Raw genomic sequence first — 258,548 nt, 5'->3', positions numbered from 1 at the left:
CCTGGAGCAGTTTGCAAAATCAATCAGGCAAGCATTATAGAGATATAACAGGCTGTAACCTTCCAATAAGTCCATTAACAGATTTTTTAGCTCATCAGAAGAACTACCTATTTTAAAAATAACTTAATGGAATTATCATTCTCTACCTCCCACAATAGGGCTTGTTGCTAATGAATTACAATTTATGCAGTGCTTGGAAAAAGGAGAACATTCTTCCTCGCCCCTAATTCTGATCAGAAAAATTTTTCACTAAGCTCTATTTTATCCCTACTTCTTTGGGTTCCCCTTTAAGCAAATCCAGTTACTCTATCTTCCTGAAAGCAACTCTGAGTAGGAGTTACCCTCCCAGGACCCGTGCTTTCTGTCTTCTTCACACTGTCAAAAGCTAACTACAACACTGAATTGAAGAAGCTGCCGTAGATCAGAGTCACTTTCTGGAGCTGGAAAGAAGGGCCTTCTAGTTCATGAAAAACTTGAGGCACTGTGAAACTCCTCTCCAGTTTGGGTATGAAGGTGAAACTGTCCCTCCCCACCTTTGTTATCTCCTTTCCCACCACCCCCCAACACTGAAATGCCCAACTAGAGCCCATCCAGAAATCATTCACTTAGAAGCCCTTTTTTTCTGTTCCTGGTTGTGCGCCTATGAAGAAAGAGAAAGACAGTTTGGACTAATCTGAGGAGACCCAGATATGGATTGGTAGCTTTGCTTGGGCTGTTTTGCAAAAGTTTGGAAAGAAGCTGGATTTAATCCCTCAGATCTAACTGGTCTGCTGCTTGGGATTGCACAGAGAACCAAAAACCATTTAACAAATGATTATTCAGGCGAGGAGTGTTAGAATGCTCAGCTCGTTAGTTCTCTCCTTGCTGTTCTACAGTTTCACATAAAACAATATTTTCCTTATTTCCATATGGTTGTGTTTCTGTGAAAAGAAGAGAGTTTTGCTTTAAACTTCTCATTCCAAATGCAGAAGGATCAGTTCAGCTTACCTTTGGGATCTTCTTGAGGTGTTTTAGAGGAGCACAGCACTTGCTGGATGTGTGAGTACGTGTGTCCACCAGCACGGACCCCACTTATATACCCATTAACTTCTAGACCATATACAGATTTTTAGGTCCCCGGCGTCACAGGGCATGGTGTCATATGAACTTGCCTAACTAATCATCTTGCACTATTTTTAACTCAAGAGAATACATATGATATTTGCAAACGAAATAAGATAAGTGGCCAGATCTATGAAAAGGGCTTCCACAGATTAAATTTCTTCTGATTTAAGCAGGAAATAGAAACTTCTCCATAGAATACAGGCCAAGAAGCTAGACGAGATTATTCGACTGCGACCCTGAAACTCAGGTCGGCGGCACCCCAAGGAGATGGAATCGATCAGCGTTCTAATACGTGACTTATTTAATGGGAGGAGAGTGAATAGGGTAAAATCTGTGGAGTTTCTCACCAAGCATGAGGCACACATTTTAGGGAAAGGAACGGGTTGGCTCCATGTTCCAATACTGGATTTCCCCTTCTCATTCCTCCTCATGTCACCTTCGGGAAGCTTTCAGAACTCTCTCTCTGTGCTCTCCACAAGAAGGCAGTACCTCTGAGCTCCTAAGAGATTCTGCTGGATTAAAGCCCTGATCAGCTCCTCTCATGCAAAAGGGCAGTCCGACAGATTTCTGGCTTCTCTGAGTTGCTGTGCATTTATTCAGACCTTCACCCACTTGCAAAACACTTCAGAGCCATTCCCAAACTGGGATTTTTTTTTTTTGCCTCCCAGAGATCCATAAATCGGTCACTATTGTAGTGTCTAAATTAAGAGAAAATGTGGGCTCAGACACTAATTAGAAGGTTGAAGCAGGATTTGAAGCATCTGTTGTTGCTCAAGCCACTACACTGCTTAGTTTCCATTTTATGATCAGAATAGGGAAATCTGTAAACAGAAGATTAAGGGAAGCCAGGCAACTGAAAATTTTGAAAAAGCTTGATTTATTCTGGTGAGCTAGGAAAGCCTAAAGATAAAGACACGTCTGCATTGTGTCTTGATCTATGCTTCTGAAAACTCTCATTTGTTAAATATTACACAAGGGATGGTATTCTGTTCCCCCTTCCCCCCAACAAAAAACCTTTGCTCTTTAGACCCCATTCATTGATCCCAGGCCAAAATGCCAACTTGGACACCCTTCCAATGTCTCCTCTCTTGCTGTAGAAAATTCTGCCCTCCGATTCACTCTCTCCACTGAATTCTCTTACCTCATCCTACTGGCCCTGTATTAGTCTTGCACCACCAACCCCAGCCTTGTATCACCTCTTCAGTACACACCCTCCACTCTTGCACCTAAACTGCGAAGTGCTGTGGGTCAAAATTAAGACACACAGTCAACCTCGGCTACTTTAAATTCAGCCTTGCTTACTACCGCTGTGCCCTCCCCTCCACTCAACCATGTTATTTCTCCTCCCTCATTGATTCCCATGTCTGTTGCCCTGTCAAGGGTCAAGTAGATCTGGATTTCAGAATCCCTTTAAAGACTGCCGGTATGAGCCAGGAACTAGACAGAACGAGCCGAGTCGCATTTTTTTGAAAATAAGAATCTTGATCTCTTTCTTGAGTCCTACTCACACAGACACAAGAAGAGTTTTCCTATCATTAAGAGGAAGAGTTAGAAAATCAGGGCCCAACAAGCTGGCTCCCCAAGGTCATCTAATATACTAGTAGTAGTAATAATAATAATGATGGTATTTGTTAAGCGCTTACTAAGTGCCAAGCACTGTTCTAAGCACTGGTGTAAATACAAGGTTATCAGGTTGTCCCTTGTGGGGCTCATAGTCTTCATCCCCATTTTACAGTTGAGGGAACAGAGGCACCAAGAAGTGAAGTGACTTGCCCAAAGTCACACAGTTGACAAGTGGCGGAGCTGGGATTAGAACCTACGACCTCTGACTCCCAAGCCTGTGCTCTTTCCACTGAGCCAAGCTGATTACAACATGGCCCAACAGCCAGGCTCATCTAGTTTATCGAATACGTTAGTTCTTAGAGTATTATGCATTAATATCTCGGGTGAGATGGACACTCAAAGTGGGGTCTCCTTACATACGGACCAGGAGCTCCTTCTACCTAGGGTGCCATCCACAGAGTGGGCGTCCCATGCTCTGGGTAGGAAAGAGTATTGGATCAGCTGCCAGAGATCTCATCCTGCAACAAAGAGCTTTTCCCAGGAAACTGATTTTTCTGAGGTCTCATGTGGGTGTGATCCACATTGTTTCACTCATTCCAGTGGAATTGGGCAAGTACCACTTGGTTATCCTATCTCTTCATCTTCTCTTTATCAAGAAGCACGGACTTGGGAGTCAGAGGTCATGGGTTCGAATTCTGGCTCCGCCACTTGTCAGCTGTGTGACTGTGGGCAAGTCACTTAACTTCTCTTTGCCTCAGTTACATCATCTGTAAAATTGGGATTAAGACTATGAGCCTCACGTGGGACAACCTGATTACCCTGTATCTACTCCAGCGCTTAGAACAGTGCTCTGCACATAGTAAGTGCTTAACAAATACCAACATTATTATTATTATTATTATTACGTGTTGCCCAAAGGCCCTTGCTGGCACAAAAGATACTTAAAATGTGGTTTCCTCCCCTTGAGCAAATGGCAATCTGGCCACACAAGATGGAGTCCAGGCCTTAGGCCTGTCACATGCCCCCACCGATAACACCAGATCTTAAACTCTCTCCTGAAATTCTCACCTGAACTTTCTCCACCTTCTCTCTCTCTTGCCCCGATGACTTGGGCAACTGATGAACTGGCATGAAGCCCTCAGTCTCCCCTTCTCCTCCTCAAATCCCTCTCGCCCTTAAATTTTCTTTCAGTCCTAGTAATAATTATGATAATAATTGTGGTGTTTGGTAAGCGCTTACTATGTGCCAAGCATTGCACTCAAAATTGGGGTAGAAGCAGTATAATCAGATTGAACCCAGTCCCCGTCCCACACGGGGCTCAATCGGATATTTAATAACCATTTTACAAATGAAGAAATTGAGGCACAGACACTTGTCTAACATCACACAACAGGCAAGTGACAGAGCGAAGATTAGAATACAAGGCCACGTTACTTCCCAGCTGTGTCTCAAAAGATCTTCTGCCTGTTTTCAAACTCTGTCTCCAATACTTGTTCCTCTGGCCACATCCCCCCTCACCTCATTTAAACATGCCCCACTTTTCTTCCATCTTTGGATATCCTCTGCAACTGCTGATTCTCTGATGAATCCTCCTCAGCCTTTAAGCATTCCCATTTATCTTCTATGCTAAAAAATTCTTCTCTTGATCCCACCATACCCTCTAGTTATTAGCCAATTTCCCTACTTTCATTGCTGTCCAAACTCCTTATACAGGTTGTTTATACCTATAGCTGGCTCTATTTCAATCACTCAAGTAGGGTATTTATTGAGCACATTAATAAGACATGGTTTCTGCCTTCATGGAACTTAAAATCTAGAGGGGGGAGATAGACATGAAATTAAATAGTAGGCAAGGAAATCAACTGAGTATAAGGATACAAACGTAAGTGCTAGAGTGGGGCAATGAGTACCTAGATGCTTACAGAGTACGAACTTAAGTGGATAGGTGATGCAGTAGGGAGGGAAAATAGAGTGGGAGGATGAGAAATTGGTTAGGAGAGGTCTTCTCTAGAAGACACTATTTTAGTAGAGCTTAAAAGATGGGGAGAGCGGTAGACTTTCTGATAGGAAGGGGAAGAGAGTTCCAGGCTGGAGGGAGGGCCACAGCAAGGGGTCAGAGGTGAGCGAGATGAGAACAAGGCACCATGAGTAGGTTAGCATTAGTTTAGGGGCTGAGTTGTAGTGGGAGAAGAGCTGATTGTATATATCCATAATTTATTTTAATGCCCATCTCCTCCTCTAGACTGTAAGCTCCTTGTGGGCAGGGAACATGTCCACAAATCTCTGTTATATTGTACTCTCCCAAGCGCTTAGTTCAGTTCTCTGTACAAAATAAGTGCTCAGTAATAGTAATGAAGGTATTTGCAGAGAAGCAGCGTGGGTCAGTGGAAAGAGCCCGGGCTTGGGAGTCAGAGGTTATGGGTTCAAATCCCGACTCTGCCACTTGGCAGCTGTGTGACTGTGGGCAAGTCACTTCACTTCTCTGTGCCTCAGTTACCTCATCTGTAAAATGGGGATTAACTGTGAGCCTCACATGGGACAACCTGATTACTCTGTATCTACCCCAGAGCTTAGAACAGTGCTCTGCACATAATAAGTGCTTAACAAATACCAACATTATTATTAAGCTCTTACTCTGTGCCAAGCACTGTTCTAAACACTGGGGTAGATAGAAGATTATCAGGTTACCCCATATGGAGCTCATAGTCTTGATCACCATTTTACAGGTGAGGTAACTAAGGCACAGAGCTGACAATCGGCAGAGCCCAGATTAAAACCCACGACCATATGTACATACAGTTGATTGATTGCTTGAGTGCCTTAAACCTGATGATCAGGAGTTTCTGTTGATGCAAAGATGACTGGCAAGCATTGGAGGCTTCTGAGAAATGGCGAGAGGTGAGAACCATATTTTAATTAATGTTGGTATTTGTTAAGCGCTTACTATGTGCAGAGCACTGTTCTAAGCGCTGGGGGAGATACAGGGTAATCGGGTTGTCCCATGTGAGGCTCACAGTTGATCCCCATTTTACAGATGAGGGAACTGAGGCACGGAGAAGTGAAGTGACTCGCCCACAGTCACACAGCTGACAAGTGGCAGATCCAGGAGTCGAACTCGTGACCTCTGACTCCGAAGCTCAGGCTCTTTCCACTGAGCCATGCTGCTTCAACAGTATGGGCAGCAGAGTGAAGTGTAGACTTGGAGAGACAGGCAAGTCAGAAAGGAGGCTGATGCAATAGTTGAGGCAGGATATGACAAGTGTTTGGACCAACATGATAGCAGTTTTGATGCTGAAAAAGGGGCAGATTCTAGAGAAGTTGTGAAGGTAAACTTGGCAAGATTTGGTGACTGACTATGTGGGTTGAAAGATAGAGGTGAGTCAAGGATAATGTCAAGGTTGCAGGCTTGTCAAGCAGGATGATGGTGTTATCTCAGAGATGAGAAAGTCAAGGGGAGGAAAAGTTGGGGATGTGAGTTCAGTTTCTACTTCTTGTCTTCCAACTCCCTCTACAATCTGGTCTCTGTTCTCTTCATTCCACTGTGACCATGTTGTCCAAGGTCACCAATAACCTCTTTGTCAATCTAATGTACTCTAGCTTAATCCTCCTTGACCTCTTGGTAGTTTATGACACTGTTGACCAATCCTTTCTCCGGGAAATGTTATCTAACCTTAGTTCTTTATCTCTCTAGTTGTTCCTTCTCAGTCTCTTTCACTGGATCGTCCCCTGTCTCCTATCCCTTGACTGCGGTGCCCATCAAGGCTCTGTTATTGGTCCCCTTTTCTTCTCTTCAGAGAAGCAGCACCTTCCAGACTGTAAGCTCATTGTGGGCAGAGTCGTATCCATTTTGTGCCTGAACTCTCCCAAGTGCTTAGTTTAGTGCTCTGCACACAGTAAGTGCTCAGTAAATATGATTGATTGATTCATCCCCATGAAGTTGGCCTGGGTATTATCAAACCCTTTGTACTGGAGGAAAAACTGAGAGTCTAGAAACATTTGGTTTTGTGACAAGGAATGCCTCCATGCCCAAGCAGGGCTACTACTTTAGAAAATAAAAAAAAGTGAAGGAAAAATTCTTCTTTGGTCCCAACTCTATGGAAGTCAGGTCAGGAGGAGGCTCCTGGTGGCAGCAGTAAACACAGGAGCCAGGAGTCACTCATTACTATTTCCTGCTAAAAACATCAGTTCCCCATACAGAGTCAATTTTGACTGTAGTCCTGTCAATCTGCTTTATTTGCATTTGGTTTAAAACACTACCTAGGAGGGAAGACTTTTCGAAGGCAGGACTTTCTTGAAGCCATGAGTGTTTGGGGCAGTCATATTGTTTGAAGAGTATTTTTATTAGAAAGATCTCCTACTGGCCTTATTCTCACAATGAGTGCCAAGCATAAATCATCAGGGACTATGCCATGCAGACAAGATTAAAATGCTTTCGGAGTTACGTACCTCTGGTCCCGCATCCAGGTCTGCCCTGCGAACCCTTTCATCAGCACTCTCATCTAATTGGTAGATGACATTCCTGCCTTTGTCATCTCCCAGTGACCTTTTGTCTATATTAGCCCTCTCCATTCAAATGGTAGGGTGCTCCATCTGGGTCAGCTTCTTCTGTCAGCTTGGAGACACCCACACTGTCCCAGATTCCAACCCCAATGGCAACTGTTTCTCATGGAGCAGAGCCCTGCTTTGTCTGAAGACTTTTTCTGGTATGGATCTGGGCACAAAGGGGATGGACTAAACTCAGCTAGCCTCCTGACCTGGTTTTGGAAGACAAGCAGAAAGTGATCTGAGGGAGGGGCAATGTTGTGTCATGAGCATACCTGGGCAGCAGCTGTTGACTGGGCAAACTCTCTGGTGAATTATAAGAAATAGCAGTAGGTATAGTAGTACTATTGTTCACTTTATGGGGGCAGAGTACTGTATTAAGCACTGGGAAGGAATACACAGTAGGGAGATGTGCATCAGGAGGCCCTCCCTCTGCAAAAAACCCTCTTTTCATGTACTTTCTTAACATTTTCTGCCTGACTATCCCGAACTGCTACAAAAAGTACCCATTGCAAATCTGTGTAAGTCAGCTGAAAGGAGTGCTCTTAACATCCAAGCAGAGCCTGTGCTAGTTTGTTTTGTTTTTGTTTGTTTTTTTCAAATGGCTGTTAGGTTTGCCCAGTGCTGGCTCAGCCCATGATAGGCAGATGTTTTTTGGTCTCTGGTTCTAAAAAAAAAAGTGAAAAGAGAAATCCCAATTGGAGCAAGAGAGGGAACATAGTTCCCCTTAGGTGACCTCTCCTGTTGGAATATAGAGTAGCAGTGGGTTACAGGAGGTCAACTGGATCTGAGCTCTAGGGACATATAACTGGAACAAGAATTAAGATATCTTGAATGACTAGGGAACAGGAATCACATATCAGCCAACCAAATGGTTACTTTAAATGTTGGTAAATAAACAGGCTTTAGGAGGAAAGACCAAGGTAATCCTATCTTGAAGTTAATTGATCGGCACAGAGCTATTCAAGTCATGAAATCAAGTAGCATCATCTTAACACCCTTGACTGAGCTCTGAAGATGTATCTATTTCATTTGAGAAATCACTGCTAATTTTCACCATTAGTATGCCAAATAGCGATTTGTACATATCTGTCATTTATTGATTTTATTTTTATTGTCTATCTCCCCCTCTAGAATGTAAGATCATTGTACGCAGGGAATATGTCTATTGTTAAAGTGCACTCTCAAGTAATTAGTACAGTGCTTTGCACACAGTAAACAATAAATAAAATTGAATGAATGAATGAATTTGTAAGGATCTTGCCTGTTGACTCTGAGGTATAATTCAGAGGAAAGAGAAGAATGAAGGCATGGCATCTCATGATTGCGAATTAATGGCTCACTTAATAATCTTCCAGGAAATATTGCTTGTTTTGTTTTTTTAAAAGTCTGATTTTGTGGTTTAAATTTAAGATCAATTTAGGTGGATTCTGAATTTGACAATTCAGCTCATCCTCTACTGTTTCATCTACTAAGAAAATTCCAGAGAGGATCTAGAGGATCTGTTACCCTAGGTCTCAGCTGACCCCACTCTCCTGGACCTGCTTTAACACTATTTTGAGGAAATCCTCAGTTCAGGCATTAAAGAGTCAGACATTTTCCTTCCTCTGGGCAAAAAATTTTATTAAAGGAGAGATCTAGATAAGGGATCTTGGAAACAAATGAAGAAAAATGAATGTCATATTTCTTGATTCCTTTTGGATAAATAGATGTGATGTGTAGCCTCTCCCATCGGGAATGTCGTATGGGCCTTGGTCCTGACACATCAGCGAGGAAATGATTCTTGTGCTCACTGTTTGCCCAGTGCCTCCCTCTCTGTCACCCCATCAGTCACATTCCTACTGCAGAATAAAGCATGACAAGCTAGTAGGGGTGCAGGAATACAGCACACTGCAAAGTGCATGTTCAGCCTTCACCCACATTAGTCAGCTACAGGCAGACTAGAACTCAAACCCAGGTCTTCTGACCCTCAGAGCAATACTCTTTCCACTGTACCAATAACAGGGCTGGAAAACTGATATTGGTTGGGAGAAATCTCTTTAACAAATAGGTTGAAGCCCCCCGTTCCTGTTCTGTTAGGTCTCCCGGAATCATAGGCATAAAAAGGCAGAGATCACTGCTATTTCAATGACTCCTGCCTTGAGGAGACAGGTTAATTTGATTTAGGCCAGTTTTTGAGGTTTAAATAAGCATGGTTTTCAGAGTTGTTTTCCTTGCAACTATTGCTTCAGGAGGTGTCAAGGCAAGCCCCAAGGTGATGTGCGAATCATTTCAGGCAATAAAAATACTAAATCATGTCCAGGTGCTTGGAGCTCATTTATCCCTAAGAAGTTCACTGAGAGTGTCATGTGCCCCAGTCTGTAGCTTCATGACCACATTGTCCTGGGAATGTCATCTACTCCATCTACCTCGCCATTTATGTTTATCTTTGAAAGTCTCTAAATATGGCTTTGTTAACTGTGTGCGCTTAGAGTTTTATCAAAAAGTGTAGGATTTTGTTTCGGTTGGTTGTATATGTTTTGGTCCTTGGCCAAAGCTGCCTGGGGAAGAAGTGGGGAAACATAGCTTACGGAACATTTTTGTCTTTTACGCCAGAAAGTCCTCTCACCAGGGAATCCAATGCTCTCAAACCAGAGCATTTGCTAAATTGTCCTAAATCAGTTTCTTTTTGTAACCGTGGAGGTTCCCACTTCTCTACACCAAAAGTAAAAATAAAATGGCAGAATCTCCAGCTATTAAGAGAGTATACCATCTTTTCTTTATTTTGCCCCAAAGCAGAAGCTCAAATACAGTTTGGGGAAGGAAGGGGGAAGGTAGGAGTGATAATGGGAGCTGGGGAGATAAAATGACCAGGAGGAAAGCAGTTGTAACTTGGAAGAGAGATGGTCAGAGGGGATATTTGTACCTCTATTCTGCCTATGTTGCCACCAACCCCTTGCAGAGAAGCAGAGTGGCTTAGTGGAAAGAGCCCGGGCTTGGGAGTTAGAGGTCATGGGTTCTTAACCCGGCTCCGCCACTAATCAGCTGTTTGACTTTGGGCAAGTCACTTAATTTCTCTTTGCCTCAATTCCCTCATCTGGAAAATGGGAATTAAGTCTGTGAGTCACACGTGGGACAACCTGGTTACCTTGTTCACTACCCCATCGATTAGAAGAGTGCTTGGCACATAGTAAGCTCTTAACAAATACTATTATTATTATTACATCCTTCCTCTTGCCTAAAATTCCCCCTTCCTTCAAATCTGACAGACTACCCCTAATAAAATCACATCTCCTCCAAGAGGCCTTCCCTGACTAAACCTTCATTTTCCCCTATTTGCCTCTCCACCCTATTGAAGCAGCGTGGCTCAGTGGAAAGAGCCCGGGCTTGGGAGTCCGAGGTCATGGGTTCGAAACCCAGCTCTGCCACTTGTCAGCTGTGTGACTCTGGGCAAGTCACTTCACTTCTCTGTGCCTCAGTGACCTCATCTGTAAAAAATAGTTAACTGTGAGCCTCACGTGGGACAGCCTGATTACCCTGTGTCTACCCTAGCGCTTAGAACAGTGCTCTGCACATAGTAAGTGCTTAACAAATACCATTGTGCATCACCTATGCATTTTTTAATTGGATTTTGTCAAGTGCTTACTGTGTATCAGGCACTCTACTAAAATCTGGGGTAGAGACAAGTAAGCGCTCAATAAATACGATGAAATGAATAAATGAAAGTTGGACACAGTCCATGTCCCCTATGAGGCTCACAGTCTTAATTCCCATTTTACGGATGAGGTAATCGAAGCACAGAGAAGTGAAGTGACTTGCCCAAGGTCACACAGCAGACAAGGATTAGATCTGCACTTGGATCTATACCTCTTATGCACTTGATATTCATGCACATGGCACCTAAGTACATATTGTCATCCTGAACCATTTCCCCTATCTGTAATTTATTTTGATGCCTGTCTTCCCCTCTATACTGTAAGCTTCTTGTGGGATTTATTTTAATGCCTGTCTTCCCTTCTGTACAGTAAGCTCCTTGTGGGCAGTGATTGTGCCTAACAACTCTATTTTATTGTACTTTCCCAAGAACTCAGTACAGTGCTCCACATAGCAGGCACTCGATAAATACCATTGATTGATTGATACTCTCCCAAGCACAAAATACAGTGCTTTACGCACAGTAAGTGCTCAGAAAATGCTGCTGATTGGTGAAAGAAGGTTATGTGATGGGCAGTTGATATCTCTGCCAGACCTCAATTCTTCCCCATGTTCTAATCCCTCCTAAAAATCCCACTTTCTCCAACAAATCTTCCCTGACTAATTTTCAGTGCCCTGATTCCTATCGACCCCATAGCCATCTGTTGCGCTCATGTATTTATGTGCATCATCAGGACTTGTGTATGATAATGATTCTGGTATTTAAGTGCCTGCTATGTGCCAAGCACTATAATGACTGCTGGAGAAGATACAAGATAGGTTGGATACAGGCCCTTGTCCCACATGAGGCTCACAGTCTAAGGACTGTGTATATATAATTATATTTGATATCTCTAGGTCTGTCTTCCTTTGGTAGAATTTAAGTTCCATGTGAGCAGGGAACCTGTCTTGGACTTCTGTTCTTGAGAAGAACTGACCTGACCAAGCACTGACCCTTGGTTCTTATCCCTGCCTTACCACTTACCTGCCACATGACCTCAGGCAAGTCACTTAACTTCTCCACGTATTGGTTTCCTCATCTGTAAAATGGGGATTCATTGCCTGTTCTACCTCTCCTTTAGACCGTGAGATCCATGTGGGATAGCAACTGTGTCTTGCCCTGATCATCTGGCATCTCCCTCAGTGCCTAGTACAGTGTCTTGTCCAAAGTGTTTAACAAATACCATTTTATGATTATTATTAGTATTAGTATCATCTCAAGTGCTTAGTAGGATGTACTTGAACTCAGTAGACAGTAAATACCATTATTGCTTTCTTCTCCACCAGAATTTCTGCTTCAGAGATTTGGTTTTAAATTTCTCACCCTACATAGATCTGTTTACAAAAAGGACAGATAGCACAAGTTTTGAAATGTGAACATCACTAACATCCTCTCTTAGGAAATTTCTTAACCCAATGCAAAGGCCAATTCAGTCCAGAATAAATAATGCAAAATGAACTGAGACAAGTATGACAAAACTGTGGAGCTACAGAAAGGACCTGCTGCTCAACATGCTGCTTACACTGGTACAAAAGTGTCTCAATTTCCATGTCCTCAGTGTGAAGAGAATCAGCAAGTACTTTTGCCCTGGTGTCTTTGAATTCTCTCCTCTCCTTTCTGGTTGTTTACCATCTCATTTTCTGAGCTATGGTTTAATGCCAAAACTTTTCTTCGAACTGAACTTTATCTATAGTGTTCATTGAGTGTTTACTGGGTGCAAGAGAACAGTTCTGAGAATTTGAGAGGATGCAGTAGCATGAATATAATAATGTATTTGTTAAGTGCTTACTATGTGCAGAGCACTGTTCTAAGCGCTGAGGTAGATACAGGGTAATCAGGTTGTCCCACGTGAAGCTCACAGTTAATCCCCATTTTACAGATGAGGTAACTGAGGCACAGAGAAGTTAAGTGACTTGCCCACAGTCACACAGCTGACAAGTGGCAGAGTCGGGAGTCGAACTCATGACCTCTGACTCCGAAGCCTAGGCTCTTTTCCACTGAGCCACGCTGCTTCCCAGACAGTAACCCCCGTCTTTGAAGACTGTACAGTATAACAGGATCATCATCATCATGGCATTTAAATGCTTCCTATGTGCCAAGCACTGTTCTAAGTGCTGGGGCAGCTACAAGGTAATCAGATTGTCCCATGTGGTGATCTCAGTCTTAATCCTCATTTTACAGATGAGGTAACTGAGGCACAGAGAAATTAAGTGACTTGCCCAAAGTCACACAGCTGACAAGTGGCAGAGCCGGGATTAGAACCTATGACCTTTGACTCCTAGCCCATGCTCTTTCCACTAAACATATTGAGTGCATGGCATTTTCAGAGAAGCAGTGTGGCTCAGTGGAAAGAGCACGGACCTTGGAGTCAGAGGTCATGGGTTCGAATCCCAGATCGGCCACTTGTCAGCTGTGTGACTTTGGGCAAGTCACTTAACTTCTCTGTGCCTCAGTTACCTCATCTGTAAAATGGGAATTAAGACTGTGAGCCCCACATGGGACAACCTGATTCCCCTGTGTCTACCCCAGTGCTTAGAACAGTGCTCGGCACATAGTAAGTGCTTAACAAATACCAATATTATTATTATTATTTTCCCAAATGGTCCCATTTTTCCTAGATGCAAGTCGAAGGCAATGCCTAGAAGCCTGGATAGAGTTCAAGGTTTTGAGTATTTCTTCAGAGAAACTTGGTCTTGAAATACCAACACCTTGCTCCAGCTAGACTATCCATTGGCTTACTCCAGCAGTCGTCAATCTGGGAATGAAAACAATATCCCTTTGGTCAATGAAAGGAATCAAAGACATATTTATGCCATTTCACTCTTGTTCAAGGCCCTCAGTGGTACAGGGTTGAGATACCTAGTGGTGAGGAAAGTAATTGGTTACAAGACAATGCAAAATGATATCCAATGTGCTTTCCAACTCTGTGATTGTAAACCCTGGGTAGGACAGGAACTGTGTCTGATCTTTGTATCTACCCAGAGCATAGCACAGTGCTTGGTGCATAGTAAGCACTTTGTAAATACCATCTTCTTCCCTGAGAGAGGGCAGATTTACCTCAGTAATAAAGAGATGATCTTAGGCAGAGGCAGTATCCATTCAGGTGCTCACATTTGACCTCAGAGACAGGAGCTGACCAAGCAGCTCATTCCTTTGAACAGAGAGAGTGTGAGAGAGAGCTCAAGGGATCCTGGTTGAGGAACTCCTTGGGTCTCCTGAATACCCTTGGCAGGGTATTAATTATGCACTTGAGTGAGATTTGGGGGAAAATTCCCCATCAAGTCCAGATCTGGAAGATGGAGGACTACCTTCTAGGCCACTCCAGCTTTTGCCCTTTTCGTGGGTTGATAGAGGTAGCTATAATTGAGAGAAATCAGGCCCTGTGATTTTGAGAAAGCTGGGTCTGTGTTGCCTAAATGAAAAAGGAGTGGGCAGACATGACCCAATTTTCCTTCTGACATTTCCCATTTGGTTTGGGTGAAAAAGGAGCTTGTGATACCAGTCCTCTACCAGGGCTATGCTGTCTCAAGGAGTGAAAACGCCATGGAGGGCAAAGAGGTTCCCAAATACCCCTGGTGTCTCTGAAGATAATAAGTCAGTATCAGGTTCTGGGGAGATTCTGGGTTGGTGGCACAACTCCCCAGGTTTCCACAAGCTACCATAGGATGAACTAAACAATTGGCTTTAAAGCACTCAATCAGCTGATCCTCTCCTACCTTCCCTCACTGATCCCATCTAAAGTTCAGTCTGCACACTCTGCTCCTCTAGGGCCAGCTTACTCACTGTGCCCCATTCTCATCTATCTCATTGCAGACGCCTTTCCCACGTCCTCCATCTAGCCTAGAACTTCCTCCCCCTCCATATACACCAGACCACTACCCTCCCCACCTTCAAAGCCTTATTAAGGTCACTTCTCCAAGAGGCCTTCGCTGATTAAGCCCTCCTTTCCCCAGCTCCCTCTCCCTTCTGTATCTATGACTTTTGGGTATTTGATATTTTCCCCACAGCACTTGTATCTATAAATTATTTGTTTCTGTGTATCACAAGCCCCCCGTCATATCAACCAGGAGGACCTTCCTGGACCGGGGAACTCTCAGTGATGTGAAGTAAAGTCAAGCCACACCTCTGATCACTAAGGTTACTGTGAAAAGTTTTTTTACTTAGGTTTACCAGTATGCAAGGGAGTAACACATACACACACACACACACTCCACTCCAAGGGTCCAATAGCATTCTGTGGTCAAAGGAGCCCATTCTGCCAATGCTTCTACTTTCTGCTTCCAAATGCTGCTGCTTTCTGTTGCTTTCAAGTGCTGCTCTCCTGCTGCATCTGCTGCTCGCAGCGGGTTTCCTTCTTGCTTCTCTGCATGCTTCTGCCCGTCTGTGTCTCAGCGTTTTTCTGAGCTGCCTCCAGGTCCCTCCTTTTCAGCCTGCTTCCTGCCATTCAAAGGGGCCGCCTTTTATCTGCCTTAGGCATGGCAGCTGTGGCTCTACATGGCAGTCATTGATTTGCCCAGGCCCGTTACTGAGTAGAACAGGGAGTGAAAGCCCGCCCTCCCTCCATGCTCTGCCCCCAACAAGCCAGCTGTCACCTGCCTCAGGTAGAGCACATCAGGGCCTTTGCAAAGTCTTTTCCTTGTTGTTGTCTGCGGGATCATAAACAGTCATTCTAAAGGCAGCTTGTTGTGGGCTCACCACATCTGCCCCTCTAGGCTGTAAGTTCACTGTGGGCAGGGAAAGTATCTACCAACTCTGCTGTACTCTCCCAAGCACTTAGTACAGTGCTCTGCACACAGAAAGCACTCAATAAATGCCATTGATCATGTTGATGATGATGATGATGATGATAATTTCTGTCCATTGCACTGCACCCCAAGCCATCCAGAGTATTACGGGCCTATTGGCAGGTGCTTCTGTTGGAGGCAATCTCGAGGTTTAAGCATGGCTTTAGGAATTTAGGAAAGCCAGGCATGTTGGGTGATGGCCCTGGGCTAGTATTCATTCATTCAATAGTATTTATTGAGCGCTTACTATGTGCAGAGCACTGTACTAAGCGCTTGGGATGAACAAGTCGGCAACAGATAGAGACAGTCCCTGCCGTTTGACAGGCTTACAGTCTAATCGGGGGAGACGGACATACGAGAACAATGGCAATAAATAGAGTCAAGGGGAAGGACATCTCGTAAAAACAATGGCAACTAAATAGAATCAAGGCGATGTACAATTCATTAACAAAATAAATAGGGTAATGGAAATATATACAGTTGAGCGGACGAGTACAGTGCTATGGGGATGGGAAGGGAGAGGTGGAGGAGCAGAGGGAAAAGGGGAAAAAGAGGGTTTAGCTATGGAGAGGTAAAGGGGGGGTGGCAGAGGGAGTAGAGGGAGAAGAGAAGCTCAGTCTGGGAAGGCCTCTTGGAGGAGGTGAGTTTTAAGTGGGGTTTTGAAGAGGGGAAGAGAATCAGTTTGGCGGAGGTGAGGAGGGAGGGCGTTCCAGGACCGCGGGAGGACGTGGCCCAGGGGTCGACGGCGAGATAGGCGAGACCGAGAGACAGTGAGGAGGTGGGCAGCAGAGGAGCGGAGCGTGCGGGGTGGGAGGTAGAAAGAGAGAAGGGAGGAGAGGTAGGAAGGGGCAAGGTGATGTAGAGCCTTCAAGCCTAGAGTGAGGAGTTTATGTTTGGAGCGGAGGTTGATAGGCAACCACTGGAGTTGTTTAAGAAGGGGAGTGACATGCCCAGATTGTTTCTGCAGGAAGATGAGCCGGGCAGCAGAGTGAAGAATAGACTGGAGCAGGGCGAGAGAGGAGGAAGGGAGGTCAGAGAGAAGGCTGACACAGTAGTCTAGCCGGGATATAACGAGAGCCTGTAGCAGTAAGGTAGCCATTTGGGTGGAGAGGAAAGGGCGGTACCAAGTAAGTTCCGGTTTTGGGCATGTGAACAGTTGGTAGCAGTATGGGCTCCCATCACTTCATCATCTCTGGAAGAGTGGTAGGATGGCCATTAGTCCAGTTTTATATTGAGCACTCTCTTTTTCACCTGGTCTGCCCCTTGTATGGTATCGATATGGCACCAGATACCTTTACGTGCAGGATTTTAATTTTAACCTCATTACACTCAGTAGGCATGCAATAAATACCATCATTACTAATAATACTCTTATAAAATCCTCCTTCCCAAGTTCTTTAAGGAGTTATAGCTCTCCATCTTGCCCATGTTCTCCCTCAGGCCTGCAACTCCTCCCCCCTCCCAATCCAACAGTCCATCACTCTCACCATCTTCAAAACCCTCTTGAAATCACTTTTCCTCCAAGAAGTCTTCCCAGACTAAGCTCTTTATTTCCCCTATCTGTCCTCTCCTCTGCATTGACTAAACACTTGGCTCTTTGCCCCTTGATCCTGTTGATACTCACTTCAGCCCCTCAGTACTTTCATAAATAGTCTTATACACTACTATTTCCCATATCCATAATCCATTTTAATGTCTGTTTCCCCCATAGACCAAGTCTCTCATGAGCAGAGATCATGTCTGCCAACTCTCTTGTATTTTAGCAAGTTCTTAGTACAGTGCTTGGCACATAGTAAGTGCTCAATAAATACCATTGATTACTTGATTGATGTATAGATTTTGCTTCATTAGTTCCCTGCCAACTCATCTTGAGGTCAATGCCAAGTCATCATCACCAGTATCTAGAAAAGTACCGTATTATGGTTTGGAACTATTCACTGAAAGGAGAAGCTGTGACTCCTTTCCTCAAAGAGCTTTCAATATTACATTAAACCCATTTCAAAGGAAGGGAAAGTTAGGTATAGACAGAGAAGTGACTTGTCCCATCCTTTAGCATACCAAGGATTGTTCTGTTTAGAGAGCTCAGGAGACCTGATTTCTCCTGAGTCTCATTGGATCTAACTAATGCCAATGGCCATATAGGCTGAGCTGGGCTAATGGTGACCGGGCCATCAGAGCCACAGGCCAACTATTTCTTAGACTGCTGTTCTTCCTTTCCCTACAGCACCTACCATCACTATAGACATCCTCCACATGACTGGAATTTAGTTTTCATTGTTGGGGAAGAAGGAGTCTGATGCAATGCTAATCTACCAGGTGTTCTTTGTAGGAAAGGTCCCACTTCCCCACTGTAGACCCAAGCACGGGTGAGAGATGGAAACAGCAGTCAGGACCAGCTCAGTTTCATCCTGGGATCTGGTCCAGAGCCCTAGCACCTACCAGTTCCAGGAGGGGTGCTGACTGGCTCAGTGGCGAGCCAGGAACTTCAGAATCAGTAGGGGGACACAGAGTCCCAGACCCTGTTATGTTGTGGCAGCTCCTCAAACCCTCCTCTGTTTTGTGTCCTCTCAACTGCCCCTCCTCTCAAACTTCCTGAGAGGATCAATCAGTCACTAGGAGCCAGTTTGCCAGTTTTCAGCATCCCAGTGCCTCTCCCGAAAAGTTAAAGTGCTAGAAAACAGCTATATTAGGGAGCACAGATATAAGTGAAGTGGTGAAGGCCGCAGGCTATGGGGAGATGGGGTAATTCCAGTGATGGATTTGTGGGAAAAGGGAAAGGTCCAAGCCATACACCAAGGAAAGGGGTTCTACCCCGGAGCACAGTCAGACATGGGCCCTGTATTTTTTGTGTGAGTGGGTGGGACAGGAGTGGGTATTTTGTAAAACCCTTACTAAGGAGTACCAAGCACTATACTAAGCACTTGAGTAGGTACAAGGTAATCAGGCTGGACACAGTCCCTGTCTCAGATGGGGCTCACAATCTACAAGAAGTTTGGGAAGAAAGTCGGAGAGAAAGCAACATGATCTAATGGAGAGAGCCCGAGCCACAGAATCACAGAATCTGGGTTCTAGCCCCAGATCTGCTAGTTGTCTGCTGAGTGACCTTGGGCTAGTTACTTAACTTCTCTATGCCCCAGTTTTCTCAAACTGAAAAATGGGGATTCAATACCTGTTCTGCCTCCTGTTTAGGCTGTGAGTACCATGGGGAGCTGTGTCCAACCTGATTAACATGTACCTACCCCAGCATTTATAACAATGATTAGCACATAGTAAATGCTTAACAAATACCATAATTGAATACTTGATAACAATGAATAATTATTAAGAGTCCAAGATTGTCAGCTATCAAGTTCCTTCTCTGCCCCACCCTGAGCCTTTTTCCAAAGGCCATTCCCATATCTGATCCCAGATATTCCATCTCCTCAAAGTTTTTTTGTTGTTGATGTTTTAATGGTATTTGTTAAGCACTTATTAAGTGCTAGGCAGTGTTCTCGGTACTGGGGTAGATTCAAGGTAATCAGGTGGGACACAGTTCATGTTCCACATGGGGCTCATAGTCTTAATCCTCATTTTACTGATGAGGTAACTGAGATACCAAGATGTTAAGGGATTTGCCCAAGGTCACAGAGCAGACAAGTGGTAGAGCTGGGACTAGAACCCGGGTCCTTCTGGCTCCCAGACCTGTGCTCTATCCACTAGGCCACACTCCTCTGGAGTTCTGCCCAGAGGCCTAGCATCAAGGGAATTGGCATCAAAATTCATAACCAGAAAACAACCACTAGTCCCCAGTGGCAGGAAAGAAGTAACAAAAGCACCAGAGTAAAAGAAGTCGGCATGTCTAGGTTTTCTCCCAGCTGAAGATCTCCTAGAGGCTTACAAACGTTTTTCAACAACCCCAATTTATTGATGTGGAGACTGAGGCCCAGAGAATTAAAATGATTAGGGTCATTGCACCAAGCAAGGGTGAAGCCAAAATAGAATTTGCAGACTCATAACCAGAAAAAACAGGGTAAGAGTCAGAGAGCTGCCTGTGTTCAGGAATCCTGAGCCCCAGGATTTTCTAGACTTTACACTCTGTCTCCCCTCTCTGTCTCATATTTCTGCAGTTAAGCCTCAGCCACATTATGCTTAATATGGCATGTCCGTCCTTTAAATCGGCTGGATTTCCTAGCTTTGATTTGGAAAACGTTTTCGTTTGGGTTGAAAGACAGAGTGGAGAAATGTCCTCCAAGAATCTTTCCCCCTTTTCCCACGCCTCCAACCCCCAATGCCCTCCTTGGCTCTCGGCCCCCAGCTCATTTGTGTTCCACTCTGAGTTGATGTTGACAGACTTATCCTGTTGGGAATTCTTCCAAAGAAGCTCATGGCCACCATCTTGTGGTCACTCTGGGTGCAGGTAATAAATTTGGAGACACGGGGAGTATTCTGGTCCAGAAACAAGGGATTTGGTTTCGGGAAGGGAGCGAGAAGGTAGCACTGTAGTGAGGAAAAAAGAACTTTTGACACAGATCTGAAATAGATGCCTTTTGCGGTAAGTTCATAATTTTTATGGTTCAGAAACTGCTCAGGAAGGAGGGGCCAAGCGTTAAAAGGACTGAGATATCCCACACCAACTTTGCCTCGTCACTCCAGCTTTTACAATCCTAGAGGCTATTAAGATCAGCTACTGCTCTCCCCATGCCCAGGCAAGAGTAAAGGCGATGAGACTGACATGAAGAACTGGGAATTGTGACATCAGAGTCCTATTTTGGACTCCCTCTGTGGGACTCCACACATTTCACTTTACTTCCCTTTGCCTCTCTGAAAAATGAACGTAATAATATGGCACTTCAGAGTACTCTGAGGTCCTGAAAGGCTAGTACTTTGTAAATGTGCAACTATAACCTATCATAACAACCCCATTTTATATGAGGCATCATTACTAGTAGAGATTTGGAAATTTAGGTGTTTGGTCATGAGTTGTACTCAATCTGACTCAAGTTTAATGAATGTAATTCTACAGTATAATACATGGAGCACATGTAAAGGTGATAGGAGGATCTGAATTCAATATACAGCATCTGCCTGCAAGTAAATTTGTGTTTAAAATAGAAGGCTCTTTAACCTAAAAAATAGTGCATTTACCGTCTCTTCGATTCTTTGTCCAAGTTTAAATATTTAACCGGAATCATAGGTGTTCTGATTGATTTTTAGGGGGCAAATAAATCAAAGGCTGATGCTGCTATGGATGCCTTTTTCTTGCCTCTTTATTTGGGAATAACTGGAGAAAGTAACCTTTCTTTAGCTCCCAAAGATGAGTAATGTGCTAGAAACCCCTTGGACTCTAAATGGCTGTTTGAATTGTAAATCCACAGCACCATTAGGAGGATTTTAAAGAGTGAGCAGAGGCAGGTCTCTGTCTGCTGGCTCTGAAGTAACAAGAACAGCAGGAACAGTAGTCTTGGTATGAATAAAAGATGTTGGTATATAAATAAATGCATACCCACTAGCAGGAAGACCTGCACTTCATATAGGTATGCGAGAAGTAAAATGCATGTTAGGTGAACAGACCTAGAGCTGTGGAGGATGAACAAGATAAAAGGGGACAGAGACCCAGGTGCACAGATTCCCGCAGCCACACCGTCTCTGTCATACACTCACACTCAAAAAGACGCCCATGCTCAATAACAAATATTTTTGTCCTGGAACACAACGGCAGTGCCAGTGGAAAGTAAGAGAAATTTCATCTTCTCCAGAATTCCTGCTTGAGGTCCCCAGTGTGGGGACACGTAGGAGGCAAGAAGGCAAGAGTTCCAGGCAGCTGGTGGTGGCTGAATTTATTTTATCTTCTCTCCTGTCCCTGTTTCTACTCTTTGCCTTGAGCTCCCTGCCACCACCACCATGGTCCCTGTGGCCAGAAGTGCTATTTTCAGGTTCCGTTGATCTTGGTCGGTATCCCAGATAATAGTAATAATAATAGTATTTGTGAAGCACTTGCTATGTGCTAGGCACTGTACTAAGCTTTGGGGGGATACAAGGTAATTGGGTTGACATAGTCCCTATCCCACATAGGACAGAGAAGCAGCTTGGCTCAGTGGAAAGAGCCCAGGCTTAGGAGTCAGAGGACATGGGTTCTAATCCTGGCTCCACCACCTGTCAGCTGTGTGACTTTGGGCAAGTCACTACACTTCTCGGTGCCTCAGTTCCCTCATCTGTAAAATGGGGATTACAACTGTGAGCCTCACGTGGGACAACCTTATTACCCTGTATTTACCCCAGTGCTTATAACAGTGCTTGGCACATAGTAAGTGCTTAAAAAATACCAACATTATTATTATAGGACTCACAATCCTAATCCCCATTTTCTAGATGAGGGAATGGAGGCACAGAGAAGTTGAATGACTTGCCCAAGGTCACACAGCAGACAAGTGACAGAGCCAGTCTAGAACCCAGGTCCTTCTGACTCCCAGACCTGTGTGTTCTATTAAGGCTATTAGAGTGGACTACTGGTCAGGTGGCCAAGTGGTCGATAGGAAGGGGGAAAACAGTAATTAGCCTTTTTTCAAGGCCCTTTTTGCCATAGCCAGCTTTTTCAGAGGTGGGGCTGCAACAGAACCCCTCACAGCTAATCATTAATTTTGCAAATATCTCCAAGTCAATCAGAGTGCCCACTGCAGCAACTATTTTAATGTGGTTTAGGAATACTGATAAAACTGGCCTTGGTATTTGAAAATGACACTATTTATCATAAATTTAAATCCATGACTGCAGGGCATGATAGTAGAGAATGATATGTGACTACCAATCCATTCCCTAAAGAATTTGTGTAAAAACAATCATTTACCGTATGGTTGTGCTTGATTTGCCACTGGAGCACCTACCCTAGTTCTAAAATTTGCATTTTAGAGTGCCATACACAGGACTGCATTAACTGAAGCTGGCACTTTGCCCTAGACTATCTTGTGGAGCCACTCAGGTGAATCAATCAATGGTATTTATTGAGTCCTTAGTGGGGGCAGAGCAATGTGCTAAGCGCTTGGGAGAGTACGATGCAGTAGAGTTGATAGGCACGTTCTCTGCCCACAACTGGCTTAGAGTATAGAAGCTGCACCGCAAATGACGTTATATGTAGCGAGAAGAGATGACATCACACAGAGCCATGCCTCTCCAGTCAGAATGATGGCAGAGACAGAAGGGAGTTGCAGGTGATTACTGGGGAGACTTATATCTTGGGGATCCACAATTTTTTTGCATGACTTTTGAGGGGGCTGATCTTCCTGAGCCCTGGTAGTCCCAACCTTAATCCATCTTGGGCCATTCAGTGCCTGCGTAACACTGTTTGTTCTTCAAATAAATCCAGAAGGGCTTGTTGTGCTCCAAGTGCAAACCCAGAAGAGAGGGAAAACATATTTTGGATCACTTAAAAGAAAAAAACATTTCCAATGAATTACTCTTTGGGGGTAAGGATTGGGGTGGGATTTTGGTTGAGGGTAGGGAAGAGTAGGGTGAATTCAGTGAAATTTTCCATCTGCAGTAGCTGGGACAATTTATAGGGAAGAAGGTTATATTTTCATGTTTCTGAGGTGGTAACATAAGCCAGTTAAAAATGGGTTTTTCTTTAAAAACTGTAGAAGTTACTTTGTTATTCTCTTTTTCCAAGTTGTCCATTAAGTATGTAAATAACTCTCTGAACTTTTAGCTTTCACCAAGTTATTAAACTGATAGTTTAATGTTTTTCTGGCTCAGCACCTGTTCTAGGAGATAAAAATAACCTTTCCCTTGGCTGTACAACTCCTCCCTCTGGATTTCTGCTCTCCTGCTCCAGTCCTCTCCTCTTCAAGCTGCTTTTAGAACCTAAGGTTCGCTTTGCACCTTTGACTGCTCCTAGAAAACTAACAGAAAGAAATGATGAAGTTTCTCATGAAGCCCATTGGAACTGGTCTCTACTCAGTGGAAAAAGCTCTGCGAGGGAACTTACTTCAAGATTTTCTCAGAGTGACACACAAAAGGCAGGTGACTTTCAACCACAAGAAGAAATATAACCTTGTTCCATCCATTCTGGGAAACTGCTACCTCCTGTCCTGCCCTTTAATGGCCTGGCTGGGTCTAGGGTCACAGAGACGTGACAAAAAAAAGCCATAAAATTGACCATTTCTCTCCCTTCATCCACCCACCCCCAGATCCATCTTTGAAACAGGGATAATTAGGGGCTGTACCATTTCCATGGATGGTCCTTAATGCTGGAACTCTTTCCCTCTCTTGTTGTGCAAGTTCCAAGATCCTTTTTTAAATAGTATTTGTTAAGCATTTAGTATCTGCCAAATACTATTCTAAGTGTTGGGGTAGGTACAAGTTAACAGTCACAGTTACTGTTCCACATGAGGCTCCCTCTAGAATGTATGCTCACTGTGGGCAGGGAATGTGTCTGTTTATTGTTATACTGTACTCTCCCAAGTGCTTAGTACAGTGCTGTGCACACAGTAAAACTCAATAGATATGATTGAATGAAAGAATGAACTTGCCTAAGGTCACACAGCAAGCCATTGACAGAGCTGGGATTAGAACCCAGGTTTTCTGAATCCCAGGCCTTGCAAGAAGTGTATTTTGGGGCATCTTCTTGTGGGAGATAGTCTTTGAATTTTTCCATAGAAAATTGTTTCACTTGGGATCTACTTTCCCAATGGTCATATCTTATTTCTAAACATATTAGGGTAGCTATTTCTAGACTGTAAACTCATTGTGGGCAGGGAATGTGTGTTTATTGTGGTATTGTACTCGCTCTAGTACTTAGCACTACTCTGCACAAAGTAAGTGCTCTGTAAATGCAATAAGGGAAGCAGAATGGCCTAGTGGATAGAGCACAGGCCCGGGAGTCAGAAGGACGTGGGTTCTAATTCTGGTTCCGCCACTTTGCTGTGTGATCTTAGGCAGGTCACTTCAGTTTTCTGTGTCTCAGTTACCTCATCTGGAAAATAGGGATTAAGACTGTGAGCCCCTTGTGGGACACGGACTGTGCCCAACCCAATTAGCTTATATCTATCCCAGTGTTCAGAAGAGTGCTCATCTTCCTGCAGAAACGATCTGGGCATGTCACTCCCCTTCTTAAACAACTCCAGTGGTTGCCTATCGACCTCCGCTCCAAACAAAAACTCCTCACTCTAGGCTTCAAGGCTCTCCATCACCTTGCCCCTTCCTACCTCTCCTCCCTTCTCTCTTTCTACCGCCCACCCCGCACGCTCCGCTCCTCCGCCGCCCACCTCCTCACCGTCCCTCGGTCTCGCCTATCCCGCCGTCGACCCCTGGGTCATGTCCTCCCGCGGTCCTGGAACGCCCTCCCTCCTCACCTCCGCCAAACTGATTCTCTTTCCCTCTTCAAAACCCTACTTAAAAATCACCTCCTCCAAGAGGCGTTCCCAGACTGAGCTCCTCTTCCCCCTCTACTCCCTCTGCCATCCCCCCTTTACCTCTCTGCAGCTAAACCCTCATTTTCCCCTTTTCCCTCTGCTCCTCCACCTCTCCCTTCCCATCCCCACAGCACTGTACTCGTCCGCTCAACCGTATATATTTTCGTTACCCTATTTATTTTGTTAATGAATTGTACATCGCCTCGATTCTATTTAGTTGCCATTGTTTTTACGAGATGTTCTTCCCCTTGATGCTGTTTATTGCCATTGTTCTCGTCTGTCCGTCTCCCCCGATTAGACTGTAAGCCCGTCAAACGGCAGGGACTGTCTCTATCCGTTGCCGACTTGTTCATCCCAAGCGCTTAGTACAGTGCTCTGCACATAGTAAGCGCTCAATAAATACTATTGAATGAAAAGAGTGCTGGACACATAAGTAAGCTTAATACCTTGTTTTTACTATTACAATTGAGTGAATAAATGAATAGCCCCCGTGGACACTAAAATGCACAGATGCACATAATGTCACATGTTTATGGCTGGCACACAGGATAACGTAATGATATACACATCATTTTGTGGAAGTTCCTCTGGAATCACCTGAACTTAGAGCATGTCTTTGAAAGGACCCCTGACCACCCCGACCTGCTCAAGAGCAACTACATTCTCCCCTCAAGACCAAGCAAATGTGGGCACTGCATCTGAGCCTCAGAACTCAGTGGTGGGAAACTGGACACGTCAAATCAAAACACCAGATATAAAGGCATCTGGTGCAATTCCTTTGCTGAACAGGAGACAGGTCAATCAGTATTATTTATTGAACTCCTATTCTATTCTGAGCACTGTACTGAACATTTAGAAGAATACAGTAGTTAAATAATCTGATCCCTGCCTTTAAGGATCTTACACTCTAGAAAGGAAAAATCACTGAAATAATTCACAGATTTAGTGCTTAAATAGTAGAGTAAATCAATATGTAGAGATGTGCCTCAGGTGATTGTTAGTACATAAGTGTGTACTTGGGGCAGTCATGCCAGAGTGGTAGTTGGAGGGATTCATTCATTCAATAGTATTTATTGAGCGCTTACTGTGTGCAGAGCACTGTACTAAGTGCTTGGAATGAACAAGTCGGCAACAGATAGAGACACTCCCTGCCATTTGACGGGCTTACAGTCTAATCGGGGGAGGCAGACAGACAAGAACAATGGCAATAAATAGAGTCAAGGGATACAATATGGTGAGGAGAGAAATTAATTAGGGAAGGTTTCCTTTGAATATGGGCAGAGTTGTGATATGACAGACCTGAAGGGTTGTTAAAAGGGCAGGGACGAGAGGCCAGACAGATAAGAAAGAGGCATAGTGAGTAGGTTTGCTTGAACAAAGAAGGCGAACTGGCGTGGGGTTGAAGAAGAGAATGGATAAGTAGGAAGGAAAGAGCTGATGGGAGTTCCCTAAAGTGAATGGTCAGGAGTTTCTAGTTGTTGGGGAGATGGTTGGGCAGCCATTGGAGGTTTTTGAGGAGTGGGGAGATGTGAACCAGTTCATATTTTTGGAAAATGACAGATCAACTGAAAACTAAACTGGTATAAAAAGTACCTGAGTGGCCACTCTAACACACACCTCTTTTGCCCTCCCCCCGACCCTGCCTGGGGAGGACAAAGCAGACTTTTTTTAAAGAAATAGAAGAAATAAATAGAGAAGTAGCTTGGCCTAGTGATCTACCAGCCCAGTAGTCCACTCTTAAAGCCTCAATAGACCAGGCCTGGGAAAAGTCAGAAGAACCTGGATTCTAATCCTACTCTACCACTGGTCTGCTGTGTGACCTTAGGCAAGCGACTTAACTTCTCTGTGCCTCAGTAACCTCATCTGTAAAATGGGGATGAATACTGTGTGAGCCCCATATGGGCCATGGACTGTGTCCAACCTGATTATCTTGTACCCAGCCCTTAGTACAGTGTCTGACACATAGTATGTGTTTAACGAATACCATTAAAAAAAAATCCAAAGCTCCCGGATTCAAAAGGCCTGGAAGTGGTCCCTGAAAGAGTTCACTTTTCCCAATACTCTTCCATTCTGGTCAGATCCAGGACCATGCAAAGTGGAACTGGCAGCCATGGACCTTCCGGCTACTAAATTCCTCTCCAAGGGTGAGTAGTGTCCCTTAAGGGCCAACATTATTGGTAAGGACTCATTTCCCCTCCCTTTAGGTCGCTCTCCAGGCAGGAGGAAACTGGTCAGAAGAGAATGAGGGCATTTCAGAGGAAATCAAAAGATCTGAACATGCTTTGGGTTGAAACAAGGAGATTAAGAGGGGAAAAACTATGCAACCAGCTGGGTTTAATCAGATCCAAAACCTGGGCCCTCAGAGGAGGGAGGGGACAACTGTCAGACCCAGCCAACCGCACCCGGCCCACCTGGCACAGAGCCCCTATGTTGTACGTGGACATCTGAGGGCAGGTGAAGTCATATACAGCTGGAGCTGAGCTACAACGGGATACCTGAGGGGGGAAATAGGAAGAGATGCCAAGAGAACGGGAGATGTGCAGCGTAGGTGGTCAGTGTGTTTAAAGGAGGACAGAGTAAGTGAAAAATGTTCCTAGGAGGTGTAATTGTCAATACCAGCCAGATCTAATAATAAACTTACTTTCACACCTGAACCCTAAACCCAGATGGAGAAAAATGAAACCTGGAGGAGGTAACGTTGCCAAAAGCAGTAGCAATCTAGCTGCTAAGTTAGAAATGATGTGAAACACTGAGGAACTGTATGGGGCTGAGACTTCTAGCGCCAATCCTCTGGGGAGGACTTGTTTTCTTCTGCCGAGAGGTTTGGAGATTTTTTTCTTTAGCTTTTCCTTCTCCTACCTGTTTGGAAGGCAAAACCCCAAACCTTGAACCTTTACCTGGAGTCCCTTGGTGCTGGGACTCGTTTGACATCAGGGAGGCAGGCTCTACAGCTGGCGATAATAGGGCAAGTGGGAGAGAAAAAGCGGGGGTGGAATGAAGCAGGCCATTTTTCACTCTGAATACAGGAGGCCTGGAGAGATGGTGAAAAGTAGAATAGCTACTCCATAGAGCTCTGGTTCATTGCTGCACAGTGATTTTTCCTTTTCAGAGCAATATTTTTCGTGAGACCTCGAATACCTCAGTAAAGGTGAAGCGGTGGAGATAATCTGATGATTCATTCATTCATTCATTCAATAGTATTTATTGAGCGCTTACTATGTGCAGAGCACTGTACTAAGCGCTTGGGATGAACAAGTTGGCAACAGATAGAGACAGTCCCTGCCGTTTGACGGGCTTACAGTCTAATCGGGGTCTTAGGTGCCAGGTGGAAAGAAAAAAAAGGACATAAGTGTCAAAAATCTATTTAGCACAAGTTATGTCAGTTCTGCAAAGGAATGGTTTTCTGAGTTTGGTATTGTTAATTGCAGGCACACTGGAATGAGAGGAAAAAAATACTGTAACAAGGTCCATGATGCTCAACAGCCAAGGGGACTTATTTCAACACAATCAGAAAGGGGAAGTCACACACCTTTCTACCTCCCAGCAAAGGAAACTTTATGGCTGTTGAATTTTCTTTTTGGTGTAAAAAGCCTTGAAAGTTTGAGCATGGGACTGGGATTCAGGAGTCCCAGGTTCTAGTCCCAGCTCTGCTGCTAGCCTGCTGTGTGACTTTGGATGAATCGCTTAATGTCTCTGTGCCTCACTTTCCTCATTGGGAAACCGGGGATAAGATACCTGTTTTTCTCACCTCTTAGATTGTGAGCTCTGTGTGGGATAATGACTTGTCTGACCTGATTATCCGGTATCTCCCCGAATGCTTGCCACGTAGTAAGTGCTAAATCAATTACCATCATGGAAATTATTATATTATACCATTATTATGATGGTGTATACCTAGCAAATCAGGCAGTCTAGTGGGCAGACTGAAAGCTCCTGGCGGTCAGTGATGGAGTCTACTAACTCCACTGTATTCTGCTCTCCCAAGTGCTTAGTCCAGTGCTCTTCACACTCTGAGTGCTCAAAAAATACCATTAAGTGACTAATCCACCCAAGACAGGCCTACATTTTGATATGATGATGAAAGTGTTTGTTAATAATAATGTTGGTATTTGTTAAGCGCTTACTATGTGCAGAGCACTGTTCTAAGTGCTGGGGTAGTTACAGGATAATCAGGTTGTCCCACGTGAGGCTCACAGTCTTAATCCCCATTTTACAGATGAGGTAACTGAAGCGCAGAGAAGTTAAGTGACTTGCCCACAGTCACACAGCTGACAAGTGGCAGAACGGGAACTCGAACCCATGACTTCTGACTCCCAAGCCCGTGCTCTTTCAACTGAGCCACGCTGTTTGTTAAGTGCTTACTATGTGCCAAGCACTGTTCTAAGCACTGGGCACTGTTCTAAGCACTGAATCCAATGAGAAGTGTCTTTCCAAACAACAAAAGGACTTGCATCCTTAACTTCAACTTTTTTCCTTAGATTCTAAATTTCGAATTTTCTGGTTTTATTTGCCACTTCAAATTAGGGCTTTGAATTTCAGGCTCTTATTCTCCCATCATTGAGTTCAAGCAAGGAGTTGACTATTGGGCATGTGTCTGGAGAGTTTCCGGTACTCTACCGGTCTGGACTGTGGGAGGGAGAGTCAAGCAGAGGCCTATCTGTTCCATTCCGAGCTTGGGCAGTGGTTAGTAAGTGGAAGGCAATCACTTACAAGTCAAAACTCATATGTGCAGCAGCGTCATGAGAGAGAGTCGAGGGTGGACACTCAAGTTTACTGCTTGGAAGGAGGCAATGGTAAACTACTTCTGTATTTTTACCAAGAAACCTCTGTGGACACACTACCAGAATGATTGCAGATGGAGGTGGGGCATTCTGGGAGAGATGTGTCCATGGTGTCACTATTAGTCGGAGACGACTCGACAGCATAAGACAAGACAAGCCACCGGAATTTGAATAGGCTCTGACCACCAGAACTAGCCCATTAAGACTCTCTAGTCTGTGAGCAACCTGTAGACAGGGAATATGTCTATCAGTTCGGGAAGATGGTACTTTACCAAGTGTTTAGTACAATGCTCTGCCCTCAGTAAGCACTCATTAAATACCATTGATTGGTTGACTGACTCCCATTGTCTCTCAGACACAGAGTTAAGACCTTAGCCTTTTGTCCTATGGTCTATGTGGATAAGTATCGCTTTTTTGGCTTTTCAGGGGCATAATAATAATAATGATGGTATTTGTTAAGCGCTTACTATGTGCAAAGCACTGTTCTAGAGGCAGGAGCCACAGCTAACATCCCCAGTGATGTCAAACAGGGAGCCCCCAGTTACTAGAAGTCTTGCCCCTGTCAGCTCTTCCCAGTGGTCTGACATTCAGGGGTGCTGCCTTTTCATTTTGAGGATGGAGAGAAGTTGGGGCAGAGCTTGGTTGGGGTGTGACTTGCAGGGATAGTTGACCATCAGTCCAATCACCGGCCCCCAGTAGGGGCTCAAAGAAGCCCCTAGCTGGTCCTGGGGCCTGTTCTTTTTGTTTTGTTTTTAAATGGTATTTGTTAAGCATTTACTTTGTGCCAGGCACTGCACTAAACCATGGGATAGATACAAGCAAGTCAGGTTGAACACAGTTCATGTTCTACATGGGGCTCAAAGTCTTAATCCCCATTTTACCGATGAGGTAACTGAGGCACAGAGCAGTTGAAGGGACTAACCCAAGGTCACACAGCAGACAAGTGGCAGAGCCTGGCATTGGAACCCAGGTCCTCTGACTCCCAGGCTTGTGCTCATTCCTCTAGAACACGCTGCTCCCGGTAAAGGTGTTTCCCAAACCCAGAGCCCAGCATGGCCAAGAGAAACCTCACTGAGTTCTGATAGCTGGTTGGCAAGCCTCAGCCTGCCAACGGGCAGCAAAGAGTGGATTCAACATCTTGAATCTACTCCTGGCCACCCTCTGGTGACAAGTTACTAGCCATGGCTGCCTGCCCAACCCAAGGAACTGTGGGTGGTTTTGTCCCCTGAGTACCAATCTCATAGAGTGGGCGATAGCCTCTTTTTCCCCAAATAATTTGGTAATCTGTGGTATCCTAAATATTTAGTCAATCCTACATCTTGGTGCTCATGAGTATGTTTTTGAGATGCCCATAAAATGGGGCTGAATGATGTGTTCCACGAAAAGGAATGAGTATTATTATTATTGTTACTATTATTAACAATAGTACTCAGTAGTGTAGTAGTTATGGGAAGTGGACTGGAGTGAATCAATCATGCTATGAGCATGCCACAAAATTTCATCTGCAATGGACCAAATTTTGTCACCACATACTCCCCCTGTATTGTGAAGCGGAAATGCAAAAGGAAGGACTCTGGCAACCACGGACTGCCATTTTCTGCCTAATTTTGGAAGGGCAACAATTTGTCTGAAACAAAACCAAGAAGCATAAACCCTAGGCCCAGGTGGAACTAGCACTGCCAGCGAATGGCACTGATAAAGGTACATACTCTGTTGGAACCTTATTTGTTGTACTAGGAAGGTGTAGCTTTGTTGGGCCTCAGGGGTTTGGACTGCCCCCAGGAATGTAATCCAATTTTCTTCTAATATCTCTTATCTCCCCCTCCCCTACCTCTCCCTCTGCTCACTAAGCTCCCTCCTGTCTTCTCCCCACCCTAGTTGGAATGAGGATACAGTTAGTGACGTGGTACTAATCTTTCTCAGCACCCCTCTTGACATCACCTTTCCTAGACTGTGGGAGCTGCAATAATTCTGAGCATTGGGATTTGCCCTCACGTTTTCTTCACTCAACTACTTTTCTGAGGAACCAGGGGTTTCCACTGTGGGGCTCTGTTCCCCTCTTCAAGGAGGTTTCTACAACAGCTGATTCATTTCCTCCTTAATGGAGGCCCTGGGACATTTCCTTCCTTGTATAAAATCATCGTGTGGGCTTGTTTTCTCTTCACAAACAAAGATTAGAGAGCTTTATCTTTGGGCCAAGGGCAAAAAGAAAAAAAAAAGAATCTGAGATATTTTTCAGAGTTTCATTCTCCTAGGATGACTGGATGTTGGTCACCCAAGTTAACACGTAAGTTGTAACCTCTGGTGAAATGCAGTGACCACTCCTCTTTTGTATGTTCCTGTTGTTAGCAAAGAACCAGTTCAAGGCCCAGCAAGGTCTTGTTTCTAGCCCTTTGATCTTGCCTTGCTTCCCTTTTCTTAGGACTCTGTGGAAGCTTCAGGAGGGGAGAACTGGTCAGCTTGCATCTTTGTCTGAGGGAGATGCTCAGAGCTCAGATAGTGTGGTTCAAATGCTCTGGTCGCTATTATCAGGAGGGGCCCTGCATCTTTGAGGCCACTGTTGTTGCTGCTGGTTTTCTCACTGTGGTGTGGGTGCTGCCGCTTTTGTGGGGGTTGGCTCATGTCGGTGACAAGTCCCTCCCACCCCCTCTTAGCCACAAACCCCTGACACAAAAGTAGTAATAGGTAAGTCCCAAAGGGAAGTCTGCAGAGATGGCAGCAGAGCTGCTCTCATATCCCTCATCGTTTGGGCGGCCTCAGATATTCTGCCCCAAGCATTTCTGGGACGTGCTATCCTGGAAATGCGATTTGTTTTCTGCACTGGGTTATTAGGATTATGCTTCTTAGGTAAGCTTTAGGCATAGGGTGCCTGTCCTCGCCTGCCCCACTCTCGTGCCCAAACCCAAACTCCACCTTTGCTACTCTGGGAGTTGGCTGAGAGATTCACCGGAGGACACTTCCATACCCACGAGGAAGCAGGGTTGTCAATCCTCTCTAATTTCACACAGTCTGTAAAAATGAGGAGTATGGCCTAGAGGAACAAGCACAGTCAGAGGACCTGGATTCTAATCCTGGCTTTGCCACTTGCTTGCTGTGCTAGCTTGAGCAAGTCACTTAACTTCTGTGTGCTTCAGAGAAACTGTAAAATGAGAATTCAACACCTGTTCCCCCTCCTTCTCAGACTTTGAGCCCCATGTGGAACAGGAACTGTGTCCCACCTGATATGCCTCAGCGCTTTGAACAGTGCTTGCCACTTAGTACTATAGTATAAATACTATAATAATAAAGTGCATCGTGTCCATAAACCTGCAGAGGTATTTCAATATCCATAAATGCTCAAGAGGGCGGTGGTACAATTTAAAGAGACTGTGTCGGGAGATGAATAAGCACCACCGGGCCTCAATAAATTAGGGGAACCAGGACCCCGGCAGCAGCAGTAACTGGCACATTAGAAGAGCAGCAGCAGGAATCCCAGGGATGTCATTGCCTCTGCCACCACCAGCACGCTTCACTGCTCCCTCTTCATTTCGATTCACCTCTTTGCCTGCTGCCACTGGGCTTTGTTCTGAGCAACTTTCCCCACTGACCAGGGGTGTGCATCACCTTGCGTGGCAGCCTGAGCCCCTGGTGGCATCTGGGCCACTGAGCTGAGAAGGAAAAGGAGGAGGAGGAGAACCCAGCAGGAGTCGCAGCATCATTCCAGCTCCCAACCCCGCCCCCTGCCCAAGTTAAGCATGAATGTGGAGTCGGTCATGACCGGGACTGGCTGCTCACATGTGAAACACCACCCTCCACTGTCTCCCTCTGCTCCTTCCTTGCCCCCAGCCCTGGGAACTCCCGCGCATGACTTCTTTTGATCTGTGGCTCTTGGCTATATTATATTTTTAATTTGTGACGCTCCAGTTCATGAGGCATGGCCACATCAAATTATGAGGTAATTAATAGTACCTGTCCATGTATTCCCTATCCTAAAAAAAACCCTCACCCCATCCCCCTCCTACCGTTCCTCTCCAAACTCCTCAAGTGAGTTGTTTACGCTGACTGCCTTCACCTCCACTCCTCCTACTCTCTCCTTGATCCCTTTCAGTCTGGCTTCTGCCCCCTTCACTCCATGGAAACTGCCTTTTCGAAGGTCACCAGTGGCCTCCTTGCCAAATCCAATGGGCTCTACTCCATCCTAACCCTCCTTAATCTCTCACCGCCTTTTACACTGTCAACCACCCACTTCTCCTGGAAAAGCTGCTTAACTTTGGTTTCACTGACACTGTCCTCTCCTAGTTTCTCCTCCTATCTCTCTGACTGCGCCTTCTCAGTTCCTTTTATTGGCTCCTCCTCTGCCTCCCACCCACAAACTGTGGAAATCCCTCAAGTCTGTTCTGGGTCCCCTACTATTCTCCATCTACACACACTGTCTCAGAGAACTCATTCACTCCCACGTCTTCAACTGCCATCTCTCTGCAGAGAGTTCCCAAATCTACCTCTCCAGTGCTGACCTCTCCTTTTCTGCAAGCTTGCATTTCCTCCTGCCTCAGGATATCTCTTCTTGGATGTCCCATCAACATCTCAAACTTCACATGTTCAAAGCAGAACTCATCATCTTCTCACCCAAACCCTGTCCTCCCACCGAGTTTCCTATCACTGTAAACAGCACCACCATCCTCCCTGTCTCACAAGCCCATAATCTTGGCATTATTCTTGACTCGTCTCTCTCATTCAACTTGCATATTCAGTCTGACAACAAATCCTGTCTTTTCTTCCTTCCTAACACCTCTAGATTCCATCCCTTCCTCTCCATCCAAGCTGCTACCCCAGTGATCCAAGCACTTATCATATTCTGCCTTGACTACTGACTGCATGAGCCACTTGTTGATCCCCTGACCTGCAGTCTCTCCTCACTACAATCCACACTTCACTCTGCTGCCTGAATCATTTTTATAAAAAAAATTCAGTCCACATCTCCCTACTTCTGAAAAACCTCGAGCCGCTGCCCATCCATCTCCACATCAAACAGAAACTCCTTACCATTGGTTTTAAGATAGTTAATCAGCTCTACCCTTCCTACTTAATCATGCTAATCTCTCACTACAACTCAGCCCACACGCTTTCCCTCTCTAATGCCAATTTGCTCACTGTATCTCAATTTCATCTGTCTCACTGACATCCCTTTGCTCATGTCCTCTCTCTAGACAGGAACTCCCACTTCCTCCATATCCAAGAGACCACCACTCTCCCCATCTTCAAAGCTAGACTAAAATCACATCCCCTCGAAGAGGCCTTCCCTGAATAAACTCTCACTCCTCCATCTTAACTCTCCCTTCTGTGTCACCTATGCACTTGGTTCTATACCCTTTATGCACTTATATTCATCCCTCCCACAGCACTTACGTTCCTATCTTTAATCTCAGCCGCTCTCCCAGCTGTAATTTATTTTAATGTCCGTCTGCTCCACTGGACTCCTTGAGGACAGGAATCATGCCTACCAAATCAATTGTAATTTATTGTCTCAAAAACTTAGTACAGTTCTCTGGATATTGTGAGCACTCAAATATTGAGTGATTGATTAAGTAGCTCTTGGAAATGACCGAGACATGGAAATGGGAAAAATTGTTTTCCTATGCTGGAAAGGATAGTGTTGCTCAAACATGATCCTGGAAAAATGGCTACTGTGATGGTTGAAAGTGTGAACTTTATGATCACAAACAACAAAACATTACAGATGTTAACATGGCTAAGAAAGTTAAGTAGGCACAGAGATATTACTGTTGGATATATAAAACCTATACAGTTTCAGTCCTTTTCTTTAGTTATATCAGTAGAAAAAGTATGAAAGTCTGGGCAAATTCATTGTGGGCAGGGAATATGTCCACCAACTCTGTTGTACTGTACTCTCCCAAGTGTGTAATACAGTGCTCTGCATACAGCAAATACTCAATAAATACCAGTGATTGATTTTTATTCATATTTTGTAAAAGTCTGCTCAGTCAAATCATTGTAGCCCACCCCCCTAGGGAATTTGGCCTTGTCAGCATTCTTGAACTCTTTCCTTAGCTCTGCAAATGAACTTTTGCTACCTGAATTGCTGGGCCAACTCATTTTGCCTCAGTTTTACCGTCTAAGAAATAGGGATATTAATTCCCACTTCACAGGCTTGTTATGAGGATGAATTAACACCTAGAAATGCTTTTTGAGTTCCCAAGATGAAAGACACTTGTCAATTGCCAACTATGATTATGCTTATTATTGGGTGGGGTCTCTTTTTATTCTGCACCTGGACATTCTTGAATATTAGCCAGTTTATTCCTCAGGTAATTTGTCTAGGAATTAGATCTACATATAAACTCTCCCATATCTCTAAAAAGTTATTAGAGATTTATGGATGTTGACTTTAAAAAAAATACCACAAATATTTAAAGAAAACCCACAGCTACTAGTAATAATAGAGGAAACCCAGCAGGCCAGTCACTTCCTCAGTTGTCTAGTAGTAGTGGTCATTGTAAAACAAAATTCAGACATGAGCTCTCAATTTTCTTAGGCACGTGCCCCCTAAGAAAGCATGATTCAGGGAAACCCCTGTTTAGTCCCACCACATTTCGGGGAATTATGAATTATGACTTGCTTTTTCACTTCCAAGGACTTGATGCTTGTTTGTTGCTGTTACTGGTGAAAATTCAGTTATTCAGTTGCAGTGCTTCTTGCATTTTGAAACAAGTAGTAGCACTAAAAACTCAGAGAGAAGTGGAATGCTTTTGAGCAGCCTTGGCACTGTGTCCCCAATTCTCTTCCCCGCAAATCCCTGCAAGGTCATTCCAACTTCCACCAGGAATGAAGGATCAGATTCTTCTCATATCTGTGGTGCCTAATCTTCAGTAGTTCTTATATCCGAGCATCTAACCCAGGGCTTCAGGTGTTTGATCTCAGCAGTAAGTTATTGGTTCTTTTTTTTCTCTCAGGTGAAGTCCGTCCTGTGTTCTACCTGTCTGAGGAGTGACTCCAGCTCAGTGAGGGCTAGATAGTGGCTGGCCCCAGAGGACTACAAAGACTGAAATCTAGAATGAATCAAGGGCATTTCCACAGCCACCAAGTGTGGACTATTAATGACTTCCTAAAAATCCATCACCTCCTTTTGTTTAGTTAGGATGTCGTGAATCTTTTCTTTGGTTTTCAGGTTACAAACTGACTGCCACTGGCAACGGGGATTGTGATGAGTAATTTACCTCCTTCACTTCTGCCAGTTACTTTAACATTGAATTAGTCAACGGGCTCCTGCAGACTTAACACTCACAGATGCTGAGTTTGAATCCTGGTTATTGAAAAACCCCTTTCCCTCAGTCGAATTACTGATCTCTGCCTGCCCTTCTCCTGTAAAATTTAGATAAAGCTGCTGGCACTGTGCCTGTCTCTAGACTGTAAGTTCATTGTGAGCTGGGAACGTGTCTATCAGCTTTATTACTTGTACTCTCCCAAGTGCTTAGTACAGTGTTCTGCACATAGTAAGCACTCAATAAATATTGATTAATTGCTGAATCAGAAAGGAAGCATAAGTGACAGTAAAGCAGATCACAAATTGCCTTGAGCTACTGCTCTGGGGAGGTTGTTAATGAGTTGGGTTGTCCTGAGAGACGGATCTTTGGCACAAATATTTTGGGACATCATCATTATCAATGGAATTTGAAAGTGCTTTCAGCCATGAGGTAACTTCTGACTTGGGGAATAAATAATTGGGGAATTATTTCTAAATAATGTTTTATTCTGGAGGTAGAACTGAGAGTGAGCAATCACTAGGAATTCCTAGCCAAAGCCTTCAAATTAGCTTCAGCAATGATGGTTTGGATGCCATTTGGGGAATGGGAGATGCCAAGGAATGAAATCCATGTCTGCCTGCTGGAACAGAGATCTGAACCAAGAACATGAACATCCTGGTGCATTCATCTCCAGGAAGTGGCCAGGAGATGACTCTAACTTACGTAAGGGAAGTAGAGCTCTGGAAGCTTCCCTCAGGAATGACAAAGGGAGAAAGATTTTTTTAAAAGAGGCCTTTGAACTGGTCTTCTCGGTGGTTAGGGTCCGCAACCAAAACAGGGCGCATTGCAAATGTGCGGGAATGCTATCTTGTCATGAGATGCCATTTGCTTCATCCTAAATGTCATGTCTGTCAGTCCCACCCTGTATAATCATGCAGCTCTTCAGTTGCAAGCTTTGCACAAAAAACAGAATTGAGCTTGGTGCAGTTCAGAGCCTAGGTCGAGGCCCAAGTGGAGCGATGTCCTTAGATGTGAAAACTTAGATTTTTCTCTGCTCCCTCACCTGAGGATCCCAGGGCATATTGTAAACAACTGTGAGTTGTTATGTTCCTACTGAGCAGATGGGGGAACGGAGGTAACAACACTTTTCACCAGTCACATGGTGGGTCACTACGGAGGAGAGAAACTGACCCCCAGGGGCCTTTGGTCTGGCCACCGGCCCACAGATTCCCTCGTGAATCCTGTAGGAATCGCTGATCCAGTTGGGTGCCAAATCCACATCCAGGGTCTTGATTCTGACCTCTAATGGACTTTAAGACCTAGGAAATCTTGAAACTTGGGCAATTGCCTTCCGGCTCAGAATCACATCTGCCTTCGACTGTGGCCAATAGTACTGGTTTTCAGAAGCCTCCATGGCTAGCTTTGAACTGTAGCCTGCACAACAACAGAATGGAGCCTGTGAAGCCTTACCAGATGATGGAAGAAATCGTATGTTGGGAGATGTCCAGGTGCAGTTGAGGGATTCCTTCTAATTGAGATATTGGGAGAGGAAGCACAGAAGTAGGGATCCACCAGAGCTGAACACATGTGGAAAAACCCAGAATTAACACCTTAATTATCATTATTAGAATAATCATCTTCTTCAGCATTATCATTCTTTGTTCCTTCAGCTAGTGATACAATCTGCTAGAGCACAAGTTCCTTAACTTTTTTTCTCTCCCACGTGTTTGGTATAGTACTCTCCACAGAGGAAGCACTAAGCACTCAATAAACCATACTGATTGATTATTTATTGAGTGCCCACTGTGTTCTAAGCCCTGAGAAGAAGTACAGTAGAGTATAAATTAGATGGACCCTCTGGCTCTCAGGGGGTTCACAATATTAAAGGAGGGCAGGGTCTAGAAGAATATTGACAGGTACTTGAGGGAATATTGAAATTATAAAGATAAACCAACCTATGTACAAAAGAGAAGCAGTGTGGCCTCATAGAAAGAGCACAAGGCTGGGAGTCAAGGGACCTAGGTTCTAATCCCAGTTCTGTCACTTGCCAGCTCCGTGACTTTGGGCAAGCTGCTTAACCTCTCTCTGCCTCAGTTTCTTCATGCATAAAAGGGGGATTAATATCTGTTCTCATTCCTCAGATTGTGAGCACCATGAAGGATGAGGACTGTGTCTGATTTGATTGTACAGTAATAATAATAATAATTGTGGTATTTGTTAGTCACTTACTATATTCCAGGCAGTGTACTAAGTGCTGGGGTAGATACAAGATAATTAGGGTGGACACGGTCCGTGCCCCTCATAGGGCTCTCAGTCTTAATCCCTATTTTACAGATGAGGTAACCGAGGCACAGAGAAGTTAAGTGACAGCCCAGCTCTGGGAATCAGAATCCCTGGCTTCTAGTCCAGCCCTGCCAGTAGGAGAATGCCAGCTAGGGTTACAGCGGTTGGGCTGGGTTGTTTGGCAAAGGTGGATGGGCCCAGCAAGAATCCTGAAAAATAGCTGTCTAGTGTGGGTGGTGAAGACTGCAGCTGTTACCAAGGCAACCGCCTGCTGGGCTACGATGCTTCAGCGCAGCATCAATACTACACTGCAGCAACTTTGGCCATCAATAGGCCCTGCACTAAAAAAAAACCAAAAACCCCCCACCGTGTGTTCACTTCGCAGTGCGCTATACTCCTACCGGCCTATTCACCTGCCGTATTCCTTATCTCAGCAGCAACAAGACTAGCAGGATTGAGAGAGAACGATTGGCACGGCACAAATCACTAACACTATTATTGTCACAAGCCCCAACCCCTACTCATATGCACCGACCAGGAATTTCCTAGACCGGGCACCCTATGACAAGTGTAAAATGAAAACTAAACCACCACTGCTTACTGTGGAAAGCTTTACTCAAATCTCAATCTAACTGCAGGGGAGTAACACACACACACAAACACACACAAACACACACACTCTACAGCAAATGTAGCTACCCATCCAACTGTTTCACCAAGTGTGTGCAGATGATCCCACATTGGAAGAGTTGGAGAAGTTCCTGCCGGCTGCATTCGAATCCATTCTGGCTGCAAGCGGCAGCACAGACTTCTGCTGGAAGGCCCCGCAACCTCCTTCTTTTCCTCACGATTCTAAGCGACCACCTTTTATCTGCCTGGGGTGTTGCATCGGCTCTGCCAGAGAGTTGTCGCTTCGTCCAGGCCCGTTACTGGTTAGAGTAGGGAGGGAAGGCCACCTCTCCCTCCGTGTTCCAGCCCATGGACCAGCTTTACAGTGATCTGTCCTGGAGCAGGGCAGCCTAATTCCTTCTCGAATTCTTTCTTTGTTGTTCACGGGATCCAAAAAACACTCACTCTTAAAATGGCTTCCTGCAGGCTCGCTACATTAATCATTTTCTTCACTCAGGGTCTTGGTCTGGAAATTTCAGGTTTGTCGCTCGTCAGTTGTTCTCAGTGATTTATTTTCGTACTGTCCCAAGCGCTTAGTACAGGGCTCTTTTAGTGCTCAATATATTCTGTAAACTCACTATGGGCAGCTCATGTGCCTGTTTATTGTTTTATTGTACTCACCTGAGTGCTTAGTACAGTGCTCTGCACACAGTAAGATCTCAATAAATACGATTGAATGAATGAATGAATGAATGAAAAATACGATTGAGCAACTGACTGATGGCAACACCATCACTCGTTGATGGGCTTAGTTCTCTGTCCATCCCTGATAGTATCAGGCTGGACCAAAAGCTATGTGCTCATTCCCGTTGTCATAAGAAAAAGATTCAATCACCTTTTTTGACTTGGCTAACAAAGACCCATTTCAGAAGGTCTTTTTCCACATATCCCCAGTCAGGGAGATTTCTGTTCCATCTGGCTTGATGTAATCCCAGAACCTCACTCCTGATCTGCTAGGTTGAAAAGTCCCCAGTCTTCCACTAGATGGTAAACTCTTTGAGGGCAGGCAGAGTTTCAGCTTTACTCTATCATATTGTACCCCTCCCCCAGCCCCCGCGTGCTTAATTTTCATCGCAAAGTAAGCACTCGCAAATGCCTTTGACTAGCTGATTCAATACCAAGAACCTGTGCAGAAGAATTGATTATAGTGATAATGGCTTGTGCAGCACCAGTGACACTTTTCCATGCCTGCCAGTGAGGGTCCCACTGACCTAGGAAGAAGGCAGGCAGGGGTGCAGTCCATTGCAAAGTACAGTGCAAAGTAACGGAGCAGCATAGCCTATCGAAAAGAACACAGATCTGGGAGTCGGAGGACCTGGTTCTAATCCCAGCTCCTCAACGGGTCCGCTGTGTGATCTTGAACAAGTCACTTCAATTCTTGTACATCAGTCACCTCATTTGTAAAATGCAAATTCCATACCTGTTCTTCTTCCTACTTAGAACCCTGGGTGGAACAGGGACTGTATCTGACCTGTTGATCTCATATCTTCCTCAGTGCTTAGAACAGTGTTTGGCACATGGTAAGTGCTTAATAAAGAACACATTATTACCTGTATGGTCTTCCTACATTTGCCAGCTGCAAGGGGTACCCAGATTCGAGTCCAATTCTGATTCCCAGAATGGTGCTTTTGAAGTTGGACCAATGGACCAACAGCAAGTCTAGAGAATAAATTAAGTATTTTTCGAGCCATTTTTAACATTTCACATTGTTGACATCTATGGCCCTCTGGTTACCAATTACAATGTATCCTTACATGTTCAGCCACTGTTTAATGAATTGCTGAAATATATATGTACCCAGGATGGAATTTGTTTCACGGAGAAAGAGGGAGTGAACACAGTGATTATTCTTCATAATCCCTTCTTGTAGCTCCCTGCCAATTAACCGAGACTTTTACCTGTTTTCCATAATCCGTGTCACATTGTGTTAAAATAACGCAATTTTTGAAGAAGATTTTCTCCAGTAAAATCATCTAGATAATTTGTAATAAATGGAACATCCGCATATCTATGAAAGATTAATGGGGTCGCCCAGGGTTAATGTTACCTTACCTGTTGATTGGCTGACATGGTGAGGGACATGACTGGAAACAGCTAATGAGCTGAAAATAAGCCTGCCTTCCCCATTGATTGTGCTCTTGGAAGGTGTGTGGGGTGGAGGTCAGGTGCTAGGAAAGGCCCCTGTGGGGAGAAGAGTGTGGCCTAGTGGATAGAGCACAGGCCCGGAAGTCAGAAGGACCTGGTTTCTAAACCCGGCCCTGCTACTTTTCAGCTGTGTGACCTTGGTCTGGTTAACTTCTCTGAGAATCAGTTATCGCATCTGTAAAAAGGGGGTTAAGACTGTGAGCCCCATGTGGGACATGGACTTGGTCCAACCTGATTAGCTTGTTCTAGTGCTTAGTACAGTGTCTGGCACATAGTTAATGCTTAACAAATACCATATTAAAAAAAGGGGGAGCTCCAAGAAAGGGCATTGTAAGGAGGAGCTATGGGAAACACAATGGATGTGGGGAGAAGGACTAAGAAGAGCCCTTAAAGAGCAAGGAGCACCAGGAAAGATCCCTTTTTGGGTAGGAACTGGGAAAGGCTGCCATGAAGCAAGTGAGTCCAGTGTGGGACAGGAACTGTGTCCAATCTTATTAACTTGAATCTACCCTAGAGCTTAATGCAGTGTGTAGCACATCTTAACTGCTGAATAAAGCTCATTATCATTACCTTTAGGAAGCTGAGCGCCCCCAACTCAGCTCTGAGGCTGACTGTGGAGTCATCTGTGTGAAAACCCCAGGTCTATTGCTCAACTTTTTAACTAGTGTGTACTCATTTAGTATGGAGGTAATAGTCAAGAGAAATGCTCCTTGACAGGATAAGGTCATTTCTCATTCACAGGTGTTTGTGCCAAGAAATGGGGAACATCTTCATTTAAAACAGGTGAGAAGAACATAGTGCTACTGATACATGTTTATTAGTAATTATAGTAATTTTATTGTGTTGTGTTAGAAATGGAAAAAAAATCCTTAAATATTGCCCAATTCAGATTATGGTGTGTGACTCAAAAAATCATTTTGAGTAAATTACCTTCGTGATTCTTCTCCAAGTGAAATTGCATAAAAAGATATAAAGTAGTCCAAGCATGTTGAAGATATGGTTTGCATGAATGATCACTGCAAACTAGATGGCCAAATTAGATTATTACAATACATGTAAGAGGAAAAATCTTGTCTGCTCACAACACAAGGGAAGCAGCCTGGCATAGTGGATAGAGTATGGGCCTGGGAGTCAGAAGGTCGTGGGTCTAATTTTCTCTCTGCCACTTGTCTGCTGTGTGGCTTCGGGCAAGTCACTTCACTTCTCTGTGCCTCCGTTACCTCATCTGTAAAATGAGTTTTGAGACTGTGAGCCCCACATGGGACAGGGACTGTGTCCAGCCCGATTTGCTTGTATCCACAGCAGTGCTTAATATGATGCGAGCACATAGTAAGCACTTAACAAATACCATAATCATAATTTATTATTTGCACATGTGATCCAGAGCATTTTTTTCCCACTCTGATTTTCCTTGAACTCAACTCTCCTCCCTGTTCCTCAGTTAATGGTCCTGTGTCTCCATGAATGGAATAAGTGATCTTCATTTCACAATATTTGTATTTCACAGATTCCAAAATTCCCATCAGGGAAAATTAAACATATTGTAGAACATCCCTTTCATTTTCCCTCACAGGGATTCAATCCAATTGAAAAATGGAAATAAATGTCAAGCAACATGTCATTCTGCCCAAAGAGAGACCGAGGGAGTTGTGTCTCTGTCAGTCCCAGTCTCACTCATTACTAACCTTCAGAAATCAAATATCATCATCATAATAATAATTGTGGTATTTATGAAGCACTTACTATGTGCTGAGTACTGTTTTAAGGGCTGAAGTAGATAACAAGGCAATCAGGTTGATCCATGCGAGGCTCACAGTCTTAATCCCCATTTTACAGATGAGGTAACTGAGGCACAAAGAAGTTAAGTGGCTTGCCCAAGGTCACACAGCAGACAAGTGGCAGAGCTGGGATTAGAACCCACATCTTCTGACTCCCAATCCCGTGCTCTTGCCAATAGGCCATGCTGCTTCTCTCATTATTGACTGATTGACGATCATAGGCAGTATGTATTGAGAACTTACAGTGTGCAAACCACTATACTAAGAAAGAGCTTGATTTAGTGTTGTATGCTGTCTGAGAAGCATCAAGTAGGCTCCTTCCACCTCAATCTCTTCCTTTCCTTTGAGTTTTCTTTCGCACCCAAAAAAACCACCATTTCTACTTCATAGATACTGAGTTGATTTTAGTCTTAAAGCCCTGGCCCATGGCCTAGCCCAAAAAACATTTCCCAATCCTCTGAGAGAAGGTCATCTTACCCTGGCCTCACACAGAAGAAATGCAGAAGCATTTCTGGGTTGCCTGAGGCTACACTCTCAATATTGGATTAAAGGGTGAGGATTTTCCCTTGAAACCATTTTGCAGCTGGTTAGCATCAGAACACACTCCCAATTCTAGGAAATCTTCAATTTCAGTTTTTCTTCTTTCAGTTCCAGTGTTCTACTTCAGCCCATTTCTACTGCCCCAGGAGGGTTATTTACTATGGGGAAGTGGAATAAAAAGGCCAAGTTTCCTTTGTGGTCTTCTGTGTACCAATAAGCACAAGTCCCAATCAATACCATGAATTGATTGGGACCTGTGCAGAAGCTATTGTCTCAGCCACTTTAGGAGGAAGAGAAAAGGCTAGGGAACCTAGAAGGAAAGAAGCATCAGACACAAGATGCGTACTTGCCAGGGATTGTGAACCGAATGCACCTTTTAGGAATTGGGAAGTAGCATGGTCTAGTGGATAGAGCACAGGCCTAGGAGTCAGAAGGACCTGGGTTCTAATCCTGGCTCAGTCACCAGTCTGCTGTATGACTTTACGCAAGTGACTTAACTTCTCTGGGCCACAGTTACTTCATCTGTAAAATGGGGATGATGAATATGAGCCCCTCTGGGACAGGGACTGTGTCCAACCTAATTAGCTTCTATCTATCCAGCACATCCCCTCTCAGGATCACACCTGGAGAGTTTCCAGTGCTGTACCAGACTCAGCTATGGGAGGAAGAGTCAATCAGAGGCATATCCATTCCATTCCTGGGATGGACAGTGGCTAGCGAGTGGAAGGCAATCTGCTACAAGTCAAAATTCACCTGTGCTGGGCAGCAGCAGCATGGGAAAGAGTCAGGCGGGGACTCAATTTACTGCGTGGAAGAAGGAAATGGTAAAATACACTTCCTTATTTTTACTCTATGGATATACTACCAGAACAATTGCAGGTAGAGAGTGGGACATTCTGGGAGAAATGTATCGAATGAAGGAAAGAAAAGCACAGGGACCCTCATGGGGGCAGTTTGGGTGAGGAGATAGAGTGACTTGAGGTTTCCCCAACACGGATATTTTGAAAATGTTATCTGAGATTGGTAATTTCCTTCTCTTTGTGGAAATGCCTTTTTCTCCCCTACTTCAGCTTCTAACAGTGGGCTAGAGACAAGTGAGCACTGTTTCTAACTTCCTTGTTTTATGTCCTAATCCTCTTTCACCTTTCAGTTTCTTGGACACTGCAGAACAGCACTCCTTTCCCTTTAAACCCTACCAGGTGTTGGTCTGTTGACAAGGTAGTAATCTGGTTCTCTTCCTACCTCTCTGACTGACTGCTTCTTCTCGATTTCTCTCACCTCTTACCCTCTTAAATATGAGTCTCCCACAAGAGAGGTTTTGGGATTTTTTTGGTATTTGTTGAGTGATTACTACATGCCAGGCACTGTAATAAGTGCTGGGGTAGATCCAAGATCATCAGGTTGGACACAGTCCCTGTCCCATGTAGGGCTCACAGTCTTAATCCCCATTTTACAGATGAGGTGACTGAGGCATAGAGAAGTTAAATGACTTCCCCAAGGTCACACAGCAGACAAGTGGCAGAGCCAGGATTAGAACCCAGATCAATCAATCAGTGGTATTTATCAAGTGCTTACAGAGCACAGCACTGTACTAAGCGCTGGGGAGAGTACAATACAGCAGAATTAGGAGAGGATCCCTGCCCATAATGAGCTTACAGTCTAGAGGAAGCAGCTGAGGAGAGGTGGCAGGGCCAACCCCATGACAACCTTGGCAAAAGGAGTAAGCCCGTCAAAGAGGAGGGACTGTCTCTATCTTTTGCCGAATTGTACATTCCAAGCACTTAGTACAGTGCTCTGCACATAGTAAGCGCTCAATAAATACTATTGAGTGAATGAATGGTAGGAAGTCCTTCTGACTCCCAGGTGCATGCTTTAGCCATATGTAAATTACTTTGAAGATTGGAATCTTATCTCCTCCATACTTGGGAACTCCCCACTTTCCCCATTACCTCTGGCCAAAAAGCCTAGTGCAGTCACTATAATAATAATAATGTTGGTATTTGTTAAGCGCTTACTATGTGCAGAGCACTGTTCTAAGCACTGGGGTAGATACAGGGTCATCAGGTTGTCCCGCGTGAGGCTCGCAGTCTTCATCCCCATTTTGCAGATGAGTAACTGAGGCACAGAGAAGTTAAGTGACTTGACCACAGTCACACAGCTGACAAGTGGCAGAGCCGGGATTTGAACCCATGACCTCGGACTCCCAAGCCCGGGCTCTTTCCACTGAGCCACGCTGCACTATCTTTACTGTGTCCTGGCTATCTGGGTTGTGTTTGCACTCTGGATTGTACTTTGTGTTGGGAATGCCCAGTTCCAGATAGGTTCACAGTCGGTTTTAAGTCATGTCTTCATATCAAATGTTGAACATAGCCACAACTCCCCATTCAAACGGTACATTCCGGTATAGAGCGATGGTGGCTTAGTCAAAATTGGAGGAACACAAGCTTAATATTTGTTGATACTATTCATTAATTAGTTCATTCAATCAGATTTATTGAGCACTTACTGTGTGCAGAGCACTATACTAAGCACTTGGAAAGTACAATACGGCAATGAAGAGAGACAACCCCTGCCCACAGTAGGTTTACAGTCTGTGGGGTTGGTGGGGGGAGACAGACATCAACGCAAGTGAACAGGCATCAATATAAATAAATAGAATTATAGGTTGTGGGGCAGTAGTGGGAGAGAAGAGCAAAGGGAGTGAGTCAAGGTGATGCGGAAGAGAGGGGGATGCTATTAATTCACTGGCTCTCCCAGGGCCCCAGAACAGTAGAGAAATGGTAGTTAAGAGAATTAAATGGCCTTTTAGAGTTACTTTTGAGGCACGACTGGGATCAAGCATAAAACTCAAGATGCCTGTCATCTGAATTGGGCAAAGACCATGCTTTCCTGCTCCTCTTGCTGGTCAGTTTTTGAAAGTGGGCTTTATGGCCATTGTTTGTAAAGTTCTCACATAGAACCTTAGTGGAGACCTACAGGGTGGATGTCTGTTGCGCATTCCGCCCAACAGAGCTTGTGGAGGAATTGAGTGCCCTGCGAGCTCCGAAAGTTAAGCAAGAGAGGTGGGCAGCTCGAGTTCACCACCCTGGGAGTGGCACTGGGGTGAAGAGGAACCTGATAAGGGAATGCAGAGACTCTAGTACAAGGCGGGAGTGGTCAGAGTCCTCCTGGAGAAATGTTCTAGGTTCGGACATTTGGGTGGACTTCCATGCATACGGTACCCCCTGCACCTGAGGTGGCCACCCTCGGGCATGGGAATGCTATTTTTTTCTAAACATAGAGAGGACAATTGGCTGAAACTGGCCCTGATTGAATGGAACGGGTTTCAGTAGGGATGGTCTCTAAGGAATGGACCACTCCTTGACCCCAACCATACTCTCAAACCCATCTCTAGCCCCTATCCCCCATAATAGTAATAATAATGGTATTTATTAAGCACTTCATATGTGCCAGACACTGTACCAAATGCTGGGGTGAATACAAGCAAACTGGTTTGGGCACAGTCCCTTGTCCCACGTGGGGCTCACAGTCTCAATCCCCATTTTACAGATGTGGTAACTGAGGCACAAGGAAGTTAAGTGACTTGCCCAAAGTTGCACAGCAAACAAATGGCAGAGCTAGGATTAGAACCCATAACCTTCTGACTCCCAAGCCCGTGCTCTATATGATCTCACTTCCACTTCCACTTGATCCTGGCCCTTATTTTGGCCCCAGCCCTAACTCAAATCCCACTTTAACCCCCAGTCCTCATTTCTGGGACCGACCTTAGTCAATCAATTGTGTTTATTGATCACTTACTATGGCTCAGCACTTACAGGGGCAAGAGGTTGATGGCAAGATAGATGAGATTGAGGTACAGCGATTAGGTTGGCATTAGAGGAGCGAAGCCTGTGGGCTAGGCAAAATATAGTAAGAGCAGTGGGGTAAGTCTGGAGGGGGCAGGGAAAGCCAGTGAAAAGGAATTTCTGTTTGATGTTGGGGTGGATGGGCAACAACTGGAGGTTCTTGAGGAGTGGGGAAATATGGACTGAATGCTTTTTGTAGAAAAATGATCCAGACAGGGGAGTGAAGTATGGACTGGAGTTGGGGGAGACAGGAGGCAGGGACATCATCAAGAAGGCTGATGCAGTAATCAAGACAGGATAGGATAAGTGTAGTCCTAGTCCCATTACAACTTCAGCCTCTTCTCTGGGTCTAAATTTCTCAGGCCAACCTCCTCTCCCTTCAGAACAGCTTTGAAATCGAAAACTCAAGTGACTCCAGGGAGATGGGAGGGTTTAAATCTATCAGAGGAGACTGAGGAAGCATGGACAGGCAGTGGCAGGCATGACTGTGAGTTGAGGTGAGAGAATTTTACTAATCCCTTCTTCCACTCTCTCCTCAAAAATCCTTAAAAAAAGCCACACTCTTTGGGTACCAGTCACAATACAGAATATAAAGTTAGACAGTTCCTGTCCTGAAGACTCCCAAGGGATGCATCAGCAATATGCTGTATTCAAATATTTGTCTCCCAGTGCTACTCCCTGGACAGTACCTTCCACCTGTAGGGCGATTTGACTAGAGTGGACATAGGTTCCCTAACAAATTTGTTCTCATACCCTGTATGTAATGCTCTTAATTCCTTCATTTGATTCTTCCCACATATCCAGCAATGGGGTCATTCTATAATCTTCTGAGGATATCACATAGGCTCTATGCTTCTCATTAGAGGGTCAGAGATGTCTTTGCATCTAGGACTGCTTTGTACAATTTCTGAATGCCAGCTGGAAAAAAATAAAGTTAAAAACATTCCAAAGGGCCAAGAAAGCAATAAGTAATAATATTCTTATGCAGCTATATCCAGCGGATGTTCTCAAGACTGTAAGCTCATTAGGGACAGGGAATGCGTTTGCTTATTGTTGTATTGTACTCTCCCAAGCCCTTAGCACAGTGCTCTGCACACGGTAAGTGCTCAGTAAATACGATTGAATGAATAGAATGAACATATAGAGCAAGAAACCATTAGCTTTAGGCTTAGAACACTCAGTGCTCTTGCCTACATTTAATTAGTGGAACATAGTTTGCTCCTTTCCATTACCACAGGTGCGTAGAGAAGCAGCATGGTATAGTGGATAGAGCAGGGACCTGGGAATCAGAAGGTTATGGGTTCTAATCCTGTCACCACCACTTGTCTGCTAAGTAACTTCACTTCTCTGTGCTTGCTACCTCATCTGTAAAATGGGGATTGAGACTGTGAGCCCTATGTGGTATCAGGGAGTGTGTCCAACCCAATTTGCTTGCATCCACAACAACACTTAGGACAGTGCCGAAACATAGTAAGTGCTTAACAAATGTTATTATTATTATTATTATTAAGTAGAAAAGGCAGAACAAAAGAAATTGCAAGCAAGCTCCCAGTCAACCCCACAAGCACAGAGTTTATCTGATGAGAAAAGTACCTTTTTAAAGCTATTTAGTCCTTTCCCTAATCATTCAGTGCCATTTAATCAATTAATCAATGGTATTTATTGAGCACTTATTGTGTGTGCAGACCACTCTTTTAAGCATTTGGGACAGTATGATACAACAGAGTTAATAGACACTTTCCCTGCCCACAAGGACCTTATACTAATAAGTGTATGATATTCTAAAAAACATCTCCTTTCACTTTGGGGTTCCCTTCAGACAATGGAAGAAACTTTCTTCTTCATTTTATATCACTTGTGGAGATGTTACCCTAGATAAAGAAGGCTCCTCAGTTAATTAATCAGTTACAGTATTTTGCAATCCATTTGTTAATGAATTCTTTAGGGTGGGTGGGGCAGAACCAGGCAGTTCCCATACATGTGATCTTCGGGAGCACTAGCAGGTCAGGACAAAATCCATCAGTTAGAACAGTAAAGCAGAAGAGCAGTTTCTGACAGATTACAACATTCTCCTGGATTTCTTGATCATTTCCTGGCCTTTTGAGGAAGTCTTCAATAAAAATACAAAATTTTCTGTTCTGCTAGTTGGAAAACTCTACGGATACACTACCAGAAGGATTGCAGATAGAGGTGGGGTATTTCGAGGGAGATGGGTCCATGGAGCTGCTGTGGGTCAAAAACGACTCAACAGTAAAAGACGGTTGAATAAACGGCAGGCTTTAACCCAATCACACAAATAGATTTTTTAAAAGTAGTCAAGTCTGTGACATAATCACCATACTTCCCATAGTTATCCTGCCATAGACCTGATGCATCCAATGTAATCAGTCCACCCACTATTAATCAATAGTATTTATTGGCCGCCTATTGTGTACACAGCACTCTACTGAGTGCTAGGGAAAGTACAGTAGAATTGTTTGATTCAAGTCCGTGCCCTCCCAGAGTTTATGATATAGCAGGGGAGACAGAAGTTAAAATAAATTACAGGCAGAGGAAATAATGTAGGTACTTTATATATACATACATATAAAGCTATGTACATAGTGCTGCAAAGTTTTGTGAGAACTTTTTTAAAATTGCATTTAAGTACTTATTATGTACCAAGCACTGTACTGAGTGCTGTGGTAGATACAAGCTAAGAGTTTAAGAGCTTTGGTGGTGCTGAAGTGCTGACATATCCACCAAACCCACCATCAAAACCCTACTACAAAGATACTTCTTCCACCTCCTTGCTCTGGTCATCTCATCAGCCTCCTCAGCACTCATGCATGCACCAAAGTATTCCAATAGTTGATTCATTTTTTTGCTTCCCATTACCAGATGGATCTCATGCCCCTACTGAAGTTTTGAAGTTGCTGTCCTCACATGTCCTCTACCAGAGTGTAAGCTCCTTGAAGGAAACAGCTGTGCCCTCTGCTTCTCTTTTATGTTCTGAAGCACCTAGTAGAGTGCCCCGTGCCCAAAAGGCAACCCATAAATGCTGCTGATCATGATGATTAGCAGCCTATGGAAATTTATTATGAGAGGCTGTTTTTTTCCATATTTATTAAAAGTCTTTCTTACCTATTGCCTGGTTTCTTCTAGGCCATAAGTAATTTATTTTAGTTCCTAAGCTCCCTGGGCTATTGCTAATTTGACTGATTGAGAAACGTTCCAAAACTGGGAGAATGCAACTAAGATATTTCAAAGCCAGATATCTTTTTGTTGGACAGATGAGCAAATCAAATTAATTCCAACTTCATTCAAAACACAGAAATACATATTTATATTTGAAAAAGCACACAATTAATAATCTCCAAGGGACCCCCTAACAATGCAAAGTCACAAAACAAACAAACAAAAAAACTGCAAAATATGACTAGATAATGCTTCAAGCAGAATTTTTAAAAATACAAAATGAATAACTACAAATGTATTCAAGCATCTCAGCCAAAAATAAAACATTCCACTTCCCTCAGTTGATTCAATTATCTTTCTAAAAAAAGTTCTTTTCACACCTCCCACACAGGCAGCAAATTCAGTCAGTTGGTGTGGATAACAGTGCATAATCAAGAAACATGAGGTTGAGCTGTGGAATATATATGTACTAGTTTGTCTAGAAGATACATCTTTGTAAATATAAAGGTTTCAGTCTGATTTTCAGCCTCCTCTGGAGACTGTGAGGATCACAGTGAGGCTCTGAACAAGTACAAAATTACCAGAATATCCCAGAATAGTTCCTGAATTGTGGACCAAGTGTCAGTTTATGTGACCTTGTCATTTGGTTGTTCTTAAATTAAATTCTAGGTTATCTTTGAAGTTCATTTATCTTTAGTGAAAGTAAGCATACCATACAGTACCAAACAAGGGCTGTCCCAATTTTGGTAATATGTTCCACAAAATATCCTAGTTTTATGATGAAGACATCAAATTGTCAATCATATCAAATGATGAATATAATAGTCCTTGACATGTCTTAGGGCTGCTGGGTGACTTGGGGCAAGTCACTTAACCTCTCTGTGCCTTAGTGTCCTCAATTTCTAAAATGAAGATAATAATACAGCCTCTCCCTATATCATTGGGCTGTTGTAAGGATTAAATTAGATAATTGATGTAAAAATACTTTGAAAAAGCAAAAAACCAATGCTCTGTATAAATACAAGGTACTGGGTACGGTTATTGACTGTAAGCTTGTTTTGGGCAGGGAATGTGTCTACCAACTCTGTTGTATCTGCACTCTGCCAAGCAAATAATAATAACTGTGATATTTGTTAAGCACTTACTGTGTGCTAGGCACTGTAGTATAGTGCTCTGCACACAGTAAACACTCAATAAATATCATTGATGATGATGATGTTGATGATGATGATGATGGTTACTAGGTTTGTTATTATTGTTTAGACTAACCATTTCCAATTTAACTAGAACAGTCTAGGATTTTGTAATCAGGTCAGTTGGTGAAAGCTTATAAAATTGTCCTGGCAATGCTGAAATGCCACATCCTAAGTTATAGAACTCCAACTTCCCTTAAATCCTTTTCCTCCTCCACCAAAGAAGTGTATTTGAGAATTTTAATCACTTTTGTGGATTCTCTTTCTTGAGTAGCGGTGATTTCTTCACCTCCTTCCATGTCCCCGCTTCATCGTGTACAAACTGCCCAGGGTGGGCCTGTAACCGAGGTGGTGGGTCACTAGACAGAATGTTAGGGATGTAGACAAAAGATGGAAATGTTAGATGGTTCAACCTAAACAGGTGTGTCAAAGAGGGCCATCATCAACCAATTGATGGTATTTATTGAGCACTTATGTACAGCACTGTATTAAGTGCTTGGGAGAGCCCAAAACAACACAATTATTAGCCACGCTCCCTGTCCATAATGAGCTCACAGTTTAGAGGGGGAACCATCTCAGGGATCCTCCTACCTTTTTGCCACTGTGGGAGAGAGAACTCTGGCCTGGTTAGAAGATGAATTTGATCTGGTCATGGCACTCCTTATGTTCTTGTTTTCTTATGAAAGGGAAGAGAAGAAGGTGGATAGGGCTGTGAGCCGTGCTTGGGAATGCAGCCAGAGAGACCATCTGCCAACTGGAACTGCGGGTTATCGAGCCATGGGGATTGGATAGATAGCCAGGTGCCAGGGTTAGAAGGATCCCCTCCTAAAAAACCACAGTGACTCTCTATTTCCTCCTACCTGTGAGCTCCCTGGGATAGGGCTTGTTGTTGATAGAAGAAACTCATCAGCAAAGGGAAAACGAAACAGTCACAAGCAGGATGTGGAGCAAAATGAGAGGTTCCCTACCACAGACACTCCCCTCTTGGCTCTAGCTGCCTGACTCAACGAGAGAGGTGATGATAGAGGGTAGGGAGGAGGAAGGACATGACCCTCATTTTGCCCTCATTTTGACATTTAGAACACGGGGAGAAAGTATGTTTCATCTCCCCCTTTTTCAGCTCACTGCTCAAAATATTCATTCAAATCATTCAGTCGTATGTATTCAGCGCTTACTGTGTGCAAAACACTGTCCTAAGCACTTGGGAGAGTACAATAAAGCAATAACAACGGACACATTCCCTGCCCACAGCGAGCCTACAGTCTGGAGTTGAGCTTACAGTCTAGAGAGTTTGTACCCATTAAGCATCAGTATCCTTCGTTTATTTGAAATCAAAGTAATCAGCCCAATGATTAGTCAGTGTACTGTATTCTCCATACTCTCCGCCCAAGAGCTCACAGCACTCTATTGGTGCATCCCTTCATTATCTATGTGAACTGGGTAAGGAAGAGGTCTTGTTATCTCACTGCTTTTAGAATGAATAAAATGCCTAGAGAGAAAAAGGGACCCGGCCAGAGTGTGACCCTCCCTCGCAAAGTCAGAGACTTAATCCATTTTACACCTTATCTAGGGCCACTGCTCCCTGGCCTAAATCACAATGCAACTGTATCATTTTATCACAAAAATTAGGGATAGTTGTCATCTCTTCTTCAGGCCCAAAGCTTGGCTCCCCTTAGATTGTATATAGAATATAATCGTCTTTCACTTTCAACAGGGACATCATCAATGGTGACATTTTCCCATGGGGAATAGTGTTACTGAAAAGGTCTGTGCAGAATTGGCCATCGCAGCCACACTGTGTATGCACAAAAATTGTCCTTAATCTGGACATATTTGCTTTTGCCACACCTGCTTCTGTTTTGGCTTTTAATCTCTTTGTTTCATGATTCTCTCAAAATCACTGCTCCAAAAAAGCTGCCGCTGTCTGGTTTGCATTGCACCACAAGGATCTGTCTAACATTGTTGTCACCTAGCTTTCAGCCGTGATGCTCTGTTGTTCTGAGCCTGTGCTTTATGGTGTCCTAAAAGCATTTCTTCTGCCCTCTTGCTGTGGGTTGCCCTTATATTGCAATTCACTCAGCAGTTGTGTAGGTGCTGTATTGTCATGTACTCTCCTCACTTGCTCCTCTCAGAGAAGCAGAGTTGAGATGAGGGCAGCTTCCAGCCTAGAAGCAGTGTGGCCTAGTGTGGAAAGAGTGTGGGCCTGGAAGTCAGAGGACCAGAAATCTAATCCTGGCTCTGCCACTTAACTGCTGTGTGGCCTTGGGCAAGTCGCTTAACTTCTCTCCGAGCCTCAGTTTCCTTAGATTGGAAATGGGAACAGCTATATGAAGAGCAATGAGTGTAAGGGTACTTAATAGCATAATTTAAAACTAATCCCAACACTATTATAAGTGCTTGAAAGCAATACAACAAAAAATAAAAGACATGGATCCCATTCTCAAAAAGTTTAGAAACTAATGGAAGACTTCATAAATATTCATCATGGAAATCAAAAATCAGAGACTCTAAACAACTATTAATCAGTCAATCAGTCAATCAATGGCATTTATTGAGCCCCTACTGGGTGCAGAGCACTGCACGAAGTACTTGGGAGAGTCCAATACAAGAGTCGGTAGACTGAGATAGGGTAAGTCTTTAAGGAAAAAAAAAAGCTCCCTCCATTCTCCTGATTGAGTCTCTTGTTCTCCGATGAGCCGGACTGAGTGTGAAAAACTGGGACATCCCTGGCATGAAGGCTTGGGGAAACAGGTGTCTTGAAGACCTGAAGAGCTTCTGGTTTTGGCTGCCACTGGGCCACTGCTTCTTCAGGCGCCTGAGCTGTCTGGAGACTTTTGGAACCATTAGCACTGTCTCACAACTTGTCCCCGATGACTGCAGGTGTGGCCCTAAATGGCCACGTGAAATGTAATGTGATTTTAGTAAGGTTTTAAAGGTGGGGAGACTGGTGGTCTGTCCTATGAAGTGGGAGGGAGTTCCAGGCCATAAAGAGGATGTGTGCAAAAGGTCAGTGGCGTGACAAGTGAGACTAAGGTACAGTGAGCAGGTTGGCAGTAGAGGAATGAAGTGTGCCGGAATGAAGAAATCAGTTGGGTAAGGTAAGAGGGGGCTAGCTGATTGAGTGTTTTAAAGCCAATGGTAAGGAGTTTCTGTTTGATGCAGAGGTGAATGGGCAAACACTTGAAAAGTGGGGAGACATGGACTGACTTTTTTTTTTTCCCAGAACACCAGAATGAAATAAGTACTGGAGTGGGGAGAGGCAAGAGGCAGGAAGGTTCATGAGGAGGCTAATGCAGCATTTAAGCTGGGACACGAGAAGTGCTTGGATCAGCAAGGTAGCAGTTTGGCTAGTGAGGAAAGGTAATTAGATAAGGTCTCTGGTGCTTCAAGGGGCTCACAGTCTGAAAATTAATGGCAGCGTGGGGGAGGGGGCTGGAGGCTGACACAACGGGAGTGATGAAACAATCAATTAATTGCATTTATTAAACTCTTAGTGTGTGCAGAGTATGTTCTAAGCACTTGGGAGAACACAATACAATAGAGTGGGTAGACAAGATTCCTGGCCACAAGAAGCTAACATTAGAAGGTGGAACATGAGAGACAAGGACAAGTAGACAGTATAAAAACCCAAATCAGCAGGGTGCTGTGGCTAGAGGAGCAGACTCTCAGGCTCCTTGAGGCTCAGCATTCAGGGCACACCAGTAACCCCGGCATCTGCTACGTCAGTTGCCCGTCTTCCCGAGGTTTGGTGGAGGGCTCTTGCAGTGGCTGCTGTTCTTTTTCCTACCTGGCTGAGGGAAGATAGGATGGGCTGGAGCCTCCTCCAGGATGCATAGGAGACCTGGGGATGGTTCCTGGGGAGGCATTACGGCTGTTACACAGCAGCAGCTCTTATTCCTCTGGCCCGGCATGCATACAGCATGTCCGGAGCAGGGGTCCTCCATGGCGAGAGGGAAGGCAGTTGTTACTGGTTGCTTTGGCGAGAGGGAAGGCAGTTGTTACTGGTTGCTTTTCTCGGCCATCTTAAACCTCCCCCATCTCTCTCTTGAGGAATTACATCCTTTCAAGTTCATAGTGTTTTGAAAACTGGGATTCACTCTCACCAAACCCAAAGGGAAAAGGGATATGAGTAAATCTCACTTAGCCTTTATTATAGAAATGGAATTCGAGGAAGGAAAGGTGAGAGACCACTCTAATTTCCCTCCCTTTCTTACTGCATGTAGTTGGAAGGCTTTCGCCTGTGAAAAATGATCTGCCATCCATGAAAATCAAAAGATACTAAGGAAAGAAGAATCATCAGGTAATACATTGCGAAGGCATTCTCTTCCATTCTCTTCCTGCTAAGTTCATTGCAAGAGAACCACAATTTATGTCTAAAACTTTATAATTACTTTATATGTTTGCAAGATCACATGCTACCTTTGATTCTGTAAAACACACACACACACACACACACACACACACACACATGCACATACCCCCCAGCTGTTATTAAATAAGAAACCAATTAAAAGTGACTGAAGAAACCATATTCTGCCACCTGGGTCTGTCAGCTGATGCAGCGATTCATATCCTGCTCCAAATTTACTCTGTGAAGAACTGTAGGGAATCAAAAAAGAGAGGCAGGGATCATGTCTACCAACTCTTTTGTATAGTACTCTCCCAAATGCTCAGTACAGTGCTCTGTAAACAATAAGTGCTCAATAAATACCATTGATTGATTGATTGATTGGTTGGTTAAGAAAGTCGGTCATGTCTTGTGGCCTGTGGTCTTGGAGCTCTAATTAATTTGAGAATCTAATTAATTTAAGAATTCTAGGGCAGGAAGAGATTTCTAGAGGTCACCTTCTGCATACCACTGCTTCTATGCAAGACAACAGTCAACCCATTTCTGAAGATAACTACCACTTTTTCCTTAATTATTTCCAGAATCATTGTGGTGATTTTTAAAAGGAAAAAAAGTCAGGGAAGGAGTTATAATCATCAAATTAGAATGAATAAAATGCCTACTAAGTACAGCACACTGTTCTAGGTACATGGGAACATGCAATAGAAATAAAAGACGCAGTTCCTGACCTAAAGGAGCTTCCAGTCTTCCTCCCTTTTTGTACATCAAATGACTCAACTATCCAGCCTACTCTAAGACAACCCAGATGCAAAAAGGGAGCCGGGGTCCTGTTAGGATAGATAAGTACTGACCGGCTTCTGGAGACAATTATTTGAGAGTTTTTATAGGAAGATGATAGGGTCCTATAAACATACATGCAAATGTTGTGAACAGCTTTGCCAGAGTTAGCCCGGTACTACAAATCGAGAATAAGGCTGAAGAAAACTGAGGCAGCATAACAGGGAAACCCTCAAAATCGCAGCCCTCTTGGTGAAAGTCAGAGCAGGGGAATGGAAGAGAAGAAACTCAATTGAGTCAGCCTTTCCCCATCTGCCTATAGTTCAGGTCCTCTCTCCATGACTCCCAAGAGAGTGATCAAAACTAGAGAGGGGAATAGAGGAAATATTTCAAAGATGCAGTGAATGTCCCTTCAGACATATTGTGAGTGTTGGAAGACAGACCAGCCTGGCGTGTTGAAGTAAAGAAATAAATGACACTTTTGGAGCAGGAGGTTTGAAAGGACTGCAAGATTCAGAGGCAAAAGCAAGAATGACGTTAGTAGCTGGAACCACAAACATTCAACACAACAGGGATCATTTTTTGTGTGTGCGTGATCAGGTAGGGACTTTGGCTCATAGGATTCATTTAGAATAATGTTGGTATTTGTTAAGCGTTTACTATGTGTAGAGCACTGTTCTAAGGGCTGTGGTAGATACAGGGTAATCAGGTTGTCCCATGTGAGGTTCACAATCTTAATCCTCATTTTACAGATGAGGTCACTGAGGCACAGAGAGGTTAAGTGACTTGCCCACAGTCACACAGCTGACAAGTGGCAGAGCTGGGATTCGAACCTATGACCTCTGACTCCCAAGCCCGTGCTCTTTACACTGAGCCATGCTGCTTTATGTTGGGGTTCCCTTTTTATGGTACTTATTAAGCATTTACTCTGTGCCAGGTAATGTCCTAAGTGCTGGGGTTGATACAAGCAAATCAAGTTGGGCCTAGTCCATGTCCCACATAGGGTTCAGTGTCTGGTGAGGAAATTGAGGCACAGGGAAATTAGGTGACTTGCCGAAGTCCACAGATTTGACAAGTGGCGGAACTGGGATTAGACCCCAGGTCCTTCTCTCTCCCAGGTCCTGGCTCTGTCCACTAGGCTGGGCTGCTTTTCTGGGATTTAGGCTCACGTCCAGAGGGCAGAATCCCAGGATCTAATCTGGAACCCCATCATCTCTGGGCCGAGCCCTGCATTCTTTAGTCTTGGCCAGGAGGAAGAGCTGGTGGGAGGCACACTGGGCCTCCCTGGAGCCTCTTTGGGAAGAAGGTGCCAGGAGCCAGAGCTGTTAAGAGACCCCCAAAGCCACGTGGGTGCAGTAAAGGCTGGAAGTAGCAGAGCTTTCCATCCTCAAACTCTCCACAAGCCCCATTTCTTCCCTCAAGCCCCTCGGGAGGAGATTTATCTGTCACTGGGAGAGGAAAACTACCAGTTTTCAGTGCCATGGCACTTTTCCCAGTACAAATTAAATGCTGTTGATCACACATCGGCCTTTTCAGCCACACCCTTGGGGTGAAATTCACCGTCTGTGGCGTCATCTTCAAATACAAAGGAGAAGCTGCAATCATTCTCCTCATCAGCGCGGACTCCCAGGGCCTTTCAGCTATCTTACCTTCTTCGTCAGGGCTGAAGGAAAAGGCTAGAATAAGAGGGTGCGAAGTCTCTGGGGAAAAGTATTTCCGACATGTTCCCATTGGCCAAAGGTTCACCTTTAGTTTTCCTAGCTATCTAGCTTTCAGTCCTTAGCGCAGTCTGCAACCTTTCCTGCGATGTCTGATTGGGGCTCGGTTTTGAAACAGTCCTGTTTCCCGAGTAATAACGTTGGTATTTGTATTTGTTAAGCACTTACTATGTGCAGAGCACTGTTCTAAGCACTGGGGTAGATACAGGGTAATCAGGTTGTCCCACGTGAGGCTCACAGTTAATCTCCGTTTTACAGATGAGGAAACTGAGGCACAGAGAGTTAAGTGACTTGCCCACAGTCATACAGTTGACAAAACTTGAGAGCCCTGACTGCATCTTTCTCATATCGGCAGCCGAGTGATCCAAGCATAATCCACACCCTGCCACTCTGTATTGCCCTCTGGGGTTTTGCCCAACCTTTGGATGTGCTGGGTGGAGTTCAGTACCTCGCCATAAAACAACCTGCTCAGACAGCAGAGCTTGTTCTGGTGGACCGGAAAGAGAATGGGATTCCCTGTTGTGAAATGAGTGGCCAATGAACCCTCCCAACCCATCTCTGCTTTCGGGACAAAGGTCAGAGCGGTCGAGTCGGAGCCGACAAACCTGATGGGTGCCGTTGAGGAAGCTGGAATGTGCCGGTTCTTTTCAGCAGTTTTCTTCCTACCCTTCAGAGTTAGAAAGGTGGACTTTTAGGAAGGAAAACTGCCAGTCGGCCCTCAGTTTGAAAGCAGCTGAACCAGTCGTCTAAAGAAGAACTCATCCACATTATCATCATCCAAAAGCATATTAAATATCCACATTTGCATGATGATGTCATTCTGGGTTTGGCACAAAGCAAGTTAAATAGACACTGATGCCGTCTATGGACGACGCATAATACTGACAAGGACAGACACAAAAAAGAACATATAGACACACAGAAAACTGTACAAGGTCAAACAAATGCATAAATTAAATCAATGTAGTAAAAAAAATGAGAATATGTGAAATTTACATTAAAACGTTTGCTGTGAAAACGGGTGGAGGAATACGAATTATTACAGGTGCACATACCCCTTTGAGACCACCTTGCATTCCTGGTCCCTACGGCATTTATTTGTTTTGTTTTGTTTTGGGGGCTTTTAAAAAATTCCTATCTAATCCTCTGTGTTCTTTGTTTGGCTGCAAGGTTATGCATCTTTTGGTGACAAGAAACCAATCTCAATTCAGCTGTGAGGATGGAAAATCCAACAAGCTCTCACCTTTGGTATTCCTTCCCTGCCTTTCTCCTAACAGGGTTTGCCTGAGAAGTCATTCGTCCAGAGTTCAAAACAATAAACCACCTGGGCGCGGGGTGGGGGTCGGGGGGGTTGGCAGGAAGAGGGGGAAGGCTTGAGAGACAGCAAGCCCAGCAGGTGTTCCTGCCCTGCTGGCTCATACTTTGGCAATATTTGGGGGCAGAAGGCCAAATTCAGAAGGAGTCCAAGTAAAGGAACCTGTGTGGGCAGAACATCTTTAGAGGTCATTAACAAAATATTCTAACCGATGGTTTGCTGAAAGAGTTGTGGTTAAGTCCCATAGAGGGTAGCACAATGGATAGTTTAAGTGGGATCCTGTCTGTGTCAGGAGTTGAACTATATGTTCTTTCAGAGTCTATTTCCATCCTGGGAGGCAACCTGGTCTAGTTAAAGACCCAGTTGCACTGGGCGTCTTCTACAGTCCTCTTCAGCTTTCTACATTCCTCTAGACTGTAAGCTCATTATGGGCAGGGACTTTATCTCCCAGGGAATGTATCGACTAACTCCGCTGTAGTGTACTCTCCCAAGTGCTCAGTGCAGGGCCCTGCACTTAGTAATCACTCAATAAATGGCATCTACTGATTGATTGATTGATTGATTGATTAAGTTAGGAAACCCAGGTTCCCATTCTAGCTCTGCCACTTGCCTGCTGTGTGATCTTGGGCTAGTTATTTCTCTATGCCTCAGTTTTCTTATCTTTTAGATGGAGTAAAATACCTGCTGTCCTTTCCTCTTAGACCTCGACCTCTGTATGTGAGGGGGTTTGCATCCAATAGGATTAACTTGTATCTATCCCAGCCCTTAGCACAGTGCCTGGCAAATAGTAAATGCATCCTAAGTGCCATCATCATCATTATAGGAAGCAGAATGGCCTAGTGGAATGAGCCTGGGAGTCCCAGGACATGGGTCCTCATCCTGGCTCCACCATTTGTCTATTGTATGATCTTGGGCAAGTCACTAAACTTCTCTGTGCCTCAGATTCCTTATCTATAAAGTGGAGATTAACTCCTCCGCCCTCCCACCCTGTGATCTAGTGAGAAGCAGCGTGGCCTAGTGCACGGGCCTAGGACTCAGAGGGCCTGAGTTCTAATTCTGCTCCACCTCTTGGGAGAGTGTGCGAGCCATTTCGCTCCTCTGTGCCTCAGTTTACTCATCTGTAAAATGGGAACTATCACCCACTCCCTCCTCCTTAGACTGAGCCCCCCCATGTGGGACAGGGACTGCATCCAACCTGATTATCTTGTATCTACCCCACTGTTTAGTACAGTGCTGGCACCTAGTAAATGCTTAACAATTATGATTTTTAAAAATTACTATACCACCTGATTGGAAAATTTGCTGTGGACTGGACTGTAAGGAACTTGAAAGGAAACACCCATCTCTTTTATGGTGGGGGAAGGAAGTCCTCACTTGCAACGGGGGCATCCAAAGGGACAGGGACACAGGTCTTGGCAACTTTTGGCTCTCCTCTCTAGCCCATTTCCCACCATCTCATACCTCCTCCAATACACTGAGCATCCCAGAGAGCGAGAAGTATTCTGGGAGCAAGATGTTGCACGTGTGCACATATTGGGCTTTTGGGAGGAGGGGGGATCTCAAGGTTTCATTTGAATTGATTTCCCCCTATCATCCCCACGTCTTCCCTGCACCAGCATACCAAGAATGGGGAAGAGGGGGTGCTAAAAGGCTTTGTCATGGCCCTGAGACTTCAGTCTAGTTGAATCAATTTGCCAATCTTCTTTAAAGCTTGTATGGATCCTATGGGAGACCATCTGAAGAGATGAAAAAGGAGGATATTCTGGAAGTAAGAGCCTGATCACTTTTTCTTATACCTCCATTTTGTAACTAGTTTCCTCACCCAAAGAAACATTGTTATACTGGCACTCGGGAGCAAACAGCACCTCCCGAGGCAAATCCACAGCTCCTTTGATTCCACGCTGAGCCTCAGCCTGTACTTTCTATTCTTGCAAATCCTGTTGCTTTTAACTTCAGAAGACAACAGATATGGAACTGCAGAGCAGAAGCAGAAAAAAGCAAGAGGGGTCAGCTTTCCTTTTTTATGGGTCCTCCATTTCCTTGCTAGAGTTATATTCCTGACAACATGGTCTAGAACTGGAACAAGCCTTAGAACATGACCAGTGCCATTACTGGGTAAGATCACTGGGCCTTCCTGCTCAGTGTTCTGCTTCGAACAGTGACAGCTGAGTTCTTGAAGGAAAAGTGGGATGACATATTTCGTGCAGCTCTTCACTATCCAAGAACAAGAGAAATGGGGAATTGTAAAGCATTTAGGATAGAAGGAAGGTGAAGGAAGAGAAAGAAGGCTTTCATCTCCTATCTGCTTTCCTTGGGAAGGCAAAACTGAGGAGTTGATTCTTGCTAAGTGGAAAGGGAAAAAGAGTTCTAAAAAGCACTAACTGGGGACTGGACTACGCTAGAAAGCATGTGGGCATTTGACTGCTGTATAATGGGATAATCTGCACTTTTTGCACTTTCTAGTGGGTACAGTAGAAAATATGACGGTAACAATGAACAAATGTAAAATGGGGAGTGTCATCATATAATTAAATTCCATTCAAGTTAGGTTGTGTGTGGCCTTTTATTATTATTGGGTTGGTTGTATGGAAGCATCAGAGGATTTTTAACCTATTTATTATCCCTGTGTATACCTGAACCTAAAGTTATATAAGTTAGGCAGGAGCATTAAGCTTAAGGCCCATAAAACTAGCAAAAGACACTGAACTCTGCTAAACACTCTGATAGGTAAAATTGAGGATCAGCAGGAGTGCGGCGCTAGAGCTCAAGCAGAGAGGAAGGCAGCATTGATATCATTGAGTAAGAAGACTAAAGAATTGAAACAAGTTCAGAGAAAAACCTGCAAACCACTCTAAATATTTTTAAAACACCAACAATGTTAAGTGCCACACAGACATTTAAAAGACACTTTCATTTCTTCAGAGGAATTCAACTCCAGCGTGGCCGTGGTTACATTCTGTCTCATGTGCGGAAAGGAGATTTTTGTTTTGTAAAACTCTTAATAGCCCTCTCTAGGAGGAGAATTGATGAGGTGGGAGGGAAGGCGGAAGAAGGCAGAGGAAGAAGATGAATAATCCTTACTCTCATAGGAGTGACTCAACCTATTTAATCTAGTTAGGATTGGGAATGAAATTATTAATATATTTTAGAGTCATTCAGAGTATCCCAACCATTAAGAGCCTCAAAGACAAAAACTCTCTAACTCTGTATTTTGAGAGGAGTCAAGCACATGGCTGGTATTTAAATCAATCTATCGTATTTCCTGAGCACTTACTATGTTCGGAGCACTTGGGAAAGTACGGTAAACCAGAATTAGCAGCCACATTCCCTGCCCATAGTGATCTTACAATTTAGAGGGACGGGCTTACGATAATAATAATTGTCAGTAATAATAAGGGAGCAGTGCTCTTCCTAATGTCTCATCAAGTAGACTGAGAAGGCTGAATGTTTGGTGGGTAGAGTACCTTCCCTCCCTCAGTGACCTTAAAATCTTATATTCTCCGCTAAGCCTATGGCCAGTGAATGGAGTGAGTTGGTGTTGGGACTTTGAATAAGTCAGCAGTCCAGTGCTTGGTCTGACGACCTCGGGTTCAGCTCTGGTGCAATAAAATGTTTAGCGCCAGACTGAAAGTGGCCGGCAACTTGCTTCTGGGGAGCTTGTGAGGTTGCTCCATGGGCTTCAGCAACTTTCAGACCAGGACAGCCAGTCTCCCTCATGAAAAGGGAAGCTGTACGGTGCCCTTTCAAGCCCGGTCTTGGTCCCGGCTGGATTTGGCTTTGGTTTAATCTGGACTGGCCCCCGGGGGGCTTGGATCCCATAGAACCCCAAAACTTTCCTAACTCTGAGTAAGGCTAAAGAGGATGGTTCTCCCTCCCCAACTTCCTTCTTGTACTGCTTGTCCACCAGGTCAGTTTCACACATTTGGCCACGCTGAGGTGGGGAAAAATTTGTGAGTCCTAAAGTGATACAGTGCGGGTGTAATACTAGGCACACAGTAACCCGTAATGACATCATATGGAAGTCCATCCAAACCCCCAAATCAAGAGCAGTTCTCCAGAGGGATCCCAGAATCCCTGTCTCCCCACCCAGCCCCTTGCTCCGGAGATATTGCACCCCCTCTCAGGTTCCTGTTAGCACAAGTTTCACTTCTGACACAGAAAGAGGGAGGCTGGGTTTTTTCAGCCACCACAGGCCTGCGGCCGCCCAGCCCAAGGCAGCTGTATCACTCCTTTACAGTCTGGAACCGGCCCTGCTCACCCACCCTTCAGTCCAAAACCCCAAACTCCTGACTCTGTATCTCTTTCTTTATTGTTCACTGGTTTGTTTCTGGCAGTAGTCATCTTGTGGAACAATTCCATGTGTGTTTCCGTGTCCTTCAACTTAGATGCATCAGTGCTGTCTGTTTTGGGTAACTTCCTTGAGGAAATGTTCAGCCCGGCCCTTATGTTGCTGTGGGCGCCGTTCAAAAGCATCCAGTAATGGTTCTTGGCACAAAGGAGACCTAAGCTCTGTTCTGCCTAACCAACTGTGTGATTTGGGACCACATCACATAACCTGTTAGTGCCTTAGTTTTTCCCTTTGTAAAATGGGATTTATGAGGACTGTTGTTTCCCTGCTGCATGGGGACAGAGTGTGGTTTTAATGTTATCTCTGCTCTTTCTAGCAAAGCCTACCTACACCGCTGTTGATTGCAGTAGCAGTGTATTAGTTCTGTCTATCTCAACCTCCCTGTTTCCTGGGCCAGTTTCTGGGACCTTAGGAAGCAGTGGGACCTAGTGGAAAAAGCATGGACTAGGAGTCAGGAGACTGGAGTTCTGAACCCGGCTCTGCCACGTGCCTGCTTTGTGACCTTGGGCAAGTCATTCATCTCCATGCCTTAGTTACCTTATTGGTCAGATGAGGATGAAATAATACCTGTTCTCTCTCCCCCTTGGGCAGCGATCCCTTTGTGGGGCGGGGACCCCGTCCAGCGCTTAGAACAGTGCTAGGCACATAGAAAGTGTTTAACAAGCCCGTTGTTGAGCAGGGATTGTCTCTATCTGTGGCCGAATTGTACATTGTCCAGTGTTCTACACCCAGTAAGCACTCCATAAATACGACTGAATGCCTGACTACTTGTGTGGTTGTCCGTCTCCCCCGTTTAGATTGTGAGCCTGTTGGTGGGCAGGGACCGTCTCTTTCGGTCTCCCAAATGGACCTTCCAAGTGCTCAGTCCACTGCTCTGCACCTAGTAATACGACTGAAGGGATACCTGCCTACTTGTGTTGTGTCTGTCTCCCCCATTTAGATCGTGAGCCCGTTGGTGGGCAGGGACTATCTGTGGCCCAACTGCAGCTGCACCTTCCAAGCACTTAGTCCAGTGCTCTGCACCTAGTAATACGACTGAATGAATGTCTGACCACTTGTGTGGTTGTCCATCTCCCCCGTTTAGATTGTGAGCCCGTTTGGGGGGCAGGGACTGTCTCTGTGGCCCCACTGCACCTTCCAAACGCTCAGTCCAGTGCTCTGCATCTAGTACTACGACTGAATGGATGCCTGACCACTTGTGTGGTTGTCTGACCGCTTGGGAGGCAGGGACTGTCTCTGTGGTCCCACCGCACCTTCCAAGCGCTCAGTCCAGTGCTCTGCACCCAGTATGAACGGACAAATACATGATTATAATGATCTAACCGGCGCCGAGAGAGCAGAACTTGGGCACCCAAGGTTGGCCCTTGCCAACTGCAGCCCGGTGCGGCCGCTGGGCGCTGCTGGCGACTCGGAGCGGGGGGAGAGGCCGTCGTGCGCCCTCAGCGCCTGCAGGGGGCGCGCCGCGGCGGCGGGAGGGGGCGGGACCTCGGGGGGGATGGAGCGTCGCCATTGGCCGAGCGGGCTGTCAGTCATCGAGCCGGCGCCCTCCCCCCCCCCGCCCTGCGTCAGCGGAGGCGGCCCGTCATGGCGGCGGCGCGGCTGCGGCGGTGAGAGGGAGGAGGAGAGAAGGCAGGAAGGCAAGATGGTTTGGCCGCAGCGGCGGCGCCGGAGCCGGGCGGAGGTCGCGGAGCGGCGGCCGGTCCTCGGGAGCGGCGGAGGGCCGTGCGGGCGCCGCTAAGGGAGGCTGCGGGGCCGGGCCATGGCGGGGGCCCCGGGCGGGCTCCGCCTCCTGCGGCCGCTCCCGCTGCTGCTCCCGCTCCTGGAGGCCGCGCCCCTTCGCCACACGGCTGCAGGTGAGCGCCAAGCCTCGCACCCCGCCGACTCTCTTCTCCTCTTCAGAGCCCTCCTGACAGCTCACCTCCTCCGGGGGACTGCCCACACTGAGCTTCTCCTTTTCCTTCTGCTCCGTCTCTGCTCCCCCTCCACCCTCTGCTCCCTCTCCCTTCCCCCCTTCACCTCCCCTCTGCTAAGCCCCCTTTCCCTCTGCTCCTTCTCTGCCCCCCCTCCACCCTCTGCTCCCCCTATGCTTCCTCTCTGCTCCCCCTCCACCCTCTGCTCCCCCTCCACTCTCTGCTCCCTCTCTGTCCCCCCTTCACCCTCTGCTCCCTCTCCCTTCCCCCCTTCACCTCCCCTCTGCTAAGCCCCCTTTCCCTCTGCTCCTTCTTTGCTCCCCCTCCACCCTCTGCTCCCCCTCTGCTTCCTCTCTGCTCCCTCTCCACCCTCTGTCCCCTCTCTGTCCCCCCTTCACCCTCTGCTCCCTCCCCATTCCCCCCTTCCCCTCCCCTCTGCTAAGCCCCCTTTCCCTCTGCTCCCTCTTCACCCTCTGGTCCCTCTCGGCTCCCCCTCCACCCTCTACTCCTTCTCTGCTCCCCCTCCACTCTCTGCTCCCTCTCCCTTCCCCCCTTCACCTTCCCTCTGCTAAGCCCCCTTTCCCTCTGCTCCCTCTCTGCTCCCCCTCCACCCTTTGCTTCCTCCCCCTTCCCTTCTTCCCCTCCCCTCTGCTAAAATCCCTTTTTCTCTGCTCCCTCTCTGCTCCCTCTCCACCCTCTGCTCCCTCCCTCTTCCCCCCATCACCTTCCCTCTGTCCCTTTCCCTCTGCTTCCTCTCTGCTCCCCCTCCATCCTCTGCTCCTCCTCCAGCCTCTGGTCCCTCTCTGCTCCCCCTCCACCCTCTGCTTCTTCTCTGCTCCCCCTCCACCCTCTGCTCCCTCTCCCTTCCCCCCTTCACCTCCACTCAGCTATTCCCCCTTTCCCTCTGCTCCCTCTCTGCTCCCCCTTCACCTCCCCTCTGCTAAGCCCCCTTTCCCCCCTCTCCCTCTCTCTCCTCAAGCACTGTGCTCATTTGTATATATTTTTATGACCCTATTTATTTTGTTCATGAGATGTCCATCCCCCTGATTCTATTTGTTATGATGATGTCTTGTTTTTGCCCATCTCTCTCCCCTGATTAGACCAGCCCATCATTGGGCAGGGTTGGTCTCTATCTGTTGCCCAATTGTCCATTCCAAGCGCTTAGTCCAGTGCTCTGCACATAGTAAACGCTCAATAAATACTATCCCTGCTCTGCCACTTGTCAGCTGTGTGACTGTGGGCAAGTCACTTGATTTCTCTGTGCCTCAGTTCCCTCATCTCTAAAATGGGGATGAAGACTGGGAGCCTCCCACGGGACAACCTGATTACTCTGTATCTACCCCAGCGCTTAGAACAGTGCTCTGCACATAGTAAGCGCTTAACAAATACCAACATTATTATTATTATTACTATTGAATTAATGAATGACACTCGTTCCTTCTTTCATCCAGCCCTATTTCTTCAGCCCTTCCTCTGCGCAGAGCACTGCCCTGAGCTCTTGGGGTCTGGATGCCTCCCTTTCCTCCACCCCTCCCCATTCCCCCTTCCCCTCCCCGCAGCACCCTTGCATATTTGTAGCTATTATTTATAACTCTGTTTCTTGTGTTAATGATGGGTAGATAGCTAGCATTCTGTTCATCTTGATGGTACTGACTCCTGACTACTTGTTTCGCTTTCTGTCTCCCCCCACCCCGTTGGGGACAGGGATGGGCCCTCTCTGTTGCCCAGTTGTACCTTCTAAGCGCTTAGTCCAGGGCTCTGCACAGAGTAAGCGCTCAATAAATGTGGTTGAATGAATGCATGAGTGTCACCCCCCCCGCCCCACCTTCTAGACTGCAAACCTGTTGGTGGGCAGGGATGGTCTGTCTCTGTTGCCCAGTTACACATTCCAAGTGCCTAGTACAGTGCTCTGCCCATAGTAAGTGCTCAATAAATACAATTGAATGAATGAATGTCTCTTTTCTCTCCCCTCCCACCCCCCTTCTAGACTGTGAACCCATTGTTGGGCAGGGGTGGTCTCTCTCTGTTGCCCAATTGTGCATTCCAAGCGCTTAGTCCAGTGCTCTGCACATAGTAAGCACTTAATTAAAGTGAATGAATGAATGTCTCCCCCCCCCACACACACACACCAAGACTGTGAACCCGTTGGTGGGCATGGATCGTCTCGATTTGGTGCCAGAGTGCACTTTCCAAGTGCTCAGTACAGTGCTCTGCACATAGCGCTCAATAAATATGACTGAATAAATGAATGTCTCTCCCCCTCCAGGCTGTGGACCCGTTAGTGGGCAGGGATCGTCTCGATTTGTTGCCGGATTGTACTTTCCAAGTGCTCAGTACAGTGCTCTGCACACGGTTAAGCGCTCAGTGAATACGATTAAATGAATGAATAAATGAATGAAAGTACGATTCGGCCATAAAGAGAGACAACCCCTGCCCTCACCGGGCATACAGAGACGGGAGAGAGACAGAGACCCAAGCCGACGCCCTCTCAAGGAAATGCCCACTGGGTCTGGACCGTGGGTTGGGTCGCCAACTGGGGACTGGGCAATTCCTTTGGTCCCAAGCACTTAGTACAGTGCTCTGCACCTAGTTAGCGCTCAGTACATTCCATCAGTAAGAATGATGATGGTAGCTGCTTTGTGCTTACTGTGCGTCGAGCACCGTTTCTAAGCACTGGGGTGGATACAAGCCAATCAGGTTGGTTAAGTGCTTACTATGTGTCGAGCACTGTTCTAATAATAATAATTATGGTATTTGTTAAGTGCTTACTATGTGCCAAACACTCTTCTAAGCGCTGGGGTAGATATAAAGTAATTAGGTTGTCCCAAGTGGGGTTCACAGTCTTCATCCCCATTTTACTGATGAGGTCACTGAGGCACAGAGAAGTTAAGTGGCTTGCCCGAGGTCACACAGCAGACACATGGCGGAGCCGTGATTAGAACCCATGTCCTCTGACTCCCAAGCCTGTGCTCTCTGCGTGAAGCCACGCTGCTTCCCCACCCTGTTTTAAGCACTGGGGTGGATACAAGCTCATCATGTTGGTTAAGCGCTTACTGTGTGTCGATTACTGTTCTAAGCACTGGGGCAGATGAAAGTTAATCAGATTGGTTAAGCACTTGCTATTCAGTTGTCTGACTGTGGGCAAGTCACTTAACTTCTTTGTGCCTCAGTTACCTCATCTGTAAAATGGGGATTAAGACTGTGAACCTCACGTGGGACAACCTGATTACCCTATATCTACCCCAGTGCTTAGAACAGTGCTCTGCATATAGTAAGACCTTAACAAATACCAACATCATTATTATTATTATTATTCATCGAGGAGTGTTCTAAACGTTGGGCTAGGTACAAGCTAATCAGGTCGGACACAATCCCTGTCCCACGTGGGACTCACAGTCTTAATCCTCATTTTGCAGGTGAGGGAACTGAGGCCCAGAGAAGTGAAGAGACTCGCCCAAGGTCACCCAGTAGGCAAGTGGTGGAGTCGGAATTAGAACCCAGGTCCCAGACCCAGGCTCCGTCCACTAGGCTGTGCTGGGTCCTCGAACGATGGAGAGCTTCTGTCCCACCTACTAGCTTATTGGTTCCACGGGGCAGCTGCAGGACCATCCATCCCTTTCACCTGCTGGATGTGGGCTCCTCACAACCCGCATCTTTCATACATGGCAGGTCGGCTTCTTTTTCCAGATGTCACCTGCTTCCCTTGGCTTTCTCACCTCTATAATAAGAGCTGTTTTAATTAAGGTCCCTTTGCTGCTGGAGTGATGTAAATGACGGGGGAGAGGAGCATTGGTATTTCCGGGAGCATCTGGAAAATTGCCGGCTTTAAAGGTTTAAATTCATTTTGGAGTTTCTGTTGGTTTATTTTCGACATAAGATCCTGGACAAGAATGGAGAGTGGCTTAGTGGGTAGAGCACGGGCCTGGGAATCGGAAGGACCTGGGTTCTAATCCTGGGTCTGCCACTTGTCTTCTGTGTGACTTTAGTCAAGTCACTTCACTTCTCTAAGCTTCAGTTACCTCATCTTTAAAATGGAGATTAAGACTGTGAACCCCATTGACTGTATCCAACCTATCTACCCCAGTGCTTAGTGATGATGATGATGATGGCATCTGTTAAGCGCTTACTATGTGCAAAGCACTGCTCGAAGCGCTGGGGGGATACAAGGTCATTAGATTGTCCCACGTGGGCCCACAGTCTTAATCCTCATTTTACAGATGAGGTAACTGAGGCACAGAGAAGTTAAGTGACTCACCCAAGGTCACACAGCTGACAAGTGGCAGAGCTGGGATTAGGACAGTGACTGGTACATAGTAAGCAAATGCCATAAAAACAAAAAAGGAAAATACCAACTCATCACTGTAGATATGAGGGTCTCTCAGAAATATTTCTGTATTTTTACATCGTGAGAATAGGCTAGCTGCCCAAATAGTGCCAAACTAATTGTCAGATATACTTTCCAATTTGCGGTATCATTTGATGTTTTTTCTTTTTTATAGTTTTGTGTCTTCTAGTATTCAGTAAAGGAGGATTCATCAAAAAGGAGGATGCAGTTCAACTTTAGAAATTTTTCCTTTTCAAACAGTTTAGACTCACTGACCGTTGAGACTTTTCATCACCAAAAATGCGGATAATGCTAATGTCTTGGAATTCATCTTTGAAGGAGCCAAGAGCTATTGGAAGAGTAGAGATGATAGAGAAATTATGTGAAAAAGATCCTTGTAGAATTATTTCTCCCCACCCCAAATTAGATTAATATGATAGTTTACTTTCAAGGTATATCATTTAATGTTTTGTGGTCTCAAAGTAAAATTGTATCATTTGAAAGCAGTCTTTGGGAGTACCCTTTAGTTAAGAAAAGATTATGTTACTAGTCTACAGTGCAATGTGGCTCTGTAAATTTGCACCCTTCGTGAATCAGACATTCCATGTTGTGAATTGTGAGCTTTTTGATCTAGTAGGTTTTTCAGAAGGAGGGGTCATGAAAATGTATAACAATCCCAGTTAGATTGATGTGGAGGCTCCAGGAAATTTTCAGTCAGTCAGTCAATGGAATTTACTGAGTGCTTTCCATGTGCAGAGCACTGTACTAAGCGCTTGGGAGACTACAAATATGGAGAACTCCAGAGCACATTGATTAACACAGTTGGCTCTCCTATACTATGTGGGTTGCATTTTTGAAGAACCCTATTTTAAGGACAGCTTGTGTGTTAGCATCCAGATCTGGGTCTATGCCCATAATCATTTCTTCTGACACCTTGTCATCCCATCCATGAAGATGCCACAGGTTGTCAGAAGTACGTTCCCTAACTCTTCCATTGTGTTCTAACAGTGAGAAGTGAAAACCCATGTTATTTATGCAACCCTGACTGAACTTGGCTGGAGCTTGAAGATGTAATTATTATGTATTATTATGGTTGGAATGGCATTTCCTCATTAGAAAAACAAAGCAAAACACTTTTTTAAAAGGCCATGAGAGGTTAAAAAAAAGAAAGTAATATCTAGATTAATCTCTCGTTTATCAGTTAAAGTTGATCCAGTACTGGGCATTACACTCAGGGACTTTTGGTAGAAACTGACTTTGTCTACTATTGTGGAGACAGGATAATTTAAGACCAGGAATCTCTTAGTAAAAATAAGGATGGTAGATACTAACTTTTTTTATAACCCCCTTTTAGGAGATTACTGCTCTCTTAGTAGATTTGTAGTCTAAATTGTCATGGGATTATTTTGTGAGATAGATTTTAAATTTTTATCACACGTTAGTAAAGAATCAAAGGATTTGAATGAGTGGAAGTATGGATTTAAAGACAGAGTCAAGAACTCATCATATGCCATTTGGGGTTGGTTATCAAAGGAGGGAGAGTAATTATGAAAATCCGCATTAGGATGTTTACAAATGCAGAGCTTCTTGGGGGAAATAAAGTAGTCTTGAGACTAAGATGATGCTCAAAAAGAGAAACTTTTAGGGATACTCCCAGTGAGGACCCTCTACTTCACATTAGTTGAAGGTAAGCTTTTTTTGGGCAGATGGTATGTCTGCCAACTCCATTATGTTATATTCTTCTAAGCGTGTAGTCTGGTTTTCCGCACATGACATTTAAACTATCGATAAAGCTAGAAGAATCTCCACTGAACCAATATAGTAGTATTCATTTGTGCAAAATCCAGTCCATTTGTTTCTCCTCCTTCCTTTAGTGCTCACCTGATGAAAGTCTTAGTAGTGCCATTCTTCAGCTTGAAGATGGTGATGATGAGACTGCATATTTGAGTGTGTGTTTAAGAGAGAATCTCTTGCACACTTTCTTCATGAAAATGTGCTAGTTTACCTTTTTGGCCCCTTGAGCATTGCTCAGACACCAAAGATTAAGAGAGGAAAAGTATGTTCTAGCACCAGCAAGACATGCACTTGAGTTATTTTACAATGGCAAAGGTTTGCAGTGAATCATTCGCTCTGGAAGTTTTTCTTTTTATCACCTTCACTAAAAGGAATTTCCATTTACTCTGGTAAGTCGGTCATGAGAATCCCTCCATGAATGTCAAGGTAGATTTCGGTAATTTACCTGTCTTGAGGTGATTCCACAGCAAAGTTGGAGGTTGGACAGGTAGTATTAGGGCTTGGGTTTGGTTTGGATGTGGCTAAATTCTGCTGAGGAACCTGGTCAGTGCCCTCAGGATCAGTCAATCACTGGTATTCATTGAGTGTCTACTGTGTCCAGAGCACTGTACTAAGCACTTGGGAGGAGAGTAGAGTATAGCAGCATGTTTTCTGCCACAGGGAGCTTGCAGACTTGAGGAGGAAACAGGCATTAAAATAAAGTATGGATATGTACATGAGTACTGTGGGTTTGAGTGGGGTGAATATCAAGGGCTTAAAGGGAAAACATCCAAGTGTATAGTTGTCAGAAGGGAGAGAGAGAAGGGGAAACCTGGGCGAAGGGAAGGAAGGATTGGAGGAGATGTGATTTTAATAAGGCTTTGAAGGTGGAGAAAGTGGTGGTCTGTTGTCTATGAAGGAGAGGGTCACAGTCCAGAAGGAGGACATGGGCAAGGTATCAGCAAGATAGATAAGCTTGAGGTACAGTGAGTAGGTTGGCATTAGAAGATGAAGTGTGCAGGCTGGGTTGTAGTAGGAAGCCAGAGAGGTAAAATAGAAGGGGGCAAGCTGAATGAGGGCTTTAATTTTGATGATAAGGAGTTTCAGTTTGATGTGGAGGTGGAGGGGTGACCACTCGAGGTTCTTGAGGAGTGAGGAAAGATGGAACTTTTTTTGTAGAAAAATGATCTGGGCAGCAGAGTGAAGAATGGACTGTGGTGGGGAAAGGCAGGAGGAAGGGAGGTCAGAGAAGAGGCTTTGCAGTAGTTAAGGAAGCATAAGTGCTTTGCTAAATTCTCTGTGGGCTGGGAATATTTCCTTTTTTTGTTGTAAGCTCTCAGTAAATATGATTAAATGGATGAATAGTTAACAGTTTGATAGAGAGGAAGGGGTAGATTTTAGCGATGTTAAGGTAGGAAGAGAGGATTTGGTAACAGATTGAATGTATGGGTTGAATGAGAGAAACGAGTTGAGGATAATAGCAAAGTTATGGGCTTTTGAGGCAGGGAGGTTAGTGGTGTTGTCTGTAGTGATGGGAAAGACAGGAGGAGCACAGGGAGAAAATGAGGTGTTCTCTTTTGTCCTGAGGCTGCCCTCCTGCCCCTCATTTATTCTCCTCTCCCTCCCCTTCGGTCCTGGCCCTGGTCTATACTACTCCCCCCTTAAAGACAGAATGCAGGTTCTGGTATAACAGGCTTTATAAACTGGGAGAAAGAAGTATGAAGAGTACATAGGCAGCTGCTCTGCCCGAGGGACCTACAATCGGCAATTTTCCTGACCTGAAGCACAGGCACCCTCAGGTTATGGAGCTGATGGGGTAAGCAGTCATTTTTTTGCATGTTTGGATTGGGTGTGGCTGGATAGTCTATGGGGGTCATGTATGGGTGTAAATTGTAGAACCCTTGCAGGTCTCTGATTTTGGGGTAAGGCAGGGTCACCAGGCAGATATTTTCTTTGGAGGAAGGGTGGGAAGTTATTAATCAGTTTGCAAGTATTTGAGGATCTTCAGGTGCATAGTAGCATATTGGGGGCTATTGATGGTGATTTTTTGGCACTCTCTAGGATATAAAAGCCATTTTGGCCAAAGTTAATTTTCTAAAGAACCATATTTCTACCACTGCCCCCATTTTATCCTTTAGTTTCACTTTTGTGATAGTCCTCTTGAGGAAGTAGGAGCCTAGGAAGAAAGAGTAGTGTGTACTTTTACCACAATTCATTGGCAAAGCTAAGATGAATACTAAGGAATTCTTGACTCCAGGCTTTTGTTAGATTATACTTCTAATGAAACACAATCCAGCTTCATAGCACCTTACTCCCAGAGCTCTTGAAGCCTCCTAAATTTCTTAGTAGGCATCCTCTGGTGCTCAGTAGTTTATTTTTATTGAGGCAGGAGACAGATGACGCCATCTACTTCTATGTTCTGTGGTATATTAAGGTCACAGAGTACTGAGGAAGCTGTCACTTGTTCCAGGTAAAGGGCCACTCGAGCCAGTGGGAATCAACTCATTAAACTTCAGCCTGTGAAACTGGGGCTTTAGATTTGGACTGAGCAAATAGTCTTAGAGGGTGAGCGGAGATTCAGAGTTTGGTATCTTAATTCTGACATTCTGAGACTAATCAGGAATTGTTTCAGGCTTCTGATTCAAGTATGAGTTTTGTAGGTGCTTGTCAGTTTTACACATCTGCAAGCATGTTTTTTATGTACACACCCCAAGTACTAGGCAGCTTCCTTTGGGGTCACCGTCTCCTTGCGGGTCTGCTAGATTGGCATGATCAACTCAATTTTCTGAGTACTTATTATGTGCAGACCCATTTGGTCTGCACTCCCCATACATATTAAGCACCTGGGGAAGATACAGAAAAACATCTAAGACCTGATTCCTGCCCTTGAGAAGCTTACTTGTGTAAGAGGGAAGACAAGTCAACATAAAAATGGATGAAATAGTAGTTGAGGGATAATTCATTCAGTCAATGAAAGGTGATAATATATAATTGCATAAAAGTGCTGAGTTGTCTGGAGAGTTGGAATGCCTAGAAAGGTGGCATAGCATGCTAGGCGTTTGCAAGCACTTAGTATGGTGTTTTGCATACTGTAAATGCTCAGTAAATTCCAGGGAATTTTGGAATGATCAGTTGATACACCTAAACAATCATTCGGTTGTATTTCCTGAGGGCTTACTGTGTGCAGAACCCTGCACTAAGTGCTTGGGAGAGTATAACGTTGCAGAATCAGTGGTAATGACACAATTTTGAAGAAACAGTGTTGACGGCTCAACCTAACCTTTCTCAGTTCTATCGTGTTGACTTTTGGCAACTTCTTTAACTAGCTAAAGAGTCTGATATCATTAGGACCTCTGAAGTATGTACATTCAGATTTTCCAAATGCCTTTGGGTATTATCTGTGTGCTCATAGCCACAGTGATCTTATCCTGGTAATCTCTTTGTTTTCAGTCTTCTGTCTGGTGAAAGGAAAAATGGTTGGTCCCCTAGTCCATCTTATTATATTTAATTAACTCCAGATAAATTTAATTTTACCCCAAATTTCTGATGTTTATAACTAGTATACTTAATTGACTGTAAGCTCCTGTGGGCCATGATCTTGTCTGGGGACTCCATTGTATCGTACTCTCCCAAGCATTCTCCAGTGTGCTGCACATGGTAGGCAGTCAATAAATACAATTGACTGATTGATTAGTAGAGATGGGAAACCTTGCAGGTGGAGGATCACCTCTGCATATCAATCATGGGTATTTATTATCCGAATATAGAAATTGTTGGGGAGAATCTGAGGGCTCACTTTGTAGGACATTTAGACTTCCCTCCTTCACCCTCCGTCAGCTCCTGCAGGAGGTAGGTATTCTGTACTGTTATGGTCATGGATAGTGGGGCTTCAAAGCCCCAGTGGATAGGGGCTCAGCCTGCATACCTCCTTCATTTACCCTCCACTCCTGCAAAGAAGCTCAGGGGGCAGAGGAAAAAAAAAATCCGGTGGGCTATCCACCACTGTTTTGTAGGAATTGCTTCTCTTGAAAATGAACATCTCTTCTTCAGCCCATTTTTGCTGGCAGTATTACAGATCTGTGGTCGTCAATACAGAATTGCAGAGAGGACCACTGAGATGGACAGATGTGTTAGGAAGGCCACAAGTGTGTTTATATTTAAAATACCTGCAACTAACACCCTGAACACATTGCTTTCTTGAGGTAGTTATTTATGTTATTTTCTGAATTTTTCCCATTATTCTGGGTTTTCCAAAATGAGTCAGTGGGGGCTCTGTTTCATGTATATGCTATTGGCCCTTGATTTCTTAAGACCCAGGGATACCCAGAAGTTCACTTCAAAAGCTGCCCAGTATTATTTGTAGCTTCAAGTAGTAGTAATATTAAGTCCTTACCGTGCGCAGTAACTAAGTTCTGGGGAAGAATATATAGGTGGGAAGTAATCACGGACCTTGTCCCATGAGTGTCTCACAATCAGCATGTAGACAATGTAGTTATGATCACTGATGGAGATGGAGGAAGATGGTAATATGCGGTTGTGGCGGTAAAGAACAGGAGTTCCCTCTGGGTGATGTCCAAGATTTTGGAACTGTTGGCAGTGTGTTCCCAACATTTGTGGTTGAGCAAAGAAAAAGGGCGAAACTGGAGCAAGTAACCTAATCTTCCTAATGGTGGTGCAGGATGCAGAATCATAAAAATCAGTCAAATCACTGGTATGCATGGAACCACGTTCTGTGCATTCCAGGCAGGTAGACTTTGAAACTTCGCTGATCTAGAGAGATGGTGGAGTTTTACCCTGGAAATCAGCTGCACATGACCACAAATGCTAATTACCTAAGAAAAAAGGATTTATAGATTATCTTATTCTAAGCCAATTTTGTGTATCTGATGAAATATTGCATACTTGACTTAAAAGAGCTATTGATTGCAGCCAACATAACTACAATAAGAAGAAAAGTCTTTTTCAGAGACCTAGAATTCTGAAAATAATTTCTCAGAAAAATTTATTAATTTTGGTAAAAATAAAAATTTGGTTTTGCTCATAATATAGATCAAATGGTAAAGAGAAAGAAAGAAAATGGACCTGGCAACTTTGTAAAACTTCTGATGAAAAGGGACTATAAGAAGTCCCAGGTTCTGATATTGTTGTTGTTATTCTAAATGAGCCGATCATTTTCTGAGTCATCGTGGACTGCTTTTTTAATAAATATTTCAAGACTATGGAGACTCCAGTTTCAAGGAAGAAAGGACAGTTTAGAAGTATATTCTTAAAACTAATCAGTCGGTTGAGATTTAGTCGGCCTAAGAGTCTATTTTCATTTGACAGAGTGAAGCATCCCTGCTTAAGGCAGAGCTATGTAATGTGGGGGATTTTGTCATCTACCTATGGTTGGTTCACACAAAGTGAAGATGATACATCTTGCCTCAAAATTTTGTGTGGTTTCCTCCTGACGGACAGTGGGTGTTGCATCTCGTGACTTTTGATCTCGTGTGTTTTCCGAAGCACCTAATTTTGGTGCCAGCTTTTCATTTTAAGTGTGGGGATGGAAAGAAGGCAGGGATTTTTTGAAGACTGGGGCCTGGGAGGGCTCAGGCTTCCAAGAGCTAACTGGCCTGAGAGCCATCACCATTAGGGGCTTTTCAGCTTAGTTGGACAGCTCTCAGGGCTTGTCAAAGATGTAGGATGAGTGAGGGTGGAAGTCCAGGCCAGAAAAGTGTGGGATAATCGTTCTCATTGCTCCTGTGGAATTGCCACCTGTACATTTAGTTCACTATTCCTGAGCCAGGGAAGGAGGTTTGTACAAAGGGAAATATTGACAAAAAGCCCGTAAATGAAATTTTCAAGCTGTCAGTTGCAAAGGTCTACTTAGCGATTTCATCATAAAAATGCCTTTCAGCCTGCATTGATGCCACTGCAAATAAAAGTCTGGTGAAGTAGATTGCTGTAGCCATATATTGAAGTTTGAAACTATGGCAATTTAGTTAATGACCATTTTGGACAATGCATTGGTATTGAGGGTAGATTAGGCTATGCGGTCTTGTTTTCAGTAAAGGACTTAATGTGATGCCAAACCTCTAAATTCCTTTTCAAAACTTTTAATGTCAAGATCCATGCATAAAAAATCGGAAGCCTGCAGTTCTCTAAAACCTTGAAAGCATTTAATGATCAGATAGGTGAAACCTTGGTTCTGTGTTTCGAGGATGATTTTATCTCTGTGGAAAGTTATGATAGAGACCTTAGATCCGAAAATTGAACCAATTCACTGTTAATAAATTTAAAATTCAATAGTATTTATTGAGCATTTACTATATGTGGAGCACTGTACTAAGCGCTTGGAATGTACAATTCGGCATCAGATAGAGACAATCCCAGCCTAATGATGTGGTCACAGTCTAAACGACAAGATATACGGAATTATAATAGATGCAGTCAGTTTTTTTAATTAATAAAAAAGAGGGGACATAGTTAAGTTTTCTTTTCCCAGTAGATGTCTTAACCTTTCTGGGAATTGGAAGGGGGCTCCTGTGCACAGATTTCATGATCAGGATAAAGGATAACTATTTTGGGAGGCCTTCAAGAGAATGTAAGCTCGTTATGGGGAGGAAATGTATCTGCTCATTCTGTTACATTACACTCTCTCAAGTGATTGGTATAGTGCTCTGCACCATAGTAAGCGCTCAATAAATAACATTGATAGCATTTGTTAAATAATAATAATGGTATTTAAGTACTTACTGTGTGCCAAGCACTGTTCTAAGCTCTGGGGTAGATACAAGGAAGTGTGCATTGTCTTCAGGTGTTAAATGCTAGTGATAGTGACCTGTTAGTATGCACAACTATGCTGGAGAAATAACATCATAGTCATCTGTCTGGTAGCTTCGAATGCTTTTGCAGTATGCAGTGTCACCTAACCCAAGGCAGGGACAAGCCAGTGTAGTGGAGCATTTCTAGAAACTCCCGCAAGCTATCCTACCCTAAGGACGTTTCCTCTCCTGTTGCCAGGAAAATCATCATTTATAGACTGAAATTTCAATTCTGCTTAGCTCTAGCAAGTCGTCTCCAAGGTTCAAATGTCATAAAATACAGTATATCATCGATTAGACTGTAAGCCCGTCAAACGGCAGGGACTGTCTCTATCTGTTGCCGACTTGTTCATTCCAAGCGCTTAGTACAGTGCTCTGCACATAGTAAGCGCTCAATAAATACTATTGAATGAATGAATATTTAGGGGTGAGCTGAAAGAAGCAGACCATATTTGTCTGTGGAACTCCCATCTTGCAATAGAGTTCTTTAAACGGAATATGATTTAGGAAATTTAATAAGTACATCAGCATATAGAGATTGAACACAGACTGCAGGACATTTTTGAATTAAATTTTTGGCAATGTTTTGTCTGAATTCATACTTTTTAAAATGCTTTTTTTCATAAAATGTTAGTACAGCCAGTTCTCCCATTACGTGCGACTGCACTACGTGATTTGGGTAGGATGCTATTAGGGAACTGGGGGACGTTCTTCTGGCAACACACATCTGCAGAGGATGCGGCGTGGTGTCAGAAGCAACAGTTGTGCACATGCATACCGCATCGGTCAAGGTGCACATGCTATGACATGAGTTTTCCTCAATGCGGCGTTCTTCAGGAACGTAAACTCCCTCCCCCCGCTTCTTCAGAGAACTGACTGTACTGTCAGTTCAGCCCTCATGCGATCTGAATAATAACAGATTATGCAAATTGTCTATTGAGGAGAGTGCATAATTCATAAGAAAACCAATTTTAGTTGTAAGCATTTAAGATGATGGATGGGTGGTTGAAAAAATCAGGAGTAGGACAGCTATTGGAGCAGCCCGCAGAAGGAGAAAAAACCGTGCCATTTGTTAAACGCTTACTATGTGCCAGGCACTCTACTAAGACCTGGGGCAGATACAAGCTATTCAGGTTGGACATAGTCCATGTCCCACATGGGGCTTCTTAGTCTTAATCCCCATTTTATAAGATGAGGGATCTGAGGCAGAGTGAAGTTAAATGACTTCCCCATGGTCACACAGCAGCCAGGATGAGAACCCAGCTCCTCTGACTCCCAGGTCCATACTTTATCCGTTGGGCCATGCTGTTTCTGTTTACGTGAGGTCCTCCTCCAGAAACGGATTCAACCGGGCCTATGCTCCCCAGTAGGAAGCTAGTGACCTAGGAAGCTAGTGACCTACAGGGGCTCCATGTGACACATCCACTCCACACTTGTAGACCTCCTACCTGTTCCTGCCTGAGACCTGCAAAAAAAATCCCTCCTCCTTATCCAGCCTAACCTGCAATTTTGCTTTCAAATCCCACAGGTTGGGCTGGATAAGGAAATTTCTCTTGCAGGCGTGGGGCAGATACAGGTGGATGCTCTGTGGGTGTGGTTACAGTACCTGTGTGAGTCTCTTTCCAAGTGGGTACACAGACAGCCAGTCTGCCATTTCCCCTTGGGACAGAGAGGTGGGTGCCAGCTGGGAATGGGGGAGACGAGAAGAGGTTGCCGGGGCTTTAACTGAACTAAGCACTGGGCTAGATAGGTTGGATTCAGTCCCTCTCTCACGTGGGATTCAGGCGAAGGGGGGGGAGAACAGGTATCGAATCCACATTGTGTAGATGTGGGATCTGAGGTCAGACAGCCAAGTGGCAGAGCCAGAATCCAGGTCCTCTGTCAGGCCCATGGTTTTTCCACCAGGCTGCTCTGCTTCTCAGATGGTCCACCCTACCACTGTGCCCGATACTTATTGGAGGTGTGCGGTTATGTGGTGGTGATGGTAACTGCTCATTCACTGCTGCCCATCTTACCCAGACCCAATCTGAATCCTCACTCTGACACCAATTGTTTAACCCTCCTGGCATCTTTGCTGTGGTACTGTCAGATAAAGTGCTGGGAAGGATTACATGGTTGGAGAATTAGATGCAAACCCCAGCTCTTCAAGGGGCTCACAGTATAAGAATGAAGGTGAAAAGGGACTGGCAGCAGAAATATAAGGAAAAATAGAACAATAAGAACACAAGAACAGCATAAAAGGTGAGGGAAGGGGAAAATACAAAAAGGAAAATGTGCTGGGTGCTGTAGAAGAGCAGTCTTTTGCTCTTCTTTTGCCGTATTTTACTTTCCCAAGTGCTTAGTACAGTGCTCTGCCCACAGTAAGTGCTAATAAATATGATTGAATAAATGAACGAACCTTTTGGGCTTCTCGTACCTCAGAGCCCAGTGGGCATGGCTGCCATCAAAGTAATTTCCACATTTTGTGGCCTTGCAACTTTCTGCAACTTGTGGAGGCCCGATGCTGCTGGATATGTAATTCCCTCAGGGCTAGAGTAGGTAGCAGCAGCGGGAACTTTGGACCTGGGCCAGAGTGGTCTGGAGAGGCGGCATTTGCTGCCTACCAGCTCCATGCCATCCCCTCAGTCTCCTTTGAACTAGGACTGGACCAGGGTTTCTTCCATGGCTACCTTGTGTCTCCAAGCCTGAAGCCCGTGTCTCCTATCCTGAAGCCTGTCGTCGGAAGCTGTGGTGCCAGAGTTGTGAAACATAAATGATGTCTCATGCTTATTGCGGCCCTCCTACCAGTTGTGGACATATTAGTAGCAGTGTTTATCGAGTACTTTATGCAAAGCCCTGCACTAAGCACTGGGAAAAACTACTTGAATCAATAGTCTACGGGTTCCTAGTCCAGTGCTTAGCACATAGTAAGTGCTTAAATACCATCATTATTATTATTAGTCCTGAAGGGATTCATAATTAAAGAATGGGGGTGGGAGCGGTGAGGAAGGCTCCGGCACACAAGGAAGGTGAAACAAAACCAGAAAATTTTAAAAGACAAGAATAAATATCATGACAAACCAACTCTAGGGAGAGGAGTGTTGTCTGGGGAGATAGTATGCGGCTTGAAGAAATTTTACTATCCTAGTATTTGAAGGATTTTTATTAACTGCTGACCTCTGTTCTCCCAGTCTCCAGAATGCAAAAGGAAAAAGCTTTAAATTAAAGCAAGAGAGAAATCTGTTTGATGTAAGGAGGAACATCTTGACTTCCGAATGACTAAAATAACTGGACTAAGGTGCCAAGGAAGCTTGTAGGACTTCCATCCTTTGATATTTTGAAGAAAGACTACCTAACCATCTGACCAAATGGCTTAGTCATTTGCATCCCAAAGAAGCTGGACCAGATTAACTTCCCAGCTATCTTCTGGAGATACCAGCCATGGCTTTCCGTGTTCTACAAGCCACTCCTAGCCCAAGTGTGTCTGCTTCAGGATGTTTTTTTTATCATTTATATAGCTCTTTGCTCTACCTAAAGTATACATTGCATTTCTCTACTTTCTTCCTCTCCGTATCCCACAACATTCTTCTCTTGCCACGTGAGACATCTTTATGTCCAGAAACACCTTACTACTGCGTGGAGTTTTCTTGCATTAAAACTTTAAAGTGTTTTGGGTTTTTTTTTCCTGGTATTTGACAGGTGCTTACTATGTGCTAGGCACCGTCTAAAGCACTGTGTAGATACACACTAATCAGGTTGGACCCAGTCCATGTCTCATGTGGGCCTCACAGTCTTAATCCCCATTTTCCAGATGAGGTAATTGAGTCCCAGAAAAGCTAAGTGACTTGTCCAAGGTCACACAGCAGACAAGTGGAGGAACCAGGATTAAAACCCACAGATTAGAAGTGCTTGCTAATGAGGGATGTGGTTCTTTGTCTCTCTTTTCTATGCCTTTTCCCTAAATTAATCTTCAGGGTTTATTTTAAATTTAATGTTGGGAGAATCACTTTGTCTTCTGGAGTTGGGAAGATGAATGTTTTATTTGTATTTTTGAAGGGCTAATATGAAATTTTATTAATATGTAGATATGAGAGATATAGAACCTCTCAGTCTCCTTGGATCCTTGTGAGATTATACTTTCCACTTTTAAAGGGAGAGTTATTTGGGGGGGGAAGAATAAGTCTGAAGAAGGAGGAGGATTTTGGAGATGATAAATGTTATAGAAGACACTTATTCAGAGTACAAACATCAGTTGTTTAAATAAAAAATTAAATATTTGTTATTTTTGATAGTGGAGTGGTTTTCCTAATGAAGTGTGGCAAAGTTATTTCCCAAATATCTGTGATTAATTTAGCCAGATGGAGATTGTTCACCTCCCATTGGCTTCACAAGTGTGTTTTTAGTCAGTGTTGATAAATAAAGCAGACAAATATTTCAGTTCTCTGATGTAGTTATAAATTTAATGTGAAAAAATCATAAGGAGATGAAATGGGATGGGTTTAAAATGGCTTCAGGAAGGATTAGATTACACATTAGGAAGATTTCCTAACTAAAGATTCTAAAATGCAAAAATTTTATATATGCCATCTCTTCCAGTGGCTGTTTTAAAGAAAAATGTAAAGGGGACTTTCTAAGACGATGGGATCGTGCTGCTTAGGAGAAGGGCACATGAGTGATCTCTCCAGGTCCCTTAGCTCATGAGTTTGAGAATTCTCTTAATTTTTACTAGACCTTTGCCTGCTTTTGGCACTGATCTATCCTCCACAAGTCTGTGAACTTAAAGCAGAAGACTTTGTGGAAGGTAGGTGATCGTTATCTAATCTCTTTTCTGGGAACCAAGAGGAAGCAACCCAGTAGGAAGCAACCCAGTAGGCTTGAATAGATTTCAGGTACTTCCAGGTGCTCTGGTCGAAAATACTATTAGCATTTTGGTAGTTCCAATCACATATCCCTCTTCCTCTGATGTTTTAAAATTGGAACTAACCGATATTAGAGCCACTGTGATTTGGATCCACATGTTTTGTTGGATCCAATCTTTTGTTGCAGATTGCAATGGAAAACCTTAACCATCTAAATGAAGAGCAAGTTCAAATACATTCAAATAAGTTCTCTTACCCCTGTCGAACCAATAAATATGTGACCTTCCCTTAACATTACCAACCATTGGAATGCCTTGAAACTACCTATACTACAGATTGGTCACCACTGCCAATAATTAGAGCAAGTTGCAGTTTTCTTTCTCCAAACTGTTGGTGATCAGCTTAAATGTCATTGTGGGATCTCTGACTCATCTCTGTGACTGTTTTCAGTATTAGCAGCAGAGCTCAGTAGGGTATATTTAGTGCTTGCTTCATTGACCCCTTCCTTTCTAATATTAGCATAAACTAGTAAGACTCAGGCATGCTTTAACCCAGTGCCCCTTGTACTTCTTGACTTTCTGATGTTTGTTCTAGGAGAACACTTTTTCATCACCCTACTGTCACTGCCTAATTTTTGCCAGTCTTTTTGACATTGGTCTTAAAGAGATCAGTAACCCACGGTTTTTGCGACATCGGTTTTGATCCAGGCCCAATTTTTGTCTTATTTTTTGGTACTCAGAGAAGCAATGTGGGTCAGTGGAAAGAGCCCGGGCTTGGGAGTCAGATGTCATGGGTTCGAATCCTGGATCTGCCGCTTGTCAGCTGTGTGACCGTGGGCAAGTCATTTAACTTCTCTGTGTCTCATTTACCTCATCTGTAAAATGGGGATTAACTGTGAGCCTCACGTGGGACAACCTGATTACCCTGTATCTGCCCAGTGCTTAAAACAGTGCTCTGCACATAGTAAGCGCTTAACAAATTCCAACATTATTATTACTCTGATATTTAAGATAATTTGTGAGGTAAGTGTCCTGTCTGCCTTACATCTCACTCCCCAAACCATGGAGGCCACTGGCTTCAATCCAATTCAAGGATACAAGTTTAAACTGGACTTGGATCATCCCAAATCAGGGCCTTGTGAAGTGAAGTCTGGGCCCAGGACCGGACTATCTAGTGGGATAGCCTCTCGTGTAACCCCCGATGACATCATTATCGGGACACCGTCCAGAGTGGTTGCCAGAGGTGTAAGGGAGCCGTGGGCAGGCTCAGCAGCTGGGCCTAGGTGACCTTTCGTCCGGATAAGGAGGAGGAGCAGGAGTCAGTAACGTTGAACGAAGGTCAACTGGGACGGAGGGATGTTTCCTGATGTGCCTCTCCTTCTCTCCCCCACTCCACTCTTCACCCTGTGGCTTCTAAAAGCCAGTGTGGCTGCCTGGTGAAGGAGGAACAGGTGTGGTGGGAAGTCCCTTTCTTCTCTCAGACATTAGTGACACCCTGCAATAGGGTTGCAACCCATGAGTCACGCACACATGCGTTCATGACCGACTCCCCTCTGCTCCCCAGGGAGTTTTGACTTTCCATTTCACCCAGTCCCTAAACTGCCTCTTAAACATCCTACCTAAATTTTCCCCTTCTCTATTCGTTATCTCCTTAATGACCTTCCTCAGTCAAGACGAAAACAAAATTCCTCAGGGAGGCCCTGAGATAAAGAGCTAGTGGGGAGGGTGGTAGCACCCCTTTGTGTTAATAATTACCTGCTCCTCTGCCTCCTGCAGGTGGGCTGAGGAGGAGGAAGAGATTTGAATTTTGAAGAAACAACCCCGAGATATGTAGGCTCTTCTCTCATGCTGCGCATTAACTGCAATTGAAAGGACAAAGTCCCCTTTAGAAGCCAGACATGCTACCGTGGCCTGCCTTACGTGGGGCTCTTCAGGATTCAATCAGTTGTATTTATTGAGTGCTTACTGTGAGCAGAACACTGCATCAAGTTCTTGGAAAAGTACAATACAATAGAGTTGGGTAGATAAGAACCCTGCCCATAAGGAGTTTACGAAATAAGGAGTTTACAGGGGAGACAGACATTAAAATAAATTAGAGGTAGGGGAAATGGCCGAGCATAAGGATATGTACATAATGAAAGAAAATAATTCCCCAAGCTGTTGGTATGGTCAAGAGGGGGTATGACTCTGGGGGAGGTGCCAGGCGGAAGCTTGGTTAGTCCCTGGGTTAATAATAATGATGGCATTTAAGTGCTTACTATTTGCCAAGCACTATTCTAAGCACTGGGGTAGATACAAGGTAATCAGGTTGTACCAGTGGGATTCACACTCTTAATCCCCATTTTACAGAGGAGGTAACTGAGGCCCAGAGAAGTGAAGTGACTTACCCAGAGTTGAACTGGTATTAGAACCCATGACCTCTGACTCCCAAGCCCATGCTCTTTCCACTAAGCCACACTGCATTATCCAGCCTCCTTCCTAGTCCAGGTGATTGGGTGGTTGGGTTGGTTTCAGGGTTGCCTTGAGAGTTGGGGTCAGTTTTAAGGAAACTTTGGAGAGTAATGGATGCCAGGCCATTCCCTAGAGTAAGTTTGATTGAGACTCTGGAGTTGATCTGATGTCTTTAGAGTACGGTGAATTGGGAAGTAGAGGTCTATGGCCTGAGTCAGTCTTCCAGGTTGAGGCACATTCTCAACCTGCACCCTTTTTCATTTTGAGTGGGCCTTTGGGGGTCTTCTGGTGGGGACAGGAGGAGAGAGGAAGTTGAGCATGTGCAGTTGTTGGCGTGCATTGCAGCAGTCTGTCATCCCAGTAATCCTGGGGCATTTTTGCTTAGATTTTCCAAAGCACTTTGACATGTAACACTTCATTTTATCTTTACAACATCCCTGTGAGATAGGGAGAAGGCATGTGTTCCTATCCCCATTAAACAGATGAGGAAACCGGGGCCCAGGCTCTCTCCCTACAAGGCCTCCTGCCTTAAAGCCCTGTTTGCTCTTTGGAATATTTCAGTACTCTTTGACACTGGGCTATAGTTGCCATCAATCAATCAATCTAAATTGCACTGGATTGAGCTTAAATTGCTCTGACTAAAAGCCAGTGCCTGAAATGCTCTGTGCGGGAGAATTGCCAGTGAGGATGCAGGAGATAAAATGCAGGACTCTGGGGTTACAACTCCTGACATTCCATGACTACTTTACCCCTGTGCCCCGGTGCCGTTGCCTGCTTCTAATCTGCATGGGCTCTGGTTCAGTTGCCCTACGCATCCTTTCCTCTCTCCTTTCAATTCCCCAAAACTTTCTTCTGTCCTGGATTCCCATTTTGAGTAATATGTCTTAGTATCTTTTTTTTCTCCCTTTTTTATGGTAAATCTTTGTAAATCCTTTCTTATAGTGATAGTTTCCTCAGAATGATTGTATTGTAGTACTCACCCCCGTCCAGTCATTGTATTGTAGTACTCACCCCGGTCCAGTCCTGCACATGTATGCACAGCTATTTTTCCTGACATCCACCCTGCATTGTATCTTGACAGCCCTGTGTGATGGAAGGAGAATTCCCTAATTTGGTTGTCATGTCAAGTATTTATCATATCCTGCCTTGACTACTGCCTCTGCAGCCTCGCTGTCCTCCCTGCCTCCTATCTCTCCCGACTCCAGTCCATACTTCACTATGCTGCACAGATCATATGTTCAAAAAATTCAGTCCACGTCTCCCCTCTCTTCAAGAACCTCCAAAAGTTGTCCATCCACCTCCACATCAAGCTCCTTACCGTTGGCTTTACGGCACTTAATCAGCACCCCTTCGTACTTCACCTTGCTGATCTCTTACTACAGCCCGGCCCCCATACTTCGCTTCTCTAGCACCAACTTACTCCTTGTGCCCCGATCTCATCTATCTTGTTGCTGACCCTGTTTCCACGTCCTCCTAGCCTGGAACTCCCTTTCCCTCTCTCTACACCAGACCACCAATCTCTCCACCTTCAAAGCATTATTAAGGTCACATCTCCAAGAGGCCTTCCCGATTAAGTCCTCTTTTCCCCGACTCTCTTCCGCATCATCTATGCAGTTGGATCTGTGACCTTTGGGCATTTAATATTCGCCCCACCCTCAACCCGATGGCACTTAAGTACATATCTATAAATTATATACCATAAATTATTTATATTAATGTCTGCCTCCCCCTCTAGACTATGAAGCTCGTTGTGGGCAGGGAACGTGTCTTCCAACTCTGTTGTATTGTACTCTTCCACGTTTAGACAGTGAGCCCGTTGTTGGGCAGGGGTTGTCTCTATCTGTTGCCGAATTGTGCATTCCAAGCACTTAGTATAGTGCTCTGCTCATAGTGAGTGCTCAATAAGTACGATTGAATGAATGCTTAGTATAGTGCTCTGCTCATAGTAAGTGCTCAAATACCATTGATGATGGTGATGATGTTCTAACCAAAATGCATAGTGATAACGTGCTCTGACAAAACTCAGTGTTTTTCAGGATCCTACCTTCAAGAATTTACTAATCACCTTGTTCAAAACATAATCCTGTCTTTTTCATTTTAACAAGTCAGAGATTTCGAATGGGCTAAATGAAGTTGATTACTATGTTTGAAAGTTTGGAAGGTCGTACTGGTTGATGTAGCACATGTAACTCCAGCATTTCCCTGTTTTTTGGGGCTAAATTATTTTAGTGAAGGAATTCGTGCTCATGTCAGCATTCATAAAGGTACTTACTAGCAATAACAGAGCCCCTATTTGAATAGAAATATAATTTTAACATGATTTTTCTGCTTTTAAATTCGGTATCTTTGGGGGAAAGGCTATCTAATTTTTTAAAAATTCATTAGCAAGTGTTCTTTTTGTGAGCAGTGACTAATAGTTTTCGACTCATAAAGATCCAAGCTTTGCTCTGAATAATCTTTGATGGCTTAAGAAGTAATTTATGGTAATTTTGAGCTAGAGAATTTCAATCCCAGTTTTAAATTTGAGTAGAAATGATTCTGTTTCATAAATAATCATATAACTTAATTCCTGACCTTTTTTATAAAGTAATTTTCTCTGGCCTTTTAACCTAGTCATCAGATTAAAGTGTTCAAAGATCTGGATTTTGTTGGTTGATATCAATTTGATCTTGGAGCAGCATTTTTCCCTCCTTTGTCATCTTCTCTGCTAGCATTTACTGAGCTATCAGAAATCAGAACATAGTAATGACATTTCTTATTATCTGTATTTCCTCTTACAAAATGACTACTGCAATCCTGTTTTATATTTCTTCGTAGTTGCAAAATGCCTAATCAGAGGCTATCCAGTGAGGAACAGGTTGGGTTTATCCTGGAGTCTGACGTGAGATCACAGCGTCATGATGACGTCACTCCTGAGTGAGGTGTATCTGGCCTTCCAGTCAGTCTCCAGCCACTCCACTCCTTACTTTGCTGCTCGGATTATTTTTCTAAAAAACCCTTCAGTCCATGCCTCCCTACTTCTCAAAAACCTCCAGTAGTTGCCCATCCACCTCTACATCAAAAAGAAACTCCTTACCGTCGGCTCATAGCCCTCAGTCACCCTTTACCTCGCTACTCTCTTACTACAACCCAGCTCATACACTTCGCTCCTCTAATGCTACCCTACTTACTGTACCTCGATCATCATCTATCTTGCTGCCAACCCCTTACCCACGTCCTCCCTCTGGCCTGGAACTCTCTTCCCCTTCTTGTATGACAGACCTTCAAAGCCGTACTAAAATCACGTCTCCAAGAGGCCTCCTCTGGCTAATCCCTCATTTCCTCTACTCCCTGGTGCGTCACGTATGCACTCGGATGTGTACTCTTTAACCACTCGCTGTTCACCACACCCTCCACCCTTCAGTACTTGTGTGCAAATCTGCAATTTATTTTAAAGTCTGTCTCCCTCTCGAGATTGAAAGCTCATGGTGGGCAGGAACGCGCCGTCTGCCAACTCTGTCGTATCGTGCTCTCCCAATCAGTCGATCAATCAGTGGTATTTATTGAGCACTTATGTGTGCAGAGTACACAATACCCAACTCTTGGGAGAGTACAATACAACAGAGTTGACAGAGTGTTTAGTACAGTGCTCTGCCTATAGTAAATGCTCAGTAAATACCATTGATTGATGGATGCCACCATCCTCACTCCAACCCAGAGATCCCACCTGGAAATAAAGGAGGGAGGCAGACAAGTTGGAAACCCTAGGCTTGACCGGTGGGGTTGGGAGGTGTGCGTGAGTGTGCGCGTGTGCAGGGATTGGTTGGGGTCTCCCTCAACTCCAGGATAGTACTTTACACTGGCAGGAACTCCTGCCAAACCCTGGTTGTCTTAGGACAGGCAGCAGTGGTTCTTTAGCCAATGTGGTTTCTTGCTAGGCTAGGCCCTGGGGCAACTCCCTGTTCTCTTTCATCCTGCACTGAACCCAGTAGATAATCATAAAGGTTAAATGCTGCTGATGAAAAGAGGGTCAGCAGAATTTCTAGGCAACAGAACTGTGCTGTGCAAAGTGTGGAATGACTTCCATTTCCTTTTAGTCAGAGGAAGTCAAGTTTAGACATGTATGTGTACATTCCTGCTGAACAAGGAAAGTTTATATATATTCATTAAGAATAGGCCTGGAATAAGGTATAGAATGACGGTTTTACCCATTTGCCTCTAATATTACACTTATTGATGAAGTGTTTAATGAAGTACTTTCGTAGTGGAACCTGAAGAGGGTTTTCTGTTAACCCGTGAACTAGCATCTAAACGCATTTTTTTATTCAATTTGAAACAAAATTGGCTGGCAGGTAATTTACTGATGAGTTGTCCACTATTTCATGGCTCAGACAACCTATAACTAGATTTTTGGAAGGAGGGTTGAGTAATGCTTAAACTAAGCAATTAGGAGTCAGGACTTTGGGGTGGTGCCCTAGGTTAGGTTACTGAGTCATTATTCAAACGCTCAGTAAAATGGGTAAATATATGCCTACTTTTGAGAGTTCTTGAAATTATTAAGCCTAATGAAATCCTCCTGACAAATTGGGCTGAAGAGAGCCAGGTATTTCATTATTAGGCTGTGTATGGGCAAAAGAATAATAAATACCAAATTAAAACTTCTAGGAATGTGTTTTGTTCAAGGTATATTTTATGTAATTTATACTTTGTTCAGTACTAGATGAAATTTTGGGTGTGAGATAACCTAGACACTCCTAATTATTTTGGATTCACATTACTAGAGAAATTGCCTGCCTTTCCCATCCCTCCCTATTACAGATGTAGTCAGATAAAGCTTAAAGTCCCAAACTTTAAGCATTTTTTATGCTATCTAAGTGCTTACTATGTACCAGGCACTGTTCTATGCATTAGTGTAGATAAAGGGTGCTCAGGTTGGACACAGTCCATGTCCCACTGAGACACAGAGAAGTGAAGGGACTTGCCTAATCCCACACAGAAGACAAATAGTGGAGTCAGGATTTAGAACTCAGGTTCCTATAACTCTGGGGCTATGCTTTATCCATTAGACCACCCTGCTTATTTCTTCCTCCTTGCTTCTCTTTTCTCCTCCTTCTCCTCCCTCTTTCCTGGCCCCTCCAAAAGTTCGTTCTCCCCCATCTTGCCTCTATGCTCAAAATGAAAATTCGATAGTCCTGGGCTGTGCATAAAACTGTTCAAGCCATTGATTTATGGTCTTAACTTTCTAGATGAGTCGTCTGAATGTTTAACCTGCCTCACATACAGATGACACAGATAAATGGAGCATCCCACAAATTGCACGTCATTCAAGTAAATTTTACGATGCTGGTGTAAAACATTACTGGAATTATATTTTTGGAATTAGTCAGTTGAGAACAAAAAGAATGATGGGGGAAAATTTAGCATCAGTGTGTCTTTGGAGTTTGGATGTGGGGGACAGTCAGAATGCCAGTAGTGGAAAGATTATTGGTCATGTTAGATCATCAAGATTTAAGTTGTTTAATGTATTTGAAGTAATGTGTTATATTTTAATGACAACTATTGGTAAAAATGTTCAAACTCTCCATAAGAGATAACCCCGTCAAAAAGCACAGTTCACATCAATAAGGGAGTTTGGAAAGAGGAAGAAAAAATGATTTCTAGTCATATCCGTTTCTTAACCGTCTTCTCTTTTTACACTTTTCCACTTGCCATGTGAGGTCATTGACAGATTCATACCCACTTGAGTGATACTTTTGGCTAATTATTTAAATAAGACATGAGTAATATCTTTCTGTCCCTCTAGACTGTAAGCTCCTTGTGGATGTATCCCCCAAGTCTTCTGCATTTTACTCTCCCAAGTGCTCAGGACAGCGTTCTGCATACAGACAGTACCCAATAAATAAATATCATTGATTGTCCATGAGGGTTAAAAGACATTGGAATGGGTTGGCAAGAAAACTGCTCTCTCTAAGGTCACCCATGACCTCCTTCTTGCCAAATCCAATGGCTCCTACTCTATTCTAATCCTCCTTGACCTCTCAGCTGCCTTTGACACTGTCAACCATCCCCTTCTCCTCCACACCTTATCTTACCTTGGCTTCACAGACTCCATCCTCTCCTGGTTCTCCTCTTACCTCTCTGGCCGGTCATTCTTGGTCTCCTTCGCAGGCTCCTCTTCCCCCTCCCATCCTCTAACTGTTGGGGTTCCCCAAGGGTCAGTTCTTGGCTCTTCTGTTCTCCATCTACACTCACTCTCTCGGTGCACTCATTCGCTCTCACGGCTTCAACTATCACCTTTGTGCAGATGACACACATCTACATTTCTGCCCCCGTCCTCTCCACCTCCCTTCAGGCTCATATCTCCTCCTGCCTCCGAGACATCTCTACCTGGATGTCTGCCTGCCACCTAAAACTCAACATTACCAAAACTGAGCTCCTCATCTTCCCTCCCAAGCCCTGTCCTTTCCCTGACTTCGCTATCACTGTGGATGGTACGACCATCCTTCCCATCTCTCAGGCCCGCAACCTCAGTGTCATCTTTGACTCGACTCTCTTGTTCACCCCACACATCCGATCTGTCACCAAAACCTGCCGGTCTCACCTTTATAATATAGCCAAGATTCGCCCTTTCCTCTCCACCCAAATGGCTATCTTACTGTTACGGGCTCTCGTAATATCCCGTATAGATTACTGTGTCAGCCTGCTCTGTGATCTCCCTTCCTCCTCTCTCTCCTCGCTCCAGTCTATTCTTCACTCCGCTGCCCGGCTCATCTTCCTGCAGAAATGCTCTGGGCGTGTCACTCCCCTTCTTAAAAACCTCCAGTGGTTGCCTATCAACCTCCGCACAAAAAAACAACAACTTCTCACTCTAGGCTTCAAGGCTCTCCATCACCTTGCCCCCTCCTACCTCTCCTCCCTCATCTCTTTCCACTGCCCACCCCGCACGCTCCGCTCCTCTGCTGCCCACCTCCTCACAGTAGTAGATGTGGTTTTAATAAGGCTTTGCAAGTGGGGAGAGTAACGGTCAGTCGGACATGAAGGGTAAGGGAGTTCCAGACCAGAAACAGGACAAAAGAAAAGGGTCAGAGTTGAGGAAGAAGAGACTGAGGTACAATAACTAGATTGGCATTAGAAGAGCAAAGTGTGCAGGCTGGATTACAGTAGGAAAGCAACGAGGTGTAAGGTGGCGGGGGGCGGTCAAGGTAAACTGAGCTTCCCCTTTTCCCTCTGCTGCCTCTCTGCCCCCCCTTCACCTCACCTCAGCCAAGCCCCCTTTCCCCCTTTTCCCTCTGCTCCCCCCCCCTTCCCCTCCCCTCAGCACTGTGCTCATTTGCTCATTTGTATATATTTTTATTACCCTATTTATTTTGTTAATGAGATGTACATCCCATTGATTCTCTTTATTGCTATTGTTTTGATCCGTCTGTCTCCCCCGATTAGACTGTAAGCCCGTCAATGGGCAGGGATTGTCTCTATCTGTTGCCGAATTGTACATTCCAAGCAGTTAGTACAGTGCTCTGCACATAGTAAGCGCTCAATAAATACTATTGAATGAATTGAGTGCTTTAAAGTCACTGGTATGGAGTTATTGTTAGATGCAGAGGTGGATGGGCAACCACTGGAGGCTCTTGAGGAGTGGGGAAACATGGCCTGAATGGTTTTGTAGAAAAATGATCTTTACAACAGAAAATGCAAAAATCAAGGTAGGATAGGATAACTGCTTGGATTAATGTGGTAGCAGTTTGGATGGAGAGGAAAGGGTGGATTTTGGTGTTGTAAAGTTGGAACCGATTGAATATGTGGGTTGAAAAAGAAGGAAGATTTGAGGATAATGTCAGGGTTAAAGGTTGTGAGGATGGTGGTGCTTTCTTTAGTGATAGTAAAGTCAGGGGGAAGACAGGGTTTGAGTAGGAAGATGAGTTATTTTTGACGTATTAAGTTTGAGATGTCGTTGGGATATCCAAATAGAGAAGTCCTGATGAAGTAGTTCTCCCACATATGTGTATTGTTGTTATGCATTCTGGATAGAACACTTGGGAAATTTGGATAGGTGCTTCCAACAACGCTCTCCTATCTGGATTGAACGTCGTATTGGATGAACTAGTTGTGAGCATGAACACAGCAATGGAAAGGATTTGCAGGCTCCTTGAAAGCAGTAATCATGTCTACTGATTTGTTTGAATTCTCCCAAGTTGGTATTTGTTAAACGCTTACTATGTGCAGAGCACTGTTTTAAGCGCTGGGGTAGATACAGGGTAATCATGTGGTCCCACATGGGGCTCACAGTCTTAATCCCCATTTTACAGATGAGGTAACTGAGGCCCAGAGAAATGAAGTGACTTGCCCACAGTCACACAGTGTTTAGTATAGGGCTTTCTGTTCGCAGTAAGGGCTTAATAAGAACTTTTGATATATTACATTTTTCCTTTATGTGGGATTTTTCGGGAACATAACCTAAATGTTATCGGAGAACTGACTATAACAGTCTTTTATGGTTGTATATATTCCTGCAACCTATTGTAGCACAGTGAGCAGTCAGTCAATTAATGGTATTCACTGAGCACTTACTTTGTAAAGCGCACTGTACTAAGCACTTGGGAGAATGCAATGCAACAGAATTAGCAGAGAGGACCTAGAGATCTAGTGGACCCGATATGGGCCCGGAATCCTGAAATTAACTCTGCCTCTGACATTCTGTGTGACCTTGAACAAATTACTGTAATGTATCTGAGCTTCATTTTTTTGTGTCTATAAAATGGGGCTGATAATGCCTGCCCCTCCCCGCCTCCCAGGAATATGCGAACAATAACACTAAATAAAATCAGGGCATATGTAGCTGCCCTTTATATTGAAGATGAAGCGATGGAGGGCAAGATGCACAAGTATGTCAATCAATCCATCAATCAGTGGTATTTATTTAGCACTTACTATTGAACACTGTACTGAGTGCGAGGGAGAGTATAATGCAGCAGAATTAGCGGACACATTCCCTGCCCACAACGAGTTTACAGTCACGATGTCTATGAAGACTGATGGGAGATGAGTGCATCCTGCTGAATTTTTGGCACTTACATATAGATCCTTATTGTGGAAATTGTGGTTTGACTCAGGTGGAGCTTGTTTCCGTTTTCCAGAGCACTGCTTGGTATCCCAGTATTTTCAGAACTTTTACTCAAGGAGAGCAGCGCATCACCTAGTAGCTGACTGCCAGGCTGGTGTGCCTGCTGCAGTGGTCTCTTAATAATCCACCATTGTTGCAAGTTCATTGTGTCTTAATGTCCCTTGTTTTGGCATCATGGTTTGCATGATCCCTCTTTGAAGTGCATATGTGACAGCTGTATAAGTTTGTTCCATGTCCTGGCCAGCAGAGTTGAGTTGCTGCGAAAAAAGTAATCATTATTATGTACCAGATGATCCTTTTAACTGGCAAGAGCCCGCTTTGTCCTAGTGGTGTATTTTTGTAGATTTCATTGTCCGCATATGGGCATTTTACTTTTGAAAGAAGGCCAGGCATACCTCATGGTCAAAATTTCATTTTCCATTATTTGTGAATTGTGTATAGTATATACAAAGAGCCAGCAAAATTGGGATCAAAGGGAATGCAGCAGTGGCTGAGTCCTTAAGGAATCCCATTTCAGTTCAAAGGTCATATGAAACTTGAAAAATGCAACCAGTTAAGTAGGGCCTGTTGCTCAAAGGAAGCTGATGAAGAATTTCTAGTAAGGGGTAATTGAAAGTTGCCTCTCCTTAGCGATCATTGACCACCTGGTGTGATTCATGTCTGGAGAGAAATGTAAATATGTTGAAGTTGAATGGAAATGTTAACTGCATCGTCCCTTACCTCTGTTTGTCTCTCTCTTCCTAGGGGAAATAGCTGCTGCTGAAGTTTCCTTCTCGTTTGTGATTCTGACCGTATGCAGTTTGTTAGCGTTGGTAGTGTTGATTGTCAACTGCGTATCCTGCTGCAAAGATCCCGAAATAGACTTCAAGGTGAGCATTCAAGATACAAAGAGTCAAATTAGACTCCTCAAGTGGACTTCTGTAATGGCTTTTTCACTAAAACTGTAGAAAACAATCTTACAAAGCATGATATTCATGGTGGTTTTTCTCCCAAAGAAGGAATAAAGAATTTTTTTATGAGTCAGTTAACTTTTGGGGGAAGATGTTAAATTGGTGAAAAGTTGATTGGCAAAGTATTTCTTGCAATCTTGATTTGGCACATTGATCTTTATGAAGAAGTATATTTTTAAAGACCATTGTATTTTGTGGGACCAACCCCATGGAACAAGGCTTTTGTTTTTGTCCCTTCAGCTCTTTGGGTAAATAGGCAACTGTTACTAGCCATTCCCAATCCCATCTCTTGGAGCTATAAAGAGGTGGAAGGGGAACCACGATGGCAGCTCCACCTGTATCGTGTTCCGTGTCTGAACAATTTTGTGGTGACCTGATGGCGCTTCCATCCGAGATCCCCCAACTAGTAGTGTGCTGTGATTTGAGATACTGCCAGGAGTCAATCAGTTGATCAGTGATATTTATTGAGTGCTTACTGTGTGCAGACTGAGGGCCACCAGTTCAAATTATGTGACCTCCTCAATTTTGAGTGAGGAAGGTTCCCTTTAATTAAGACATCAAGGTAATGATTTGATTAATTACTAGAACTACCTTCTAGTGTGACTGGGGTTTGTTGAAGTATTCCCATTCTCCTAGTTTTGTCAGAAGGCAAAATTTAAAATGGAGAAATGGGGTTATGGTTTGAGTATACTCTTCAGTGATGGCAGATGAGGAGAAAGGAGAAGGTTAAGGACTTTAAGGAAAATACCAGCAATGTTGCTGTTTCTAGAGCAGTATTATTTAGGGACCCAGTTGTGACCAGTGTTGATTCTTAATATCAGTCTCCCTCTGATCTTTCTCAGAATCATTTGTTCACAGCATTCCTGCCTACTTTTTATGTTGGATCTGTGTGTTAATCAAATGTTAGGGTGTAAACCCCCCGGCCTGTAAGCTCACTGTGGGCAGGAAATGTGCATGTTACCTCCCAAGAGCCTAGTACAGTGCGTTGTGCACAGTAAGCACTCAATAAATATGATTGACTGGAGGCCAGGGTTCTTGACTACTAGCTCCATTGTACCCTCCCAAGCGCTTAGCTCTGCTCATACTAGGCACTCAATAAATACTATTGTTGCTAAACATATCTCCTTTCTTCCTGTTTCTGCATGTCTTCTCTCCTCTACTTCAAATCTGTCAATGGCATTGGAGCTTCTTTGTAGCTGAAAGAAGGGCTTGCTATAAAACTTTTCTGCTCTGTAAAAATATTTTTCATTCCTCTTTTGAATAATGAATCACTCATCTTCACTGCTAGTCCCAAAAATTTGTGTCCAGTCAGGAATACTAGCGTGTTGGCAACCTGAATCTTTTTGGTAGCACTGGTGTACTTTTTAAAAATTATTTGTGGTAGCGAGCAATCTATGCCGGAGCTCTTCCCGTTCTTGTCTTATGCTGTCGAGTCGTCTCTGACGCGCTGACACAACAGACACATCTCTCCCAGAACGCCGTGCCTCCATCTGCGGTCATTCTGGTAGTTTATCCGTAGAATTTTCTTGGTAAAAATATGGAAGTGGTTTACCATTGCCTTTTTCCATGCGGGTCACTTGAGCCTCCACCCTCAACTCTCTCCCATGCTGCTCTTGTGCAGAAAAAGGGGAGTTTTGACTTGTAGCAGATTGCCTTCCACGCACTAACCACTGGCCAAGCTAGGAATGGAAGGGGTAGGCCTCTGCTTGACTCCCCCTCCCGTAGTCGAGACTATCAGAGTACTGGAAACTCTCCAGGTGCTACCCTGAGAGGGGTCTTCCCGGTACCCACAGATAATTGAAAGTTAGTGGTTTGGGACTTATTCCAGAGGGTATTACAAGGAGCCTTATGTGCCTTTTTAGATCTGAGATCATTATTGGCTCTTCTTCAGCTTGTAAAGCTATGCCAGTTGCAGTAATATCAGTTTAAGCATGCTCCAGTCTTCTGTTGAATTCTTCAGGGTTTGCTTTGAATTTGTCAATCGCTGAAGTGTATTTTTTTTCTCTCCAAGGCACTCTATTTTTTGACACACCAAAATTATGGGAGACATTCTTATGGGAGGAGGTGGATGGAGTCAACATAACCTTTAAACCGAAGAGTTTATGGCCACCTGGAGGGCAAATGAGCAAATCCCTCTGTTCACAGAAGTTTACATAACAAAACTGTAGTGCTTTGTCCTGTCTACCTAATATTATAAATTATTCATTTATATTCAATCATTCAATAGTATTTATTGAACGCTTACTGTGTGCAGAGCACTAATGTCTCCCTCTCCCTCTATACTGTAAGCTTGTTGTGGGCAAGGAACATATCTGGCAACTCTGTTGTATTGCACTCTCCCAAGCGCTTAGGGGGCTCTGTATAGTAAGCACTCAGTAAATGCTATTGATGATGATATAGGTGGAGTTCATTTAAAATTAGGGTGAGAGTCAGCTGGCGGTACTCTAAGGCATCCAAGAATTGTATTTCACAGATTGTTTCCTTTGCCCTTTTAATTCATTGAGGCAGTTGAATTGTAGTCTTCAGAGTAAGTTAAAAATTCAGGAAGATAATTTTTTGGATGAGGTGGGATTTAAAGGTAGTACTTCTTATAGAAGATGGCGGGATCTTGATTTCTGCTTTAGCATTAATTTAGACCACAAAATGATTTTAAACTAAGCCTGAAATTGTGATACACCAAACCTTAATGGCTGAGTAGGGGGATAAAGTGAAAATAGTCTGATCAAAGTCTCTCCTAATTTTTTAAAAAATGCCCTTTCCAAAAATTCTCAAGTTTTGGGAATGTTAATTAAGCTTAAATGCTGTATGATCATCGTAAACACTTCACACTAGTTATTATCGTTCCGTTCTTGACAGTTTCTAAGGAAACGCCTGTGATAATCACTGTAGTCATCTTTGCACGTTGTTCGTCTCAAAAGAAATGGTGCCATCCTGTTCATATAAGGGGCTTTCTAAATTTGCTGTGTTAAAGTCAACAATTTTGACAATCATAAGTTAAATATTAACAGGAATTATGTTACTGTTTTAATGTGAAAACAACTAAAATTGTAATATCAGCTACTTCAAAATGAACCACAAATGAGTGAAGATATAAGCGTGAATGTTCAAGGCAAGAGCAGAGTTTTGGTTTCTTAACTCAAATTAATCACTGGTATTTGAGTACTTACTGTGTGCAGAGCACTGTACCAAGCCCTTGGGAGAGTACAAATAACAGAATTGGTTGGTAGACACGTTTTCTGCCCAGAATGAATTAGGTTGCAGTCCAAAGTGGAAAAAATGGGTATTTGGAACATTCTGGTAACATTCACTAAGTATAGTTATCATATATTCACTGAATGTATATAACTAGCTCTTTTGAAATTCACTTTTTTGGAAGCTGGAGTGAACCGATTCATAGTGCTGTTTAAGTTAAATTCAGTGTTGACTCCTGTGTATTGTGCTCTCCCAGTTGCTTAATACAGTGGTCCGTACACAATAAGCACTCAGTCAATACCACCGATTGATTAAATCAGTTTCCGGCCAGTATAAGATTTTGTGTATAAAATTATCATGGACTTTTTATTTAGCTGACAGTGTGACAGTCACAACTGGAGAGGTGGGGAGAGACGAGTTTGAGTAGAGCACAAGCTGAAAGGAATCAAATGCAGGGCAAAGCTTACTCTAGCCTTTAGGCAGGACTTTCTGACAACTGGACTTGCCCCATTTCATGAAATACCACATGATTCAGTGCAGCACGCTGTAATGACAGGTACCCTACACCACACACTATTGTACAGCTCTGTTGGAAAGTCAATAATATTCTTATTCTTTTAATGTTTTCCAGTACAAATTAGGTGTAATCTAAGGTGTGTTTGTGCTATTGCGTTCACTTAATTACTTTTTCTCCCCCCTCTGTAGGAGTTTGAAGATAATTTTGATGATGAAATAGATTTTACACCACCAGCAGAAGATACACCCTCTGTTCAATCCCCAGCAGAAGTTTTTACACTATCTGTTCCCAATATTTCTTTACCAGCTCCATCTCAGTGTCAGCCTTCTAATGGTAACGTGCAATATTTTATGAGTGTCAAGTTTTCACTGTTTTTGGTTAAAATAACTCTTTTTTTGTGTGGTGAGATGCAGTAATCCATGAAAATGTTTTAGTCATTCTGTTTATAGTCATTCTGTTTTCCTGTCTTAGAAAAACAAAACAAAATACAAAAAAACTACTGCAGAGGAAATGTACCGAGGAGGGAAAAAAAGAAATGAAAGTTGTGATTTAAGTACAAATTACATGTGTAGCTTTTATGATTTGATTCCTAAACTGGAACAATGAATAGAATTGTACTTGTTTTGAACAGATCAATCAATAGTATTTATTGAGCACTAAATAAGTGCAGAGCACTATACTAAGCGCTTGGGAGAGTACAATGCAGCAGAATAAGAGAATTTCTATAAGTGCTGTGGTGTTGGGGATGGGGTGAATATCATATGTCCAAAGGTCATTGATCCAAGTGCATAGACGACACAGAAAGGAGAGCAAGCCGGGAATAAAGTCTTAATCAAGGAAGGCCTCCTGGAGATGGACCCTAATGATTCGAGGGTGGAGAGAGTAGTGTCTGATATATATGGAGAGGGAGGGAGTTCCAGGCCAGAGGGAGGATGAGGGAAAGTGGTCGGTGGCAAGACAGACGAGATCGGGGTATAGTGACTAAGCTGATGCTAGAGGTGCGGAGTGTGCTGGCTGGACTGTACTGGGAGATGAGTCAGGTGACTGTAAGCCCATCAAACGGCAGGGACTGTCTCTATCTGTTGCCGACTTGTGCATCCCAAGCGCTTAGTACAGTGCTCTGCACATAGTAAGTGCTCAATAAATACTATTGAATGAAATACTATTGAATGAAAGAAGTTGGATGGGGCGAGCTGACTGATTGCTATAAAACCACTGGTAAAGAGTTTCAGTTTGATGTGGAGGTAGATGGGCCAACCACTGGAGATTCTTGAGGAGTGAGGAAATGTGGACTGAACGTTTTTGTTGAAAAATGATCCAAGCAGCAGAGTGAAGTACGAACTGGAGTGGAGAGAGACGGGAGGCCAGAAGGTCAGCGAGGAGGCAGTTGCAGTAATCAGGTCAGGATAGGATAAGTGCTTGGATCAGCATGGAAGCAGTTTGGATGGAGAGGAAAGGGCAGGTTTTAGCAATGTGATTAAGGTAGAACCGACAGGGTTTTGTGACAAATTGTGACAGGGTATGAGAAAGATGAGTCAAGGACAATGCCATCGTTATGGTGTTGTGAGATAGAGAGTGTAGTTGAATTGTCTACAGTGATGGGAAAGACAGGGAGAGGTCAGGATTTGGATGGGAAGATAAGGAGTTCAGTTTTGGACATGTTTAATATGAGGATCATCTCTCTTTTGTTGTTGCCATTAGTTTTGCTTCTTTCAAGTCCCCATTGCTGTCAATAGCTTTCTTTCTAGGATGCGAAACTGATTATGGTGGATGTGCTTGCCAGGCAAATCTTTGGCTCCATGGCACCATAAACATCCTGAAGTATAGGCAAGTTTGAGCTTATTTTGCTTACTGGGTTGGAAATAGCATATGATGACAGTTGGTCCAAGAAGTGATGATAGTGATGTAGGTAGAAGTATCCTAAGGTTTTTCCCTTCCCTCTTGCAAGAAGCTGTTGTGAGAATACATGGGATTTAGAGGGCAAATACATGAAACTGATTAGATGAATTAAACCTTAGGAGAGAATACAATAAACAGCATTTAAAATATGACCACCTACTTGTAAATTTGTGGTTTTTTATTCTAGTAGTCAGTTGCTTGCCTGGTTTAACTTTTTAAAGGACAAACAGTAACAATAATAATAATAATAAATGTGGTATTTAAGTGCTTGCTATATGCCAAGCACTGTACTAAGAACTGGGGCAGATATGAAATAATCAGGACCCAGATGGAATCACATTCTAGGTGGGAGAACAGTTATTAAATGCTCATTTTGTGGATGAGGGAACTGAGGCACAGTGAAGTTAAGTGACTTACCCAGGGTCACACAACAGACAAGGGGCAGGGCCAGGATTAGAACCCGGCTCCTCTGACTCCTAGACCAGTGCTCTTCCCACTAGACCAGGCTGCTTCTCTAAAAACAAGGCTTTAGGGTGTGAAAATATTTTGGCAAATAGCAATTTGTAGATGAGCCCATTCGTTTTAGCCACAGTATAACTGGTGTTGTGTGACTGTTTTATTTAAAACATTTTATTTTATCCGATGGGTCTGTTCCAAAAAAAGTCTCAGAAATGCTGTTCAGGTTTTAGAAGATTAGTCTTAAAAGAACTTATGATTTATTCGTTTGATTGTGTATAGGACCTTGGATTCCACACCACACCCAAAATGTGTCCAAAAAACAGCTTCTGAGCATGAATGACAAGGTTTACGCTTCATTTTCCTTTCCTAACTTCGTGCCCCCAAAAGTCAAATTAAAGGAACAGAATGGCAAATAAATCACACTGTCATGGATCATTTCATACCGGTTCAAGCAGTTCTTTCAGACCAAGTCTGAGTGATCCATAAATTAGGCTGTTCCTCAGTTGGATAGACATTTTAGAATTTTAGGAATAATGTGGCCTCTCCCTCGTCTAAAATAAAATCCACGTGACGGAGACCACTGAAAATACTTCCAACACTACAGGAATTAACAATAGTAGTAGAGGAAATATATAGGAAGCATGAACACGAAATTCATCTGAGCTCCCTGCCCTTTGCCGAATGCGTCATAAATGGAAATTTCTCAGGGAATTTTTTTGTTGATCTTATTCAATCTTGGGTGTTTAATTGTTGAAAATATAGATACATTACAAACGTACTATAGTCACCCAAATTTTTATAATTGTGTGGTAATGTGCACTTCAGATTCTCATGGTATTGGGTTCATTTTTAGAATAATCCAAATTAACTGTTTTATTTAACCAGTTTATATTGTAACATGCTTGCCATTGTAAGTGCTAATTTTTCATTTTAAGTATGGAGGGGGAAAGTGGGTAGCATATTTAGGGGAGAATGGGGACAGGGAAGGGGTAGGCTTCAAAGAGTTTTCAGGCTAGAAAGCCACCATTTTGGGCCTTTTCATCCTGATTGGAAACTCAGGTCTTGTCAGAGTTTTGGGAAGAGCAGGGATGAGAATCCAGCTCAAAACCCCCCACAAAACTATAAGGGTGATCTCTTCTATTGCCCCTACAGAGGGGGCCTCTTCACTTGCTAGATGTGTTTCATATTTGCCCTATTTTGGTATTTTACTGCAATGTTAGCACAAATACAAGAAGATAATTTCTACTGCACATGGATTGTTATTTTTGCCATTGTGGCATTATTTTTTGCTTCATATTTGTTTTTCTTTCCTTTAACAGAGGGATTGAAGTCTCAAATTGCCCGCCAGAGTCTAAACTATATCCAGGAAATTGGAAATGGCTGGTTTGGGAAGGTGAAATTTTATTGTTTATTAATCAGTGATCCCTTCTTTTTGTAGATCTCCCATTGAATTCTACCATCAAAGTGATTAGGAAAAGTATATTTGAACAATGTGCTCCATTTCCTGATATTGTAGAATTATCCCCCAAATTCTTTGTGTCTTTTTCTAGTTATTTTGAATATGTGAACTGTGAGGGTTTTCATAGTATTCACAATAGTTTCTGATTCTTTCTTGGTTCGTGTCCTCCTTCTCTGTGTTGTTTATTGAGCTGCTGTACTACAGAGTGTTACGGTAATCATATTTGTTAAGCACTGAGATGTGTCAAAACTCTAAATGCTAGGTTAGATGCAAATCAATCAGGTCAGACACAGTCCCTGCCCCAGTGGGGCTCACAGTCTAAATAGGAGGAAGAACATATGTTGAAGCTCCATTATATAGATGAGGAAACTAAGGCTCAGAGAAATTGACTTCCCCAAGATGTCACAGCAGGCAAGTGGCAGAGCCAGGTTTAGAACCCAGGTTCTCCAGTCCCAGGCCCGTGCTCTTGACACTAAGCCACATATTTAGACAAGTGTTGATAGGATTAAAGTTGCTAAGGGCGGGTATTGTGAATTTATGGGGGAAATCTTCCTGAGGAAGTGGGATGCAGAGATGTGGTCTGGTGGATTTGTAGAAGGGAGGGAGTTCCAGACCAGGTAAACTGTGAGATAGGATTAGAGGAGAGAACTGAAAGTGAAATATTTGGAGAACGTCGGAAGAGCAAAGAATATGAGCTGGGGAGCAGTGGGTAGAGAGGGGGCGATATGTAAGATGGAGCGATTTGAAGTCAGTAGTAAGAAACTCTGCTTGATGCCGAGTGAGATGACTAACCATTGGAGGTTTTTGAGGAGTGGAGGGGTGTATACTGATCTGTGCAGCAGCAGGGAGCATGGACAGGAGTGAAGAGAGCTGGAGGCAGGGAGACCACGACGTGGCTGTTATTAAACTCTAAAAATACTTCCATATCATTGAATTAGAGTTGGAAGGTCTTTGAGAGATCATCAGGTTCTGTACTCTGCCTCCACACAGATAAATAACAAAATCATTCTGGGCAGATAACTATATCCTCTCTGTGAACTTCTCTCAGGATGGAAACTACAAACTGTCCCAATGATTCGAAGTGTCCTGGTTGGGCGAAGAGGAATGAACTAGATTATTGTTTGAGGTCTCTTCTGGCTTTCTGATTCTGTGGTTCTTAAAAAAGATTCCTGACCCAGAACGCAACTTAGAGTAGTTTCTCACTACAGTTCCTGTGTTTATTACAACTTCCAGTGACTAGAAAATTATGAAAATAAAACTTGTGAAAAAGCACTTTACAGGACCCTAATTTACTTAACCTTTCACGTGTTGATTTCACCAATCCCCTCATCATTTTTATTATAGTCCGTATACTAAAAACTTTCTTCTTTTTATTCTGATTATATCTAAATGTACACATTTCAAACTAAAATTCAGTTGTGTCTTAGATGAATGTCATTTTAATATGCTGTCAGGTACTTCTCCAAATTGCATAAACCTTTTCTGGTTATTTCTGAAATTACAAACATTTTACTTATTGCCTACTCTAATTTTGCACATCTCTTGGGATTACTGTTTTCATTAAGTGGTTCTCCTCCACCATACTCTTTTGCCAGGTCTGATTCTATTTGGATTTTTCTGCCTTCATCATTCTTTATATTGTGTTTCTCCTTTCTGTTGTTCACATTGTGTAATAGATATGACTAAATATGCCGCCTTAAATGTCATATTTCCATAATGTTACAAGTATAAAATAGACCCTAACAGTGGTTCTCTAGCAACCTGTTATACCAACCCAATCTAAACCAATTTACATTTTTATTTTAAAGAAATTTTCCACTGACCTTGCTTTAAAAATAGACAAAAATGGTGGGAAATATACTTGTTGATTTTTGAGTTGTTTCTTGTTGTTATGGGAGTGACTTTTCCTCTTGCCTTCTGTTATCCATTTTCCCTGCTTGACAATACTGTATATAGTCAGATGGGATCTCTCTCTTTTTTGAAAATTGTGTTATGTAGAGGTCTTTTGCTTCTTTTGCTGTTTGTGTTTTATTACTTTAAAGAACTAGCTTATGACTCAGTACATTTATAAGCAAATTCTCTTAAACCCCTTAGCACATTTTTACTGCCCTGCTATTTTCCTTGCAAGCCATAGATTTATTTAGTCTCCTAACCTTCTATTTCCAGGATACTAATAACAGTTTATCTAACTAATTTGTGGGAACTAAGAATGTATTTTTAAAAGAGGCTTTTTTATTGCTTTCTCTAATCGCCTTTATATTAGTGTAATTGATGTGCTTTCATTTTATTGTCCTGAATTCAGGTAGATTGTGGATATTTTACTCTGTTGATGTGTCCTCAGTTCATTCTCTACTACTTTCAGAGGGAGAGGGGGAACAATCATATTTTGCTAAAAAATTTAGTCCAAAATGCAGATCTTTGGAATACAATTTTTTTAAAAAACCATAGGCCAACCAAATTCCTGATGCTGTGTCCACATAATAATAATAGTACCTCAGTTTCTTATAATTTTATTTGCAAAGCTCATTCACATCAGATAATTCATTTGTTTGGTCCTAATAGTCCCATTGAGGTAGCAAAAGGCATTTGGGATTTAAATCCCATTTCCTCTCTTTATAAGGAAAGAATCTAACTTTCAAAACGCAGTTCATTTGAAATCATTTTGACAAAATTATTTTTATTAGTTTTTATTTGTTCCTTTCTGAAAGAAGGAAATGCAAACTTGAAATTTGTTTTTAAGTGGTGCTCTATAAATGATCAGAAAACTACTATCCCCTGTTCTTAATTGCTTTAGTACTTTTTAAATTCCAAATTGCAGTATACTAGCAGAAAAACAAGCTTCCTCTTCCATTTATTGGAAACCATATAAAGAGAAGTTGTTCTTTTGTTTCCAGGTTCTGCTTGGAGAGATCTATACCGGCTCCAGTGTAGCAAGAGTAATTGTGAAGGAACTAAAAGCAAGTGCAAGTCCCAAGGAACAAGATTACTTTTTGAAAAATGGAGAGCCTTATTAGTAAGTGAAATGCATTTTTTTTCAAAGAAGTTATACAAATACTTCGTAGGAAGGAATTTTCATGGGTGATTCACTGCATATACAGTAAGTTGGTTAGAATGATCGGATTGATATTCAGATCCAAATTTCTGGTGTTTCATTGATCTAAATTCACTTTTTTCTATATTAAATTTTCTTCTCTCCTTTGCTTTTGGAATATGATGGCCCAAGATAGTATGTCTGGCGGGTCTTGATGGTATCCCAGTTACCCTGGCCCTACTCAAGTGTATGGGGACAGTCTTAGGGGGCTTGTTGTTGTCCCTTGTGGGATCCAGGCTGGCACAGGTCCATAATCTCATTTTATGGAATTGCAGAGTCCTAGTTTTCCTTCTCTCGTTTTCCCCTTTTCCTCCCCTCTCAGGCATCTCCCACTTAGCCTCCTCATACCCAACAGAGGGATGGAAAGAATCATCTGTGTGTTGGGTTATGTGCGCTTCTTCCACCCTGTAGACCAAGCTTGTCATGGGCAGAGAATGTGTCTACCAACTATTTTAGACTGTGCTCTCCCAAGCTCTTAGTACAATGCTCTGCACACATACAAACAGTAAGCACTTAATAAATACGATTGATTGCAGGGGTGGAGGAGTAGAAATGAGTATGCTTAAATCTGGGTGTGAACAGAGAAAATGTTTGGATGGGTATTGTGATTCATGGCAGTTCTAGTAGCATATTTACTGATGAAGAAAATGTGGATTTTTTTTTTGGATAGTATTCTGCAGCATCCGAATATTCTGCAGTGTGTTGGACAGTGTGTGGAAGCCATCCCATATCTTCTGGTGTTTGAATTCTGTGACTTGGTAAGTAAATTTAATAGGAAATTCGAATTTAGATTTTCAGATGGCTTTATTCAAAATCCACATGTTGAAAGGGCATAGAAATAGAGTATATTCATTATGCTACTTCAGTTTACCCCTTATGGTAAACAAACATGGCCTAAGTTTTAATTGGAAAGCCTCAGAACATCCCTCTAATATCTCCTCTTACCGTGGCTTGCACACTGTGGATGCACTCTAACTTTTTTTTAATGGCATTTGTTAAGCGCTTACTATGTACTAGGCACAGTACTAAGCACTGGAGGAGATACAAGTTAATAAGTTTGGACACAGTCCATGCCCCACATGGAACTCACAGTCTTAATTCCCATTTTGCGAATGAGGGAACTGAGGGCACAGAGAAGTTAAGTGACTTGCCCAAGGTCACACAGTAGACAAGTGCAGAGCCGGGATTAACAATGCTCTGCAATAATAAGAACTCAATAAATACCATTGATTAATTGGTCGGGTGGAGATTACATCTCAGGAAGAGGCCAGTGACCCCATCCTGCATGAAGTTGAGGGGCTTTGGGATGATGAGCCTCTGGATTAGTGCCTCAGAAAATGACATGTTGAAAGAACACCCTCTTCTTGCTTTGTGACCAAAATATACACAACATTCAGTGTGACTTTCTTTGCTGCATTGAATTTTTGTGACTAACAAATTCTATTTGGAAAATTCTTAGAAACATTATTTTGCCCGGTGCAAAATGTTTACACTCTTATCTGAACTGAGTTTAAAGACAAAGAAACATTTCATGGCGGATCATTTAGAGCTTAAAAATGTCTTCTTCATGGGCATAATATGTTTTAACTCTTTAAGCTGAGACTGGAAAATTGAGAAACAAAGTTAGCAGATATTGCAATTGGAAAACTATGTTATTGGATGAAAAATGTGAAAAATAAGCTGCGTAATGCTTTATATATCAGAAATTCAGTGAGTTGAGACTCACAATGTATAGTTTTTTTTTTTTGGAAAACAGTGTTCTTCCATGGCCTAGTGCATAGAGCACGGGCCTAGGAGTCAGAAGGACTTGGGTTCTAATCCTAGATGCACCACTTGTCTGCTGTTTGACTTTGGGTGAGTCACTTCACTTCTCTGGGCCTCAGTTATGTCATTTTAAAATGGGGATTAAGACTATGAGCCCCATGTGGGACAGGAACTGTGTTCAACCCAATTTGCTATCCCAGCTCTTATGACAGTGCCAGGTACAGAGTAAGCAGTTAAACACCACGTTAGTAGTAGTAGTATCTTTATGCAATTTTTATGTCACTAAGCCAAGGATTTGATATTTGAGGTGCTTGAAGACATCATCTATTATCACTTCTTTTTAAAAAAAATGTATTTATGCTAGAAAAACTGTAGAGTTAGTACTAATATTCAAAAATAAATGAAGAAAGTTTCTTCTTTAACACTGATGACTGAACATGAAATTCCTTAATACATGGTGCAGATTTCACCTTCAACTATTCAGGTTGACTCTGATGCATTGTTTTGAATACAGTGCAGCACTGTACGTGCACAAGACACTTCCATTTACAGCCAGCAGTTTGGTTCTCTTGCCTTTTTTAATTTGCTGATCTTGGCACAGATTTTCTGGCATCCAGAAAGTCATGGAGAGATTGGCATAATATGGTAGAAAAGCAGGTTTGCTGAGAGCAGTCCCTATCTCGGGGTTTATGGTCTTATTTCTAGATGTCAGATAATGCTAGTCCCAGAAATTTCAGTGTGCTTCAAGAGATGCATGGGAGTGGACCAATTGTGATATATCAAAATCATATTCAATAATACCACATTTAAGAGAACATTTTTTTTTTTACGGTATACAAGCCATTACGATGTGCTAAGCGTTGGGGTAGATACCAGCTAATCAAGTTGGACACAATCCATGTCCCATATGGGACTCATTGTCTTAATCCCCATTTTAGAGGTGAAGTAAGAGAAGCACAGAGAAGTTTTGACTTGCATGTGTTCACACAGCAGACAAGAGGCAGAACTGGAATGGGAACCTAGGGCTTTTGGACTCCCAGGCCTGTGCTCTATCCATTAGGCCATACTGCTTCTCTGTTCTATGTTGCAGTGAGGAAGATAAGGCCTGATTCTTGCACAGTCCTCCTTCTCTGTGCCTTCAGACATGCACTGGCTTTTAAAACAATGTGCAGCACGCAGGCCAGCAAGGAGTGCAGGAGTCTGGCAGGCAGTCAAATAAAGGCTTACCAGTTAATGCCATTGGTTTAAATTCTTACATCGTCCGGAAAATTGGGATTTCATCTTTGAAAACGCAGTCACTTCCAAGTGAAAGTTATTGGCTGAAAGAATTGACATCAGAGTTAGGATTCTTTTTTATTGCCTTAAATCTTGCATTCCAAGTGCTACTTTTTGATGAGGCACTTGGCACTCCTACTGGAAGGTTAGATTCATTTTAATGATTAATCATAAAAGAACTCATTTGCGCTAAATTTTCTTTTTGAGTTTTTTTTTCACCTAGATGTGCATTGGTCACCATAGCACATTTTCTATTTCAGACCGAAACATAATATAAAATATGGGCTTTTGCCTATGCTTACCACACAGTCTGAAAAAAACTCGTCATGTAGCCAACCTTTATGTATATGCTTGTGACCAACAATATGTGTTTGTTATGTGTGTGGTTGAACTTTTTCTAGGAGTGAGGAGATTCTGCTATAGATAATTACCATTAGGCAATGTATACGTTTGTACTTCTAACCAGTTTCTGAATACTGTAAATTTATGAGCTCTTCCAGCTGTAATTGAAGGCTTTAAAAAAAAAACTGTTGGTGCAGAAAACCTGGTGGGAATTAATTTACAGGTTGGAGCAAAAAATTAAACCAACCTTGCACCCTTTTAATAATGTTTGTGAGCTGCATTCACGAGCTCATTGCGCTTGGTTATTCCTTATGTAAACTTTGTACCTTCTTTGGCGTTTGTTCATTTCAACAGTAGTCAGAAAAGCTGTAGTGTTGTTTTCTTCCACACTAAGCAGAAAGAATACCTTTTATGATAAAAATTCTCCTGACTCCACCCTTATGCTGGAAGTAATATATGGAGAAAGAATAGCATTTACAATAGTATTTTTATCCATTCATTAAATACAAGTATATTTTATGTCCTTTTAAAAAATTCAGCTTTATTAGTGAAATGACTGTGATCATTTCAAAACTGTGATCCTCTTGTAAAATTTTCATATTGTACCTTAGAAGGATATCTCTCTTTATTCAAATGTTCAGTAGCCCTGTGAATCTATGCATTTTAGGGGCGTGAGTGTGTGTGTGTGTGTGTGTGTGTGTGTAGTCAATCTGTCACAGGGAGCTTATTAGCCAAATCAAGGGCAGCTCTAGAGATTTCCTTGTAGTCTTTGACTTACGTAATTTTAGTTCACTTCTAGAAGCAATAGGATTAAATTTCAGTATAAGGGATATTGGTTAGTCATTGAAAAAATTTTCTGACCGGGAGTTGGTCAACTGTGAAATGGGTTAATGAGAGAGGCCACATTGATCTTCCGCTCCCCTGCTTCAGAGCTGGAGGAGGGAAACCGAATGTGCCAGGGGCCCAGGCAGAACCCTAGTGCATTTTTTTTTTACACTCAAGCCCCAAAGTGTCATTCTCCTGTAATCAATCGGTGGTATTTTTTGAGTGCTTATTGGGTGCAGAGAGCACTGTTCTGAGCACTTGGGAGAGTACAGTACAACAGAGTTGGTAGACACAAGCCATGTAACACATTTTCTTAAATAGTGGGTATACAAAATTGAGCTTTTTTTTTCCTAAAGGAAAGTTAATTTGTTTAGAAAAGTGCTACCCAGTGCTCAAACAATGTTTTAATTAGAGAAAAAACTTCTTACCCTGCTCGTGAAAGCAGGGGGCTGGTTACATATGGGGAAATGTACTAATAATAATTGCAATATTTGTTAACCACTTACTGTATGGTAAACACTGTTCTAAACACTGGGGAAGAATGGAATTAATCAGGCTCGTCACAATCCCTCTAGTACACAGGACTCACAGTCTAAGGGAGAGGGAGAACAGGTATCCTACTTCAGCCCAGCCCAGACACTTGGCTCTGCCAATACCAGCCTGCTCACCGTGCCCTGATTTCATCTGTCTAGCTGCCGGCCCCTTTTCCCACATCTTCCCTGTGGCTTGGAAATCTCTCTTCCTGCCTGTACACCAGACCGTCACTTTCCACAACTTTGAAGCCTTTTAAAATCTCATCTCCTCCAAGAGGCCTTCCCCGATTAAGTCTTCATTTCCCCAACTCCCTCTCCCTTCTCTGTCATCTATGGACTTGGACCTGTACCCTTGAAGTATTTGATATTCACCCCACCCTCAGGCCCTCATGTACCTGATTTATTTCTGTTATCGTCTTCTCCCCTTCTAGACTTTAAGCTCATTGTGGGCAGGAAATGTGTTTACTAATTATGTTGTATAGTACTCTCCCAAGTGCTTAGTACAGTGCTCTGCACACATGAAGTGGTATGTGTTAACCCCTCTCTGTGTACTAAGCACTTGGTTAGGTACAAGCAAATCAGGTTGGACACAGTCCCTTTCCCACATGGGGCTCACAGTCTCAATCCCCATTTTACAGAGAGGGAACTGAGACACAGAGAAATGAAGTGACTTAACCAAGGTCACACAGGAGACAGGTGGTGGAGCTGGGATTAGAACCCATGTCCTTCTGACTTCCAGACCTGTGCTCTATCCACTATGCCATGTATTGATTGATTGATTTTTCACCCCCATTTTACAGATGCAAAAACCAAAACACAGAGGAATAAAGTGACTTGCCCAAGTCATGCACCAGGCAAGTGGCAGAATCAGAATTAGAATCCTGAACCTCTGACTTGCAGGCTGTGTGCTTTCTGTGAGGCCATGTTGCTTCTCAAGTATAAATTGCCCATTCTGATTCTCCTTTTCTCAGCCATGCTAGAATGCTCAGTATCATTCTCCAGCCTACTTCTTTAATGCATCCACACAGTGATTAACAGAAACTCTTGTGCATGTGTCATGGGTTTCTGATTTATCAATAGTTGTCCTCCTACCTCCTTCCACTAGAGAAAGATCTATCCTAGGAAGACTCTGGAGAATCGGTCAATCAGTGGTATTTATTGAGCACTTACTTTGTGCAGAGCTTGGGAGAGTATAATACAACAGAATTAGTGGACATGTTCTCTACCCGTAATGATCTTACAGTCTAGAGAAGAGCTGGGGAGTAGAAGTAAAAGGAAAGATGGGCAAGAAGCCCAGTTATGAGGAGTAGAATCAGACCTCGCACCCACCCACCACTTTTTCCTCCACAAGCTGCTCTGTAGCTGGTGCTCTCCCCTAACTACCCCCAGCTGCATTTCACGTGGCCTTTACCCTCAGCAGAGTAAAATAAGTAAACTGGAGCTGAGATTCTGTTAGAGATGGTTCTAATTCCCCTTTCCCCCTCTTTTTTCCCTCTTGGTTTGTAAACTTCGTTAATATGACATAATTCAGTGTGTAATCTGCATTCTGAGTAGATCATTAATATATTTTAGCTTTTCCTCATACCTGAACCAACAAGGATTAGAAATAGAATTAAGGTATTTCTCTGTTTGTAGCTCTTGGTCACTGGTAGTTTCTTTCAAATTGGTGTTCAGTTGCCTGCTTATTTGTGATTTGTTTTAATTGTCTCTGTGTTGCTTACATGATATTTCTGATATAGTACTGCTATAATTGCCTGGTTGCATAACATTTTAGTATCCTTGGTCATGCCAGACTGTAGATAAAGCTGTAGTATATTATTTCCCAGCTCTGTGTATGTGGTGGGGAACAATCTCTCAGTACCTCAAGTCCTCTATTGCTAGACCAACATCAGTATAACTAAAGAAAAGCCTCATGTGAAGTGCTTTTGATACCTGTCAAAACCCCCACTTCCATGAAAGCTTGAAGTCCTATTTTCTGCTTTCATCCTGAAGTATTTGTACTGTGTTTTGCTTCATCTTTAACCTATTCTTTCAGTCTTCCCTTCAGACTATAAACTCCTTGAAGGCAGGGAACTTGCACCTTGCTATCTTTGAACTCCCCCAAGCACACATTATAGTGCTTAACACCTATGTGCTCAATAAACACTATCGATAAGTGCTCCCAAATCATTTTTTCCAAAAAACCATTCAGTCCATAGTTGTCCATACCACAGGAATCTCCAGGAGTTGTCCATCCAGCTCTGCATCAAGCAGAAACGCCTTACCATCAGCTTTAATGCATTAAATCAGCTCTCTCCCATCTATGTTACCACTGATCTAATGCACGATCTTCTAACGCCAGTGTACTCTCTGTACCTCTGTTTTGTCTGTTTCACCGTGGACCCCGTACTCATGTCCTCCCTCAGGCCCAGAACTCCCTCCCTCTTCGTATCCTCCCTCCCTCTTCGAATCTGACTACCAGTGTCCCCACCTTCAAAGCCCTCCTACCCTCACATCTTCTCTAGGAGCCCTTCCCTGACTAAACTCTCCCCATATCTGCCCTCCCCTCTGTGTGAACTGTACATTTAAGCACATCTGTACATATCCTTATATGCTACTATTTCTCCTACTTGTAATTTTTTATAATGCCTGCTCTCCCTATAGACTCTAAGGTTCTTGTGGGCAGGGACTGTGTCTCCCAACCCTAATACATTGTATTTTCCCTAGCACTGAAGTAATGTCCTCTGCACACATTGAACACTCAAGTATCATTGCTTAATTGAGTCTTATCTCAAGGGAGCAGTTGAGATCAGAGATCTGTGAAGAAAGCAAAATGAACTTTCTTCTCAGGGTCAAACTTGAGACCGATGCCTTAAGCTCAGTGTCTACTAGATGGTGACTCTGGTTAGGTTTGCCTAGTTTGGGAACTTTTTCTGCACACCCATCATTTGGTATCTGTGTGTTTCCATAGGTCTAATGGAAAGACAGTGATTTCCATTCCTTATAGCCTTTGCTATCTGTGTTAAATTTTCTTGACCCATATACTCTCCTTATGTTTAAGGTGGTTGTTCTAACAACTTGAGCTCCTATAACTAAAAGGACCCGTTTGGCAAGTAGGCTAATGAGTGTATAATATTTTTATGATACCTCAGCGAAGCTGCCTGTCTTTTGAAAAGGAAGTTTGACACTATAGAAACCGACCCCTTTTCCCCTCCGTGGGAAAAAAAAGATTCTGTGAACTAAAACTGGCTTTCTAGGCTGCACATGAAAGTAACACTCAGTTTTAAAATGAGTATATTGCAAAACTAAAAATTAAATCATCACCACCCTCTTGTACAATATGTGAGCTAGGTGTTTACTGCTAAGAATGTTTTTAGCAATATAGCAACTTTTAAATCACAGTACTCAGCTTGTAGAGCAGTGAATAATTATCAATCACGACATCTAGTGACCAAATTCAGAAGATGTAATTCCAACTAAAATGTTTGAATTTTATTGTATGAAATGTATTGTTCTCTGAAGGGAATTTTCCTTCTCAAATCATTTCTATGTCGGTTTATACTAGGAAGACCCATGTAAAGAGGGAAAGTTGAAGAGCAGATTCAGATATGGGGTTCTGTGAGAATACAGCATAGTAAATAAGTCAGTTCTCTTAAAATATAGGGGTTGCATTCTCACAGAACCCCAAATTATGGAAAATTCATGTTGTATTTTTATCCAACTAGCCCCCAGTATACTGTATTTAGGCAGATTTTTTGTTGGGAGAATTTTCCTTAATTTTGTCATCACATTCTATCCAAAATGCATAGTGAAAACATACTTCCTAGAGAAACTGTCCTGCTATTGCTGAATTACAAATTTTCTATTTCTTGTGCCTCCATACACTTGTGGGTGGATTTGCTGGTAAATTGAGTTTGGTATTTCCTCTGGAGTTTTAGCAGTATGGAGACAGTAGATGTGACCTAAATTGTCATCTTCCTTTCCTCAGAAATTTTAGTCTCCAAGGGACCATCTTTGATTTTTTTTTGCACAGATTGTTTTGAATAGATACAAAGCTTTAGAACAACTGTTTTTACAAAGTCTTGTGTGTTTATCAATCATTCAATTGTATTTATTGAGCATTTACTGTGTGCAAAGCACTGTACTAAGTACTTGGGAGAGTACACCTCAAATTAAACATGTGCAAAACTGAACTCCTTACCTTTCCGTCCAAACCCTGCCCTCCCCATGTCTTTCCATCACTGTAGACAATACTGCTATCCTCCCTATCTCCCAAGCCCATAACCTTGGTGTTGTTCTAGACTCATCTTTCTCCTTCCACCCACATATTCAGTCTGTCAACAAATCCTGTCACTTCTGTCTTCACAACATTGTTAAAATCTGTCCTTCCTTTCCATCCATACTGCTATCACGCTGATCCAATTACTTATTCTGTCCCACCTTGACTACTACATATGCCTCTTCACTGACATCCTGGCCTCCTGTCTCACCCCAATCTAGTCTGTACTTCGCTCTGCTGCACAGTTCATTTTTCAACAAAAACATTCAGTTCATGTTTCCCCCACTGCCCAGGAATCTTCAGTTGTTGCCCTCTGCATCAAATAGAAACTCCTTTCTAGTGGCTTTAAAGCACTCAATCAGCTCACCCCATCCAACCTCACCTCACTGATCTCCCAGTACAGCCCAGCCTGCACACTCCACTCCTCTAGCGTTAGCTTAGCCACTGTGTCTCACTCTCATCTGTCGCACTGCCGACCGCTTTCCCTCATCCTCCCTGTGGCTTGGAACTCCTTCCCCTTCCATATACACCAAACCACCACTCTCTCCACCTTCAAATCATTAATAGGTTCCATCTCCTCCAAGAGGCTGTCCCCAATTAAGCCCTTTATTCCCTGACTCGCTCTCCCCTCTGCCTCGTCTGTGCAGTTGGATCAGTGACCTTTGGACATTGAATACCCCATTCCAACCCCACAACACTTACGTACATATCTTTAAATTACATTTATATTAATGTTGGAATATGTCCCACTAATTCTGTTGCATTACACTACCAAGTGCTTAGTACAGTGCTCTGCACATAGGAAGTGCTCAATGAAAACCATTGATTGAAACAATATAACAGAATTGGTAGACATGTTCCCTACTCACAAAGGTCCAGCAGCCAGTTGTGGGTGACAGGTAACAGCTCTAGCAAATGGTTATGAGTAATTTTTTAAAGGTACTGATCCAAAAGAGAAACAAATGGCCCTTCCTTTAAAGAGGACAGAAGTCTGATGTTCATCTTCATCCTTTTTAAATGGCCTATTAATATGATTTGTTCTTTCACCTGAAGTACAGAAGCATGTGTTAATGCAGAATTTTTTTTTACTTAAAAAAAATCAGAATATAGTAGAAAAAGAATCTTCAGTTTGACTAAAGAGAAGGGCACAAGTTGAATTGGATTAGAGGGCAAATTCTAGAAATTGCTAGGTAGAGAACAAAGAATTTGGGAATGTTAAGGATTAAGATATGCCCTGGGTCTTATTGTTTTCTTTCACTAATTCAAATTACTTCCTTATTTAAATAGTTTTTCTTTCAATTTTCTGTTCTCCTCTCCTATTTTAGCTGTGTTTAATTGTCCTATTTTCCAGATTTTCTAATCTATTTTGAGAACACATTTTGTTAAGTCCTTTTGTTTTCCATTTAGAATTTTCATCCAAGAAACAGATTCTGCACTGTGACAATTTTTTTCCTTGAGGATAAGTGCAACTATTTCACATTTAGCTAATTTCTGCCTTACTACAGTCTCTGTCCTTGAATTTTTTTTTTTTTTAAAGGTAGAAACTGCATTTGTAGTGTAGTTACAGAGACAGTAACTTCCATCATCGGATTGCTATTGTAGCCGTATGTGTCACAAAATTTAAAATAATTTTTTATATTTGAACTCTAAATAATTTAAATACAACTGTTAACTGATCATATCAGCTGGTTTAATATTGCAGTTAATGTGTTTAATGATAATAATTGTAGTATTATTAAGTACTTAGAATGTGCCAGTGGCCTACTGAGAAGAGCCCAGGACTGGGAATCAGAAGACCTGGGTTCTAATTCCAGCTCTGCCACTTGCCTGCCATATGATCTTAGGCAAGTCATTTTGCTTCTCTGTGCCTCAGTTTCCTCATCTGTAAAACGGAGATTAAATACCTATTCTTGCTCACTTTTAGATTGGGCTCCCCATGTGGGACAAGGACTGTGTCCTGTCTGATTATTATTTATCTACTAGTGTTTAGTACTGCACCTGCACATAGTAAGCACTTAAATGCGACTATCATCAATCAATCAGTAGTACTTACTGAGCACTGACTGTTTGCGGAGCCCTGTACTAAGCCCTTGAGAGAGTTCAGCACAACAAAGTTGGTAAATACACTCCTTGGTCACAACAAGCTTACAGTCTAATTAGTATTGTTATCATCATCATCATCATTATTATTATTATTATATACTAGATAATCAGGTCAGGCACACTCCCTGTCTTACTAAGGCCTCACAGTCTAAAGGGGAAGGAGAACGGGTATTTATACCGCCATAGAGAACTAAGTGACTTGCCCAAGGTCATAGAACAGGCAAATGGTGGATCTGGGACTAGAACCTGCTGCCCTGCTGCACAGGCCTGGGCATTTTCCAGTAGACCACAGTGTCATCCTTGTGTAGGCAAGCACTCTATGGTTTTTGAAAAATTTTGTTGTAAGAAACTGTGATTGTGCATTGTGTTACGGCATCTCTTTGCCGGTAGTACATTTTATGAGAAGCAGCGTGGCTCAGTGGAAAGAGCACAGGCTTGGAAGTCAGAGGTCATGAGTTTGAATCCCGGCTCCGCCACTTGTCAGCTTTGTGACTGAGGGCAAGTCACTTAACTTCTCTGTGCCTCAGTTACCTCATCTGTTAAATGGGGATTAAGACTTTGAGCCTCACGAGGAACAATCTGATTACCCTGTATCTACCCCAGTGCTTAGAACAGTGCTCTGCACATAGTAAGCGCTTAAAAAATACCAACATCATTATTATTATTTGGTTCCAAATAGGGGGTTTTTCCCCCCGCTAGGCACTTTAGTGTTAAGTATTTGATCCAATTCCTCTCACTGTATTAACGCTAACTACACCTTTCCCCTCCCTCCCACCTTTCTCCATGGCTGCAATTGCTGCCACAGAATAGGCCAGAGGGCAAGCAGTAATGGCAGATAATAATAATAATAATAATATTGGTATTTGTTAAGCACTTACTATGTGCCGAGCATTGTTCTAAGCACAGATCCTCTCTTTCTGTAGACTACCAGCCTCAGACCTCCTCTGAAGCCCTCATCCCACCTCCACTGTTGATACCAATGTTCTTTCCTCACCGCAGTTCCCTCCAGCTTCCTGAATTTGTGATTGGGGTTTGTTGGGGAAGGAGGATGTCGACTACAGGTGCAGAACAGACAAGGTGCAGTCTGCCACACTGGAGGCACAAAGAAAATGAACAAACATAGATATAAAATAATTGGGGGCATGGGCGGGGGCGGGGGGGCCTTGGGAGACGGGAGATACTGAGGAGCAGCCTAATTTATTGGATAGAGCATGGACTTGGAAGTCAGAAGGACCTGGGTTCTAATGTGACTCTGCCATTTGCCATTAACTTGGGCAAGTTACTTACTGTCTCTATGTTTCAGTTGGCTGTGAAGTGGGAATTAAGACCAGGAACCCCATGTGGGTCATAAATTGGGTCCAACCTTATATCTACCCCAGTGTTTAACAAATATCATTAAAAAAACACACACACACACAAAAACAAGGAGTGAGCCTGGGGTGCAGGAGGCCAAGCTGCAGGAACAGGGAGGGCTGGGCTAGGGAGATCAGAGAATAGCTCCTTTGGTGAATTCGCTAAAGTAGAGGATCCAAGTTTGAATCACTCCAAGAACTGATTTCTACCTGGCTAATGTGGAAAAAAATCATCCTTATTTCTTAAAAAATCTAGTACATATCCTTCTTCAGCACTGCATCCCGTCTGTGTGCGTACGTGTGTGTTGACACACTGTGGCATTGAAATTGCCCATTACAATTAATTTATTTGACAATGGTGCTGCAGCTATGAGTTTACCTAAATTTTTGTAGGAGCACTTACTGTGTGCAGAGCACTGTACTAAGCACTTTAGAGAGCATAGTACAATAGAGTTGGTGGACGCTATCGCTTTCCAGAAGGAGTCAAAATTTTAGTAGATGGCGAAGACAGGCATTGAAATTAATTACAGATAAGGGAAATGGCGAAGTATAAGGATACATATATAAGTGCTTTGGGCCTGAGGATAGGGTAAATATCAAGTGCTTAAAGGGTACCAGATCCAAGTGATAGACAACAGAGAAGGGAGAGAGAATAGGGGAAATGACGGCTTAGTCAAAGAAGACCTTTTTGAGGTGTGATTTTAGGACAGCTTTGAAGGTAAGGAGAGTGGTGGGCTGTTGGATAGGAAGGGGGCGGGAGTTCCAGCCCAGAAGGAAGATGTGGGCAAAGGATCCACAGCGAGGTAGATGAGATTGAGATACAGTGATGAGTTTGGCTTTTTTCTTTTTTTTTTTGTGATATTTACGCGCTTATGTGTCAAGCAGTGGTCTTAATGTTGGAGTGGATACAAGTTAGGTTGGACAGAGTTCATGTCCCACACAGGGCTCACAGTCTAAATAGGAGGGAGAACAGGTATTTCATCCCCATTTTACTATTGAGGAAACTGAGGCACAGAGAAGTTCAGTGATTTGCCAAAGGTCACGGTGCAGGCAAGTGGCAAAGCCGAGATTAGAATACAGGTCCTCTGACTCCCAGGCCCATATTCTTTCCACTAGGTTATGCTGCTTCAAAGCTTCTCTGAAAGGTGAGTTCAGAATGCCATCCTCCTCTTGCCACTTGTCCCATACTAATCATTTTATAGAAAATCTTGTTTTATTTTTATTTTATTCATTTTAATGGTATTTAAGTGCTTACTCTCTCCCAGGCACTATGCTAAGCGCTGGAATAGATACAAGCTAATCAGGTTGGACACAGTCCATGTCCCGCATGGGGCTCACAGTCTTAATCCCCGTTGTACAGATGAGGGAACTGAGGCACAGAGAAGTGAAGTGACTTGCCCAAGGTCACACAGCAGACACGTGGCAGAGCTGGGTTTAGAACCCAAATCCTTCTGACTGCTAGACTCGTGCTCTATCTACTACTGTTTAAGAACTGTTGTTCTTAACATGAAACTGGATCCCTATATTGTGCTACATTTCTTTAAAATATGAAACACTTAAATGATAGAAACTATGACTCCAAACATCAGAAAAACACCATACCTGTGTTGTTGAATAAAAATAATATGGAGATATTTTCTTTTGAAGAATCCAGAATATTTTTGACTAATCTAATTTATAATATGCATGAGTCTCCTTAGCCACACTGCACATTATAATTTTACTACGATCATTCTATTGAGTTTATAAATGCACAGTATTGTTAACACTGGCATTAAGCTTTTCGTCTCATATAGCTTTTTCTTTTATCTTGTATTGAAGAAGCTAAATGCTCTCAATCAGAATGGAAAGATCACATAATGACTCTTTAGAACTCATGGCAATTTCCTTTCCGATGTGAAGGGTGCTTAATAATATCCCCTTTGCGTTTCAAATATAGATCCAGATGGAAAGAGCTTTAAGCAGTCAGTTTGCCGTTCTGATATGATGTTTTAAAGCAGCAGCTTGCTGCCATCTAGAGCCAGATAGATGACTTTTTTCAGTTGATAGGTTTTGAAATTTCAAGCATTGTTGGAGATTGTCAACTGAATTTAGAATGTGTAATCTTCACTGGGCTGTTTTTGAGATCGTTTCTTTCATTAGAATAATAAGATTGTTAGCCAGCATGTTTCATTTGGGTAAAACTAGAATATCAAAGTATGAGTTAGTAATGGCAACCACACGCCCCGTACGCATCTTTGAAACGAACCTACTTACATGTACTTGGCTTGATCTGAAAAATATAAATACTCACTCTTTCATGAAATCTATTGGAATTAAATGGTTTGTGTTGAATTTTCTGTACAAATATTTGTAAGCATTGAGTTGCCTCCTCTTGGATACAGATGGGGATAAAATCATTTAATTAATGAAATTTATCACTGTAATAATAATAATAATGTTGGTATTTGTTAAGCGCTTAGTATGTGCAGAGCAGTATGCTAAGCGCTGGGGTAGATACAAGGTAATCAGGTTGTCCCACATGAGGCTCACAGCCTTCATCCCCATTTTATAGATGAGGTAACTGAGGCACAGAGAAGTGAAGTGACTTGCCCACAGTCACACAGCTGACAAGGGGCAGAGACAGAATTCGAACCCATGACCTCTGACTCCCAAGCCTGGGCTCTTTCCACTGAGCCACGCTGTTTCTCTATGTGTGCCCTGAAATATGCTAGGAACTTTTCAGACTAGAGACAAAATCTTTGATCCTGCTCACTAGGTTGACAGTCTAAATCTGGCAGATTGACCTAGGGAAAATAAGTTTTCCTGCACCCAGACACTGAAGGTCTCATACAAGTTAAATAATCCTTCCCCTTTAATAGTTTGTCACTCATTCTAGAGTGAAAAATTACATGAACTATAGCATGTGTATTAATAACGTCTAGATGATAATGCTGCTATTACCATTTCTCCACCTTCAGGGCAGAATGTACTTGGAAAAAGTGTTACTGTTTGCCAAAAGCTACTGTTTACTTTGAGAAATGGCCAGATATAACAGAACGTAAATCATCAGGGCTTCATTCTTGGATAGATCTATTAAGATGCCATTTCAGTTAAGGGGAGAGGGTAACACACTGGTGTGCAGTTTCCTCCGGAGCGTGAATGCATTCCTCTTTCTTTTTCTCTTTCTTTTTCAGAGTCACCTAGCTCTCTTATACCACAGGGGTTGTGTTTTTCTCTTATGATAAGGAAAGCATATACTGTAGTCTTCTTCTGTTCTGACACCATGCACTAAGCAATTTTTTCCAGCCCCATTGCCCTGTATCCGGATCAGTCCCGTGTTGTCGAAGAATGTTCTCTAATTTCCCATCAGGGCTCTAGCCACAATGAGTATTGAAAACACACAAGAACTAAGTGTATAGACATCCCACCTTCAAAATGTTTTTGACTGAGGATTGTGTTTGATTGTATATATTTGATTTCTGTTGATCTTTCTACATCTAGTTCAGCTAAATTGACGTAAGGGTGTTCTATCTATTGAATTATTTATGTTGAAAGACATAGAATAAATATAATAGGAAAGTACTGGGATCTAATTAGCGTACTTTCAAATGTCAGGTCTACCTGAAAGAAACTTTAAGTGGCTACTAGGTGCTAGTTTGTAGAATGTGGTCATATTTGTGTTGATTTAATGTATCTTCGTGGACCGTTAGATGATGGATTACTTGACCAGAATTTAACAAGAATTAATCTTTGCTGGGGAAAAATGGATGTAATATTTTGAAATGTGGTGCTTTTCCATTTAGGTGCTGGATTACTGAGTTTTGTGATGTGAGATTTTGGAAAACGGACAAAATTGCTAATCCTAATTGTTCAATAGGGATCACTTTATGCAAAGTACTGCCATCACCCTTTTTAAACTTATTTTTATCTTCCGGCAAGGCAAGTATTGCCTTCAAGCCCTTCAGAAATTAGTGCTGTGTTAAATTCCATCTTGTAGCCGTTTCTTGTCTTCCTGTGTTTTGTTGAATATGTAAAAGTGATCTCATTCTTAATCTAATTGGAATGCCTTTAAATGGAAAGTGCCGTATGCCTTAGATACATTCTTTAAGAATCATTACGTGTTACTTGAAACTTGATGAGTTGGACACTCTTTATTAAGAACAACCTTATTTATAACTACTTAATAATAACCTTGTTGACTGATATGAACCATGTAATGTGTTCAGTTGTTGCTTTCATTTCAAGAATCTGTTGGGGGCAATCAACATGTGAAACTAGTGATGTGCATTTCCATTTCTGTTTTTACAGGGTGACCTAAAAGCTTATCTGTGCAATGAACAAGAACATATGAAGGGGGAATCACAAATCATGCTGCTCCAGAGAATGGCATGTGAGATTGCTGCTGGACTTGCTATAATGCATAAACATCACTTTGTCCATAGGTAGGTGTGCTTTGCCAATATTGACCCTAATCACATATTCCTTTGTATATGGTGCCATTTCAAGTTTTGAAAAACAGTCTCATGCAATGGCTAAAGGAGGTAGAGAGAAAAGCATAGGCTGCTCTTCCTTTCTTCCATATAATTTTGGGGTAAAGTATTTTGATTTTTTTCTCCCCACTTAAAAAAACTTCCTTGCTAAGTTTACCGCGTACCTGTGATGATGACAGCCAAATTGACCTACCCAAATAATACAGTCCTGAAAAAACCAATTCATGTATGTCTGAGTAGAAACTCCTTTCTGCTCCGTTTAATTCCCTTCTCACCCTCTTTAGCTCATTCTCTCTCCCAAATTCATGGAAAAACTCTAATTAGTCTAATTCTGCTAATTAGTAAAATACCTTCTTTGGGTACCTCCTGCAGAGTCACATCTTCTGTGAAGTTTTTTCTAAGAAACTTTAAACCAAGACTAATAACCAGACAAAATGCTCAACTTTATAAAACACACAGTTCTTCTAAAATGCAGAAATTGCATTCTTGCAAATCTCCATATTAAAACTCATAGGGATTGACACCACACACATGCAAAAACCACTTCTTCTGACACCACAGTGTGCTGTATCCAAACAAATCCAAATTTGTCCACATCACTGGACACATGTTTTCTAATTCCTTAGCAAAGCTGTAGCAGAAACCTATAGTGAAGACATGCATTATGGCAGAGCTGAGTGTATTATCTGTCAGTTGCTTTCCGTTTCTTTCTCTTACTTGTGTTTGCGGGTCTTGTTTGCCTGATTTAGATAAAGCCTTGTGAGCATGAAAATCCCAGATTCTTTTAGGAAAAGGATCAGGTAAATTTTCTTGTTCAAATAGGTTGATAGTGTTACTTTTTGTATATTGTAATGCTAATAGAAGCCGTTCTGGGCATTGACATAGTGGTTACTTAATGTTCTACTAAAGTCGCTAATTTAAATGGTGTTAACATTTCAAAGAAATCTAACCACTGACTGAATATCATCAAAACTCATCCACTAGGAAGATAAATTTTTTATTAGTGTGTTCATAATCCTTATGAGGTCTGATGTAAGAATGCACCCAGAAACTCAGGAAAGATTGCCCCAGTAACATATCCTGGGTGAGGCTAATCTTTTGTTTTTTGAAGGACATTAATATTCAGTAGACTTGCACAGCAAATATCAGCTGGAGCCTATTTCGGTCCTTGAAGTCACCTCATAACTAATGAACAATTTTAAGAGATATTTGAAAAAAGCCAGAAATGAGGGTGCTTATGTTAGTATGTTGGGTTGAAAAATGTAAAAACGATTTCTGGTTGTATCCTGACACGGTTCTCTCCTGATTCTCCTCCTGCCTCTTGCTGCTTCTCAGTCTCTTGTACTGGCTTCTCCTCCATCTTTTACTGCTTAATTCTGAGTGGCCTTTGAGTTTCTGTTCTTGGTCCTCTACTCTTCTCAATTCACACTCACTTCTTCCTGGACCTCGCCTACGTCCATGACTTCAGCTACTACCTCTGTGGAATGACCCCCAAGTCTTGCCTTACCAGCCTGAATCTCTTACCACCCCTGCAGATTTGCGTTTCCTCTCACCTCTAGAACATCTCCTCCTAGGTGTCCTATAGACACCTTATGCTTAATTCTACTAAAACGGAACTCCTCATCCTCCCTTTACAGATCCACTTCTCCACCCAACCTTCTCATCGCAGCTGACAATATCGACACCTTTTTTCTTCAAAGCCCACATCCTTGGTGGTGTTATTACCTCTTCACTCTCTTTCAACTTTCACATTGTCTGTCTCTAAATCCCGCCTGTTTTTCCTCCACAACGTTTCTCAGATTTGCTCCTCCTCCTGCATCCAAATAGTCCAGCTTCTCGCCATCTTCCGGCTAGACTACTGTATCCATCCCCTCGTGGATCTCCCAGGCTACAGCCTCTCTCCTCATTCAGTCAGTGGAATTTATTAACTCTGGATCCCATCACCAGTGCATACTTCACTGTCTTGCCCAAATCCTTTTTTGTTTTGTTTTGTTTTAAGAAAATCCATTCTATACGCATCTCTTCCCTCCTCACAAGTCTTCAGTGGTGACCCATTCCTCTCCTCAAGCAGAAAATCTTAACCACTTGCACTGTCCCTCATATATCTTCATATTTCTTCTGAACTGAGAGCCCATGTTTGTGAAGGAATTGATTATAATGATATAAGCTTGGTATGGGCAGGGAACATGTATTGTACTCTCCCAAGTGCTTAGTACAGTGCTCTGCACATTGTAAGTGCTCAATAAATGTGATTGATTGACTACTCACACTCTCTTCTGTGACAGCCATGATCCCTCTGGAGTGTGGAGGGCAACAAGAGAGTAGACATGCACATGAAGGTGTTTTAATTAGTAGGAGATCATATCTTCCTAACTACCTCTTGAGTATTTAGTTGCATTTGCAACCACTGGTAGACATACTCTTCTATTTAAGCACTTTTCCTATATATCCCATCTTCTCTTTGTCCACCTATATGTAAATTATTTGGGGTCTGCCTCCACAGTTAGATTATAACTGTGATACATTGATTGGTTGTCTTTTACCTCTATTATACCCTCCCAAGTGCTTAATACAGTGCTTTGTACACAGTAGATGCTCAAAAAAATAATATTGTCCTTCACATATATATTTAGTTCAATGAGCACATTACACTCTTTGATAGAGATTAATCCAACTGGAGTGAAATAAGATATTGGGAGGTAATACACATTCAATAAATGCCATTGGTTGGAATGAATAATAAAAGGATTATTTTAAGTAGTAAAAGTAAATTTGGCGGGTTAAATTTTTAAGTTTGAAAATGAATTACTTTGAATATGTGCAGAATCTGTTTCAGATGTTATAACAAACCATAAAAGGGCATTTTTCATTTTTAGTGGACTGACTCAGGTCAGTACAAACAACATGATTTGAATATAGAGCTGCAGACCTATCCAACCAAAAGCTGTTAAGCTGTATAAGAAAACTGTTGAAGGAAACCCCTTAATTATGTTATGTGTGCGTTTGTGTGTTTTAAGAGAATGCTTGCACCTGAGTTTTAGACACCCCGAGTTTCCGAAATAGCAAATTTGACAGACTTGAAGCTCTCTGTATGCTACTGGAGCTGCTGACCTGTCATTATAACATGCCATTTCTAGCCTCCTTTGGCCAGGAGCCTGGGACTTCCCGTTCCCTAGATTCAGGTCTTCCTTGGCAGCCTATCGTTGAAATGCCATTGGGTCATTTAGACACCAAGCTTGGTGTTTTCATGCCAGAAAACGCCGTATTCCTGCAAAATGGTGTATTTAATTCAGATGTTTGCTGTTTGGAAGCCCTTTTGTAACCGAATCTAGGTAATTATTTCACATTAAAACTCCTTGAGGATTTTGTATCCTTTACTTTATAGGAGCTAGCTGTAAGGAAGTTTTAGAAATAGTATTTATTAAACACCTACTGTGTGCAAAGCAGCCTACTCAATCCTAGGGAGAAAATGAATGGATGAGAATCAGACAAAATCCTTGGTCCTAAAGGGGCTCACAGTCTAAGAGTAAGGCGAGCGGGTGTGGGGAGTTAGTTGGTGACAAATAAGGAAAGAGGGAGTAGTAGAAATGTAATAACATAAAATACAAGGCTAGAATCCAACAGATTGGGTGGTGAAGAGGCTCAGAGAGGTCCTCCCGATAGTGCCATCCAGCTCATCCAGAGTCTGTCAGTCAGTCAGTGGTGTTTACTAAGTGCTTACTGTGTTCAGAGCACCGTGCTAAGTACTTGGGAGAGTACAATACAGCAATAAACAGACACATTCCCTGCCCTTAATTAATGAGTTTACAATCTGTAGGGGGAGACATTCATTAATATAAATAAATTTCAGATATGTCACAGTGGAAATGTGGAATGTTCTAAAATTGGCGGTGGGTCCCACTGCTGCGGATTGAGCCCCTCAGGGGCCTGCACGTGTTGGGCAGGTTGTGTTGGGAGCAAAGAGCCTAAAGTGCTTATTACAGTGCTCTGCACACAGTAAGCGCTCAATAAATGAGATTGAACAAATGAAGAGCCAGGGCGGCTCAGTGCAGGGGCTGCGGGAGGTACGGACAGCGTTGGTCAGCAATCCGGTGGAGTGGAAATCCCTTGGGAGCCGAGGAGCACAGGGCTACAGGGATAGGGCAGGGCAGGAGAGCGTCCCCAGGATAGCACCACTAGTGTTATTCAGTGGTCCAATGGGGTGGGAGGTTGAAGAAGAAACTGCTACAGTTTAAGCTTAAAGTAATTAAATTATAAACTTAAGATAGTTAAACTTACAGCTCCTTCTGAGGAGGGAATATGGCACTTGCTTGTTTTGTCTTTCCAAGTTTTTGGTTTAGCGTAGTGTACCCAGTGGGTGCTCAATAAACGTTACTACTACTTCCAGTGCAGATGATTTTTACAAGGCTTATTCTCTGGGATAAGAAGTATTGAGTTCATTGAATTGTTGGGGGTTAACTGTTCTGGGAATACGAAGAATGTGCAATTAAAATATTTTTCATTTTACCATCATTTTTTTTCTCATTTGTATCTATAGGGATCTGAATTTGTGAAGTTTAGAAGGGTTATAACTTCATTTATATTGTCCTGCATTTTTTTCTTGTTCTTTATTTTAAATAAGCAGTTTTTTTCTTGTTCTTTATTTCTGTATAAATCTATTGGAAACTGTTTAGCCTTTATGTCCTTTTCCCTTTTCTGCTTTTCTTTTCACTCTGTTTAACTCATGTTTTCCAAACAAGCATTTTGCATTTGGAAAATTATTAGGTCCAGGTTTACTAGTGAGGCAACAAACTAGAAGTGAAATTTTTCACTTTCAAGATCAAAATCCAAAACTTTCTTTCATTTTCTTTTGATCGTATGAATTCACATACCGATCATATGACTTCACAGAAATATCTCAACTGAATCTTAATGCTTGCTTATTTTTCAGTCAGTGTGAGTGTAAAGTCTTTATGTGGGTTAGAGGGGCAATGTGAATGAGTCGAAGGGAAGGATTATAGGCCAGGGAGTCAGAAGGAGCTGGGTTTGAATCCTGGCTCTGCCACTTGTATACTCTGTGACCTTGAGTGAGTCACTTAACTTTTTATTTCAGCTTCCTCATCTTTAAAGTGGAAATTAAGACTGTGAGCCTTATGAGGGATAGGGATTGTGTGCAACCCAATTATCTTTTATCTACCCCAGCGTTTAGTACAGAGTCTGGCACAAAATAAGCACTTAAATACCACAGTTATCATTTATTACCAACCAATTGCTGGCTGGGGCTTGTTTCTGAGCCAAGCAGAGCACTTGGAGGTGGTGACCCAAATGGAGAGATAGTTATATATCGGGAAGCCAGGTTGTTGAAAAATCTGTGCCAGTGAAAATGTCAGCTGGAAAGCCATTTTTCATTTCTCACCCCTAGAAGCACTGCCCTTCCAGATCTGATCCTGCTCAAGGCCTAGTTCATACTCTATCAAGGAACAGTAGTGCAAATCCAATAAAAATTGACACACTCAGAGATAACTGCTGTCAGAACTATCTTAGAGGAAAACATCTTTCTGTCTACCTGAATAGAATTTTTAAATTTAATCTTTCACTCGTCTCTCTCTGAGCCTGAGTAAGCCAAATAGAAAAGTGTTTCAATAATCCATGTATCGGTGTTTTACAGGGGACAGCAATAAAGCTTGTGCTGTTCTCAGATGTTAGCTGGCTATGTAATGCTACTTGTCACTTGAAATTCAGGGATAATTCAGAAAGGCTCAAATTATTTTCAGAATTGCAAATTGGGGCTTGGTAAAAATAACTTCAGCTTCAAGTGAACGTCAAGGAAATGATTGTGTGAATGTCCTATAGTACTGTACTCAGACAGCAAAGAATCAAAGAAAATGCCTTTCCATATTTTTGTGGGCAGTGTCTAAGTTTGTAAGAGATTCCTTCTCAGTGACACTCCCGCTCACGGATGTAATCTCACCATCAGCAGGTGGAGCTCTACTGTACTTTTGAAGACTGCCCCAGTATGATTAATTTTCGTCAAGCTAGGGACAATCAGTACAGGCGCCTTTTGGCTTGAGGTGAGAAAGCTATTAATTTGTCTGTCCATCAGAGCTATCCACCTGGTACAGAATTTCAAAAAGACAGCCAGTTAGTTGAACTAACAAGAGGTCCCTGGCATGGGTGTAGTAATTCAATCGTGAGCCTTTCATCGGACATTAATCATCTGTGCAACTCCGACACTAGATCTGCTTTTCAGCCCCGTCTGGCGTTTGGGGCGTGATTTTTCCAGCATTGTAAACCAGGGCTACATACTCACTGTGCCTCTCTCTCAACTCTCCTGCTGCCGACTTCTTGCTCTTGCCCAACACCACGCCTAAGACTCGCTTCCCCTTTGGTTTATTCCCGTATTGTACCCTCCCAAGCACTTACTACAGTGCTCTGTACACAGTAAACAATAAATACAACTGAATGAATTGAATGAATGAGTATCCAGCAGACTTTGATTCCCCCCCATTGCCACAGCCCTTAGCCACTCACATCTCTTCCAGGAAGCCTTTCCCAAGCAATCCCTAATCTTCCCATTTAATGTCCCTCAACTGCCTCTTCAGTCTTCTTAAGCACTTATCACAACTCCTGTGACACATTTATTCATATTTTAAATGCTCTACCGCTCCCCCCCCATCTGTAATTTATTTAAATGTCCACCTCCCCAACTAGACTTTAAGCCCTATGAGGGCAGGGGTAGTATCTTCTAGCTATTTTTTTTTTAATCTCCAAGCATGTAATATAGTTCTTTGCACCCAGTAAGTACTCAATAAATGCTGTTGGTTAAACAGTCACCTCTGTCGGGCCTTAATTTCCCTCCTCCAGTTCTTCCCTCCTCCAGTTCTCTTGGTGCCCTTGGGGTAATTCCATTTGCCCAACATTCCTAGCCAGTTTTTACACTGATGCTGCAGCTTTAAATGGTGAGGAGAGCCTGAACATGTTCATTTGAAAGCCCTCAACTGAATTTCCCCTGGCCTTTGTTTTTTGAGTTATTTTTTAAATTCCCATGGACTCCTTGTTGATTACCTGTCGTTTCCTGGTAATGTACATTTTCAAAGAGCGCCAATATGCGAGATTTAATCATCAGAGCTTTGTAATGAATGTTTCTAAATGAACAAGATCAGGAATTACTAGGGCAAGTGGGAGGAGAAGAGAAGGTAGGATGCTGAGAGGGGAGAAGCAAGGAATTAGCTTCAAATTGCAGGAATACTTCCTCAAGGGGCTGCGGGATGTTGCTGTAGGGCCAGATCCATTGGGAAGCCTCACTTCAGGCCTATCCAGCAACTCCTCTCTGGGACTTCACAAACTCCTGAAGCATCCTGGTGGAGAGGAGTGAGGATAATAATAAAGTTGGTATTTGTTAAGCGCTTACTATGTGCAGAGCACTGTTCTAAACCCTGGGGGAGATACAGGGTAATCAGGTTGTCCCACGTGAGGCTCGCAGTCAATCCCCATTTGGCAGATGAGGTAACTGAGTCACAGAGAAGTTAAGTGACTTGCCCACAGTCACACAGCTGACAAGTGGCAGAGCGGGATGAAAAATGGTTTAGTGCAAGGACAAATTCCATTTTCTTTGCTGGGATTCAAGGTAAATTCAAATTATCATCTAACTGTGGTTTGGCAAATTTTAAGTGAATTTGCCTATTTAAGTACTCTAACGATCAATGAATGTTATTTATTGTGCTCTATGGGCGAGAGCACTGTACTAGATGCTTGAGGAAGTACAGTAACAAAGTGAATTGATGTTATTTCATGGTGAGCTTGCATTCTAAAAGTAGGGAATATTTTCTGCTACACCACTTTTTAACACCGTCATATATACCTGTGTGTGCGCGTGTGTGTTTGTGTGTTTGTGAAGCAGCATGGCTCAGTGGAAAGAGCACGGTCTTGGGAGTCAGAGGTCATGGGTTCAAATTCCGGCTCTGTCACTTGTCAGCTGTGTGACTGTGGGCAAGTCACTTAACTTCTCTGTGCCTCAGTTCCCTCATCTGTAAAATGGGGATTAAGAGTGTGAGCCTAACGTGGGATAACCTGATTACCCTGTATCTACCCCAGTGCTTATAACAGTGCTCTGCGCACAGTAAGCGCTTAACAAATACCAACATTATTATTGTACTGTTTCCTTCCACATTTAGTTTTGATTGAATGCCCTTCAGGACGGGAAATTAATTTTGCTGAGGTGTGTGTGTTTGTGTGTGTGGGCAGGGAAGGTGTCCACCAACTCTCTCCAAAGCACTTAATACTGTGTGCTCTGCACATGTAAGTTTGCCATAAATGCCATTGATTGTTGATAAAGATTATTATTGTTTAATGACAGTGGTTGAACTTACTGTTGTCTAAGGACATAAAGAATTGTCTTTGCAAGTATTTATTCTGGTAACACTGTCCTGATGTTGTCTGAGTGGAAGAGCTTCAGCATCGGTGATTTGGGTCATTGGTGATACATTCTAGCCGCTGTAGTTGTACTTCCTCGTAGTGTTCACATTTAGGAACGGCTTGGAGACCGATGAATACATCTCTTATACAACTTGTTTGAAATGGCATCTCCCCTTTTGAAAATATTAACCTGGTTATTAAGAAGCCAGGCCAATTAATGCAACAGGTACACCTAGCACAAATCCCTTTTTAATAAATTGCAATTGAATTTTTGTTTGAGGAACTGAAAACAGCAGAAATTAAAAATAAGTTCTGAATATAATAGACAAATGCTCTCCCCCCTGGCCTTCAAAGCCTTATTGAAGCTATATCTCATCCGAGAGGCCTTCCCAGACTGAGCTCCACTTTTCCTCATGTCCTACTGCCTTCTGCATCACCCTGACTTGCTCCCTTTGCTCTACCCCTCCCTGCAGCCCCACAGCACCGTAATTTTATTTATTTGTATTGCTATCTGGCTCTCCCACTCTAGACCGTAAGCCCATTGTAGGTATGAAATGTGACTTTTATTACTAGATTGTACTCTAATTCATTCAATAGTATTTATTGAGCACTTACTATGTGCAGAACACTGTACTAAGCGCTTGGAATGTACAATTCGGCAACAGAGAGAGACAATCACTGCCCACTGACGGGTTTATAATCTAGTCGGGACTCTCCCAAGCACTTAATATAGCACTTACTCTCCCAAGCACTGAATACAGCGCTCTGCACACAGCGCTCAATAAATATGATTAAATGAATGAATGAATAACAAGGCTTAATGCAAGCCCAGGTGATTTAGAATACTTAAGATCTGAGTAAATAAATAAAAGCCTTAAAATGTGTGCATGTAAATTATTCACATAATTATGCAAAGTGGTTGAAGAGCCTGTATTATGGTAATAGACCACAAGAGGGGAGCAATTACTGTATGCTAAACTGTTCTTTAAAAATACACTGTGTCCACCTTTATTTTCATGGCTTAAAGTTTGTTTAACTTTCTCCCACTGCATTTTAGGATGCTGTAGATTCTTCAGCACATGCTAATATGAAACTAAAACCGTATTTTGAGAGCCTCTGAAGCCCAATAGGTTCCTCAGTAAATGTGATTTGTTGATTAAAAGCCACTGAATATTTGTTTAAAATGCTGTGTATGAATACCAAACTGTCACGTACTTGATTATAATGTTCTTATGAAAGATTAATCTATAAATTCAAGTGTTGACTGGTTCTGCACTCATGCATAATAATAATAAGCGCTTCCTACGTAACAAGTATTGCACTCGATAAATACCATTGAGTGAATGAATCTTTTACCCTGTCTACTTGCGACAACCTGAGGATTGTATTCTACCAGAGCAGACTTACCTTATGACAAAAAATTGATCCCCAGTGGTTCCACCGTGTTGTATCCAAATCATGCAATGATAATACATGTTTTACCAGAACTAGGTGCACAGGAGAACTAATTTTGACTTTCTACCCATTTCTACAAACCATTCAGTTGTATTTACTGTGCATGTATGTGTGCAGAGCTCAGCGTTCCCGAGCTCAGCGCTTGGGAGAGTACAATATAACTATTCCAGCAACTCAAGGTTTCACCTTGAGTGTCCACCCTTATCATATACCTCTCCCTTACATCCTACCTCCATTCTCGTCCACTCATGCAGAAATATTCCCTGAGGCTTGCCCTTTTTCTCTTGGTAGAGAGAGCAATAGCAGCCTGAGTAGGTGATGCCAGAACAGCTCCTCAAACCTCAGGACATTCTCACTGCCTGCTGCTGAAGCCGAGAGCTAAAAATCTAGTACCTCAATAAGTTCCTTATTGTGGCCTTTACCGAAGAAGATCTTATAGAGACTCCTACATGGACAGGAGCATGTTTTGTGAGGACAGTAGAGACCATGGCCTCCAGGGGTACATCACCCTGGGAAGGATGGCATTAGCTTTCCCCTTACAGCTTTTCTGACAGGATGGATAGAATGACTAGTCTCTCCTACCCTTGGGTTTGGCAAAGAATTGGAGGAGGAGCCAGATGGGGCCAGAGTCCTCACTGCACACAGACGAGGCCTGGATCAGCAACGTGAAAGTGGACTGGGGTCCTTGGGTCACAAATGGCAGTGGGACTCGAGTGGGGGTTAGAACTCAGAGTTACAGTGTGGGTCTTGGCTGGTCCCTCGGGACATGGTCGTGTTGGGCTGAAACAGGCGGGAGGATGGCTCCGAGCTGGGGGTCAAGGGACGTGCTCGTGCCTAGTGAGGTCCAGAGGAGTAGTAGTGAATAATAGTAATAATAATATTTGTTAAGTGCTTACTATGGCTCTGGGGTAGATACAAGGTAATCAGGTTGTTCCTTGTGGGGCTCACAGTCTTAATCCCCATTTTACAGATGAGGTAACGGAGGAACAGAGAAGTTAAGTGACTTGCCCAAAGTCACACAGCTGACAAGTGGCAGAGTCTGGATTAGAACCCACAGCTTCTGACTCCCAAGTCCAGGCGCTTACCACTAAGCCACGCTGCTTCTAATAATAATGATGGTGTTTAATAAATGCGTGTTAGTGTAATGCTGCTTAGGCTGAATTTCATTATTCAATACATCCGTATTAGCTATTTATTGATTTCTTTACTGAAGAACTGGCCCTCTTGCTTTTTTGCTCAATCGCCTCTGCTTTTCATTCCTGAAACTCTCCCTCTTTGTTTTTCAGTGACTTGGCCCTACGGAATTGTTTTCTTACATCTGATTTAAATGTGAAAGTGGGAGATTATGGAATCGGATTCAGCAGGTACAAGGTAAGGTAGAGATTTTGACGCCATTTCCTTCACCTAGCGTGCATTGCTTTAACCAACCAAAACCAAATTGGTGTAACCTGTTAGAGTGTTGTGATAGATGAGAATTTTAAGAAGTGATTATGAAGCTAATGAAATGGAAATAACTTCTAATGAGTCTACAATAATCTTATGTTCTAGCAAATCATGTGCCTTTTTGAAAATTAATCACATCATCAAACAATTGATATTTCCCATTGGTGAACAAAGTAGTATTTTGTATTTGAGATGTATGCTGTGTTTTGATGAGGAGACCAAATTATTGGAGTCCTTGCATTTTTTTATTGTCTCACTTTAAATAAACTAACATCCTAAATAGTAATTAATTTGGGAATGGTTTAGTAATTAAAAATGCTTCCTTTATGTAGCCATAAAATTGCAGCTTAACGTTAGTATGAGTCATTTATCTTTAAAAATAAATTGTTCGTTATAGAGAAAGGACTACAATTGAAGTTTTGTAGAGTTGAGGCTGTTCAGCACCATCCATAAGTTTAGCTTTCCATACTGACATGTTTGTAGAATATTCTTTTGTTCTTTATGGGTCTGAACAAAGACACAGTGCAACCTCATTTTTCAGGAAGAAAAACTGCAGAGAGCATTCATTCACTGCTTAAGTAGTCAATTTAAAGAACAAAAGATATGTAGCTTCAGAGAAGCTCATAGCCACCTTTCTGCCTCATGATGACAAACTAAAACACTAAGTTTTTCTTTATATTCCCCTTTGCTGTGTTACAAGCATTTGTGTGTGTGTGTATATTTCAATATAGGAATAAATGTGCACACTCAAATATAAACCTTTCTTTGGCATCCTGCCACACTAGGAGGATTATATTGAAACAGAAGATAAAAAGGTTTTCCCTCTTCGATGGACTGCACCAGAACTGGTGACTAGCTTCCAAGACAGACTGCTAACAGCAGATCAAACCAAATACAGTAACATCTGGTATGTAGCTCTTTTTAGTTATGTCTCCTTCAACTTGTACATTTTTTAATTTGCAAGAAGCCTGAGATCTGGCATTCTTTATAGTCTCTTGAAAAGAGAGTGGCCATGTAAAGAATGAGTGTATGAATAATACCTACTGAACTCTCTACTTGAGTAGAAATATTCAGTTCACTCTCTATGGTTTTTGTATAAGTTCTCTATTTCTCGGAGTGCTTGTCACTGTAAGGTGAAATGAGGGTATTTTGCAGAAGTAAAAACATGAGTGGGTTTGATTATTATATGAATTCTTTTCATGAAGGTAAGGATGCAGTAGTGATAATTAGGGTGCTTGTTCAGGATTTGCAAGCACATACTGGGCACTGGGGTAGATAGACTATCACCAAATTGAACACAGTCTCTGACCCTCATGCAGCTCACAGTCTAACTCAGAGGGAGCAGATGAGGAAACTGAGGCATTGAGAAGTTAAAGTGACTCGCCCAGGGTCATACAGCAGGTTAGAACCCAGGCTCTCTGAATCCTAGGCCCGTGGCTTAGTGGAAAGTGCACAGGCCTGGGAGTCAGAAGGACCTGAGTTCTAATTCCGGCTCTACCACATGTCTGCTGTGTGACCTTTGGGCAAGTTACATAACTTCTCTGGGCCTCAGTTCCCTTTTCCGTAAAATGGGGATTAAGCATGTGAGCCCCATATAGGACAAAGGACTGTATCCAACTTGATTAACTTGTATCTACCCCAGTGCTTAGAACACGTCTTGTTACATAGTAAGCGCTTAATAAATACCATCATCGTCATCATGATGCTCTTTCCACTGGCCCACACTGCTGATCAGGGTCCAGTTCACTCTTTCTAGATGTTTCAGTTACAGGCTCTCAAAATTTGTTAGGCCATCTAGCAATTTTGGTTCCTAGAGAGGAATGCTATCTGTGTTTTACATGAGAAAAAATTAAGAGCTTAAGCCTACAAGTTTAAGGCATTAAGATTTCAATATTGTACTTAGTATTCATTTCAGAAAGCCAGTATTACCAGTCTGAGCGAGATCCACTGTTTTCTGGAAAAATTGAAAGAACAGGCTACTGCATACTTCCTCCCAATCACAAAATTAGAGTGGAGGGGAAGGTATTTCACTGTAGGCTAAAGAGGGTTTGCTTAGCCAACAAGCCTATGTGGAGCTTGGAAGAAGTGGGAGAGGAGAGAAAGGCACAGAGAAGTAAGATAATGATGACTCAAGGCTTCTTTCCAAAGAAAGGGGGTTTCCTGCATAATGAGATGCTGGTAAAGTTTTTACCAGGTAGTTGGTTTTTTTTTCAGATATATCTAGTAAATGCCATCTTAATAATAATGTTAGTATTTGTTAAGCGCTTACTATGTGCCGAGCACTCTTCTAAGCACTGGGGTAGACACAAGGGATTCAGGTTGTCCCACGTGGGGCTCACAGTCTTAATCCCCATTTTACAGATGAGGTAACTGAGACACCGAGAAGTTAAGTGACTTGCCCAAAGTCACACAGCTGACAAGCTTATGCTGGCAACTGGGTATTTGGGAGGATTAGAGAAATGGTTACTTTTTGACATCAGTTTTAATTGGTATGCTCATTCATATCTCTATTTGCAATAGTGCTCTTATAATGTACCAAGCTAGTCATGACCTTAATAAAACATATCTCTTTGAAAAAAAAAGCAACAAAATCCAGCAACAAATTTTGCAGTGGATTATTAGTAATTGCTCCCTCTAGGCTAATAAAGTTTCTCTTGTAGGAATCAGATTGTTGGTAAAAAGTAAAAGTGTTTATTTTTGCCCTCCCCTCCCACATCTCATTTTTTTCTTTGCTTTTAACATTACACGTTCTAGAGGATCCTCTAGTGTGTAGTGGTGCTCTGCACACAGTAAGTGCTTAATAAGTAGTATCGATTGAAGTCACATTCTTGTGTGTGTGCATGCACACTTTACAATAAATTACAAAATTTCTTACCTGTTTTCCCCTCAGGAAATTAAAATCATAATGCATGCTCAGTAGCTCCAGGGTTGGCATTTAACTCTCCTGTGAACCTATAGATACCAAGAGCAGGTGAACCTAGAAATGTTGAACCACGGCTGGAAAATCCGCTATCTCTATTTTGCAGAAAATATGCAGATAAAAGACAAAAAGTCCTTGACTAATCCATCAATTTTGAGCGCTTACTGTTTGCAGAGCACTATACTAAGCACTTTGGAGAATACACTTGGGGCAGACATGATTCCTGCCCACGAGGAGCGTATAGTCTAGTGACAACCTTATTGAATAACTCATGAATTTCTCTTCCAGGTCCCTGGGTGTGACGCTTTGGGAACTTTTTGATAATGCTGCTCAACCTTATTCTCACCTGACAAATGGAGAAGTCCTAAATCGGGTCATAAAAGAGAGGGACACAAAACTCCTCAAACCACAACTGGAGCAGCCTTATTCTGACAGATGGTAACTTTTATTTTGTTTTAAAAGATGTGATTTCCTTAGGGGAGTCCACCAATTGAGTCTTTATCTCTGTAATTTTGAAAGTAATAGTGTCATGAAAGTAAATCTTTACATGTGTATTAAAGTTTTGGTTTTAAGGGCAACCAAAAATTCAAACTACTTTGTGAACATTTTTCAAACCTAACAGGGTGTTTTTTGAAAAGTATTAAAGATGTAGTTATGTTTTTATTTCTTGAAAGCTGAAATAAAAGTATTTCCAACACCTATGTTCATGTGCTATAAAAAAAACACCATTTACCTTCTATAATATCATTTGGCTTAGAGTTATAATTGACAACTTCATTGGGGCTTGTGGTTTTCTTTCACTTTCCTTCCTTTTCCTTTTCCAGACCATGCCTCTGTAGTTGAAAATTTTGATTTTGCTCAGTCAAACCCTTGATCATTTGTTTCTTGATCTCGGGGACTATCTTTCTCACATTGGACTTCACTGTCCAATTTTTGGCCACCCCACGTACCTTTTTCTTAAAAACAATGTTCCATCAGTAGTTTTACATAAAGCGAACCAGGAGACTAGAGTGATAGGAGACTAGCCCAATAATCAAATGTGGATGTATCTGTCCATGGTGGATTCATTTGTAGTTATTCTAGAAATGTAAGATTCAGGTACAAGCTCTTCTGAATCAACTGCCTGCTGACATTTTTACTGCAGAGGAGCTGTGGTTAAGTGTAGAGAGTGAACTCCAGTTAAAATGAGGGGCCTGGGTTTATGAAAAGCCAGAGCAATCATTTTAGTTTCCTATTACTTGGATTTCTTTTCTGGAAGCCTCCTCTTGTTTTTCATGGCAAATGATGGCTACTTGGGTAAACATGCAAAAGAACCAACAGTGAAGGAACCAAAATGATTGCCGACACACCCCGTGAACTGTGATCCCATAAATATCAAAGTTCAGTGGACAAGGTTCTACACCCGTCCTCCCCCATAATGTTTTGACTGAGAGGTGAGCTACTTTGATATCGAAATAGGAAGAGCAGAAGCTCCTAAGGTGTTTTATGAGGGGGTGTAGAGGGTATTGTAAAACTTGAGTTATCTGCTTATAAAATATCCCCTTTTGTGTGTCTCAGGTATGAAGTTTTACAGTTCTGCTGGCTCCTCCCAGACAAGAGACCAACAGCAGAGGAAGTACACAGGCTACTAACTTATCTCCGTATGCAAAGCCAAAGGGACCCCGAAGTTGATTTTGAGCAGCAGTGGAATGCTCTTAAACCAAACCTAAGTAACAGGGAGTCTTCAAATAATGCTGCATTTCCTATCCTTGACCATTTTACGGGCGATAGACTCGGTCGTGAAATGGAAGAGGTTCTCACGGTAACTGAAACTAGTCAGGGCCTCAGCTTTGAGTACGTTTGGGAGGCTGCTAAGCAGGATCACTTCGATGAATGTAATCAGGTCAACCCCGATGAGGCCATGTCTTATACAAGCATCTTCTTTCCTGTGGATGTCTTTGAAAGTTCACTCTCAGAGCCTGGACCAGGAAAACAGGATGAAAGTGGCCAGCAAGTACCACTTAAGGCACCTGGGGTGGTCCCTGTTTTTGATGCCCACAAGCTTTCTGTTGGAAGTGATTACTACATCCAGTTAGAAGAAAAAAGCGGTGGTAGCTTGGACCTCGATAACCGGTCTGCAATTCTCACAACAGAAGTGGACAGTTCAGAAGCTCTTCACGAAAAGAGTTCGCAATTTTCGCTGCTCAGGGATCTTGATGCTGAGGAGTCCAATTCAGAGGGAGAGTTTTTCCACTACAATGTTGATTGCAAAGACTCTAGTGTACCAGAGGACTTCCACCTTGCCAGTGACCCTGAAAGCCCTTTCAATAATATATTTAATGATCTTGATAAATCAGAGGATTTGCCCAGTCACAGAAAAATATTTGATTTAACAGAGCTAAATGGTATCCATGCCGAATTTAAACCGACAATTTTAAGCTCAGGCTTTGATATGTCCAAAGAGTCAGGAGTCGCTGGCTGCTTTGAGAAAGAGAATTCTCGTCAGTTTTTTGACCATGAGGCTGTTTGCTTACCTGAGTCCCTTGTCTACCAGGATGACTTTGACTCTTTGAAGGTCAGAGAGTTATCTGAAAATTTTTTGTTTCTTCAAGAGAAGAACTTATTAAAGGGCACGTTATCTAGTAAAGACCATGCAAGTAGTCTCCAAGAAGAATTAGAAAATGCAAGTTTGGCTCACAATATATTGGATGTTCCATATAGGAATTCTTCAGACAACCAGCTTAATTTGGCTGAAAGTGCACCAATCTTCTCTTTGTTCCAGGATCATTTAAAAGGTACAAGTAAGGATGAGTACAGCGTCACTGAAGATAAAAGTTCAGGTGTCCTATTGCAGTCTTCTCCAGAAACACAGATGTCTTCTATCTCATCGGAAATGGAAGAGAAGCCTCAAGACTCATGTCAAAGCATGTCCCTGTTTCAAGATGAAACAAAACCTTTGGCTTTGGGAATCAACACCCTTGATGTTGACCTCTCCCAAGAAAGAAATGCAGGCACTCAGATGGACCCTATTGACATTGTTTCCAGTGATGCCAAAACCCAAGATGTGGTGGATGTGTTACATGATAAGGCCCCTAAATCTGAAGATGACCTTTCAAAAATCCAAAATGAGGCCATCACCCTAGGTGAAATTAGTCTGGGTGAGGAGGAATGTCTTCAGGAAGGAGAGAACTGTGGTTTGCAAAGCAAGTCCCCTTTAGGAGACCACCATGTTGGATGTTTACTAGAGAGACAATCTGATGCAGGGACTTCAGATCTGCCTAATTGTAGAGAGGCTTCCAAAGAGGAAGGTGTGACATCTGTCCTCTCTTCAGACTCGGCAAGCCAAGACAGCGTGCTAGAGGACAGCTTATTGATGCCCAGTCAGACCCTGGAACAGGCTGCAGAAACTCCAGACTCTCTGGATTCAGAAGACGCCCACGGGATCTTAGATAGCTTGGGGACTCAAAGTCCTCAGAAACTGGTGCCACCCGATAAACCTGCCGATAGTGGCTATGAAACAGAGAACTTGGAGTCTCCCGAATGGACTTCACATCCCGCTGCTGATGATGATGCTTCAAACCCAGATGCTCCCCAAGCTGGTGCTGATGACAGCAGTGCTAGTTCTCTGCCTCCCAATCCGATTATCGTTGTTTCAGACGAAACAGACAGCAGCACGGGTTTAGAAACAACCTCCAAGGCTTTTGTCAGCACTACTCAGACTTCGTATCGGGACTCAGCTTATTTTTCAGATAATGATTCTGAGCCCGATAAGAAATCAGAAGACGTCACAGCCGCATCAAGCCTGCCGTTAACAAAAGATCGGCCGTGTAGCGGTCCGTCAGCCCCAGAGCAAAGTATCGAGGCCAAGGATAGTTGTTTGGAAGACATCAGGAACCAGCCAAAGCAACCTGGTTGGGAGAGGTTGGACTCAGAGCAAGCAACACCTCTTCCCTCCCAGGTTCCTGCTGCCGATCAAGAAGATGAAAGTTCTCCTGTGCCGGTGACAAACTCTGAATGTAGCTATAATGAAGAAACAGAGGTGCAAGATGATTATCAGAGCAACCTCACTTCCACAGGCACCAACACAAATGAGCTGTTGGAATACATGAGGTCCACCCTTCAGGTCGATGACCCTTCTCTTCCAGAAAATGCCTCCCTTGCAGCAGCAGACTCTGCAGGGGATAAATCTTTTCAGTGCCATCATCCAGAGGGGCCTAAGCTGAAGGAGCCAGATGTGGAAGGAAAATACCTTGGGAAACTTGGCGTTGCGGGAATACTCGATATATCAGAGGATGGTATTGATGCGGATGAAGAAGATGAAAACAGTGATGATTCTGATGACGATCTAAGAGCTTTCCACCTTCACAGCCTCAGCTCCGAGTCTGAAGATGAAACGGTTCACCCGGTGCCGGTGATTCTCTGCGATAATGACGACGGGAAACACTTACGGAGTTTACTGAAACTTCCCAAACCAACCACTCCTGAGAAGCAGCCTGATGACTGTGAAAAAGACAGAAAGGCAGTGACGTTCTTTGATGATGTTACAGTCTATCTGTTTGATCAGGTATCCTTGGTTAACCTCCTCTCACCCAAATTCACAAAATGCTGCTTTTAATTTGTTTAGGGGGGGGACTTCTGATTTTGCTTCAGTTGCATTTCATTTTGAATGCTTATTTCAGCCTCAGACTCAGGTAGAGCCTCTTAGGACAGGATTTAGGCTGATTGCTTAGTACAATGCTCTGCAATAAGCACTCAATGAATGTGATTGATTGATTGATGAAATAGGTGTACTGGGAAATCTGGGTTGTAATTCTAGAACTGGTGCCTAATCTTTTCCCTTGGGATGAACTTTGAGCCCAATTACAAAACAAAACCACCCAAAATACTCAGAAGCACTTCATCACCAAATGTGGTGCCATAAAAAAAGGACACCTTTAGTCCACAGTGGGCAGCCTAATGAAATACCGTTACTTTGGGGAATTTGAACCAAAAGTAAATATTCTCAGTGAAGTGTTAAAAATAGAAGTGCTGAAGATTCTCTTTGGCAGGATTCACAGCTGAGCCGTGAGACAAGCAGCCATAGGTGGAACTATTTGCACAGTATACTGCTCCTTATTCCTCTATTTTGCCTGGCCAAGTAATTTCCTTTCCTGTTTGACCAACTGATCAACTTTATATCGTTTCAAAGCAGGAGGATGACTCACCTGCGATTCCTAGCTTTTGGTCCTCTTATTTAAGACTGAACTTTTAACTGTTGACATAATCCTAAGTGAAATTTACATATCCTCACTATGCAAAAATCCTGGGTGATATCAGTTGATCATCAGTATTTATTGAGCCCTTACCTTGTGCGAAGCGTTGTGCAAAGGCCTTGGGGGAGTACAATAGAGTTAATAGGCATATTCCCTTCCCTGAAGGAGTTTACAATTTAGTTGGGGAAGCAAACACTAAAATAGATTACAGGGTAGGGGGATGTACATAAGTGCTACTAGGGGGTCGGCGACCTTATATCACCCTGAGTATCAATAAATGATCACCCAAGTGCTCGGTGACTTGGAAGTGCTGAAGTAGGAGGGTGAGGAGGATGACAGATTAATCAGAGAAGGGCCTCCTGGAGGAGATGTGATTTCAGAAGGACTTGGAAGATGGGAAGAGCAGTGGTCTGCTGGATTTGAACGGGGAGGAGTTTCCAGGCAGAAGGACATGAGCAAGAGGTCAATGGCAAGGGAGATGAGAACGTTGCCCAGTGAGTAGATTGGCTTAATAGGAGTGATGCTTGCAACCTGTGGTATAGTGGGAGAGGATTGAAGGTAACTAGTAGGGAGAGTCGACTGTCTTAAAAATAATGGTCAGGAGTTTCTGCTTGATGAGGAGAGGAATGGGTTATCAATCAATGCAGGAGGGAGATCTACTCTTGAGAAATGGACTGTGAAGAACGAGAAGGTAGTTGGGAGGGTAAGGGTTAGGTAGGAAGGTGTGGAGATTTAGGAGCGTGCACACCTGATGGTTTCCATTTTTGTTAGCAAAGCAGTTGGCAAGATCATTGGGAGGAGGTAGAATTGGGGGAGGTGGGGACACTAGGGGTTCAAGGAGGAAGTTTAAAAGTCTGTAATAGTTGGTGCAGTTTCATTACTCAGAAATCCACCAAGTAGAAGCAGCATGGCCTAGGTGCAAGAGCATGGGCTTGGGAGTCTGAGGGCGTAGGTTCTAATCACTGCCACTTGTCACTTCTCTGTGCCTCAGGCACTTCATCTGTAAAACATGGATTCAGTCTGAGCCCCACGTGGGACAGCCTGATTACCTTGTATCTACCCCAGTGCTTAGAACAGTGCTTGGCATGTAGTAAGTGCTTAACAAATGCCATAATTATTATTATTAATAATAATATCTGAAGTTAAATATATGAGAGTAGAAATGTCAGAAGCAAAAGGCAATAACATTCTTTCCATTTATTGATACACAGGGTGATAAAAAGGTTTATGGGAGATATTGCTTTCTCTGGGAGTTGCTGAATACATTAACCTGAGTAGTGTATCTTAAGTGAATCTTCAGCTGTTTTAAAAGATCAATTTTTGATATTTTCAGTTTGAAATAAAGGCTGAACAATTTGCAGTTTTCAATAAGTGTCTGGTCAGCCAACAGAGAGTATCAGCCACAGGTTGCATAGCACTGTATCATTTTAGTTTTGTTCATTAAACATCAAATAATGCTTTTTACTGTCTGGTTACAGACCTGGTTTATTCATAGAAGATTAGAAACTTTCTTTCATTAGTTTAATCTCCTGTATTCAGCCTGTGCATTGTGACATTTATTATCTAGTTCTTTGTCCTAAAATGGTACATAGTATTATGAGGACACATTGGATAAGTGATGATGTTTACTCACTATTAATAAAGCACATCACATCCAGTCAGTTCTGCTGTTCACAATATAATCGAAATGAACTCTGAGTTTTGTTCTGGATAGTAAAGATTCAGATTAGCTGCTGTGATTGGCATCATAAGAGTATGACAGAAGATAGCTATTGCCAGCAAATTTACTAGAGCATCAATTAGTCTGACAAGTGAACTAAGAACAAGCCAACCTCAAACATCCACTTTTCATTTATTGCACCTAGAACCGTACTATTTCAAAGTATTTCACTTTAAAATACTTCAAAATAAAGTTTATCTTTCTGCAGAATCATGCTTCATTCTGTTTAATGGTAACAGCTGTTTGTGTGAAATAAAGATTGCATAGTTTAGAGTTCAAACTGTGATTAAACTAAGGGTTAAAATGAGCAATTTGACTAATTCTCATGTATCAGGTCATTGGAATTTCTATTTGGTTTCTTAGGAAACTCCAACCAAAGAGTTGGGACACGGTGGAGCAGAGGCAAACAAAGGAGATGCTATCCCGACTTCAGGGCCTCATTTCTTGAGCAGATTTACAAATTCGGAGAGTTCAACTGATGAAGAAGGTATTTAGAGATTAAGTTGATTCTGTGTATGAATCACTTCAATTTGATTTTCATAGATCTTCCTAGTTGGTGAAGATGAAATGATAAAGACTTTTGAGTGGTTTAATTTTATTTTTGTGTACATTGACTCTGTGGGGATTTTTGTTGTTTGTTTTGTTTTTTAGGTGGTGGTTTTGAATGGGATGACGACTTCTCTTCTCCAGATCCCTTTATGGGAAAAGCAGCAAACAGTCTCATTAGCTCCCGGCCCTCTCTTCAGCCATCAAAATACTTCTCTCCTCCACCCCCATCCAGGAGTCTGGAACCAAGTTGGTCAAATGCATCTCCATATTCCAGATTCTCGATTTCACCTGCCAATATTGCAAGTCTTTCTCTCACACATCTTACTGACTCAGATATTGAACAAGGAGGTAAGGAAAACAGACATAACCCCTATGCTCCAATTCTGACCATCTCTGTACTAGGACTAGACCAGGAGGACTAGATCGCCAGGGTTTCCAGCCTTCATCTCTAGGACAGTTCACTAGGAATTGCACTAAATCCTTGCAGCAAACCACATTTTATCTGCTTTTTTAAAAGGCACAAAATAGTAGCCTTTCTTGATTATCTGAATAATGGAATGTCTTCCCTCTAGGAATTTGTAAAATCAAAGTTGCTCTGGGCTCCCACCTCCCCGCCAAAAAAAAAATCACTAAAGATATGGTTAATAATGTAAATGGACTGGGTATTGGAGGCTTCTCTCCTTAGAATATTGTTTTTTCTCTAATGCATCTGTATTAACCCAAACAATGGCATTGAATTGAAGGAAAGGGAGCAAGTGTAAGGATTGCTGCATAATCATTATGACTTTCTTTAATAACTTCCCTTAAAGGTAAATATTACTGATTCCTACGTTTCCCTGAACTTTGGTTTTAAAATAAAATGCAAGTTATATAAAGAGCTTTTATTTACTCCTGCTTGTATTTTTGTTAAGCCTGATGAGATAATATCCATTACCAAGTAATTTATTGCAAATACAGATGTGTAGAGAGATCATATCTAATTTCACAAGTGTCTCAGGCTGTGACATTGAACTATTGTGTGAGTGAAACAGATGTGCATATGTATGAGAGTAAGGCAGCTGTTGTTTTTCAAGGAAGAAAATGTTAACTGATAGTGTAATGTCAGCTTAAAGTCCTTTCTGTTCCCAAGTAGTTGTTTGATTTTCATGTTGGAATTAAATATACAAATTAAACCATTAAAAAGTATTAATGTCCCACCTTTGTGACCCTCTCTCTCTTTATAGGAAGCAGTGAAGATGGAGAAAAAGATTAAATGAGTAAAAACCCATTCCGTCTGGAATCGCTCATGTAACGCAGCATGTCCACGCTGGCCTTTGCTGTTAAGTGTCAGTAAACGTCCTTGTATACAGAGAGGTCCATTGCAAACCTGTGGGAAGAGAACCCCACTTTCCAAAAATGGGAAGGAAAGTGACTACTGAAAGAACATCAAATTGGGATATTTGATGTGTACTTTACTTGGTAATGCGTCTCTTTGAATCAGTGCAATTTGCTTTTTGTTTGGAAGAGGTGATTCTGCAAGCTGTTTTCAATACTTGAAGTATTAAATCTTCAGGTAACTGTTATTTATAACAAACTCGTTATGCAGTTACACTGCCTTCTAGTTATGTATGGGATTGTATCATATTCTTTTTATATTTTTCCACGTAGGTTATTGTATTTGAACATACACTTGCCGTAGAATTGTATATAATTGTGTCTGTGCAACAGGTGGACGTGTCGCTGAAACGTGTATGGATGGTAGTCGCTCAGTAGTGAATCATATTTATTCTTCGAAAGAAATCACTTATTACGTATTACAGTACTTTGCTTTCTGTAATTGCACTCTGGATAATTGTTCCCAGATTCCCCGACTTTGTACAGACTCGAAATCCTAAATTATTCAAGGAATATAAGGCAAGTCAAGGTGGTATATTTGGCTGGTCTTGCTCCTGTTTTACATTTTGTTTGTTCTGCATGGTACTTGTTAAGGTGAAATTCTTTCTGGATGTTATGCTGTCCTTAAAATTGCTAGACTCGTACATATGGTACCATTTCCAATTGCACATGATTCTGAATGTTACAAGTCTTCATGTTTTTATAGGAAATCTTTTTGAGAAGTCTGAAATACCGCTCCGGCTTACCTAATCAAACCATTTTTCATTTCCGCCTCTGAAAGTCACGACTACAGCAAGTCCGACTTCTCTCCCAGTTGGAGGGGCTTTTGGCCGCTCCATTTTGACCCCCTTTTTGGAGTGGCCGGGTGGGAGATTTTAGCCCTCCGGGACAAAAGCAAAGCAGATGTGGAAGGGCTCTTTGAAACCCTGACTCCCTGCGGAGATTGCTCCCAGAGCATTCCTTAGTTCCTGCTGATCTAAGGTGGACCCTTTCCAGTATCCCTGGATCTTCTTTTCCACCGCCATTGGTACTGAATGCTGTGATGGCGAAGCGATGGTCATTCAGTTGGAGGCTTGATAAACGTGTTGTGAAATTCCCCCAGAGTGGGCTTTTCCTCGTTGACCTGAAGCTGGCCCTTTAAAGCTAGCCAGGAAATCGAACCCGGGTATTGATTGCTGCTGGCTTTGCCCCGACGGGTGTCCGTTTGAGTCTTTCGAATGAACAATCCCGAGTCGAGCGTGCTTCACTTTATCACCTCCACCCGTAGCAGCCTGTTTGTAGCCTCTGAAATACACTTTGCAGCTACAGCGTGGGGCAGTGTGCGGTGGTGGAGGAAGGGGAGTGGGGGGAGGAAGATTGTAACTTTGAGAAACCACTAGCTCAGTATTGTAGAGCACCAAAATACGCGGGTTTGCAGCCAAGGACGTTCCAGTTTTTGTTCTGGGCTGCGTGGGAACTTTGGGGAGCCGATGAGAGTTCGATTAGATGGGTCATGTTTACGAACCCACTCCTGGACTCATGAAAGTTAGGGTTATTTCTGGCTGGATTAAGCTCCAAACTATTGCTGCTTTTTGCTAATTAAAGCACTTGTCTTTGAGAGGACTGAAATTTATCAGAAAGCAACTTATTACTTCAGGGGTTTGAGTGCGTGCGTGTGTGTGTGTGTGTGTGTGTGTGTGTGTGTATTTGTTCCTAGCACCTAAAAACAGATTCCATGTTCATCTTTTCAAGTTAATGTTGGCCACGGGTCAGCCCTGATGTTCAAATTTCCAAATTTAAAAAGCTTACAATTGCCAAGATGCATGTTGTTGTGCTGAATAAAGAGATTGGGTTGACAGTGAAGCTATTTATGAAAAGGGAAAATTTGCAGATCACAGTTTTGCAGTTAACTCCATGGCAAGTATAGCGAGTACTTTTCAAACACTGATCGTTATTACAAAAAGCCTTACTGTTCTTATTATATTTTTATAGTATGTACCATCATGGCTTGAATACCATGGTTAAAAAATTCATAAAAATCAGCATGCTTGAACACTTGAAAATATGATAAACCTACTTCAGTAATGCAAATTTTCTAAAGTCTGTGAATACATATTTTCATAGATATTGTGACTTGCCGTATCACTTCTTGTTTACTTCCAGGTATCTTTTATAGTAGCACTAAATTTCCAAAAGAAAATAAAACAGAGGATAAATGAGCATTCTTTACCCACTATATTGTGTGTACCCTAAATATTTCAGGAGTCACTCAAGAATATGTAATCCCAGGTTGTATCCCATGTATATATTTCAGAAAATATCCTCCTGGGCACTAGGGGAATTAATCAGCTTATAATTCTTTATTTTGGGGGAATTCTTAGCTGTGCCCCTTCAAAAGAAATGTCTGTAGCTAAAACACTGATCCAAATCAGGTAAGGCGTTGAGGGTCTGTTCCACTTGAGGTTTTTTTTTCCTTTTTAATGTAAATCTGACCAAACGGATCCAAAGCATATAAAATCGTGAAAACAACCCTAGGATTTTTTTGGTCAACTTTTGGAGGGTAAATTTTTCATCATGATCAAAATTTTAGCCAAGCAACTTCTATTCAATAACTTCTTTGGGCTGCAAAGGAAACCATATCTCTGGGTCTGAAAGACTTCTATAATTGCCAAAAATACATTTTTACATTGTTGGATGTAGCTGGGATTTGATGGCATTATTATAAAATTGATTGTAGTACCGAATAGGTAGAAGAAATATATGTTTAAACCTGTGATTTAATAAGCTATTTTGAAACCTTCAGCAATACATAGTAAATGGATTAACGAAATAGATTAGAAATATTAATCAAGTGACTATTTTGGAAGTATCAACAAGTTGTTCATTGTTCAAATTCAGTTTTTTTTTTTATGGCGTGCTACGAGCAGTGAGTTTTTAAGCACCTGTTCTAAACATTATGCAACAAAAGTGAATATTTAGGATTCTTTAAATTATCAGCCTGAAATGGAAGTTGGTTAAAAGTGCTATTGAAAGATCTTTTTGGAGAATCTGATTTCAGGTTTGTGCTAAAGGAATACCTGCGAGGGGAATGCCCCTCAAGGAGGTTGATTTTAGAATGTAGTGTTCAAATTCTATATTGTAAACTTACAGAAGAAGTAATGGTTCTTTTAATGGAATTGAGTTTAAGAACAGTTCTGGAATATCCCTGCTGCACTATAAAAGCCTTTCAAATCTTTTACTTTTATCAGTATTTGAAATAGTAAGTTTGTTCATCGTAATGAATCTTTGCATGTGTATGAAAATATTGGCCGAAAGAAAGACACTCCTGATTTTAAACTACTAAGCACGTCATTAAAAACTGAAAGTGGGTAAAATGCTGTAATCTGAGTGTTTGGTTTCGGTAATGGGTGGCATCAAAATATCCGCCTTATGAGAAATAGCCTTAAAAAATGAGTAGGGTGTACAAAATAATTTCAGCTTTAAATCACCAAAACAATATTCTTAAATATTAATGGGTGTGGTTCAAAACTTTGAAATTAAAACAGTCTGTTGTAAAGTGAAAGATAAGGATGTGTCGAAAGTTATTTGTGATACCAGCAGCCTGATATTCAGAGAAATTTGAATGACTTCAGAGAATTGGTTTGGCTTAGTAAGTTATTCATACTTGCACAGGCGTAGGTGTAACTTAATGACGGTACTGATGTATATATGATGTTTAATTCTATTTGTAAATGAGGAACTGTGTAACAAAATCATAGGTATGAGGTTTTTCCTACTGTAATTTAAATACAGGTATATGAGGTTTATGGCAATATAGTAATGAAATTTCGGGTCAAATTGTCTTTAAATTGTGTACATTTTTAAATTGTAAGATTTCTACTGTATATTGATCATGCATAGTGTGATTCAATAAATTGCTTGTAATTTAAAAACACTATTTAATATTCCAAATAAATATAGATATATATTTATAACCTCTGTTTCTGTGTTCCCTCTCCATATTAGAATCCTTTTCCCGGCTATGACTGTGAAAGATCATCTAGTCTATCCCCCTGCCTTTAGGCAAGACCAGACTTACTCGGTTCCTGACAGATGATCATTATCTTCGTTTTAAAGATCTTTTGTATGTATTTTCATTCAATTATTTATCTCACCTACTCTATTAAGTGTTTTTGTCTGAAACATCAAATTATATACATGTTACATTGGAAAATTTAAATTATCTATCCTAAATTATATTAATGTCTGTGTCCCCCTCTAGACTGTAAGCGTATTGTGGGCAAGGAACACGTCTGCCGACTGTTGTATTGTACTCTCCCAAGTGCTTGGTACAGTGCTTTGCACATAGTAAATGCTCAATAAATATGCCATTGATGATGATTGATGATGAAGCCCCTATTAAAATGTGAGCAACCTGTGGGCAAGAAACATGTGACTTTTAAATTTCGGTACTTCACAAGCTCTTAGGTTCATTGCAACAAGTGTTGGTGTGGTGGATAGAGCACAGGTCTGGGACTTGGAAGGTCATGGGTTCTAATCCCGGCTCCTCCACGTATCTACTCTGTGATCTTGGGCAAGTCTCTTAACTTCTCTGGGCCGCAGTTAACTCATCTGTACACAGAGGATTGAAACTGTGAGCCCCACATGGGACAGGGACCGTGTCCTACCCGATTTGCTTGAATCCACCCTCAGGGCTTAGTACAGTGCCTGGCACAGAGTAAGTGCTTAACAAATACCTCAATTATTATTAATTACTATTAAGTAGGTGCTCAGGAAGATGCTCCTACTATTAGAATTATAACTACTACCATTACCTGCAAAGCTATGCTTTCTCTTGACCAGAGGCCCTTCTCTACCTGACCTCCTATGGCTACCCCAGCACCCCAACAGCCCAGGGAAGAGCCCTGGTGGCCAGACCTGTGTCATCATCCTTCCCCCGCCACCCTGCTCCCTCTTCCCCACCAAACCCAGCTTGCCTCAATAACCTGGCAGATTACCCTCTTTACTCCATTCAGCCTGGTGTTGCCATAAGCAGCACACCCAAGGAGAGCTGCTGACCAAGTCTACCCCTTCCTTCCTCCTGGACAACTATCGCCTTACCTTCTGCTATCCCAGGTATTGCTTTTTTGTGTGCGTGCGGGTGTGTGTTTGTGCTCACGTGCACGTGTACACATGCACATTCGTGCACATGCACTTGTGCTTAACTCAAGGAAATTCAAGTATATTCTAAGAGATTTTGAGGTGAACATGGTCTATCGGGGAGAAGGAGGGAGGGAGAGATCAAGAAATGGTACCAGCATCCTGAGGAAGAATGGGAATTAGAGACCAGGGAGCCAGGAAGGTACCAGGACTAGGGGAAAGAGAAACCAGGTGACCCTGGGAGAGTTGGTTTGAGAGAGACCAGGACTGTCTAGTCAGGAATTAATGAGCCAAGTGGGAGAGGGGCCCAGAAGAAAAATTGGAAGAAATTAGAAGAGGTTATAAAACAAGAAATTGTATTGTACCCTCCCAGTCGCTTAGCGTAGTGCTCTGCACACAGTAAGCCCTCAAAGAATAGTTGATTGATTGAAAATTCAACATGTGTTGGCTGGGTCTAAAGTAACCATTTTTCTTAAATGGGAAGACTAAATTTCTCACATTTCTGAAGGTATTCTTTGAGGTTTTCTTTGGAGGGAAGCATGTTTTGAGCTGATTTCCTAATGCCTGCACCATTTTTAATGAGCATGATATTAGATTTAAACACTTTGGATTTTGTGCGGAGTGACTTAATTCTCAGCATTTCCTAGCACATTATCACTCTCCAGGTAACACAAGCCTTCTCTCCCTGTAGAACGGTGACTTGAAACAGTTGTTTGCAAGAGAAACTAAAAAGACGGTGGGGATGATGGGGGAAGGTAGGTTAGGCATTTTGTCTCTCACAGGCATAAGCTTATGATAATCACTTTTTAATAATGATAAAATTGAAATTATAAATGTGTTTGACATCTGAAATTTAAACAGTGCACTGCCTCTTTAAATTTGGTAAAGAAATTGTCGTTTAGATACTGGTGACCCTCTTTCTCTGATGACATCTTTTCCTACGACTTTTATCTTTCATATAGAGTCCTACTCAACCTTTTTCTTCCAATACACATTTAAGCATTCTCTTCCCTAGACAACCTCGCTGCTCCTGGGCAGGGTGGCGGTAACTTTTCCGATTGTCAGTCTCTCCTCCGTCTGGTTCAGGCATGGCACCAGATGCCTTTAACATCAGGTATTTTTGTTCTGTTTTAAACCTCCATCCTCACCTCAACTCCTACCACTGAGTCTTGTGACTCAGAGGGTTCCAGGGACTAGGGACTGGCATATAACAGCTCTAAAGCCAGTTAAGTGTGGATGCCCGGGATCCCAGGGGAATGTGCTCCTATGGTGGATCTTAATAAAAAGCTGCCATATCATGTTACTCATGACACATCTGTGGTGTCACCTAGATTCGTATGCCTGCTTCTTCCAGGTCAGCAAAGGTGTGCCTGGTATTCACAGCTGCCGCCAGTGGCCTCCCTCTATCTGGAGCAAACTCAATTGTCCAACCGTTGTGGCCACCCAGGGAATCCTGCGACTACTGGACTTCTGTGGGCTTAAATAGATTGTAAATACTATATAGACTGTAAGCTCGTTGTGGGCAGGGAACGTATCTACCATCTCTCTTGTATTCTCCCAAACACTTAGTGTGGTGCTCTGCACATAGAAAGCGCTCAGTAAATAGCATGGAATATTCTGACTGGATGGTTCAAATTCTAACTGGAAATACGTATGGGTAGTGTACCTTGTATTCATCTAGTGTCTTGGTTTTATTAATTTCCTTAAAATTTGCCCATTCACCCTCCCCTCTTCTAAATGTGCTGCCCTGGGTCAGGGCCTATTGGGAAACCTGTGCCTCTGATGATGGGCTAGGAGTTTGAGGAGGAGGGCAAGCCATTCTTCGTTTCCTTCTAAGGAAAAGGTCGATCGTCTGAACGTAAAGTGTGTTATCTTATGGAACATACTTAACAGGAATTCTGAGAAAAATTTGTCACCTCTGACCTTCAGATGATTAATATGTATTGTAACAGGCTTGTGCATTGGGTGTACAGGAAACGCACACTAGCAGAGTGTTGTTGAACCAGGAGAAGAGAAGGGGTGGAGGGAGTTGGCAGTCTGAGCAGGGTGAAGTGTATAGACTGCCTTCAGACTTGAGCTATCTGTTGTTGGGCAACTCTTTCTCCCATTTATGTCCAAGTCATTTAATTTTAGATAGGTGGTAATACCAGTATAAACAGTAAACTGAAACCAATTAGCTTTCACCGTGCTAAAACCTCTATCACGTGGCCAAGTATGAACATTCTGTGAGCTTTAAAGAGAAAACTGGAAACCTAGTCAGGCTTTTTTTTTATCAGAAAACAAACAACTTTGGTTATATGATATACCAGGATACATTAGTCTCCCCAGTTGCTGCTTCTGTTTGCTTAAGATAATATTAGCTTTGTGGAATTTATTTTTCCACTAAATATTCCCTTCTAATTTCTTCAGCATGAAATTCCCAACTGCCGAAGTCTACCCAGATCCATTAACAAGTAGCAAAGTTGACTGGCCTTTAATTTTTCAATTTTTGGTTCAGCAGACTAAATTTCTCCCTTCTCCACTTCTCCAAAACTTTCAAGGACTACATAGTATGTATGTATTATTATTATTACCAGTCCTTACTGCAGCAAGCAGAAACTCCAAATTGTTAGCTTTAGAGCTTTCTACCAGCTCTTTTCCCCTCATATCAACTCTCTTGTTCCACTTCACAGTTCACTCTCTTCATTCTTCTTAAACTGTGCCTCAGTCTCATCCCTCCAACTTCTGATCCTTGATTCTTGCCTTTCTTCCTGCCTGGGACTCCCTTCAAGTCTGCCAGATCCCAGCTTCAGAGCCTTCCTGAAATCCCAACTCCACCAGTTGGTTTTCCCACAAGTAATTTTTCTTCTTCTTAGTTCATATCCCCTCAACTACCACTTCAGCACTTTTGCACTTATTTTAGCACTTAGTCACTCACAACTAACCAGAATACTTCCACACATATTGATCTACCATTAAAGCGCCTCACATATGCACTTAGGCACTTAGTATAGTGTTCTGCGCACAGTGAGTGATCACTGAACACCACTGATTGAATGATAACTATCTTTCCATTTTCTTCTTCCCTTTATTATTTTGTGACCTGTCTTTCCTGTTAGATTGTGAATTCCCTAAAGTTGGGGATTCAGTCTTTCACCTCTTCTTCACCTTCCCAAGCCTTTAGTAGGGTGTTCTGCATACAGTAGACACTTAATAAATACTATTGATTGATCAGAACCAAGAAACTCCATGAAAATCTGGACACAGTGATCTGTAATATTCATAAAAAAAAGGAATCCATACCACAAGATTTTGAAATGTTTGAGTGCAAAATCACCAGGAAAATCTGGCAACTTTTAAATGGGCATTTGAAGAACATCATTGAAATCTGTTGGGATTTTGATTGCCCCCATTAGAAAAGCTAAAATGTGGTAAAGACATAGCTTGCGAAAAGTAAACTTAAATCTGAAGATCAGAGAGAAACCTCTGGGAATGCTGAAAAATGAAGATGTATGGCTCTCCCAAGATACAGAATTTTACCCACCCCCAATTTTAGTTTGTATTCAGAACTGGTTATTCCTCTTCTGTCAACACTGAATAAGTACCCTGAACCTTTTTGCCTGAGGGGCACTTCCCCTCTGGCAGAATTTTCTTCACTCTTAAAGAGGCAGAGACATCCCCTCTTCTTTCTTGGGTCAAGGGAGAGGGGGAAGTAAGCTCCTGTGGACAGGGATCGTGTCTGTTGTTCTTTGCCAAACATTCATTATTCTGCTCACGGTAAGCATTCACCAAGTACCATCAATTGGTCGACTGAGAGATGTGGCTAGAGAAAGATCAGAGAGGTTGTCGTTTACAAGCAGCACTAAGAACTTATCCTCAGCTCCTTTAGTTCATCATTCAGTCGTATTTATTAAGCGCTTACTGTGTTCAGAGCACTGTACTAAGTGCTTACCAAAATGATTTTCTCCTCAATGAGGAAGAGGCCAGAGAGAGCTATTCATTTCTAGAGCAGAGATTAGGCAGTTTAGGGCAGGGCTGCATTTCCTTCCTCTCCCTCCCACACCTACCCCTTACATTTACTATACGTTTCCACTCCCAGGCTGTAGCTAGCCACCTTGGGCCTCTTGGGCAACCACTACCTGGGCCATCATCTTAGCAATCAATCGGTCAGTGGTATTTATTGAACACTTACTCTATGCAGATCACTATACTAAGCTCTTGGGAGAGTACAGTTTAACAGAGTTGATAGACACATTCCCTTCCCACAACAAGCTCCCAGTCTAGAGGGGACAGCTATAATTTTAGGTTTCGTTGATGTAGTTGTTTTATCCTGGGACTCTAAATCCCCAAGTGCTGAGCATAAAATGCTGACTCCTGTGAACCAAACTAAGTGGTTCCAGTTCTGATCATTTGAAAGAGCTGAAGTTTGGTGGTAGTTTGACAAATGCCACGCTTGAGCTGAAGCAGAATCTGGCAGAGATGATAACCTGGGATGTTCTTCTACCTGGTTGCCTCACAAAGGTCCAGTTTTCATGGATGAACTGATTTTGAACAATTTCGCCAATGTGTTGGCTGTAGTAACCTTTTCTTCCACCTCAGGTAGCTTTTGGCCTTGTGGCCATTGTGTTCTCAAGTGATGCAAGTATTGCAGTCTCTGGAAAGAACCTCCCATTCTCTGTCCATTTTTTGTTTTCTTGGACCAGGTACTGCGTCATCTATGGTGATTCTCTGCTTTCCCTTCTTTGGCATTTGGCCTTTATTGGGCTGTCAGGTTGGGCAAATCTTATGAAGGTGTTTTGTATGATTTTCCTGATGCCGCAGTCTTTGAGGTTCATATGTGTAGTTGGTTCCTAGACTCTTAATTTCCACCTGTGTACTCTATCCCAGTGCTTACTATAGTGCTCTGCCTGCAGCAGATGCTCAATAAATACTATAGCTAGCTGGCACTGCTCCAGAGCAAGTCTCCACAAGTATATTCTCAAGAGCCAGGTTCTTATATAATCAGTGGTATTTATTGAACATTTACTATGTGTAGAGCACTGCGCTACGCACTTGGGAGAGCCTTGGCTATGAGCGTGGGCTTCCTTCTCTCCTTTACATCAAAAACTCACCCTTGCTGGGGTAATGTAATGTCCTAGTTAGGATGTGAAGATGGTGGTGGTTTGGACCCAGGAAAGACCTGTTTGGAGCAGTGAGGTGCCTGAAGACTGTCTCTGCTTTTGTTGTTAAATTGTTTTTCCTGTGTTTACGCCACTATTTCTTGCTTGATCATCTGCTTTCTTTCCCTACCAGTCAATCAATACTTTTTGGGTGTTTACTGTATGCAGGGCACTGTCCTAAGCACTTGGGAAAGTGCAGTGGTTAGTAGATACGATCCCTACCCTCGGGGAATTTACAGTCTAGCTGGGGAGAACACTAAAAAACATTACAAGTAGGTGGGAAGCTACAGAGTTTAAAGATGTCAACCTCACTTCTTCCCTAAGGACTAACCAAGTACTTAGAGAATGAGTGCCCTGGTGTGAAGGTGACCTGGACTTGGGAGTCAGAGGTCATGGGTTCAAATCCTGGTTCCACCACTTGGCAGCTGTGACTGTGGGCAAGTCACTTAACTTCTCTGTGCCTCAGTTACCTCATCTATAAAATGGGGATTAAGACTGTGAGCCTCACATAGGACAACCTGATTACCCTGTATCTACCCCAGCGCTTAGAACAGTGCGCTGCACATAGTAAGCGCTTAACAAATACCACCATTATTATTATTATTTGGAAGTGCCAACCGGTGCTCCCCTTTTCCTTGTGCTTTGCACATGTAAGTGCTTTGAAAGGTCATTATTGTTTACTGTTTTCCATATGTTCTTACCCCTGCCTCACTTTCACATTTGCTCAGTGTGACATTTGCTCAAAGGGTCCTGAGACAACCCATTTGGAACCGATTATTGAGCAGTTTGCAGTTTTTTTTTATGGTATTTGTTAAGCCCTTACTATGTACTAAACACTGGGGTGGTGAGAAGCAGTGTGGCTCGGTGGGAAGAGTATGGGCTTGGGAGTCAGAGGTCATGGGTTCTAGTCCCGGCTCCGCCACTTGTCAGCTAGCTGTGTGACTTTGGGCAAGTCACTTAACTTCTCTGTGCCTCAGTTACGTCATCTCTAAAATGGGGATGAAGACTGTGAGCCCCCCAAGGGACAACCTGATCACCTTGTATTCCCCCAGCGCTTAGAACAGTGCTTGGCACAAAGTAAGCGCTTTAACAAATGCCATCGTTATAAACAAATCAGGTTGGACAGAGGCTCCCGTCTCCCGTGGGGCTCCCAGTCTTAATCCCCATTTTACAGATGAGGCACCTGGCCCAGAGAAGTGAAGTGACCAGCCCAGGGTCACACAGCCGGCGGGTGGCAGAGCCAGGATCAGAACCCATGACCTTAAGAGTCCCAGGCCCCAGTTCCAGCCACTGGGCCGTGCTGCTGCAACAAAAGAGCCCAGGGCCGGGGAGCAGGGAACCCAGGCTCCAGTTCCAGCTCAGCCACTTGGCTGCTGTGCCAAATGGGGCCCAGCCCGCCTGAGTAATAATAATAATAATGATGATGATGGCATTTGTTAAGTGCTTACTATGTGCAAAGCACTGTTCTAAACGCTGGGGAAGATAATAAGGTTGGTATTTGTTAAGTGCTTACTAAGTGCAGAGCACTGTTCTAAGTGCTGGGTTAGATACAGGGTGATCAGGTTGTCCCACGTGAGGCTCACAGTCTTCATCCCCATTTTGCAGATGAGGGAACTGAGCCACAGAGAAGTTAAGTGACTTGCCCAGAGTCACTTAGCTAACAAGCGCAGAGCCGGGATTTGAACCCGTGTCCTCTGTCTTCCCAACCCCTGCTCTTTCCACTGAGCCACGTGCTTCTCTACCTGCTGGGCGGCCCAGCGGCGCTGACCACAGTGCTGGGCCCAATGTTGGCACTGCCGCAGGTAGGAGCAGCCCGGCGGGGAAGAGCCCGGGGGGGAAGGGAGTGTACAATTTGGGGGGGCCCCTCCCCCTGCCCCTGCCAGCACTGACCCCGTCTCACCCAGGCCCAGCCCGGTGCCCTCCCCCCTCCAAACATCCGCACCTGCGACTCATTAGCATCTCCCGCCCCTTCCCTGCCCCTTCCCTCCCCTTCCCCGCCCCGCTCTAAAGCAACGTGTCCTTGTCCTTGTCCCTCGTGGGCAGCCCCGGCCCCGGCCCGCTCCGCAGGTAGGCAGGGCCCGCCACCCCCCAACAGGTGCGGGGACAGAGTGGAGGGAGGCGTGGGTAGAGCCCCTGGATGGGGGACAGCACCAGGATGGGACTGGCAGAGGCCGGTGAGTGTCAGGAGACGGGGGTGACCCGCTCCCACTCCCCTCCTCACGGGCTCCGGGAAGGGAAAGGTGTCCCTGTGACTGGGGGTGGGGGCGGTGGGCTGGATTATCCCTACCTTTCTAGGAGAGGACCACCTCGGGGGCGATGGGGGAGGGTTGGAGGGTTCCCACCCCTATTCTCTCCTTCTGATACCCTCCTCTCCTGCATCCCCAGAACTGCCAAGTCCCCATTTCCCCTCTTCTTTAACCTCGAGGTCTGGGGACCCTGTCCCTCCCCGAGCCTCCTGCTCAGCCGGTTTGACAGGGTCTGGGACGTCGAGGCAGGTAGAGGGGGCATCTCGGCTCTGCTCCGGTCCTCTCTCTGGGCAGCTTTTAACTGTTCACATCACTTCTGTACCCTAGTGATTTAAATTGCAGTCGTCTGGATTGAGCCAAACAGATAAATATGTCGATCCGGTTATTAGTCATCGCCAGACTCGGTATCTTTATTGCTAAGATTTACACAGCCGGTCGGTCCCCTGCCCCCTGGTGTGGTGATATATCGTCATCGAGGGGTAAAGAGCTGAGTTCTCCTCTCCCCTAGATCTGGAGGGTCTCAGTCTCGGGGAGGCCGGAACCCACCATGTCCCAGAATGGGAGTGAGGATTACCTGGAGGACGGCTTCTCTCGCCCAGGAAGGGGGTGAGTGTAGTGGGACGGTGTTGATGGGAGACCCGGCTGGCTGCAGAGGTTTGTCTTTGAAGGGCAGAAAATTCACCAGAAGGAAAAAGTTCAACTATAAACTCTAGGAGTAACTGATTATCTGAACTAATTGGAAATAGAGTATTTGGATAATCCACCTGAACAGGCTAGACCTTTACCCGGTTGTCCAGTATCTTTTTTTAGTTGGAAAAAGAGAAAGTGATCCAAGCTAGTCTTGGTTTGACTCGGTGGTTTTAGAAAATTGACTTTCTACGGTAACTTCCACGTATCGCGTCCCCCGCTGAATTAAACCTTCAGGTCACCGACGGGCTTTGATCTGCCTGAAAGTGTGAATGTAAAAAAAAAGTGCACCCTGGTTGTTAGGGTGTAGCAGAGGCTAGTCCTCAAAGATTAAATCCCTCCTTTTTTTTCCCCCCTTTCTCAATTTGGAGATAAGACCAGGTGGAAGTTTCCTGTCTTCCACTGAAATATGAAGACCAAAAACAAACCCACGAAGCACAGGACTTCAGCAGACAAAGAGACGCTTCATGGTGAGCCAACACCCAGCAAGCAGGAACTGACAAAATGTTTGAGAAACAGGGACAGGAGGAAGGGGGAGAGAGCGGTAGATGGCGGCAAGTTAGTCGGCTCCCGAAAAAAGCCCTCCCCAGGCAGCCGGGAGTCCAGCAACCTGAGGAGACTGGAGAGCAATGAGAGGGAACGCCAGCGGATGCACAAGCTCAACAACGCCTTCCAGGCCTTGAGGGAGGTCATACCCCATGTCCGGACAGAGAAGAAACTCTCCAAGATCGAGACGCTCACCTTGGCCAAGAATTACATCAAATCGTTGACCTCCACCATCCTGAATATGTCCAACGGCTGCCGGCCTCGTCTGGAAGGGGACGGTGCGGCCCACGGGTCCAAGTTCTACCAACACTACCAACAACAACGAGGCGAGGAGGAGAGCGACGGACACCTAAAGAAATACTCCACGCAGATCCACAGCTTCCGAGAAGGTAGCTAGAGCCGGCCATCTCCTTCAACCAGAGTTAGGAGGACTTTGGAGTCTTGGATCATTCCGGGCAGGCAAAGTGTTAAAAATACACTAGTTCTTTTGGCGAGCTTCCGGCCGAACCGTTCCAGTTTTCTCATTTGCTGCATTTATGGCTTCCCTGCCCATCTCCCAGCCTCCCACACCCAAGTGGCAAGTGTTCTCTGATCCCCCGACGTCACTTCCTGGAAAACGCAGAGCAGATCTCAGCCAGGCCCTGAAGCAGCCTGACCTTCTCGCTCAATCCCAGCCATCTGGAGAGGGTTCGTCCCGGCTCGGTTGAGGGAGCGCGATGCCACGTGGCCGCTGGCTACGTTTGCCGAGCTGCCGGTGTCAACACCCGGGGGCCGAGAGTGCCTTCCCCTGGCCCTGCAGCCGCTCACTGACTGAGGCGTGGGGAGCGAGGGACTCTCAGAAGTGTGCAATGGTGCCTGGCCTTACTGTTACACCTTTTTTTAACGGGGCTTTCTAATTGGTACTTGTTAAACCCAGTGCGTGTGTGTGTGCATGCATTCATGTGCGCATGTGCCCACAAGACAAAATGACATGAAAGTGTTTATTTTTAAAATGTTACCATAATAATCTACCTACCCTTCATTATGTAGCATTTCAGGCTTTAGTGAACAATGAAAGCTAATTGCAGCTTGGTGATCATAGGGTGAGAGCCAAAATTGGGTGCCCCGAAAATGAAGCGGGGAGAAGTTTGCTGCTGAGGTGGTTAGAGCTTTTAGGGCTTTTTGTTCTAAGGTTTTCTCAGACATCAATGATGTCTTTCACAAATCAGTGTGCTTTGGTAAGTGTGCTGTAGGTTGACTATCCTGAAGAGCCCAGCTCTTTAGTCTCTTGCTATTTGGTGAGCCAGGCAGGAATTACATGAAATATCTTGGAAGTGTTTTCTTCAGTGTTCTGGCAGGGTGAGGGAGGTTACACCCTGGTCCAGGGCCCCTTTGGAGGCATATTAACATGTTGATTGGGTGGCCTTCCTCTTCCCTCCTCCTTCCTTTGCTTCCCTGTAGAGGACAATCACTGGTGTCTCCAGGTGCAAGAATGAGGAATTGCCTCTGCTTGGTTGAATCCCCCCAACACTATCGAGGACTCAAAAAACATTTGCCAGAGCATAGAGGGTACCTGCGGCTTCCTGGGATTGTTTCCACTATTTTCTAATCTAAAAATAGATATAGACTTTTTTTGTGATGTCCCAGAAAAGGGAAAAGGAGAATGGGCTTTGAGAACAAAGCACATTAGTGTGATGTTTCGTGCTCCTATGGAGTGGGCAGCTTGGGCTACCCTACAGGACATGTGTCTGGTGGAGTAGCAAACCCACCAGGTTTCTATGGTTGGACTCTCCCAGGGGGAAATCGGGCAACTTCTGGGTGGTATGGACATATCCTATATTTTTGTGGGGAGTGGGTGAGACGGGTATTTGTGGAGAGTTGTGTCTGAACTTTGATCCCGCTCCTTAGATTTCTTATTTCAAATACCAATTCATCCATGGGATTTCACCGAACCCCAGGAAGCTCTACCTACCATCCCAGAGCGAAGAGATTTGCTCGGTCTGCTGGTGCCCCTAGGTGCTGCCACCCTTTTAGCAGGAGAGGAGATGGGGTGGGCCCAAGTTTCGGCTCCCTTCACCCAACCGACAGGGCTGGTGTCTGTGATGCCCAGGTTAAGGGAGGAGCTTCCTCTGAGACAAGGCTTCAGGGCTTGTGGCATTTTTCATTCATTCAGTCGTATTTATTGAGCGCTTTCTGAGTGCAGAGCACCGTACTAAGTGCTTAGAAAGTACAATTCGGCCACAGAGACAATCCTTACCCAACAATGGTCTTGTGTGTGGAATCCCTCAGGGAGCACTTAGTAGTAGGCCAGTGGGACGGCTCTATCCCACACCCACTTCTGCAAGAGGGCAGGAGGTGCGGTGAAATGCACCTAAGCGCTGCGATGCAGTTTGGCCCTGGATGTTCCTCTCAGACTTCTGCTGCTACAGCGAAGCCTCCATTCCAAGCACTGCCCTTCTTGCCGGGCTAGTCGGGTTATTAAGGAAAGGGGCTTTTGGTAAAATACGTTCTGCTTTGGGAATATGCTACGAGTGATATTCAGACTGCACGGTCTTCTGCCCAGAGCTGAACAGGCCTTATTCCCTAAATGAGGTAGGCTACCTAAGCCTGATTGAGGTACCCGGAATCCTCAGAGGTAACCACGATGATGATGATAGTAATATAGTAATTATAGTATTTATTGTGTGCAGAGCACTGTATTAAATTTAGAAATTGAATACTTTGTGTGGATCTAGTACTTTCTTTGGGGAGTTCTGGCCCATACTATAATCTTGGGAGTTAAGGGATGTATCAAGCGTTCAAGAGTTGCGGGACTTTAATTGCAATGTTGTTTCAAATTCCAAGGCCTCTGCAATCAGTAGTGAAAATAGGAGATAGGGTTTTCTTGCAGGTTATTGCTAAAAATTGAAAGCTTCAAACTATGCAGTAAAGAAAGGACCAGTGTGTGATGTGAGTGGGGAGAAGGACGGGAAGAACTCATGAGGGGAAAAAGCTGCCCAAAGATAATGACTTGAGGAGGCACCCTCCCGCCCCCATTTTCGTTCTTCCTCGCGAACCCTTACCCTTGTCTTAAACTGTTCCCGATCAGTGTAGGGCTGCATTATGAATCCTATATGACTCTGCTCTTCACCTTTTAGCAGGGGCTAGGGGAAAAACTAGGGAAGGGTCATGGCATTACAGGACAATACAGTTCAGTGTTCAGCTGAAAGTCCAAAACAGTGGGTGAAATTGTGGCTGGAGGCTGAGCTATATGCATTTGTCTTCTGAGGGAGGGGCATTGGAGGAGAAATCTAGATATCTCCTCTCTTTGCCCCATCCCACAGTCTTGAACTCCACTGTCTTTGGAACTCCTCTGGAGGGCCTCCTGGATCATTTCAATTAGTCATTCATTCAAGCAGTCATTATTAATGGAATTTGAGCACTTAATATGTGCAGAGCACTGTACTAAGTGCTTGGGAGAGTATAATACGACAGAGATGGCAGACACATTTTCTGCCTACAGTGAACTTACAGTCAGTCCTTTCTCCAAGTTCTACTGTATGGTGCACCACAAACTAGTGTATGCTGAGAGGAGGTCCAGAGGAAGAACATGCCACAGTCCCTGGTCTCGCACACCTCACAGTACAAGTTGGGGCTTGGGCAACCAGGAGCCCAGGTCCCAAAAGTAGAAATAACTTCAGTGTTCTGGGCAGCAACAAAAACCTGGGCTCTGGGGAGCAAATTTCTTCCTAAGCCCAGAGTTGACCATGACAATGCTACCTCCACCCCACAGGCTCTCCGGCCTGGAGCTCCACAGGTTTCTACTTTGATATCACTCCTATGTTCCTGATCCCCTCACCAGAACCTTAAAGTAGAAGCGAGGCCTCCAGGAAAGCACGTGATGCTCTTGTCTCCGTGAGGTCATTTGTGATTTTGTTTGCGTCCTGGCTTTCGCCTCGGCTAAGATGCAAGAAAGCCAGGGCAGGGCTAGTTGGCAGGGTTCCTGTTCCCAGATAAAGGGAGTGAAATGAGCCCCTTGTTGTAATACAAATCTTTAAGCCAGTCTTGTAAATAGTACACTAAGTTTACTAGCCCCCACAGGTTTTTACTGGCCCAACCATTCACCAGGAGAGTTCCACTACAAATAAAATAAGTGAAGTGCCTTTTCTCTTCACTTGCAATTATTTTTTATTCTTTTTCATCCAAGGCTAGAGAACAGAAGGCTCTGTTTAAATAATGCTATGTCTATCACATCTCCAAACCTCTTGAACTGCAGTAGTCCTGGACACCAATGTTGGGGGGAATCTGGGGCAGAAGGTGATTGTTGGTTTCATTTTCCACATGTGTGTATTCGGTAGCTGCAGCCAAGATCATTCCCACTCCTGTCCTAAGCTCCAGGGAAAGGTCACTGCTGAATGAATACAACACCTGGGACCTAACCTGAAAAACATCTCAGGAGTTGCCAGAAAGGATGAAAGCTACTTGCAGATGTCCAGTATGGGGGTGGTCTTATTTTGGAAGTGGGTTAGCTCTGGGATGAATTTTATCTGCAGCTGCAACAAAGACTAGCAGGAGGGGTTTATTTCCTACTAGGATCTGAACTTTGTGCCACCCAGTGTCATTTTGCTGCTTTGTGTGACCAATGTAGAACACATCTTTTACAATGCAGATAAAATGTTTAATTTATGGGATTTAGAGGAAACTTGGGGCACTGAATTTTTAATCCTAAACCTGCTTCTTTTGGAGGCTTGGTACATACTTAGTATCCATGTTGCACCAACATTGGCAATGAAATGGCACTTACGTAAAGCCACTTTCATAAACTCCAGTGGATTGGTGAGGAGAAGTGGCTGGTGCCCTGACTAATTTATGCCATCTGTTTGCCTTAAGAATTATTATGAAGGATCATAGGTCTGGGAAGGCTTAAAAGCATGGGCAGTAGCAGGGAATCTCAATGTGTGACTAACCCTTTGGAGTTCAGATTTGATCCTTCTGAGTAAACACTGGCCCAATTGCTCCTCCAGCTTGTCTCCTATAGGGTGAAGGTGCCAAAAGGTTAAATCTGCAGGTGTTTACTCCCTTGACAATGTGGTCTAATTATGTATTTATGCAGCACTTAGGGCTATGAGTGTGAGGTTCTTTGCTTGTCTATGTTGGGATTTCCGTGCTTATAGCTAGCTTGTGGCTTTAGGTTGTAAACAGCTATGGGGAAGACTGGGTTCTTTTGACATCACCCGTTACCTGCATCAGCAACATTTCATGGGTTTCTCATACCTTATTCATTGTGAAGTTGGGGCCACACCAAAATTTGGAATGAGTCAGTACCTCTGTGTATATCCAAATCATGGCCTTACACTGCACTATGACTTGATTAAGATGAGAGTGGTGATTTTATAGTCGCTAGAACTGAAAATATGGGACAAGGGCCCTACCCATCTTCTCCCTCCCTATCCCCCCCAACCACCACAGGAACAGTTTCTACCCACTATGTTGTCCTAGTTGTTGTGCTTGTTGCACTCTGATTTTTCAAACAGGATGAATAAATTATTTTTCTGCCTCCATGTGATCTAAGTATGTTGGCAGCTGAAGACCTTCGATCTGGATTAAATGAAACCTGAGGACAATAAGAAGGAACCAACTTAAATACAATGAGGAGTTCTCTTTTGAACATAATAAATTTGATTGCTTACTTGAACCACTTGAATTCCCTGCCCAAGGTCTGGGCTTCTTTCAACACCCTGGAAATGTGAGGAGGAATATTTGATTATTACTGTTCTTTAGTACCTTGTTTCAGGGTTCCCTGAACACTTCACAAAATTTCATCAATCCAGTTCACAGCATTGGCCAAGGGGATTGGCCCCATCCTGGAGAGGTGTCTACGGATGTGGAGAGTGGTACTTTCTGGATAATTTGATCCATACTGCCTGCTAAATCAGGTAATTCAGCTCCCAAAGTAGATTTCTGGCCTGAATTGCATTTGGGAATTGTGTGTCTACCTCTACGGTTGCCAAATCCCCACTCCATTTTGTGCTGTTAACAGTCCCTGATTACCTTATATCTACCCCAGTGCTTAGAACAGTGCTTGGCACATAGTAAGCACTTAACTAATACCATAATTTTTTATTATTATTATTTTAGGTAAGGTGCCTAATGGGGTCATTCCTCTGCTCACCTGTCAATCACTGTCCACATTATTACTGTCTGATTTTAAAAAAGAATAACTAGATATTTGAGTGCTGAGTGTATGCCAAGCACTGTAGTAGACACTAGGGCAAATACAATATAAACAGGTAGGACTTGGTCCCTCCCCCACAAGGGGCTCACTGTCTAGAAAGAGGGTAAATAGGTATTGAGTGCCTATTTTAGAGATGAGACAACTGAGACCCAGAAACTACTCCTATTGTCTGCCAATCCCTCTTTCATTTCAAGATGGAAGGTTAAATATCTTGCCCTCCGTGGATGAAAAAGTCAATCCTCCGATATCAAAAGGTTACATTCTTGAAGAACCTTATATTTGGGAAAATGCATGTTTATAACACGCATAGTACATATGCACAGCTAGCTAGACATGCATTGTCAGAAGAACCTTTCCTATTCCCAAACCGTATTTGATTCAAAATGCATCGGGAAGCCATTTGTTATAGGAGAACTGAACTGTATGAAAATAACTGTAGTTAGGGTCTTAAACTTAAAAGCAGCATGGCCCAGTGGAAAGAGCATGGGCCTGGGAATCAGAGGATCTAATAATAATGATAACTGTGGTATTTGTTCAGCTTTTATGTGCCAAGCACTGTACTAAGAATTGAGGTAGATATAAGGTATTTGGGTTGGATGCAGGTCCCTGTCTTGCATGGCCTTACTTAATCCCCATTTTAAAGATGAGAGAACTGAGGCAGAGAAGTGAAATGACTTGCCCAAGGTCACACAGCAGACAAGTGGCAGAGCTGGGATTAGAACCTAGGTCCTTCGGACTCACAGGCTTGTGGCCTATCCACTAGACCACGCTGTTTCCCAGTTATAATACTGGCTCTGTCAGTTGCCTACTGTATGACTTTTGGCAAGCCCCTTAACCTCTATGCCTCAGTTATTTCATCTGTAAAATGGGGATTAAGACAGTGAGGCCTATGTGCCCAACCCAATTATCTTGTATCTACGTCAGTGCTTAGTACAGTTCTTGGCAGAGAGTAAGAGCTTAATAAAATACCATTAAAAAAACTTTACTTTGTCTTATTTAGCCTCAAAATACCATAATTTTAAATCTGTTCTTCAAGTAGTAAGTGAAGTGGGGAATGTCCAGTCCCGACAGGTTATTTTTGGGTGTGGGGTGCACATTTTCATTCAGCATCCAAAAAGTTTCTGAGGCTGCTCTCTAGGTTGTGTGACTTCCAGGAACAAAATAATAATTCTCAATACTTAACAGAACAGCCCCAAATCCCTCTTTGGCTTTAGCATCTGCTTCTGTGCATTTACAGGGACTTTAAGCAGGGTGATTGTCACTAACTAATGGACTTAAGATTTACAAGGTGATTGCCCCTTTCCAGAGTGATAAATTACTCTTTTCTTTGCAATTTGAGCCTCACTCTTCCCCCAACTCATAAAGAGCAGCTGTTGTAGTTTCCAGGCATTTTAGGCTACATTTACACAAGGAATTAGTATTCTTCCCAACTGAGGTTGGCAGTAGAAATTTCCATTTTTAGCCATATTTCCTTGTGAGATATTCCTGATGCTGAGGTATATATAGCTGGGTATATATTCCTGCCCCTGCCCCCCATACCATGCAGGTGTGGCCCCCACTCTTACCTGGCATCAAGCCTGAGACCAGGCTGACCTCCACACTCCTGGGGCTCAGCTTAAGTCGGGATCCCAGATTTCCCTTTGTTCCGAACCTTTCGACGGAGTGCTCGGGGCTCTTCCGTCCCTCTTCTGCTGCTCTTTTTGGTGGCCTCAGGGTCTTCCTCAGGACTCAAACAACTTCCAAAGCGGGAGGCGGAGCAGGGCCGACAAGTGTGCAGGCTTCTAGGCTGAACATGACACACAGATGGGCCGCCGCCCCACGCCACTGACACAACCTGACATTCTCAGCTGTCCTCCGCTGAATGGGGACAAAAAGCATTTCTTATTAAGACTGCTTTCTGTGGACTGAAAATGAGATCGGGACTGCATAAGCCATGAAACCCAAGGCAAAAAATCTTCTCCAATTTTCTAATGGCCTTAGTTACTGTAACATAAATGTGTATTAATTTTTTCTTTTTACATAATGCATCTGATCTAAAATAGAATATGAAGGAACAAAAAAAAGAGATGCAAGACTGCTGTTCTGGTGCATGTTTTATTGGATCAATCACAAACCTGTGAGAATCCAGTTAGTACTGAACATGTAAACATTTGGTTCTCAAAAGGGACCTGTGTTCACCTTCTGAGAGAGGACAGAGGAAAAAGCTAGTAAAGAAATTTATGTGGAAAACCAATTCCATATAATGCTTTCTGGAATAACTGGACACTAATTTACAGGAAATGTGGACCTTAATGCCCTCTAGAAACAAAGCTTGAAATGGAACATGTAAACAGGAAATCATCACATTTAAAATATTTTTTTTCTAAGCATCACTTTGATGAGTTTTATATCTGTACATCAAGACAGTACACTACCATGGTGTCAAAAACACAATGCATGCAGAAAAACATTTGTTGAACTCTTCAGAAATACCACAGGAGATGAAGCTATGAAGTACTTATAGAAAACTTAGAAAACACAATACAGTGGAATAGAATTTAGACATTATCTTGTTCTAACAATTCTCTGAAAAGATACCCTGTGAGGCTGAGTTTCAGATTCAAGTCTATTACAAGTGAGTTACTCTTAAAATAACTAGCATTGTAATTAAATTAAGACTAAATTTCTTTTCTCAATCATGTACAGAAATATGTCCAGTACCTGAAGAAAACTAAGGCGTGCACAAACAGCATAAATGGAATCTAGTGTTCAAATGATATATGATCTTTTTTCTTTGCCACGCTGAAACAGAAGAAATCAGGATAAAAGTGCAATTTCTGAAACAAATTAACAAAACCAATTTTTTCACCCAATAGAATAAGGGCTGTGATTATTTTTTGAATGGGAGAGCATACCTGCCTCTGAAGATCAAGTTCCTGTACCCCAAGGTCACAGAAATAAGAATCAGACAAAAAACAAACAACATTTTTAGGACTAGCGTGTTATTCCTTCTATTTTCTTATTGTTCTTTTGTGAAATGTGAATGTTTGGACCAGTGTCAGTCCAAGCAACTTGGAGATGCTCAACCTTCTTGAGTTTGGCTTTCTAGGCACGTGACCCAAGCAATTACTTCCAAATAGAGTAACCTTTTTTCCTCAACTAGTAGACTTGAGGAATTGATCCAGAGCAATTGATTTCCCCATTTTCTGAACGCTGGGTTTAAGTTCCGTTACATTTCAGTTCACAGGTCCTTGACTACGCATACCTCCGGGTATCCGAACTTACCCATTCCTCAGACTAGAAGAGAACACAGTCCCAACAGCAGTCTCTCTGTGTTCATCCGCAAATTGTTTCCTCTTTCCTTTCCAGGAGGAGACAACCAATGCCATGGGAGACAAGAGACTGGGGCAAGCAGGCTGAGCTTTCTGGCACTCAGGGGATTGAGGGGGCAATGCTTCTCTGGCTGATGGAAAAACCTCAGATGATCCAAATTTAAGAGTCCTTGGCAGCCAGCTCTGAAATGGCTCAATGGAGGCTGGAATGGCATGGGAAGATCCTGGGGAAAAGTAACAGGAAGAAAAAGATTCCAACCCACTCCTTGATCAATGCCCAAAAAGGTGCACTTTCCTCAAAGGTCCCGATATGTGCGTATGGGGCAACTTCCAAGCTTCCTAAGTTACTGCTCACTACCAGTTAGTGAGCAGGCACTCAGATCTGTGACCTTTAGGCATTTGACATTCACCCCACAGCACTTATGTACATATCTATAAATTATATATTTTCAAATTATTCATTTATATTAATCTCTGTCTTCCCCTCTAGGCTGTAAGACCATTGTGGGAAGGGAACGTGTCTACTAACTCTGTTGTATTATCCCAAGCACATAATACACTGCTCTGCACACAGTAAGCACTCAATAAAGATCACCAATGATGATGATGATTACCAAGCATGTCATTACAAGCCTCACCCCTCCCTGATCCCCCGTCGACACTGATACTATTACTCTTTCAGAACAAGAATATAATAGCTAGAACTGTAAAAGGCTCACCTAGCACATCTCAGCCCTACAGAACATCAGCGCAAGGGTCCACTGCCTGACAGGTCAACTCGGATCAACTAAGTCCCCACCCCCATAATCCCTCTGGGACCCCATGTCCCCCTTCTCCCCCAGTCACTGGCTCCAAGGTGAGCAATGCCCCTTGCTGAGGAGGGCAGATCCAGATGCTATGAGAAGCAGCATGGCCTAGTGGATAGAACATGGGCCTGGGAGTCAGAGGACCCGGGTTCTAATCCTGGCTCCACCACTTGTCTGCTGTGTGACCTTGGACAAGTCACTTCACTTCTCTCTGCCTCAGTTTCCTCATCTGTAAAGTGGAGATGAGGACTGTGTTCAAACCAATTAGCTTGTATCTACCCCAGTGCTTAGTACAGTGCCTGGCACCTAGTAAGCACTTAACAAATACCATTAAAAAAAAGCTCACCCTCCCCGCAGAGCTTTCCTGCAGGGGCCCGAGGGGCAAGTGGCGGACAAACCTCGGCTTAGCAGCTCACAGCTCTGCTGTTCACCTCTTGCACGGCATTCATGACCAACACTGACTTGGTGAATGGGTTGCCGTCTCCTCCCTCGCCCTCTTCCAGGTCTCCTATCGCCGGAGAATGCGCTTCACTCGTCTCCTGCGATACTGTCTTCAGGGCTTCAGTCGCATTGGCGCGGACTGAAATGTGTTCCCATCCTCCCTGTAAGGACACAGCAGACATCAGGAGAGGTCCTTTAAGTCTTACTTACTCCCTTTACTTGCTAAGGGCAAGTAATAATTTTGGCCACAGAAGTAGAGGAGAAAGTTGACTACATCCATTTTACTACTCTAGGGGAACCCCCATGGAGAAAGCAGAAGCTAGTAGGTTGGACAATATTATCATCATCAATTACTACTTATTGGGCGCCACTAGATGCCCAATATAGTGCGTTCCCCCTCTCAAAGTAAAAATCTTGAACAGTAGATGTTAACCAGGTCACAGCCTTTCTGACCAATTGTGGCCATAGTCATGGGCCACAGACAAGTTGGTACCATTTCTTCTCTGGCCTTCTGGGGAGAAAGAAATTCCCAAGAATTAAGAACCCCAGCTGGAGAAGGAATAGGTGACACACACCTCCCCCCCTCCCCCACGCATCTCCCCCCAGGCTCACCAACAGGTGGTTCTTGGGCCACCCATTTATAAGGATGCTAAGCACAGACCCCATACCAATGAGAGGAGGGAGTGGCAAGAAGACCCTAGGAGCTCAAAGCATAATTGAGACACCTGTGAGCTGGGCTGGGGTTCATGGTTCTCACCCCTTCCTCGTGGAATCTGGCCCGTACACCTCTGGAAAGTTCCAGGTCTGTCTGGAATCCTGACCCTCGTTACCATGTTACCTAGTTAACTAGTTACCCCATGTCCCCTCAGCAGTCCTCATTCATGGGAAGCTTTCAGAGAACGTCCGGTGGGCTGTTTTCTTTTCCACACAGCCACGCTGTGGGCAGGGAATGTGTCTGATGTGTTGGGTTGTACTCTCCCAGGGGCCTGGTACAGTGCCCTGCACCCAGTAAGCACTCGATAAACATGGTTGATTGACAGAGCCACTCAACCTCTTGTCAGAGATGATCCTGAGGGACTTCAAGCAAAAAGAGGTAGATGATTCATCCCATTCACTCAATCGTATTTATTAAGCGCTTACTGTGTGCAAAGCACTGTACTAAGTGCTTGGGAGAGTAAACTATAACAATAACAGACACATTTCCGGCCCACAATGAGCTTACAGTCTAGATTACATTTTCCAGAAAGCAAAAGGATTGTTTCCTGTTCATTAGGAAGTGGAAATGACAAGATTTCCCAGTAGGCCTTTAAACTGCTGCTTCTCCCATTCGTTCTGTCTTCTCTTTGTGCTGCTGGCTTGGGTGCACACTCTTGCTCCCTTTGGACTCGAGAACAGGTTCTTCTGCATAGTAAGCTCAACTATAACCACTTGGTTAAAGTTGTATGGGAAGGTTTAGGCCAGGTAAGCCAGGGTTTCAATTTTTTTGTTTGTGAATTTCCTCATTTTCTCTGTGAACTTCAAACCAAGTAATAAACTTTTTTTTACAAATGGTATTTATTAAATGCTTACTATATTATTATGGCATTTGTTCTGCACTTAGTGAAAGTCAAGCACAGTTCTAAGCACTGGGGTAGATACAGGTTAATCAGGTTGGACACAGTCCCTGTCCCACATGAGACTCACACTTTAAGTAGGAGGGAATCAGGTATTTAATCCCCATTTTACAGATGAAGAGACTCAGGCCCAGAGAATTTACGTAACTGGCCCAAGGTCACACAGCAAACAATTGGCAGAGTTGGGATTAGAACCCAGGTCCTCTGACTCTTGGGCCCGTGCTCTTCCACTAGGCCATGCTACTTATCTATGACAAGCACTGTTCTAAAGCACTAGGGTAAGTATGAGAAACAGCCCCTGGGGCTGATAGCTAAGGGGGAGGGAGAACGGGTATTTTAATCCCATTTTACAGATAAGGAAACTGAAATATAGAGAAGTTAAGTGACTTGCTTGAGGTCATTCAGCTGGCGTGTCCTCTGACTCTTAAGGCAGTACTGTTTCCACTAGGCCACACTGTTGAAGAGTAACGTGGTTGTAGATATACTCCTAAAGATGTATAATAGAATATAATATCTAGCTGTTCTAGACAGAAAGATCTAATAAAACTCCAGTTTTTCTGAGTATTCCTTGGAGGAGCAGGGAAATCGCTACTCACTAGAGGCATTTCAGCTAAAAGACCCAAGTCTGATCAGGTGATTTTCCGGATCTTCTGAAAGGCCTCGACCCAAGTAACATAGAATGCCAGTGTCCTAAGACAAGGAAGGTAAGAAACCATCCCAGGGTGAAATGTTAGGGCTTGAAAATGTTATTTCACTAATTTCACTTCATTAAAATACTGTTAAAGAAGCAACATGGTTTAATGGAAAGAGCACGGGCCTGGGAATCAGGAGACCTGAGTTTTAATCTTGGCTCCACCACTTGCCTGTTTTTTGTCCTTGGGTAAGTTATTTAACTTCTCTGCACCTCAGTTTTCTCACCTGTAAAATGGGGATTAAATATCTGTCCTCTCTCCCTTAGACTGGGAGTGCCAATGGGACAGGGACTGTGCCTGCTCTAACCCCAGGGCTTAGTACACTGCTTGGCATCTAGTACATGCTTAAGCCACAATTATTATTACTGGGAACACATTGTGAGGTGCCCTTAAAACCCTGACCACTGAACTATCGATCGGCAACCAAATCAGCCCACGTTGACTGCTTCCTCTGCCCAGCCCTGAGATGACTGTTCCCCAGCCCCCACCCTAAATGCTCCCTTCCCCCTAACTCACCCCAATCCCGTAGTCCCAGCCCTGCCCTTTGGGCTCCCGGGGCTGCACTCCTGTCCGGTGGCAGACTGTCCCGCAGCTCAGGCTGTGGCTCCCTTGAACTTTGTTGGCGATGACCCAGACCTGAAATTCAACAGCAATTGAAGTCCCAGCTGTCAAATCCCATAATCCCAAACAAGCAGGGAGATGGAGGACTTTACATTGGGCAGAACACAAAACTGAGAGTGGGCAAGGATGGGGCTTCTGGGAACCACCAATTAAAAAAAGCGCAAAGCCTCCGCAAAAGCAAACCACCAGGCCTGAGCTCACACTCTGAGTATTCTGACTACACATGGTAAAGAACGAAGGATAATAAATAGTAATGATGGCATTTGTTAAGTGCTTACTATGTGCAAAGCACTATTCTAAGCGCTGAGTGAGGGGCTCCCAATTATCCAAAAAATAGTGGGCTTTCAGGCTGCTGGCAGCTCAGTCTGCTTAAACACCCACATTAGCAAAGCCTGGACAGAGTTACTGTAAGCAACCTGGGGACTCGAGAGAACATTCACGATACACAGGTTAGAAAGCAGAACACAGACCTGGTCCATGGGCCCCACGGAAACTTTGCGGACATTATTGGAGACATGGTCCCAGCTGGAGCCCTGAGGGTAGCTGGGAGTGATTCCCTGGCGGTACCATAAGTTTCCTATAGGAATAGACAGGAGTTAGTGTGGAGAAACAGCGAGGTCTAGTGGAAAGCATGGGTCTGGGAAAACAGAGGACCCAGCTTTTAATCTCAGCTCCGCCACGTCTGCTGTGTGACCTTGGGCAAGTCACTTAACTTCTCTGTGCCTCAGTTTCCTCAACTGTAAAATAGTGATTCAGGACCTGTTCTTCCTCCTGCTAAGAATATAAGCCCCCTGGGGGTCAGAGACTGTGTCCAATCTGATTAATTTGGATCTTCACTAGAACTTACAGTACCTGACATAAACATAAGTGCTTACTGAATACCATAATTAGCGCTACTAATCAAGGGGGAACTCTGCTCTTTTGGCACTACACATCACCAAAGCCCGACTATGGACAGGTATTAGCCCTTGGGGACTGTGGCCAGAGCCTGACCCCAGCTCTGCTCTCTCCCCCTGGGCCCAGGTTATTTCCTGCTCTTATACAGCTACCCAACTCTGTTAATATCTGGTTCCCTTAACCCAGACTATTTATATAGTCCTATTCCTAATTAAATTGGTCCGGGATAAGGGCAGACAAACTGTAACCTCAGCTCATGAGGAAGATGAACTGGAAAAAAAAGCCGTCTCTTGATTTCTGCCTCCCTCCCATGAAACTCTTCTTCCACCTCCGACTAGGACATACGCAATCATAAAGCAAACAGTCCTCCCGATCCCCCCAGACTGATGATTATAATCTGAAGCACATACCCAAACCCTGGGCCAGCCCAAGTTACACGGCCTGAGTGATGCCGTGCTGACAGTCAGGATTTTCAGAGGCATTTCTTAAAGGGTCAGATCATGTCTATTAAGCGATATGATCCTCTGCTGACCCCGATGTTCAGTGCTCTGCTTCAGCCACCAGAATTAAGGTGTAACATGAACTAGTAGCCCCAATGACACCACCGTCTGCATTCTGAGGAGGATAAAGTGTCCTGGGAATTTGGGAATTGATGATTTTTCCAAAATAGATATGATTGGTTACATTAAAATTTGGTTTTACCTGCAACTCTGCTAGTTTTTATGGGCTATAGATTTACTATTTCCCCAGCTACACTGTGAGCTCCTAGAGAGCAGGGGATGGTGTCCTCCTGCTCTAGTGTTTCTCTCAACCATGTAGAGTAGTGATGGGCACACAGTATGTGTTGATTAAAACACAAAGTATGTTTTCAGTGGCTGGTGGCTTTGGACAACTTACCATTTTCATCTACGGCAAACACTGATGTCTGTCCTACTGACACTTGCTTTAATTTCTGTTTATGGGGAGATGGAATGTGGTACCAACAATCACCTGTAAAGATACATTATAAACCCTTTTTGAGAAACAAGAGCAAACCAATAAGAAAGTGCTATTTGCTTGAGTGACAGAGATGAGAACATTTAAGATGCTGACACTGGTCAGATTGAGTTGCACATTAAACTCTTTTCTTGTTCTTAATCTCAATATTATTCAGATGGAGGTACTACTTGGCAGCCAATAGCTTTGGAATCAAAGGCATCTGCTTTTATGTGAACATGCTCTCTTTCTCTCCACCCGCCACCACCCTATTGCTTTTTAATTTCAGCATGGACTAGGGGATAGGGCATGGAATAAGCAAATCAGTCTTTCCTGAAGCATGCATGAAAAGCATTTCTGTCTGAAAAAGACAGAAAAATTCATGATCTAGTCAATGTTCAGGAATTCCCTCTCCCTTCACATCTAGAAGACCACTGCTCTCCCCATCTTCACAGTCCTACTAAAATCATCTCCTCCATTAAGACTTACTGGACTAATCTTACTGTACTTACTGGATAATGTCTACTGGACTCTCCCAAGCACTTAGTACAACAGTGCTCTGCTCAGAGTAAGAGCTCATTTAATACTACTGGCTAACTGAACACAGCCTATCACAGACTGCTGTTTTTGAAAAGGAGGGAGAGCCGCTTCTTACCCCCACAATATTGCACTTTAAACGCAGGCTGGCCTAGTGGCTTTGTGACCTGTGCTCAGGAGAGAAATCCAAGCAGAGATAATAAATTAGCCACTGCAGCAAGGGGCTTTCCTAGGTAGCTAGTATGACATTGGAACTGCCAGCAAGGTAAAGCCAGGGGAAACTTTTGGACTTCCACGGAGGTTCCCAATTACCAGTTGGGAAGCAAACCAAGTGATTTGGGGAGGCTTAAACAGGCTGAATTTTAGTGAAGGAGGCGCTCGTCCAGCCTATCCATAACCCCTAAAGCTATCTCCCACCAGCCTCAGCTCAGCTTGTTACATTGGGGGCAGGAAGGAACACTGGACTAAACCCCACTCACCGGCAGGCTGCTTAGGGGACACGGAGCCCCGGTAGAATGCTGAGCCATCTCTAGCCACGGCCCACACCTGATGGAAGGCTCCCAGGCTGACGGAAATGAAGGGCTGGTCGGTGCCAACGTGCAGCCAGGACGAACCCTGGGAAGGTACAGAGGGCAGAGTGAGCGGGATAGACACCCAAGGAAGGGGGAGATGTTCATTTTAGTCTAGTGGCTCCAGAAGAAGGGACTGATCAATGGCTTAGGCAGCTGTAATTCAGGTCAGACTCCTTGGGTACATCTTTTTCTAATTTATCAATTATGAATTCATGGTATTTGTTAAGCTCTTATTTGTTAAGCTCATACTCTGCGCCAAGCACTGTTCTAAGCATTGAGATAGATACAAGGTAATCAGGTTGTCCCACGTGGGGCTCAGAGTCTTAATCCTCATTTTACAGATGAGGGAACTGAGGCCCAGAGAAGGTAAATGGCTTGCCCAAGGTCACACAGCAGACAAGTGGCGGACCCGGGACTAGACCCACGTCCTCTGACTCCCAAGCCTGTGCTCTTTCCACTAAGCCATGCTGCTTCTCCAATTGTGAGTAGCATTATGAGTAGCATGATTATGAGTAGCATTGTTGATTTTACCAAATACCGGCAGGTTTGGTGACAAGCAATTTACACTACTTAAAGAGGGGAGAAAGAAGGATCCAGATCAGGCAATGAATGTCTGGCCATGCTTTCCTAATCTCACTTGGGATCCCCACACCCTTAAGAATTGCAGTCCCATGGGGAAGGAGGGTCTTACGGCCGGGTTGAGCCTGGTGACGCCCAGCCTGCAGAGGACGTCTCCCTTGTCGCTGATGGCCCAGAGGGCAATGGGACCGTCACTGCTCTCGTCGTAGGCTGGAATGATGGAGACATCCCTGAGAGATACAGGGGCAACTTCCAACCAGGGTCCAGTGGTGACCAGCTTACATTTTCTGAAAGGAAGACGAAAAACACAATCCCCACATTTCCTCTCATGCATAGATGGGCCTGGAGGCATGGGGCCGGAGGAGGTGCACCGCTGCAGGACAACAGGCCCCTCCTTAACCTGCGCTGGGCGAGGACTGGCAACCAAACCAGACAGCACTCCGCCATGGCTCCGAGGTGGGTTCCTGTAGACCAAATTTTGGGTGAGGCTTCTCGAACACCAGAGGGTCACCAGGCCCCATTTCCAAGACTCGGGTAAAGGACAATCCAGGGCCCTTGGAGCCTTTCTGGGTGTCCAGGTCTCTCACAGGAGGGGGCTCTGGCGGGGGGCTTGGAGAAGTGGGCAGTGTCTGCTCTTGGTGTGCTTTTCTTCGGCCTCATACACACTGTCGCGTCCCTGCCCCGCTCTGCCCAGAAGAGCACTGCTCCTGTCATTTCTCTTATTTACTCTCAAAAATAAATCCCAGAGAAACATATGAACATTGATGACCTGAGGGCATTTCCCGGGTTGACAGTTTCTTTGAGTCTATTTCTGCTTCCTGGTTTCTCTCTCCAGCTGGGGCCAAAAAATCAACAGCCCAACAGAAGAGGAGCTGAGGAATACCCGGCTAAACCACTACTGTTTCCACAGTGGTAGTGAGTAGATGGGAGATAACCGGGTAGATCTTTGGGTTGAGCATTCCCAGCTGCTTCCACTCATCCCTGGAAGCAAAGATTTTTAGGTCTTTCTCCCCCAATTAGGATGACAGCTACTTGTGAGGTTAAGAATGTGTCTTGTGCTTCTGAGGCACTCCTCAACTACTTAGTTCTCCAGCTTAGACTGTAAGCCCAACGTGGGAAAGGGGCTTTATCTGATCTGATTATCCTGTATCCATCTCAGAGTTTAGAATACAGAGGTTGGCATATAGTACTTAACAAACACAACAATTATTACTATTATTAAGGCATAGTATTGCACTCAGCAGAAGCTCAATAAATGGCATTACTATTTCTAATACAGCAGTTTACCAAACCCTGTGAGATATCTAGGACTGGGTTTGCCTAGAACCACAATTCTACTACAAAGCTTTTAGTTAAGAGGGTTAAATCCAAGTGGCAGAGATCATTCCTGCTTCCCAGGGTGCTACAAAACCAACAACTTCCCTCCTGTCTTAGTTCTCTCGGGACTGGTGGCAGGGAGAGAAAAAGATGGGATGTTACGGAACCACAGAGTCTTAGAGTTTCCCATTAGACTGCAATAATGTTGGTATTTGTTAAGCGCTTACTATGTTCCGAGCACTGTTCTAAGTGCTGGGGCAGATACAGGGTAATAAGGTGGTCCCACGTGAAGCTCACAGTCTTAATCCCCATTTTACAGATGAGGTAACTGAGGCACCGTGAAGTCAAGTGACTTACCCAGTCACACAGCCGACAGGTGGCAGAGCCGGGATTAGAATCCATGACCCCTGACTCCTAAACTCAGGCTCTTTCGACTTAGCCATGCTACTCCCTTAGCTACGCTGCTCTTGAAGTCTAGGAACATGGGCTCTCCCTCTGCTGTATTCTCCCAAGTGCTTAGTACAGTGCTCTTCACTCAGCTGGAACTTAATAAACTCCTTTTATTAATTGACAGAACCCAAACCATGGCAGGGACCTTAACAGTCGCTCAGTGAAGAACTACTGCTAACCCAGCCATGAATCTCTCTCCTTTTCTTTGAGGAATCCAGGGAAGAAACTCCCAACTAGTAACATAGGTGATTCATTTGGCCACCTGTTCTTTTTGGCAATCATATTTATTGAGCACTTACTGTGTGCAGAGCACTGTACCAAGCATTTGAGCGAGTACAGTATAACAATAAACAGACACATTCTCTGCCTATAACGAGCTTACAGTCCAGAGGGGGGAGACAGACATTAATATAAATTACAGGTATGTACATAATGAGAATCAACAAGGTGTAGTGGATAGGCAACAGGTCTGGGAGTCAAAAAGACCTGGCTTCTAAACCCAGCTCCACCACATGTCTGCTGTGTGGCCTGTTACCTCACCTGTAAAATGGAGATTGAGACTGTGAACCTCACGTGGGACAGGGAGTGTGTCCAACCCGATTTTGATCCACTGCAGCACTTAGTACAGTGCCTGGCATATAGTAAGCACTAAACAGATACCATAATTACTATTATTATTATTATAAATGTCATGGAGCTGGGAGAAAGGAGCGGAGCAGGAAGGAGGTAGGCTGCTTCTACCCATAGTGGCTCCTACCTGGTTAAGGACCAGGCACAGACATATTTAGCAATTTCCAACATGCTGCTGTTCATTCATTCATTCAAACATATTTACTAAGCACTTACTGTGTGCAGAGCACTGTACTAAGTGCTTATAATAATACCTAGGTTGCTAGATGGTGCTTTTATTACTAAAGCACCTTACATTAGCTATTTATTCCTCGCAACACCCCTGTGAGGTAGGGTTCAGGTATTATTATCCCAAATTTACAGCTGGGGAAACTGTGGCATGGGGAGGTTAAGTGGTTTGCCCACAGCTACGCAGGGAACAGGTGTCAGAGCCCAAACTCAAACTCAGGACCTTGAGCAGTCAGGTCCACAGCTCTTCCATTGTGCCATGCGGGGCAGAAAGCCCCACCCGGGTATCCGCAGCTGCTGGATAGGAGCTGTCACAATGGGGAAGGATCTCCCTTTGAGTTGGGCTGGTTTTGCGCATCTCTGAACTACTCCCTCCTGCCAGAAAGGTCTCGCTTAGGTCAGACCTAAATCGCTTTTGCCTCAGTTGAAGCCTATTGACTTCAAAGCTGTTCATCACCTTTGCCCTTCTTACCTCATCTCCCTTCTCTCCTTCTACAGCTCAGCCCACTCACCCTGCTCCGCTGGTGCTAACCTTCTCACTGTGCCTAGTTCTCGCCTGTCGAGCCGTCAACCTCTGGCCCATGTCCTACCTCTGGCCTTGAATGCCCTCCCTCCTCAAATCCGCCAAACAATCACTTTTCTCCCCTTCAAAGCCCCACTGAAGGCTCACCTCCTCCAAGAAGTCTTCACAGAGTAAGGCCCCCTTTTCCTCAGCTCCCCCACCCTTCCTCGACTCGCTCCCTTTGCTTTTCCCCCCCGCCCTACAGCACTAATGTATATATGCATATAATTATAATTCTATTTATCTATATTGATGCCTGTTTACTTGTTTTGATGTGCATATATCTATAATTCTATTTATTTATACTGATGCCTGTTTACTTGTTTTGATGTCTGCGTCCCCCTCTTCTAGACTGTAAGCCTCTCTATTCCTGAATTGTACTTTCCAAATGCTTAGTACCACGCTCTGCACACAGTAAGCCCTCAATAAATATGATTGAATGAATTTCTTTCCATTCTCTCCCATAAGCTTCCCAGAAACAAAAGTCCAGAACATGGCAACTTTACCTCGCCCAGCGTCTTCGCCTCACAAAATCCTTCATAGTTTTGTGACCATGGTAGGACCTGCCGGGGAAAGAAGAAGTGTAAAATATTTCCCAACTTCTAAAAACATTTCCCAAAGGCATCCTCACTGTTCTCCCCATGCTTTCTCCACTCTTCCTCTGTCACCGAGCCCCCTTTAAAAGGCTCATCTTCCCTCTCCTCTCCCTTAATCTGCACCTTCGCCACCCCACCCCCAGAAGTCCTCTGCCACAGCCCCTTTATCTCCAGCAGAAAAACAACGCCCAATCCTGGGTCAAAGGAGAATAAAGTCCCTAGCTGGAACTGCCACCGTGCGATGGCATCTGAAATGGGTGGCTCCTTGTGCTGTCAGGGTGGCTGAGACTCAGTTTTCTCCCAATTGCTGATAGTCTGGGGAGCCTTCATTCATATCCTACCTGTTCTCCCACAAAAATTAGAGCACCACCATTTCCCAAAACCCTCGTTCCCACATGCTCCCACCAGCCACATAATTCAATCGAGAATAGCAGTTCCTCCTCCTGCTAATCTTTATTACTCGACTGTTTCAGACTTTTAACTCCCTCCTCAAGCCTTCTGTCCCCCCGACTCCTCCATCTCTTGCCCCTAATGACCTGGCCACATACTTCATCGATAAAACTGAAACCATTAGGCATTGCCTCCCCAAATTCTCCCCTACCCCTCAAGAGTCCCTTCCTCTTCCAGTCCCATCTTCACCTCTTCCATCCTTCCCGGTAGTATCTCAACACATCTATCTCCTTTCATCAAATTCTACCCTGCTCCACCTGTGTTCCTGACCCCATCCCTACTCAACTTAACAATTACCCTCTCCTTTCTTCCCTGTCTGACAGCCACCTTCAACTGCTCACTTTCCATTGGCTCCTTCCTCACTGCTTTTAAGCATGCCCTTTCTCCTAAAAAGATCCTCCCTTAACCCCATGCCACCCTCCAGTTATTTTCCCATCTCCCTTCAATCATTCCTCTCCAAAAGCCTCAAGCAAGTTGTCTAAGTTCACTGCCTCCATGTCCTCTCCTCAACCCCCTGCAATCTGCAACCCCCTCCATTCCATGAAAACAGCTCTCTTTAAGATCACCAATGGCCTCCTTCTCACCTATCAATCAATCAATGGCATTTATTGAGTGATTACTGTAAGCAGAGGGCTGTACTTCGTACTTGGGAGAGTATCCAAACCCAAAGGCCTCTACTCTGTCCTACTCCTCCTCAACCTCTCTCCTGCCTTCGACACTGTGGACCACCCCCTTTCTCCTGGAACATTTACATAATATTGGCTTCACCAAAACTGTCCTCTCCTGGTTCTCCTCCTCCTACCTGTAATCGCTCCTCATCAGTCTCTTTCACATGCCCATCCTCTGCCTCTCATACTCTAAATGTTGGGGTGCCTCACGGTTCAGTTCTGGGTCCCCTTCTAGTCTTCATTTACACCTCCTACCTTGGAGAACTCATTCACTCCCATGGCTTCAGCTACTATCACTATGCAGATGATTTCCAAATCTACATCTCCAGCCCCAATCTCTCTCTTTCCCTAGTCTTGCAAGTCCTCCTGCCTTCAGGACAGATCTACCTGGACGTTCCTCTGACACATCAAACTGGAAATGTCCAGAAGTCCTCATCTTCCCACCCAAATCCTGTTCTCCCTGTGACTCTCCTACCATTACAAAAAGCACCACTATCACCCCATCTCACCTTGTCATTTTCCTCAACTCTTCTTCAACCCACATATCAATCATATTTACTGAGCACTACTGTGTGCAGAGCACTGTACTAAGTGCTTGGGAGAGTACAATGTAAGAGAATTGGTAAACACATTCCCTACCCACAGTGAGTTTACAGTCCAGAGGGGGAAAAGGACATTAAAATAACTATACTATAGATATGCACACAAGTGCTGGTGGGTACTGAGAGAGAGGGGTGATTAAAGAGTACAAATCCAAGTGCAAGGATGTTGTAGAAGGGAGTGGGAGAGGAGGAAATGAGGGTTTAGTCAGGGAAGGACTCTTGGAGGAGATGTGATTTTAATTAGGTGGGTAGAGTGATTATCTGTCAGAGGGAGAGCATTTGATGTTCTAGGAAAATTCTGGTCACCCCCAGTACAGCACATCCACTTGGTACCAAGACAAATTTATAAAATCTAGCGGAGCACGGATTTTAACACACATTCAGTCACCAAATCCTACTGGTTCAATCTTCACAGCATCTCTAGAACTCTACCTTTCCTCTCTATCTGAACTACTACAACTACCACAGTGATCTGAACACTCATTTTCCATCCTGACTACTGCATAGGCCTCCTGGCTCACCATTCCTGCTTCCTGTCTTTCCCCACTCTGGTCGATAATTTACTCTGCTGCCCGGATCATTTTTCTGAAAAACTGTTCAGTCCATATTTCCCTACTCCTCAGAAACTTCCAGGGGTAGCCCATCCACTTTCACATCAAACAGAAACTCCTTACCACTGACTTTTAAGCATTCAATCAGTTCTCTCTCTCTCCTACATAACCTTGCTGATCTCCTACTAACAACCCAACTGACAATGTGTACCTCGATCTGGTCTATCAACCCTTTGCCCACCCCCTCCCTCTTCATACCTAACAGTCCATCTCCCTCACCACCTTCAAAACCTTCTTAAAAATCACACCACCACATGAGGCCTTCCCTGACTGAGCTCTTTATTTCCCCTACCCAATCTCCCCTCTATGCCAACTATGAACTTGGCCATGTACCCCTTAGGCCCTTTGATACTCAACCCAGTCTGACAAATACTTATGTCAGTATTCTTATGCTCTACTATTTCCACTAGGCTTCATCTATTTTAATGCCTGTATCCTTCTGTATGCTTTAAGCTCGCTGTGGGCCGAGATCACATCTACCAACTGTTGTATTGTACTTTCCCAAGCACTTAGTACAATGCTCCGCACATGGTAGGCACTCAATAAATATCATTGGTTGACTGACTGAATGCAGCCTTGGGACTTGTAAGTTCCTCCCGAGGATGAGTTCTTTTTCCAGAAAAATGTCAGATTCTCAAGGCTATGAACTATGTTTTTTTATGTGTACGTACGAAATTCTGTATTTAGGGAAGCAGTACGGCTTAGTGGAAAGACTACCGGTTTGGTAGTCAGAGGTCCTGGGTTCTAATCCTCCCTAAGCCACTTGCCTGAGTGACCTTGGGTAAGTCACTTAACTTCTCTGTGCCTCAGTTCCCTCATCTACACAGCAGAGATTCAGAACCTGATCTCCCTCCTACTTAGATTGCCAGCCCCATCTGGGACCTGATTACCCTGTGTCTACCCCAATGCTTAGTACCATGCTTGGCATATAGTAAGTACTTAACAAATACATAATTATTATTGATATTATTATTATATACTTGGCAATACCTAGTTCTGCAAAGAGTAGGCATTCAACATTGTTGACTGCCTGGGAGTAGTCAGAAATCAAAACTCATATGGTAGAAATTCTTTTTATAGAAAGAAGAACAGTTTTCCTTAGAAAAGCAAGGAGGTCTAGTGGAAGAAGTATGGAAATAGGCATCAGGAATTGTGGGTACTAGTCCTAATACTCTCACTTGCTGGCTGTGTGAACCTGGACAAGTCACTTTACTTTGCTGGGCTTTGGTTTCCTGATTAATAGAACACAGATAAATAAAATGTCTGTTCACCCTCCTTCTTAGACTGTGAAGCCCAGCTGGGACAGAGACTATATCCAATCTGATTACCTTGTATCTACCCTAGCACTTAACACAGTGCTTGACAAAAAAGAAGAACTTAGTAAATACACTATTATTTTTATATCATTATTATGAAAAGCAACAATACAAGACTCCTTGAGGACTGGGACTGTACCTTTCCCAAAAGTTAGCATTTTGCAAATGTTCATTAGTTTTACACTCAGACCACTGTAACCAAGCTCGGTGTGAGTTCGAACTGACATTGTCTGATACGTGCCAATCTCATGGAAATTCAACCCATATATTGAAAAGTGACATCCAAACCACAAGACAGCTCAATGTTAGACTCCTACAGAATTAAGACATATGCAAGAAGTTCCATAGCAACATCAAAGCAGCCCTATAATAGCAAGGAACCCCACCAACAAGTTCTAATGCAAACAGTAAATGGATTATTTAGCAGACTCCCATTAAGACTATAGGCATGGTTAGCTGAGGCCACCAAGACTGGTTTGGTGACACCAGTCAGCGATTAAATAACTATTCTCTGTTATGCCATAATGCCAGTTTCCATTATGTGTTTTGACTAGAATAGCGTTAGGGAATTAGGGAACGTACATCTGAAAATGCAAGCTGTTGGACAGGTAGCATGCCACAGGGGTAGGAGAAAGTTTACAGACATGGCCAAATATGGCCACTTATCTGCTCTGTGATGTTGGGCAAGTCATTTAACTTCTCTCTGCCTCAGTGAACTCATCTGTAAAATAGGGATTAAGACTTTAAGCCCCATGTGGGACATGGACTGTGTTTAAACTGATTAGCTTGAATCTACCCCAGTGCTTACTACAGTGCCTGGCTCATAGTAATTGCTTAACAAATACCATAAAAAAACAAAATCTTGCAACTCCTCATGTTCCTGACACAAGGAAGGTTGTAGAATTATACATGTATGCTGTACAGTATAGCTGACCAATGGAGGGAAACTAAGGCAGAAATGGTCCAAGGTTACTCACATTACCACCCCACCAAGGATTTATAAATATACAGACACACACACATTGAGGTCATATGGCCCCCAAACAGAAAAACCACAGTACTGCTTACAGGGTGCTGAAGCCTCCCCTCATCCATTGGCAAAAAGGGATCCCTGCAGAGATGTCAACATCACTTCAACACATTCTACGGTCAAAGATGAGCCCCTTCAAAACACAGAGACTCTACTGTCTTGCCAAGACATGGGCCTTCTTTCAATTTGAAGGAAACCATGCCTGTAGAGTTAGGAAAAATGGTAAAGTTTCTGCTATCGATGGAGTATACCTGTAGAGATCTGCCTAAGCACTTAAATACGTGTTTCCTTGGGCATATGGATCACTGAGGATCACAAGGTCTTAAAGACGACATTATCATCATTATCTCCATGAGGAAAGGTCAGGGAGCAGATTGGCAACTGTTGCAACATTTTATAGCTCTCCACTGCTAGCATGATCTTGGCTAGAACCTTTCTAGACTGGCTTATTACTCTTAATATTATACTATGGTATTTGTTAAGCACTTACTATGTGTCAAGCACTGTACTTCACACTGGGGTAGATTCAAGATAATCAGGTTGGGCACAGTCCCTGTCCCACAAAGGCCTGACATCTAAGGTAGTATTTAAGAGCATTATTTACCATAAGCTCCCACAATCAAAATGTGATTTTAGTTCACAGCTTGGCAGAGCAAACCTGATGTCTGCTACATGGCAGATATATGAAAAATGCAGATTACAGTACCAAGATGTCCATAGAAAACCTACAGCACCTACAAAAGTTTCAGACTCCACAAGTACAGCTGGACTCTGGCAATCTCTAAGGAACTGTGTCCATGAGATGTTCATTTAGATCCTGGGATTTCTCAGGTAGGGGTTGAGAGTGCCCTCTCTGACGACCCATCGCTCATCTTCATCAGGGTGAAAAGGTCTAGGTAGTAGATCTGGTTTTGCCAACATTCTCTGTAGTCCGACTGGAGGATACAACAAACTATCAGGATACTGCTGTTAGAAGGCAGTCCAATCTACTGGGAAATCTAGCACCACAAGCCAAAGCCTCACGGAAAGATCTAGGGACTGTCATTTAGGAGTCGTGGTTTGAAAACAACTGTGCCCTAAAGGCACACATTTAAGAAGACAAGCAGGTGCTGGTGAACTGCTTTACAGAGTCAGGTCAGGGCTATGGATTGACAAGAAACTTGAAGAAAAACGAGGCTGTATTAGCCTGCATCAAAGTAAACCACACAAAGATGATCACTGGCAGCAGAGAACTGAATTCTGTAATGGAATTCAGCTATCTAGGCAGCACAGTCAGATGATGCACTGTTAGGGTTGGTCAAGTCAAGAAGGCCACCACATCTTCTGGGAGACTGCCAGAGTTTGGAGAAACATGACATTACCCTTCATGTTAAATTAAAAATCTACAAAGCCATAATTCTGCCCGACCTTTTATCTGGCTGAGAGACTTGACTATACCATAAACACTACATTGAGTGGCAAGACGGGATCACAGATAACAAGGTCCTGGAATAAAGTTAGGATACCAGCACTGTAGTTGGCTCACTGCAACCAAGCTTCGCTGGAGAGATCATGTACAGAGAATGAATGACAGAAGAATACCCATGTAACTGTGAGTTGATGACCAGAAATGAAGCTAGCAAAGGGGTATGTGTGGGTGGGGGTAGGGGAAACGGGAGGATATAGAGGACAAATTTGGAGCACATCTGAAACACAGCCTTAGTGAGGCAAGGCAGCTGAATTTCAGAAGACATCTACTGCAGTCAGATCAGTCTGGGGGTGGGCTACAATTAAGGAGTGGCTCTCCATAAGCAAAAGCTTCAGGAGGATGATCATTCATTCAATTGTATTTATTAAGTGCTTACTGTGTACAAAGCATTGTACTAAGTGCTTAGGAGAGTATAATATATCAAACAGACAAATAAAGCTAAGGCAACACTATAAAAAAACAAACAACATCAGGCCACCAAGGGACTGTCTTTGTATATGCCTGTACAAAAGGGACTGTCAGCCAACCATCAATCTTTGTATCCTCACTCCCTCCCCACCCCCAACACAAAATTCCCCCAAGGTGACTATGAAAAACACAATTCTGGGTCGATAGCATTTCTTATTAAAACCTTCCTTCAGTTAATCAGTTAATCACATTTACTGAGCACTTGCTGTGTGCGGAGCACTGTACTAAGTACTTGGGTGAATACAATATAACAATAAACAGATATATTCCCTGCTCACAACAAGCGTCAGTTGTTTTAAGTTACTTTTCTTTTGCTCCCCAGACTGACTCTACTGTTCCGGAGGATGCACATAGGTAGCTGAACAAATATTATTTGTCCTCCAGGAGAGATGCCCCAGTTAACTGCCACCTTCCCAGATCATGGCCACCCAACAGCCGCTCTTAGCGGTTGATTTACCAATCCTTGACACTTACGCACAGTCTCAGTTAACATTAACTCACACTTCTCTATTTATTTTTCCATACTCTATCAGCGGCTCTAGAATTCTTCCTCCTCCTCTAATTATATTATTTGTGTTTAGTTCTGCCTCTGTCAAATCTTTCCCAAGTCTTCAGTGCAGTGTTTTGCCCACAGTAGGCTAAATACATACTGTTGACTGATCATTGATCTTGACCTCTGTTTTGCTCTTTCACCCCACTTCCCTGAGCCAAAGTTAAAGGCTTTGAGAAAAGTTTCTTGATCATTCGCTGCGTCCCTCATTAAAATCTAGAAATGGAGCTGCTTACGCTGGGAAGTCACTCGCATACTGCCACCCTTCCCGGTCGGTTCCTCCAGAAATGTTGAAATCTATATACCAGTCGGAAACCTAGGAGGCAGAGAGACAGGGTGAGTGGAGGGCCAGGGAGAGGGAATGGGTTCCGATGTTTCTTTCTTGTCAATTCTCTGCTGGCCCGAACCAGCAGGAAAGTGGCCCAGGCTGGAACTCACCCAGGTCCAGTGCAGAGATGGTGGCTTGGTGCTGGCTTTGGTGCACTCCTGCAAGCCAGTACCGTCGCTCCACATGTAGCGGTCGGTGGGCAGACCTCTGCAACAGAATAACATGCAGTCAGTATGTCAGTCAACTGTATTCACTGAACTTACTGTGTGCATGGCACTGTACTAAGCCCTTGTCTTGTTCTATGCTGTCGTGTCGTTTCCGACCCACAGCGACTCCATTGACACATTTCTCCCAGAACGCCCCACCTCCATCTGCAATCATTCTGGTAGCGTATCCACAGAGTTTTCATGGTAAAAATACAGAAGTGGTTTACCACTGTCTTCTTCCTCGTAGTAAATCTAAGTCTCAGCCCTAGACTCTCTCCCTTGCTGCTGCTGCCCAGCACAGGTGAATTTTGACTTGTAGCAGATTGCCATCCACTCGCTAGCCACTGCCCATGCTAGGAATGGAATGGGTAGGCCTCTGCTTGACTCTCTCTCCCATAGCTGAGACTGGAAGAGTACTGGAAATTCTCCAGGTGCAATCCTGAGAGGAGACTAAGCCCTTGAGAGAGTATAATATAACAATATAGACAGATTCCTGGCCCACTATGAGTTTACAGTCTAGAGGGGGAGACAGACATTAATATAAATCAATAAATTATGGATACGTATATATGTACATGAAGGGGTGAAAGGTACAGGGAGCTCAAGTGGGAAAACGCCCCCAGTCGCCATCCTAGTCAGAACAGAGACAATCCCCACCCAACAAAGGACTCACAAACTAGAAGAGGGAGACAGACAATAAAACAAGTAGTCAGGCATCAACAGCATCAAAATAGACAGAATTATAGATGTATGTCCAAACTGATTAATTTATACCTACCCCAGCACTTAGTACAGTGTCTGACACATAGTAAGTGTTTAACAAATACCATACAACAAAACAGATACTAGTCATAGTCAACTCATGCCCCCCCCCCCCCAGGCTCCACCTCCAAATTTTTGAACCATTTTGATCCCTTCTCTCTTTGATCCTTGGGAACTTCAATAACTACATAAATGCTCCTGACAACCTTTCTGCTACCCACATTCTGTCACTCCTCAACTCACCACTCACCTACCTGGACACACACTTGATCTCATCCTCTCTAGTGTCTGTATAATCTCTACCCTCAAAAACTCTGAAATCCAGATGTCCAAACCTCCTCCAAATAAATCTGTTGTTTCCCCCAGAGACCTCTCATCTTCTGACCTCATGCAATTTTCTCAAGTCATCATGACACACTTAGCCTCCAGACCCAAATTATCTTCCCTTGACCAAACTGATGCCCTGAACACCACCCTCTCTACTGAACTCAAAGCACTCACTCCCCATCCCTTCATCGATCTTGTACCACCAACCCACAGCCCCGAATCACCTGCAGTCCACTTCCTTCGATCCTCTGCACAAACCACAGAGCACTGCTGATGGAAAGTTTTAACTGTGCTCTCTTCTCTGCCTGGCAAAATTATTTCTACTTCCCTACTGACACCCATGCCCACTGCCCTCGACAGTTGTTCTAGACATTTAACTCCCTCTTCAAACCCTCTGTACTCTCTCTCCAGCCAACTCTCACCTCTAATGATCTGGTCACACACTTTACTGAGAAAATTGAAACTATCAGACATCATCTATTAAAATCTCTCCTACTCCTTTCCAGTCCCTCCCTTCTTCTGCCCTTTCTTCAACTCTCCCATCCTTCCCAGCAGTATCTCAAGAGATCTCCTTCATCCTCTCTAAATCCACCCCTCCACCTGCCTTCACATCTTATCAACACACTTGCCCCCTCCCTTTTTCCATCCCTGACTGCTGCCATCTTCAACTGTTCGCTCTCCAATAGCTTCTTTGCCACTGCTTTCAAACATGCTCATGCCTTCCCATCCTAAAACTTACCTTTCCTCATCATACACATTGAGCGAGCTGTCTACACCCACTGTCTCAGATGCCCTTGACCCAGACTCTCCTTGACCCCCTCCTATCTGGCTTCCGTCCCCTTCACTCCATAGAAACTGTTCTCTCAAAAGTCACCAATGATCTCCTTCTTGCCAAATCTAATGGCCTCTACTCCATCTTAATCCTCCTTCACCTCTCAGCTGACTTAGACACTACTGAGCACCCCCTTCTGGAAACATAATCCAACCTCAACTTCATTGACACTGTCCTCTCCTGGTTCTTTTCTTATCTGGCTGCTCATTTTCAGGCTCTTTCGTGGGCTCCTCCTCTGCCTCCAACGCCTTAACTGTGGGGAGCCCTCAAGGTTCAATTCTGGGTCCCCTTCCATTCCCTTGCAGAACTCATTTGCTCGCATGGCTTCAACTACCACCTCTATGCAGATGATACATATCCAGGGATCTATCTCCCTCTCTGCAGACTCACATTTCCTCCTGCCTTCAAGACATCTCTATTTGGATATTCTCCTGTCACCTCAAGCTTAACCTGTCCAAAAAGCAACTCCTTATACTCCCACCCAAACCCAGTCCTCCCCGTGACTTTCCCATCACTGTAGACAGCACCACCATCCTTCCAGGTTCACAAGCCTGAAACCTTGGCATTATCTTGAACTCCTCTGTCTCATTCAACCCACATATTTAATCCATCATTAAAACCTGTCAGTCCAACCTTCACAACATCACCAAAATCCACCCTTTCCTCTCCATCCAAACTACTATCATGCTAATCCAAGCACTTATCCCATCCCGCCTTGATTCCTGAATCTGCCTCCTTGTTGGCTTTCCTGCCTCTTGACCCTCTCCACTCCAGTTCACACTTCACTCTGCAGCCTGGATCATTCTTCTACAAAAACATTCAGGTCATGTTTCCTCACTCCTCAAGAACCTCCAGTGGTTGCTCATCCATGTCCACATCCAACGGAAATGCCTTACTATAGGCATTAAAACTCTCATTCATCTTGCCCCCTCCTACCTCACCATGGTATTCTCCTACTACAACCCAGCCCTCACTTTGTTCCTCCAATGCCAACCTACTCACTGCATTTTGATCTTGTTTATCTCACCCGTCCTCTCACCCATGTCCAGCCTCTGGCCTGGAATGCCTTCCCTTTTCATATCTGACAATTAGTCTCCTCATCTTCAAAACCTTATTGAAGGCACATCTCCTATGCTCTCAATTCCTCTTTTCCCACTCCCTTCTGTGTTGCCCAGCCCCACAGCACTTACAAATACATCCATAATTTATATTAATTTATATTAATGTCTTTCTCCCCCTCTAGACTGTAAATTTACTGTGGACAGGGAACATGTCTGTTTTATTAGTGTGTTTTACTCTCCTAAGCACTCAGTTACAGTGCCCTACACACAGTAAGTGCTCAATAAATACCAATGACTGATTGATGGGGGTGTGGGGGCAGCAATTTGTAAAATGCAAACAAACTAGAGTTTGGCAGAAGGTCCAAATGCAGAGTGAAGGAAATTCAGCACAAGTTCTCATCTAATTCCATCTCTGCCACTGACTTGCTGTGGGTTCGGGTCACCTCTCTAGGCCTCAGATTTAACATCTGTAAAATGTGGATGAGAATGCATGCCCCTGCTTATGTTAAAAGGAATGTCAAGATGACTCATGAGACAATTTAAGCAGAGAAACGCTATGCTTTTACAGGAGAGACTATATAAAACTCTAAGAATTAATACTGCTAGAGAAAAGGCTTAAAGTCTCAGAAATGGGCTTTAACAAGGACTATCCCGACTGAAACTCACACCTCCTCTTCTTTGCTCGAATTCTGGGGTGACTTTTTGCTTTGGTAACTTACCTGCTGGTGTAGCCGGTGACTGGGTTCCACCGCTGGTTTTCATAGATGTAGACGCATTTCACGTCGGACTGCGTGTAAATATTACTGGTACTAGTGGTCAGTCCTGTTGGGAAGCATTCACCATGAGCAGAGCCACAGACCAAACCCCCTTTTTGTTGTTTCTGTTCTGGGCCCAGAGGAAAGCTCCTTCCACTTGAAAACAAACTAGACATAGTCCTATGAATGGCAATTTTGTCCTCTGGCTTCCTTTATTTCAAAGCCAAGGTAAGAGAGATAAAGTGCATGCCTCTCTTCTCCTTCAAAGAGCCCATTCACTAGCTCAGGCCTAAAAAATCTGCAGAGTTACGGGCATCACAAGTTACCACAACTGGCAATCGGGTGTGAGAGAGGATCGGGGCAGGAGGCGGGGAGACATCTGGCTGCAGTTCTGGCTGGGGAGTGGACTCCAATTCACAGCCAACAGTGCCCCTAACACTGGTTCTCTGTTCTTACTCAGAACCTCAATCACAACACTGATGTTGGCAGCTTTGAAGGTCATCTGTCAGCCAGGTGTTCACTGGAGGGTAACCTCTATGGCAGCAAGAAGCCTATTTGGGAGGACGACCAAATAGGGATTAAAATGGAAGACAGATCTCCAGAGATGAAAGACTTCAGAGATCCAGTATTATCCACTGACTAGTCTTCACTGCACCTGAAGCCCACCCTAGCCCCTCGAGCGGAGACAGGAGAGCATGGACTTGGTTACCTTGATGAAAACCTCCTCCATATCCACCAGTGTAAACCCAAGCAGTGCGGTCATAGCCAATTCCCCACACCACCCCATGGCTATTACACTCCACCACACGGAGATGACCCCCAATCTGACGCCAAAACCTAGAAGGAGAAAGGAACCATTTTTAATTTCTACCATGAAAGACAATGAAAGCAGCAGCCAGGTCCTGGAGTAAAGGAGGCCTTGGAAATCAAAACACTATGGTACAGTGTCCCATGGTGGGATGTGAATGACTGCTTTCCCAAGGGCGGTCTGAGAGCCTAACAGGACCATGATTAGAGAAGTGCTAAGGCTAAGAATCCAGGAGTCTAGGACATCTTGAGTTGTCAGGGTGGAGAGGAATGGTTGATGGGGCAATTGAAAAGCCAGCGTGTTACCCAAAGGGCAGGGGGAAATACTACCACACTCACATTCCTCTACAGGGCCAATGGCCAATCCTAGGAGGCCCTGCGAGAACAAGAGTTTTACTAGAATAGGATGAGAGAGCCTTGACCAACTGTGGACCAGAGGGCCCTGAGACTTGACATGGTGATATCTTGAAGTGTTTTACACTGCTTCCCCTACGTGAACATGCATTTTGTCTGTATCCCCTGCTGGATTGCAAGCGCCTAGGGAGAAAGGGATCAGGCTTACCAACTCAACTGAACTCTCTCAAGCGCTGCACACACTAAGCACTCAACCAATACTGTGCTTCTGAGGCTTTAATACTAATCCCAACTTCATTTCCTGGGCCATATGGTATCTTATTTGCTAACAGGTTGCTCACTAGCATTATGGAGACAGTAACCCACACTGTCTCTTCGATGTACTCATCAAAATGTAAAGTGCATCGATCTGGTTTTCCCCCAGCCGATCCCCGCGCTTGCCCATCCGATGCCGGGGAGCACAGTGGTGAGCGCGTGCTCCCCAATCCAAGTGTTTCTGAGGCTTTAGCTCAAGACATAAATCACATACGGGTCACTCACATTTGGTCACACGGCAGGGGGTTCGTGGCAGCCTCCAGGTCTGAGTGTGGCTCACTCACGAAGATGTCTCCTTTACAGGTGACTGACCACATGGACTGGTGGGAGGGGGGGCCCTGGAGCCTTCGGCTCTCACAGCAGCACACGCCAAGCAGGGTGAGCTGGGGACCCAAGATCAAAAGCAAACACGGGAGAGTCACTGACTCGGACAGGCAGCCCGACTTGTCGGAATGGTTTAAGGCCACCCTCCCGCTGCCCTCCGCGAGACTGGCACTCACCCAGTCGTACATTTCCTGTTCAGTCGCGGCAGCGAGGCGAATAGGCCACCTCTGCTTTGTCTTCTCAGGGGTGTACACAGCGAAAGAGTGTTTGGCCTCATTCAGTATAGGGACCAGGACGGTCACTTCATTCAGAAACACATGGATGTACTGTCCAAGCAAGAGGACCAAAAAAACTTTAAGTGCACTCTTATTTTACTTTCTTTCTAGCCCCGTGTGCCAACAGCAAGCATGACAGAGATGGGGGTTTGATGCACTTCATCTGCTGAGTCAAGGGTCAGCGAAAACAATGCCAATTCAACCACCCCCACACTTTGCCCTCACTGCTTACATCTTTCTCTTCATCCCTCTGCCGCTAGCAAGACCCACTCCCCACTTAATCTCAACCTTCCTGATGAGACTGGGAATGTGTCATATTGCTATACTGTACTCTTCCAGTGCTTAGTACAGTGCTCTGCACACAGTAAGTGCTCAATAAATTGACTGAGCTGAAGAAAGATTTATGCTATTTCATCTCAGCAGGCAAACTCTCAGGCTGCAAATCCAACGTGCTCCCCTTCACATCAGACAGACCACCACTCTCCCCACCTTCAAACTCCTGCTGAAATTACATCTTCTCCTGGAAGCCTTTCCCTAACTAATCTCTCATTTCTCCACCCTATTTTTCTCCCAGTGCATTATCCATGCACTTGAGTCTGTACCCCCTAACACTTAGGTGCTCACTCCACCCGCAGCATTTTTATGCATAACTTTATACTTGGTTCCTTTCCCTACGTATAATTCATTTTAATGTTTGTACCCCCGCAAGCTTGTAAGCTGAGGGCAAAGACTATGTTTACTTACTCTATTGTACTCTCCCAAGTGTTTAGTACAGTGCTCTTCACACAGAAGGGCTCAGTAAATACCACTGATTGATGGAGGACCACACAGCCCCTTCGTCATTAAATAAGATTTGTGTCCCCCCAGCTTTCTGTCTTTTTAACATGACGCAGGGCTGTAGTCTCTGACCCTCGCACCTTCTTCTCCTCGTGAAACATGTAGTAGATGAAGAGGATACTGTCCCGCATTCCATCGTTCCCTGAGAACTGCTCCAGTGCCACTCGAACGTCAATCCACTTGTGGGGCTTCCAGTCAGCCCGCCACTGCAGGGTTCCCGTTTTCACCCACACCGACTGCAGGAGAACAGTGAGAAGCAGACTTACAAGGGAAAAACAAATGCAGTCACTTCAAAAATAATAATAATGATTGTACTTGTTAAGCGCTTCCTATATGCCAAGCACTGCTCTAAGTGCTGGGGCAGATACAAAGTAATCAGGTTGTCTTAATCTCCATTTTATAGATGAGGTGACTGAGGCAAAGAGAAGTTAAGTGGCTTGCCCAAGATGACAGAGCAGACAAATGGTTGGGTTGGGATCAGAACCCACATTCTTGGACTCCAAAGCCTGTGTTCTTTCCACTAAGCCACACTGCCTCACAGCTTCTCTGATTTCAAGCAACCCATCTGGGCACGACTCTCTGAGGAAATCCTCATTTCCCATGGGCAACATCACTTTTTTAGTAATTTTCTTTTTCATGGTACTTTTTAAGGACTTACTATACTGTACCAAGCACTAGATACTAATACACCAATTATACATATTTTCCTCTTGAGAGCTCAAAGTGCTCTTCCACTCCTGGGATATCTCTAAAAGTGCAATTTTCCCCATTCTGCAGATAGGAAAAAACCCAAACACAAAAAGGTTAAGAGACTTCCCCCAGGTCATAGTTGGTGGTGATCCTAATCCATTTCCCTCTCCACTATGGAGTAATTCCTTCCTTAGGCTTAAATTGATCAGAAGCCTGCAAAACAAGTCTTACATCTTCAGGTGCAACACATAGGGTCTCACGAAAATGTTTCCCTCCCAGCTTTACATTATAGTATGTGCTCCAGGGTGAAAACCCAAGTGTGTACATCTGTGAGTTTTGAGTTTTTCCCACTGAAAGAAGGGTCCATGAGCTTCCAAAGGAGGTCCTGAGCCCGCAGCCAGAACAAGTTTCAGACATTCTGCAGCCCCAAGCAAGATCCGTGGAGACATCATATTGGGTCCTGCAGCACCACTCCCAGGCTTGGCTCAGGGCAGGACAGTTAAATCAATCAATCATATTTACTGAGCCCCTCCCACATGCATATCACTGTACTAAGCACTTCGGAGAGTACAACAGACTTTGTAGACATGATCCCTGCCCACAAGAAGTTACAGCCTAGAGCAGTGAAAGAGAGTAACTACTTGGCAGTGCAGAGGTTTCGCTCTTTCAACTCCCAGCCTTTTCTCTACCTCTTCCCGAACTGAGCTGGTGAGGAACTGATTCTGAGGGACTTGCACTGGCCAGGTTACACCTGACCAAGTGATTGTCTCTTGTTCCCTAACAGTTAGGGAGCATTGGGCTCTCTAAAATGTGGGTCCCCCTAAAGCTGGCTTTGGGTGATAACTCAGTTCATTTGTCCCTAAAACCAGCCACTCCTGCAGATGTCTTTGGGTGAGAAAAAACAATGTGGCACGCACAGTGAGCGAAGAAAAGAAGAAATATATTTTGGTTGCATTATGATCACTTTTTGATCTTCTTAGTACAGTGCACTGCATCTAATAAATATCCTTGCTACATCTTCTATTCAGATTGTTCAGGACCTCTGGGCACATTACTAAACAACTATGGTTAAGCACCCACTTTGAATAGAGCACTGTACTGAATGCCATGGGAGATATTAAAAGAAATGAAAGACATGGATCCCGCCACTACAGGAGTTTATTAAAATCAAACTAGATAGGCTGAACCCACACAAGAATACATAATTAGCCTCAGTGTATAGAATGTGTACCTGTCTGAAAAGTGGTCCATAATGCAAAATTCTATACATCTAAATCCTATTTCCTGTTGATTTCCATTCCAAAATTGAAGATATTTTCTTCCAGTTCCTCTCCCTCTGTAGACTGCTTGTGGGTAGGGATTGTGCCTACCATCTCTGTTGTCCTGTAATTTTGCAAGATCTTAGTACAGTTCTCTGCACATAGTAAGTGCTCAATAAATAACAGATTGATTGATGGGCTGTCCTACCACTCTCTAGGGAAATTTTCCCAAGGATCTTCGTAGGGGGACAATTAAGCACTGGATACAGGATTCAATTTCCAAGCAAATGTATTGGTATTTCACCTTTTAAGTCACTCTGCCTCATACTGTTTAAAACCACGCTGGGGCTTAAATACTATAGAATAGCTTGAAAATTTCTAGTACAAACATATGTGATCTTTTTATTTCATTATAGAATTGCTCACTTTTGTTTTCATTATCTCTATGCTCTTACTCATTTACTTTCTGTATATTTGACCATTTATGGCTGCTTGTTCCTCCTGCACAGAGGGCCAGCATTGTATCTTTTGCTTCAGTTGAATGTTTCCAAGTGTCTAGACAGAGTTCTGCACACAGATGGTGCTAAATAAATGCTGTGATGATGATGATGCTAATTGCTCACAGGTTCTATTATACTTCCACCTACTTCATTTAGGGGTTCGTCCCAGGTCAATTCCTTAAGCCCCATTCAGGGGGAAAAAAATCATTTGAGGATTGGGGAGTATTTCCCTCACAGATGTAACAGTGACTCTGAAGTATCTATAGTTCATCTATTGCCTAATTTAGATTTTAAAATCAGTGTAAAATTCCATATGCAGTCAGTTCTGCCAAACATGTTTTCACTACATGTTTTAGATGCGGATGCAACAGCAATATTAGGTAATGTTCTTCTGACAATGTGCATCTTCTTGGTGGAAACAGTGGGGACTCGGGAGTCCAGGGACTGACTCTGAACTGAACTGTAATCTCAGTTCCACCAACTGCTTGCTGTGTGACCTTGGGAAAGACACTTGACTTCTCTGTGCCTCCATTTCCTCATCTATAAAATGGACATTCAATGCCTGTTTTCCCTCCTACTTGGTTCGTGAGCCCCAAGTTGTCAGGGTCCCAGGGCTTAAATACCACAATTATTATTGTTATTACTATTATGTACAAAACAAATATAAAGGTAGGATTGTGGACATGTGCAAGGTATCAAACATGGAGTACTAAGCACAGGTTTTCTTTAACTTGGGGTTTGGCAAGCTGTATGTGATCTGTAGGAAAACTGGGGATACTGAACTGCCATGTCACCAGGGACACCTGCACATGTAAACCTTGATGACAGACACCTACGAACACAAACTCAATCAACTACAGCTGAACAGAGATACCTCCAGAAGAATGACGTAGTAGAGGAAGCCAGAGGAATGTATGACATGGAGGCCCTCAATCAACAAGAACTTATTTATCCCAATACAGGAGGCGTGGGAGGATAAAGGAGGCGGGAAACTACTGGAGTCTTGGAATGACTGAAGCCAGGCGGGGATCATTTGGAAGGGTTCCTCAGAAGAGCTTGGAGTGGAGATCTGAAGGCTGGAGGGACATGGTTTGGTGGAAAGGAGGAGTAGGAGGGCACTGACATGTGAGTGATGGCTCACTCACACAGGCATTTATGCGGAGAGTTGGCAGAGCTCTTTTGGAACTGGGAACACATGATAATTCCACAGTCATCTTTGGGAAGAGGTGATTTAATTAGCAAGGGAAGGCCGAAATCCCAAATGGTCCCACAGGAGGAAAGTTCATAAGGAACTGAAGTTCCAGTGAAAGACTGCATTAAGAGTAACTGCGTATCCCCTGGTCTTGGGAGGCCAGAGGGCTGGGGATCAGATTTCATCCTGCCACTAAACACCTGGGCCACAGCTGTGTCTCATTCAGTTGTATTTATTGAGTGCTTACTGTGTACACAGCACTGTACTAACCACTTGGGAGAGTACAATACAACAATAAACAGACACATTCCCTGCCCACAATGAGCTTACAGTCTAGAATCTGTAGATTCAGTTACCTAATACATGAGAGAGGGATTGCAAGACCCCCTTTCACCACTGGATATTGTGAAGATAAATGAGATGATGCATTTGAAGTTCCTTGAGCCTTTGGTGGCTACAAGGAGACAGGGATCACCAGTAATCTGTTCTAAACATACTGTCCCTGACAATGACAAGCTCAGCCAACGGCACTCTACCCCTCAAGGATAGGGCTGGGATTTATTAGACTGAGGAACTGAAAAACAGGTTCTTGCTTCACCAAACAGTAAGATAAAGATCTTGGTTTTTTTCATAATGCAACAACTCTTGCAGAGCCCTTGCAGAGCTACAGATATAGCAACACGTTCCTGGAAACTGTCTTCCTGTTGAAGTACCCACCTTTGAGCAGTTCACTTTCTAAGAATAAAACTGTTCCCAAGCAGTATGCCGGGGGTTAAAAAATGGCCTTCAGGTTTCAAAGTGGTGGAAAGGTATGTGATGGATGGATCTGACCTATGGCAGGGAGGGACACAGGTATGGTTATGCCAGGGTGACAAGCAAAATTTACAAACTAATCACTCCAGCTGGCTCACTGAATCTAAACTCTGAAGGACAGTACAATTTGTGGTATTAAGGAAATAGGAAAAAAAAGGTAAAGCAAGATCCCCATGTGTACCTGCTCAACGGCCTGTTCATAGTGTCTAAAATTCTCCAATTCTCGTTTGGTTCGTTCACTGAGCTGCTGAAAAATCTGTTTCCGCCATGCAGCTGTCTGGGCTGGAGTGATGGACAAAGAAAGTGTCTGCACTGAGGGAGATAGGCCTGCAAAGCAGAGGAATAAGATGATATCATCAATATTACTTCATCTGTTCACTCATTCAGTCATGCACTCACCACAGCATACTGTACTCCCAGTGCATGCTGAGCATTGGATAGGGTGCTCTGGGGAATTATAAGAAAGGACACGACCTCCGTCCTCCAGGATTTTACAATCTAACGAGCAATGTGGGATAAACACAAATATGAAGCATTCTGACACACAAAAACAGCAGGAAATTGAGTTAGAGCAAAGAAAGATAAGTGCAAGACTGCAGCAAGGATCCATAGTTCTCTGAAGGAGGAGGTGGCTCCAGCAGATTAACAAGAAGGGGCTGGATGAGGTAGAGATGGGAGAACTTAAGCTGGTGAAATAGCAATCCTCATGGAAGCCCCCTGTCTACAGACTCTCCCTCTATAGCCATTCTTCACTTTATTGCCCTGTTCATTTATCTAAATGTGCATTTTTCTCCACTCATTCCTCTCCGCCTCAAGCAGAAACTCCGGAATACTGTCCGTAAGGCACTCGATCCATTCTCTCCCACTTCATCCCAGTTCAGTCAGCCTGTCAATGATATTTATTGAGGGCTTACTGTGTGTAGAGAATTTGGAAGAGTACAATATTACAGATGTGCTCCCTGCCTACAATGAGCTTACAGCCTAGAGCTCACTCTACTCCTTTCAAGTCGACCTACTCATTGTGCCTCATTCAAATTTCTGTATATTCTATTATGGTATCTGTTAAGTGCTTATGATGGGTCAAGCACTGCTAGAAGCGCTGGGTTAGATACGAGTTAATCAGGTCAGACACGGTCCCTGTCCCACAAGGGACTCACGATCTAAGTAAGAGGGAGAACAGAATCTCTTACCATTTCTCTTGTCACTGACCCCTTAGTAATCAATTGTATTGATTGAGCACATAGTGGGTGCAGAACACTGTACGAGGCACTTGGGAGAGTACAATATAACAGAGTTGGCAGACACGTTCCCAGACCATGAGCTTATGTCCTCCTTTCTATCAACAACCTCCTACCCTTTCAACATCCAGCAGATTCCTGTGCTTCTCATCTTCAAGGTCCTTATGAGGTCACATCTCTCTACTGCTTTCTCCTTCCTGTAATTTATTTTAGTGCCTGTCTCTCCCACTAGATTATAAACTTGAGGACAGGGATCAAGGCATTTCTACTTGGATGTCCTGCCATCATCACAAACTTAACTAGTCTAAAACAGAACTCTATCTTCCCTCCCAAGCACTCTCCTTCCCTGGACTTTCCCAATACTGTAGAGTACAGTGCTCTGCACATAGTAAGCGCTCAATAAATACTATTGAATAAACAAGGACACCATCCTTCCTGTCTTACAAGCCTGTAGCCTTGGTGCTAGCCTTGCCTCCCCTCTCTCATTCAACCCACATATTCAATCTATCATTAAATCCTGCCAGTTCAACCTTCACAACACTAAAATCCACCCTTTCCTCTCCACACTCCATCAACGTTAATCCAAGCCTTTATCCTTTCCCGGTACAATTACTGTATCAATCTCCTTGCTGACCTCCCAGCCTCCTGCCTCTCCCCACTCCAGTCCATCCTTCACTTTGCTCCCGGATTATTTTTCTACAAAAACGTTCAGGCTGTGTTTCCCCACTCCTCAAGAACCTCCAGTGGTTGCCCATCCACCTCTGCATCAAAAAGAAACTCCTTACCATCAGCTTTAAAGCACTCAATCACCTTACCCCGTCCTACCTCTCCTCACTACTCTACTACAACCCAGTCCAGGCACTTTGCTCCTCTAATGCTGTCTCGCTGTACCCTGATCTTGTCTATCTCACTACTGACCTCTCACCCATGTCCTGTCTCTGGCCTGGAATGCCCTTTCTCCTCAAATCTGACATTATCCTCCCCACCTTCAAAGCCCTATTGAAGGCACATCTACCCAAAAAACCTTCCCAAACTAAGCCCTCATTTCCTTTTCTTCCACTTCCTTCTGTGTTGCCCTGATTTGTTCCCTTTATTCACCGGCCCCCTCAGCCCCACAGGACTTAAGTACCTAGCTGTAATTTATTTATATTAATATCTGTCTCCCCCTTAACTCACTGTGGGCAGGGAAGGTGTCTCTCATACTGTACTCTCCCAAGTACTTAGTGCAGTGCTCTCCACAAAGTAAGCACTAAGTATGACTGACTCTTTTTTTTATGGTATGTGTTAAGCGCTTCCTATGTGGCAGACACTATACTAAGCACTGGGGTAGACTCAAGATAATAGGGTTGGACACAATCCATGTCCCAAATGGGACTCACAGTCTAAGGAGGAGGGAGCACAGGTATTGAATCCCCATTTGACAGATGAAGAAACTGAGGCACACAAGTTGAGTGATTTGCCTGAAATCCCACAGCAGACAAGTGACAGAGCCAGGATTAGTACCCAGGTTCTCTGACTCTTAGGCTGGTGCTCTCCCAACTAGGCCACGCTGTTTCTCTCCTATTGTGCTCTCCCATGTGCTTAGGACAGTGCTCTGCACAGAATAAATACTATTGAGAGTAGTAAGCAGGTTGCCTTTGGGAAATTATGGGATGTTAAGAAAGGGCTAAAAGCTCACTTTTCAACATTCTAGTCCTCAGGTGGTGGGGGGGCATCAAGATGGAGGGAGAGAGGAATTTGAGGATGGGGAGGGGAATGAGGACAGGACTGGAAATGTAGATTGGGGCAGTCATCCCAAATAAAGTAACAAATTGTGTGCTCATGGTCTCTCCAAGAGAGTACAGATAAGAGAAGGGGACCAGGACAGGACTGAGGAATGGCCAGAATTCAAGAATAAGGAGGTAAAGAGGAGACAGCAGAGGGAGACAAAGGAGAGAGAGGCTGGGGTGATTGAGGAAGACCAAGAAAAATACAGTGACCTAAAGCCAAGATCAGAAAGTTTCACAGAAGCAAGGATGGTTGATGGTGCCTAAGGCAACAAAGAGAGAGGGAGATCACTGGAATTTGGAACTTGAGATTTTTCCTTTAGTAAAAGACAATTCAGTTCACATGATCAGCTGTCCTATATTTAGTAATAATAATAATAATGTTGGTATTTGTTAAGCACTTACTATGTGCCGAGCACTGTTCTAAGCGCTGGGGTAGACATAGGGGAATCAGGTTGTCCCACATGGGGCTCACAATCTTAATCCCCATTTTACAGATGAGGTAACTGAGGCCCAGAGAAGTTAAGTGACTTGCCCACAGTCACACAGCTGACAAGTGGCAGATCTGGGATTTGAACTCATGACCTCTGACTCCAAAGTCCGTGCTCTTTCCACTGAGCCACGCTGGTCAGTAGCGTATAATATCATAATGGCCCAGATATGTACAAGTCTCTGAAAGTTTTTTGGCCTGCTAGGAAGTCCACATAATACAATGAAGGAAATCAGCATTCTCTACTTTTCGCTTATGGCCAATCCTTTACTTGTTAGAGGCAAGGAGCACTTCTGGCAAATGGCCTTAAACTTGAAGGAGGTCTCTTATCTTTCCTCAGTGAAACTCTGACCCCCACAGGACTGTGTGAGCACAGAAGCATTTGGAGAGCCTTCAGGGTTATTGACTGCTTCTGCCAAGTCACAGACAGGGAACTTTCCTCGGCATGGCTGAGTTCCAGGTATTTAAAGGTCAGCAGAAGGCTTAAAGGGCAGAAGCTGGGGGAGGGGAGAAACTTGGAAATCATTTTTTGAAGAGTGAATATTATGAGTAAGTGAAAATATCAAGCAGGTTACCACAGGATCACAAATTTAGGGCACTTTTAGGAGAATCCCCTCTCCCTGTAGATGTGGCTCTTTCTCTGGAAGGATTGTTTAGCATTTCCCCGGAGAAGATCACTTTGACCCCCAGGGCCATGCAGCTCCTCATTGGATGAAACTTTCCAAATTCTTGGCTCCCGACGGGGACTCCGAGAGGGTGCCATGGGCCAACCAGGAGGGGAAAGGCAATTTTTGCCAACTGTTTCTAAATTTGCTATGTGATAGACCGGCTACTGTCCTGACCTCTGACTTTGAGGCCATGAGAAAGGGAGCAGGGTGCCACCTGTCCTGATAGTATTTACCATTTGCATTGCTGGGCAAACAAGTCCCACTAAGCAACAGTCACTGAAATGAAAATCAAATGCTTTACCACTCAGCTGCACTAGACATCTGCTTCCTGCAGCCTGCCTGCTGCTCAGTGGAGCCATGTGAATGTGGAAAGGACAGTAAAGGGCTCCACGTATACAGATACATTCATGAGTCTGGAGGGGCAGAGGTAGGGGAGCTGAGGGGGGCGGAGAGGGGGAGGAAGGAAGTGCCATGAGATGAAGGTATGAATTATGTAGGCAGTGTGAACAGTGTGAGCCTGTCCTTTGATCAAGTAAACTAATACAGCCAGGATGAAGTGCTGTTCTTTCTGTCCAGCTGTTTGGACATGGAGGGCTCAGGGCCCTTTCTTGTTGTCTGAAACTGAAACTGTGACTACCTTCAGATACTCAAGCCCTTAGAGGAACAGCAGTGCAGGTGCTTTGCTTAAACCATTAGATGAGGTTAGAAAAACTCTCCTGCCTATATAGAAGTCCATTCTTAGGACTGAGAAAAATTCAGAAGACTTTCCTACCGGTCCTCCTCACTGTCTTTGCTCCTCTATAGGAACCAAATTTATTACTTCCCACCATTCACCAACTACCTCAATTCCTCTGTTTCCCGGCCTTGAAACAGAGAAGGAGCATGGTCTAAGTAGGCAGAGCACAGGCCTAGGAGTCAGAGGACTTGGGTTCTAATCCCCGCTCTGCCCCTTGTCATCTGTGTGACCTTGGGTGAATCACTTAACTTCTCTGTGCCTCAGTTCCCTCATCTGTAAAAATGGAGATTAAGACTTTTAGCCCTTTGTGGGGCAGGGACTGTGTCCAATCCAATTAGCTTGTATCTATCCCAGCTTAGAACAGCACCTGGCATATAGTAAGTGCTTACCAAATACCACAGTTATCATTATTATAATTATTAAGTCTGTCTTTCAAACCTAGGTTAGAGGTAACACTACCTAAAGCATCAAGACCCACACCCTGAATTGGGCAACGTCATGACCCCAACCTCCGCCCTCCCCTCTCGGGGCACACTGAGGGGTTTGGCCCTCTTTCTTCCCCTTGCTGCTGGCTAGATGGGGAGGCCCGTACCTGACTGGATGGCGAACCACTTCAGGGCCATGTGGGTCTCTACCACGCAGCCTCCGCCCGACACCCAAGCCCAGAGCGGATGCTCATCAGTGCCGTAGTGCTCCTCCAGGCCTAGCGGGAAGAGCCCCAAGGAGGAAAGGCTGGAGGTCTCTGCCAAGCAGCTGGCAGACAGCGCGCTGTTCTTCTGGGCCTCTTTCAAGTCAATGTTGGTCCAAGGGAGTTCAGCAGGGTCGGGCCCAGACCCACATCCGGGCTCCGTCCTCTTTGCTGTTGACTCAGTCCCTGAGGTCTTCTCCCGCGTGGAATCAGAAGTGAATTCGGGATCTCTCCCCGGATTCCTGGGCGTTGTCTCTGGGAGAGAACTGCCAGGGGCAGGGAATGGGGGTCCCAACTTCTCAGCTTCAGAGGAAGTGTCAGTGTCACTCGGGATAAAGGAGTCACCACTCCCTCTGACTTCATCACCAAAGAAGCAGCCAGCACTAGAAACAAACCAGGAGGATATTGAGGTACCAATCACAGTCAGGCTATGGGGAAGCCTCCCCACACATAGTGAGGGTCTCTGAATCCCACTAAAATGATCCCCATCTGGTGGATAAACTCTCCCCAGATCAGAAAAGAAAAAAAATAAGTCCCTCTTTCCCTAGGAGCGCAAAGTTATGAGAAACAACATGGCCAATTGGATAGTGTACGGGCCTGGGAGTCAGAAGGACCTGGGTTCTACTCCTGGCTCGGCCACTTGTCTGCTGGGTGAACTTGGGCAAGTCACTTCACTTCTCTGTGCCTCAGTTATCTCACCTCACCTGTAAAATGGGGATAAAAAACTGTGAGCCCCATGTGGGACATGTATGGGGTACAACCTGATTTGATTCGCTTGGTTCTACCCCAGCGCTTAGTACAGTGTCTGCACACAGTAAGCGCATAACCGATACCATAAAGTAAATGAATAGATAACAATAACAGTACTGAGAAATTACCTAAGAAGGCTCGAGGAACTCCCAGTTTGCGATCGGTCATTCTCTCGGTTTGCTACGATTGCCTTCCATGTTTTCCCGCTGAGTTCACTCGGTGTGATGCCTTGCCGGAAATAAACTGCTCGATCATCACATCCAATTCCCCAGACCTACCATGGAGATAAAACTGACGGTCTGGAGAGTTCCCAGGAGGGTTCCTAACCAGCCAAATCCACTGTGGGAAGGGAGGGTAGTAGGCAAGGGGAAAGGCTATCAGTAGGGTAGGTAGGACAACAATTTATAATAGAGATTGATTGATTGATTGATCAGTTAGGCGAAAAAAGCTTGCAGGTCAGGCTTTACCCTTTGCAGGGACAAAGCTGCTGAGAGCACCAACACCAATTCTGCTCTGTTCTTCACTACACTTGCAAATAGTCACTTACGTTAAGTGTGTGTAAGCAGGGAATGTGGGCAAAATGAGCCCATTCCACCTTTGTGTGGGACCTGCCCCTGACTGAAAAGGTTGGGGTCGGCCCTTAGAGAAGGAGCCTGGCTGGAGCTGAAGGTACCTAGGATCTTACTGATTTCCCCCTTTCTGCCTTACATGGATTCATCCCAGGAATGACTTCGGTCATGTCAATCCCTTCACTGCTGCTTGCTCTAGACATCCTAGGATGGAGGAGAGAGTGGGTTCTCCTCTAGTTTTCATGAGGTCCTTGGTTTTAAATCCCTCAGCAACCATTTTGGATACAATACGGGTCTCCAGGACAACCCTGCTACTCTAAAAAATGTCAAGAGTTAAACTGCAGCTTCCTCACTGCAAAGCCCCCTTCCCTGCCTGGCCTAATGTCAGAATCAGCATCAATCTGCCTGAGCAAGTGATATGCCCTGTGTGCAGAAATAATGGCAGTTAATAAGCCAGCAGGTAGGATGCCGGTCACTGAAACAAGCTAGCAGCCACCGCTCTTGGACCAATCCATCCAACCAGTCTGTCCTGTAACACAAACTTTCAGTTTCAAAACTGTCTGGAAGGCTGTTTTATTTCAAAGAGCCAGCACTCTTACATGGCTAGATTAAAGGGATTCAAATAGGTCAGCTGTCCCCTTCGCTTGTTCTCCAATTCCAAAACACTTTAGAATGATACCCATTCTCACCCAACCTCCATCTCTCTCCTGGACCCGAGAAGCTCATTTTCTTCCTGTTAATCCACTCCCACGGTGCACTAGCCTAAAGGTGGTCACGCTGAAGTCATCACCACCGGTGGCCAAAACAGGGCCAGCTTCCTTTGTAAACAACTGGATCTATGAATCTGTAAATGGTGTTCAACACATTGTAGTTACAGTGTATTACCCGAGCTCTAAGCCAATGCTTGCCCGAATGAACACTGATCAAAACAAAACAAAAGAAAAAGACATCCAGGAATCCAATGGGTCAGTGTGCCCCCAAGAAGCATCCTTTAGCCTTACCTGGTCATTTAACCCTACGTTTACCATCATCATTTCTCCCACCATCTCAATCCAACTGGTACCACAGGGATTGTGCGAGTTGACACCTCTTCTAAACCATACCTTGACAAATCAAGGAGAAAAACACAAGTCTTTTCAGGCTTTACTTTGGACAGAAAACCACAGAGAGCTAGTGAGTTTTCTTAAACTCTTTGAAAACGCAAAACAACTACAGGGTTCATTTAAAACACAAAATGCCAATTGGCCCTGCTTCACTGCTCTCATTTTCAAAAGAATCTAGAAGTATTACTACTTTGTTTAAAAAGAGAACTCCTTTGTGGAGAGAGTAAGTGGATTCAAATCGAACTGTTTTTCCCTTTTTTCCCTCAGTCCTCCTAACCCTGAACCTCCTTTGCTCTATCCCTTGTCCCTAGCATGAGCTCTGCAACACTGAGTAACTTTTGGTAGTGGATCCTCAGTGTTACTACTGCCCCCCAGGCAGAAGAAAACAACTTTCCAGATGAACCTTAACGATTGCCCTCTTTCCAAAGCATCTGAAGCGCTCTCCTTTAGATTCTTTTATCTATTCTCACAGGATCTCTGAGTATGCAGGGACAAGTATTGCTATCTTCACTTCACAAAGAGAGGAAATGAGGCTCAGGGAAGGTAACTGACGTGACCAAGGTCATGCAGAAAACTACAGGCATAGTTGAGATTATTCCTCCTATCTGACCCCAGTCCAGTCCTCATTAGTAGGTTATACGGATGAAGGCAGCAGGAAGCACTGCAGAAGTAGCCAATAACCCACCCTGACTACCAAACCCCATTCCCAAGCAGGACAGGCATCCTTTCCTAAGACTTTCATCCTCTCTTCCCCAGCTAGACTGTAACCCAATGAGTAGGGGTTCTGTCAATGCCTAACAAGCTAGGTACTAAATTGCAAGCTTCTCCCACTAGATTGTGCACTAGTCGAGGGCATGGATCACGTCTACTGTATTGCTTGTACTCTCAAAGGCATTTAGTACAGTGTACTGCATACAGTAAGTGCTCAGTCAATACCACCAATTAGCTGATTTGACTGTTGGTGCTCAAACTTTTCTGAGTAATAATTTAAAAAAAATGCAGATAAAACACATCCCTGGGTTCTCCCCAACTCTTACTTTTCGGTCTTTGGTGACTGCCCACACTACGTTGACTCCAACGGAGACATGCATGATGCCATTTTCGGACACAGGAGGTTCCACTACTGACCAAGAACTTCCTGCGCGCCCCCCAAGGAAAAAAACACACAAAAACACAAAAGAGAGTCTTAAGAATTCAAGGCTTCCAGACGCTTGGAGGATATGAAACGATACGTAAAAGGCTGGCAGCCAGTTACCTTTGGAGTTATTTCTATCGATTCCTTCCCTCACAATTGCCTGCCCCTCCCAGAGAGTCGCCCACAGGAGATCATAAGGCCCACAACTGATCTGCACAGCTTCACCGGGGGTTTCGACCATGGTCCAAGAGGAGCCCTCTGGGTTGGCGTGACAGACATCTTCACGGTACCACACCTAGAAGGACGGCAGGACAAACACTGGATGTGTGCAAACTAAGACTTGGAGACAGCGCTACACACTGGCACCAAAGACTGAGCTAAAGTTCTCCCTCTGGTAGAGGGTGGCCCTCATGTTTGTTCCTCAAGTGGCATTTGTTGACGCAAGCTGCCATAACTCCCGACAGCTGCCATGTACTCAGCTGGATGCCAAGGGAGGAGCTGATTTTCAGTGAGCGCACCGTCCGACTGAGCTAGGCCCGTGGTTGGAGGCAACCCTGACATTTACAGAACGGGGTGAAATAAAAAGCATCAATCAAGACTTCAAATGACCTAAACATGTGCCATCTACATTTCCAATGAGGCTTTTTCTCCCGCGTATGGAGTGTCCAACCTGTAAATATGCAGCCTGGGTACTGTAAGTCAGGGGAAAGTGGAGAAAGGCAGAAACTGCTACCCACCCTGAAGCTCTGCATGCCTGTCTGGTTTTGAAAAACAAGCATTAGCCTCCACTGACCTCTTTGTCCGGCCCTATCCAGGCCCAAGAGCTACAGCTGCTTTCTAGCTGAGAATGGCTGTCATCACCAGAGGGGACACACTCTTTCTTCAAGGTTTCTGATTTGCTTACTCTGTGGGGGGGGGGGGGAGGGAGGAAGGGGGTACACACACATGTGCACTTCTTTGGCTTTTTTTTTTTTTTTTAAAGGGTTAGGTGGAGAGAGGCCAGACTCTGAGGACTGGCAACACTTTGTGTCCTGTACATCCCTCTGGTGGAGGACTGGCCTCAACACACTTCTGAACACGGAAAAATTACTCCTGACAAAAAGGGGAAGGTGCGTAGGGTCTTCCCAAAAATCAAGATAAAAGGCGAGGAGATAAGAGGCAAGGTCTGAAAGGGAATTCAAAAACACTGGAGTTTCCCAACTCACTGTAAGGGAAGGAAGATGGGGAGTCTCGAAAGACAATCTGGGGATTGGGATGACATGTAGGAGGAAATGAAGTTTCTTTACCTTGCTATCTTCAAGTAAAACAATAATAAAGGTCTTGCCCAGGTAGGAAGAGGGCACTGAGCAAGGAGAAACACACACTACATGGCACTAATCCCTTTTTTTACTACCTCAGATTCTCTTACCACTGTACAAGTTCGGTTAGCCCAAATGCATGAATAGAGTCCTAATGATTGATCATTATACATCATTCTTAGATTGTGAACTTCATAAGGGACTGGGTTTCATCTGCCTATTTTATAAATAGCCCAGCACTTAACAGAGTGCTTGACACAGAACAGACATTTCATGAATATCAAAATTAGTGAATACAATTTGTATATGTGTCTAGTTCAGTGGATTTTGTCTTCCCAGTTATTCACTCCTTGATGTCAAGGACTAAGCTTCTCCAGTCAACCTTTTATGATACTGCCATTCACAATATCTGTTCGGTAAGTATTTATTGATGATGATAATAATGAGTTAGACTGCTCAGGGAAAAATGAAGTCTACTGGGTCTGACAGCTAAAAACCTGAAAGAAATCCTGTAAAGTAAACAACAAGCAAGGCTCTTATTAACTCATCTCTTGGTGATCGACCCCAGTGTTCAACCCTTTGCTTGCTGGAAAGTAAAACAAGAAAGTAGCACTACCTTGCCTTGCAGAGAAACGGCCCACACCGACAGCTGGCCAACAGGCTCATCTGTGATTTCCCATCCTCCAACAGAAATGTCATTAAAGGGGTCAGGTAATTGTTGGGGGTCATCATGTGAAGGAATCTGAAATGAAGAGGATATGGACTGTATATTCAGTGCACTGGTTACCCTTTCTACAGCTCCTTCCCTCCACATATATTGGGACTCCTAAAAGTCACCACTCTGCCAACGTTATTTCAAAGGCATTAATTTTATCTGGAGACCCACCCATCAATGACTATCAAGACCAACTCAGCACTCTCTTTTTCCCCTTTGGCTTTTATCACTAGCCATTCTTAGCAGTTCTCTGCCTGCCACCTGTTGCAACAAGGAGCCTACTGAATGAAGCTTATGGCGGTTGTAAAAGGTGAGCTGAGTTAAATTAACCAGATAAATCCAGGATTCAGGAATTGCTGGATTCTAATCCCAGCTCTGCTGCTAGCCTGCTGCGTGACCTTGGCCAAGTCAACCTGACTTCATTTGTTAAATGGGGAGATGATCCCTGCTCTCCCTACCTTTTAGACTAGGAGCCCTGTGTGGGACAGGGACTATATTGGAGCTGATTATCCTGAATCTACCCCAAGGCTTAGCATGGTGCTTTCACCCACAGTAAGTGCTTCACAAATACTATAACCAAAATTCCAGATTTTTATTGTTTTAGTTAAAATAAGGTGAAGTTCTTAGGGGATCATTAGGACAATGAAATCCTACACATTTTGTATTTGTGACTAGAGTCAGGACATATGTCTTGCATGACTCAAACCCCATGTGTTACCCTCCTACTTATCTCCAGCTACGCCAGCGTAGCCTCACATGTCATCACAGCCATCTTTAAAATAAAGTAACAACTGGGGGTTGGTCCATAACCAAGAATATTGATTTTATTATTTGCTCTCTGGGAAGTGCAGGCCGTGGGAGCTGGGGAAAAAAATACATATTGAAAGACTGATAAATTCTGGTACTTAACTCCTAGGTGTCACCACCTTAGCATCTGCAACAACTAACAGCATCAGGTTCAGTAATTCAAGATCCTAGCAGAGGGTCTAAAACACCCATTGCTGCGTGAGATCCCAGGCAGACAGGCTCACAACCCACAATGGGTTTCTCTCCACAAAAACAGTCATCCAAATATGAAACAAAGGAGACCTTGGCCCAAGCGTCCCGGGATTTATATCTCCTGTATCGGATCCACTTCCGTCGCCGCACACAGGAATTCCACTTTTTGTCCCTGGTGTAGGTTGCGGGGAAATCCATAGCGTATGTCCATCCCTGAAACATCAAGGGTATTTTTTTTCCTTCTTGAGACTTTGGCAGGGGCTTGGGGAGAAGGAAGGAGGCCAGGGTACAATGAGAAAGAGACAAAGACATCAGGCAAGCGCACACAGCGGGCAGCACAGCAAGCAGGGGGAGAGCAGAGTGGCAGTGGCTGAGGGCAGGGCTTTCAGGTGGTGCGAGGAGGAGAGCAGCACTTCAGAGGAGTCAGGCCAACAAGTAGACTTCCCATAGGAAATCTATTTGGCGGTTGTCGAATTCACCTACCCCTTTCTCTGTGGGTTCCCCTCCAAAATTTTCATCCACGTACCAGTCAGACTCCCACTCCCAATGTGGAGACGGCAGCACCAAACTATCAAGCTGTTGGTGTTTCAGACCACTCACGTCGCTCCATTGCCAGCGGTCGCTAGGCATTAGTTTCTCACAGAAACCACCTACTGGATTCCACCGCTGTGCAGACAGGGAGAAAGGGAAACAAATCTTTCAGGTGCATTTGCTTTGGGCAAACCACAGCCCCGGCCAGAGGTTGCTGGATGGAGGTGAGAGATTGGATGATAAAGGCTCCAGTTAAACTGTGAAGAAATCTGTATATTCCCATGGAATTTCTTCTATCTAAAGCCCCGGCTGCCTAACCAATCAATTCCCCCATGCCCCACTTGACCACTGAAATGCAACCAACTCAAATATCCAGCAGTCTTAGTAAGAGCAGCCCCATTTCCCAAGACTGTGGTATTAGTTTAGCTCCTAGCTCACTGAAACAACTGAACATTGTTACGGGCAAAAGAAAGATGTTTTCTGTGCTAGACCAAGGAAGTGGGGTGTTTTTTGATTCCCTTTTGGTTTGCTGCACGTTTTAAATGAGGGAATGTAAGACTATTTTCCCAACCATATCCAGTCACTCATTAAAATCCAATCCCCCCATTGGCTCCACTGCAGGAATCAAGCGCGACAATCCCCCTCACCTGGTTCTCATATGTTTCCTCTCGATATCGAATGGGAACGTCACTGGCGTACACATTCACGTAGACCTGATTGTCACAAGCAATTCCCCAACAGCACTGTTTGACTGCAGTGACTCGCTTAAACTCCAGCTGAGCATCTTTGCAGAGTTCCCAGTACTGTCCAGCAGTGGACAGAGTGTACACTCTCCCGAAGATGTCCACAGCCCACAAATGAGAGTTTGGCATGGTGGAATCTGGGGACAAAAGAATATTAAGGAGCAATGAATGCCTAAATTGGATAAGGATTTACTAATGCTCTTATGGAAGTAAACTGCAAACTCTAAGGGATCAAATGTTACCTGGAGTTGAGTCCTGACTCAAACAATCTTCTCTAGATAATATGAATGGAGCACTTTGATCAATCAATAGTATTTATTGAGCAGTTACTGGGTGCAGAGCACTATCTTAAGCACTTATTTCATTCAACAGTATTTATTGAGCGCTTACTATGTGCAGAGCACCGTACTAAGCACTTGGAATGTACAAATCGGCAACAGATACAGTCCCTGCCCACTGATGGGCTTACAGTTTAATCAGGGGAGACAGACAAAAACAATAGCAATAAATAGAATCTAGGGGATGAACATCTCATTAAAACAACAGCAATAAATAGAATCAAGGTGATGTACATTCATTAACAAAATAAATAGGGTAAAAATATATACAATTGAGTGGTCGAGCACAGTGCTGAGGGGAGGGGGGGAGCAGAGGGAAAGGGGGAAAAAGAGGGCTTAGCTGAGGGGAGGTGAAGGGGGAGTAGAGGGAGAGCACAGGGAAAAGGGGAAGCTCAGTCTGGGAAGGCCTCTTGGAGGAGTGAGCTCTAAGTAGGGTTTTGAAGAGGGGAAGAGAATTAGTTTGGCAGAGGTGAGGAGGGAGGACATTCCAGGACCACAGGAGGACGTGGCCCAGGGGTCGACGGTGGGATAGGCGAGATCGGGGGACGGTGAGGAGGTGGGCGGCAGAGGAGCGGAGCATGCGGGGTGGGGAGTAGAAAGAGAGAAGGGAGGAGAGGTAGGAGGGGGCAAGGTGATGGAGAGCCTTGAAACCTAGAGTGAGAAGTTTTTGTTTCGTGCGGAGGTCGACAGGAAACCACCGGAGGTTTTTAAGAAGGGGAGTGACATACACAGAGCGTTTCTGCAGGAAGATGAGCCAGGCAGCAGAATGAAGAATAGACTGAAGCGGGGAGAGACAGGAGGAAGGGAGATCAGAGAGAAGGCTGACAATAATCCAGCCGGGATATTACGAGAGCCTGTAACAGTAAGATAGCCGTTTGGGTGGAGAGGAAAGGGTGGATCTTGGCGATATTATAAAGGTGACTAGCAGGTTTTGGTGATGGATTGGATGTGTGGGGTGAATGAGAGAGCCGAGTCAAAGATGACACCGAGGTTGCGGGCTTGAGAGACAGGAAGGATAGTCATACCATCCACAGTGACAGAGAAGTCAGGAAGAGGACAGGGCTTGGGAGGGAAGATAAGTTATTTCAAAGGGTTCATATTCTAGTGTGGCCTGAGATGAGACAAGTGGCGAAGGGAAGAGCTGAACAAAGGCCCCCAAAACAGTTTGATGCCCACACCAACATTATTTCCAAATATGCTAAGTGGCTGTGTCTCCTGCATCAAAATAAATAACTACTGAATAAATAAGTAGCTTCTCCACTTGCTTTTGCCTAGCAGTAGCTACTTCTATGAAAACCTCTATATCCTTAAGCTGGAAGAGAAGAGACTATTGGTACAGTACAGTGTATGTGGACATTTCAGTTATTTGACTACAAGGATAATGAAGGAAATACAGACTCAGGCAATATAAGCACCTTGCATGTGTAAACTGAACCTTACACTGAAAATTTCCCCTAAGCAGGAGGGAATTCTGGACATGGGCATGTCACTCCCCTTCTTAAAAACCTCCAGTGGTTGCCTATCAACCTCCGCACAAAACAAAACTTCTCCCTCTAGGCTTCAAGGCTCTCCATCACCTTGCCCCCTCCTACTTCTCCTCCCTTCTCTCTTTCTACTCCCCACCCCGCACGCTCCGCTCCTCTGCCGCCTACCTCCTCACCGTCCCCCGTTCTCGCCTATCCCGCCGTCAACCCCTGGGCCACGTCCTCCCCCTGTCCTGGAATGTCCTCCCTCCTCACCTCTGCCAAACTAATTCTCTTCCCCTCTTCAAAACCCTACTTAGAGCTAACCTCCTCCAAGAGGCCTTCCCAGACTGAGCTCCCCTTTTCCCTCTGCTCCCTCTACCCCCTCCACCTCTCCGCAGCTAAACCCTCTTCTCCCCTCTTTCCCTCTGCTCCTTCCCCTCTCCGGTCCCATCCTCTCAGCACTATACTCGTCCACTCAACTGTATATATCTTCATTACCCTATTTATTTTGTTAATGAGATATACATCACCTTGATTCTGTTTATTTGCTATTGTTTTAATGAGATGTTCTTCCCCTTGATTCTATTTATTGCTATTGTTCTTGTCTGTCTCCCCCGATTAGACTGTAAGCCCATCAAAAGGCAGGGACTGTCTCTATCTGTTGCCGATTTGTACATTCCAAGTGCTTAGTATAGTGCTCTGCACATAGTAAGCACTCAATAAATAGTATTGAATGAACTAAGAATACTGTATGAAGCACTTTGGAGAGTACTGTGTAAGAGTTGGTAGGTCACATTCCCTGCCCACAGTGAATTTATGCCCTCTCTTCTGCCTGAAAATTTCTCCCCTCTCAACATCTGGCAGACTCCTGTTCTCCCCATCTTCAAGGTCTTTTTGACATTACAACTCTATACTGCTTCCTCCTTCCTTTAGTTTTAGTGTCTGCCTCTCCCACTAGATTGTGAACTTGAGCTCAGAGATCAAGACCTCTCTACTTGGATGTCTTCTTAAACTTAATATGTCTAATACAGAACTCCTTACCTTCCTACCCAAACACTGTCCTTCCCTGGACTTTCCCATCACTCTAGACAGCACCACTGTCCTTTTGGTCTCACAAGCCCATAACCTTGGCATTACCCTTGACTCCTCTCTCTCTTCAACCCAAGGATTCAATCCATCACTAAATCTTGTTGGTTCGATCTTTACAATTATAGCTAAAAATCCATCCTTCCCTCTCCATCCAAACTGCTACCATGTTAATCCACACACTCATCCTATCCCTCCTTGATTACTGCATCCTTGCTGACCTCCCTGCCTTCTGTCTTTCCTCACTCCAGTCCATACCACATTCTGCTGCTTGGATCGTTTTTCTAAATGAAAAGTTTAGGTCATGTTTCCCCACTCCTCAAGAACCTTCCAATGGTTGCTCATGCATCTTCGCATCGAACAGAAACTCCTTACCATCGGCTTTAAAGCACTCAATCATCCCTCTCCTACCTCACTTCTCTCCTACTACAGTCCAGTCTACACACTTCGCTCCTCTAATGCTAAGCTTCTCACTGTACCTCGATTTGGTCTCTCTTTCCACTAGCCTCCTGCCCACATCCTGCCTCTGGCCTGGAACACCCTCCTCCATATCTTACTATCACTCTTCCCACCTTCAAAGCCTTACTGAACGCACATCTCCGAGACACCTTCCCTGACTTTGCCCTCATTTCCTCTCTCCCAATCCCTTCTGCGCCGCCCTTGCATTTGGACCCTTTATTCACCTCTCCCCCATCCTCACAACACTTATGTACATATTTGTAATTTATTTATATTAATGTCTGTGAATTTGTTGAAGGCAGGGAACATGTCTACTAACTCTGTTATATTGTATTCTCCCAAGCACTTAGTAGAGTGTTCCGCACACAGTCAGCACTCAATAAATATGACTAACTTCATTGTGCCTTAGTCACTTCATCTGTAAACTGGAGATTAAGGTTGTGAGCCCCTCGTGGGACCTGGACTGTGTCCAACCTGATTACGTTGCACCTAATCTCAATGCTTAGTACAGTGCTGGGCACATAGTAAGGTATTTAAGAAATGATATTAAAAAAAGTGGGGTCGCAGGAAGCAGAGACAGTGTTACTGCGTGTTGGGTCCTGAAAGATTCCTTGAATTTATACAGCACTTTTACTTTCCAAAGCATTTTCTTATTAGTTCTCCTGGCCACACCATTTCTAGGAGAGAGGAGGAAAGGCAAAAATAGAGACGACACAGAACAGAGGGGAAGGGAGAAAAAAAGAACCCCAAGACAATTTAAAAGAATATTTTAAGGTCCTTAGTTTGTTTCTAAATCTATAGTAATTCAGAAAATGAAAGTGCACACACACACACACACAAAAGCAACATTATTAAAAATGTCCATGTCAGCCTCAAACCCACTGTGAAGTCAATAGATATTCCAACAACACTTTATCCAATTTTAATATATTAGCAAAGCTTTTTGTTTCATATGCTAATGCTGAAAGGGAAAAAAACCATTTATATTATAATGAACTTCTCACCTGATAATGAAACCAGACCTTGCGAAGCAGCAAGGCCTAGTGGTTACAGCATGAGCTTGGGAATCAGAAGGACCTGGGTTCTAATCCCAGGTCTGGCACTTGTCTGCTGTTTGACATTGGGCAAATCACTTAACTTCTCTGTGCCTCAGTCACCTCACCCGTAAAATGGGGATTGAGACTGTGAGCCCCATGTGGGACATGTCCAAACCGATGACCTTAGTACAGTGCCTGGCCACATAGTAAGTGCTTAACAAATACCATAATTATTATTATTATTACCACCTCGTATCTACCCCAGTGTTCAGTAAAGTGCTTGGCACATAGTAAGCACTTTAATACCATAATTAACTAAACAATGAATTTCCTACTGAATTGGACTGTCGAGACAAATGAGAACAAAGGGGAAAGACCAGGATTGCTTGATTCGTAGTTATTAAAGTTAAGAATTTTTCAGGAGATGACTGCCAGGGTCAAGACATAAATGCTTACATATACTCTTATCTACTGAGTGTTTGTCATCTTATGTGAACCATCTTCCCAAGTGGACCGTAAACTCTTTGAGGGCAGGGACCCTCTTAAAACAATCTCCAAGGGCTCCTTCCCCTCTGCCTTCAAACATGCCCATGTCTCCCCCATCCTAAAAAAACCCGCTCTTGACCCCACTTCCCCCTCCAGTTATCGTCCTATCTCCCTACTACCCTTCCTTTCCAAAATCCTAGAACGAGTCGTCTACAATCGATGCCTAGAATTCCTTAACTCCCATTCTCTCCTAGACCCCCTCCAATCTGGCTTCCGTCCCCTCCACTCTACCGAGACTGCTCTCTCTAAGGTCACCCATGACCTCCTTCTTGCCAAATCCAATGGCTCCTACTCCATTCTGATCCTCCTTGACCTCTCTGCTGCCTTTGACACTGTCGACCATCCCCTCCTCCTCCATACCTTATCTCACCTCGGCTTCACGGACTCTGTCCTCTCCTGGTTCTCCTCTTACCTCTCTGGCCGGTCATTCTCGGTCTCCTTCGCTGGAGCCTCCTCCTCCTCCCATCCTTTAACTGTTGGAGTTCCTCAAGGGTCAGTTCTTGGCCCTCTTCCGTTCTCCATTTACACTCACTCCCTCGGTGAACTCATCCGCTCTCACGGCTTTGACTACCATCTCTACGCAGATGACACGCAGATCTACATCTCCGCCCCTGTCCTCTCCCCCTCCCTTCAGGCTCGCATCTCCTCCTGCCTCCGGGACGTCTCCACCTGGATGTCGGCCCGCCACCTAAAACTCAACATGAGCAAGACTGAGCTCCTCATCTTCCCTCCCAAACCTGGTCCTCTCCCAGACTTCTCTATCACCGTGGATGGCACGACCATCCTTCCCGTCTCTCAGGCCCGCAATCTCGGTGTCATCCTTGACTCGTCCCTCTCGTTCACCCCACACATCATATCCGTTACCAAGACCTGCCGGTTTCACCTCTACAATATCGCCAAGATCCGCCCTTTCCTCTCCACCCAAACGGCTACCTTACTATTACGGGCTCTCGTTATATCCCGGCTAGACTACTGTGTCAGCCTTCTCTCTGACCTCCCTTCCTCCTCTCTCGCCCCGCTCCGGTCTATTCTTCACTCCGCTGCCCGGCTCATCTTCCTGCAGAAACGATCTCATGATGATGTTGGTATTTGTTAAGCGCTTACTATGTGCCGAGCACTGTTCTAAGCGCTGGGGTAGACACAGGGGAATCAGGTTGTCCCACGTGGGGCTCACAGTCTTATTCCCCATTTTACAGATGAGGTAACTGAGGCACCGAGAAGTTAAGTGACTTGCCCAAAGTCACACAGCTGACATGTGGCCGAGCAGGGATTCGAACCCATGACCTCTGACTCCAAAGCCCGTGCTCTTTCCACTGAGCCACGCTGCTTCTCTAACTATAGACATATACATATATACATAAGTGCTGTGGGAGGGGGGAAGAGCAAAGGGAGCGAGTCAAGATGATGTAGAAGGAGGGGGAGCTGAGGAAAAAGGGATTTAGTTTGGGAAGGCCTCTTGGAGGTGTACCTTCAGTAGGGTTTTGAAGGGGGGAAGAGTGATTGGCAGATTTGAGGAGGGAGGGAGTTCCAGGCCAGAGGTAGGACGTGGGCCAGGAGTCAGCAGCAAGACAAGCGAGATTGAGGCAAAGTAAGAAGGTTAGCACCAGAGGAGCAAAGTGTGCAGGCTGGAATGTAGGAGAGAAGGGAGGTGAGGTAAGAAGGAGCAAGGTGAAGAGCTTTGAAGCCAATAGTGAGGAGTTTTTGTTTTATATGGAGGTTGATAGGCAACCACTGGAGATTTTTGAGGAAGGGGGTGACATGCCCTGAACGTTTCTGTAGAAAGATAATCTGGGCAGCGGAGTCAAGTATGGACTGAAGTGGAGAGAGGCAGGAGTTTGGGAGGTCAGAAAGGAGGTTGATTCAGTAATACAATCGGGATAGGATGAGTCATTGTACTAACATGCCAAATTGTCCTTGGGTCTTTGAGAATGAAGACGCCAGTGTTTAGGGGAACCCTCAGGAGATGGCTGAATTGTCCTTGGGTCTTTGGGAGTAAAGAAGCCAGTGATCAGGCAGAAACAGCCTGGGTTGGTATGAAGGTAGGAGAAAGCAGGCAGGTGGGTTGGTGTGACGGCAGGCATCCTTGTGACTAGAACGGTGTCTGAACTGATAATCTTGTACCTACCTCAGCACTTAGCACATATAAAGTACTTAATAAGTACTAAAAAAAACCCCAAAACCCCACACCACACCAAACCAAGCAAATTCTTTCTCTCATCCCCAAGGACCCCAAAGTTCAGCACTTTATTTATCCAGGCTAGAATTAGACACAGCCTTAGGTTTGTATGTTTGATCTATTTCTGGTATTTCTTTTTTCTGATGCTCAAGAAAAGCCAGGCAAGGATGCCCATTGTCTAGAGAGGAAAGATGTTGGGCAGCTAAGAAAACTCTCATGGGTATCAGGCAATGATAGTTCCACTACATTTCATTATGGAAGTATTGCCTTGCCAATAAATATTTGATTGGCAGAATGAACTCCCCTCCCTCCCATGTGGTAATGATAAATACCTAGTCTGTAATTGCAAATTGTCTTAACTAGAATAAGCAGGCATTTTAGTGGTAAGTCCTGTGGGGTTTTGGGGTTTTTTTAGTACTTGGGCATGTCACTCCCCTTCTTAAACAACTCCAGTGGTTGCCTATCGACCTCCGCTCCAAACAAAAACTCCTCACTCTAGGCTTCGAGGCTCTCCATCACCTTGCCCCTTCCTACCTCTCCTCCCTTCTCTCTTTCTACCACCCACCCCGCACGCTCCGCTCCTCCGCCGCCCACCTCCTCACCGTCCCTCGGTCTCGCCCATCCCGCCGTCGACCCCCGGGTCACGTCCTCCCGCGGTCCTGGAACGCCCTCCCTCCTCACCTCCGCCAAACTGATTCTCTTTCCCTCTTCAAAACCTTACTTAAAAATCACCTCCTCCAAGAGGCGTTCCCAGACTGAGCTCCTCTTCCCCCTCTACTCCCTCTGCCATCCCCCCTTTACCTCTCCGCAGCTAAAGCCTCATTTTCCCCTTTTCCCTCTGCTCCTCCACCTCTCCCTTCCCATCCCCACAGCACTGTACTCATCCGCTCAACTGTATATATTTTCGTTACCCTATTTATTTTGTTAATGAATTGTACATCGCCTTGATTCTATTTAGTTGCCATTGTTTTTACGAGATGTTCTTCCCCTTGACGCTGTTTATTGCCATTGTTCTTGTCTGTCCGTCTCCCCCGATTAGACTGTAAGCCCGTCAAACGGCAGGGACCGTCTCTATCTGTTGCCGACTTGTTCATCCCAAGCGCTTAGTACAGTGCTCTGCACATAGTAAGCGCTCAATAAATACTATTGAATGAATGAATGAAAACGCTATACAATCCCTTAGTGCCACTTCATTCAAAACTTTGCACATAGAAGGCCCTTAAAAATCCTGTTATTAATGAGCCCCACCATCCCCTGACTCATTTTTTCCCAGTGGGTTTGTGGAAGTAGGAACCCTATAAATCTTCTGGCTTTCATCTGAAGTTTTAGGGATCATTTGCAGTTAATAGGTCCCCAGATTCAGTGTGAACAGTTACGGCAGCTTTTGTAAGCGCCTATTGCAAAATTAATTACATGTAATAACATGCCCTTGTCCTTCCAATCATACCCTGAGGGCCAAACATAAGCATTGTAATAACCACATGCATTCTAACTGATCCTTCCAAGGGGAAAAAGATGCAGGAATTCTAGGACAAAGTGGGGAATAAAACTACACAGGAGACCCCGTAAAAGATACTAGAACTTGGTTGCACTGAAGCTGCCTTCTAACAAGGATGCTTAAAAAAAAGCCTAAATACTTTACATAGAATCTTATCCAAATATTTACCAACTCCCAGGAACCTCTTGCACTCAATCATATTTTTTGAGCACTTCCTATGTGCAGAGCACTGTACTAAGTGCTTGGGAGAGTACAATAAAACAGAATTAGCAGGCTATGTTCCCCACCCATAACAAATTTACAGACTACAGGATTCTTCAGAGGATAAGGTATAGGCACTACTAAGAAAATGCTGCCAATTTTCAAGGCTTGCAAGACCTGCATTAAAAGCAAATGCAGAATGCAAACACCCGAGTGCTAAATTTGAAGGACAAGGGAGAAATAGGGGGCAGCCTTAAAACCAATCGTAGACTTTGCATTAAGATGTGATGACTTGTTTCCTAAATTTAAAAAAACAAAGGAGGGACTGGAGGGAGCTTAAAAAGTAAACTTCTACTCCCAACATGCACAATGTAACGCTGCCTTGTTATCAAGCCCTCCTTGCACGAAAGGCATTCATTCAATAGTATTTATTGAGCGCTATGTGCAGAGCACTGTACTAAGCACTTGGAATATACAATTCAGCAACAGATAGAGACAATCCCTGCCCAAAGACAGGCTCACAGTCTTAACGGCAGGTACTCTACTGTTATCTCGGAAGGGGAGGCTACTGAAGAACCCAATTTCAAGCACTGTCACAATCATCTTGTGTGGAGAGCTTCATACCATTCCCTCCTCCACCATCCCCCGACCATCTGCCCATTCTAAATTCCTCTGCAAAAAAGGAAGGATTTTGGCGTGTGACCCGGCTGTTGGTCGTGACTGAGTAGGAATGATGTTTCTCTTTATTCCAAGCAGATCACACACATCACCTTTAAATACCAGGCCTGCAGTAGCCTGGCTCCCGAGCCCGCAGTGACCCTTGCCTGCGGGACCAGGGGAAGAGAGATATGATAGAGGGAGTGCTGATTAAACAGTGTTCTGCACATAGTAAGTGCTCAATAAATACAACTGAATTAATTAGATTTCACTGAAGTGCCTGCAGCTGGTCCAGGGGGGAGGGCAGAGGGCAACCATTTTTCCAAGCAACTGGTCCACCAGGGATGAGGGGGAGAGGGGCAACCCTGAACCCCTGCAACTGGTTCGGGACAGGGTAAGGCAGTGGGGCAATCCTTTCTATCCATTTGTTCAATCGTATTTATTGAGCACTTACTGGATGCAGAGCACTGTACTAAGTGCTTGGGAAGAGTACAATATAAAAATAAACACAGTTCCTGCCCACCAAGAGCTGCAGCTGGTCCGGGGTGAGGAAGTAGGTCAACCCTGTTTCCCAGCAGCCAGTCCAGGGTCATGAGAGTGCAGGCTAACCGTTTTCATTCATTCATATTTATTGAGCGCTTATTGTGCAGAGCACTGTACTGAGCACTTAGGACACCACGATAAAACAATAAGCAGACCCACTCCTATCCACAACGAGCTGCTGCCGGCCCAGGGGTGAAAAAGCGGGGTAACCCTTTTCATTCATTCATTCGGTGGCATTTACTGGACGCTTACTTTGTGCAGAGCACTGTACTGACCGCTTCTGCTTACCCTCTAACTTGAGGAGCAGCGTGACTCAGTGGGAAGAGCCCGGGCTTGGGAGTCAGAGATCATGGGTTCGAATCCCAGCTCTGCCACTTGTCACCTGTGTGACTGCGGGCAAGTCACTTCACTTCTCTGGGCCTCAGTGACCTCATCTGTAAAATGGGGGTGAAGACTGTGAGCCCCAGGTGGGACAACCTGATCACACTGTATACCCCCCCAGCGCTTAGAACAGTGCTCTGCACATAGTAAGCCCTTAAATACCAACATCATCATTATTATTACTCCGGCGCTTAGAAGAGTTCTCGGCACATAGTAGGCGCTTAACAAATACCAACATTATTATTCATTCATTCAATAGTATTTATTGAGCTTTTACTATGTGCAGAGCACTGCACTAAGCGCTTGGAATGGACAAATCGGTAACAGATAGAGACAGTCCCTGCCCTTTGACGGGCTTACGGTCTAATCGGGGGAGACAGACAAACACAACAGGAATAAACAGAATCAAGATAGCAATAAACAGAATCAAGATAGCAATAAATAGAATCAAGATAGCAATAAATAGAATCAAGATAGCAATAAATAGAATCAAGATAGCAATAAATATTATTACTCCAGCGCTTAGAACAGTGCTCGGCACATAGCAAGCGCTTAACAAAGACCATCATTATTATTATTATTATTCCAGCGCTTACAACAGCGCTCTGCACATAGTAAGCACTTAAATACCAACATCATTATTATTACTCCAGAGCTTACAACAGTGCTCTGCACATAGTAAGTGCTTAACAAATACCAACATTATTATTACTCCAGCACTTAGAACAGTGCTCTGCATATAACAGGCGCTTAACAAATAACATTACTCCGGTGCTTATAACAGTGCTCTGCACATAGAAGGCGCTTAAATGCCAACATTATTATTATTACTCCAGCGCTTACAAGAGTGCTCTGCACATAATAGGCGCTTAACAAATACCAACATTATTATTACTCCAGTGCTTACAACAGTGTTCTGCACATAATAGGCGCTTAACAAATACCAACATTATTATTACTACTCCAGCGCTTACAAGAGTGCTCTGCACATAATAGGCGCTTAACAAATACAAACATCATTATACCAACATTATTATTATTACTCCAGAGCTTAAAACAGTGCTCTGCACATAGAAGGCGCTTAACAAATACCAACATCATTATTACTATTACTCCAGCGCTTAAAACAGTGCTCTGCACATAGAAGGCGCTTAACAAATACCAACATCATTATTATTATTACTCCAGCGCTTAAAACAGTGCTCTGCACATAGAAGGCGCTTAACAAATACCAACATCATTATTATTATTACTCCAGCGCTTAAAACAGTGCTCTGCACATAGAAGGCGCTTAACAAATACCAACATCATTATTATTATTACTCCAGAGCTTAAAACAGTGCTCTGCACATAGAAGGCGCTTAACAAATACCAACATCATTATTATTATTACTCCAGAGCTTAAAACAGTGCTCTGCACATAGAAGGCGCTTAACAAATACCAACATCATCATTATTATTACTCCAGCGCTTAAAACAGTGCTCTGCACATAGTAAGCGCTTAAATACCAACATTATTCCACCAGCGCTTAGAACAGTGCTCTGCACATAACAGGCGCTTAACAAATACCAACATCATTATTATTATTACTCCAGCGCTTAAAACAGTGCTCGGCACATAGTCGGCGCTTAACAAATACCAACATTCTTAGTATCATTAGGAGAATATAATGCAGCAATGATCAGCCACACTCCCCGTCCACCAGGAGCCGGTGGAGGGGTGGGAAAGCGGGGTGGCCTTTTTCCTTCATTCAGTCGCATTTAATTCATTCATTCAAGAGTATGTATTGAGCGCTTACTATGTGCAGAGCACTGGACTAAGCGCTTGGAATGGAGTGAGCGCTGATGGTGTGCAGAGCATTGTGCTAAGCGCTGGGGAAAGTACAATTCGGCCGGGGAGAGATCATCCCTGCCCAAGAAGCCGGTCCTGGAGGGGGGAGGGAGAGGAGCGGGGCTTTTCCCCTGCAGGGCCCTCGGCAGCCCCGGGGAAGGGGCAGGGACTCACCTGGGCCTGCGGCGGCAGGATCCACCGAGGCGTCAGCGGCGCCGCGGCCCGACCCCCGCGACCACGTCCCTCCGCCGACAGCTCCCTCCGCCGGCCGCCTCAGCCGGGCCCCGTTTCCTCGGCCGCGGCGGGACGCGCCCTCCGCCCTTGTGATTGGCCGGCGCCGCTCTGACGCGCCGCGGGAACGGAAGGCCATTGGTCCGTTCTCGGCGGCCTCACCGAGGCACGTTGAGAGGCCACGCGTCTCCCTTCGCCCCGCCCCCTCAGGGAGCGTCTTCCGAGGGGGGGAGGGGCGGGGCCTCATTTGGAAGGTTCTGGAGGGAAATGGTGGAGCGCATTCATTCATTCATTCATATTTATTGAACTCTTACTAAGCACTTAATAAATACCATTATTATTCACTCATTCAATAGCATTTATTGAGCGCTTCCTATGTGCAGAGCACTGGACTAAGCGCTTGGAATGGTCAAGTTGGCAACAGAGACAGTCCCTGCCCATTGACTGGCTTACAGTCTAGCCCCCTCCTCCTCCTCATAATAATATTCATTCAATAGTATTTATTGAGCGCTTCCTATGTGCAGAGCACTGGACTAAGTGCTTGGAATGGACAAATTGGCAACAGAGACAGTCCCTGCCCATTGACTGGCTTACAGTCTAGCCCCCTCCTCATAATAATAATATTCATTCAATAGTATTTATTGAGCGCTTACTATGTGCAGAGCACTGGACTAAGTGCTTGGAATGGACGAATCAGCAACAGAGACAGTCCCTGCCCAATGACTGGCTTACAGACTAGCTCCCTCCTCCTCCTCCTCCTCCTCATAATAATATCCATTCAATAGTATTTATTGAGCGCTTACTATGTGCAGAGCACTGGACTAAGCGCTTGGAATGGACGAATCAGCAACAGAGACAGTCCCTGCCCAATGACTGGCTTACAGTCTAGTCCTCCCCTCCTCCTCCTCCTCCTAATAATATTCATTCAATAGTATTTTTTGAGCGCTTCCTATGTGCAGAGCACTGGACTTAGCGCTTGGAATGGACGAATCAGCAACAGAGACAGTCCCTGCCCAATGACTGGCTTACAGTCTAGTCCCCTCTTCCTCCTTATAATAATATTCATTCAATAGTATTTATTGAGCGCTTACTATGTGCAGAGCACTGGACTGAGTGCTTGGAATGGACAAATCGGCAACAGACAGTCCCTGCCCATTGACTGGTTTACAGTCTAGTCCCCTCCTCCTCCTCATAATAATATTCATTCAATAGTATTTATTGAGCGCTTACTATGTGCAGAGCACTGGACTAAGCGCTTGGAATGGACAAATCGGCAACAGATAGAGACAGTCCCTGCCCATTGACTGGCTTACAGTCTAGTCCCCTCCTCCTCCTCCTCATAATAATAATAATAATATTCATTCAATAGTATTTATTGAGTGCTTACTATGTGCAGAACACTGGACTAAGCGCTTGGAATGGACGAATCAGCAACAGAGATAGTCCCTGCCCAGTGACTGGCTTACAGTCTAGCTCCCTCCTCCTCCTCCTCCTCCTCATAATAATATTCATTCAATAGTACTTATTGAGTGCTTACTATGTGCAGAGCACTGGACTAAGCGCTTGGAATGGACGAATCAGCAACAGAGACAGTCCCTGCCCATTGACTGTCTTACAGTCTAGCCCCCTCCTCCTCCTCCTCATAATAATAATTTCATTCAGTAGTATTTATTGAGCGCTTCCTATGTGCAGAGCACTGGACTAAGCGTTTGGAATGGACAAATCGGCAACAGATAGAGACAGTCCCTGCCCATTGACTGGCTTACAGTCTAGCCCCCTCCTCCTCTTCCTCATAATAATAATATTCATTCAATAGTATTTATTGAGCGCTTACTATGTGCAGAGCACTGGACTAAGTGCTTGGAATGGACAAATTGGCAACAGAGACAGTCTCTGCCCAACAACTGGCTTACAGTCTAGCCCCCCCCCCATAATAATATTCATTCAATAGTATTTATTGAGCGCTTACTATGTGCACAGCACTGGACTAAGCACTTGGAATGGACAAATTGGTAACAGAGACAGTCCCTGCCCACTGACGGGCTTACAGTCTAATCGGGGGAGACAGACAAAAACAATAGCAATAAATAGGATCAGAAGCAGCGTGGCTCAATGGAAGGAGGCTGGGCTTGGGAGTCAGAGGTCATGGGTTCGAATCCCGGCCCTGCCACTCGTCAGCTGTGTGACTGTGGGCAAGTCACTTCAGTTCTCTGGGCCTCAGTGACCTCATCTGGAAAATGGGGATGAAGACTGTGAGCCCCACGTGGGACAACCTGATCACATGGTATACCTCCCAGTGCTTAGAACAGTGCTCCACACATAGTAAGCGCTTAACAAATACCAACATCATCATCATTAAGTGCAGAGCACTGCACTAAGCGCTTGGAATGGACAACTGGGCAACAGAGACTATCCCTGCCCAACAGCAGGCCCAGGCCTCTGCAAAAAAGACTTTCTAAACCTCAGTTTCCCCACCTACAAAATGGGAATGCTCTACCTCGAAATCGGGTCCAGTGGGGAAAATAATAATAACAATGATAGCATTTGTTAAGCGCTTACTATGTGCCAAGCACTGTTCTAAACACTAAGGGGGGATACAAGGTCATCAGGTTGTCCCATGTGGGGCTCACAGTCTTCATCCCCATTTTACATATGAGGTAACTGAGGTGCAGAGAATGATAATAATAATAATGTCGGTATTTGTTAAGCGTTTACTGTGTGCAGAGCACTGTTCTAAGTGCTGGAGTAGATACAGAGTAATCAGGTTGGCCCACGTGAGGCTCACAGTCTTAATCCCCACTTTACAGATGAGGTAACTGAGGCACAGAGAAGTGAAGTGTCTTGCCCACAGTCACACAGCTAACAAGTGGTAGAGAAGGTAAGTGACTTGCCCAAGGTCACACAGCTGACAAGTGGTGGAGCCAGGATTCAAACCCATGACCTCTGACTCCCAAGCCCCTGCTCTTTCCACTGAGCCACGCTGCTTCTCTAAATAAATAACATACACAATGCAATGTTAACGTTAATAAATAACATACACATTAATCCTGTCACCTTCCAAGAAGGAAAGCTGTATACCCTAAAGATACTTTTTATTTCTTCTTTAGTTCGTCTCCCTGAAAATACTGTTTTCTCCAACTTTAGTCATCTGTCGCATCATCTGAGGAGAGAGAAACTTTTATCACAATAATGATGGTGCTTGTTAAGCGCTCACTATGTGCCAAGCACTGTCATAAACTCTGGGGTAGATACAGGGGTTCACAGTCTTAATCCCCGTTTGATAGATGAGGTAACTGAGGCACAGAGAATTTAAATGACTTGCCCAAAGTTACACAGCTGACAAGTGGTGGAGCCGGGGATTAATAATGCTGGCATTTGCTAAACGCTTACTATGTGCCAAGCACTGTTCTAAGCACTGGGGTAGATACAAGGTAATTAGGTTGTCCCACGTGGGACTCTCAGTCTTGGGCAAGTCACTTAACTTCTCTGTGCCTCAGTTACCTCACCTGCAAAATGGGGATTAACTGTGAGCCTCATGTGGGACAACCTGGTTACCCTGTATCTACCCCAGCGCTTAGAACAGTGCCCTGCACATAGTAAGCGCTTAACAAATACCAACATTATTATTATTATTAATAATCCCCATTTTACAGATGAGGTAACTGAGGCACAGAGAAATTAAGTGACTTGCCCAAAGTCACACAGCTGCTAAGTGGTGGAGCGGGGATTAGAACCCATGACCTCTGACTCCCAAACCTCTGCTCTTTCCACTCTAGATAATATAGAAAATGCACATTTTAAAATTGAATCAATTTGATTCAATTAAATCAATCACATTTGATTGAATACGATTCATTCAATCTTATTTATTAAGTGCTTACTGTGTGCAGAACACTGTACTAAGCGCTTGTAAAGTACAATTCAGTAACAGATGGAGACAATCCCTACCCAACAATGGGCTCATAGTCTAGAAGGGGGAGACAGCAAAACAAAACAAGTAGACAGGCATCAGTAGCATCAAAATAGATAAATGGAACTATAGATATATAGACATTAATAAAATCAGTAGAATAATAAATATGTACAAATATACACAAGTGCAGTAGTCAGTACATACTCCCTGTCAATCTGTGTACCATTTAATATGTCCTGTTGTCGTTCCAGTGGAAGGAACCCTGCTCTGGGAATCCAGAGACTTGGATTCTAGTTCTGGCTCTGACTAATGTGGCCATGCCATCAGTGGAGGAAGGTTCTGACCAAAGTCAGTCAGTCATATTTATTGAGCGCTTAACAAGTGCAGAGCACTATAGTAAGCACTAGGGCAGTACAGTATAGCGATGAACAGATGCATTCCTTGCCCACAACGAGCTTACAACATGAAGGACCTAAAGTGTTCTGCAAGGTGGATGGATCCTGGTGGATTCCTGTAAACTAGCTGGCTAAAGAGAAGCAGCGTGGCTCAGTGGAAAGAGCACGGGCTTGGGAGCCAGAGGTCATGAGTTCGAATCCCAGCTCTTCCACTTGTCAGCTGTGTGACTGTGGGCAAGTCACTTAACTTCTCTGTGCCTCAGTTACCTCATCTGTAAAATGGGGAATAACTGTGAGCCTCACGTGGGACAACCTGATTACCTGTATCTACCCCAGTGCTTAGAACAGTGCTCGGCACATAGTAAGCGCTTAACAAATACCAACATTATTATTATTATTAAAGTGGGTAGGAAAAGACTGTAATAGCTACCAACACCCCTGCCTGTTGGATCGTGGGGCTACGGCACAACATCAGCATACGCTCGGGCACTTTGGCCAAAAGTGGTTCTTGCACAAGTGAAAAAAACACAAAACCTCAAGTTGCAGTATCCTGCATCCCTGCCCGCTTAACTTCACTTGGGGCTCCATTGGAAACTTGAGAAGTGGGGAATAATAATAATGTTGGTATTTGTTAAGCGCTTACTATCTGCCGAGCACTGTTCTAAGCACTGGGGTAAATACAGGGTAATCAGGTTGTCCCACATGAGGCTCACAGTCTTCATCCCCATTTTACAGATGAGGGAACTGAGGGACCGAGAAGTGAAGTGACTTGCCCAAAGTCACACAGCTGAATAGAGAGTACAAGTGGCCCGGTGCAAGTCACCAGCCCTATAATTGATTCCTTCTTGCAGGCTTTCAGTTCTGAAGTTTTAGGACTGAGGCACGTCCATTGTTCGTGATGAGAGACTCCACAACAGCATCGTAACATACCATCTTTTAATAATGATAGCATTTATTAAGCACTTGCCATGTGGCAGTTGTTAGGGTAGATACAAGGTAATCAGGTAGGACACATTCTCTTTTCCCACTTAGGGGTCACACTCTAGGAGGTAGGGAGAGAAGGTATTTTTATCCCCATTTCACAGATGAGGGAACTGAAGGACTTAACTTCCCTCTTAACCTGGGGGCCTAAGAGGGATAGAGACTGTGTCTGATCTGATTATTTTTTAGGTACTTCAGGACTTAGCACATATAGTAAGTTCAGTTTTAGAGGAAAGAGCACAGATGTGGAAGTTAGGGGACCTGGTTTTAATCCCACTTTCCCACACTTGCCTCCAATTTGTCCTGGTTTCTTCACCTGTAAAATGAGGATTAAATACTTGTTCTACTTGTTCTCCCTCCCCCTTAGCCCGTGAACCCCATGTGAGGCAGGGACTATTTCAACCTGATGATTTAGTATCTACCCCAGTTCTCAACAGTACAGTGTTTGAGTTCGAATCCCAGCTCTGCCACTTGTCAGCTGTGTGACTGTGGGCAAGTCACTTAACTTCTCTGTGCCTCAGTTCCCTCATCTGTAAAATGGGGATTAAGACTGTGAGCCCCACGTGGGACAACCTGATTCCCCTGTGTCTACCCCAGCGCTTAGAACAGTGCTCTGCACATAGTAAGCGCTTAACAAATACCAACATTATTATTATATAGTAAGTGTGTGACCAATGCAATTATTATTATTACTGACAATAATATTTATTACAAATGGTATAATTATTACAGAGGTTAGGTGACTTATTCAAGGACACTCAGCAAGCCATTGGTAGAGTTAGGACTAGCAGAATCCAGATCTCCTAATTCTCAGTCCCTCCCTGCTCTTTCCACTAGGCCACACTCTTCTCTGAGGTATAATATCAATCAGTAGCATTTAGTGAGCATTTACTGCTTGGTGTAGAGCACTGAACTAAATGCTTGGCAGAGGACATTGGTTAGTAGACATGATCCCTGCCTGCAAATGAGTGTATAACTTAGTGGGGTTTTGTGTAGGGGGAGGAATCTATATAATAATGATAATAGTACTTGTTAAACACATATTATGTGCTAACACTCTTTTAAGACCTGGGGTAGATAGAAGTTAATCAGATGGGACACGGCTCCAGTCCAACATGGGGCTCACAGTCTAAGTAGGGGGGAGTAGGTTTGAATTCCCATTTTCCAGATGAGGTAACTGAGGCAAAGAGAAGTTAAGTAACTTTCTGAAAGCCACACAGCAGACAAGTGGCATGACCAACCTGATTATCTTGTATCTACCCCAGTGCTTAGTACAGTGCCTGGCACATTGTAAGTGCTTAACAAATACCATTAAAAAATATGTATATGTGAGATATGTATATGGACTACAGTTGAGTAGTAAATTATGTAAGGTACGTACCAAAGTCCTTTGAGTGAATGTTAGGTGCACAGGTATGTAATTGACACAGAAGTGCTGAGAGGATGGTTGAGGGATATATAATCTGGGAAAATCAGAAATAAACTGGTACAGTCTATCTGGAGATATGATTTCAGAAGAGCTTTGAAGATGAGGAAAGCTGTGGTTTGGTGGATCCACAAGGGATGGGTTGGGAGAGGTGGGGGGAAGGAATACCAGGCAGAAGGAAAGGTGTAAGAAGACAGAAGCGGAAGAGAAAAAGTGAGTAGGCTAGCTGGAGAGAAATGAGTTCAAGCTGGGGCACAGTGGGAAAAGAGAGTGGATAAGGAGGAGGGAGAGATATGATTGAGTGCCTTGCAGCCACAGCAGTCTCTAATTGAAGGAACAGACAAGAATGGGCAAGCACTGAGGGTGTTTGAGGAGTGGAGAGATGTGTGCAGAATGTTGTTTTAGAAAAATGACCAGGCAGCATAGCGCAGTATGGACTGGAGAGAGTAGAGACTGGAAATAGGGAGCACAATGGGGAGACTGGTGCAGTAGTTATGACAAGCACTTGGACCAGCATGGCGGCCGTTTGGTTGGAGAGGAAAAGACAGATCCTGGAAATGTCGTGGAGGAAGAGTAGGAGTGATTCTGGATTGAAAGGGGGGGAGGAGTCAAGGGTCTCGCCTAGGTTGCAGGCTTCAGCTTCAGAGATGGGGACTATGGTGGTGTCTTCGACTGAAATAGAAAAGCTAGGTAGAAGAGAGGATTTTGTAGAAAAGCAGTGACCATATAGTCATTCATTTATTGAGCACTTATTATGTGCAGAGCATTGTAGTAAGCAGTTGGGGGAGTATAATAATCAAAAGACACACTCCTAGGCTACAACAAGCTTACGGTCTAGAGGGAAGGAGACAGACATTCATATAAATAAATTATTGGTATGTACATAAGTGCTGAGTGGATGGGAAGGGGGAAGAACAAAGGGAGCAAGTCGGGGTGATGCAGAAGAGAGTGGGAGAAGAGGAAAGGGGGGCTTAGTCAGGGAAGGCTCCTGGAGAAGATGTCCCTTCAATAAGGCTTTGAAGCGGGAAGAGTAATTGCCTGTCAGATTTGAGGAGGGAGGGCGTTCCAGGCCAGAGGCAGGACATGGGCCAGGGGTCGGTGGCAAAATAGGCGAGATCGAGGCACAGTGAAAAGATTAGCATCAGAGGAGGGAAGCATGTGGACTGGGTAGTAGTAGGAGAGAAGCAAGGTGAAGTAGGAGGGGGCAAGGTGGTAGAGTGTTTTAAAGCCAATGGTGAGGAGTTCTTGTTCAATGTAGAGGTGGATGGGCAACCACTGGAGTTATTTAAGGATGTGGGGGAGATGTCCTGAATGTTTTTGTAGAAAAATTATCTGGGCAGCAGAGGGAAGTATGAACTGGAGTGGGGACAGGCAGGAGGCTAGGAGGTCAGCAAGGAGACTGATGCAGTAATCCAAGCGGGATAAGGAAGAGTGCCTGAATTAATGTGATAGTCTGGATGGAGAGGAAAGGGTGGATTTTAGCGATGTTGTTAAAGTGGAACTGACATATGGTGATTGTACAGCAAGAGGATATAAGATCTGGCCCAACATATCTCTGGGGAATTCTTCTTTTGACATTTGAAAATTAGGCATAAAGTAGGCGTGGCTAACACCTGGTATTGATCTCCTAGCAGCAAAATTCTAATTCCTGCTCTGCCACTTGTCTGCTGTGTTGACCTTGGGCAAGTCACTTAACTTCTCTGTGCCTCAGTTACCTCATTTGGAAAATTAGCAGACGCATTCCCTGCCCTTAACAGGCTTACCATCTAGTCTATAATTAACCTTAAGAAGGTTTCTTATTCTCCCAAAGGACACCCTGAAAAGTCCGCCTGCATTTTTTGGCAGAGGGAAAGGTCATTTTCAGAAGAGTCTAGCAGTTCAAAGTACAGCGATTTAGTGAAGAGCAGCATATCTAAGCAGGTAGTAGCTGCTGTAGGCAAGTACTGAAACCAAACAGGATTGCCAGAACTGCTAGTGTACATATCCTTTATTTCTGCCAGAAGCAAATCTGACAGTACATTTTTTAAAAGTTCAGAAAACCTCCACATTTCTTTATGGCACTAAAATAACCTGACAATATCCTGCTCAATAGGGCAATCTGTAGAGGAGTGTGTATGTTTTGTTGTGTCTGCGGGGTGGGGGGTTCTTGCTTAACGAAGGGGAGATGAAAGAGTGGAAGTGCTGTTTCTAAAAGTCAGAACTTCTGTCTTCCCCCAGTCAACTCTGTGCAGTGGCAGGACTGAGAGAAGGCACAGGGAGGCCTGCTGCCAACACTCCCTCATCTCCTCCCCTCCAAGCACGCTCTGGGCAGCCCAGGACCCAAGATCCTGTCATCATCTTGCTCCTCAATTATTCGTATTTATTGAGTGCTTACTGTGCTGCAGAGCACTGTATTAAACACTTGAGAGAATACGCTATAACAGTTGGTAGATATGTTTCCTGCCCACGAGGAGCTTACAGTCTAGAGTGGGAGACAGACATGAATGTAAATAAATGTGTTAGGGATATGTACATAAGTGCTGCAGGGCTGAGGGCAGGGTGAATAAAGGGTACAAATTCCAAGTGAAAGGGCAACACAGAAGGGAGTGGGAGAAACCCCAAATTGAGGAGGAGGGGCAGGGCCTCCTGGGATTTGGGGCTTGGTATAGTCCCGAGGAGACAGTGGCCTCCTCTCCACCTTCTCTGTCTTGGTGGGCCCCCAGACTCCCCCAGCCTCATGCCCTGAGGGGACAGGGACACCCTCGTGGCCTTCTTGACAAGTTGTCCAGTCTTTTGTTGCTGTTTTTGATTTTGTGTTTTTACCGCATTTGTTAGGTGCTTATTATGTCCTAGGCACTGTACTAAGCACTGAGGTAGATACAAGCTAATCAGGTTGGACACAGTCCACATCCCACATGGAGCTCACTGTCTTAATCCCCATTTTCCAAATGAGGTAACTGAGGCATAGAGAAGTCAAATGACTTGCCCAAGGAAATACAGCAAACCAGTGGCCGGGATTAGAATCTTGTTGCTAGGAGGTCAATACCAGGTGTTAGCCACGCCTATCTTTCAAATTTCAAAAGAATTCCCCAGAAGTGATATGTTAGGCCAGATCTGATTTCCTCTTGCTGTACAATGACCACTGGGTCACATCTTTCCTCCTATATTCTCTCCTCCACCTAGCTTTCCCATCACAGCTGACAATACCACCATATTCCCCATCTCTAAACCCAAGTACTTCTGACTTGCAGGCCCGTCTTGTGGAGAGCCAGGGGAATGAATCAGATCAGACATGATCGGACACATTACCTGTCCTACATGGGACACAAAGCCTGAGGGGAAGGGAGAACATGTATTCTTCTCTGTGCCTTGGTTTCCTCATCTGTAAAATAGGGATTCACTACCAGTTCTCCCTCTTACTTAGACTATGAGCCTCATATGGGACCTGATTACCTTGTACCTACCCTACTGCTTAGTACACTGCTTCACACACAGTAATGCATAACAAATACCACAGTTAAGTATTGAATCCCCGTTTTCCAGATGAGGAAACTGAGGCACGGAAAAGTTAAGCAATTTGCCCAGGATCACACAGCAGGCAATGCATAACCAGGGTTCTGCCAATTCTGTGGTATCATACTGACCCAAGTTCTTAGTATAGTGATCTGCATATAGTAACTGCTCAATAAAAACCATTGATTGATCGATTGATTAGGGACCCAGGTTTCCCTGACTCTTAGTACTGTGCTCTTTTCACTAGGCTACACTGCTTGCTGTCTGTCAGTTGGGGGTTTTGCTGCCCTCAGGATTTCCAAACTGGCTTTGGAGGTGGTGCTAGTCATCCGTGGCACCAAAACATTGACCAAATATGATAAAAACAGGCACTGAACCTGAAGCTGGCCCCAACCTTCAGATCTGTGCGAAGATGGCATGTGTCCCGAGTTAAAGAGGCAGAGCTACAAAACACCAGGTACACCAAACCATGACTTGAGCTGTAATTCAAGGGACAGTAGTCTGTAAAGAATTACTGGTCTCACACTGGCAGGGTGGCTATTGATCACATATATGGAGATAAGATACCCTTTGGCTGACTTTTAGACTGTAAGCTTGTTGTGGGCAGGGAATGTGTCTGCTAACTCTTTTGTATGGTACTCTCCCAAGCACTTAGTACAGTGCTCTGCACCCAGTAAGTGCTCAAAATATATGATTGATTGACCTGGAAAGAAAAGGATGCACAGGACATTTATGTGTTTTATGATGGTTTTCATTCATTCATTCAATCGTATTTATTGAGTGTTTACTCTGTGCAGAGCACTGTATTAAGCACTTGGAATGCACAATTTGGCAACAGATAGAGACAATCCCTGCCCAATAATGGGCTCGCAGTCTAAATGGGAGAGACAGACAGTAAAGCAAAAGAGAACAAAACAAAACAAAACAATATCATCAAGATAAATAGAATCATGGAATAGAATCATCTTGCAGTGTCATGTGGGACCTAGCGTCCAAAAAACCTAGACCATTTCTCTGGGGGGACCCCTGAGGCCCCTCTCTTGCTTTGGGACTTCTGCCCTCCCCTGGGGGTACGGGTGCTGCTTCTGAGCCATGGAACTCAGCAGCAAGAGCCAAGGCTGAGAGAGGCTGGGCGACTTCAAATAAAAATGCTGACATAAAGGCATATGCTGTCTGATCATTCTGCTGTATTGTCCTCTTCGAAGTCTTAGTACAGTGCTCTAAGTGTAGTAAATGCTCAATAAATACCATTCATTGATTGATTAATAGTTCCGGACAGGGGTTGGACCTGCTGAAACTGGACTTTTTGGTATAAAACCAAATAAATGGCCACCCTACACCCTGATCTTTTCAGCCACCCGAGTTTGAATTCAAAGGGCAGTGATAAATATGAATCAAGAAAAACCAGGCTTGGTTTGACTAATCGCCACCCATTTTCGTCCAACGAGGCACTTGGCCCATAGTCTGATCACTTCTTTTTCTCCCCAGGTGACAGAGTCATGGGCTCCAGAATGTGACTTCTGGCCCGTTTCCTGTTGCATTAGCTTACCCTTCTGAAAACTCAAGTGGCTAATAGGTAAATCCACCCTTTTCCAGAGCTGAGAGAGCAACTACAGCTACGGAGCTCCTGAGATCGACTTCCATCCCTTCCTGATCCCATCCTACTACTGATTCCTGGTAGCCATGTCTTTATAAACTCCCCCTTGTATTGTGGCCTGGAATTTTCCAAGTTGCTGGTTGGAGGTACCAGAACCTTGTAGTCAGTCAGTCAATTGTATTTATTGAGCATGTACTGTGTGCAGAGCACTGTACTAAGTGCTTGGAAGAGTACAATAAGACACATTCCCTGCTCACGGTGAACTTAGAGGATACACACACTTCTCTGTGATTTTGTATTTTTTTTATGGTATGTAGTAAGCACTTATTATGTGACAAATTCTGTTATAAGCTTGAGGGAAGATACAAGTAATCAGGCCGGATGCAGTTCCTGTCCCACGGGGGCTCACAGCCTAAAGTAGGAGGGAGAACAGGCATTGAATTCCCACTTTATAGTTGAGGAAACTGAGGCATTGAGAAGTTAAGTGACTTGTGCAAGTTCACACAGCAGGCAAGTGTCCGAGCTGGAATTAGAACCCAAGTCCTCTGACTCCTAGGCCTATGCTGCTTCAATTCTGTTGTTCTGATTGCTTTATCCTGGGCTTTCCCTGGGACATAATTATTCATTAGTACTAATCCTCCAAGATTAAACTCTTGATCCTCTGTTGTTAAAATCAGGGGAGTCAAGGAGTTTTATAAATATCTGGAATTCTTCTTGATCCACTCCAGAAGGTGCTGAACATTTTGACATCACAATAGCCTTATTAACTATCCTTCGAGAGATGGGAGGAGGGATGTCAGCCTTCTTGTTTTAAATTCTGTTGCTTCAGATTGGGATTTTGCTAATGTGTAACAGGAGCCACCTGGGAGCCTGAAAAACAGTATCAGGACATTTTCTGATCCAGTTGAGATGAATGGTCATCTTAGAACTTTGTTTTAGTGTTTGCTCATTATTACCCCCCTGCGAAATGCTAAAATGGGGCCACTGTATAATAGTAAGGAAGCTTCTTATGAATGTTTCTTTTTTCTTGTTCTTTCAAGGTGCCTGCAACCCTGATGTCAGCTGAAAAAGCATGTTTTTCTGAAGAGAAAAACTTGCAAGAAGTTTCAAGTACAGCCACTTAGACCATACTCTCAGGTTTATATGTGCCCAGAGGCATTCAAATATGCCAGCAAGTTCACCAGGGAAAAGTAGTACAGTGCTTCGCACAAATAGCTTAACAACTATTAGAAATAGTGATAGTTTTTCCTCTGTAAGCTCGTCGCGGCCAGGGAATGTGTCTACTGACTCTGAATTATACTCTCCCAGCTGCTTAGTACAATGTTCTGCCCACAGTAAGTGCTCAATAAATACCACTGATGATGATTATGATGATGATGATGCAATAAGCAACAAACCAAAAATCCCACAAACTTAAATAGTAGATTTTCCAAATTTCAAAACTGTGTTTATCTAGGATCTGGGCTCTATACTAGAGTAGAAACAACAGCTCATACATAGCAAAATTCAGATGTCTAACTTCCAGATATGGTTGCAGCATGTCTAGTGAAAGCAAGGACCCAGGCTGAATCCTCATTAAACCTGAGAAGTCCCACGAGGCCCTGAGAGGTGTAATGCAGGACAATAAATGGTCCAAATGAAGGAAGTTAACTGGAGGTTAACCGAGACAAAGTAATGCTGTCAAGGGCGGAAAGTGGTATATGCTGACAAGATTACTGTAGAAGGAAGATCTCTTTGTTAACTTTCCAAATGAACAATGGCAAAGCAAACAATATTTCCCTTTCTCACCCCAATTTTCTATAGATAATAGTAATAATAATAATGATGGTATTTGTTAAGCACTGAACTAAGCACTGGAGTAGATAAAAGATAGTCAGGATGGACAGACCCCCTAGCCCGTATGGGGCTCACATTCTCGGTAGGAGGGAGAAAAGGATTTGAATCTCCTTTTTACAATCGAGGAAACTGAGGCATGGGGCAGTTAAGTGACTTGCCCAAGGTCAAACAGCAGGCAAGCGGTAGAGCCAGGATTAGAACCCAGGTACTCTGATTCCCAGCCCCGTGTTTGTTCTAATAGGCCGCACTGTTTCCTGGGTATCTTGTAACGACATGCAACTCAAATGTACCTTTCCCTCTTCACTCCAGCATTTGAAAACTTCTGGTATTAGTGCTAGTAGAGAGCATATCTGATTTAAGCATTTGATGTTTGGCTAATTGCTTGCTGTGTCTGTAAACCATTTACATATTGGCTATAATGAGATTATTTTAGATGCTAAATTCCTAGATATTCAGTACTTTGAAATACTTGATTTATACAATTCCCAGCAGTATCCTCTATATCTGGGGCTATTTAATAAGTACCTTTGGATGGTGATGAGGCTGAAAAAGAAGTGTTTTCCAACCACTGTGAGCTTTCAGCTGTGGTTTGGGCTTGGAGTTTGTGTATATCCAGGTTCTTAAAGAGGAAGACCAATTATGGTTCTAGTGATGCAATTTAAAAGGTAACCAAACTGCAGTCATCACACCTTGCTTGAGTTTTAGTAACACCCACCTGGGGTGTGTTAATGGCCATGGCATTACAGATTTATGTGATGGAGCTGCAAATGTAAGCCTAATGGAAGCTATTTCAATCATATTTGTTTAGTGAGCACTTACTGTGTGCAGAGCAGTGTACTAAGCTGTTCGTTTCCAAGCTCATCTGTAACCTGCCAGAAACGTGGTGCCTACACTTTTGATCTCAGATGACTCAAGGCAGGAAGGAATCATTCAATCAGTCAATCATCTGGTGGTATTTATTGAGCATTTACGGTTTACATTTATATACAGTAAATTGTACTAAGCACATGGGACCTACTGTAGAGTCAGCTGATACGCTAAACAGCAGGAAGCAGCGAGGCTCAGTGGAAAGAGCCTGGGCTTCAGAATCAGAGGTCACGAGTTCGACTCCCGGCTCTGCCACTTGTCAGCTGTGTGACTGTGGGCAAGTCACTTAACTTTTCTGTGCCTCAGTTCCCTCATCTGTAAAATGGGCATTAACTGTGAGCCTCACGTGGGACAACCTTATTACCCTGTATCTACCCCAGCGCTTAGAACAGTGCTCTGCACATAGTAAGCGCTTAACAAATACCAACATTATTATTATGGTCCATGCCCTCAAGAAGGTAGGGAGAAGGCAGACACTAAAATCATTTAAAGACAGGAATAAGAAGGAAAGGGAGTTACACTCATGAGTAGACTAGGAAGGTGAGAATTAATCGAGTGCCTTACAAACCAAGGGTCAGGAATTTCTGTTTGATGTTGAGAGGAATGAGTAACCTTTGATGGTTTTGGGGGAATGGGAACTATGTACAGTGTGCCATTTTAGGAAAATGATCAGACAGTGGATCTCTTCTCCAACACTTGTCTCCTATATGACTTTAGGCAAGTAATTTAACTTCTCTGGGCCTCAGTTACCTCATCTGTAAAATGGGGATTAAGACTGGGAACACGATGTGGGGTAGGGACTGTGACTAGCCTTATTAGCTTGTATCTATCCCAAAGTTTAGTATAGTTCCTGGCATGCAGTAATGGCTTAACATATACCATTAAAGCAAAAACAACAAAATCCCACAATGTAGCCAAGTATGTTATGGAGAGAGGAGAGACTGGAGCAGGAAGACCAAGGTGGAGGCTGATTTAATAGTCAAGCCAAAGTGTAGCAAGTGCCTGGACCAGCATAATGTCCTTTGGGTGGAAAGGAAGGGATGAATCCATGTTGTTGAGGAAAAAACAACAGGGTTTGGCAACAGATATGGTATTGAAAGAGAGGAAGGAATCAATGATATTGCCAAGGTTACAGGCTCAAGAGGCAGGGGAGATGGTGGTGATGCCAACTGTAATGGAAAAATTAGCTGGAAGAGAAGATTTGGGAAGGAAGATGAGAATTTCAGTTTTGGATATACTGAGTTTGAGGTGTCAGCGGAATGTCTGTGTAAGGGATGTCCTGATCCAGGAGAAAATGAGAGACTGCAGAGAGGGAGAGATATCTGGGCTGATGTGATAGAACTGTGAAGTTATCCACATAGAGGTGATAGTTGAAGTCATGGGAATGAATGAGTTTCCCAAAGGAGTGATTGTAAAGTGAAGTGAGAAGGGAACCCAGAAAACAGCCTGAGGGACAAGTACAGTTAAAGGCAAGAAGGCTGAGGAAGTTCCAGCTAAAGGGACTGAGAAAGACTGGCCAGAAGAAGGAGGAGAACCAGGAGAGAACTGGGTCATTGAAACCAAGGCTAGAGAGTCTTTCTAGAAAAAAGGTGTGGACCACTATGACCAAAGCAGCCCAAAGGTTGGTGAGGGAGAATTAGGATAGAGTAGATTCCATTATATTTGGCAAGGAGGAAGTCAGTGCCCTTCTGGGAGAGGGCATCTCAGTGGACTGAGGAGAACAGAAAGCAGGTTATAGAAGGCCAGGAAGGGAGTGGAAGGAGAGGAAGTGGAAGCAGTGTCTAAATATCACCAATTTGATGAATTTGGACAGGAATGAGAGAAGGGAGGTGGGGCAATAGGTTTATGGTACAGTGGAGTCCAGAGGAGTTTTTTGGGGCAGAAGGGCTGAGGTCTGGCAGATTTTCAGATGGGGGTGGGAGCGGGGCAGGGTTGGAGAATGGGAATTCTGGGCTTGGGGAACACAGTGAGCATGGGGTTTGGAGGTACATGAAACGAGATCAGGTTAGTTAAGGGGTGAGCTCAGAAGGAGCAAAGAGAGTGAGCCATGGAGTAGTGGTGAAGAGAGCAGATAAATGTTAAAATTGAGCTTGTGGACAACAGTGATGACTTTCAGTTTTAATGCAGTGGGAGGATTCTTCTGGATTCAATTGCATTTCATGAACTTGAATAGACTAAGAATGTAAACAAGAAAGTTTATCCTCTAAAGCAAAATATCAGAATCAGCAGAGAGATGCTGTGAACTTTCCCACCTTGATATTAGGCCTAAAAATTTAGATATGTGTATTATAGTTAAGTGGTAAATATATGGATAGGCACTACTTAGCTAAGTGGAATGACCCCTTCATGACATTTTAGCCTTAAGTAATGGAAAAATCTGAATGAAAGGGGTGGGGGGTATACATGAACATTTTAGCCAACAGTAGAGTAGGCACTGCTTGGACTTTTGATTTTCGGACCAAAAGTGTGACTGTGCAGACACTGAGGCTAAAGTTCATTTTTTGAAAACATGCCCTCTCGGAGTCCAAGCAATGACTCCTCAGTTCCATTACTGCATGCCAAGCTGATGACCACTTGGAGTAATAGAAGAGGATTGGATTAGGAGGAGAATCAATTCATTAGGATCTGTTGGGCACCTACTAGAAAGAAAAAAAAACAGAAAAGGAGAACAGAGAAGCAGAAAGGTAAGTGCAAAAACTTCAGAAGAAAAAGTAGAACCAGCTCAGCACTCTTGCTGTACAATCCCTGGGTGTCTAAGCCTCCAGGAGAAAGGGAGCAGAGTGCTGCATTATGAAGGAATGTGGAAGAGATTGTGGGGGAATGTGAGAAAAGCCAAAATACTAGGAAAAAAGAGGCAAATGACAGTGAAAGATCCCAACAAATCCAGCCAATACAGAAAAAAATGGAGAAACTTAGAAAGGCAGGAAGAGAGGAAGGGAGAATGATTGGAATGGAGAAGGAAAAGAAGATCAGCTCTATAACCTGGGTAAAAAATGAGAATTCTACTAAATTATCTTGAAAAAAAAAAACTTTCAGATTTTGGAATGGTTATCCAAGGAAACTGACCAGTATATGTCCCAAGGGATGAGTGAAACCTTATTGTTAACGCTAGATGTTTAATGACCCCCAGAATTCTGCTAGACTCTCTTTAGAGCACATTTTGAACCCATTCCCAGAGGGTGGACTAATGATTCAGTAGGAATTTTCCAGACCTAATTTATACAACTGACCAAAGCTTTTTTTTCTTTTAATCTCATCTTCATGTCACAGACCTCAGGATCAGGGGGCATCCAAGTTTCTGCTTCCTTTTCCACTGAGACTGCCAATGCATCTTAAGAAACAATGAGCAGAGTGTTTCTCATGAAGCAGTGAGCATAGTTTTGGAAAATGTTGGAAGAAAATGAGGAAGAGTTGTCCAGACAGATGTCATCATCTTCCTCCATGACTAAACATGGCTACTGGTCATCCTGGAAAATGCTTAGTCTAGATCCTTTGGGGTTAGGCTCACTCACTGACATTCATGGCTTTTCTACTCTTTTCCTACTGCTTTTCCACTCCTTCAATGATGCATCAGCCTCCTTGCTGGCCTCCCTACTTCCAATCTCTCTCTCTCTTCCCCAGTTTATACTACACAGAGCTGGACAGATCATCTCTATGTGTAGCTCATTTCACGCCTGCCCCCACCCCCATCTAAACCTTCCTGCGGCTTCCCATTTCCCTCTACAGCAAGCAAGATCTCCTCACGATAAACTTGAAAGCCTTCCACCCTCTTTCCTCATTTTATATATAATCTCTCTTAAGTCACTGCACTCCATTCCTCCCAAGCTAACCTGATTGTGCCTCGCTTTTTGATTCAATAGTAATAATAACAACAATAGTAATAATGGTATTTGTTAAATGCTTACTGTGTGCCAGGCACTGAACTAAGCACTGGGATAGATACAAGTTGATCGGGTTGGACACAGTCTCTGTCCCATGTAGGGTTCATGGTCTTAATCTCCATTTTAAAGATGAGAAAATTGAGGCACGGAAAAGTTAAGTTACTTGCCTAAGATCACCCAGCAGACAGTGGCAGAGTCAAGATTAGAACCCATGTCCTCTGACTCCCAGGCCTGGGCTCTTTCCACTAGGCCATGCTGCTTCTTCCAACCTCTGTCCCATCAGTTAGACTTTTCCTCTGGCCTGGAACTTCCTCCCACACCAGTCCATCTTCAGATTCTATCTCTTCCAACACTTCTTCTCTAATTCATTCCCAACACCGCACGTCACTCTAACCCATCAGCCACCTCTACTGCTTACATGTTTATTTAGATTAGACTGTAAGCCTGTCAAAGGGCAGGGACTGTCTCTATCTGTTACCGATTTGTACATTCCAAGCGCTTAGTACAGTGCTCTGCACATAGTAAGCGCTCAATAAATACTATTGAATGAATTTATACCTTTCCTCTACATTTAGGAATGTAATAATAATAATTGTGGCATTTGTTAAATGTTTACTGTGTGCCAAACACTGCTGTAAGCACTGGGTTAGATACAAGAAAATTAGGTCAGACACAGACCCTGTCTCACATGGGGCTCACAGTCTAAGGGGGGGATGTCTATTACACCCCCATTTTATAGATGAGAATCAGAGATGTTAAACAACTTGCCCAAGGTCACACTGCAGGCAAGTGACAGAGCTGGGATTAGAACCCAGATCCTCTGACTCATAGGCCTGTGTTCTTTCCACTGCTGCTTCTCATTATACATCAACATATGTATAATATCTGCAGTGGCATTGCTGTGCCAGGAGGAAGACTTTTAGGGCAAGTCAAGCTCTGTGCCACTTGAGGTCCCATTGGCCAGTGTGTGGTGTGGCCATCACTGGCCAGTGTATAGTGCAGTTATTGCCCGCCCGCCCGCCCGCCCAACCCCCTCTCGCCACCTTCCTCTGGCCTTGGCTGTAGTCAAACAGAAATACCTGTGAACTGATAAGGGGCTACTCTGGTCCTGTCTTAATAGTTATTTAACTAGAAGGAGATTTCCCAGGGTAAAATCCCCTTCCCCCAAAACTTTTGGCCTAGTCAAAGACAAAAGAGGATATGCTTCCCCCGACTTTGGATTGGTTCTTGTGGTTGGCATTCTTATCAAAGAAATAAGGTATTAAGTTGATAGTTGAAACTACAGCAAAAAACAAAACAAAAGAACTCTGAGTCAAATCCGACACAGCTGAAAGTGCTTGCTTTGTGTAGCAGAATTGACTTCTGTGATGATTAAGATCAGTGATTCTGACAAACTGTTTTTAATAAACAAAACTCCATTGGATTTATTTACCTTACAAAACAAACAGTTGTTAGTACATGAATAATGTGATGTGTGCTACTAATTGACAGCATTTGCAATTTGTGTTCAGAGTTTAGCTAAGAGGGACAAATATCTTGAATTCTCCCCAAATATTCAGTTAAAAATAATATTTCTTGTACCTTTTAGATTATGAAGAGTTAAGCCCAGTGCTTACAATTGGTTTATAGAACTGGTAGGTATTTTAAAAGCCTTCTTAAAGAGAGTGCAGACTCTATAACATTCTGTGGGGACTATAGTCTATCTAGTGAATCATTATTATCTTTAGTGATTATGCCTCTACTGAAAGAGACTTTTCAGATGAAACATTTTTCAGGCAACATCCTGAATTGAAAATTGATATATGGACAGCATCTGCCACTAAAAGCTGTTCTTACATCTACTCCCTCCCCACCCCCCAACACAGTGGAAACTGGAATAATAAAATCAACTAGAGGCAGCACTTGAGAATGGCATTTGATGTATGTACTGTACTTTCTGGGAGTTAGAAATGAGTTCCCATTTCATACAGATTTTAATAATATGGAGAATGACCACTCATAGGTGATAGAGCCAGAATTAAACACATGCTGAAAGCCTATTTTTGATTTTGGGGATAAATGCTCATAAAGGCAGAATCTGGGGATAAACATAACCTCATGATCTTCATAAAATTGGATTATTGTAGCATTACAGAGGGACTGAATCCTGATTTTGAATATCATATTCTGCTGCTTTGCATTGATACATTTCTCAAAGAGATACTTCAGTATCCAATATGTGGGATGTATATGTAAATGTTTCTTTTAATAATGTTGATCTGTATGTTTTTTTCAATTCTTTTTAACTAAAACCAAAAAAACCCACTTTTCTCCCGTTCTGGTTTTAATTGAAGTTGCTCTTGTTTTCAGGAGAGACACTAGGGGATTATTTTCTCTAAAACACATAAGGAGGTTTGGATTTAAGCCCCTTGTGATCTTATGCTGGGAATTTGTGTGACTAATTTGGCCTTCAGTTTCCTCACCCTCTATGCTAATAATGCTTAATTATTTATATTGAACAAAAGAAAAGGAAAGCATCTGATGAATTAAAGGGAAACACAATGAAACTCTAAAGTATTTAGGAAAGTAAAACAAATTTATTTTGAAGAGCTCTTTGTTTCATTTTATAGTTTTCATGCTGCTTTTCTTAGTAGTGCCCAGGAGTTAAATGGAGTCCAAACTTTACAGAGGACTTGAGCCTGCCTGACTAGTCTGAATCCATTTCTCTTTATACAATAAGCCAGGAGCAAAAGCAAAAAAAAAATTAAAATAGCAAAATGTCATTTAGCCTCTTTCCTAAATGAATGAATGTTTTTGTTTGAGATTTTTCTGAGAGATTTGATTCTGGGTTCATTCATTCAATAGTATTTATTGAGCGCTTACTATGTGCAGAGCACTGTACTAAGCGCTGGGAATGTACAAATCGGTAACAGATAGAGACAGTCCCTGCCCTTCGATGGGCTTACAGTCTAATCGGGGGAGACAGACAAGAACAATAGCAATAAATAGAATCAAGATGTGCATAGGCACTACGGATTTGGAGTGAGCGGATACCTAAGTTCTTTGAAGGGGCATACTCAAGGGGCTGTCTGAAGTGTCACGCAGCATGAGAACGTGAATCAAACGGTCAAGCAGTAGTTTTTAATAATGATGATGGTATTTAAGCGCTTACTATGTGCCAAGCATTGTTCTAAGCACTGGGAGACATACAAGCTTATCAGGTTGTCCCATGTGGGACTCAAGTCTTAATCCCCGTTTTGCAGATGTGGTAACTGAGGCACGGAAAAGCTGGGTGACTTGCCCAGGGTCATACAGCTGACAAGTGGCAGAGTAGGGATTAGAACCCACAACCTCTGATTCCCAAGCCCGTGGTCTTTCCACTAAGCCACGCTGCTTCACTTTTTAGTGAGTGCTTACTATGTTGAGAGCACTTACTACGAGCTTGAGAGAGTACAATATGGCAGAAGTAGCAGGCACATCCCCTGTCTGTAAGAGGCTTACAGTCTAGAGGGGGAGACAGGCATTCATATAAGTAATTTGTGTTGTAACATTTGTAATAATAATAATGTTAGTATTTGTTAACTGCTTACTATGTGCCGAGCACTGCTCTAAGCGCTGGGATGGATACAGGGTAATCAGGTTGTCCCACATGAGGCTCACAGTCTTACTCCCCATTTTGCAGATGAGGTGACTGCATTTAGGACAGACTACTTACCTACCTAATGGGTCACACTCCATTATGCTTCCATTTTCTGTTTTTACTAGGGTAACCCCTACCTGATGTTTCACCCCAGTTTTCAGAGTTGAAGAATAAATTCTTAGTTTCAGAGTAGCCTCATAGAACCTTTGCAGGATAACATGCACTCTAAAAACCTAAATAGGCCTCAAAATGCCAAAATACACTGATAATGACAAACTTTACCTTTGCCACTCAAAGATCCAGGGAATCAATCAATCAATCAATCAATGGTATTTATTGAGTGTTTACTGTACAGCACTTGGAAGAGTATAATACAACAGAGTTGGTAGACATATTCTGTGCCTCCAGTGAGCTTTCAGCCTAGAGGGGTGTGACTAAAAGGGAGACAAATTTGTCAGAAAGAGACAGAGATAGGGAGAGAGCCAGAGAGATAGAAATGGAGAGACAGAGATAGTGAGGAAAAACAAATATACAACAGAAAAGATATAGGAAACAGATGTGACAGAGAGCAAAAGAAAGAGGGAGAAAGACTGAGTCATAGAAAGAGAGGAATAACAGGGATACCCTAGGAAGGGGTACAAATATGTCAGAGAGAGAATGACAGAGACAGAAACAGGAAGGGAGACAGGGATAGAGACAGGGAGACAGCCGATCAGAGACAGAGAGGTAGGCAAAGAGAACAGAAGAACCCAAGAATTGACATTACTGGGTTAGATCCAGTCAAATATTCTGACAACAGGAGGTTGAAGGAACTGTAGGATTCCTTCCTTGGTCCATCTAAAATTATTTTACCTCTTTACTGTACCCTAGAGTCAACTTGGTGGTCCACTCTGCATTAGAGAGATGGGTCAATGGGGTTGGGAGGAAGACCTTAGCCCCTGTTTGGAGGGATTTTTAACAGTTTCTCTGAGTGCACATTCAAAAAGCCATTCTGAGTGGGCCTAAAGGAAAGGTCAAGATCTGACAGAGTTGAGGTTGCCCATTGTAGAGCATAACTTTATTTTACTTTATTTTATTTTTCTTTCTGATAAATTTCTTGTGTTCTCTATGACTCTGAATTTTTGATAATTCAGAATCAATCAGTAGTATTTATTGAACTCCTACTATTCATTCATTCATTCAATCACATTTATTGAGCGCTTACTGTGTGCAGAGCACTGTTAAGTGCTTGGGAGAGTACAGTACAACAATAAAGAGACATGTTCCCTGCCCACAGCGAGCTTACAGTTTAGAGGTGGGAGAACAGACATCACTATAAATAAATAAATTATAGTTAAGTACATAAGTGCTGTGGGGCTGGGAGGGGGGAAAAGCAAAGGGAGCAAGTCAGGGCAACGCACACTATAGTTCTGAACTCTAGTTACTCGGAAGTAAAAGAACAACTAGACATGATCTGTGCCCTCAAGAAGCTTACAATTTAGTGGCAGAGGTAGACACTAAAATACTTTTCAGGCAGGAGGATGAAGGAAAAGTTGGTATGTATAATTAGTGCTTGGGAAATAGGATATGGAAGGTATACAAATGTGTACTTAAGTGTCATAGGCAGATATAAATGCATTGAAGTGCTGAGGTCGTGCTAAAGTGCTGAAGTGGTGGAAGAAAAATCAATCAGGGAAAGCCTCCAAGAGGAGGTGGGATTTCAGAAGGGCTTTGATGATAGAGAGAGCTGTGTTCAGGTAGATTTGAAGGGGAAGGGAGTTCCAGATGGAAAGATATGAGCAAGGGGTTGAAAATTGATGTAAGCAAGGGGTTGAGAGTTGAAAACAAGGCACAGTGAGAAGGTGGGCTTGGGAGAAACTGGGGTGTAGTAGGAGTTGAGATGTAGTCGGGGAAGAGGGTGGAGAAGTAGGAGAGAGATGATTGATTGTGTGCAAGGCAATAGTCAGGAGTTTCTGCCCAATCAGAAACTTGGGTAAAGGGAAGAGAACAACAAAGCTGGATTTTAAAATACCCTTATTGGCCCTGTGGGTTCTGAACCGATGTATGAGTAACAGCATACTGTCTGGACATATGATCAGGGGAGTGACCTCTGGTCTATTCTGTCTGTTCTGCCCCAAGGAATTTAGTACATTTACAAAGGTTATTATTCCCGAGTCCATTTGGAGCTCTTGTTAACTGTGTGCTCCAAGTGTATGTGCTGTATACCTCTCAGTTTTTTGGGTTTTTTTACTGTGCTCTGTTGGTGCTTGTGCACGTACATGTTTATACTATAGGTCTCTAGAATCTTCAGGTCAGTGACAAAAGAATCCTCTGGCCGAATCAGATTATGAGGTATTAACCCATTCATAAGGGTTGCCACTGGACCCTCCCACCTCCTCCAGCTCGCACACAAGCAGTGAGCTTCTGGGTTATTCCACCTTCTCGGCCACTGTTCTTCCTCCTCCTCCTCTTCCTCCTCCTTGTCCTTCCCGCATGCCTCAACTGGCTGGAGCTTGAGAGAGCTTTCGCCCATACCACTATTGCTCCTTTCTTGGAAGTAACTAGAAATGGCCACAGTTCAAGAAGCTGGTAAGAGAACGTACTTGGGGGAATGGAAGAGCTAGAAGGTACTAATGAAATGAGAATGGGACTATGGCAGACATAGGCAACTTCTTGTTTTAAGGACCCTGATTGGCGCCCCCCGGCAATATGTGTGGCACCATTATAAGAACCCCTATCTCTCTTTCTCCATGCTTTCCTTTTCCTTCTTTACCCTTTTCTCCTATCTCCTCCCTGCTTGCTCTTTAGGGCCAGCCCGCTAGTGATACAAATGAACATTGCTTCATCCTCTTGTCGCTCAGAGAATTTAAGAGGTGGTGATCCCAGTTCTGTTTTAGGCTGTTAGGGATTGAAGTATCAAACTGGAGGAATAAGATGAAAGACCTATGACTAGCGCAAATTTTGAGTTGGTTTTAACATTTTACATGAGCCATAGCTCTGCTACACTTATTTCTTATTTGCAGCCTGGTGACTGATGGTATTTATTGAGTGCTTTCTGTGTACATAGCACTGCACTATATGGTTGGGAGAGTAAAATCCTTAGGCAAGTCACTCTACTTCTCTGTGCCTCAGTTCCCTCATCTATAAAATGGGGATTGAAACTGGGAGCCCCAAGTGGGACAGGGACTGTGTTCAACCCAATTTGGTTGTATCCACCCCAGAGCTTAGTACAGTGCTTGACACAGAGTAAGCACTTAACGAATACCAGAATTACTATTATTATTAATAATAAAAAATAAAATTGGAGGATAATATTTCTGCCCTTAAGGAGTTTACAATCAAGTGGAGAAGTACAGTGCTTTGCACACAGTAAGTGCCCAATAAATACAATTGAATGAAACTTAAAATAAAGGTAGGGGAAACAACAGAGTAAAGGGATATGTATATGAGTTTGTGGGGGTGGGGTGAGTATCAAAATGCATATAGCGTATGGACTTTAGTGTCTAGGTAATGCAGAAGGGTGGGAGAATAGGGGGAGGGAATTAATCCGGGAAGGCTTCCTGGAGCAGGTATTATTTCAATAGGGCTTTTTAGATGGGGAGGGTGATAATCTGTCAGATATGAATGGGGCTGGGGGGCTGGAATTCCAAGTGGGAGCAAGGACATGAGCAAGAGGTCGACTGTGCAAGAGACAAGATTGAGGCAGGATAGGGTGGTGTTAGAGGAGAGAAGTGTGAGGGCAGGGCTGAAGTGGAAGAGGAACGAGAATAGGTAAGAGAGCTGATTGAGTGACTTAAAGCCATTGTCCCTCATAATGTTCTCCTTTTTTCCATTCCTTCTCAGATTCCCATTCTAACCGTCATTTTCTCACCAGACTCCATTCTTCCCTGAAGGTGCCCCAGTCTATTTGTACTTCTTAAACAAATTTTCAGAACAAGTCTACATGAGCTCTCAGAACTCATTTTAATCAAAAGTCTGTGACGTTTCACTGCTTTTCAAACCAATGAGTGCTGCGGCATATATAAACTATATAAATGCAAATTCTTTTGTAGCATTGTCTTGAGCAAATCAAACCAGGAAAGAGCCGCATAATGTGATAACTCATTCTGTGCTTCCCCCAATTGCTCCATTGAATCAACCCCAACAAAAATCAGTTTAAGGAGGAAAACCTTGAAGCAAAAATTAAGATTCTTGACTTCATAGCGTGAAAGAAAGCCACCTGGTGTCACAGGATCCTCATTCTAGCCCTGGTTCTGTCATTTGCCTGCTTTATGACTTTGGAGTAGTCATTTAATTTCTCAGGACTCCAATTTTTTCTTCTGTAAAATGGGGGCAAAATAGCCAGTTTCCCTCCATCTTCGACTGTGAGCCCCATGCGGGTCAGGACTGTGTCCGGTGTGATTATATTGCATCTATCCCAGCAATGAGCCCAGTACTTGGCATATTAGTAAGCCTTAACAAAAACCATAGTCAAGAAGAAAGACTGCATGATCAAAGGTGTGGGGGGAGTTGGGGGACGCTAGCTTTGGAGGTGTAATTGAGTACCGACGGATGGAAAATGAGGCTTGATGGAGGAGGGAAATCTCATGGGGAGGAAATGCTCTATGCCGGTTGGAGATGAGTAGGGCTTGGAGGCCGAACGGAGCTGCAGAAAAGGAAAGAAATATGGATTCAGCAGATGTTGAGTGAAAAACGATGCCTCCTAAAAATGATTCCAGTTTCTTGTTCGCTTGACTATTGATAGGAGGCATTATTTTGGGGGGCTGGGCCCGGAGAGGGGCTGTGGGGAGAAGATAAGTGATGGAATCTTCCGTCAAGAGGAACAGTTGAGCTTCAGTCTTAAGACATCAGGACCAAGAACCTGTATATATGAATTGATTATGTAGTTGGCTTATGTAGTGCCACTCACCCTGGCCAGTTATATTTCCACTGGGTAATGAAGTTCATCTAGCAAGTAGGTGGTGGGGAGATAGCATATTGCAGAGGGCATGTGTTGTCTATGCCCTTATTAACCAGCTTCGGGCAGAACCGGTATGGAAATCCAGGTCTCCTGATTTCCAAATGAGTGTTCTTTCCAGTGGACCAAGAAAGGGTTAAGAGGCTTGGGAGTCTGCCACTTGTTTACTGTGTGACCTTGGGGAAGTCATTTCTCTATGCCTAAGTTACCTCATCCTTAAAATGGGAATTAAGACTGTGAGCCCAATGTGGGACATGGACTGTGTCCAACTTGATTACTTTGTATCTCTCCCAGCGCTTAGAACAATGCCTGGCACATAGTGCTTAACAAATACCACAGTTATTATTACTAAGATGAGTTGTTCTGTTGTGGTCAGGTTCATTTGTTTTGGTGAGAAGGTATCTTCTTGGCAAATTGCTATGGGTTCCTGAATCAAGAGGGGACATTCAGGGTTGAAAGGAATATTCTTGGGATACCTGTATAACTTCTTACGATGTGGTGAACAGGAAGAAGGGCAGGGGAATGAAAACAAATCCCGGCTTGACCCTAACAGTTGGTGAGGGATGAGTTTGACAAAGACCACCTGTGGAGACAAATGCTTACAGGGGATCTTTCTTTTCTGTCTGCATTTTCATTAGGAATAATTCACCCTGGTTCATCCCGGCCGGTTGGCCCTGGGAAGAAAATCTGGGTCATTCCCCCTCGATAGTGAATTTCTTTAGAGAACCTGTTGTGGGAGCCAGGCATGGCCATATAGACAACACTGAAAATTCCAGCTTTATTCTGTACACGGGTACCCCCAAGTCCATTTATTTCCACATTTCAGTGCCCCAAGTTAAGGAAACTGGCTTCATCTATTATTACAGCCCTTTACTTTTCAGAAGCTAAGTGTGCAGCCATCTGAAGGTCTAGATAGCCAGAAACTTGCTATTTAGGGACTTCATTTATATGAGAATTGCTACACGTTGGAAAATATTAGCTGAATAAATGTTTCCTACATTTTAACACTGTGAATACATGTTTACTAGCATACATAAACACAAGTAGTTGGATATACCTCCTATGGCATGGAAATATTGCCTTGTGAGTGGATGGATGAAAATATACAGTTCAGAGCAAGTGATGGGGCTCTTGTGATTATTTTTTATCAGGATGAGTGAGGATTTTTCTCTTGCTTAGAAAAGAAAAAACTGAATGCCTAGCCCACAATATTTCTTACATTTCGACAACAGTAGTCCAATAAATATATAAGTGATCAGTAATGTAAAAACAGGGTTGGAAAGAGGACGTGTGTTCCTCTTGAATAATATGCCCCCCTTCTATCTCAAGAAATGTTTCTTAATCCTGAACTTTGGTTGTAGCCTTGGATTTTGAAATGTGCTTTTTTTCCCCCTGCAAACACAATCGCATACCATGTGATATTAGTTTCTTGAATTCTGCCCAAGAAGCTCACATGACGGGTCATCAGCATTTCATATGAGCCGGCAATAGAGGAAATGATCTGTTTAGATTCCTTCTAGCTAATTTTAAGGAGAGTCAAAGGAGAAACTAAATCAATATTGTTTAGGTTTGAGAACTAAAGCTGTGACTCTCCTCCCAGTTTTTATAGTCCATCTGGCCATTGAGTGGAATCCTAACTGAATTTTCATGGTAAAATTTTAGTGAAGACTGGGGCATTTGGGGCATTGTTTCCCAAAGAAATGTCTATGAATCCCTCAAGGACCATATGAGTGTCTTCAGATCCTCAAGCAAGCATACTCAGAAGATCAGTAAATCTTTGGTATTTATTAAATGGTTACTATATGCAGAGCATTGTACTAAGCACTTGGAAGAGTACATTACAGTTAGTACATATGTTCCCTACCCTCAAGGTGCTTCAATTTAGAAGATCCAGATGTTATTGGATTGTAGGAAGTAGGGACACAGAGGAAAATTTTTGAAAAGAAAGGAGCAGAAGAAAAGTGGGAGCCTTTTTTTTTTGTGAGGGGAATGTTGAAGAAGGAAGTGTCAGGGAGATGAGGAAGTATTATGAAAAAAGAAAAGTTCTTTATGAAATTGAAAGGGGCTCTTAAGATGCCAAAGGGGGTCACTGGCAGAAATTGTTTGGAAACCACTGGTCCAGCGTTAGGCTGCATCATGTCATTTTCAACTGTAAGAAATAAGAAGGCTCAAAAAGCACCCCTGAAATTGTTTCTTCAGAATCAGTGGAAGGAATTATCTGAACCAGCTGGTTATCTGAACTGAAACTAACAAGATAAGACTAATAAGAAGAAAAGTCCGGATCACTGAACAAAATTGGGCAGGTGCCAGGGCAAGGTAGCCAAACCCATTTTTGCTTAGTCATTCAAATTTTTTATTTTCTGAAGTAGTCTTGGGGTCATTAATTCAGATAATTTACTCTCTTCTGGGTCAAGAAAAGGGAGTCTACAGTATTAATTTTTTCGTGGGAAATGGAAGGTGATTTGTTTTCTTCCATGAGATTAATGTGAACTATCACAGGTGCCAATCTCTCATTTCAAATACGGGGGGGGTGGATAGAGGGTGAGCAAGCAAGCAGACTGTTAGCACTTGATGGCAGGGACCAGTTTTTTTGCTTATATTCTCCCAGGTGCTTAGTACAATGCTCAGTACACAACAATCACCCAGTCAGTACACTCAATTCTGCCGGAATGCATATCTCCACAACAAATTTAGGAAGGAACACATTCTTCCCACAGTGTGCCGCTCTCTGGATTCAGAATGACGTGTTGTTGGAAGCAAAGGTTTATAGGCGTGCCCTGGGTGTTGGACACGAGGTGAGTAATCAATCAATCAATCAATCATCAGCATTTATGGAGCATTTATGGTGTGCAAATCCCTACAGCGAACATTTTCCTGAATGTGGGGTTATTCAGAAATGCAACCCCGCCTGGATAAGAGGAGAACTAGGTGCAGGATTGACAATGATGGCATTTGAGGCTATCAGCTTGGTTTCAAAGAGCTAACAGGTCCACCAAAGATCGATGTGGGGAATATCTTCAGCATAATATGAAAGCTTTCAGGTTTGATTGTTAAAGCCGGGGTGAATAATAATGAGCGTGGGAGTCAAGCTCCCAAAAGTTTGGGGATTAAAGCAATGACTTTGCCTCACGTTAAGAAACCCACGGGGGCAATGACCCCCATTCTGTGGAGTTGGCACCTTGGGGTGCAGTCATGGTTGGATGACAAATTCTCACCAGTGCCCTCTGATGTCATATTTGTTTTCATGGAGCAGCCCCGGACAAGTTCCTTGATTGTGAAACTTCTGAATTGGGTTTGAACAGTACAACTCTGCATATCAATCAATCGCATTTATTGAGCGCTTACTGTGTCCGGAGCACTGTAGTGAGTGGTTGGGAGAGTAAAATATAATAGAGTTGTAGACACGTGCCCTACCCATAATGAGCTAGTGCCCGAGAGATAGCAGTGTTAAGGCAAGTGTTGTGTTGGATGGAAATGAAATAGTTCCCCCAGTTAGAAGGGAGCAGTCTGACTCTTTGACCCGAAAATCCTGCCCCGGGCAGCCTGCCGATCAACAACGATTGACCCTAGACTGTAAGCCTGTTGTGGGCAGGGATTTTCTTTCTTTATTGCCTTATTGTACCTTCCAAGCGCTTAGCATAAGTGCTCTGCACACAGTAAGCACTCAATAAATACGATTCAATGAATGAACTGAATAAAAACTCCAAGGATGTACATTTTCTAGAGTGGAAAGAGCAGAGGCTTGGGAGAATAGAAGCAAAAAAACTGGTCCCTGCCGTCAAGGTGCCTACAGTCTGCTTTGTTATTGGGAATTTATAAATTCATTAAATAAATGACTCCAGCACTTATCTGTAATTTACTTATTTACATTAATGTCCCTCTCTCCCTCTGGTCTGTAAGCTCCTTGTGGGCGGGCGATGTGTCTGTTTATTGTTAAATTGTACTCTCCGAAGCGTGTAGTACCATGCTCTGGACACAGTAATTGCTCAATAAATACGACGGAAGGAATAATTTGAGAAGCAGCGTGGCTCAGTAGAAAGAGCCCGGGCTTGGGAGTCAGCGGTCATGGGTTCGAATCCCGGCTCTGCCACTTGTCAGCTGTGTGACTGTGGGCAAGTCCCTTCACTTCTCTGTGCCTCAGTTACCTCATCTCTAAAATGGGGATTAAGACTGTGAGCCTCACAGGGGA

The 258,548-nt window shown here is 43.8% G+C and overlaps 3 protein-coding genes and 1 non-coding gene across 6 annotated transcripts; 2 read left to right on the top strand and 2 right to left on the bottom strand.

Moving 5' to 3' along the window:
- The first annotated feature begins 66,776 nt into the window (after positions 1-66,776).
- On the top strand, positions 66,777-151,939 carry LMTK2 (lemur tyrosine kinase 2). The gene is made up of 14 exons (XM_029049866.2): positions 66,777-67,060; positions 97,150-97,274; positions 101,253-101,397; positions 104,742-104,815; positions 107,776-107,894; positions 108,643-108,730; positions 124,715-124,848; positions 136,032-136,116; positions 136,974-137,095; positions 139,397-139,546; positions 140,666-143,651; positions 146,423-146,546; positions 146,711-146,956; positions 147,832-151,939. The coding sequence occupies exons 1-14, from the start codon at positions 66,967-66,969 to the stop codon at positions 147,858-147,860; spliced, it is 4,521 nt and encodes a 1,506-aa protein (XP_028905699.1). The 5' UTR covers positions 66,777-66,966; the 3' UTR covers positions 147,861-151,939.
- An 8,830-nt stretch (positions 151,940-160,769) lies between these two features.
- BHLHA15 (basic helix-loop-helix family member a15) lies at positions 160,770-162,215 on the top strand. Its single transcript, XM_003428249.5, has one exon. It carries the CDS (start codon positions 161,581-161,583, stop codon positions 162,112-162,114), a length of 534 nt encoding a protein of 177 aa, XP_003428297.1. The 5' UTR covers positions 160,770-161,580; the 3' UTR covers positions 162,115-162,215.
- A 7,770-nt stretch (positions 162,216-169,985) lies between these two features.
- On the bottom strand, positions 169,986-227,445 carry TECPR1 (tectonin beta-propeller repeat containing 1). 3 transcript variants are annotated; one of them, XM_029056349.1, is made up of 26 exons: positions 227,360-227,445; positions 214,871-215,103; positions 214,176-214,358; positions 213,783-213,905; positions 212,595-212,720; positions 210,801-210,975; positions 210,583-210,683; positions 209,444-209,545; positions 208,002-208,147; positions 207,028-207,506; positions 201,719-201,864; positions 197,164-197,319; positions 196,148-196,297; positions 195,873-196,030; positions 194,881-195,008; positions 194,136-194,238; positions 190,339-190,435; positions 190,137-190,216; positions 182,648-182,704; positions 179,067-179,241; positions 178,283-178,418; positions 177,189-177,281; positions 175,865-175,971; positions 175,290-175,409; positions 172,426-172,629; positions 169,986-171,445 (listed from the first exon to the last, which is right to left on the bottom strand). In XM_029056349.1, exons 2-25 carry the CDS (start codon positions 215,093-215,095, stop codon positions 172,432-172,434), a joined length of 3,564 nt encoding a protein of 1,187 aa, XP_028912182.1. In that variant the 5' UTR covers positions 215,096-215,103; positions 227,360-227,445; the 3' UTR covers positions 169,986-171,445; positions 172,426-172,431. The 3 variants fall into 3 exon arrangements, with proteins under 3 accessions (XP_028912182.1, XP_028912189.1, XP_039767024.1); XM_029056356.1 differs by lacking the exons at positions 214,871-215,103; positions 227,360-227,445 and having other exon boundaries at positions 214,219-214,311; XM_039911090.1 differs by lacking the exons at positions 169,986-171,445; positions 175,290-175,409; positions 175,865-175,971 and having other exon boundaries at positions 172,503-172,629.
- On the bottom strand, positions 190,746-190,883 carry LOC114809703. The gene has a single exon (XR_003757480.1). It is a non-coding gene; the product is annotated as a small nucleolar RNA SNORA7 (small nucleolar RNA).
- Positions 227,446-258,548: the final 31,103 nt, after the last annotated feature.

Source organism: Ornithorhynchus anatinus, chromosome 2 (genome assembly GCF_004115215.2).
Source record: "Ornithorhynchus anatinus isolate Pmale09 chromosome 2, mOrnAna1.pri.v4, whole genome shotgun sequence".
NCBI classification, from domain to species: Eukaryota; Metazoa; Chordata; class Mammalia; order Monotremata; family Ornithorhynchidae; genus Ornithorhynchus; species Ornithorhynchus anatinus.
This window is presented reverse-complemented; position numbering and strand designations above follow the sequence as displayed.

Excerpts from the sequence above, each read along its gene's own strand:
- BHLHA15 (XM_003428249.5), top strand. The coding sequence starts at position 161,581 with ATGAAGACCAAAAACAAACCCACGAAGCACAGGACTTCAGCAGACAAA.
- TECPR1 (XM_029056349.1), bottom strand. The coding sequence starts at position 215,095 with ATGCCAAACTCTCATTTGTGGGCTGTGGACATCTTCGGGAGAGTGTAC. Across the intron at positions 214,359-214,870 it reads AGGAAACATATGAGAACCAG|CGGTGGAATCCAGTAGGTGG; the intron begins GTGAGGGGGATT and ends CTGTCTGCACAG. Across the intron at positions 172,630-175,289 it reads GCTGGGACTACGGGATTGGG|GGAGGATGGGAACACATTTC; the intron begins GTGAGTTAGGGG and ends GTGTCCTTACAG.
- LMTK2 (XM_029049866.2), top strand. The coding sequence starts at position 66,967 with ATGGCGGGGGCCCCGGGCGGGCTCCGCCTCCTGCGGCCGCTCCCGCTG. Across the intron at positions 137,096-139,396 it reads ACCAAATACAGTAACATCTG|GTCCCTGGGTGTGACGCTTT; the intron begins GTATGTAGCTCT and ends TTTCTCTTCCAG. Across the intron at positions 139,547-140,665 it reads CAGCCTTATTCTGACAGATG|GTATGAAGTTTTACAGTTCT; the intron begins GTAACTTTTATT and ends TGTGTGTCTCAG.